The sequence below is a fragment of the Salmo salar genome, chromosome 06 (genome assembly GCF_965601325.2).
Source record: "Salmo salar chromosome 06, fSalSal1, whole genome shotgun sequence".
Classification (NCBI taxonomy): Eukaryota; Metazoa; Chordata; class Actinopteri; order Salmoniformes; family Salmonidae; genus Salmo; species Salmo salar.
This window is the reverse complement of record NC_138296.1, coordinates 63,948,666-64,237,023: the sequence shown is the minus strand read 5'-3', so window position 1 is coordinate 64,237,023 and position 288,358 is coordinate 63,948,666. Positions and strand designations below refer to the sequence as shown.

The following is a 288,358-nucleotide window of genomic DNA, read 5'->3' as shown; positions in this document are numbered from 1 at the left end:
GGCTAAATACAAATACTGTAGTTTGTTGGGTGTTCACTGTCGGCGTCAGTATACATCAATTCAACTACTGATTAATTGTTCTTCATGGTGAAATAGCAATATTATAACCTTGGTATATAACCCTCAATATGCCATTACATCTAATTAGTCGAACAGATGGTTTTGCTGAAAAAAAAAAAAAGAAGCAATTTCCAAGATGTGTTATCTCGGGAATTGTTTACTGTTCATGTTGTAAGAGAGAAATTAATATACCATTTTTACTTATAACCAAACTCCCTAATCTGCCAAACAGTTTGAGCTGGGACAATGTGTGTAGTTAAAGTAATTCCATCACCACAGTGACAGGCCGGATAGAGATGAGTGATGGGCCAGTTCCCATTAGCATGGGAAAAAATGGCTGCCTAGGCACTTCTCGGTGTCAGATTTCAATCGCTAATTAAACACAGGAAGGTATGATTTATGAACGCTTGATGACCTCAGTGAGACTCTGTCTGCATACTTAACACTCAAATACAGTATTTGGGTCACTTTCACATGTTTATTATGTACAGTACATTAAATAAACTAAATATAAGCTATAGCTTTTTTTAGTTCCTATTACAAATTCAGTCTTTGGTTTGATGCTTACAGTCTTAGAAAAAAAGGGTTCCTAAAGAGTTCTTTGGCTGTCCCCATAGGATAACCATTTATAGTTCCAGTTAAAAACCTTTTGGTTCCAGGTTGAACCCTTGTGGGTTCCATTTAGAACTCTCTGTGGAAAGGGTTCTACATGTAACCCAAAAGGGTTCTACCTTAACCAAATAAGTTCTACCTGTAACCATAAAGGGGTCTTCAAAGGGTTCTCCTAGGGGTGCAGCCAAAGAACCCTTTTAGGTTCTAGATAGCACCTTTTTTCCCCCTAAGAGTGTATTCCTGGTTGAATAACCAATGATGGGCTCACTGTGGAGCCAGCGAGGAGATAAAAAAAAAATATATATTGATCCCCTTCATCCCTCTTGGATTTCTTTTTATTCCAGTGTCCCAACTTTGTATCATTGTATATTTAATTCAGCAGTGTGAGTGACATGGTCAATTAATTCCGGATTGACCCTGCTCTGGTCTCCTGTGTAATATGACAGGCTGATATTAATGAAGGAGATGTGCTTGCATCTCTATTTCCTTGAAGGGAGAGACCGACACAGACCGGGACCCTTCGCCTGGGTCTACAGAGAGCCACCCTCTGAACCTAAACATAATAACTCAGTCAGGGACAAACTCCCATGAATCACCAGCTGCGGAGGCTCTAGGAGCGGAGCCACGTCTTCACGCTCACCCTTGATCATATCCGAGGCCTTGGGAGGAAGCTGAGTTACTGTACCACCTACGAAACCAATCACAATCTAGCCTCAGGATCCCCTCTTCCCTGATTCCTCTCTCTCTTCCACCCTCACACACACACACGCACGCACACACGCACACACACACGCCGACCAGCTCTTGAACCCAGAACCCACAGAGACCCAGCACACTGCTGAACTTTATTAACAGCGAGTCTCCATTGGGTTGAATCATTTCCTGTTGTAGGTCAATAGTAGAGGAGTCATTACAGATGCTCTGATAGTCAGAGATATCAGGTATACCATGCTGATACAGCACACGCTTGAAGGAGGAAATCAGCAGTCCAGACACCCTCTCAAACGGGCCAATTTAAATAGTGCTTTGTGGGCATAAATGCAACTACCTTCATGCTACGGTTCCTCTAGGGTTAATCTCAAATTGTTCTAAGGATGGCTGCACTCTTCTCACTGCAACGGAGATATTATATTGAACAAGTGAGCAAAGTGAAAAAAATATCAATTTTAGAAAGTAATAGCTATAGTGTCAGTGCCCAAGAAAAGATTTGTATGAAACTTTTTCTTTTTCAGAAATTGACAGAGGGAGCGAAACTGATGTTGGTGGGAAGCAGTAGTACAATTCATCTGGTGGGAAGCAGTAGTACATTTCATCTGGTAGGAAGCAGTAGCACAATTCCTCTGGTAGGATGCAGTAGTACAATTAATCTGGTGGGAAGCAGTAGCACAATTCCTCTGGTGGGATGCAGTAGTAAAATTCATCTGGTGGGAAGCAGTAGCACTATTCCTCATGTAGGATGAAGTAGTACATTTCCCTCTGGTGGGAAGCAGTAGCACAATTCCTCTGGTAGGATGCAGTAGTACAATTCCTCTGGTAGGATGCAGTAGTACAATTCTTCTGGTAGGATGCAGTAGTACAATTCCTCTGGTAGGATGCAGTAGTACAATTCCTCTGGTAGGATGCAGTAGTACAATTCTTCTGGTAGGATGCAGTAGTACAATTCTTCTGGTATGATGCAGTAGTACAATTCCTCTGGTGGGAAGCAGTAGTACAATTCCTTTGGTGGGAAGCAGTAGTACAATTCCTCTGGTAGGATGCAGTAGCACAATTCCTCTGGTAAGATACATCAGTACAATTCCTCTAGTGGGAAGCAGTAGTACAATTCCTCTGGTAGGATGCAGTAGTACAATTCATCTGGTGGGAAGCAGTAGCACAATTCCTCTGGTAGGATGCAGTAGCACAATTAATCTGGTGGGAAGCAGTAGCACAATTCCTCTGATGGATGCAGTAGTACATTTCCTCTGGTAGGATGCAGTAGTACAATTCCTCTGGTAGGATGCAGTAGTACATTTCCTCTGGTAGGATGAAGTAGTACAATTCCTCTGGTAGGATGCAGTAGTACATTTCCTCTGGTAGGATGCAGTAGTACAATTCCTCTCCTTTGAGAGATTGAAATCCATAACAGTATTTTCAGACAGTTCAAGCCAGGGGGTTTCACAGAGGTCAACTACAACCCTCTTCCAAGTCAGGCCACCTGTGCATCTCACATGACGAGTTACACATAATATCTCATAGCAAGTCTTCAGCCAGCATATTTACACACACTCTTTCCAAACCAGACTAAACAAACGTGTGAGAATGTGAAACCCCAGACAAGTGTCAAATCAGGCTGCCAAGTGCATTACACTGTTGACCGTGACTTGGCTGAGAGTGGCTTTACAGTTCCAATGGGGTTTACAGTTAGCCTGGTCCCAGATCTGTTTGTGCTATCTTGCCATCTCTTATGATTATTGTCATGCCAGGCAACAAACACAGGAGTTGGCTATACATCACAAACAGATCTGGGACCAGGCTAGTTTAGTATCACCCTCATCTCCTACCTGCTGTAAGTCCAGAGTGACTGTGACGTAATGGTAGTCCATGCCATTCTTAATGCTGGGGCTCTGCCACCATCTGTTAGTTCCATCGATGGCATATTCAATCGGGTGGCGCTCTAGGAATAAAAATGAAATTAAACAAAGCATTATGCTTCAGGAGATAAGCAGTGTTTGAAGATAGGAGATATGAGTTGCATGTGACTGCTGGATATCGGATGATTGAGCACTGTCAATCATAGGCTACTTATTTTCTGACATTTCGGGGCTAGTTAGAAACCATGGCAACAGTAAGGAGCCTGCTAATGAATAAGCGTTGCTTATGGAGGCCCCCCACTGTCTCTGTGAACTACTCCCCACTCATTATCATGTACGGCCAGAAACAGCCTTTCAAAACCTCTTTATCTTTGCAAATGAAATGTTAAATGCTTTTAAATACCACTTTATCGACCTCCAAAGAGTTGTCCTCCTCTGTATAGTGTTTGAAGATCTCTCGACCAAGAAGAGTGATTTTCAAGGAACAGTAAAAACATTCAAATGTGGTGCTTAGAAAAGACTGGAACTGTACACATCTTAAGGTACTTTAAGATTTACTGCATCAGAAAATCAGTCTATTCGTTATGCATAATTTCCTAATCAGAAAAAGATAATTAAAGTTGCCCTCTTGATTAAGCAGTTTAATAGTTTTTCTACCATTTATGAGAGAAATAATTCATTTAAATCATTCCCAATTGGTTCACAATCAAGTTTCCCTTTCAAAAGAATTGTCTCTAATTAGAAGTTATGCTAACCACTGTCACCTTAATTCTTACATGTACGCGTTGAAGGGCACTACTATGACATTTCAGCAAAGATTAGGAGCCACACAATGGTTTGGTTTCAATGGGAATTAAAGAACAAGTCAAGTGATTCATTGGCTGCTGTACAGGCTAGTGGCAGAAATGGCAAGACATTTGTAACAGTCATTACCAGAAGACTTGCAACAGGTGAAAGCACAGATGTTATTATAAGGCTTGTGAATCTCCTTCTAAAATGTGTATATTCTTGCATGGCTACTTGCTCACCAGGCACAAAGCTGTAAGATGTGGATGGGTAAAAGATGGACTCAAACATTGTCTCTCTCTCTTGGTAAACAAAGAAACTAATGGCATACTAATATGGTGGGAATGTACAGTATTTCATATCATGAGTGCCCACCATGACAGGCTAAATGTGAATGAACAAAAAAGATTGTTCTAGTCAGACCTGAAATTACCAGAAAAATGAAAGACTCATTATTGAACGATGAGACAAGATAAATGATGACGACCATTTCTTCTTCTCTTTATCTTCAAGACAGGAAGTCCTCTTCACCGGTAATTGTCCGCTAAAAGCATTTACAGTACCCTCCCGCTTTGATTCAAATTACTGGGAGTGAATAGTAATGACCTCTCTGAGAGACTTGTCTAATTACTGAACAAGGTCGGCCTGTGTTTGTCTGTCTGGCTCTCAGGCCGATCAGTCTCTCTGATATCTGTGCTGCCTGCTCCCTGGACTCTAACATATGCTGCTCAGTTGGTACATGGAGCTCTGGGATGCGCCCCAAATGGCACCTTATCTCCTACATAGTGCATTAGCTATGGGCCCTTTAAGGCTGTGTCAGGATTACACTCAGTGGCCAGTTCATCTAGTACTGGGTCGGCCCCCCCTTTGCCTCCAGAACATCAAGAATTCTTTGGGGACTAGAAACGTTGCTCAATTGGTATCAAGGGACCTAACGTGTGCCAGGAAAACATTCCCCACACCATTACACCACCGCCACCAGCCTGTACCGTTGACACCAGGCAGGATGGGACCATGGACTCATGCTGCTAATGCCAAATCCTGAATCTGCCATCAGCATGACACAACAAGAACCGGGATTCGTCTAACCAGGCAATGTTTTTCCACTCCTCAGTTGTCCAGTGTTGGTGATCGTGTGTCCACTGTTGCCGCTTCTTCTTGTTTTTAGCTGATAGGAGTGGAATCCAGTGTGGACGACTGCTGCAATAGCCCATCAGTGACAAGGACCGACGAGTTGTGGTTCCGAGATGCCGTTCTGCACACCATTGTTGTGCTGCGCCTGCAATTTGTGGCCCGCCTGTTCGCTTGCATGATTCTTGCCATTCTCCTTTGACCTCTCATCAACAAGCTGTTTTCGCCCACAGAACTGCCGTTGACTGGATGTTTTTTGTTTGTTACACCATTCTCTGTAAACCCTAGACACTGTCGTGCGTGTAAAGCCCAGGAGGCCGTCTGTTTCTGAGATACTGGATCCGGCGCGCTTGGCACCGACGATCATACCACGCTCAAAGTCGCTCAGGTCACCCGTTTTGCCCATTCTAACGTTCAATTGAAGAGTAACTGAATGCCTCGATGCCTGTCTGCCTGCTTTATATAGCAAGCCATGGGTACGTGACTCACTGTCTGTAGGAATACAAAACAATTGTGAACGGGGTGATATACCTAATAAACTGAGTGTATATTTAAGCAATAAGGCCCAAGGGGGCGTGGTATATGGACAATATACCACGGCTAAGGACTGTTCTTATGTACGACGCAATGCGGAGTGCCTGAATACAGCCCTTAGCCTTGGTATGTTTGTCATACTTTCATCCAATCAGCATCCAGGGCTCGAACCACCCCGTTTATAGTTTAATGTATCTTTGCACAATTTACACCCACACCAGTTTGTCTTAGGTGAATCTCTCAGTCAGATAGGCTGTGAGTTTTAATTACCAGCAAAAGTGCCTGTCAGAAGATGAAGCATGGCTCCTCTCTGTGTACACACAGCACATTGTTGTGATTAACACAGGAAGATGTGTCCTCTGTTAGATAGTGAGATATGCTCACAAACGCAGGCTGTGTTTACAGACCCACAAGTCAGAGCTCTTCAAAAGTCCCTCCTCAGCAATCTCAGGCCATGTATATTTCATAGGCTGAACCCATTGATTTTGGAATGGATAAATGATGAGGAGCAGTGATGCACTTTGGTGAGAGCAATGTGCAGATGGTTTCTCTAAATCCTTGCTGAATGTGGTATACGGTACTCCACACTCCTAGTCCTACAGTGTGAATCATGCTGATACAATACAAAGTAGAGGTGTACTGTAATATGCAGTAGGTACGGTATAATACTGATATTTACCAAATTGCCTCTCGCTGTTGTTGTTACAGATACGGCACTGGGTGTTCCTGACTTGCTGTCCGGGGACGTGCTCCACCAGTTTGCAGTACATCTCTGGTCCTGTCTCTCCACAGGTAGCGTTAGTGCTGATATCTGCCATAGAGGCCAGGTTCAGCACCGCTGGGAACAGACCTGAGGGAAGAGGATTGGGAAACATAAGGTACTTAATACTATACACTAAACATACTGTATATCTAGCTGATATATAAACAATACAAGGTTGTCTGACCAATTCTATAACATTTTTGTAACTTCCTTCACTGCTGTTGCTGTACTACGAGTGGAGTCCTATGGTGAGTAGGCCCCAGAGAAAGAGAGGGTTGTGTCCCAGGCCGGTGTGACAGGTCTGACTCAGAGTTCACAGAGAGGAGAGTGAGACTTAGCAGGTATGAGATTATAGAGTAGAGCCACGGTCCATCAGGTTTATACCCACAGCCTCCCCTAGCTCACGGTCCTGTAGAGGAGGGAGGGACAGCATCCTTCATACATAAAGAACTGTTGATTTCAAGCAATGGCAGAAATATGACCCCAATGGTACAGATCTGGCAATGGTAGGAATAGCTGAGACGTCACTTCACAATCAGGGCTGGTGTTTGATCTCTCTCTGCCCCTCCATCAGAAAACAGACATAAACAGACAACAGTTTCTGGTTTCAAATGAAATACTCTACAGAGCTGTTGGTTCAGAAGAGCTTCAATGGGAACGTAAATAACAACTGTCCATGGGGGATCAGATAAAAAGGAGCTGTATGTGTTCTTAGTTCTGAGAGAGAGAGAGAGAGAGAGAGAGAGAGAGGGAGGGAGGGAGGGAGGGGATCTCATCACGTGCTGAGCCCATGTTGCCCCCTTGTTCTGTTATGGCTCTGTATGGGAAGGAAACACTGACTGAGTGTATCAAAGACTGGGCCCATTGCTCTGAAATGGCTCCCAGCTGTTCCTCCAGATGTCCAGGCCAAATGAACTGTGAAGAACATCTGAAAACTGCAGAAAATTAAGTTTTACGGATGCCTATGAGGAACTCTGTGGCGCAATAGCACTGACATTCACCAGCTGATGAAGGTCTAAGAACACTGGCCTAACTGTTAAAAGTCAAATGATCAGGGAGCATGGTAGCGTACAACCTCTAAAATACACTGTGTCCTATGCTCTGGAACTTGAAGCACTACTTGGTTAAAGTCCGTCCAAATCTTTATACCACCTATAGGTGTTTTCCCCCTCACTCACCCAGCCACTAACACAGGCTGATTAATAAAACAGTGTCTAGCTCCATTTGCAGCATAACATTTAACACAGCAGGGACTATTCGCTGGTAATTAGAGCGGAGCAGTTGCCTGAAAGCATAGGAGTGAATATCAGTAAAGAAGCAAGGCATTTGACTAGGTTTGAAGAGACATGAAATCACTGTATCATGAGGCTGATACTTACAAAGGGACCTTAGAAGATACAACAGAGCTCTGAACGAGGAAGGTTAATACAGAAAGACCCCACTACATTCTATTAGAGGTTTTCTCAAAGGACAGCAATTTCTCTTCGCTTGTACCGAGGTCAAGATTTCAAATTCTCATCAGAGGCACAGAGGGAGGAATAGTCACGGAATAAGAAAGGACTATCATCAGCTATTATCATACTTTACATTATTACTGTATAATCTAAATGTCAATGGTTATGGCTAAGTACCTTATACTGGTACTAAATTACACTGGCCTTTTAACTGACACAAGGTGTATTTGAGGCATTGATGTTCACATACAGACAGTTGTGTCCCACATACTGTTGCTCTATTGATTTCCAACAGTGATAAGCCAAACAGGCTACAGTATGTATGTTGCTAGGGGACCTGCTACTGCTATTATACATTAGTATTTTATTGAATAAGGAGAGGGTGGGTTTCTGGTCGGGGGCCTGTGTTTGATATATGAAGTATGGATGACAAGGCTGGGCTCAGTCTATCTCGCCGTGCTCTCTCCAGCCTCCGATCAATACTACTGTGGATGCTGCTCCCATTCATATCATGCTTCTGCTGATTCGTCATTCAAGTTGATAAAACAAATTATTGTTTCATGCTGACTCTCCCGCTAGAGTTGTTTGCCAGATTCTTAGAAAGAGATGGATCTTTCTCGCCTATCAGCTAACAGTTTTCCAAGTGTGGTTCTTTTCCCTTCATTCAAAATGAATGCCTGGCCTACAAAGGCTGACCGACTCAATGTCAGGAAAAAGAAGACATGCAGTACTGTAGATCTACTTGAAAGATTTCTAGTTTGTGATGAAACATCTGCTTCACATTTAGAATACTCAGTTGATATGCAACGTTACTTGCTTGTTGCATAATGCATTGTAAAGCTTCATTTCATCCAATACACAATAAACATATACAGTATTACTGTAAAAAGAAAAGCAACCAAAAACGTAGTTGTTTCAACAGATTATTATTAAGTAACTGGTGCCACAGCATTTTATTTTGTTTACTCAACTTTTTGGTCCAAGAGTTACCTGAATAACAACAACAAAAATAATTGGCCCAAACAGGTCCGACTTGAGAAAACAGTGAATTTAAAACGATGTGTTTGCTCAATTTGTCTCATATGTTCTTTTAACTAAACTTAACAAAAATATAAAAGCAAAATACAACAATTTCAATGATGTTACTGAGTTGCAGTTCATATAAGGAAATCAGTCAATTGAAATAAATAAATTACGCCCTAATCTTTGGATTTCACTTGACTGAGCAGGGGCGCAGGCATGGGTGGACCTGGAAGGGCATCGGCCCACCCACTGGGAAGCCAGGACCTGCCAATCAAAATGAGTTATTCCAAACACCAGGGCTTTATTACAGGCATAAATACTTCTCAGTATCATCAGGTGTCTGGATGGCTGCTCTCAGACGATCCGGTGAAGAAGTTGGATGTGGAGGTCCTGGGCTGGCATGGTTACACGTGGTCTGCAGTTGTGAGGCTGGTTGGACGTACTGCCAAATTCTTTAAAATGACATTGGAGGCGGCTTATGGTAGAGAAATTAACATTAAATTATCTGGCAACAGCTCTGGTGGACATTCCTGCAGTCAGCATGCCAATTGCACGCTCCCTCAAATCTTGAGAGGCATTGTGTTGTGTGTCAAAACTGCACATTTTAGAGTGGCCTTTTATTGTCCCCAGCACAAGGTGCACCTGTGTAATGATCATGCTGTTTAATCAGATTCTTGATTTGCCACACCTTTCAGGTGGGTGGATTATCTTGACAAAGGACAAATGCTGAATAACAGGGATGTAAACAAATTTGTGCCCCAAAAATCAGGGAAATAAGCTTTTTGTGCTTATGGAACATTTCTGGGATCTTTTATCTCAGCTCATGAAACATGGGACCAACACTTTACATGTTGGGTTTATATTTTAGTTCAGTATATAAATTATTATTTGGGCATCTTACCTACAGAAGGCTGTTCAACTGGTTACACACACAGAGTGCTTTTAACCTCTAAAGTTTACATTTTACATATTTCACATACATGATTACATTGTGCATGTTCATTTATACAGCAATTATTATTCAATCATGTCCTCACCAGGGATTTGAACTCACAACCTCTTGGTTCATGGCATTCGAGCTTCCTGCTACACTACCATGTCTGTGTCAATTATCAGTTAATCAGACTATTCTCTCATCATTGGTTTGATTTACTTATTTAAGCAATTCTATGTTTTTCTGTATAGTTGTCTGTATGTTGGTGGGGCATATTACTTTTAATGTTACTCCTTAATCACTATGATCAATAAAATATTGTTTCTTGAGTATACCTTTAACAGAGCTGAGATTTAATTTGAAGTGCAAAGTGCAGCAATACAGGTGAAATCAGTTATTGACACAGACATGGGGGTGTAGCAGGAAGATTGGAATGCTGTGAACCAAGAGGTTGTGAGTACAGATGAGAGGTTGAATAATTTTTACTCTATAAATTAAGATGCACAATGTAATCGTATGTCAAATATGTACGTTGAAAACATTGTATGCTAAAAGCACTGTGTGTAACTAGTACCACAGCCTTTTTTTAAGGTAAGATGCCTAAATAATAATTTCTAGTTAAATGAACATATGAGACAATTTGAGCAAACACATCATTTTACGTTTTCTCATGTTGGAGCTAAGTTTGGGCTAACTAAAAATGCTACGTTCAGCTAACACTTTGACTGAGAAGTTGAGTAAATAAAAAAAAGCCTGTGGAACCAGTTACTTAATAATATTTAGTTGAAACAAGTAGATATTTTTACAGTATACAACAACATATAGGCTCAGGACAATAGGCTACTTCCGGACTCCCTGCTCTCCCAGTTTTCACACCCTGATCGGTTGCACCTGTACTTGTGATTGTCTCCACCCCCCTCCAGGTGTCACCCATCTTCCCCATCATCCCGTGTGTATTTATACCTGTGTTCTCTGTTGCCAATTCGTTTTGTTTGTCAGGTCAACCAGTGTTTTTGTTCTTAGCTCCTGCTTTTCCCAGTCTTTGTTTTTCTTGCCCTCCTGGTTTTGACCCTTGCCTTGCCTGTCCTGACTCTGAACTCGCCTGCCCTGACCACCTCTGCCTGCCCCTGAGCCTGCCTGCCGACCTGTAACTTTGCCCCACCTCTGGATTGTTGACCTCTGCCTACCTTGAGCCTGCCTGCCGACCTGTAACTTTGCCCCACCTCTGGATTGTTAACCTCTGCCTACCCTGACCCTGAGCCTGCCTGCCGTCCGGTACTGTTGCCCCACCTCTGGTTTACTGGCCCCTGTCTACATTGACCTGTCTATTGATTGCCCCTGTTGGAATATTAAACCATTGTCAATTTGACGTGTCTGCATCTGGGTCTTACCTTAATTCCTGATAGTAGTTGAAACTTATTGAACAGTGATGAAGGCCCTGCTCTGACATATGCCAGCAGACTGTTTGGTTGTCCTAGAGTTCCGTGTCCACGTTAGACAGTTTAATCCTGATGCTTAATGTGTCTGGTAAAAAATGAGTACATCTTAAAGGGGTCACGCAGACGCCCATTGATTGATACGGCAATATTTAATTTTCAACTTGCCTGTATTCATCATCGTGGCAGGGTGCACCTTTTAAACGCTACATTATATCTGCTCAATGCCAAAGTCCAGTGGTGTAGCACTCAATCACTCCTCTAGATGGGTCACCTGTCCAGCCAAGTCATCAGCCTTAGTCTCAGACGTGTGTTTGTGCGCTTGTGTATTTGTGTGCACTCTCCAACACACATCAGTCTCACACTGCACACGTATTGCAGGGGATCGATACAGGCCTGACACAAGGACAGCATCACCACGACAGCCCCAAAGACGGATACATATTCTCAAATAGAAATCCAACTAAAAAAGACATCCATAAGGTGAAATACAAATTTGGGCATAAATGGTGATGGCTAGCAAAGCTCACTAATACATATGGATTAATGCAATGCAAAGTGGCCGCTGCTTTTCTTGCTGATAGCAACTTTCCATTGCAAAAAAAAAATAATTCCATTAGCTATTGTTTATACCCTTTCTTCTTTCTCAAGTGCTGTTAGTGTGATCACATCCCACACTGGGTGATGAGGGATTGAGAGTCCCACCAGACAATTATGGAACAGTTAAGACCTCTGTAATGCAATCTTGAGAGGGAGGAGAGGGGGTTAGAGCCCCCACCACTGACTAGCAGGCTTTGATGAAACAACATGCCGTTTCCCTAGTAACTACATCTGTGGACATCCGCTAAGAAATGAATGACTTCCTTAATAGAGGATAATGACACTTGTAATTTGCAATTGGACAAGATGTTTTTTTTTTTCAGCAATCAGTCATTCATTAGCATGTTAAAAGGCAGGATGAATGTTCTTTGGTTTCTTTTCTTTGGACCTGGATTCAGACAGAGACGTCCAGGGAGGGAAAGAAAATATGAGGCAGACAGACAGACAGGAAGCAGGATGTTATACTGTAAAGGCCACATCCATGTCCTGAAGTGCTCTAGGATTACACTGAAAACACAGATCCTGACTTCCTAGACTATCAACGAGTGAAAAACAGAAATGAAAACATGCATGGATATGTAGCATGGATGGGATCAAGGACCGAATAAAGACCAGTCTGATGTCTTTGAGCAGCAGGCAAATATTCTGCAAGCTACAAAAACAGAACTTAAACAGCTATCTCACTCCTTCCACAAATTGCCAGTAAAAATATCCCAACGGATGAATCAATAAGAAACTGACCTTTCGCATCAAGTTGGAATACATCCACATCATTGATGTAGATTTTCTCTGTAGTAGTAGTCCTATACGTCATTGTCATTGCATTCTTCATCATAATCAACATGATCATCCCAATTAGGCCCTATTTCAATTATCGTGATTTCAGCATAGAGCAGCTGTAAACGCGGGCATTTTTTTCAGTTCACGAGACATTATATTATCTGAATTCCCTATTTGATTCTAAAAATGAATAAAAGCAATTATTATTATTATTATTTTTTTTAAAGACAACATGAATCCAACATGGGATCAATGAAGGTGAGATGCCTGAACTGTGAGCAGCATCTGAGAGCCTTTCAAATGCCTGCTGCACTTCAAGAAGAAATCCACTCATGGTGCCTTCAATCAATGTTTGATTTACTGCCTTGAACAATACACTGTCACTAGATGTAAGATTCATCATATTCAAGGTTGCACCATAACAGAAACGAACCATAACTAAACCCAGTCTTCTTCCTAGAACACAAATACAAAAGGATAGAGCTCTAAGAGCTCACAATCTCCAGTTACTACAGAACGGTCAAGAAATTAAGTGTCTTTGTTGAACAGTTATTTGACTGTTTCAGATTAATTTTTCTCTCTCTAAATGGAGTCATTGTAATCATGAGCATAGCAGAATGTCGTTGTGTGTGAGTTTAACCTAAGCTACATTCCTTTACAGGTGTTGTCATTTTTTCTCTCACAAAGTCCTCCTATAGTTATAACTAACTATTGTATAAAACGTTACATTTCCCTGTCCTTATTCAGGCTACTATTCTTCAGTCTAGAAACATTTACAAGTTCACGTAAGACCATCAATTGATCATTAGAACCTATTTCAAATACAACAAATGTTGATTGGAAGTTTGTGAGTGTTTATGTTCATGATAAATACAGACCCAGACCAAATGTTTTCCTGAAAGTGTTCACAAGCTAACCTCAGACTTGTAAACAGGAAAGCACCCGGTTTAGACCTTAATCTTGGAAGCAATACAAGCTGTGTAGACATGGCGAGGTTCACTGGCTGGGTTCCTCATGCAGGTCAAGACTATTCATGAGACCGCAAAAGACCCTGATGGCAGACAAATGGACAGCACACACACACACACACACACACCCATAGCACTTGTACATCATCAGCGATCACTCAGGTCGAGTTTGATTGAATGTGAACACACATACACACCACAGGAGGCTGGTGAGAGGTGGACAGCTCATAATAATGGCTGATATCATTAAAATGACCCCAGTCCTTCCCGTATAAGGTACCACCAGCCGCCTATGATACACACATAAACGCACAGTGCATGCAACAAACATCTCCGTTTAGTAGGATTCCAATGTACAGTATTGGAGAGGGAATAATTGGGAAGCTCCACTTGGGTTGTTTAATCAGCTCTTTCACTATCTCAAACACAATTCTCTTAAATTACATACCGCCAAAATGAGGTTGCATTCTATTTCATTTGATGTCAAATAAAGAGGTGCAGTCAATCTGAAAAGTCATTTCACTTGACATTGACAGAAGCACAGAGTAATTTCAGTTAAATTGGCACTGCTTTAGCTGCCATTACCAAAAAAAATCGTTCAGTCAGAGAAACCCAGGGTGTGTTCAGGGCTAAAAATTGAAGAATTTCATTTGATCAAACCATATAAAAAATTATAGTAAAAAGGATGTGTCAGACCCAATTGCATACCACACTGCTAAATATATAGATTGGAATTCATGCCATTTCAAAGATCTTAAAGGGATACTTCTGGATTTTGGCAATGAACTTCCCTAGAGTCAGATAAACTCGTGGATACCATTTTGTGTCTCTGCGTGCAGTTTGAAGGAAGTTGCTAACCAGCATTAGCACAAGTTCTAACTAGCATGCTAGTAGATACCCATAGACTTCCAGTCATTGCGGTAACGCTAGTAAGCCTTGGCTCACGAAACTACCTCTAACTTCCTTCATACTGGACACAGAGACATAGAAATGGTATCCACAAGTTCATCTGACACTGGGGAAGTAGTATCCCTTAAAGTATCCCTTTAATAGGAATCTTAAGAAAGCGCTAGATCATACGCTCAGCCCTCAAATGTTCTCTCCCTCCTATGGTTCTAAAACAAAACATATTAGTCAAGCTCCTGAGGAAAGTTTACAAGACTATAGTCCCTCTACTATAGTCTTATTCTATACATAGTGACAGGCATTTCCACAAATTAAATCCTCTTGAACTGGATAGAAACAGATTTAAAGATTTAAAAATCAGTGCAACAAAATGATTTGATATGAGCTCGTAATGGTGCCGATGTGACATTCCACCAACTGTGATTCTATTGCAACTGCCATCAGGAGCTACGTCTCTGACTGAGAGAGAGAACTCTCTTGAGACTTCGTTACTACATCAAATTCACACGTACACTTTTCTATGACAATAGATCTTCTCTCAGACATCATGTCTGAAAGTGATTTTCCCTACTCCCCACCGCCCCTCAAGACTGGGGCCCACTGGAATATCCTATGACAACAAGTGTGTCTTTCCCAACAGCTCTGAGACAACACTACCCACAGTCCTCGTCCGTCAGTAACACCACAATCGTAAAATCATCTGAATGCCTTCTCTTCTTCTATTAATGGATGAAATTAACCAGGCAGGTCACCCTCCTCCCTCCCTCACCTTACCCTAGCTGCTCCTCTCCTCTCCTGTCCCCTCCACAGTAAGTGGTCACTGTGATTTAACGCGGTGCGGCCCAGTCATCAGTAAATCTCCCGTGAAGCAGCCTGTGTCCGGCAGTAGGATCCCCAGGGCGATTTAACATGGTAACCATCCCAGTTTCATTAGGACTCGACCTCTTACAGGGCTGAAGCACTTCCTCATGACCAGCCCAGCCAAGGCCAAAGCAAACAAGCCAATGCTCCTTACATGTTTATAAAAGGAAGTAGTGGATATCTCTCCCTCTGCTGATTTACAATGTTACGAGCATATGCAGTGAGGGAAAAAATAATTTGATCCCCTGCTGATTTTGTACGTTTGCCCACTGACAAAGAAATGATCAGTCTATAATTTTAATGTTAGGTTTATTTCAACAGTGAGAGACAGAATAACAACAAAAAAATCCAGAAAAACGCATGTCAAAAATGTTATAAATTGAATTGAATTTTAATGAAGGAAATAAGTATTTGAGCCCCTCTCAATCAGAAAGATTTCTGGCTCCCAGGTGTCTTTTATACAGGTAATGAGCTGAGATTAGGAGCACACTCTTAAAGGGAGTGCTCGTAATCTCAGCTTGTTATCTGTATAAATGACACCTGTCCACAGAAGCAATCAATCAATCAGATTCCAAACTCTCCACCATGGCCAAGACCAAAGAGCTCTCCAAGGATGTCAGGGACAAGATTGTAGACCTACACAAGGCTGGAATGGGCTACAAGACCATCGCCAAGCAGCTTGGTGAGAAGGTGACAACAGTTGGTGCGATTATTCGCAAATGGAAGAAACACAAAAGAACTGTCAATCTCCCTCGGACTGGGGCTCCATGCAAGATCTCACCTCGTGGAGTTGCAAGGATCATGAGAACGGTGAGGAATCAGCCCAGAACTACACGGAGGATCTTGTCAATGATCTCAAGGCAGCTGGGACCATAGTCACCAAGAAAACAATTGGTAACACATTACGCAGTGAAGGACTGAAATCCTGCAGCGCCTGCAAGGTCTCCCTGCTCAAAAAAGCCCATACACATGCCCGTCTGAAGTTTACCAATGAACATCTGAATGATTCAGAGGACAACTGGGTGAAAGTGTTGTGGTCAGATGAGACCAAAATGGAGCTCTTTGGCATCAACTCAACTCGCCGTGTTTGGAGGAGGAGTAATGCTGCCTATGACCCCAAGAACACTATCCCCACCGTCAAACATGGAGGTGGAAACATTATGCTTTGGGGGTGTTTTTCTGGTAAGGGGACAGGACAACTTCACCGCATCAAAGGGACGATGGATGGGGCCATGTACCGTCAAATCCTGGGTGAGAACCTCCTTCCCTCAGCCATGGCATTGAAAATGGGTCGTGGATGGGTATTCCAGCATGACAATGACCCAAAACACACGGCCAAGGCAACAAAGGAGTGGCTCAAGAAGAAGCACATTAAGGTCCTGGAGTGGCCTAGCCTGTCTCCAGACCTTAATCCCATAGAAGATCTGTGGAGGGAGATGAAGGTTCGTGTTGCCAAACGTCAGCCTCGAAACCTTAATGACTTGGAGAAGATCTGCAAAGAGGAGTGGGACAAAATCCCTCCTGAGATGTGTGCAAACCTGGTGGCCAACTACAAGAAACATCTGACCTCTGTGATTGCCAACAAGGGTTTTGCCACCAAGTACTAAGTCATGTTTTGCAGAGGGGTCAAATAGTTATTTCCCTCATTAAAATGCAAATCAATTTATAACATTTTTGACATGCGTTTTTCTGGATTTTTTGTTGTTGTTATTCTGTCTCTCACTGTTCAAATAAACTTACCATTAAAATTATAGACTGATCATTTCTTTGTCAGTGGGCAAACATACAAAATCAGCAGGGTATCAAATACTTTTTTCCCTCACTGTATGTACTTCGCCACCATGGCCTTTGTTTGCCTTTACCTCCCTTATATCACCTCATTTGCTCACATTGTATATAGACTTATTTTTCTACTGTATTATTGACTGTATGTTTGTTTTACTCCATGTGTAACTCTGTGTTGTTGTATGTGTCAAACTGCTTTGCTTTATCTTGGCCAGGTCGCAATTGTAAATGAGAACTTGTTCTCAACTTGCCTACCTGGTTAAATAAAGGTGAAAAAAAGTATATATATATACACTGCTCAAAAAAATAAAGGGAACACTTAAACAACACAATGTAACTCCAAGTCAATCACACTTCTGTGAAATGAAACTGTCCACTTAGGAAGCAACACTGATTGACAATACATTTCACATGCTGTTGTGCAAATAGAATAGACAACAGGTGGAAATTATAGGCAATTAGCAAGACACCCCCAATAAAGGAGTGGTTCTGCAGGTGGGGACCACAGACCACTTCTCAGTTCCTATGCTTCCTGGCTGATGTTTGGTCACTTTTGAATGCTGGCGGTGCTTTCACTCTAGTGGTAGCATGAGACGGAGTCTACAACCCACACAAGTGGCTCAGGTAGTGCAGCTCATCCAGGATGGCACCTCAATGCGAGCTGTGGATAGAAGGTTTGCTGTGTCTGTCAGCGTAGTGTCCAGAGCATGGAGGCGCTACCAGGAGACAGGCCAGTACATCAGGAGACGTGGAGGAGGCCGTAGGAGGGCAACAACCCAGCAGCAGGACCGCTACCTCCGCCTTTGTGCAAGGAGGAGCCGGAGAAGCACTGCCAGAGCCCTGCAAAATGACCTCCAGCAGGCCACAAATGTGCATGTGTCTGCTCAAACGGTCAGAAACAGACTCCATGAGGGTGGTATGAGGGCCCGACGTCCACAGGTGGGGGTTGTGCTTACAGCCCAACACCGTGCAGGACGTTTGGCATTTGCCACAGAACACCAACATTGGCAAATTCGCCACTGGCGCCCTGTGCTCTTCACAGATGAAAGCAGGTTCACACTGAGCACGTGACAGACGTGACAGAGTCTGGAGACGCCGTGGAGAACGTTCTGCTGCCTGCAACATCCTCAAGCATGACTGGTTTGGAGGTGGGTCAGTCATGGTGTGGGGTGGCATTTCTTTGGGGGGCCGCACAGCCCTCCATGGGCTCGCCAGAGGTAGCCTGACTGCCATTAGGTACCGAGATGAGATCCTCAGACCCCTTGTGAGACCACATGCTGGTGCGGTTGGCCCTGGGTTCCTCCTAATGCAAGACAATGCTAGACCTCATGTGGCTGGAGTGTGTCAGCAGTTCCTGCAAGAGGAAGGCATTGATGCTATGGACTGGCCCGCCCGTTCCCCAGACCTGAATCCAATTGAGCACATCTGGGACATCATGTCTTGCTCCATCCACCAACGCCACGTTGCACCACAGACTGTCCAGGAGTTGATGGATGCTTTAGTCCAGGTCTGGGAGGAGATCCCTCAGAAGACCATCTGCCACCTCATCAGGAGCATGCCCAGGTGTTGTAGAGAGGTCATACAGGCACATGGAGGCCACACACACTACTGAGCCTCATTTTGACTTGTTTTAAAGTTGGATCAGCCTGTAGTGTGGTTTTCCACTTTAATTTTGAGTGTGACTCCAAATCCAGACCTCCATGGGTAGATAAATTGGTGTTATTTTGTTGTCAGCACATTCAACTATGTAAAGAAAAAAGTATTTAATAAGATTATTTCTTTCATTCAGATCTAGGATGTGTTGTTTAAGTGTTCCCTTTATTTTTTTGAGCAGTATATATATATATATATATATATATATATATATATATATACAGTATAAATTGTGCAGTAAATTCCTAGGCCACACAACCTGCAGTCTCTCCTGCTCTGTTCTGGAGTGCTTGTTTCCCACTGCAGTTTACTGTGTTTTCCTGATGGAGATTAACAATATGTAGTAAACTGCTATAAATTGCAGGTTTTACTGCAAGTAAAGATGCTGCGAGTCGTAATTCACATATTCCGTTTGACAGCTTTTTAGCAGATTTCTGCCCATAAAATGCTTTAGTTCATTAAAGCGACCAGACTGCCTTTATGGCGAGTCCTTCCGTCAAACGAGAAAATGTAAGAAAATATAATTTGAATAGAACATCTGTTCGCTCTAAAGACCATTTTGTTTAAAGCGTTGAACACTGCAGTTAAAGGTCTAACTTCTAGATACTTTACTTTATTGCTTCTAAAGTGTTGCGAATGGCCCTGTAGGGGCCCATCCTGGTGCTCTGAGGTGGATGGTTTTGGCCCCTGGAAGAAACACCTGTCAAAGTGCCTTTAAGTGAGGAGGAGCCCCAGCCCCACCTCCAGCTCTGGTCCCAGCCCCACCTCCAGCTCTGGTCCCAGCCCCACCTCTATCTCTGGCCCCAGCCCCACTGCCAGCTCTGGTCCCAGCCCCACTTCTATTTCTGGCCCCAGCCCCACCTCCAGCTCTAGTCCCAGCTCCACTTCTACCTCTGGCCCCAGTAGAGGTCGACCGATTATGATTTTTCGACGCCGATACCGATACCGATTATTGGAGGACCAAAAAAGGCCGATGCCGATTAATCGGACGATTTTTATATATATATTTGAAATAATGACAATTACAACAATACTGAATGAACACTTTTATTTTAACTTAATAATACATAAATAAAATCTATTTAGTCTCAAATAAATAATGAAACGTTCAATTTGGTTGAAATAATGCAAAAACACAGTGTTGGAGAAGAAAGTAAAAGTGCAATATGTGCTATGTAAAAAAGCTAACGTTTAAATTCCTTGCTCAGAACATGAGAACATATGAAAGCTGGTGGTTCCTTTCAACATGAGTCTTCAATATTCCCAGTTAAGAAGTTTTAGGTTGTAGTTATTATAGGAATTATAGGACTATTTCTCTCTATACCATTTGGATTTCATATACCTTTGACTATTGGATGTTCTTATTGGCACTATAGTATTGCCAGCCTAATCTCGGGAGTTGATAGGCTTGAAGTCATAAACAGCGCTGTGCTTCAAGCATTGCTAAGAGCTGCTGGCAAACGCAGTAAAGTGCTGTTTGAATGAATGCTTACGAGCCTGCTGCTGCCTACCACCGCTCAGTCAGACTGCTCTATAAAATATCAAATAATAGACTTAATTATAATAAACACACAGAAATATGAGCCTTAGGTAATTAATATGGTCAAATCTGGAAACTATCATTTCGAAAACAAAATGTTTATTCTTTCAGTGAAATACGGAACCGTTCTGTATTTTATTGAATGGATGGCAACCCTAAGTCTAAATATTGCTGTTACATTGCACAACCTTCAATGTTATGTCATAATTATGTAAAATTCTTGCAAATTAATTACGGTCTTTGATAGGAAGAAATGGTCTTCACACAGTTCGCAACGAGCCAGGCGGCCCAAACCTCTGCATATTCCCTGACTCTGCTTGCACTGAACGCAAGAGAAGTGACACAATTTCCCTAGTTAATATTGCCTTCTAACATGAATTCCTTTTAACTAAATTTGCAGGTTTAAAAAAAATATACAGTACTTGTGTATTGATTTTAAGAAAGGCATTGATGTTTATGGTTAGGTACATTGGTGCAACGATTGTGCTTATTTCGTGAATGCGCTTTTGTTTAATCATCACCCACTTGGCGAAGTTGAAGTAGGCTGTGATTTGATGATAAATGAACAGGCACCGCATTGATTATATGCAACGCAGGACAAGCTGGTTAAACTAGTAATATCATCAACCATGTGTTGTTAACTAGTGATTATGTTAAGATTGATTGTTTTTTATAATATAAGTTTAATGCTAGCAAGCAACTTACCTTGGCTCCTTGCTGCACTCATGAAACAGGTGGTCAGCCTGCCACGCAGTCTCCTCGTGGATTGCAATGTAATAGGCCATAATCGGCGTCCAAAAATGCTGATTACCGACTGTTATGAAAACTTGAAATCGGCCCTAATTAATCGGCCATGCCGCACCAGCTCTGGTCTCAGCCCCACCAGCTCTGGTCCCAGCCCCACCTCCAGCTCTGGTCCCAGCCCAACTTCTATCTCTGGCCCCAGCCCCACCTCCAGCTCTGTCCCAGCCCCACCTCCAGCTCTGCTTCCAGCCACACCTCCAGTTCTGGCCTCAGCCCCACCTCCAGCTCTGGCCCAGTGAAAGTCCAGCTGTCTAAATGGTAAACAGAATGTGTAAGAATGTGCCTCACTCTATCGCCCCTGGTCAGGGGGCTTCTGTTGGGCTAAATAAATAATGCCATGGAAGAAGAAGGTGACTCAGACTGTCTGAAAGGACAAGACCAGGAGAAAAAGTGTGTTTGCGTGTGTGCATATGCGTGCGTGTTGTGTCTTGTGTGTGGGATAATTATGTTCCCAGACATAGGATGCACAACAGGTAATGGGAACAGAACAGCAGTACCACAGTGGAGGGGAGTTGTTCTCCAGTTTCACAAGAGAACATTTGGCGGTGTGCCTTCCAGAAGTTCTGTTCCTGTGACTCTACTCAAGTCTGGGCTCGGCTCTGGCCTGGGAGGGGCCTCACTGGTTCTCCTGGGCCCACCTCCCACACCCTTCCTATCTCTGCATGGGTCAGTTCAAAGGCCACATGCATTTTTCCAGTTTTACATTCCAAGTATTCTGTTCCAGTCATCAATCAAACAACACATCTATTTACCACAACATTTACAGGAGACATATCAAAAATGGTAAAGCCATTTAGTCCCCCCCTGTTTCTCTTAGTCTCAGCAGCATCGTGGACGCTGTGTCCTCTCTACTTTCCGCTACAGTAAAGTTTCTCTTCCAAGAACAGCATGTACTCACATCTGTATTTTCAATTACACTATAGAGTCCCCAGCCTGGAGAATGTTGTTATTTCCTTTGATTATGGCCAGAGAGCTTTTAAACAGTGTATCCCAGAGAATAATCACTTTCTACCTTCCCCTTAGTAGGCCTCAGTGGAAAAAAGTACTGATCATCTCACTTTACCAGAATCTCCTCTGTACTACGGCCCTCAGACAATACAGCAAATCCACTGAACAATCTCAGCCATCTTAATCTAACTCAATTCGAGTGAGTTACTTAAATATGCTCTTATCTTCATCTTCATGGCCAGGTCTGCCAATCAAAAATACATTCTAATTTGGTCATAGTATACCATTAGTTGATGAATCTACTAATTCATTGGATCATTTTTTATTTAGTAATCAAGCATTAGCGTGAAGTTGACAAGTCAGTGGTGTTTTCTGTGTATAATAAATGTGTGCAGTATGCTGTTGATAGGTAAAGGCATCTAAAGCTGAATTAGTCTACCGTTTCCAGTTTAGGGACCTCTAACAAGACAAAGTCATTTCTTAAATGAGTTTTAGAGTAGAAAGAGCCCACAGAATAAGTTAGAGTATAACAGTGAGTAAAAGACAGACTGCCTGCTGTCATGGTGGTGGTGCTACTGTATTTCATCCTCTTGTTAAGCCTAGATTAAATTAAGTCCAAACTAGAGAGATAAACATGCATGAAGGACAGTGTTCAGACTTCCTTTAGATCAAGGACAGTTTCATTTTCGGCTCACAGCTCTATAATATCAAATAACAACTAATCTATTAATTACAGCAGTAATGGATGTTATTAAGGGTAGAATATCAAAACTCTAAAGTGATTAAACATTTAACCGGTTTAAATGGTAGTCAGGCTAAATAGTCTGAAGACCGACAATATGTGGGACAGTTGGTAGGTAGTAGAGAGAGCAATAAGGCTATGACTTTATATACTGTACGGCATCCCTTTAGTAAATGTGTAAAGTTAGCTTGTTTCTCAGATGCTTATTTCATCCTGGCAATCATGTAACTGTGATATTTATAGCTTTGCCAAAAGAAATAAGACCGGCGATATTCCAAAGATCTAAATCACAGGAATGTGATGGCAAAAAGGAATGGTCATGATTCAGTGCGATGCTTTACCTAATGTCAGCACTCATTCGAAATATAGGAAGACATTTTTATAATTAATTGACTGGCAGGGAAAGATTCCTGCCGAAGCCCTTCCTCCTATTGAAATGAAGGCAGAGTGATAATGGAGCCCCACGGTGCAATGCATGTTATACATATGTTAAAAGCCCATTCCACTTGTCGAGGTGCTACTTGTTTCCAATGAATCACAGCTAAGCACCTCCAACAGACATCTCAATAACACCTTATTTGCTGGTACAGCAATATGTGTAACGGGAAACAAATAGAAATGGGATTCAAGCGCGGGAAATGGGATTCACGCCTCTCAGACGACAGGCACAGGGAAGCCAAATAGCCATTAGCTTGGGAGGCTTACGTGGGACTTAATCTCCTCTGCACAGAGCAATCTCAGGCAGGCCAGTGTGGGAACAAATACAAATACAAGGAAAGGGAAGAGACTACATACAGACCTGTGGCTACTTGAAGGATCTCTGTGATACTTCAGCACGTTGAGTTGATCCTCATTACTTTGTCTGTACCATATGTCGTGGGTTCAACTCTCGAAAGTACCAGTCTTCCTTCAGCCAATTGAAAGGAGGCGTGACGGAGATCCCTTGTTGGTTGCAGTGGGGACAACTGGATGGAATGCATACATTAGCAATGCAAGCCAAACCTGATGGTGTAATACTGTGTGTAATATCTCCCCTGAGACACGACTGGCTATGGGGTTAGGCTGATGCATGGGCACTATGGGTCGGACATATAGTACGGTGCATGTTTCACTATGCCAATACACAAGGAAGAAGGCAATGACGACAACATGATTGTAATATGTCTGTATAACGCACCTATTGACAGATAGCTGAAAATACCTGACATCGCAGCCTGTGTAATTATCCACTTTTCAAGCAAGATATGTGGATAAATGTGAACTGAAATACAGACTATAACACGATTTAGACTCACTATAGATTGAGACTATAGGCATTTAGCAAAGTCACAATGAACCTAGCTTGAAGATGTTTTTTTGAACGAGTAACTTGAGGCAAACGAGTACAGACAGCTCTAAAATCCAAGTCCCTTCTGCAGAGCAGAGTTAAGAGTTAGTGGGTGACTGCTGGCAATACTTCGTGAAGTTGCTCTCCAAACAAGCTGCCCACGGGTTTCAAATGTGACAAGAGAATCCATTTAGTGCAATACAATGGTCAAGTACTTGGAAGCTGAGAAAACATCCAAGGAATCTCCTGTCATTCAAGCTTCCTAGAAAGGAGAAAGAACTGACTTTGTCTATCATACACATTTAGAAAGGAATACCCATTTGCTTCTTTATTAGGCAGCATGATCTGGAAGGAAATTAGGAATTCCAGGCTAAATTGGTAGCCTTGCCAACAACAAACCAACATCTCTATTCTGTTGCTTCTGAGAGCAAAAACATAGGCGTTACATCCAAAAGTCCAATAGAAGACTATGATGCTGCCATTACAGAAGCCATTTTATTAGAATGGATAAGTTCAGGAACAGTAGGCCCTACTGATGCAGGATTCAAATGGATGTTCAAGAAGATTTGATTTGATTTGATGTTGAGTGTAATGTCTCAGGTAGATGACCCCAGGTTTCTGTTGGCTAAGTCATAGGGGACACTACCCTTTTGATGAGTATTCTTGAGTATTTACCTACTGTCCGGTCACAGCCAGGCCTGAGAATGTCACCTGTGAATAATTTACTTCCAAGACTTCGTTCAATCATATTCTAGACCCCCAGAATCCTCAGAGGTTATGTGTCTATTTCAGGGGGTGTGAACGGTCAAACCCCTTCACCAAAATAACATATCGGCTCAGCACAGACAACATTCATATTTCATGTGCCCCTGCCTGCTAACATTTACTCTGTAGCCTGCTCCAGTGTGGTTCACCCAGAAAATCTGTAATGGGAAATATGTCACCCAACATAATAAGCATTTTATTTTTTTCCAAAAATGTCTTCTGTCCCATCTGTCTTTTGATGCATTATGAATTCAATCACATTTATTTTGTTCTCTCTGTTGGCTGTGGCTTTGTTTGTAATGTAGTAATCTTAGAGGTGCTGTGAATGTGGCTGCATGGCTGGTCTGACGTGCAGAGTTTTGTGGTGTTTTCTCAGAGCCACACAGTGTGCACTAGAGAGGAGAAGCACTGGACTGCACTGAGGTCAGGGGCCATGACCCTGAGAGGTCAGCTGAACACTGAAGGCAATAACAGAACATAAACACTAGTCGCATCCCATGATCGTGGAAAGAGCTATTTTTATGTTCTTATGCTCAAACAAAACCAATGGGGATCCCAAACCGGGGACCCTGGGCATGTATCCTGCGTGCCCCGTCAGTAATCCAGTGAAGCCAAAAATACTAGATCTCAAAGATTATATAATTTCAAAATGTATATACAGTACCAGTCAAAAGTTTGGACACACCTATGCATTCAAGGGTTTTTCTTTATTTTTACAATTTTCTACATTGTAGAATAATAGTGAATACATCAAAACTATGACATAACACAAATGGAATCATTTAGTAACCAAGAAAGTGTTAAACAAATCAAAATATATTTTATATTTGAGATTCTTCAAAGTAACCACCCTTTGCCTTGATGACAGCTTTGCACACTCTTGGCATTCTCACAACCAGCTTCATGAGGTAGTCACCTGGAATGGATTTCAATTAACAGATGTGCCTTCTTAAAAGTTAATTTGTGGAATTTCTTTCCTTCTTAATGTGGTTGAGCCAATCAGTTGTGTTGTGACAAGGTAGGGGTGGTATACAAAATATAGCCCTATTTGGTAAAAGACCAAGTCCATATTATGGCAAGAATAGCACAAATAAGCAAGGAGAAATGACAGTCCATCATTACTTTAAGACATGAAAGTCAGTCAATGCGGAAAATTTCAAGAACTTTGAAAGTTTCTTCAAGTGCTATCGCAAAAACCATAAAACACTATGGTGAAACTGGCTCTCATGAGGACCGTCACAGGAAAGGAAGATCCCTGCTGCAGAGTAAAGCCTAAGAAATTGCAGCCCAAATAAATGCTTCACAGTAACAGTAACAGACACATCTCAACATCAACTGTTCAGAGGAGACTGTGTGAATCAGGCCTTTATGGTTGAATTGTTGAAAAGAAACCCCTACTAAAGGACACCAATAAGAAAGCACAGAGGAGGAGGTGTGATGGTGCTTTGCCTGTGACTTATTTAGAATTCAAGGCATACTTAACCAGCATGGCTACCACAGCATTCTGCAGTGATACACCATCCCATCTGGTTTGCACTTAGTGGGACTATCATTTGTTTTTCAACAGGACAATTTTATTTATTTATTTATTTAACCTTTATTTAACCTTTATTTAACTAGGCAAGTCAGTTAAGAACAAATTCTTATTTTCAATGACAGCCTAGGAACATTGGATTAACTGCCTTGTTCAGGGGCAGAACGACAGATTTTTACCTTGTCAGCTCAGGGATTTGATCTTGCAACCTTCCGGTTACTAGTCCAACGCTCTAACCACTAGGCTACCTGCCGCCCCAATGACCCAAAACACACCTCCAGGCTGTGTAAGGGTTATTTGACCAAGAAGGTGAGTCATGGAGTGCTGGATCAGATGACTTGGCCTCCACAATCACCCAACCTCAACTCAATTGAAATGGTTTGAGATGAGTTGGACCGCAGAGTGAAGGAAAAGCAGCCAACAGGTGCTCAGCATATGTGGGAACTCCTTCAAGACTGTTGAAAAAGCATTCCAGGTGAAGCTGGTTGAGAGAATGCCAAGAGTGTGTAAAGCTGTCATCAAGGCAAAGGTTGGCTACTTTGAAGAATCTCAAATATAAATTGAGACACTTATTAGTAACCAATAAAACACTTTTTTTGTTACTACATGATTCCATATGTGTTATTTCATAGTTTTGATGTCTTCACAAAAGAAAAAAAAGAAAAAATTCAATGAGTAAATGTGTCCAAACTTTTGACTGGTACTGTATATCGTCAATTGTCTTTTCTACAGACTTTCTGTCTGGGATTAGTCATTTAAGTCTACACTGAAAGCATTCTTCCGGATATGTATTTATTTTTGGTGTGGTGGCAACAAATTAGTAGTGTTGGTGCACCGCTGCTAAATGAATACAGGGGAAACACTGCATCAAATCATTTAAATACATTGACAGACTTTCTATCCCAAAACCTCACTGAATCTCTTATTTCTGCTGCACTTTCAATCTAGGATACAATGAATCTCATATATTTTTAGACTCCCTGTTGGAAGGGTCAGGGAAATTACAAAACACCGTGACTATGACTAAACTTCTCATCTCTCTAAGCCTTGTCACAATGACACAACAAGAGGAAATCACTAAACATCCTCTATGATCTCAGTTACAATTTCAACCATGGCTCCTTCTACCTAATAGTAACATGCTAACTTCATCTCTGTTTTGTTGACACTGATATGAAGAACACTGCAGCAATGCACTACTCAAAACTGCCAGATGTCAGGTCAGATTCCAGTCCAGGATCACGGCAGCATGGGTGAGGTGTAATTGACACCATGCGTTACCACAGGCCCATCCCTGAGCTACAAGGCCATGGTGGAGTGACCATGAGAGAGAGAGAGAGTGAGAGAGAGAGAGAGAGAGAGAGTGAGAGAGAGAGAGAGAGAGAGAGAGAGAGAGAGAGAGAGAGTGAGAGTGAGAGAGAGGCCTCCTGCAGAGACCAAAGGGTACAGCAAGAGGTCAGTCTTACATCACTTAGTCAGGACAGACAGGCCCACATCACATGAGAGCAGTGTCTCAGTGCAGCTGCTGAGTGGGGAGTATGCCATGAGGGTCAGAGGAGAAATCCCACAGCTCTCTGAAGGACTGCATATGGGGCCCATGTGTGAGGCAATAGTAGCCAAAAGGTTATCGGTTCAAGTCCTGGCTGCAGGCCCTGTGCTGTGTTTAGTTGTTTTTATTTATTTAAATACACAGAAATGTATTTAAACAGGGAAATCCCATTGAGACCAAGGCCTCTTTTACAAGGGAGCCCTGCACACAATCATACAAATTCACAATATTTACAATTCCAAACGTAATAAAACAATTACCCTGAATGTCGACTGGATGATTAGATTTTCTGATATATAACTATAGTGTCCTTCTGCAAGGTCAATACTCAGACTTGTTTACTGTAGTATCGGATGCAACTCGGGGACACATAATAGTTTAAGCACGCATGAAGTTATATACACATACTCATGCAAATATGTTAAACAAAAAAAGCCATTTAAAGAGTCAGACTATTGTAAATACATGATAAACATATTTTATAGTCTCATTACCAGGAAATCTACACTTACAATTATCTTTGCTTTGACAATTAAAAATACTCAGTGCCGTTTTATGAACAAGAACCGTCTTCCTACTGTAGGCATTTCTTCTTTTGCTATTATGCTCCCAACTTTTTGTCTTCAAACAAATAGGTATGGTCAGCCATTCATGTTTTTGACAAACACAGCAATTTCAAATGATTGCCAAAGCACCCACAGCAATTGATCAAATCATGCTCCTGGCATCTTTTCATCAGTATTGATTACGATTAATTCAGACTACAGTTGGACCCAGTTTTCATTGTCGTTGTGGCAGACTGGACTATTGATTTTTCTCCTCTACGCTTCTTTTCTCCCACAAAGGCAGTCTGCAAACAACTCTGCAGGGAAAGGTACGACCACAGAAAGACGCGTTACGTCTTTCACACACAAACAAACAGAAAAAAAAACGAGAAAGTGAAAAGTAGTCCATGTGGCATTATAATACTGTTGGTGGCCTGCCAAACAGGGATGTTACAGAAGTAGCTACAGTATCACAGGGGAATATCGCAGGCCTGAGAAACCTTACATGTCTGTTACAGTAGCTTCCTCTCCTCTCTCATGTTGAGGGGGCTTATGTTGTTGTTTTTGCGTATTTTCATCCATCCCAAATTCATCCAGCATCACCATCTGGACATACTTGGAGCGCCCACTAAACATCTGTTGGGCTGATTTGGTGATGCTCTAAATGACCATAAAATACCCAGCATTGGAAGAGATGACACGCTGACCTCAGTCCGCTCAGCTCTGTTATAAAACACTCCTGATAACTGATCCAAAAGGGATTATCATGATGATGACACATGACACACATCCATGTAATGTCTTCTCCTTCCTGTGCCTCCTTCCTGTGCATCTTTACAATACAGGATGAGATAGCACTATTTTTGCTTTAACACCTGGCTAAATTTAGAGTCCAGAGTAAATTTAGATTCCGTTAACAAACACAGGGACACATGTTAATGGACACGTGTCCCTTGCCTTTGACAGGAGAGGACACACATCCTGCCTATCACTAACCTAGAAAACAGCCACTGAACGAAGCTCTACGTGATAAAGAAGAGGGATATGTCTCAGTCATACACTCACTGACACAAGGCACGAACCTACAGTGACAGCCAATGATTACATTTCAACACATTTAACTCACAGTACCCTTAGTATCAGATTTTAAAAAAGAACATGCTTTGTATAGATAGCATCAATGTCCTATCGAAGCTGAAATCAGCATTTCAAATGAGGGAAAAGCTCTAACTTAAATCAAAGTGGATCTTTACAATTCATGTCTAAGCTTAGATAGACATCAAAACACAGTTGATAATTCCAACTGATATTTCTGATTAAATCCCTTTCTGTTTTGACACTGAATGTAATGATGTTGGTACCCCATACAGTGGTGGCAGAACAAAGTTGGATGGCTCAACCATTTCTGTGGGTTTACAGCTGTCCAAACATGAAAATTCTAGAAAGAGTCTAGAATTCTTCTTTAAACTGTTATTCTAAGATATGGTTCAGAGAAGACTAATTAGAACAAAAATGATATTTTCTCTACTTTTGTCACCCAAACCAATATTCTAACGTAATTTAAAAAAATATATGTTAATGTGTCTGTTTAATGAAAATACTAGAGTAAGCTAAAAATAAAAGGGTAATCTTGCCAAGGAAAATTAGTATATTATTATTGAAAAAAAGTATTGGTCAAACCTGTGACTATTTCACAAATCAGAACGAAATATTTCAGATTGTGAGTAAAGCGATTACTTGGCAAACGATCCACTCACCCCTTTGCTGCGCTCGGCTGCATTGCCATAGCAACGCAATGAGTGTAAAAAACGATAGACCTTTCATTTTCAAATCTCTTCATCAGCGTGCAGTCTGGCGGAGGCGCTTTATGTGCGACGGACTCGGCGCCTGAAATTGAGGGGAATGTCAAAGAGTGACTTTTGCAAGTTCAAGAAACTCTCCCGCTCCCCCCGCGCGCAATGGGAGGGGGCGTCACAGAACAGAAGTGAAGGGATCATATGGAATGGGATTAAGGGAAGAATTATACTTTTACTAAACTTTACGGTGATAATGGTGGTCTTATAATAGTAAGAGACAAACTAACCTATGTGCTGAAAACAAAATGGAACTTTCCAAGTGTTACAATGTAGGTTTGTCATTGATGCTGAGACCAGTGCAAACATTTAGGCACCCATGCTTTTGGTCCTCTATTGCTCCCTCTGGTGTTAAATCTAACTGCCATAGTTGAACTAAGGGCAACTATTTAAATATAAGTTATCTGCACGAAAGCCCTCAGCTATTATCATATCTTGTTGTTTCAAAATAGAAATTACAACTTTCAAATTCAAATGGGCCCTTCTCAGGTCCTTTGCAGAGGCAAGACATTCAATTATATCTGATTATTCTAGCATGATGGACTCATTCTTCATCTTAAAAGCCGGAAGCTATTACCCTTTGTCACAGTTCAACAGCCTGTCAATCGCCCTCATAGTGTCTCACCTGTTAGACCATTTAAATGTCAGGGAGAGCCAATTTAGCCTCTCAGGTTCATGTTGTGTGTAGTGGTCATTAACTGTGTATGGGGTTGAGCCCCCCTGAGATTGACACCGCTGTCTGCTGGCGGTTAGAGTTTGTGATGGGGAGGTAGCCTCTCTCGTCTGACCTGAGTGTCTGTTTACAGTATCATTTGCTGAAGACAGAGCCCTCTAAACCCACACTAAAATGTCCTTTCTGAGACTAGACTGGTTGGGGACGCAGGCAGAGCTGCTGTGGACCTCCAGGTTCCTCCATGGGGATGAGGAGAGCCTGGGGTTCGCCCAGAGGGATGAGTTGAGCAGGACCTATGGAGAGGACCAAGAGGAGACCAGGGAGTCACCCACCACCTCCAGCCCAGAGGGGGGAAATGAGACACCTACCAGTCCCTCCAGCAGCACCTGTCTTAAAATCACCACCTGGGAGGCAGGATGGAACGTGACCAATGCTATTCAGGTAACCTAGATTTTTTTTTTTTACTTCAGACCTTAGGAAAGATGCTTCTCTATGTTTAGCTTTTATGTGCTTTTTCCATTCTCAAGAAATGATTATGGTTATGGAGGTTAATGAATGTTAGATAGTGCACTGGGTGAGCATTATCGATATTGCGTTGTTGTTGTTGTGCTTAGAGGATGCATTGGAACTACAGTATATTTAATGGAAGGAATGGAAAAACTGAGAGTAATCCTTTGTAAACAAGGCCATTTCAATAACTACAGCATATTATTAGTATGTAAGTAAATATACTTTTCAGCAGTTGTTCCCCCCCCCCATTCATATTCAAATCAACAGTGTCCCAGCCTTTTTTTAATCAGATAATCAGGCTACTAACTTTCATTTGTGTTTTCTACGCCAGAGTAGGATTAATTGTAAACAACTACATCTGTTCAGTTATTACCTTGTCATTGCATCATCATAATCCTCAACACCATGTACTTTTCCAGCAACACTAAATACCCAGTGTCCTATTGTCTGGACTGACTCTATCTATGTAGAGCATCTACATATTAACGCAGAATCACATTATAAACAGAGTTTGTTTACTTACCTTGTTCTGCATTGCAATTTGACTTAAAGCCCGACGTTGCTCAGACTATCCATTTAGGAATTTGTTGCAAGATATGATTGTTGTATTAATGTTGTGTAGTCTACTAAATAGTCTACAGCACGTGAAGAAATCCAGTTGCACATTTGTTAAGATTGAAGCAGAATGTTATCTTTAATGATTAAGTTTAACATCCTCTAATGTGTGGCAGTTTTCAAACAATCAAGTCTCAGGCAAAGAGCAGTAATTTACACTCTCCTTGGTGATGACTTGTACTTCATTGGAGGAAACACTGTGTTCACACTCTACGTGTCGTTCACTTGTTTTCTTCTTTCTCCTAGGGTATCTTTGTTCTGGGGCTGCCTTACGCTCTCCTTCAGAGTGGCTACTTAGGATTGCTACTGCTCATTCTGGCTGCGGTCATTTGCAACTACACAGGTAAGATTCTTGTATCCTGCCTGTACGAGGACAACGAGGAGGGCCAGCCCATACGAGTGCGGGACACCTACGAGGACATCGCCAATGCCTGCTGTAAGCGCCTGTGCCCCCTCCTGGGCGGCCGGGTGGTGAACGCAGCACAGGTGGTAGAGCTGATGATGACCTGTATCCTCTACCTGGTGGTCAGCACCAACCTAATGTGTCACAGCTTCTCCTTCCTCCCGCTCCCCCCCGCCGCCTGGTCCGTGATGACCTTCCTGACCCTAGTGCCCTGCATGCTGATCCGGGACCTGAGGGTGGTCTCCAGACTCAGCCTGCTCTGCTCCCTGGCCCAGTTCCTCATCACCTTCATCGTGGTGGCCTACTGCCTGCACCAAGCCCACCGCTGGTCCTGGAGGAGGATGGTCCTCTTGGTGGACTTTGAGAGGTTCCTGGTGTCTGTGGGGGTCATCATCTTCAGCTACACCTCCCAGATCTTCCTGCCCACCCTTGAGGGAAGTATGGAGGACAGGGGGGACTTCTCCGACATGATGAGCTGGACACACTCCCTGGCTTGTGTGTTGAAAACCACCTTCTCTGTGCTGGCCTTCCTCACCTGGGGCGAGGATACTAAAGAGGTGATCACTGATAACCTTCCCATTGGCCTACGCATGGTGGTCAACCTGTGCCTCCTGGCTAAGGCCCTCCTCTCCTACCCCCTGCCCTTCTACGCTGTGGCTGAGGTCCTCCAGAGCAGTGTTCTAAGGCTGGAGGCGGCGCAGGTGGGTGTGGACATGGGGACTCTGGTTCTGCGGGGCTGTCTCCTGTTGATGACCTTCCTCATGGCACTCTGCATGCCCCACTTCTCCCTGCTCATGGGGCTGACGGGCAGCGTGACGGGGGCGGCCATGACTTTCATCCTGCCCTCCCTCTTCCACCTGCAGCTCAAGTGGACCACCATGAGCAGCAGGCTCAAGGCCCTGGACCTTCTAATCTTAACTCTGGGATCTATGTGTAGTTTATCAGGGTTGGTTTGCTCCATCAAGGGAATGATTCAGGCTTTTGGGCGTTGATAAGCTCAAACTCTGCATGAAGACTTCAAGACTTAGTGATGGTCCCCTATTTAATTTCCCTATATCAATGTTCTGGAACCTGTAAGTTGCCTACAGCTAAGGCATAGATATCACATGTTGTATGATAGTATGATAAACCAAGCTATTGTTTGTGTGTTTGATTTTAATTGAGTTGATTTGAGTGATTAACACAAAGGCAGCTTGTAATATAAAGACGTGATAAATAGACGTTATAAATTGTGGTAAACAATATAGTGTGACCCGATGTTTGCTTTGCTGCTTATCATGGCAAAGTCACTATGATTCCTTACTGGTTTTGTTGTCTATAGCATGAATTGGAATCTGTTGTTAATTACTATTACACTTGAAAATGAAAAGTATGGCAATAAATATACCTATGTAGGAAAATATAGCTTTACAACAGTATCTCAGCATGAGAAACATTCTGTTGTAATGTTCTTGGTTATCTGTTTTGCAGACAATATTGAACATAATTGTATTTTAAAGAAACATTTCAAATTGATAATATATTAAATGTAACCGTTGGTGCAAGGATTTGCTGAAATAAAAAACAAAACATTTTAAAGGATGTAAAATGTAATCTAAGCCTCTAGTTCAAGAGACCAGCATGTGGAAATCAAAGTAATTAAAAATGGTGGGCACAAATGTAGGCCTATACCAGAGAAGAAGAGGTGAAGCAAGAGCGATAACTGGGCCCAAAATCTGTCTTCTCCAGCAGGTGGCGGTTTCCCCTGTTTTTTTTTGTATAGAGGTCAATGAACGAGTGCCAAATTTGGTTAACAAAGAATTTAATGGCTTATTTTCAACATGTGGCGTATTTGATCAAATATAAGTTTCGTAATGATTAGGTTGTGTACTGATATAAGTAGGACACGTGACATACCGGCAACTTTGAGAAAAAACACTTTAGTTACAGCAGCCACAAAGTTATAAACCTCGCCTATTTCTACATATCTTAAAATGTGATTTGAATCCCAACCCGAACCACACTGCTAACCTTATGCATAACCCTAACCTTAAATTAAAACCAAAAGCACGATATAGCCAATTTTGACTTTGTGGCTGTGCTAACTAGTGGAAACCGTTGTGCCTGTTGTTGAAACGCATATCATCCCTCTCATTGGCTAGAATGGTCCCACCTGCTAAAATAGTCCCACCTTGGCTCTTCCCAACTGACTTCCATTTTTGAAGACATTTATTTTAATTGTTAGGGCGGGCATTAGAGTATGTGGTCAATATACTGGATAATCTGTGCCTATCAAGGGGCCAGGGTTCCAGTCTAGAAGCACGGTTTTGACTGCTCCTACATTTTTGCTTCGGTACTGAAGTTTAACTGACACCCGGCCCAAAAAGACAATTTCCATACAAGGGCCACAGAGAGAAGTCAGATTAGAAAAATCTTAATAAGCCACTTTAGTCATCACCTTAGTGCACAAAGCATCCGTTGAATTGTTCCAATAATTGTCGCTGAGGCCAATTCGTTTTCAGCACTCTCAGCCGAAGATACACTACATGACCTAAAGTATTTGGACACTTTCTCGTAGAACATCTCATTCCAAAATCATGGGCATTAATATGGAGTTGATACCCCTTTTCTGCTATAAAGCCTTTGCCACTCTTCTGGGAAGGTTTTCCACTACATGTTGGAACATTGCTGCAGGGACTTCCATTCAGCCACAAGAGCGTTAGTGAGGTAGGGCACTGATGTTGGGCGATTAGGCCTGGCTCGCAGTTGGCATTCCAATTCATCCCAAAGGTATTCAATGGGGTTGAGGTCAGGGCTCTGTGCAGGCCAATCAAGTTCTTCCACACCGGTCTCGACAAACCATTTCTGCAAGGACCTCGCTTTGTGCAGGAGGAATTGTCATGCTGAAACAGGAAAGGGCCTTCCCCAAACTGTTCCCACAAAGTTGGAAGCACAGAATCTTCTAGAATGTCATTGTATGCTGTAGCATTAAGATTTCCCTTCATTAGAACTAAGGGGCCTAGCCCGAACTATGAAAAACAGCCCCAGACCATTAATCCTCCTCACCAAACTTTAGAGTTGGCACTATGCATTGGGGCAGGTAGCGTTCTCTTGGCATCCACCAAACCCAGATATGTCTGTTGGACTGCCAGGTGGTGAAGCGTTTCCACTGCTCCAGATTCCAATGGTGGCGAGCTTTACTCAACTCCAGCCGATGCTTGGCATTGCGCATGGTGATCTTAGGCTTGTGTGTGGCTGCTCGGCCATGGAAACCCATTTCATGAAGCTCCCGACAAAGAGTTATTGTGCTGACGTTGCGTCCAGAGGCAGTTTGAAACTCGGTAGTGAGTGTTGCACCCGAGGACAGACGATTTTTACACGCTACATGCTTCAGCTCTCGGTGGTCCCGTTCTGTAAGCTGTGTTTGTCTATGGAGATTGCATGGCTGTATGCTCGATTTACTACACCTGTCAGCAACGGGTGTGGCTGAAATAGCCGAATCCACTAATTTCAAAGGGTGTCCACATACTTTTGTATAATAGTGTATTAACATTTTATATTCATCCAATGTCTGCCATGTTTTTGGATGACGTGATGACATCGTCACTGCTCGCGTTTCTCCCTGTGGGCACTGCGTGGTAGTGTGCATGTGATGTTTGTCCATGAATCGGCGTATGCAAGCGTGAGTAGATTACCTTGAAAACAGAGGTGGGACATCTTTGATGTAGTCTCCAGTTCTTATTGGTGCCTATAAGTCATGAAAGTGGTTCTTCCTGGTTCCTCGTTTTGTAGGCTAAGAATTGGCTTCTAAAATACATCGTCAAATTCATGAAAATGTTGTCATATAAGATATATATCAAATGTATGTGTTTCTGAGTGAATTTATTTACCATATGCTGGATTTCAACGTATTTGACAGCCAAAAAGAAGTATGAAGCCAAAAAGTTACAACCGTTTCATTAGAACTACAACTCTCACCAGCTGCATATGTCTTACTTTCGACAGCTTGCCGTTCTACATTTTTTATTTACATTTTTTTAAATCCCCAGTGTAATCTAATATAAAACCCATCAAACAGACTGTAACTAACAGATTTTTACCATCCTGTGATTCCCCAACTCTTCCAGGCATTCTAACAAGGCTGCAGGAATTGTAGTTCAAATTAGACTTTTCTGACGTTCGCTGATGTGTCTTACTTCTTGAGCGTCAAATATTTTGATAAAAGGCATCGGGTATGAGCAAATCAATACACATATAGGAATATAATTTTATATACAGTATCTTATATTACATGAATTTTATGATATAAGCTTGAAGCCCATTCAAAAACCTGAGGTACTGGAACCAGGAAGTAGGTGGCACTTTCATAGGGTATTGTTGTCTGTCAAAAGGACAGCTCTTCAATGTCAGTTGTGGCCAACCAATCAAAACAGCAGAATCAACAAAAGAGGCGGAAGCAAACAAAAAATATCTGTTTAAATATACATGTTAGGCTTTCTGAATCATACTTTTGGAGTGTGTGTGTGTAATTAACTAACTACCTATTCGTTTTGTATTGTATGTTTACACATTTCTTGTTAACCAGTTAGCTAGCCATATGCTTAATGAAAACATACCGTATACTGTATTCTACATTAAAATGGACAACGTTTAAAATGTGTGATACAGTATATGTGAGGTAGGCCAAGCTTTCATTTGAAATGTAATACTTATCCTTAATAGGCTATTAGGCTATTGAGAGATCCTTGCCCAGCACTGGAAGGCAGATTTAACCTACAGTACTTTCACATTTACTTTGTCTTGCTGAGTCTCTGTGAACCTCAAAAGGAATGGGAAATGCGATAGATAAAAACACTATACTTGCTGTGTTGTTGCTTAGAGCTGTGGTGGTATTTTCACCTTCGTACTGCTTATTTCCTATCTTCAGATTTCTGTAGGTGACCTTTTGATCTGTGCAATTTTATCTCAGCTTATTTGCATGAACATAAGCAAGTGCTGCCACTCAATAACATGACTTGAAACAAAGGGATACTCAATATTGGATGGACAATTTATAACATCTGTGTATACAATCATGTTTTTTCCATCTGCATGCTTTTTTTCTCACCTCCCTCTCTTCCACCCACCATCTCTTCCCATCCTCCGCTTAGTCTGTCACCCAGTCACTTCCTTTTCTAGAGAAAGGAGAGGAGACAGAAGTATTCTGATATGCTGAAAAAATATATATACATTTGTAGAGTTGTATACTTTAAAATGACTAAAACAAAATCGAAAAACTACATTCATACAATTTCTTGACTGTGTCCAGCTTGGTAAAAGTAACTGAAAATCCCTTTTTAACCGCACCCCTTTTGTTTTAAACCAAACTTTCCATACATACTTGCCCATGGTAGAACTGGTCAGAAAGTGACTTTTTGGACCTGAATGCCAAAACATTCAGGAGATAGCGGTGCTCCAAGTTTTGCATACCCCACCATACCATGAGACATCCATGTCTTTATCGCTGGAAAAGATGAACAGTTGAGTTTGAGATCATATAACAGCTTAAACATACGGCTTTCAAACAGTTTAATAAAAAAATATACAAGAATATTTATTTTTTGTTCTTTTTTTTAACCTTTATCATTAATTATCTAAAAACGTGTTAACTCCCAAAAACATTTTCATTTTCTGATATAGCTTAGACCCCTATTTTACATAATCTGAGGTGTTTTCATTACACCCACCATTGGTTGATATATACTGACAGCACTCTCACTCTCAAAACATGTTAATGAGCCAGAAACAACAATACCATGCAACCACTAGTGGTCAAAGTGTTTTTGTCGCTCCAAAACTATGTCATGGTGCTGTATTGTAATGGCCGTCGTAGGAAGTGGACCAAAATGCAGCGGGTACGTGAATGCTCATATTTATTTTATTACGAACTCCACACAAAAACAACAAAACGAAACCACGAACGACAGCTAACAGTTCTGCAGGCTAAACATAGCAGTGCACGAATACAACTTCCCACAAAGGGACAGGTGAAAAACAGGCTACCTAAGTATGACTCTCAATCAGCAACAACGATGTACAGCTGTTCCTGATTGAGAGCCATACCAGGCCAACACAAAGAAATACACAACATAGATAGAACCTAGAATACAACACATAGAACATAACCCAAAAACCCCAGAATACTCTAAACAAACACCCCTCTACATAAACACACACCCCGAAACACTCTAAACAAATACCCCCTGCCACGTCCTGACCAAACTACTATAACAAATAACCCCTTTACTGGTCAGAACGTGACATGTATTCTGTGGGGTGGAATTACAGTACCATTTGAAATACAGCCATTCTTTCCCTGCCCACCACATTTTCCCACAATGCACCATAATTTACAGTATGCTGTAGGATAATGCTTCACAGTATTTTACTGTTAATAAATGTAAAAATGTACCAAATACAGTGCATTCGGAAAGTATTTTGTTACGTTTTGTTACGTTACAGCCTTATTCTAAAATTTATTAAATTGTTCTACACACAATACCCAATAATGACAAAGCAAAAACACGTTTTTAGAAATGTTTCTACATTGATAAAAAAAGAAAATAAATATCACATTTACTTAAGTTTTCAGACCTTTTACTCAGTACTTTGTTGAAGCACCTTTGGCTGCGATTACAGCCTTAAATATTTTTTGGGTATGAAACTACAAGCTTGCCACACCTGTGTTGGGGAAGTTTTTTAAATTCTTCTCTGCAGATCCTCTCAAGCTCTGTCAGGTTGGATGGGGAGCGTCGCTGCACAGCTATTATCAGGTCTCTCCAGAGATGTTCTGTCTGGGCTCTGACTGGGCCACTCAAGGACATTCAGAGACTTGTCCCAAAGCCACTCCTGCGTTGTCTTGGCTGTGTGCTTAGGGTCGTTGTCCTGTTGGAAGGTGAACCTTCGGCCCAGTCAGAGGTCCTGAGTGCTCTGGAGCAGGTTTTCATCACGGATCTTTCTGTACTTTGCTCCATTAATCTTTCCCTTGATCCTGACTAGTCTCCCAGTCCCTGCTGCTGAAAAACATCCCAACAGCATGATGCTGCCATCACCATGCTTCACCGTAAGGATGTTGCCAGGTTTCCTCCAGACATGACACTTGGCATTTAGGCCAAAGAGTTCAATCTTGGTTTCATCAGACCAGAGAATCTTGTTTCTTTTGGTCTGAGAGTTCTTTAGGTGCCTTTTGGCAAACTCCAAGCGGGCTGTCATGTGCCTTTTACTGAGGAGTGGCTTTCATCTGGCCACTCTACCATAAAGGCCTGATTGGTGGAGTGCTGCAGAGATGGTTGTCCTTCTGGAATGTTCTCCCATATCCACAGAGGAAATCTGGAGCTTTGTCAGAGCGACCATCAGGTTCTTGGTCACCTCCCTAACCAAGGCCCTTCTCCCCCGATTGCTCAGTTTGGACGGATGGACAGCTCTAGGAAGAGTCTTGGCGGTTCCAAACTTCTTCCATTTAAGAATGATGGAGGCCACTGTGTTCTTCGGGACCTTCAATGCTGCAGACATTTTTTGGTACCCTTCCCCAGATCTGTGCCTCGGCACAATCCTGTCTCGGAACTCTACGGACAATTCCTTCGCCCTCATGGCTTGGTTTTTGCTCTGACATGCACTGTCAACTGTAGGACCTTATATAGACAGTTGTGTGACTTTCCAAATCATGTCCAATCAATTGAATTTACCACAGGTGGACTCCAATCAAGTTGTAGAAACATCTCAAGGATGATAAATGGAAACTGGATGCACGTGAGCTCAATTTCGAGACTCATTGCAAAAGGTATGAATACTTATGTAAATAAGGTGTTTCTTTTTTCTTTTTTTTATACATTTGCAAAAATGTCTAAAAACCTGTTTTCCCTTTGACATTATGGGGTTTTGTTTGTAGATTGATGATTTTTTTGTTTTAAATATAACACATTTTAGAATAAGGCTATAACGTAACAAAATGTGGAAAAAGTTAAGCAGTCTGGATACTTTTCAAATGCACTGTAAATCACCGTTTTCCATTACAGTGTAATATTCTGTATAATACATTTTGTAAATCATATAAATGTTGTACACACCTTGTTTGGTTGGTTCACTTTAGACCTTTAGTCACTCCTTGAGTCACTACAAAAAGTTTATTTATTTGTCAATAACAGCTGGTGCGTGATGTCTAATATTAAGGTAGTCTCGAGGTATTGCTCGCCTGAGGTAGAGTACCTCATGATAAGCTGTAGACCACATCATCTACAAGAGAGTTTTCATCTATATTTTTTGTAGCCGTCTATTTACCACCACAAAATGACGCTGGCATTAAGATCGCACTCAACAAGCTGTATAAGGCCATAAGCAAACAAGAAAATGCTCATCTAGAAGCGGCGCTCCTAGTGGCCAGGGACATTAATGCAAGCCAACTTAAATCCGTTTACCTCATTTCTTTTTAAAATGTATTTTTTAAATCCGTTACCTCATTTCTACCAGCATGTCACAAGTGCAACCAGAGGGAAAAAAACTCTAGACCACATTTACTCCACATACAGAGATACGTACAAAGCTGTTCCTCACCCTCCATTTGGAAAATCTGACCATAATTCTATTCTCCTGATTCCTACTTACAAGCAAAAACTAAAGCAGGAAGTACCAGTGACTCGCTCAATACGGAAGTGGTCAGATGATGCAGATGCTATGCTACAGGACTGTTTTGCTAGCACAGACTAGAATATGTTCCGGGATTCATCCAATGACTTTGAGGAGAATACCACTTCAGTCCCTGGCCGTCATCAATGAATGCATCGACGACGACGTCTCCACAGTGAACGTACGTACATATCCCAACCAGAAGCCATGGATTACAGGTAACATCTGCACCGAGCTGAAGGCTAGAGCTACCACTTTCAAGGAGGAGGGACACTAATCCGGACGCTTATAAGAAATCCCGCTATACCCTCAGATAAACCATCAAACATGCAAAGCGTCAACACAGGACTAAGATTGAATCCTACTACACCGACTCTGACGCTCGTTGGATGTGGCAGGGCTTGCAAACAATTAAAGGCTAAATGCCTTTTATGCTCGCGTCGAGGCAAGCAACACTGAAGCATGCATGAGAGCACCAGCTGTTCTGAATGACTGTGTGATCAGGCTCTCCTGGGCAAATGTGAGCATGACCTTTAAACAGGTCAACAATCACAAGGCCGCGAGGCCAGATGGATTACCAGGACGTGTACTCAGAGCATGCGTGGACCAACTGACAAGTGTCTAAACTGACATTTTCAACCCCTCCCTGACTGAGTCTCTAATACCTACATGCTTCAAGCAGACCACCATAGTCCCTGTGCCCAAGAAAGCTAAGGTAATCTGCCTAAATGACTACCGCCCCGTAGCACTGACGTTGGTGCCATGAAGTGCTTTGAAAGGCTGGTCATGGCTCACATCAACACCATCATCCCAGATCCACAGAAGACGCAATCTCAATGGCACTCCACAATGCTCTTTCCCACCTGGACAAAAGGAACACCTATGTGAGAATGCTGCTCATTGACTACAGCTCAACGTTCAATACCATAGTGCCCACAAAGCTCATCCCTAAGCTAAGGACCCTGGGACTAAACACCTCCCTCTGCAACTAGATCCTGGACTTCCTGATGGCCGCCCCCAGATGGTAAGGGTAGGCAACAACACATCTGCCACGCTGATACTCAACACCGGTTCCCTCAGGGATGCGTACTTTGTTCCCTCCTGTACTCCTTGTTCACCCACGACTCCAACACCATCATTAAGTTTGCTGACGACACAACGGTGGTAGGCCTGATCACCGACAACAATGAGACAGCCTATGGGAGGAGGTCAGAGACCTGGCAGTGCCAGGACAACAACCTCTCCCTCAACATGAGCAAGACAAAGGAGATGATCGTGGACTACAGGAAAAGGAGGGCCGAACACGCCCCCATTCATATCGACGGGGCTGTAGTGTAGCAGGTTGAGAGTTCCTTGGTGTCCACATCACCAACAAACTATCATGGTCCAAAGACACCAAGGCAGTCATGAAGCGAGCACTACAATGTATTTTCCACTTCAGGAGACTGAAAATATTTGGAAAGATAGATCCTCAAAATGTTCTACAGCTGCACCATTGAGAGCATCCTGACCTGTTGCATCACCGCATGTTATGGTAACTGTTCGGCATCCGACTGTAAGGCACTACAGAGAGTAGTGCATACAGCCCAGTACATCACAGGGGCTAGCTTCCTGCCATCCATGACCTATATACTAGGTGGTGTCATAGGAAGGCCCAAAAAATTGTCAAAGACTTCAGTCACCCAAGTCATAGACTGTTTTCTCTGCTACCGCACGGCAAGCGGTACCGGAGCGCCAAGTCTAGGTCCAAAAGGCTCCTTAGCAGCTTCTACCCCCAAGCCATAAGACTGTTGAACAATTAATCAAATGGCTACCCGGACTATTTGCATTGACATCACCCCTCTTTGTTTTTACACTGCTGCTACTTGCTGTTTATTATCTATGCATAGTCACTTTACCCCTACCTACATGTACAAATTACCTCGACTAACCTGTACCCCCGCACATTGACTCGGTACCGGTACTCCCTGTATATAGCCTCATTATTATTATTTTATTGTGTTACTTTTAGTTTATTTTGTAAATATTTTCTTAACTCTATTTTCTTAAAACTTCATTGTTGGTTAAGGGCTTGTAAGTAAGCATATTCGCCGCATGTGACAAATAAAATTTCATCTGATTTGATGTCTCTCAATCCTATCACTCAGAGATGTTTTTTAAAAGTTGTCAGTTGCAATCCTACAATGCTATAAAGTAATGTACTGTTAAACCAAAGTTTATTTAGAATTTACAGTATAATTTACTGTTCACGCCTAAAATCACCCAGAGTGCATAGCTATTTACAACAGTACTTTACTGTTAGTTTTACTGTATAACATTTACATTTGAGTCATTTAGCAGACGCTCTCATCCAGAGCGACTTACAGTAGTGAATGCATACATTTCATGCATTTTTTATTTTTTTTGTACTGGCCCCCCCATGGGAATCAAACCCACAACCCTAGCGTTGCACACACCATGCTGGCGTTGCAAACACCATGCTCTACCAACTGAGCCACAGGGAAGTCACTGTAACACTGTAAAAACATCCAGATTGTTTTACAGTGTAGGGTTGTTTTGTTTGAGTTAGTCCAGTTAGTTAAATAGGTATATGAATGTGAGTTGAGAGTTTCTCCATAAGGTTTTGACTCATTGGTGTTTGGTCACCTTTCCTGTGATAACATTATCATCAACAATCCAGGGCAACTCATCAGGGCCTTTGAATGTATATCATCCTAAGCCAATATGTGCACAAATATTCAGACAAATGCGTCAACTGATTTGCATCATTGGCAGACAGCACCAGGGCTCTTGCTGGAGACAAATCCACAGCATAAAATTCAATGCGCTTTGGTTTACATGGCAAAGTGCCTGCAGGCCTACCTCCAATACATTAGATTAGAGTTTTTTCCCCTCCTACTACAGTACCTCTAATCGGGCTACCCACGCGTTGGTACCATTAAATGCCAGACGGGTTACCAAATTATCCTCGCGTCCATGTGATGTGGTGTGATAGGGGAGACACCCGGTTGTGGAGGGCTCTGCAGAGGGAGATTAGGGGACCTGTGAAGCAACAAGAAATGTCAAGAATCGGCTTGTTGGAGCTGCCACGTCTCAGCTGCTCTCAGAGCTGAGATTTATTCCTAAAGCTGCCTGAAAGGCCCCCTCACGCAGCGTGGCTTGGGCTCTGGGCACTCCACTTCAGTCCACAGTAGAGGGCACAAAGGCAAGAGGAACCAGTAATTATATAGGTTTTTTGGAGGGTACAAGACAATAATATTGAGGTAGTAGAGGTTTTTAATTTCTACTACCTACTTCAACTTTAATCTCCTTTAAAAAGAAAATAATACTGAAAACCAAAAGCATGGAAACAAAATGTACAAAATGAATGCATTTATGGTTATTTGCTTGCTATTTGGGTAAAGGAAATTGGAATACTTATCAGAATAACATGTTTGTTTTCTTGTTGCTGTGACAACAGAGTGGACCACCAATTCAATCTATTTCCAGTCAAAGATGCTTCAGTCTGTACAAAGAGACTTTGGATTAGGCTGTTCGTATTATAATTACTGCGCAAACTACCTTACTGGAAGCATGAATTATGACATACTAAAAATGTGACTCCCAGACAAATGTTTTTCTGAGAAGCAGGGATCTGCAGCTGTGCCTTCTAAAATGATCCTGAACAATATCAAAATAATTAAAGGATATGGTCAAATATTTGTAAAACCCTTTTATGATTACTGAGTGAAGGCAACACATTCTGATGATGTGAAAATACACTATATATACAAAAGTACGTGGACACCCCTTCAAATTAGTGGATTAGGCTATTTCAGCCACACCCGTTGCTGACAAGTGTATAAAATCGAGCACACAGCAATGCAATCTCCATAGACAAACATTGGCAGTAGAATGGCCTTACCGAAGAGCTACGTGACTTTCAACATGGCACCATCATAGGATGCCAATTTTCCAACAAGTCAGTTCATCAAATTTCTTCCCTGCTAGAGCTGTACCGGTCAACTGTAAGTGCTGTTATTGTGAAGTGTAAACGTCTAGGAGCAACAGCGGCTCAACTGCGAAGTGGTAGGCCACACAAGCTCACAGAACGGGACTGCTGAGTGCTGAAGCACGTAGCGCATAAAAATTGTCTGTCCTCGGTTGCAACACTCACTGCCGAGTTCCAAACTGCCTCTGTAAGCAACATCAGCACAATAACTGTTCATCGGGAGCTTCATGAAATGGCTTGTGTGCGGCAGAGCGGCCTCACACAAGCCTAAAATCACCATGCGCAATGCCAAGCGTCGGCTGGAGTGGTGTAAAGCTCACCGCCATTGGACTTTGGAGCAGTGGAAACGCGTTCTCTGGAGTAATGAATCATGCTTCACCATCTGGCAGTCCGACGGACGAATCTGGGTTTAGCGGATGCCAGGAGAACGCTACCTGCCCCAATGCATAGTACCAACTGTAAAGTTTGATGGAGGAGGAATAATGGTCTGGGGCTGTATTTCATGGTTCAGGCCCCTTAATTCCAGTGAAGGGAAATCTTAACGCTACAGCATAAAATGACTTTTTAGACGATTCTGTGCTTCCAACTTTGTGGCAACAGTTTGGGGAAGGCCTTTTCCTGTTTCTGCATGACAACGCCCCCGTGCACAAAGCGAGATCCATACAGAAATGGTTTTCGAGATTGGTGTGGAAAAACTTGACTGGCCTGCACAGAGCCCTGACATCAACCCCATGGAACACATTTGGCGTGAATTGGAATGCCGACTGCGAGCCAGGCCTAATCGCCCTACATCAGTGCTCGACCTCACTAATGCTCTTGTGGCTGAATGGAAGCAAGTCCCCGAACCAATGTTCCAACATCTAGTGGAAAGCCTTCCCAGAAGATTGGAAGCTGTTATAACAGCAAAGGGGGGACCAACTCCATATTAATGCCCATGATTTTGGAATGAGATGTTCGACAAGCAGGTGTCCACATTCTTTTGGTCATGTAATGTAGCTTTTAAAATATGTCCATATAACAGAGCAATGTAGGATATGTCGTAAACAATGTTTTTCCATCACGTAATGGGTTTCCATCAACATTATGCATCTTGCCACGAGAAAAACTAAACAGTGAGCATCGTCATTAATCAATTAGTTAGGCCTTGGCTTCTGTATAACCTGGAAAGGTCCCTGACGCTCCCGAGGACTGGAAATGATGACAGGCGTGTGTGGGCTGGCATTGTTATGTCCTGATACATTGGCCTTTCCCAAAGAGGTACAGCTGGCATAACAGCAACTGTGGAAAACAGCTCAACTTGTTCTGAAACATGAGAATACACCAAGTGCTTCTGAACATGGATCCTTGACAAGAGGCATAGACATTACATTTTGGGATTGGTCTGGGGGCTTGCTCTGTGCTGTGAGATCAGTGTTCATTTTGGCACTCTTTTTAAATGTAGTCTAGTCAACTAAATGTCCTTTTGTCACATTTTATCCACATCACATTTGTATAGCTTCATTAACTTATAGTAAACATAAATCACTGACTTCCATATGCACAAACATACATAGCCTTGTCCAACCAACATATTTCTCTGCATAACATCCTATTCTCTTCCCAACAGCAGAAATATGACAAACCTACTTGTGTATAAGAATATATAAGTAAATTCCTAATTTAGCCTACATATACTGAACAAAAATATAATCACATGTAAAGTGTGGGTCTCATGTTTCAAAAAGCTTATTTCTCTCAAATGTTGTGCCCAATTTTGTTTACATCCCTGTTAGTGAGCATTTCTTCTTTGCCAAGATAATCCATTCACCTGACAGGTGTGGATTATCAAGAAGCTGATTAAACAGCATGATCATTACACAGGACAATAAAAGGTCACTCTAAAATGTGCAGTTTTGTCACACAACACAATGCCACAGATGTCTCAAGTTTTGAGGGAACGTGCAATTGGCATGCTGACTGCAGGAATGTCCAACAGAGCTGTTGCCAGATAATTGAATGTTCATTTCTCTACCAGAAGCCACTTCCAATGCCGTTTTTGAGAATTTGGAAGTACATCCAACCGGCCATCGCTACTGCCATGATGGAGAAGTGTGCTCTTCACAGATAAATTCCATTTTTTAACTGTACCAGGCAGATGGCAGACGGTTTGCTGATGTCAAAGTGGTGAACAGAGTGCCCCATGGTGATGGTGGGGTTATGGTATGGGCAGGCATAAGCTACAGACAACAAAAATAATTGCATTTTATCTATGGCAATTTCAATGCACAGAGATACCGTGATGAGATCCTGTGGCCCATTGTGATGCCATTCATCCGCACTACCCCATGTCACAAGGATCTGTACACAATTCCTGGAGGCTGAAAATGTCCCAGTTCTTCCATAGCCTGCATACTCACCAGACATGTCACCCATTGAACATGCTCCGGATCGACGCGTACGACAGCGTGTTCCAGTTCCCGCCAATATCCAGCAACTTTGCACAGTCGTTGAAGACGAGAGGGACAACATTCCACAGGCCCCAATCAACAGCCTGATCAACTCAATGCGAAGAGTTGCATAAGGCAAATGGTTGTCAGACCAGATACTGGCTGGTTTTCTGATCCAAGCCCATACCTTTTATTAAGGTATCTGTGACCAACAGATGCATATCTGTGTTCCCAGTCATGTGAAATCCATAGATTAGATTTATTTCCATTGACTGATTTCCTTATATGAACTGTAAAATCTTTGAAATTGTTGCATGTTGCTTTTATATTTGTGTTCAGTGTAGATATTGCATATTAAGAGAGAGAGAGAGAGAGAGAGAGAGAGAGAGAGAGAGAGAGAGAGAGAGAGAGAGAGAGAGAGAGAGAGAGAGAGAGAGTAGCGCAATCACCAGATGGTGATTAGCAAAGTAGTATGGGTTGTACTTCTGTCACTCGGTTATCAACGTTCCACAGACGCAGCAACCTCATTGATGTCCAAAAGTGGGGCTAATGACTTTGAACGGGAGCAAATGACTGTTTCACCCAGTGATGTAGTTGAGTCACTTAAAAACTTCTTAGGGCTAGGCCCCTTTTTTCTCAATTTCCGCCTGAACGACGTGCCCAAAGTAAACTGCCTGTTGCTCGGGCCCTGAAGCCAGGATATGCATATAATTGCAGAAATGTTAAAATAATGTAGGAGAATATAACACAGATATGGTAGGAGATATTCCAAAGAAAAAACAACAAATATTTTTTGTTTTGAGGGACCATCCACTTAGAATGGCAAGTATAAGGTCATACTGAAAATTAGCTCCCTTGGAGCAATTCCTATGGCTTCCACAGGGTGTCAGTAGTCTATGTTCAAGGTTTCAGGCTTGTAACTTCAAAAACTAATAAGAAATATCAGTTTTAGTACAGGGACACAGTCTTGGATATTCGTGTTTGCTCGCACCATGAAGACAGGATGCACCTGCTAAAATCGCTTTCCTATTGAACATACTTCTTTCCGTAATAAATATTATAGTTTGATTCCATTTTAGGGTATCTGAGGAGTAAATAGAAACGTATTTTGACATGTTGAAACAAAGTTTAGGAGTAGATTTTCGGATTCCTTTCTCTGCATGTTGAATGAGTGGATTACACAAATAGATGGCGCCAAATAAACAGACTTTTTGGAATATAAAGAAGGATTTTTATTTAACAAAACGACACTACATGTTATAGCTGGGACCCTTTGGATGACAAATCAGAGGAAGATTTTGAATATTTAATCGCTATTTGTGAATTTATGAAACCTGTGCCGTTGAAAAAATATTTTGATGTGGGGCGCCGTCCTCAAACAATCGCATGGCATGTTTTCGCTGTAATAGCTACTGTAAATCGGACAGTGCAGTTAGATAACAAGAATTTAAGCTTTCAACCGATATAAGACACTTATATGTACCTAAATGTTTAATATCCATATTTTTATGATTATTTACTTGAATTGCACGCCCTCCAGTTAGCGGGACGCCTAGCCCAAAAAACCTTGAGCCTGAATTGCATCCCAATTCCCCTGTGCTCGAGTCCTAGTCCAAGTCCCAGTCCAAGTCACCATTGGTCGAGTCACAAGTCGAGTCACGAGTCCCTATGACTGAAGTTCGAGTCCCAGTGCTGGAGTCCTGGTCCATGTGCTCATGGCTGAGTCACTGGTACACATTAAGTCAAAATAAAGTTATTTACCCAGTCAGATATAGTATAGTGGCAAGAGGAAATTGGTCAATAAATGTTTTGCTATCCCTTTTCCTTTCTTCTGTGCACCTAAATGTTTTCATGTAGGCTACTGGTAATGTTACCAGGGGCACGTTCTGTTGCAAAATGTTTTCAAACGTTGCAGATAGAAATTCAATGAATAGAGCCAACCTTTTTCCTTATTCAGCATGTCAGCGAGGCATATTTGTTCTTCATAGCATATTTCTATCTGAAAGTTCCAAAACGTTGCATCCTGCTGAATGCCCCCCAGGTTGTTAGCTATAGCTTCCTAATGAGGTAACATGACTGAACAAGATGTAGCCTAAACATTTGGTTGCTGGTCCGGTCCACAAGTAGCCTAGTTTTAGAGCGGCCCGATATATGCTTTAAAATTTTCAAATACGTCCTGCCAATATGCATGATAGAAAGAAAAAAAATGTAGCGCCGGTATTATGGGTCATCTTTTGAATGGTAATCTCTGAAGCTGTTTTCTCTGAGGAAAAGAGGGAGACTTGGCTATGTTGGCTACAGAATCTGGCAAAGAAACGCAGTGGGGAAAGTAGGAGGGTTGAGCAAGACTACAAATTCGAAGACAGCCTACTTTTCTATACTCAAGGGAGAGAAACACATAGCTACACTGTTGTTTTACTATTAAACTCAATGCTGATATAGTATTTTTTTTCGTAAGGCAGCTTGTGTTTCTAATAACCAGGCAAAGAGTAGCTAAGTATAAGGCTGGTGGTGTCTGGTTAGCTACGGGGAAGCAAGAGAGTCGCCTACGTGATGTGTATAATCGGAGGCGGAGCGGAGCCTGTCTGCCCACACTCATCCCTTGCTCCCCCACAGCTCACCAGCTGATATAGGCTGCGTGTGCCGGGTGTGCGTCGTCCTTCCCACTGCTAAACAGAACTACGCTGCGCGTCTGTGCTGCTAATATTAATAGTGCGTATCACTGACAAGCTCTCAATCTCTCCAAAAACTCTTGTCTTGTGTGCATTTAGTAGTCAGATTTCAGTCACAAAGATAAAGTGTCGTTTTAGTCAACTGAAATGAAAAATCCTTTATTGTTTTTTAGTCCTTGTTTTTTCTGGGTCTATTTAGTCAGTTATAGTCTCGTCAATTGACACTGAAACATAGGTGTTTGACGAACATTTTAGTCAATATCGTTGTTGACCAAATGAACACTGTGTGAGATAGCTCCAACAGAGGGCACCAGGCCTCATTCCAACTCCAGTCCACTACCCCTCACTATGCAGACACTGGGAACCAATTATCTGGATGTGCAGTTTAGAGTGAATGAATAGTGTGTTTTTAAGAGACTGCATTAACCCAGTTGTAAGCTATTGATTGGGGTCCCTAACCAAAGAAAGGGGAGAGCAGGTGATCGCTGTTTTCAATTCACCCCCTCTTGGCTGCATCTCTTTCCATTCCGCTACAATCTGCAGTCATAATGAGGCCATTCAGAGTCTTCAACCCTGCAGCCCTTACTATTGTTTTCTCTTTGGACAATGCTTTTAGAGCAGGATGTCTTTCAGTTGGGCCCTGAACTTTTGGAAGCTCTGTCTGTTCTGAACCATATATATATATATATATATAATATATATTATTATTATTTAAATAAACATTTTTTTTTAATCTGGTATGTAATAAAAAGGGCCTGCAAAAGGCAGAGGTGACATCATCAACATCTGTCGGTCTGGCGTGTCTGAATCCAGCCGGTCCGTCTTTCCCCTGAACACCAAATCCCGATGGATACACAGAGGATCTCCAACAGGAAGCATGCTTGGTGACTGACCTTCACCAATGTAGTCTCACAGATGACAATCTAAGTCAAGAATCATGCATATAGTGAGAAATATTGATACATGAACAACAGGTTTGATACCATCAAAAAACATCACAGAAATAATTTGACCCAGAGCTGACAATGATGCTCTCCTTTCATGACATAAAAAATATGGGACACGTATTTTTCAGGGTCTTTCTATATTTGAGCCAATTCTGCAATTAGAGATATTGGTAGCAGCAGATGTCAGAGGATGGTGAATCCTAACCCCCTGGAGCATAGTGGAGCCTAACCCCCAGGTGACACAGCAGGACCAGGAGGGACACATGTGGCCTGTTTGTTGTCTGCAGGCTGCAGCGGGTCTGCATCCCTTCTGGTCAAAAGAAGTGCACTATATAGGGAATAGGGTGCCATTTGGGACGCATACCAGGTCTCACTGCAGCTCAGTGACCCTGAGGTGATTATCCTCTCTCTGTGCCAGGATGGACTGGGTGGCTCTAACGCTGCCAGGAGTTTTCTATGTTGGCACGGTCAGACACAGGCTGCTGCTGTACCAGCTCAGCCTACACTCATACCATGCCATCCTAGTAATACCTCACAGCGGTGATGATGATACTTACTGTATATTGGCATAGATTTTAATAAAGCGAAAGTAGTACTGTGATGTAATGTCCATGCCATTAAAGGTAAGAGGGCTTACTCACGGATATTAGAATTTCACATCGAATATAACATTCAAAAGGATGGATAATAATGGATAATAAAGGCGGCAGGTAGCCTAGCAGTTGAGAGCGTTGGGTCAATAACCGAAAGTTCGCTGGTTCACATCCGGCAAGGTGGAAGAATCTGCCGTCCTGCCCTTGAGCAAGGCAATTAACCCCCAACAACAACGAGTCCCCGGGCGTGGATGATGTAGACATCGATTAAGGCAGTCCCCCGCACCTCTCTGATTCAGAGGGGTTGGGTTAAATGGGAAAGACACATTTTGGTTGAATGCATTCAGTTGTGCAACTGACTAGGTATCTCTTTTCTCTTTGCAATGTTCTAATGGTATTCACATGTTCCTGATTTAGCATTTTCAGTATTATAACTGCAAAAAAAGTCTATGCACATAGGCCAAACTGTATAATCTCTTAAAAGCACACATGCATATTACAGGGCCCTCCACTCATTGAGCCATTAAAAAAGTAACTGTCCTATCCAAATGTTATTTGCAGTTCACACCTACAAGATTAACCACAGCATTTGACTAACTGAAATGCCAACCAGGAACACAGGACCTGTATTCAGTCCCATAATGCCCTCCGCTGAGAGACATGGCCGTTTGAGCTGTTGTCACGACCAAACCTGAATGGGCTTATTGTGTGAAACAGAAGATAAAATACAAACAATCCAAAGGGGAGAAACATTAATGATGCCAAGATGAATCTCTGTAATGTTTGATGAGAATAAAAACAAACAATTATTCAATGGAGGAAAAAAACAAGAGATTGAAGTTATGTGACGTTACAGTTTTGCCAGTGTTTGGGATTTCTGAGTTATTCCAGTGTGTTAAGTAGAACATAAACAATGGATGCATTGTGATGTTGAAAACAAAAGTCTCTCAGCTGTAAACCTCCAGTATGCACAGCATCGTTCATTTCGCCAGAGAAAATCACTAGGCATGGAGCAGATTTCACTGCTATTCAATCTCTTAACTAAGGCCTTTCAGTGTGTGTGGGTATAATTAACGGGAAATGTCTTATTATGATTAATTCCGTTATGATGGTAGAGGCTGTCTGCTGGCCCTTTCTTGGTTTGTAAATACACGTTGGTGGACCATAGCCACTTTTTTTCTATTGTGCTCTATGTTTATATATATATATTTTTTATATATATATTTTTTATAATTATTATTTTTCTTTGTTATCCCAGTCCCCACAGGAGGCCTTTTACCTTTTGGTAGGTGGTAATTGTACAGAAGAATTTGTTCTTAACTGACTTGCCTAGTTAAATAAAGTTTAAATAAAAAAATATGCAAGCTAGTCCATGCAACTACTGTGCTGGGAAGGTACATTCTCTCTTTACTGTGCTACTCTAGCTATTCCTTGTATCTTTTTTCTACTACACTAGTCTTTGTGTTACAGTAACAGACATACTAAAAGTATTGAATACCGGTCACCTTGTGGGGTTTCAACTTGAATTTAATTACACACTTGGTGTGGTGTTGGCTTGAACTATAGGGCCTGTAGGTTTTATAAAGAGAAAATAGGTACAGTAGCATGGCTTTTAGTATGACCGTTCTATATGTTGAAGAACAAATCACCTAAAGCAAACCCAACCTGCCACTGGATGACAATCGGACATTAAAAGGTTACATGCTGACAGTAATATGTTCGTTATTTTCTCCCTCTCTGCTCATTAGCTTCAGATGAGAGACTGAAAAAGAAGAATAGGATATGCTAATGACACTTACATTTGTTACGTTGAAGGGCTTTTTATTATCACCTTTCATAAGACACACTCATTTTGTCATCATTCTAGTTTCTGGGAAGATAATTGTCTGCCTAGTTAATTATTACGGAATAAAAAGTGAAGAGGGCAATTGGCATTTCAAACTATGATTTAAACAAGAAACCTGCTCCTGGTTTCAGCCTTGAGAATACAGTTGGCACAAGGGTTATGTGGGTATTGGGTATTTTTTCCAGTGTCCTATCAGCCCTTATATATGCCCCATGGCATTTCTAGTTAATAATTTCCCAAGAGTGGGAGACACTCTGCTGCTTTTTTTCATTGAAGTTCAGTTTGATCATATTTGTCAGCACTGCTGTGTTCAGGAATAACTAAGCACCATTTTTAATCTACTGAAGAAGCAATCTGATAAAGGAAGGCAGCAATAAGTGAAGATCTTATTAACATGACTGTGTAGCTTTATCGTAATCGAGTTATGAACACAGCCAAACCAGTCATACTCACAAATGGAATTAGCAGAGTTAAAATGTCTATATAATTGGATTGTGATTTCCATTTTCTGGAGTCTAAAGCAGTTGCCAACCTTTTAATCAATAAGTAAGCTGACATTTTGTCACAATTCATTGAAATGGGATCCCTTAAAATTAGGCTACTATACCGTCAACAGAGAAAAAATGTTCATGAAAATAATTCATAAATAATCAGCCTATGAATGCCAGCAGTTCCTTTCCCTGACAATGTTACAGTAGACATACACATCTACCAGGGTCATGTATTTCCTTTGATTCCATTTATATTCCCATGCACAGGGGGAATAGGGAATACGCAGGATGCATTCTGTATTTAAATTATTATAGTGAGATTTAAAGTGTAAACTAGATATGTGCACTGTTGTGGTTCTCAGTCTAATGAACGTCATGAAGGATGTCTTCTGGTATTTCTTACACTCTTATAGAGACCTGTGGTAAATACTTAAAACCCAGCCAATTGGAGGGATCTGTATTCCAATTCTGCAGGATATGATAGGAAATAAAGCTAGCCATTTTTTACGTAAGATGAATCTCACTACTATTGCTCAATATATTTGTATTTCGGTATTAATTTCACAAGTCACACACCATCAATTCCATGTAAATGGTCTCAATCATGTTAAGTGGTCATGATGATGAAACTGGGATCTAGAAACAGTTATATTATTGGATATCAGAAACTGGGAGCTACCCTCAAAAGATAACCAGCTACAGCTCATGGAAGGACAGGTTGAGATCATCAACAATGGGGACATGAGGATTGTGGACAGTTGAACTGCTCCTTATAGGGAGACATTGGAGGCAACCATAGACTCTTCGAGCATAATGTGAGATTTCTTCTGCAAAAATACAATCTTTATGGTTGATGCACTGGACTGGGGTAATGAGTGTTAGCTATGGTCAGGTTTATAGATGCAAAAGCAATTCCAGTGTGACTCATTCACACAGTTTGATTATCTGGTCAGCATTTATATTCCCTGTAAAGCAATGCTGTTTAATCAATTATGTAAGATGAAAGGTTTGGCCATGAAGTGTGCTATCTGTGACGCTTTGCACTGTTGCTGAAATCAATAAAGAGCAGAGAGCTAACAACTTATCTCAGCATCCAATTACCTACCAATGCTGTGGGTCTCTAGGCCTGTCTTGGGCAATTCCTTCAGCCCTGCGTGCTGTGGATTGGGGCAAGTATCACTCAGCATTATCATCACAGGCACATATTACAAGATCAGCTGGTCATTGTTATTCACCATCAGCTGTGTCATTTGCCAGATAAGAGAAATCAACCTTCCTTAAATATCCTATGACACCATTCCTCATCAGAGGGACTAACACTGCTGACACCTCGCCTACTGTGACGTTCGTCGTTAAAGGTAGACCAAGGTGCAGCGTGAGTTGGGTTCATCATATTTTATTTTCAGTGTGAACCAACAATACAACGAACGAACGAACGAACGAACGAACGAACGAACGAACGAACGAACGAACGAACGAAAAGCTAGGCGTGCAAACACATACAACAAAGACAAGATCCCACACTGAAGGAGGGAAAAAGGGCTGCCTAAGTATGATTCCCAATCAGAGACAACGATAGACAGCTGCCTCTGATTGGAAACCATACTAGGCCAATCAAATAAAAAGACAACATAGACATATAACACATAGAATGCCCACCCCATGTCACACCCTGACCTAACCAAACAGAGAAAAACAGCTCTCTCAGGTCAGGGCGTGACACCTACTGTATAATGACTACTCAAGGATTACAGAAAGAGAACTAAGGGCAAGTTAACTTTTCCAACTTTTGGAAAACTAGATCAATATAAAATGCAAATATAGCTACGAGCAGCAAGGAACGGGGTTCACAGGATGTCAGAATGGACACAAGATCAGTTGGATAACAAAGCAAGTGTCACGTTCGTCGTCGTGATTGGACCAACGCGCAGCGTGAGTAGCGTTCCACATCTTTATTATAACGTGAAACTTCAGCAAAATACAAAAACAATAAATGATCAAACGAAACGTGAAGACAGTGAAGTGCAAAAAGGAACTTAGACAAAAACAAGCTCCCATAAAACACAGTGGGGAAATGGCTGCCTAAATATGATCACCAATCAGAGACAACGTTAAACAGCTGCCTTTGAATGGGAACCATACCAAGCACACCAACATAGAAATAAACAATATAGAACACCCCCAGTCACACCCTGACCTACTATACCATAGAGAACCAAGGGCTCTCTATGGTCAGGGCGTGACAACAAGCACTCTATCATGTGGGAGCTATCTTCCTGTATGTGCATTCATGAGTCAAAATCCCAAATCTGGAGTGAATATGAAGTATGGTTCATGAGGAGAAGATGATTTTGAGTGTTAAATATGCAAAGAATGAGTTGTTACAGTGACTTGCAAAAGCATTCACCCCCCATTGGCATTTTTCCTATTTTGTTGCCTTACAACTTGGAATTAAAATAGATTTTTGGGGGGGTTTGTATCATTTGATTTACACAACATGCCTACCACTTTGAAGATGCAAAATATTTTTTATTGTGAAACAAACAAGAATTTAGACAAAAAAACTGAAAACTTGAGCGTGCATAACCCCCCCCCCCAAAAAAGTCAATACTTTGTAGAGCCACCTTTTGCAGCAATTACAGCTGCAAGTCTCTTGGGGTATGTCTCTATAAGCTTGGCACATCTAGCCACTGGGATTTTTGCCCATTCTTCAAGACAAAACTGCTCCAGCTCCTTCAAGTCGGATGGGTTCCGCTGGTGTACAACAATCTTTCATACCACAGATTCTCAATTGGATTGAGGTCTGGGCTTTGACTAGGCCATTCCAAGACATTTAAATGTTTCCCCTTAAAACACTCATGTGTTGCTTTCGCAGTATGCTTAGGGTCATTGTCCTGCTGGAAGGTGAACCTCCGTCCCAGTCTCAAATATCTAGAAGACTGAAACAGGTTTCCTTCAAGAATTTCCCTGTATTTAGCGGCATCCATCATTCCTTCAATTCTGACCAGTTTCCCAGTCCCTGCCGATGAAAAACATCCCCACAGCGTGATGCTGCCACCACCATGCTTGGTGTTCTCGGGTCGATGAGAGGTGTTGGGTTTGCACCAGACATTTTCTTGATGGCCAAAAAGCTCAATTTTAGTCTCATCTGACCAGAGTACCTTCTTCCATATGTTAGGGGAGTCTCTCACATGCCTTTTGGCGAACACCAAACGTGTTTGCTTATTTTTTTCTTTAAGCAATGGCTTTTTTTCTGGCCACTTCCGTAAAGCCCAGCTCTGTGGAGTGTACGGCTTAAAGTGGTCCTATGGACAGATAGGACTATCTCCGCTGTGGAGCTTTGCAGCTCCTTCAGGGTTATCTTTGGTCTCTTTGTTGCCTCTCGGATTAATGCCCTCCTTGCCCAGTTTTGGTGGGTGGCCCTCTCTTGGCAGGTTTGTTGTGGTGCCATATTCTTTCAATTTTTTTATAATGGATTTAATGATGCTCTGTGGGATGTTCAAAGTTATATATATTTTTTTAACCCAACCCTCATCTGTACTTCTCCACAACTTTGTCCCTGACCTGTTTGGAGAGCTCCTTGGTCTTCATGGTGCAGCTTGTTTAGTGGTGTTGCCCCTTGTTTAGTGGTGTTGCAGACTCTGGGGCCTTTCAGAACATGTGTATATATACTGAGATCATGTGACGTATCATGTGACACTTAGATTGCACACAGGTGGACTTTATTTAACTAATTTTGTGGCTTCTGAAGGTAATTGGTTGCATCAGATCTTATTTAGGGGCTTCATAGCAAAGGGGGTGAATACATATGCACGCACCACTTTTCCGTTTTTTATTTTTTAGAACAATTTGAAACAAGTAATTTTTTTCATTTCACTTCACCAATTTGGACTATTTTGTGTATGTCCATTACATGAAATCCAAATAAAAATCCATTCAAATGACAGGTTGTAATGCAACAAAATAGGAAAAACGCCAAGGGAGATGAATACTTTTGAAAGGCACTGTAGTAGTTTCCTTGTTTTTCAAGATATAAATAACAATGCGGTTCATCTTAGGAACATCTGTGATAGCGATGACAAGTTTCAAGTTGATAGGCCACTGTGGAGTGGATTTAGAGTGGTTTAAATGGACATGTAAAATCTGCTTTTTTGATTGGTCAATAACTCATCAATTTTTTGACCAATCCCTTGGCTAAGTTAAGACATGTACCATGAGTCTACATTCTAAATGTGGTGTAATTTGGTCCCATGGAACATTAGAATAATTTTTTGCATATTTTAGCATATGGATGTGCTAATATGCATCTAATCAAATCAAATCAAATTTTATTGGTCACATACACATGGTTAGCAGATGTTAATGCTAGTGTCGTGAAAGGCTTGTGCTTCTGGTTTTGACAGTGCAGTAATATCTAACAAGTAATCTAACAATTCCCCAACAACTACCTAATACACACAAATCTAAAAGGGGTGAATGAGAATATGTACATACAAATATATGGATTAGCGATGGGTGAGCGGCATAGGCAAGGTGCAACTAGATTTTATAAAATACAGTATATACATATGATATGAGTAATGTAAGCTATGTAAACATGATTGAAGTGGCATTATTTAAAGTGGCATGGTTTAAAGTGACTTGGATTACTATCCATTTGTTAAAGTGGCCAGTGATTGGGTCTCCATGTAGGCAGCAGCCTCTCTGAGTTAGTTATTGCTGTTTAGCAGTCTGATGGCCTTGAGATAGAAGCTATTCTTCAGTCTCTCGGTCCCAGCTTTGATGCATCTGTTCTGACCTCGCCTTCTGGAAGGTAGCGGTGTGAACAGGCAGTGGCTCGGGTGGTTGTTGTCTTTGATGATATTTTTTGCCTTTTTGCTTTCCTGTGACATCGGGTGCTATAGGTGTCATGGAGGGCAGGTAGTTTGCCCCCTGTAATGCATTGTGCAGACCGCTGGAGAGCCTTGCGGTTGAGGGCGGTTGAGGGCAGTGCAGTTGCCGTACCAGGCTGTGATACAGCCCGACAGGATGCTCTCGATTGCGGATCTGTAGAAGTTAGTCAGGGTTTTGAGTGAAAAGCCACATTTCTTCAACCTCCTGAGGTTGATTAGGCGCTGTTGCGCCTTCTTCACAACACTGTCTGTGTGGGTGGACCATTTCAGTTTGTCTGTGATGTGTACCGAGGAACTTAAAACTTTACACCTTCTCCACCTCTGTCCCTTCGATGTGGATAGGGGGGTGCTTCCTCTGTGTCACGCCCTGGCCATAGAGAGGGGTTTGTTCTCTATTTTGGTTAGGCCAGGGTGTGACTAGAGTGGGCGTTCTATGTTCCTTTTTCTATGTTTTTGTATTTCTTTGTTTTGGGCCGAGTATGGTTCCTAATCAGAGGCAGCTGTCTCTGATTAGGAATCATACTTAGGCAGCCTTTTCCCACCTGTGCTTTGTGGGATCATGTGTTTGTGTAGCTGCCTGTGAGCAGCCCAGAACGTCACGCTTCGTTTTCGTCTGTATTGTTTTGGTGAGTTTCATATTTATTAAACATGTGGAACTCTAAGTACTCTGCGCCTTGGTCTACTCCTTTAGACGAACGTGACACTCTGCTGTTTCCTGAAGTACACAATCATCTCCTTTGTTTTGTTGACGTTGAGTGAGAGGTTGTTTCCCGACACCACACTCCGAGTGCCCTCACCTCCTCCCTGTAGGCTGTCTCGTTGTTGTGGTAATCAAGCCCACTACTGTTGTGTCATCTGAAAACTTGATGATTGAATTGGAGGCATGCATGGCCACGCAGTCGTGGGTGAACAGGGAGTGCAGGAGGGGGCTGAGCACGCACCCTTGTGGGGCCCCAGTGTTGAGGGTCAGCGAGGTGGAGATGTTGTTTCCTAAAGTCCAGGACCCAATTGCACAGGGCAGGGTTGAGGCCCAGGACCTCCAGCTTGATGATGAGCTTGGAGGGTACAGCATGAACAGCATTCTTACATAGGTATTCCTCTTGTCCAGATGGAATAGGGCAGTGTGCAGTGTGATGGCGATTGCATTGTCTGTGGACCTGTTAGGGCAGCTATCTTTGAATGCATCAATGTTATTTTCTAAAACTCTTTATGGACTATTGTGAAGTCCAAAGACCAAATTTTGGAGTGAATCTGACTTTTAGTCCATGAGAAAATGTTATATGGTTATTTTAAGCAATAGCATTACATAGTTAAAAAAGGGAATTGTTAATAGTTCATTTTTTAAGTTATTGATGCCAAACTTAACATGGTTCAACATGATAATGTCTTTGATGGCTCTAAAAAGCTACAAGTTGATAGGCCATGGTGAAGTGGACTTACAAAGGATTTAAATGGACACGTAAAATCTGATTTCCTGATTTATCAATAACAATCAATCAATTGAATGTATTTATAAAGCCCTTTTTACATCAGCCGATGTCACAAAGTGCTATACAGAAACCCAGCCTAAAACCCCAAACAGCAAGCAATGCAGATGTAGAAGCACGGTGTCTAGGAAAAACTTCCTAGAAAGGCAGGAACCTAGGAAGAAACCTAGAGAGGAACCAGGCTCTGAGGGGTGGCCAGTCCTCTTCTGGCTGTGCCGGGTGGAGATTATAACAGTACATGGCCAAGATGTTCAAACGTTCATACATGACCAGCAGTGTCAAATAATTATAATCACAGTGGTCATAGAGGGTGCAGCAGGTCAGCACCTCAGGAGTAAATGTCAGTTGGCTTTTCATAGCCGATCATTCAGAGTTAGAGACAGCAGGTGCTGTAGAGAGAGAGAGTCGAAAACAGCAGGTCCGGGACATGGTAGCACGTCCGGTGAACAGGTCAGGGTCCCATAGCTGCAGGCAGAAAAGTTGAAACTGGAGCAGCAGCATGACCAGGTGGACTGGGGACAACAAGGAGTCCTCAGGCCAGGTAGTCCTGAGGCATGGTCCTAGGGCTCAGGTCCTCCAAGAGAATGGAGAAAGAGAGAAAGAAAGAGAGAGAGAATTAGAGGGAGCATACTTCAATTCACACAGGACACCGGATAAGACAGGATAAATACTCCAGATATAACAGACTGACCCTAGCCCCCAGACACATAAACTATTACAGCATAAATACTGGAGGCTGAGACAGGAGGGGTCGGGAGACACTGTGGCCCTGTCCGACAATACGTCCTGACAAGGCCAACCAGGCAGGATATAATCCCACCCACTTTTCCAAAGCACAGCCCCCACACCACTAGAGGGATATCGTCAAACCACCAACTTACTACCCTGAGACAAGGCCGAGTATAGTCCATGAAGATCTCCCCCACGGCACGAACCAGAGGGGGCGCCAACCCAGACAGGAAGATCACGTCAGTGACTCAACCCACTCAAGTGACGCACCCCTCCTAGGGATGGCATAGAAGAGCACCAGTAAGCCAGTGACTCAGCCCCCATAATAGGGTTAGAGGCAGAGAATCCCAGTGGATTGAGGGGAACCGGCCAGTGAGAGACATCAAGGGCGGTTCGTCGCTCAAGTGTATAACTCAGCCATCTCTTACCCAATCCCTTAGCTTTTCTCAAACGTAAGATATGTACCATGGGTCTACATACCGAAGCTAGTGTTATTTGGACCCGTGGTTCATGAAAATACGTTTTTCAAAGGTTTTCCAAAATGTCCAAGATGGAGGAAAATCTATCCTAATGAACCTTGTGTGTCCTTGAGGCAAATTTGTTCAGTATGAGGAAAGACACCTACATACAAAGTTTCAAGTCTTTAAGTTTTTAGGTCAAACAGGGAGGTGGATATGAGGGTTTAAGTGAGATTGCTTGTAACAACGCCACCTATAGGCCAATTGGTGCCATTATTTTTGACCAAGTTACTCATGGCTTCTGGTTTCTGTGTGCCAAATTAGAAAAGTTATTGAGCTTTTTGACTATGTCAAGAGGGAAAATAATATCTAAGAATAACTACAGGTTTCACAGCTTAGCTGTGAGCCCCTAATTAAAAGGTGAATTAAAGACAGAAAAACATATTACACACACCAATATATCAAGGGTAGAGCTGAGCATACTTTTTTAGTGTGATAAATTGTTTACAATAAAGTCAATGGTATATAGGCCTAATAAGATCATATATTTCTGCAAGTATAGTTGCCGTCATAAAGTCTGGTGCCGCTGCAGGCGAGAGCAATTAAGCCTGTTTAATAACCCCCATTTTTTAATTTTTTTAGCACATTTATGCCGCCACAATAATTTCTGAGAATGTTAGATAATGCAAATACAAATAATGCAAAGAGATACAAATGCATTTAGATCTGATCCAGGGTTGCAATTACAGCGTCGCACCACAGCTCCATGAATTACATTGATAAGGGAAAGCTTGACACAGAGACACATAAGGGGACACAACAGGCCTTTGTGTTTTTATTCTTTGTTTCACTGTGACCACTGTTTGTCTTCTTTATTACTCCTATGTCTACCTGTCAGGTCTTCTCCTGGGGGTTCTCAGAGACTTGGATCAAGTGTGATTGATGATAGAAACAGTGGCTTGGTTTTCATTACGAGACCGAGAGGTGGATGAAGTATTTTCAGGAGACCTGCCATTGAGGACGTGAGGTCAAGTCCACTCAAACTACAGCGCTAGAGAATAAAGGAGAGAGGCTTCATAAAAATATTTGGCTGAATTTAACAGTATCCCTGTTTGATAATAACCATAGATAGCTTATTTAATTAAACCATAATAATTCTAACTAATTACTCACTTAATAGCACTGAGTAACACTCAAAAAAATGTATTCTAAGACAATCGACTTCTACTTATCTGTAGTAACCAGCTACTGATTTGACTGAGAGTGCTTGGTTTTTGCAGTAGCACTTGTCTACTTTCCAGTATGCCATATCCTCTCCTCTCACACTCCCACAGTGGTTGATTCCCAGTTTCTGGGCCTGTGTTATTCTCTTCATGGCTCGGTTGTGGGGGATATATCTCTGTTCCTGGTCCAGGTTTGCCGCCATGTCTCCTGGCTGTGGTCACGGCTGTGCACACCACACCGCCAATACCAAGGGCCTTTACTACACCTCCAATATTTCAGGTGGTATGAGACACACAGAACTCTGAGCCATCCATCACAGCAGGGTGGATGTTTCTCCATTCCCCTGGATGAGGAAATGCACTATAAACACTTGGTAAGACGTATGTGTAGAAATCAAACCAACAACAGTATGCTGTTAAGACAAACGTCTTGGTACTTTGACTATTGTACCTTTGTTGCCTCAAAACTTGACCTTGTGTTGCTGTGAAAACATACAGTATATTATATCTGTGACAAATTTGTAACGTATTTCCTTGACATATCGGTGCGCGTTGAAATGTCTCCAAACATGATAGTGTAGATATACAGTATGTTCCAGGGTAGATGTGTTTAACAGACACCTCATTTAAATCACACAGATCACATGTTTCAACTGCTTTCACCTCTCATTGGTTTTCTGAACACACCAGTCAGTCACTGTAGAACGTAGGGAGTACGTAATCATCACTAGGCTGTGTACATGTGTAAACCTGTTAAGGCCAGTTGTCATGTGTATGTGCATGTTCATACATTCATTGTAAAGTCTGTGTGTCTGTGTGTGTGTGTGTGTTATCTGTCAACTTATCATAAGGCTTGAGTGTGAGAGCACCAGAATTTCACCAAAACCGAGACAAGAAGACAACAAGATTATTTTAGAGTTCAAACAAACAAAACAAATGCCAAAAGGAAATGAATATGATTCTAAGACTGAAGTTTAAAAACTGGTTGGCAGTGACATGTCTTTTCTTCACCAACACTTTTATTGCTGCTGAGTAATGTGAGCTGGGAGTATTTTTGTTTGCTTGTCTATACCATTATTGTATTTTATTTATGATAATTTGGAGTAAAGTAAAATTCCCTTTATATAACCAGAAAACAATATTGTGACTGAAGTAATCAAAAAAACAGAGTCTCTAGAGTCTCACCAAAGCAGTCTCCGAATTATCATAAATAAAATACAACTGGTATAAATTCAACTCACTGATGACGTGTTGAAATGCCTTGTGGTATTTCAGGGGGGAAATGATATAACACTGTATTGTGTAGTGTATTAAATATTGTGTCATTCTAAAGGGTGTGGTCTGGTGTGCTCATCCAGTCACGCATTGTTTACACATCATGCTTGAAAACAATGGTTCACGTAGCCATGAGCCTGCATCTCAGTCTGGGAAATGAAACAAGCCCATTGAAGTGCACCACGTGATGTCAAACAAAGCAGTAACTATCAAAATCTCATGAATATCTTCACAGAAATAATAATAAAAAAAAGCCTGCCAATATTTGCTGTTATTTAGCTAGTCTTGAGGCTACTGTACATGTGAAGTACCTGTAACCTTAATACCAATGTAGTACTATTGATTTCATGTTCCAAAAAATTCTGATTGAAAAGTCAAACGTGATCCTAAATGTGCTTGCTGACTAGCTGTGAATTAATTAGATTCATGACCACTATGTATTTTCCTAGCAAGTTAAATAGCTGTTTTAATGAGCCAGGCCAAGCTACAGCCCTCTGGAACGGGATATATCTAGTCCTGGTTATCAAAAGGGATGTTTGAAGAGTGTGTTTATGTTTCTTTCCCTTTTATTTCACGTATACCGAGGCCTGGCCTGTTGGCCGTGAGCACCTTTAACACATTCACTTTGTTGTCTACTTGACTTTTTTCTTTCTTTCCCCCGCTCTCTCCATTTCAAACCTTGTCTTGATTCGTCAGTCTTGTATCACCTTCCAGTGATGTTTCCTCTGTGTGTAGGCAGGTAACCTAGCGGTTAAAAGCGTTGGGCCAGTAACCGAAAGGTTGCTGGTTTGAATCCCTGAGACGACTGAGTCAGAAATCTGTCGATGAGCCCTTGAGCAAGGCAATTAACCCTAGTTGCTCTGAATAAGAGCATTTTCTAAATGACAAAAATGTCAAATGTGTTTCAGAGAGAGCAAATCAGAGTTATTTGGTAAGTGTTGCAAGAGCAGAGCTGACTATATGCTGTCCAAACATTTTTGACTCCTGAATTTGGCACCTTCCAAAGGCTCTTCAGCCCACCCTCCCTTTGCAGAGAGATGTAAAAGCAGCCTTTGATTTCAGCTGTTTACATGGCAGCCAGGCCTGCTTCGCAGTCCCTCACCGAAGAGTCAGTGCGTCTCATTGGAGAAGAGCTGAGGGTCAAGTATGATAAGCCTTAAGTCTGACAGACTTACAGACTCGCGTACTATGGTGTGTAATTACAAGCCCACAACAAATACAATCATGTTACATTTCCTCTCTTCTTACATCTCTCTATCGTGCCATTGATCAGACTGACTTGACACCCAAGATGGCATGGAGGCAGCAAATTGCCAGCAGTCATACTCAAGTCTGCCAAAAGGGACCAATACATGGAGATCAGTGCTTCCTATGAATTAATGGGAAAGTACAGCAAATTGCTGCTGTTGATTGATTGGTATGCTACAGTAACCAGGGATTTCAAGATTTGATACTTAATTAATCTACAACTCATATTTCCAGTTCAATTCAAGTCCCCATAGTGTCTGCAGAAGGCTTCTACTGAGTTATTACAAGTAGCCTACCCTGTCCAATCACCAAACAGCTCACTTTGCAACTGTGAAGAATTACCTTTCCTTTTCATGAGACATCTATAATCCCTCCCTCCGGTAAACCGAGTGAGTATAGTGGCACCAGTGTACCACTTTCTATGAATGATAGTGATAAGTGGCACTGTCATTGTGAATGGGTCTCAGAGGCTATGCAATTGTTTAATTAATGCATTTCATGGATGTCGTCTATACATATCCATCCGATTCAAGTTAATCAACAATTTAATGCAACACAAATTCAACTGGATACACTTTCTGTTCGTTTGGATAGAAAAAGACGCATGAAAACGAAGCAGTTGTAGCACTTTGCCAACATTAGGGGGAGCCTGCTGTCGGTCTCAGAGCCTGCCGAGCAGCCACATCTCTCTAAGAGGAGCCGTTTGAATAGGTGACAATGCTGACGTCATGGACTTTCACTCCACTCACGGAGAAACAAAGTATCCGCAAGAGTGAAGGGGTGAGAATGGAGCCCGTGAATCCACAGGAATAATAAGCGTCTCAAACTGCTTTAAAACTTTAACAACTCTATAAACAAACATGGATACATTTAGACTTCGCTTCATACTACTCTACTCTTCAATTCTAAGCGTCGGGGCTCAATTCACGACAGGTAAGGATCTTTAAACCTTTCTGTGAGAGAGACTGTACGAGCCGAGCGTAGAGGAAAGTTGGTGGTGAATGTTTTTAGTTGGAGTAATTTAAATGAAGGTGTGGAGTGTTGCATTTCGTTGATCCGGAAAGAATTGATACAAAAGCAGAATTAGCCTATGTCTTTGCCAAGTCTGATAGCCTAATGTTTGTGAGATTGTTCCGAATCAGTGCTCCAAAATCGGGTCCGATTTCTGCCGTGGCTTTACTGTAGGTATAGCGAGCAAGTTACCATTCAGAATATACGGTTACGTCCCAAAATGTTGCCACCTAGAACGAAAGTATTTGAGTATGTCCTGACGTCGCCAATTTGAAAAAAAGTTATCAGATCCATGATTTCTGCATGATCACACCATTGAAATGGACAATTTGATCATATCAGGCAAACATGGCAGTAAATAGCTTGTTGTAATTTCGCATTATCTTGCATACTGTAGCCTAATGAAGATGTTGTGCAAACCTGAAGTCATCGAATAAACACCAACTTGCCATTTAGGAACTTTACGCCAAGAATAGGCTGGCTAATGGCGAGACTGAAAGTAGGAGCCTGCTGTCTCTACTGTTCCCTTAAATATGGCATGATATGGTTGTACAGTAGGCCTAAATAACAACTTTTTGGACATGAGAAAGACTGGTCCTTATACGAATAGGCTACAATGACTCAACTACCGGTATATAATGTATGATAGGCTAATTCTTCCTTATTACACGGAACCAAAGGTAAAAGTCAGTTTGTTTAGAAACATGAATGAATACAATGCAACATTGTGATTACAGATGAAAGCTTTTGCCCTTTTGAATTTTTGCAGTGACCTTTAAGTAAACAAGCAGATCGTGGAACCATACAATAAAGCGTCACAAAGTTACTCTCAGGGTAAAAAAATATATACTTTTTTAGTATGTCTCAACTCTTGAGGGTCCAATGTGTTTCACCTTTCAGTTGCAACACTTTCATCTAAATTGACAAAATTTTAGTTCTTCATAAGTGCTCTGAAGATAAAATAAATAAATAAAAACCAGCAGTTTTAATGGCTAAGTCAGTCATACGGCTTGTATATTTTTGTAACCTAATGTTTAGGCTCTACTAGACTATTTGGAAAAGTAAAACATATGATTAGCTTTTTCTGTTGTGTAAATGAAATCCAATACATCTCATACTGTGTCCCAGGGGACTTGCCAAACAGCAGGAGGGGGGAGTCCTGTTTTCTATAAACCATTCAAAATGTTAATTCTAAACAAACCTGATAAATGCTGTTTGCCATTTAAATAGATATTTTTTATATTTGTATCTTTTATATTTGTATTGCAATCCATATGATCTCTTTTGAAACAATTTTCCCATTTTTGGAATTCTTATTGAGAATCTGCTGTGTTCAGATATAGTGGGGTCTGAAATGATTAACACCCTTGATAAAGATGAGCAGTAATGACTGGATAAAATAAATCATTCAAATACTGAGCTATGTTGTATGGTCCAAAAAAATAGGGAAATTATATAATTTCATACTAATAAAATTGCTCAGAGAAAGAGATTTTGTTTAACAAGTAATACATTATTTTCACAAAAAGGTAGGGGTCAGAATTATTTACACCCCTAAAGATTCTTATAAATAAAGTTGTCAAAAGTTTAGTATTTGGTCCCATACTCCTAGCAGGTAATGACTACCTCAACAAGCTTGTCTCTCTGCTAGGGCTGATCCCATTTACATTTTAGTCGTTTAGCAGACGCTCTTATCCAGAGTGACTTACAGTAGTGAATGCATACATTTCATACATTTTTTTTCGCCGTACTGGTCCCCCGTGGGAAACGAACCCACAACCCTGGCGTTGCAAACACCATGCTCTACCAACTGAGCCATACGATTGTTTGGTTGCTATATTTTTTTTTAGTCGAGCAGTTGCAAATGTATGGCACGTGTCTTGATTGACGCCTGTCTCAGTGGACTAATCCATTGGGAGGCCGTGGGGATGGCACACCAATATCACCAGTAGTACATTTACGGTTAATTCCCATAATTTCTAATCTACAATGTTTGTTTGGTTACAGTAATTTCTGTTAATATATTATTATTACAGTCTTACTGTTGTGATTGTAGGAGTGGAAACATTGTTTGCAGAACGCACAACCTATGCTACACTTGTGAGAAACAAGTTTTGGTTTATTTCATTCCATTTGCGAGTTGTCAATTTGTTCATTGTGTTTTGTTTGGAGCACTCCTGTCAATGTTGAGTAAGGACGCACACCCGATTACGCATATAAGTAGGACTACGCTACCTGGTCTTTTTCCATTTGGCAGTCCAAATAGAAAAAGTTGCCGGCCCCTGGTGTAGCCTATTACTGACAACTTCGGTAGCGTAATGGCAGAATCTGCGAAGGCATAGCAGCGGCGGGAGGAGGAGGTTCAGGAACAGGTTTTTTTCTTATGGTAAAGTTATCTTGATCTCTGGCTCCCTCTTGAGTCATTTGTGTGTCTTAATTATTTAGTCACAATGTGCTTAAAGCATCAGACAAGCTCAGTAGCCAACATATAATTTATTTAATTAAAACACAAAGGGTGTGTCTATATATTGAAAAATACAAGTTAAACATTTTTGATTGGTTCAAAGAACAGACGACTCTTGGTCAGCCAAGATGTTTTTAGTCGGGGACCGCCCTAGACTCTACAAACTTGTTGGATGCATTTGCAGTTAATTTTGGTTGTGTTTCAGATTATTTTGTGCCCAACAGAAAATGAATGGTAAATAATGTCCTTTTGGAGTCACTTTTATTGTTAATAAGAATAGAATATGTTTCTAAACACTTCTACATGACTGTGGATGGTACCATGATTACGGATAATCCTGAATGAATTGTGAATAATGATGAGTGAGAAATTACAGAGGGTCAAATATCATACCCCCAAGACATGCTAACCTCTCACCATTACCAATAACAGGGGAGGTTTACATGTCTTGGGGTTATGATCTTTGACCATTTGTAACTTTCTCACTCATCATTATTCACAATTCATTTAGGATTATCTGTAATCATAGTAGCATTTACAGTAATGTAGAACTGCAAATGCATCCATCAAGTTTGTAGAGTCACAAGCTTGATGTAGTCATTGTGTGCTAGAAATATGGGACCAAATACTAAACTTTTTTTTTACCAAATACCAAACTACAGTATTTACAAGAATCTTTAGGGGAGTCAATCATTTTGACCTATACCTTTTTTTGTTGTTGAAAAAAAAAAGAATATTATTGTTATAAAATCTTTCTCTGAGCAATTGTATTAGTATAAAATAATATACATTTACATTATTTTTGCATACAATCTAGTTCAGTTTTTGAATTGTTTATTTTATAGTCATTATTGCTCACCTTCATCAAGGGTGTCAATAATTTCAGACCTCACTGTATGTAGTCAGATATGTAGCCCATAATTGTTACTTTAGCCTCTGCCTCTATAACCTTTTGGCCTTAGTCTCTTTTTTTTTATTGCTGATTAACTAAGGGCCTCCATAAGTCTTTGCTCTTCAAAGCGCACACACACGTTCTGTAACCTGCATCATCAGATTAATTCACCACTGGTTGGGGGTTGGAAATAGAAAATACAGCTGTCTATATAATTGCAGATTAATTAATCAGAAAGTCTTAACCATAGATTAATTACATTAGAGTAATCAAAAACACACAATGACAAAAGGCAAATTACACATTTTCGAGATTGATTCGTAAATGATGTGATTATGCTGGCGGTATTATGGAAATTAACTGGAAGATCACTTTACATAAATGTACAATGTCAATTTCATAAAGCAGTGCTGCTCTGCGATGAAAATATACAAATCGGTGTGCTAATCCACTTATGATTTATTTTCTGTTGCTTACATCTGGCCGCAGCGCAAATGGGACAACCGGTGAAGGGTGAGTTACTGAGCTGAGCTATCATCCGACAGGAGCCCCTGTCCTGATTAATTGTGACCTGATGACTCCTGGCTGTTGGACTCTGCCACCTTGAATGCTCAATATGGTCTCTGTGCAGATGTGTCACTGCATCTCCCTGTTAATGGCTCTCTCTTCGGGAATGGCTAGTGACGCTCTCACATGATCTGGGACAATAAACCACAGCATATAAAGGTTAACCCGATTCTTTCTTGTATATAAAACAAACCATTTTCAAAAACTTTTGCGGGATCATGTGAGGTTAGCCGAATACTGCATATGAATTTGGTCGTGACGTCCGTGGGCGATAACATGAAATAACAACTGTTGTTGCAGATAAGCAACACGATTTCCTTCATTACATGCATGGAATAAATTGATTCTTTTTAAACGACATTCATCTGCAGTTACCCTTTAGTGTTTGCTTTGTAAAATCACTGTGGTTGCCTAAGTAATTACAGAGAAGCAAACTCATTTAGTTGCCCGCCTATCTGAGAATCAAGTGTGAATGACTCTCGGGAGAGATGGCCATTAACCAAAAAGTAGACACTGCAGGAGATGAACAGCTGTTACTGGGTGAGGTGTATTCAAAATGGACCCCTAATGAGAAGAACACTATTGATGCTTTCATATGGTGAGTCAGCACTAGAAAAAATTAGCCTAACCTTACTCTTATTGGTTGTTCTGACAAACAATTCATCATAGCACTTGCATTTCCAGTACATTTGTATGTTTTTACTTTGATATGTTTGTGAATTTGGCACAGGAGAGTGAGTTCTTTTCTCAGTTCCTCCAAGGCCTAATGGGATATCCTTCACTACATCTCAGCTTCAGGTTTTTTATGCACACAATTTTCCCCTAGAGTATGGTTAGTTACTGCATGCTTTGTCCAATGTCTACATCCTGGTCTGGTTTAACCACTTCTTTTAAAAAAAGGCAACTTGGTGCCATAAACTACTATGTCCCCTCATTAAAACATAAGCCATGGTAGACAATGGTCTTGCCTAGTGTGTGAGGCAATACAGAGCGAAAGACCCCCCTCCCCCCCCTGCTATTCAATACCAATAAGACTCTTCTAAGAATGGAAGTTGCTGACCACTCAGTGCAGCACTTGCAGTCTTATATCTTCATTTTATTACAGGTTAGGTGACAGTGAGAGAAGTTGCTTATCTCAGCACCTGTGAGAGAATTGTATGTTTTTTATGCGTAGCCTCAACAAAATCTATTTGCAGCATGCAGCCACTTATTGTTCCCTTAGTTTTCTGAAGTTTTAGATTATGCATGGTGAATCAATACCTGACAGAATGTGTCAAGTGATTTTGCAACGGTATGGATTTTTAATTTGGTTTTCCTCAAAATCAGCAGCTTCCGTATTATTTCTACCCTTTATTTATTTATTCAGAAATGCACCTGTAAGGGTTTTGTCAGCATGTTACCCATCTGCCAGTTTTTCTCAGGATTACGAATGAATAAGCAAGTTTGTTCTTGTTATAAACCCAACAGACATGTTCAACATAGGCCCACTGCCTTGAATAATCCATTCAATGACCCTTTTACCGTACAGTATTAAATGTCTACAGTGTTTTCAAGGACCTGTGCTCTTATTGTTTATTTGGCCCCGAGAGATGCCCGCTCAGACAGATGTATTCTGAACTTGACTTAAAGGAGCATTACATCCCTCTGCATGCCCACAGCAACACGGGTCATGGGCCTATTGTAACACGAAAGGCAACAAAAGCCTTGTGGAGTTGCACTTGAAGCTCTGCATGGGAGGACAGTGTTGGTGTGTTTCTGCTCTCAGCATGCATCATGCTTCTGTCTGCTGGGTATTTGGGACAGGGAGAGATGCTCTGCAATTGTTCGTGTTCAGTGCCCTGGCGAATGTCTCAGACCCCAGTTATCCCCAGTCTTTGTCATCACAGCATTTTGGAGATTAAAGCTGTAATGGTGTTTTTGGTGGTCTATTCTGATGCCTGCCCTTAAGCTTCTTTTGAAAGCTGACTGGACTTTTCCTAAGGGAGACTGGGAATGAAAAAAAATGTCTGACGGATTAGATTTTTGGCATTTTGGCTTTTTTGTTCTGGTTGGAGGGTTTAAGGAGATTGAAGTATCACTGTATTGACTCAATTAAGATGATCATACGTCATCATACATTCAACACTGTTCTGGGAAGTGCAGCTCCCATGTCCTTAATTTGACAGAAAAACTATTCTCCATTAGTGTTGTCACAATACCAGAATTTTGACTTCGATACCAGGTTTAAGATCACAATTCTTGATACCAAAACGATACCACTGCCAAAAAGAAGGCATATTTATTAGCCAAAGTCACAGAATGACAGTTGATCCAGACAGATAAACTCAGCTACTGCTCTGTTCAACTGTTGGGCATCTTTTGAGTTCAATATCATTACAGTTGCATTTTTTAAAAACATCTGAGACAGCATGCGTTAATGAATTATACAATCAATTTGACTTTACTTTAATCAGTCTAACTACATAATGGTAATAATTAAAGTAAATCTCTATTAATAAACTGGGTAAAGATATAGCCTAAGCCTATCCACAATACAGGTGAATGCATATTCAATAGGAGTGTGTGCATGCATTGAGTTATTGAGCTTGTTTTGGCTGATGTCATTTGGGCTACAGATTCCATTTGGGACTTATTTGATTGTACATGTCAACAACGTTTGATTTGAAGTAGCTTCTTCTATAAAAATGTGCGCTGTCTTTTTAACCAGTAATGACATCATTCACGAGGCAGTTAGTTTGCTGAGGCAATAGATAATCTTTGGGAGAGACGTGTGAGAGAGACTGAATAGTGCTCGCCAGCTTGTAGTCATAAAACTCGGAAATTAGTTACCTTTAATTCGAAAATGAATGGGAAAAGAATAGGGTTTTGAGATAAATGCCGAAAATAGGTCTGAGGTTGACACAGATAATATCAATCAGTGAACATGACCTTTATGAATTATGACGCTTTTATATTTTTTCATAAATGCTTCAAAATTCACCAAAAGTGACGTTAGCTGATGAAGATTATCTCAATTAAACATATAAGATATCCTAAGCTTGTGTTTACCTCAGTCCTTATTTTCTGCGTTTATCCAAAAACCCTACAAAAACTCCATTCATTTTAGGCTTTGTCCAACGAACCATGGCGGAGTTAGTGCCTACAGAAAGACGACATTACGATTTCTCTCTATATGTGAATGAATTAAGCTTTTGATGGCAATCAGCTTTGAAATCAGGATATTTAGCATTATGGTTTGCAAATTATCACGGAGTACCTGGGTACTCTAGCAAGGAAAGTTAGCCTATAAAGCTGGGCGCTACCGGTATCTTCTTCCATTGTAAAGTGTTCTTCAACATTTCTACATGCCGTGTCGCATTATTGAAGTGTGTTAATTTCTGTGCGTCATGCGTGGGGATTTAATTATTGCTAGCCTGCACAATGTTACGTGGAGCAGGCATGGTGCGCTAAAATAAGGGGTCAGCTGCGCTGATCGACAGGCTTGATCAGTGAGAAACATTTGACAGAAGTATCGAAAGTAACACAAATTCTAGTACTGAACCATTTTTCATGTTTTAACCTGTTAGGGCTAGGGGGCAGTATTGACACCGCCGGATAAAAAATGTACCCGATTTAATCTGGTTACCACTCCTACCCAGTAACTAGAATATGCATATACTTATTACATATGGATAGAAAACACCCTAAAGTTTCTAAAACTGTTTGAATGGTGTCTGTGAGTATAACAGAACTCATTTGGCAGGCAAAAAACTGAGAAGGTTTCATGCAGGAAGTGGCCTGTCTGACAAGGTGTCGTTCTTCTTGTCTCTGTTTATTGAAGAGTGAGGATCTTAGCTGTCCCGTGACACTTCCTACGGCTGCCATAGGGTCTCAGAAGGCGGTAAAAAGCTGAATGGTGGCTTTGCAGGCTCTGGCTGAAAAAAAGTAGCGCGTTTGGGTAGTGGCTGGTTACAGTACTGTGAGACTCAGGCTCGTGCCCGCGTCGACCGAAAGCTTTGTTTACTTTCCTCTGTTTAGCTAAATGGACATTCCCGGTCGGAATATTATCGCTTTTTTTACGAGAAAAATTGCATAAAAATGGATTTTAAACAGCGGTTGACATGCTTCGAAGTACGGTAATGGAATATTTAGATTTTTTTTGTCACGAATTGCGCCATGCGCACGACCCTGATTTACCATTTCAGATAGTGTCTGGGACGCACGAACAAAACGCCGCTATTCGGATATAACGATGGATTATTTTGGACCAAACGAACATTTGTTATTGAAGTAGCAGTCCTGGGAGTGCATTCTGACGAAGACAACAAAAGGTAATCAAACTTTTAAAATAGTAAATCTGATATTGGTGAGTGCTAAACTTGCCGGGTGTCTAAATAGCTAGCCCGTGATGCCTGGGCTATGTACTTAGAATATTGCAAAATGTGCTTTCACCAAAAAGCTATTTTAAAATCGGACATATCGAGTGCATAGAGGAGTTCTGTATCTATAATTCTTAAAATAATTGTTATGCTTTTTGTGAACGTTTATCGTGAGTAATTTAGTAAATTGTTAGCGAATTCCCCGGAAGTTTGCTAGTTCTGAACGTCACATGCTAATGTAAAAATCTGGTTTTTGATATAAATATGAACTTGATTGAACAAAACATTCATGTATTGTATAACATAATGTCCTAGGGTTGTCATCTGATGAAGATCATCAAAGGTTAGTGCTGCATTTAGCTGTCTTCTGGGTTTTTGTGACATTATATGCTAGCTTGAAAAATGGGTGTCTGATTATTTCTGGCTTGGTACTCTGCTGACATAATCTAATGTTTTGCTTTCGTTGTAAAGCCTTTTTGAAATCGGACAGTGTGGTTAGATTAACGAGAGTCTTGTCTTTAAATGGCTGTAAAATAGTCATATGTTTGAGAAATTGAAGTAATAGGATTTTTAAGGTTTTGAAAATCGCGCCACAGGCTGGCAGTGGCTGTTACGTAGGTGGGACGCAAGCGTCCCACCTAGCCCATAGAGGTTAAGGTGACTATGCATTAACCAGAGAGTTAAACAGAGAGTAGCAGCAGCGTAAAAGATGGGTTGGCGGGTGGGGGGTGGTAAACAATGCAGATAGTCTGGGTAGCGAAATGTGCGGGGGCACCGGTTAGTTGGGCTAATTGAGGTAATATGTACATGAATGTATAGTTAAACTGACTAGGTAGCCATTTGATTACCTGTTCAGGAGTCTTATGGCTTGGGGGTAAAAGCTGTTGAGAAGCCTTTTGGTCCTAGACTTGGCGCTCCGGTGTTGTTTGCCATGTGGTAGCAGAGAGAACAGTCTATGACTGGGGTGGCTGGGGTCTTTGACAATTTTTAGGGCCTTCCTCTGACACCACCTGGTGTAGAGGTCCTGGATGGCAGGCAGCTTAGCCCCAATGATGTACTGGGACATGCGCACTATCCTCTGTAGTGCCTTGCGGTTGGAGGCCGAGCAGTTGCCGTACCAGGCAGTGATGCAACCAGTCAGAATGCTCTCGATGTTGCAGCTGTAGAACCTTTGAGGATCTGAGGAACCATGCCAAATCTTTTTAGTTTCCTGAGGGGTAATAGGCTTTGTCGTGCCCTCTTCACGACTGTCTTGGTGCATTTGGACCATGATAGTTTGTTGGTGATGTGGACACCAAGGAACTTGAAGCTCTCGACCTGCTCCACTACAGCCCCATCGATGAGAATGGGGGCATGCTCGGGTGAACAGGGAGTGGGTGAACAGGAAGTACAGGAGGGGACTGAGCACGCACCCCTGAGGAGCTCCAGTGTTGAGGATCAGCATGGCGGATGTGTTGTTACCTACCCTTCACGAAGTCCAGGATCCAGCTGCAAAGGGAGGTGTTTAGTCCCAGGGTCCTTAGCTTAGTGATGAGCTTTGAGGGCACTATGGTGTTGAACACTGAGCTATAGTCAATGAATAGCATTCTCACGTAGGTGTTCCTTTTGTCCAGGTGGGAAAGGGCAGTGTGGAGTGCAGTAGAGATTGCATCATCTGTGGATCTGTTCGGGCGGTATGCAAATTGAAGTGGGTCTAGGGTTTCTGGGATAATGGTGTTAATGTGAGCCATTACCAGCCTTTCAAAGCACTTCATGGCTATGGAAGTGAGTGCTACGGGTCTGTAGTCATTTAGGCAGGTTACCTTCTTGTTCTTGGGCACAGGGACTATGGTGGTCTGCTTGAAACATGTGCAAATATTGATATAATAACCATCATATCGACGTAAATTTGGAGTCACATGATGACATGGTGTGTGCTCCTCCCACTACGACTCGGGAAACCGTGCAATTTATTTGGCTACAGATTAAATAAGTTACGATGAACTTCACAGGGTGGTGAAAGTGCACAGTATGAGCTTCATGCTCCTTTCCAATAAATAATGAGGGTCTTATTCTGGAGACATGATGATCGATGCTTGACTGGCGTTTGACAAGTGCAAATATTCTCGCTCTTATCCATAATGATCTCATAATGTAGACCCGCACTGTATCTGCAAGCTGTTGGCTAGAGTGCATGTGCCAAGACCAGACTAGGCACATTTACTATTTAACTCAACAGTTTTTATAACAAAACTATCGGTAGAGTTGAAAATGCGATAGAAACACATTGAACATTAGATTGTTATTCGGTTCATGAAAACTTAAGCGGAAAAGCACATTTTGTGTGCACAACATCACGCACGGATTTCTATCTGAAATAAGTCCGTTTTGTGGAAACACACCACTGGTAGGAAAATGTTTTCCATCCCTCATTGTGAAAAGTAACTAAGGTCTAAGAGGACAGAGGAAGTGGCAAACATCCTGCATATTGATCTGTGGCTCCCAATTTGCTAATGGCGCTCGGTGGAATGCGCAAACACGTACAGCACAGCCCGTCTATCATATTTTCTTTATGCAGATTTTAGAATATTTGCATGTAAATCTGTCACAAATTAGATGGAAATCTAGCTATTGACAGGTTTCACAGACATGCTGGAGAAAAAACTGTTCCACAGCCAGTGTCTGGTGATTTAAAATAGACATTCAGCCTGTCCTGCCTCATACTTTAACTTCGAATCACAACTCCAATATACAGGCAGCCAAAAGTTGGCATTCAGTGGCGAACAACAATATTCTTTGCAGATGACTAGTTGAATTAAACTGCTAATAGCTAAATTGGATGAGACCATATTTTTTTTGTAGTGTGGAAAAGAATGTATAACAATTGACTGTCATCAGATTGCTTTATAGACGATGAACTACCAAATATGACCTACAAGTTCAGTACCTCAGATAGCAAATGCTCTTTCCAATTGAATGACATGCCATATGTAGGCCTGTCTGCTCCTCATTAATGACTTTCTGTAGATATGTCTGCAGTTTCTGTAGATATGTCTGCAGTTAATGGTTGAGTGTGTATAGTCAACATGTTGCTACAGCGTGGAGCGTGGAGCTGCTGTGTGACTGACTCGCAGTGAACTGCCCCACCACCACCATCATCGTCATCGTCCTGTCTGTCTTCCAGGTGGAATTGGTTTCTCCCCACGGGTGGTTTACCTCGTCATCATGTTTGTAGCAACCTGGATATCAAGTGCTTTTAGGTGCTGTACACCTGCTTCTGAAAACCTCCTGAGGGCTGAAGTCTCAACATCATATTAAAGTGGAATTCTCACACAGGCACACGAGCTCAGTGCTGAAACAGATAAGAAAAGAAGACTGTTGCCTTTTCTGTCTGGGAGGCTTTATGTTTTCCTATCAATACATGTCTGTCTGGCACTATTGTCTGGATTGTTTGTACAACAGAAATGTAAGTGCAGAACAATCCTCATTTAGGTAGTTTATGATGTAGCATTTGACATTTTACAGTACTCGTACAGTACGTTTATTTCCTCAATGCAAAATTGTATTATTTTCAAGCAAAAAAAATGTATAGCATTGCTTAATTAACTTAATCTGTTTACTTTCCTGTGGAAAAGCAGACGACAAAGCTTAAAACTACACACGATCCTCATGATCACTGTTGTTGTTATTTGTTGAATTTTAGTATGGAGGCTTTCAAAAAGAGGATTTGCTTGTTAAGTCGGCACAAATGAATGTTAATGATATACATTTGATCATGACCCCCCCCACCCCCCCACCCCCGTGGCCCTCCCACCTACCCCAGTCCGTTTTCTGCATTAATGTTAAGCATATCCCCCTGCTGGTTGCAGAGACAACTGGGCTGTCGCCTACTGGCACATTAAAGGCACAAAGAGCCAAGTCCTCACGGCCCAACTCAACTTGGAATTTATTGCCCCTTACTCAAACAAAGGAGCAAAGGATTTCTCAGGGCATCCCCAGCACTCTCCTTATCCAACACCTACCTATGGAGCATAGCCTAGATCATCACACTCCTAGTGTATACTGAAAGGTGTGTTTTAAGGTACTTCTTCAAGGTTTTGACTCAAGTTAAGGTATATGTTGTGATACAGTAGGTTTTGGTGAATTATGTGCACAGTTTATTTAAGGTAAATTCCTAAAATGTTCTCGTCGGAAGCATTAAACTGGAGATGGAAAAATGTGCTTAGTGTAGATTAAGTTAAGCTAGAGTCTGCCTTTGTATGACAGACGTTGTCTTGGCAAGTTATGTCCATAAGAGATGTGCTTAGTGTATGAATACCAGAGCCCGTGGGATGTTTCTGTCCTAGGCCTTTGTTTGGTTATTTTCCCATCCTGTGTGGTATACTTGACCATTCTCTAGAAAAGTAGTGCCCCCCAGACTCCCCTCCCTGTGACTCTACTAAAAGGCCCCCAACTGACTCCAGTATTTATGGTCCACTCATGACTTTCCCCCATGTGGTTTAGGTTAACCACATCTCTGTGGGTTTGAACTGAAATTAACAGGGTCATTTGGGTAAAGTCAGTCATTTTGAAGTAAATATCATGGTATATTTCTGGGCTAGACTAGCCCTTGCCCTGGAAACATGACAAGTTGATTGTAGGTACTCAAAGAGTAAAAAATAGAGGTATACCATATACACTACCAGTCAAAAGTTTGGACACACCTACTCATTCAAAGGTTTTTCTATCTTTTTTTACTATCTTCTAGAATAGTAGTGAAGACATCAAAACTCTGAAATAACACATGGAATCATGTAGGAACCAAAAAAGTGTTAAACAAATCAAAATATATTTTATATTTGAGATTCTTCAGCAGCCACCCTTCTTAAGTAGCCACCCGTTGCCTTGATGACAGCTTTGCACACTCTTGGCATTCTCTCAACCAGCTTCATGAGGTACAATGGGGGAAAAAAGTATTTGATCCCCTGCTGATTTTGTACGTTTGCCCACTTACAAAGAAATGATCAGTCTATAATTTTAATAGTAGGTTTATTTGAACAGTGAGAGACAGAATAACAACAAAAAAATCCAGAAAAACGCATGTCAAAAATTGTATAAAATGATTTGCATTTTAATGAGGGAAATAAGTATTTGACCCCTCTGCAAAACATGACTTAGTACTTGGTGGCAAAACCCTTGTTGGCAATCAGAGGTCAGACGTTTCTTGTAGTTGGCCACCAGGTTTGCACACATCTCAGGAGGGATTTTGTCCCACTCCTCTTTGCAGATCTTCTCCATGTCATTAAGGTTTCGAGGCTGACGTTTGGAAACTCAAACCTTCAGCTCCCTCCACAGATTTTCTATGGGATTGAGGTCTGGAGACTGGCTAGTCCACTCCAGAACCTTAATGTGCTTTTTCTTGAGCCACTCCTTTGTTGCCTTGGCCGTGTGTTTTGGATCATTGTCATGCTGGAATACCCATCCACGACCCATTTTCAATGCCATGGCTGAGGGAAGGAGGTTCTCATCCAAGATTTGACGGTACATGGCCCCGTCCATTGTCCCTTTGATGCGGTGAAGTTGTCCTGTCCCTTTAACAGAAAAACACCCCCAAAGCATAATGTTTCCACCTCCATGTTTGACGGTGGAGATGGTGTTCTTGGGGTCATATGCAGCATTCCTCCTCCTCCAAACACGGCGAGTTGAGTTGATGTCAAAGAGCTCCATTTTGGTCTCATCTGACCACAACCCTTTCACCAGTTGTCCTCTGAGTCATTCAGATGTTCATTGGCAAACTTCAGACGGGCATGTATATGTATTCTTGAGCAGGGGGACCTTGCGGGCGCTGCAGGATTTCAGTCCTTCGCGGTATAGTGTGTTACCAATTGTTTTCTTGGTGACTATGGTCCCAGCTGCCTTGAGATCATTGACAAGATCCTCCCGTGTAGTTCTGGGCTGATTCCTCACCATTCTCATGATCGTTGCAATTCCACGAGGTGAGATCTTGCATGGAGCCCCAGGCCGAGGGATATTGACAGTTCTTTTGTGTTTCTTCCATTTGCGAATAATCGCACGTTGTCACCTTCTCACCAAGCTGCTTGGCGATGGTCTTGTAGCCCATTCCAGCCTTGTGTAGGTCTACAATCTTGTCCCTGACATCCTTGGAGAGCTCTTTGGTCTTGGCCATGGTGGAGAGTTTGGAATCTGATTGATTGCTTCTGTGGACAGGTGTCTTTTTTTTTTACAGGTAACAAGCTGCGGTTAGGAGCACTCCCTTTAAGAGTGTGCTCCTAATCTCAGCTCGTTACCTGTATAAAAAGACACCTGGGAGCCAGAAATCTTTCTGATTGAGAGGGGGTCAAATACTTATTTCCCTCATTAAAATGCAAATCAATTTATAACATTTCTGACATGCGTTTTTCTGGATATTTTTGTTGTTATTCTGTCTCTCACTGTTCAAATAAACCTACCATTAAAATTATAGACTGATCCTTTCTTTGTCAGTGGGCCAACGTACAAAATCAGCAGGGGATCAAATACTTTTTTCCCCCACTGTATTTACCTGGAATGTGTTTCAATTAACAGGTGTGCCTTGTTAATTTGTGGAATTTCTTTCCTAAATGCGTTTGAGCCAATCACCTGTGTTGTGACAAGGTAGGGGAGTTATACAGAAGATAGCCCTATTTGGTAAAAGACCAAGTCCATATTATGGCAAGAACAGCTCAAATAAGCAAAGAGAAATGACAGTCCATCATTACTTGGAGACATGAAGGTCAGTCAATGGGGAAAATTGTGCAGTCGCAAAAACCATCAAGCGCTATGATGAAACTGGCACTCATGAGGACCGCCACAGGAAAGAAAAACCCAGAGTTACCTCTGCTGCAGAGTATAAGTTTATTAGTTACCAGCCTCAGAAATGGCAGCCCAAATAAATGCTTCACAGAGTTCAAGTAACAGACACATCTCAACATCAACTGTTCAGAGACTGCGTGAATCAGGCCTTCATCGTAGAATTGCTGCAAAGAAACAACTACTAAAGGGCACCAATAATAAGAAGAGACTTGCTTGGGCCAAGAAACACAACCAATGAACATTAGACCAGTGGAAATCTGTCCTTTGGTCTGATGAGTCCAATTGTGAGATTTTTGGTTCCAACTGCCGTGTCTTTGTGAGAGGCAGAGTAGGTGAACGGATGATCTCCGCATGTGTGGTTCCCACCGTGAAGCATGGAGGAGGAGGTGTGATGGTGTTGGGGTGCTTTGCTGGTGACACTGTCAGTGATTTATTTAGAGATCAAGGCAAACTTAACCAGCATGGCTACCACAGCGATACACCATCACATCTGGTTTGCGCTTAGTAGGACTATCATTTGTTTTTCAACAGGACAATGACCCAACACACCTCCAGGCTGTGTAAGGGCTATTTAGCCAAGAAGGAGAGTTGCATCAGATCACCTGACCTCCACAATCACCCAACCTCAACCCAATTTTATTTATTTATTTAAAAGAAACATTATTTTACCAGGTAAGTTGACTGAGAACATATTCTCATTTACAGCAACAACCTGGGGAATAGTTTCAGGGGAGAGGTGGGGGTTGAATGAGCCAATTGTAAGCTGGGGATGATTAGGTGGCCATGATGGTATGAGGGCCAGATTGGGAATTTAGCCAGGACACCGGGGGGAACACCCCGACTCTTACAATAAGTGCAATGGGATCTTTAATGACCCCAGAGAGTCAGGACACCCGTTTAACATCCCATCCGAAAGACCACACCCTACACAGGGCAGTGTAGGGTGTAGGGTTCCTCTGGTCTAAAAAATGGTATACGGTGGTATGCTGCTGGCCAATTGAAATGGTTTGGGATGAGTTGGACCGCAGAGTGAAGGAGAAGCGTCCAACAAGTGCTCAGCATATGTGGGAACTCGTTCAGGACTGTTGGAAAAGCATTCCTCATGAAGCTGGTTGAGAGAGTGTCAATAGTGTGCAAAGCTGTCATCAATGCAAAGGGTGGCTACTTTGAAGAATCTAAAACACTTTTTTGGTTAGTACATGATTCCATGTGTGTTATTTCATATATACATAGATGCATGCATGCATAGATATATACAGTGTAGAGGTCGACCGATTAATCGGAATGGCTGATTAATTAGGGCTGATTTCAAGTTTTCATAACAATCGGTAATCGGTATTTTTGGCCACCGATTAGCCTTTTTTTTTGTATTTAGTATTTTTTTTTGTAATATTATTATTATTAATTTTTTTTTACACCTTTATTTAACTAGGCAAGTCAGATTAAGAACACATTCTTATTTTCAATGACGGCCTAGGAACGGGGGTTAACTGCCTTGCTCAGGGGGGATTAGGGGATTCGTTTTTAGAACCTTCCGGTTACTAGTCCAACGCTCTAACCACCTGCCTTACATTGCACTCCACGAGGAGCCTTCATGGCAGGCTGACTACCTGTTACGCGAGGGCAGCAAGAAGCCAGCTAGCATTAAACTTATCTTATAAAAAACTATCAATCTTAACATAATCACTAGTTAACTACACATGGTTGATGATATTACTAGTTTATCTAACGTGTCCTGCGTTGCATATGATCGATGCGGTGCCTGTTCATTTCTCATTGAATCACAGCCTACTTCGACAAACGGGTGTTGATTTAACAAGCGCATTTGCGAAAAAAGCACTGTCGTTGCACCAATGTACCGAACCATAAACATCAATGCCTTTCTTTAAAATCAATACACAAGTATATATTTTTAAACCTGCATATTTAGTTAATATTGCCTGCTAACATGAAATTGTGTCACTTCTCTTGCTCATTGCACCCAGTCAGTGTATATGCAACAGTTTGGGCCGCCTGGCTCGTTGCGAACTAATTTGCCAGAATTTTACGTAATTATGACATAACATTGAAGGTTGTGCAATGTAACAGGAATATTTAGACCTAGGGATGCCACCCGTTAGATAAAATATGGAACGGTTCCGTATTTCACTGAAAAAAAAAACCTTTTTGTTTTCGAGATGACAATTTCCGGATTCGACCATATTAATGACCTAAGGCTCGTATTTCTGTGTGTTATTATGTTATAATTAAGTCTATGTTTGATATTTGATAGAGCAGTCTGACTGAGCGGTGGTAGGCAGCAGCAGGCTCGTAAGCATTCATTCAAACAGCACTTTTTTGCGTTTTGCCTGCAGCTCTTCGCTGTGCTTCAAGCTGTTTATGACTTCAAGCCAGATGGGTATAATTTGTGGAACGTTCCAACAGGAATTTTTTCCAAAAATGTCCTAAATAACAAGGTTGCCAAAAAACAACGTACACAATGTTGTATAGCGGCAGAATAAGATACCGGGTAGGGAGTGGTCTATTTCATTGCGTTTTTCACTCATCACGTTTATTCCGAAAAATGTCTGGTTGCCTATGGACAAACATTAAGAATAAGCTACGTGGTGAGTTGATGCTTATTCGGCAGCTAGTTTGCTAGGTTTGTATGCGTTGCTACTTTGTATGCGTTGTTGGTTGGCAACCTTTTACTTTACGTTTTTAGGAACAGATTCCTGTTGGAACTTTCCAAAAATTATATCCACCCCTTCAAGCCTATCAACTCCCAAGATTAGGCTGGTGTAACCGATGTGAAATGGCTAGCTAGTTAGCGGGTGTGCGCTAATAGCGTTTCAAACGTCACTCGCTCTGAGACTTGGAGTAGTTGTTCCCCTTGCTCTGCATGGGTAACGCTGCTTCGAGGGTGGCTGTTGTCGATGTGTTCCTGGTTCGAGCCCAGGTAGGAGCGAGGAGAGGGACGGAAGCTATACTGTTACACTGGCAATACTAAAATCCCTATAAGAACATCCAATAGTCAAAGGTATATGAAATACAAATGGGATAGAGAGAAATAGTCCTATAATTCCTATAATAACTACAACCTAAAACTTCTTACCTGGGAATATTGAAGACGCATGTTAAAAGGAACCACCAGCTTTCATATGTTCCCATGTTCTGAGCAAGGCACTTAAACGTTAGCTTTCTTACATGGCACATATTGCACTTTTACTTTCTTCTCCAACACTTTGTTTTGCATTATATAAACCAAATTGAACATGTTTCATTATTTATTTGAGGCTAAATAGATTTTATTGATGTATTATATTAAGTTAAAATAAGTGTTCATTCAGTATTGTTGTAATTGTCATTATTACAAATAAATACATGCTAAAAAAAATCTGCCGATCAATCGGCATCGGCTTTTTTGGTCCTCCAATAATCGGTATCGGCGTTGAAAAAGCATAATCGGTCGACCTCTAATACAGTGCATTCGGAAAGTATTCAGACCCCTTGACTTTTTCCACATTTTGTTATGTTACAGCCTTTATCTAAAATGGATAAGATAAATAAAAATCCTCATCAATTTACACTCAATAAAAAAACAGAAGTACCTTATTTACATAATTATTCAGACCCTTTGCTATGAGTCTCGAAATTGAGCTCAGATGCATCTTGTTTCCATTGATCGTCCTTGAGATATTTCTACAACTTGTTTGGAGTCCACCTATGGTAAATTCAATTGATTGGACATGATTTGGAAAGGCACACACAAGTCAATATTATATAAGGTCCCACAGTTGACAGTGCATGTCAAAGCAAAAACCAAGCCATGAGTTTGAAGGAATTGTCCGTAGAGCTCTGAGACAGGATTGTGTCAAGGCACAAATCTGGGGAAGGTTACCAAAAAATGTCTGCATCATTGAAGGTCCCCAAGAACACAGTGGTCTCCATCATTTTTAAATGGAAGAAGTTTGGAACCACCCAGACTCTTCCTAGAGCTGGCTGTCCCGGACAGAGTTCCACTGTGGAGATGGGAGAACCTTTCGGAAGGACAACCATCTCTGCAGCACTCCACCAATCAGGCCTTTATGGTAGAGTTGCCAGACAGAAGCCACTCCTCAGTAAAAGGAACATGACAGCCTGCTTGGAGTTTACCAAAAGGCACCTAAAGGACTCTCAGACCATGAGAAACAAGATTCTCTGGTCTGATGAAACCAAGATTGAACTCTTTGGCCTGAATGCCAAGTGTCACGTCTGGAGGAATCCTGGCACCATCCCTACAGTGAAGCATGGTGGTGGCAGCATCATGCTGTGGGGCTTTTTCAGGGGCAGGGACTGGGAGACTAGTCAGGATCGAGGGAAAAACACGATCGAACATCTCTGGAAAGACCTGAAAGTAGCTGTGCGGCGACGCTCCCTATCCAACCTGACAGAACTTGAGGGGATCTGCAGAGAAGAATGGGAGAAACTCCCCAAACACAGGTGAGCCAAGCTTGTAGCGTAATACCCAAGAAGACTCGAGGCTGTAATCGCTGCCGATGGTGCTTCAACAAAGAACTGAGTAAAGGGTCTGAATTCTTATGTAAATGTGGTATTTCAGTGTCTTCTTTTTAATAAATTTGCATAGAATTCTTAAAACCTTTTTTGCTTCGTCATTATGGGGTATTGAGATATGGGGTCTTCTGTGCGACCTGGAGTTTTAATTGGCAAAAAAATTGGTAGCACTTTAGAGCACTGAACAATGGGCTGAATTTGGAGCTGTCAAACGCACCTTGGCTTCGAGACTCATTGGTATTCTTAATGGAGGTGCGGGTCCTGGGAGTTCATCCCTTGTTTGTCAGTGACATCATTTACAAGCTAAGAACTTTGATAGGGTCAAGTTATCCCAGCAGGTTAACATTATTTCATGGCAGCCAATCTCAAAAGAAGAAATGTGCACATCTTTGGCAGCCTAAAGATGAAGGTTAAATAGCTGTGATTCTACTGCTTGGGAAAAACCCAATATGATTACCCAATCAGAATTCTGTCGCTTGTCTCTGTCACGCTTAATGCAATGTTTCAAAGGTAGCTCGTACTGTGTGTATTGATGATGGAATAAAAATTGTAAATTTTACAGCTCTATTTGAAATACAAACCTGAAAGCAGCATGTTATTTCTAGCTCTCTTATTATGTTAATTCCTAAAAACCTTTTCCAATGTGTTGTTTCTACTCCATGGATAACATTGTACTGTTGTTTCTCCTACCCCTCCGAAAGGGTGACAACAGGCAACAGAGGAGTTGGGAATCAGAGAAGATAATAGAGGAAACCAAATTTCATCCATATTGTTTCAATCAACCCAGTGATGGAACTCAATTGGGGTCTCAATAACTCAGTTGGCATCTCTACTTTCTGTTGAGAGTTAGAATAGTCGAATACATGAGGTGCAATTTCGGAATTTGGTTGTGCATCAGCTTGCCAAGAGGCTAGGGCCGGCTCTGACTGCATGTTTGGTTGTGGATGTGGGTACGCAGAACCACAACCGCAGAGCCACTGCGTCCCCTCATGATGAGTCCATTAACATTGGCCCTCATTTTACCTGCACTTTTTTTTTTTTACCTTGGATCATCATTAGGAAAATCATCCACCATTCACTGACTCACCCTCCTCAGATTACTTTTACACTATATTAATCCGAAAATTGGCTTCTTCCTTTTCTCGTCGACCTTGAAGTTTGTTTGTTGCGTGTACTGTTTGTATTGTTTGTTCTGGTTTGATTTGTTTCAAATACACAAATACCATGAAAGGTCCAAAGTGTACCATTGCTTTTGTAATGTAATCTTGGGTTCTAAATGTTTACTTGTCACAGATCTTTCAACTGACAACCACTATGCATGCTGGGCTTCCAAACATAACAAATGTAAGTGGTTGCAGCAGTGTACTTTGGCGGCAGACTAAACTCTTTCTCAGATCCTTTGCAAGTAGCGTGGTTTTGGACGGCACCTGGACCTGCCAGTTCCATGATCGTCTTGGGTCTTTGATGTGATCTCACAGTTTAGTCATAGTCTCTCCTCAGAACAGGACATGGGTCAAGACACAAGGCCACAATTGTCTTCTCAGCGAATAAGATTAGGAGAAGTGGTGGAGAATTATGATCTATCGTCTTCAGCTGAGGATCTTCACTCTGTAATCTGCTCCTCAATGCCTCTTTGTCCAAGCTTTGGAGCCCTCAGATTTCAGTGTTTTCCCCCCAATTGCCAAAACAGTCTTGGCCTCATGAAAGAGAGGGCTCTTTCCTGCTAAGAAAATACTTTTGACCTGTATGAGCATGCCAAGGCAAGTTGATTTAGGGGGGAGGGTGGTTTAAAACACCTCCCTGTTCCCTAGCCATGCAGTTTAGCAGGTCTTCCCAAAGTGTCTGTGTGCCTTTCTTTGCTCCTGTTCACTTCTGTGTTTTGTGGGCCAGTGTCACCCCATGTCAATCAAAGGAGCACAGCCTTATGAACACTAATCTCTCATCTGATAGAGAGGGGTTTGCGGGAAGGACTCCGTTGAACACTGACAAACGTTGAACCATAGACAAATTAAATGTTTTGTGTGTAGAGTTAATACTACTACTTATATTATTCATTCTTACCAACTCATTTGCCCAAACGCTGTTCTCATGTGTGGGGATTTTATCACAGGAAGGAAACATTGCTTCATTAATAGACCCCCCCCCCCATTAATTTACCCAAGTCTATGTCATAGCAGGCTTGTTATGAGTAGTTTGTGCCATGTTGTTTACGGTGATGCATCTTGGCAGGTATTTAATTATAAGACTGTGGACTCCCAGGCCTGACAGGCTGTCTTAATGAGGATGCTGTCTGAACTGTGGGGATGATCCGGGGTGACAGAGTCTTCCAGCATGGAACCAGAATTCATGCAGGGAAGTCAGAGGTCCGTTCTCGCAGCCCCTGTGTCTGTGATCCGTCATCTCCGCCGTCAGAAACTCTGTCGATGGCGGTTAGCCCAGATCTCTTGATTGATTTCCCCTCCTTTTCTCCTGCTTGATGTATCACCAAATTGTTTTAACTAGTGTGATGGAGAAGGCCTTCTTGTCACCTTCCTGTAGGCGGAGGAAGTGGTAGACAGAGCTAAAACCTGACTTCCTCACATATTTCCAGGACTCTATTAATATTTGAGTGCCACCTTGGCTGCAATACGTTTTTACAATTATCTTTGTATTGTGACATTTGACCCCCAGGTGTTCCATTCTTTTTTTAACGGTTGCACTCTGCGAGACACAGTTTGCTCAAAGAAATTGTTTTGGGGATTGCCAACACAGAGCCAGAGACAAATTCCAGGGAGTGAGGATGGCAGTTTTCAACAAAACATAGCTTTTTGCTAAAGTGGTTCAGCTATTATAGACTGTGAAATGTGAATGTGGGAAAAAAAGTGATTTGAAGCATATTGAAATATCTCAAAAGAATGTCTGACTTTACTTTTGGTTTGGTCATTGTCAATGCGTTACCTTTACTAAAACATGACATTATATATGCTATCAAATTATATTTTTATTCAAGCAGAGAATGTCTTATTTTGCTCTGATTTAATAAAGCCTCATGTTACCAGCAAACAAAACTGTCTCACAAAGCTTTTGGTAATAGATAAAAATGTATTTCATGAAATTCTTTGTCCATGGCAGAGTAGGGCAATAGGATTGAAATACAGTTGCAATTTTAAATCATGAAAAATTGCCTCGTGAAAAAACAACAACGGGCTGCATCACAGCCTGGTACGGCAACTCCACCACTGCTGACCACAAGGCTTTACAGAAGGTGGTACGCTTAAACAAACGCTCACTGCCTGTCCTCTAGGACACCTACAGCACCAGGTGTCACAGGAAGGCCAAGAAGATCATCAAGGACCTCAGCCATCTGACCCACGGCCTGTTATCCTCGCTTCCATCACTCAGACGCGGGCAGTATAGGAGTATCATGGGAAAAACTCTGACTGGCCAATAGCTTCTACTCCCATTAGGCTGCTGAATAGCACTAGGCAGCTACGTACTCCCCCTGTCCTCCTGCTGCTCCCCTTATGGATACCCCCCCCCCCCACCCCCCTTAACGGGCACTTACCCTGTCCTCACCCCTCAATGTAAATCTATCATTGCTACAGTTGTAAATGTGTATATTGTTAATATTGTTTTATTTTTTAATTTGATTTAGCATGGGAATATTAGGTCCAGTGCAGTCAAAATGTGTTTTTCCTTTTGTTTTGTATCAATTGCACAACAGCTGATGAAACTAACACTGTAAAAGTGTAAAAAATGTGATAATTGTAATTTCCTGGTAGTTGCTGGTTGAAAATACAACCAACACAGCACCTTCTAATCAGCATGTTTTGTACCTGTCCACTCAAGCTTAACATTGTTGTCATCTATCGCCTACCAGAGGGGTATCTTACGAAGCAGGTTTGAGGAGTTAGCGAGGTAACAACTCGTAGTTCAACTCAGGATAACCGGTCATATGAAAGTGGCAACGAATTCTTCAGAACTAACCTGCTCCGAAGCAGGCTAACTCCACTTACCCTGAATGAAATGAGCCGTGAGTTGAGGACTAATGAAATCCGATTCCCTCCCTTTTGCAAAGATTGCATCGTCATTTGAGGAAGATGACTGACTTAAATATTTTATTTGTGTATTTATATATAATACATATATACTAGTTGAAGTTGGAAGTTTACATACACCTTAGCCAAATACATTTAAACTTGACTTTGTTGTCCTTAAGCTATTTTGTCACAACTTTGGAAATATGCTTGGGGTCATTGTCCATTTGGGAGACCCATTTGCGACCAAGCTTTAACTTCCTGACTGATGTCTTGAGATGTTGCTTCAATATATCCACATCATTTTCCTACCTCATAATGCCATCTATTTTGTGAAGTGCACCAGTCCCTCCTGCAGCAAAGCACCCCCACAACATGATGCTGCCACCCCCGTGCTTCACAGTTGGGATGGTGTTCTTCGGCTTGCAAGCCTCCCCCTTTTTCCTCCAAACATAACGATGGCCATTATGGACAAACAGTTCTATTTTTGTTTCATCGGACCAGAGGACATTTCTCCAAAAAGTACGATCTTTGTCCCCATGTGCAGTTGCAAACCGTAGTCTGGCTTTTTAATGGTGGTTTTGGAGCAGTGGCTTCTTCCTTGCTGAGCGACCTTTCAGGTTATGTTGATATAGGACTTGTTTTACTGTGGATATAGATACTTTTGTACCTGTTTCCTCCAGCATCGTCACAAGGTCCTTTGCTGTTGTTCTGGGATTGATTTGCACTTTTTACACCAAAGTGCGTTCATCTCTAGGAGACAGAACACATCTTCTTCTTGAGCAGTATGACGGCTGCGTGGTCAATGGTGTTTATACTTGCATACTATTGTTTGTACAGATGAACGTGGTACCTTCATGCAGTTGAAAATTGCTCCCAAGGATGAATCAGACTTGTGGAGGTCTACAATTTGTTTTATGAGGTCTTGGCAGATTTATTTTGATTTTCCCATGATGTCAAGCAAAGAGGCACTGAGTTTGAAGGAAGGCCTTGAAATACATCCACAGGTACACCTCCAATTGACTCAAATTATGTCAGTTAGCCTATCAGAAGCTTCTAAAGCATGACATAATTTTCTGGAATTTTCCAAGCTGTTTAAAGGCACAATCAACTTAGCCTACAATGACAACAAGTTGAGTCCGATGATGCTGTGACACACCGCCCCAGACCATGACGGACCCTCCACCTCCAAATCGATCCCACTCCAGAGTACAGGCCTCGGTGTAACGCTCATTCCTTCGACCCACTGGAATTGTGATACAGTGAATTATAAGTGAAATAATCTGTCTGTAAACAATTGTTGGAAAAATTGCATTAAGTAGATGTCCTAACCGACTTGCCAAAACTATAGTTTGTTAACAAGAAATTTGTGGAGTGGTTGAAAAACGAGTTTTAATGACTCCACCCTAAGTGTATGTAAACTATAAATGTATATATACATTTGAAGTTGGAAGTTTACATACACTTATGTTGGAGTCATTAAAACTCGTTTTTCAACCACTCCACAAATGTAGGTACTGCAGTGGATCTTCTCCTCATGGACTGCTGTGAGATGTTACCCCACTCTTCCACCAAGGCACCTGCAAGTTCTCTGACATTTCTGGGGGGAATGGCCCATTGCCCTCACCCTCCGATCCAACAGGTCCCAGACATGCTCTTTGGGATTGAGATCCGGGCTCTTCGCTGGCCATGGCAGAACACTGACATTCCTGTTTTGCAGGAAATCACGCACAGAACGAGCAGTATGGCTGGTGGCATTGTCATGCTGGAGGGTCACCTCAGGATGAGCCTGCAGGAAGGGTACCATATGAGGGAGGAGGATGTCTTCCCTGTACAGAACATGGTTGAGATTGCCTGCAATGACAACAAGCTGAGTCCGATGATGCTGTGACACACCGCCCCAGACCATGACTGACCCTCCACCTCCAAATCAATCCCACTCCAGAGTACAGGCCTCGGTGTAACGCTCATTCCTTCTACGATTAACACGAATCTGACCATCTCCCCTGGTGAGACAAAACCGCGACTCGTCAGTGAAGAGCACTTTTTGCCAGTCCTGTCTGGTCCAGCGCCGGTGGGTTTGTGCCCATAGGCGACGTTGTTGCCGGTGATGTCTGGTGAGGACCTGCCGTACAACAGGCCTACAAGCCCTCAGTCCAGCCTCTCTCAGCCTATTGCGGACAGTCTGAGCGCTGTTGGAGGGATTGTGCATTCCTGGTGTAACTCGGGGAGTTGTTGGTGCCATCCTGTACCTGTCCCGAAGGTGTGATGTTCGGATGTACCGATCCTGTGCAGGTGTTGTTACACGTGGTCTGTCACTGCGAGGATGATCAGCTGTTCGTCTTGTCTCCCTGTAGCGGTCTTAGGCATCTCACAGTACAGACATTGCAATTTATTGCCTCCTTGCAGCATGCCTAAGGCACGTTCACGCAGATGAGCAGGGACCCTGGACATCTTTCTTTTGGTGTTTTTCAGAGTCAGTAGAAAGGCCTCTTTAGTGTCCTAAGTTTTCATAACTCTGAACTTAATTGCCAACAGTCTGTAAGCTGTTAGTGTCTTAACAACTGTTCCACAGGTGCATGTTCATTAATTGTTTATGGTTCATTGAACAAGCATGGGAAACAGTGTTTAAACACTTTACAATGAAGATCTGTGAAGTTATTTGGATTTTTACGAATTATCTTTGAAAAACAGGGTCCTGAAAAAGGGACGTTTCTTTTTTTGCTGGGTTATATATAAAATAAAGACGACACTTCTTAACTTCACTTGGATGAAAAGCGTGCCCAAATTAAACTGCCTGCTACTCAGGCCCAGAAGATAGGATATGCATATAATTGGATAGGAAACACTCTAAAGTTTCCAAAACTGTTAAAATAATGTCTGTGAGAATAACAGAACTGATATCCATCCAGGAAGTACTATTATTTTGAAAGGCTGTTTTTCCATTGAAAGCCTATCCACCATACAAAGACTTAGGACCCAGTTCACCATCTCTATGACTTCTTCTACATGTGGCCAGTCTTTAGGCATTGTTTCAGGCTTTTACTCTGAAAAATGAGGGAGATACAGCACTTTCAATTAGTGGACAGTGGACATTTCCAGACATGAGACGAGCTTGTGATCGGGACCGTGCCGTTCTTGTTTCTCCTTTTCTATTGACGAAGCTTTTGTCCGGTTGAAATGTTATTGATTATTTATGACAAAACAACCTGAGGATTGATTTTAAACATCGTTTGACATGTTTCTACAAACTTTTATTGTACTTTTTGACTTTTTGTCTGGGTGTTGAGAGCGCGCTTTGTGCCTTTGGATTATTGAACTAAACGCACCAACAAAACTGAGTTTTTTTGGACATAAAAAAATGCATGTATTGTATAACATAATGTCCTAGGAGTGTCATCTGATGAAGATCATCAAAGGTTAGTGCTTCATTTAGCTGTGTTTTGTGTATTTGTGATGCATGCTAGTTGCTTAGAAAATGGCTGTGTGGTTATTGTGTCGATGTACTCTCCTAACATAATCTAATGTTTTGTTTTCGCTGTAAAGACTTTTGGAAATCAGACAACGTGGTTCGATTCAGGAGAAGTGTATCTATAAAATGGTGTAAAATAGTCCTATGTTTGAGAACTTTGAATTATGACATTTTGTGGTTTTAAATCTGGCGCTCTGATTTTTCACTGGCTGTTGAATAGTGTGGGACGATTTCGTCCCACCTCCCCTAGAGAGGTTAATCGCTATTTCTGACTTTTGTGAGTCCTCTCCTTGGCTGGAAAATGTCTGTATGGTTTCTTGTGGCTATGCGCTGTCCTAACATCATCGCATGGTGTGCTATCGCCGTAAAGCGTTTTTGAAATCGGACGCTGTGGTTGGATTAACAAGAAGTTTATCTTTAAAATGGTGTATAATATTTGTATGTTTGAGGAATTTTAATTATGGGATTTCGGTTGTTTGAATTTGGCACACTGCAATTTCACTGGGTGTTGTCGAGGTGGGACGCTAGCGTCCCAATGTTAAAGCTTATTTCACACCATAGCCTGCTGAATTTGCAAGATAACTTTTCTTTCATTTTTCACAAATGAAAATGTGGCATTGACTCGCCCACTGATTGATGTTTCAGCATTGTCTCAATGAAAAGTTTGCCATTCGACTAGCCATGTGCAACATGCATGCACAGTTACAAACCTGCTAGAGTTAGCGGCAGGCAGACAAGCAATATTCACCGTCGAAGTATGGATGAAGCCTGAGCTGGAATGTGAAGCTAACTGAAGCTGGTTTATTTAGAAAACCCTGAATAGATTTGGCTTGGATCGTAGGATAGCCCTCAGGTGCCCTTAGAGAGTTCCTCAATGAGCTTGACACCTTGTTAAGCTCATTTCCTGACGATGTCTCAACGCTCATCGTACTGGGAGACTTCAACCTCCTGATGTCTGCCTTTCATTCATTACTTTCCACCTCTTTCTTTCCTCTTCTTGCCTCTTGACCTTACCCTTACACAGTCCCCTCCCACTCACAAGGGAGACAATATGCTTGACCTCATCTTTACTAGAAGCTGTTCGCTTAGTAATCTCACTGAAACCCCCTTCAGGTCTCTGATCACTACTTTGTTTCCTTTTCTGTCTCCCTCTCCACCAGCCCCTACCAGATGGCCATGTACAATTTCAATTTTCACTTTCTCTCTCCCTTTACTCTCTCAATCAATCAAATGTATTTATAAAGCCCTTCTTACATCAGCTGATGTCACAAAGTTCTGTACAGGAACCCAGCCTAAAACCCCAAACAGCAAGCAATGGAGGTGTAGAAGCACGGTGGCTAGGAAAAACTCCCTAGAAAGGCCAGAACCTAGGAAGAAACCTAGAGAAGAACCAGGCTATGAGGGGTGGCCAGTCCTCTTCTGGCTGTGCCGGGTGGAGATTATAACAGTACATGGCCAAGACGTTCAAATGTTCTTAGATGACCAGCAGGGTCAAATAATAATAATCACAGTGGTTGTCTCCTCTTCTATCCTATCATCTCTCCCTTCTGCTAAATCCTTCTCCCTCCTCTCCTGATTCTGCCTCTTCGACCCTACTCTCCTCCCTTTCTGCATCCTATGGCTCGACCCTCCCCTCCTGCTACGTGGCTGGAGGGGAAGGTCTGCGGGCAGCTGAGCGAAAATGGAGGAAAACTTCCAGAGGACCTATCATCCTTTCACTCCCTCCTCTCTACCTTCTCTTCCTCTGTATCAACTGCTAAAGAGACTTTCTATCACTCTAAATGTCAAGCTTCTGCATCTAACCCTAGGAGACTCTTTTCCACCGTCTCCTGCCTCCTTAATCCTCGCCCCCACTCCTCCCTCTCTGCGGATGACTTTGTCAACCACTTTGAAAAAAAGGTTGATGACATCAGCTACTCGTTCACACTATTGAGTCCACTTGTCCCACTCTCACAGAACTACCCTACGCCTTGCCTCTTTCTCCCCTCTCTCTCCAGATGAAATCCTGCGCTGCCGACCACCTGCCCACTCGACCCCCATCCGCTCCTCCCTTCTTCAGGTCATCTCTGGAGATCTTCTCCCATTCCTCACTTCCCTCATCAACACATCCCAAAATGGCCAGAGTCACTCCCCTCCTCAAGAAACCAACACTCGACCCCTCTGTCACAAACTACAGACCGGTATCCCTTCTTTCTTTTCTTTCCAAAACGCTTGAGCATTGTGTCTCTGATCAACTCTCTCGCTATCTTTCTCAGAATTATCTTCTTGACCCTTACCAGTCAGGCTTCAAGACAGATCACTCAACCAAGACTGCTCTCTGTGTCACGGAGGCTCTCCGCACTTCCAAAGCTACTCTCTCTCCTCTATCCGCTGCCTTCAACACCGTGAACCATCAGATCCTCATCTCCACCCTTTTAGGGCTGGGCGTCTCAGGCTCTGCACACTCTTGAATTGCATCCTACCAGGGAGGCCGCTCCTACCAAACGTGGAGAGGATCTCTGTCTGCGCCACGTACTCTCACTACTGGTGTCCCCAAGGGCTTGGTCCCCTTTTCTCTCTATACACAAAGTCACTCGGCTCCGTCATATCCTCACATGGTCTCTCCTATCATTGCTATAGGGATGACACTCAACTACTTTTCTCCTTCCCCCTTTCTGACACCCAGGTGCCCTGCACCCATCTCTGTGTACCTGGCAGATATGTATCTCGGTTTGGATGTCGGCCCTCCACCTCAAGCTCAACCTCGACAAGATGGAGCTGCTCTTCCTCCCAGGGAAGGTCTGCCCGCTCCAAGACCTTTCAATCATGGTTGACATCTCCATGCTCTCCCTTCCCAGAGTGCAAAGAACCTTGGCGTGAACCTGGACAACAACCTGTCGTTCTCTGCAAACATCAAAGCAGTGACTCGCTCCTGCAGGTTCATGCTCTACAACAACCGTAGAATAATTTATTCAGAAGGCCGCAGTCCGCCTGTTGTTTAACCTTCCCAAGTTCTCCCATGTCACCATGCTCCTCTGCACACTCCACTGGCTTCCAATCGAAGCTCGTATCCACTACAAGATTATGGTTATTGCCTGCGGAGCAGCAAGAGGAACTGCCCCTCCCTTCTGTCAGGCTATGCTCAAACCCTATACCCCACCCCTACAGGAGGGAAGCTCCTGTTTTAGCTATTTCAAGCTCTTCTCTGTCCTGACACCCCAATGGGGGAACCAGCTTCCCCCTGAAGCTAGGACAGCAGAGTCCCTGCCCATCTTCAGAAAACATCAAACCCTACCTCTTCAAAGAAATTTGCCTTTCCTGAACTAACACTCGCTCTTGACTCTTTTCCCCCATACTAGCATTGACTTTGCTACTTTATTGAGTAAAACTGTACTTACTATGACTGAGATATGTGGTTGTCCCACCTAAGCGAAATGCACTAACTGCAAGTCACTCTGGACAAGAGCATCTGCTAAATGACTAAAATGTAAATGGTGTTTCGGCTTACCTGGTGACATTATTTAATAGACCAATAACAAAAAGAGCTCCACACCTCTCTGCCAATAACAGATGGTTTTTAGTTTTCGCCTCCGCAATCAGACCACTCCCAAACAGTCCTAGTAATGTGTTCTGCTAAAAAGTAAATGTTGTTTATTTTTGACCATTTTGATGGAAAACTATTACAGTAAGGTACTTAATTGTTACCCAGGCATGATTTGATATTGATATAAAACAGCTGCATTGGGACTTTAATATTTATTTTATATGTAATTCTATGACTGTGAGGCCGAAGATCTCCCTGGTTCTGCGTGTATGCAGAGATGGTGTAGTGATGCTTCAGTATACACAAGACACCCTTGTGTAAATCCCCCAGCCAACCAGTGTGGCCCTGAATTTAAAGGCTAATCTAATAGACAGTGATGACTCTGTGTAAGTGGAGGGTCTGCTAGTGTTTCTGCCTCTGCTGCGTATTCGCATATTTTGACAAGACGAAGCCCACAATGAATCTTAATTACCAGCAGTTTAACCTCTAATGTCCTGAAACATCCACAAAATACCACACCTTGTTTCGTGAAAAACGACCAGTTGAATTACTCTGTGACTGAAGAATATTTTGGGAGATTTGTACTAAACACAAAGACAAACCCAAACCTCAAGTCATTTTGCAACTCAAGTGTTGTTTTGGTATATTTTCCCTAACATGTCGATTAAAAAAATATATACTGTATGTTTTTATAGCAACGATGTTCTAGACTTCCGTGTTGTACACTGAACCAAAATATAAACGCAACATGCAACAATGTCTAAGCTTTTACAGAGTTACAGTTCATATAAGGAAATCAGTCAATTGAAATAAATTCATTAGGCCCTAATCTATGGATTTCACATGACTGGGAATACGGATATGCATCTGATACCTTTAAATAAAAGGTAGGGGAGTGGATCAGAAAACCAATCAGTATCTGGTGTGACCACCATTTGCCTCATTCAGCGCGACACATCTCTTTCACATAGAGTTGATCAGGCTGTGATTGTGGACTGTGGAATGTTGTCCCACTCCTTCAATGGCTATGTGAAGTTGCTGGGTATTTGCGGGAACTGGAACACGCTGTTGTACACGTCAATCCAGAGCATCCAAAACATACTCAATGAGTGATATGTCTAGTGAGTATGCAGGCCGTGAAAGAACTGGGACATTTCAGCTTCCAGAAATTGTGTACAGATCCTTGCGACCTGGGGACGTGCATTATCATGCTGAAACACAAGGTGATGGCAGCAGATGAATGTCACGACAGTCGGCCTCAGGATCTGTTCACGGTATCTCTGCGCATTCAAATAAAATACAATTGTGTTTGTTGGCCGTAGCTTATGCCTGCCCATACCATAACCCCACCACCACCATGGGGCACTCTGTTCACAACTTTGACATCAGCAAACCGCTCACCCACACAACACCATCTGTCCGGTACAGTTGAAATCAGGATTCATCCGTGAAGAACACACTTTTCCAGCATGTCAGTGGCCATCGAAGATGAGCATTTGCCCACTGAAGTGGATTACGACTCCGAACTGCAGTGAGGTCAAGACCCTGGTCAGGATGACGGTCACGCAGATGAGCTTTACTGAGACTGTTTCTGACAGTTTGTGCAGAAATTCTTCATTTGTGCAAACCTACAGTTTCATCAGCTGCCTGGGTGGCTGGTCTCAGACAATCCCGCGGGTGAAGAAGCCGGATGTGGAGGTCCTGGACTGGCGTCGTGGTTACATGTGGTCTGCAGTTGTGAGGCTAGTTGGATGTACTGCCAAATTCTCTAAAATGACGTTGGAGGCGGATATTGGTAGAGAAATTGACCTTCAATTATCTGGCAACAGCCCTGGTGGACATTCCTGCAGTCAGCATGCCAATTGCACTCCCTTAACTTGAGACATCTGTGGTGTGGTGTGCACATTTTAGAGTGGCCTATTATTGTCCCCAGCACAAGGTGCACCTGTGTAATGAACATGCGGTGTCAGTAATGTCTGTCAGAGTTTCCTGTTGAAAGTGAGGTTGATTTGACACTTCTGTGAAGCAGAAGCGTGACGTTAGAGAGAGGCTTAATGATCGGGTAAATAGCCATAACTACAGGTAACTGCCAAAATAAAGGAAATACTTGAGTAAATGAGGGATACAAAGTATATTGAAAGCAGGTGCTTTCACAAAGTTGTGTTTTTGAGTTAATTAAGCAATTAACATCCCATCATGCTTAGGGTCATGTAAAAAAAAAAAGCCCAGTTGCACATTATTTTGGCCACCATGGCTAGAAGAGATCTCAGTGACTTTGAAAGAGGGGTCTCAAAGGAGCATAGGTGTTTTAAAGTGTGTGTGTGTGTGTCTGTCTGTCACCAGATCTCAACCCAATTGAACACTTATGGGAGATTCTGGAGCGGCGCCTCAGATATAATTTTCCACCACCATCAGCAAAACACCAAATTATGGAATTTCTTGTTGAATAATGGATCCCTGCATCCTTCCAATAGACTTCCAGACACTTGTAGAATCTATGCTAAGGTGCATTGAAGCTGTTCTGGCAGCTCATGGTGGCCCAACGCCCTATTAAGACATTTTGTTTGTGTTTCATTTATTTGAGCAGTTACCTGTATCTTGGACATTATACACAACATCCCCGCCATTTCCACTGAAGTATTTGTCACCGGTGACAAACTTCAACTTTGACACATGGTTTCTCTATGGTGTCAGTGATGTAGAAAAAACATAGTTGGGTGGACTTTGAATTTTTTTGTTTTTTTGTTGAATCATCACCAGTCAGGAATCAGACCTGTGTAGTTATAGCAGAGGGAGAGGCAAAACGTTAGGGTCGACTCCGCCCAAAATCTGTCCGCATAGCAGACTTTCATTGCTAATAGCGTTAAGCAGACCAAGGGAGAATTATTTATATGGGGGGCAATAAGAGAGTGTCGAATTTGGTCAAGATAAAAGTGAATTGCTATTTTGATAGGTGAGGCTTTTTTGATCAAATAGAAGTTTCATAATGCTTATGTTGTTACGAGTGTATTGATATGTTTTTTTTTACAAAATATCATTGGCTAGAATGTTCCCACCTGATCTCGCCTCCTCCCGCCTGCCTTTCGCCTTTGCGGACATGTATTTCCATTGTTATAGCGGTCAGTCGACCATCTTTGGTCATAGTAATTGGATGACCTCTGACTTCGTGTTGCCTTTACCCTTCCTTGCTATGTGCTGTCAAAAGCTCTTGTTAGCCGTGACATGGCTGAACCTATGGCTGACAGCAGTCAACGGCTGCGTGTTAATGAAGATTAATTGATAACGTAGGTCACTCATGCTGATTCACAATGAAAGAGGATGTTTTTGAATATTTGAATGAACTTAACCAATTAAGATCATGTACTCTTTCATGATGTTGCTGTGATTAGCATCCCAGAATATAGGGCAATCATTCACTACATTAGTGTATTGTTTATATCTGCGTGTTAAAGTAGTAATTGTTACTAGTCTCAGCCTCGGTTAAAACCTTCCCTTTAAAACCTTTTGGAGCTCACGGTTGTCTTTGTCGTGACATTGGATGGCCAATTCTCATCGTGTGTGAGAGAGAATGCACAGAGTGGCATTTTCTGGAGCGAAGGGCTTGGGGTCAGCACAAGGGAGTTTGGATGTAGCATGTGGGAGTGCTCAGGGCTGGATGTGTTATTGCTCACAAGGAGACAGATGGCAGTAATGTCTGTTCCATACAGTGCTCTACCCCTCCTGTTGACTGAAGACAGGCCCACACTGTTTCTATTGGGCACCACCGCCTTGGCTTCAAGTGTTGCTACGCAAAAAAAAACGGTACGATAACATCTTAAAACAGTGTTTTTCATTAGTGCCGGCTGTCGGCTGATCAACCGGTTACAGACTCATTTTCAGCTGGCTACATTTTCCACTTCATATTAACTAGGCTACTTTTCATTTAAAAATGTCACTTCTCTAGTACGTGTGCGCTCTCCCGCTAGAATGAATGATGTGCGTCTTTTACCGATCTATTGATCAGATAGGCGCCAGTCAGTCACAATGTGAGCCACGACAGGGAAAAGCAGCAGAGAGGAAGAGGCGAAGCGAGATGTTTCACTCTCGCCAAAATCTGTCCAAAATAAGACAAATGGGTTTATTTTGGACCTAAGGTTGTCGCCTGCCTTCCCGCCTTTAGGACAACGACTCCCAGGACAGAGACATGAGCATCTCGTCATTATATAGCCTAGAGATCTCTGGTTGCCGAATCGCATCGGTGAAAGAGCCGTTCATTTGGCTAACTAATTTGCATAGGCAACTGGTAGGCCTAGAGTTTTTGGTGATTATCTGCAGATTCATTATGAAAACATTTGATGAAGATGGTGAATCATCACTGCAAGAACAATAGGTAGAGGAGAACCTCATTCTGGTCCAAATATGATAATTAGTGCCCACACGGAATCCAGGCATTAAAACATGTTTTGACCTTTAGTAGGGAATCAACTAAATGTATTGAACATGTATTAATTTCACCAAGTTTATCATAAGACATGAACAGAATGCATCAGTGGTATGTATTTCCTGCGAAAGGCAATGAGAATGTCTCTGTGTGTGTGGTGAGCTTTGTGTAGCCGTTAGAGATGATGCTAATGAAAACAGTCTTTCCCAAATACCTTCTCAGTGAGATGTTAACTACAAAGTAGCCTATGCTTACCTGGCAGAATTATATCATATGATTATACGATTATTTTCATCCATCCAGTAGGTATTTGTTTTGCAAACTCTACCATCACGTGTGCTACAAAAACACTGCTAAACGACAGGCTCTTGCTGTGCAATTGAATTAAAGGGTAACTACAACCAAAAATAAAACATTCTCAGATTTTACCTACACCTCATAAGTGGTCTCCTGAGGTGGTTTAAGTATTGTTGTGTCCAATTTTGTGGGGGGTTTTTCTATAAAAAAGGTGAGGTTTGGAGAGTGAAAATGTGAAAAACTGACACCTGGAAAAACAAAACCTTTAATACATTTTTCAAGATAATGTGGGCTATTTATGCTTACTTGCTTCTCGACGATGCACAATGCAACAACAATAAGAATACCAACATAAAGTAAATGGCAGTAGAATAGAATAAATATATTAGCATAAGTATAATACAGGAAGGCACAATTTATAGTACAATATTTACATGTGTATCGGGATGGGGTGCAAGTGTATAAATTGAGCAGTATAATAAGAGACTGGTAGCAGCAGTTGTGATGTGTGCTAAGGTGCACAGAATCCTGAGCAGATGGTCAGTCCAGTTCAAGTGTTCAGCAGTCTGATGGATTGTAGATACCAACAGGCTCAGAGACAGTTTCTATCAGACCTCATTCTCCGATTCTATCTGCCCAACGGTAAGGGAGAGAACAACACGTGGCTAGGGGGTGTGGGGTCCTTGATGATGCTGCAGGACTTCCTCAGGCACTGTTTCGAGTAGATGTCCTGGAAGGGTAGAAGCACGGTCCCAGTAATGTGCTGGGCCGTCTTCATCACCCGCTGGAGGGCCTTGCGGTCGTGGATGGAGCAATAACCGTACCAGGCCGTGATGCAACAGGTCAGGGCGCTCTCAACCGTGCATCGGCAGTATTTGGAGAGGACTCGGGGCGATATGCCAAATCTCTTCAGCCGCCTTAGGAAGTAGAGACGCTGTTGCACCCTCTTGACAAGAGTGGTGGTGTTGTTGGTCCATGTCAAGTCCGCAGTGATGTGGATACCGAGGAACTTAAAACTCGTGACTCTCTACTACAGTCCCACTGATGTCGATCAGGGCATGTTCCCTCCTTAATCAACTTGTTTTGCTGATGTTGAGGGAGAGGTTGTTGTCATGAAACCACAATGCCAGTTCACTTACCTCCTCCCTGTAGGCTGGCTCGTTGTTGTTGGTTATAAGGCTTACAACTGTGGTGTCATCAGAAAACTTGATGATGGAGTTGGTATCGTCCAAAGCCATGCAGTTGTGGGTGAACAGGGAGTACAGCAAAGGACTGAGGACACACCCCTGGGGGGCCCCTGTGTTAAGAGTCAGTGTGGAGGAGGTGTTGTTGCCAGTCCTCACAGCCTGTGCTCTGCCCATCAGGAAGTCTAGGATCCATTTGCAGAGGGTGGTGTCCAGACCCAGGGCTCTGAGCTTGGTGTCGAGCTTGGAGGGAACAATAGTGTTGAACGCTAAACTGTTGTCAATGAACAGCATTCTCCAATGGTGGAAAATTACCCAATTGTCATACATGAGTAAAAGTAAAGATACCTTAATAGAAAATTACTTAAGTAAAAGTGAAAGTCACACAGTAATATACTACTTGAGTAAAAGTCTAAAAGTATTTGGTAAATATAATTGCTAAAATATACTTAAGTATCAAATGTATAAATAATTTCAAATTCCTTATATTAAGCAAACCAGGCAGCACGGTTTTCTGTTTTTTTTTATTTACAGATTGCCAGGGGCACTCTCCAACACTCAGACATAATTTACAAACAAAACATTTGTGTTTAGTGAGTTCTCCAGATCAGAGGAAGTAGGGATGACCAGGTATGTTCTCTTCATAAGTGTGTGAATTAGACCATTTTCCTGTCCTGTTGAGTATTCAAAATGTAACAAGTACCGTAATTTCCGGACTATTAAGCGCACCTGAATATAAGCCGCACCCACTGAATTTAAAAAATATATATTATTTTGAACATAAATAAGCCGCACATGTCTATAAGCCGCAGGTGCCTACCGGTACATTGAAACAAATGAACTTTACACAGGCTTTAACGAAACACGGCTTGTAACAAAAATAAATAGGCTTTAACGAAACACGGCTTGTAACAAAAATAAATAGGCTTTAATGAAGCACGGCTTGTAACAAAAATAAATAGGCTTTAACGAAACACGGCTTGTAACAAAAATAAATAGGCTTTAACGAAACACGGGTTGTAATAAAAAATTAGCAGTAAACAGTAGCCTACCAAGAAAGTAATTGGTCACTATCTTCCTCCTCCTGTGCACTGAAACCATCTCCTTCGGTGTCGGAGTTGAATAGCCTCAGAATTGCTTAATCCGATATTTGATCGTTTTCATTGTCGCTCTCGTCACTTTCATCCGGAGGCAAATGCCCCGCTGAGCCTTCTTCAACATGCAGCAGTCCAGCGTTTCGAAACCCGTTGATGATAGTGGATTTTTTGACAATGCTCCACGCTGTCAGGACCCACAAATTTGAAAGCGGGAAAAATCCATATATTAGCCGCGTCATTGTTTAAGCCGCGAAGTTCAAAGCGTGGGAAAAACGTTGCGGCTTATAGTCCGGAATTTACGGTACTTTTGGGTGTCAGAGAAAATGGAAAAAGTAAAAAGTACATTATTTTCTTTAGAAATGTAGTGGAGTAAGAGTTGTCCAAAATATAAAGAGTGAAGTACACATACCCCAAAAAACTTAAGTAGTACTTTAAAGTATTTTTACTTAACCTCTCTGGGCTAGGCGGGACGAATTCGTCCCACCTACGTAACAGCCACTTGAAGCCTGTGGCGCGATTTTCAAAACCTTAAAAATCCTATTACTTCAATTTCTCAAACATATGACTATTTTACAGCTATTTAAAGACAAGACTCTCGTTAATCTAACCACACTGTCCGATTTCAAAAAGGCTTTACAACGAAAGCAAAACATTAGATTATGTCAGCAGAGTACCAAGCCAGAAATAATCAGACACCCATTTTTCAAGCTAGCATATAATGTCACAAAAACCCAGAAGACAGCTAAATGCAGCACTAACCTTTGATGATCTTCATCAGATGACAACCCTAGGACATTATGTTATACAATACATGCATGTTTTGTTCAATCAAGTTCATATTTATATCAAAAACCAGCTTTTTACATTAGCATGTGACGTTCAGAACTAGCATACCCCCCGCAAACTTCCGGGGAATTCGCTAACATTTTACTAAATTACTCACGATAAACGTTCACAAAAAGCATAACAATTATTTTAAGAATTATAGATACAGACCTCCTCTATGCACTCGATATGTCCGATTTTAAAATAGCTTTTTGGTGAAAGCACATTTTGCAATATTCTAAGTACATAGCCCAGGCATCATGGGCTAGCTATTTAGACACCCGGCAAGTTTAGCACTCACCATAATCATATTTACTATTATAAAAGTTTGATTACCTTTTGTTGTCTTCGTCAGAATGCACTCCCAGGACTGCTACTTCAATAACAAATGTTGGTTTGGTCCAAAATAATCCATCGTTATATCCGAATAGCGGCGTTTTGTTCGTGCGTTCCAGACACTATCCGAAATGGTAAAGAAGGGTCGCGCGCATGGCGCAATTCGTGACAAAAAAATTCTAAATATTCCATTACCGTACTTCGAAGCATGTCAACCGCTGTTTAAAATCAATTTTTATGCCTTTTTTCTCGTAGAAAAGCGATAATATTCCGACCGGGAATCTCCTTTTCGGCAAACAGAGGAAAAAAATCACAAAGACGGGGGCGGTCAGGTCACGCGCCTAAGCCCAGAGTCCCTTGATCGGCCACTTGAGAAAGGCGATAATGTGTTTCAGCCTGGGGCTGGGATGATGACATTCAGGTTTTTCCCGGGCTCTGAGCGCCTATGGACGACGTAGGAAGTGTCACGTTAGAGCAGAGATCCTTAGTAAAAGATAGAGATGGAAAAGAAGTTCAAGAAATGGTCAGACAGGCCACTTCCTGTAAAGGAATCTCTCAGGTTTTGACCTGCCATTTGAGTTCTGTTATACTCACAGACACCATTCAAACAGTTTTAGAAACTTTAGGGTGTTTTCTATCCATATGTAATAAGTATATGCATATGCTAGTTACCGGGTAGGAGTGGTAACCAGATTAAATCGGGTATGTTTTTTATCCAGCCGTGTCAATACTGCCCCCTAGCCCTAACAGGTTAAGTAATTTACACCACTGGCATTCTCACATAGGTGTTCCTCTTGCCCAGATGTGTTACAGCTGTGTGAATAGCGATGGAAATAGTGTCTTCCTTGGATCTGTTGGAGTGGTAGGCAAATTGGAGTGGATCCAGTACGAGAGTTTTCCTCACATCAGCCTCGGGGAGTGAAGGCATCTGGTCGTCCGGGGCAGCAAGAGTCATCCTATATGGCTCAGTATTGTCTGCCTCAAAGCGAGCATAGAATGTGTTAAGCTCGTCTGAGAGGGAGGCTTCGGTGGGCACCGCACAGCTGGATTTTCCTTTGTAGTCTGTGATCGCATGTGGCAAGGACTAGAGACCATGTGAGTCTGTTCAATTCAAGTTTGAGTTTGTATTGTCTTTTTGCATCCCTAATGGATTTACAGAGCTTGTACCTGCTTGCCTTGTAGGCATCGCCCGCCACCGAGTCATTGGGTTCATTCTGCTGACGTTGAATGCTGCAGTACGGGCTCTCAACATTGTACGGATATCTCCCTCCATCCACTAATCTCAAGAGATGATTAAGGTTAAATGTTTTTAAGAAAAGTACATTATCTTTCTTAGAAAATAGTCCTGATCATATAGGTCTAGACCTAGACAATATCTAAAACAACTAACGATATACTGAATTCATACATTTTCAGTCATTTTAATTGTAAAGCCATGTCTTTCTACACAATACCACAAGTAAGTACTGACTCCCCCACTTTGAGTTGGAAAGTCCTGCTGAGAACTAAGGCCATGTGATGGAGTGGTACAGTGTATGGGTCGAATGTCTGGGAGTATTAGTCTTCCCATGATGCTCTGTGAACTGGATCTGTCAGCAAGTGTAGTGGGCATGATTGTCTTTGCCCCTCTGCCCTATAGCGTCAGCTGCCTTGCTACTCTGGGATGTAGTTACAGTGATGCCGTGGTAGATGATCTGTGACTCAACTGGGAGAGGGCATTCATTCTGTGAGACCTCCTCTCTGTAAAGCCACCGTTACATCACTATGGTCAGTCTACCTCGTGCTTGGACTTTGCTGTAGTTTTTTGTGTTGTTGAGATGTTTTAGTGCCTCCCGTGCAGTCATAGTTTTTCCGTTGTCTTGCGGATGTAGCCAGTGGCTGAACTGAACAGGTGAGGTTCTGGGGATAACAAACCTATTAGTTGGGTTTGATGGATGCCCTCATTAAGGCTACCTCCCATGGCTGTAACTCCACTGGCAAGGTGGCACCAGAGGAGAGGTGGGGGGGCTAACCGTGTCCTCCTCCTGTGCAGATTACAGTGGCGATACGGAGAAAAAAAAAAAAAAAAATGTATGAAATGTATGCATTCACTACTGTAAGTCGCTCTGGATAAGAGCGTCTGCTAAATGACTAAAATGTAAATGTAAATGTAGATACCATCAGCCTGGCTTTGCATTGTTGATACTCCCCCTCCGTGATTATAGAGCCATACTGCAGAGGAGGCTTATTATGAGGCCTGGAGTCACGTGTTTAAATGCAGATGGATAGGACCCTCTGTGCATTGGTCACCGTCACTTAGATCCCTGCCATTTGAAGACCCTCAGCCATTTTGACTTACCATTTCAGTCCATTGGTTATGCCAATAGAACATTTTACAGAACATAACCATTTGCAGACTTTTATCAGCAAAGTACAGTCACTGATCCCTGAACTGAAGCGCAGCCATTTGTTCCTGTAATTGTATATTTTATATCAACATTATTTGAGGGCAGGAGACAGTCTCCGTGCCCTGCTCCATACGCTGGTCCTCCACTGTGGCATGCCTGCCTGCCCAACCCGGTACTGTCCAGTGGGTGATGCGTGGCGTGGGGGCGGCCATATGGAGCTGGAGACGGTGAACAGGGGGTCTCTCCAGATGGCCCACAGCCTCCCCTCCACTCTCAGTCCCCTCCGCAACTCCAAGCTGGCAGACAGCAAATGGCACTGTCCACTCCAGTGGCTCGGATGGCTTCACTTTCTCTGCCCCAGGACCATTCCTCCAGGTGCCCATGCAGGAAATGTATTCAGATCCTACGCTCATTATGCTCATCAGAACGTCTTCCATTCACATGCTAAGTACAGGGGCGTAATCTCAATGACATTATTACATTTCAATAGGAACAGAAAACGAAGGAGGAAGTAGGAAGGGTTCCTTTTTTTTCTCCCACTGAGCTCTATTGGAATGCATGCTCAGCCCATTGGATAGAGCAAGGAGGAGTGCATGTGAATGGAGTAAGGAGGAGTGAGTCTGAATATAGCTTATTAAGCATTGCGCAGCCAGGTGAGGGTGCAAGCGTAGTCTGGGAGAAAGGGAACATCTCTGTGGTTATTAGTGCATCACTGAATAAGGAGAAATTGAGGTTTCAACCTTTTGGGGGGGTTTCTGTAGAAATGCTTGTGGTGGCTTTGACCAGCCGTTATAGAGTACATCCTGCAGGTTGACTGCTGGTTCAGCCCTGTGACAGCTTGATGTATTGATATCCAGCTCACTGAGAAACCATCACCACCACCGGCCCAGCGATGATGAGATGGGGATGAGAGGTTGGTAGGTGCAGTTTGACTTAATTTCTCCTCATGTAAGCTTTACGGATATCCAGCCGTGTTCCTCAGAGTGAAGCCAGAGCTCTTATTTTGTCACTGAGGAAAAACAATATACAGTAGGCTAGTTGTGCCGGGCAAAGCCAGACCTAGAGATGAATCTTATGTGACTGCACTAGCAACGCTCAGCTGTTTCACATTGGGCTGCGTTTTCTATGTGGTCAGCAGTCTACTCCTCAAACTTTCAATAATTATATTTTTTTTGGAGAGTGCTTCCTTTTTATATAGAATGTTGCATAGACTGTACCAACCACAGGGACTACACATTACAGGATTGTTTCACTTCTTGACATTCCCACTTCATAATACGATGTTTTTATTTTTATTAAGGCCACTCCAGAGTCTACAGAAAACCCTACAGCTACTTCCTCGTTTAGAATACCTTGTGCTCCAACAGTTAAGCTACATAAACATTCTCTCCCTGTGTCCGCAGCCATCACCTCTTTCTGATTTGAAGCGCCTCCAGTAAATGATCAAATTGGAACAGGTAGATGTGCTATTTAATGACATTTCTAAGTGGCTTTTCACTGAGAATCAGTCCATGAACACTAAATGTCAAACACTCCACTGGCCTTATGTTAAAATGGCTATTTCTATGCTTACAGTGAGAGGAAAGTAAAATACATTTTGTTATCTATAATGAAATCGGGCTTCACTTTTTTATAAAGAAATATATTTTATTCAGCCCATTGTTCTTCCTCACCTTTTATTCAAATGCTAATTAGTAATCTGGTGGCATTATTCCTTTCTCAATAGTATTGAGAGGTACATTTTCAATATCACCCATGCAAGTGAATATTAACCAGTACTGTAGTGGTGTGTATGAACACTGTCTGAGAGGCATGTTCAGAACAAGGGTAGATATACACTGTCTCCTTATCTTCGACAACATCCCACGGTGTGTGTTTGTTCCCGCTGAAATTAACACAGTGCCAAGCAATTAACCAAGTGTGTACTTTGAACAACTGAATTGTTCATCCTGTGCATAGAAAACGTGCATGCACATGCTCTTTACTCTGAGCTCTCTAGTCCTCCAGAGGAGAGAAACTTCACGCATGGCCAAGCCTGGACACATTTCCTCCTCTGTGGTGTGGACAATTATGGAATGGACAACTCGGGACATTGTTTGTCGTCATGTGACCAGGGGCTTGTCACCACTGCTCAATCGAACGCAGGCCAACTAGGGCATCATGCCCCTGCACCCATCTACCGCGAGGTGGATTGTCTTTCTTATACAGATACAGGGCCCTCTGTAGTTGTCCAGTTTAATGTAACTAATGAAACTGGACATTTGCCTTTGTGCTGCCAAGAGGCATGGGGTTTGTGTCTTCCTCACCCCCCCCCCCCCAAAAAAAACTGCTTATTTTTTTCCTTATTCTGGATGCACTATGGTTGGTAGTAGCAAGGAGAAGCTCTATAGTTTGCAGTTTGTTTATGTAATCTGAGTTGTGCTGATAACATTTGACTTGTTATAATTTCCTATTGCATGCATGACTCTCTTGGGTGCTGACGCTGTATGTATTTGAAGTGAAATGATATGAAAAATATGATTGATGAATATTTTTCTTCCACATTCGCAACAGATGGAAGGAATTCCTTTTGGCTTCGTTTTTGCATTAGACCTAGTCATTGCCAGTGTCCTGTAGGGAAAGAGATTTGCAGAATTCTCCTGGAGCACGAGCTGGAATCTAAAGTGTACTGCTTGAAAAATGAACAAAGACCGTTGACTGGGCTACACTGTATAAGAACAGCAGAACTCAGCTATCACTGCGGGTTGCATTTGAGGCGATATAAACTGTATGTGTGTGTGTGTGTAATGCCAGGAGGAGGGTAAATCCTTTCCAATAATGGCTAAGTGTAAACAGCTTTTTGGACTGAATGTCTAGCCCTCGGGTGGTTTCCTCTTATATCTGGGTTGTCCGTCAAGCCTCTGTGGCTTTCCTCAGGCAACTGGGCAATGGGGTTGCTTCATGCCTGGAAACACATGAAAGGTATTGGAGGCAGCAGAGGCCATACGTGGAGGATTTTTTACACCAATGCCTCCACAAAGTGCATCCCTCTAGCTGTGGCCTATAGTGTTTACGTATGGATGCGTGAACAAACATCCAACAAAATGCATTCGCCCGACCAGGAGCCTTGGTAAGCCAGTAGAAAATTTTACAAAACATATAGCAAATTCATAGTAATGATCCTAAATTATTTTCTTCCCTTTATTCATTAATCGCTTGGTCTAAAATTGCTTATCAGCTACTAATGTTTTTGGATTCAAGGTCAGGGTGATGCTATCGAGGAGAGGCGTGTTGCCTCAGTGCCTCCACAGATTATTATAATGTGGAGGGACAGCGCTTTAAAGAGAGCTGTGGTGCAGCTAACTTCTCAAGGGGTTTTGGGCCTGAACCAGGCTCTTAATAGCACTGTAATAGTACACCTCCCTTTGGAAATGGACATGCGAGGCGGACGGGTTGGGAGGGGGAGGGAGTCCCAGAACAACAGTGCCTCTGGTGACTAAATGGAGAGGTATTGTGTTTTTCTGCCCAGAGGCTGTCTGCCCTTACCTGAATGTCTCACACACACTGAATGAGTCAGACCGGTTGGACTCATTTCCTAGTCTCACATTGTCATTGCACAATAGACCCCAGACGGCACTGCAAACTCCCTGAGCCACTCCCGTGCGCGACGGCACAGTGCTGCACACGCCCTCGGCCAGTCACAGATGAGGGAGGGCTGACTTTCTAGCGTCCTCTCCTCCTGCTGGTGATTCTTGTATGTTAAGTGTAAAAACAAACTATTTCCAGTCCTTTTTAATGACCGTCATAAAGTTCCCTCCAACTCACAAACCTAATTTAACCAGGAATGCCTGGTGGCTCAGATGGTTTTGAAAGCAACTTTTTTTATTTTAGTTTTCTCTGCCCCTAAGTGACGTTTGACCAAAGTTACAACTGAAGGGGAGCCAACCCCTCCCCTCCTCACTCCAACCTGTATTGTCTTTTATATTATGTATTACTGAATCCACCCAAGAGGTCATTCATGGTTCATATGACTGAGTCATGTTCATGGTTGCTGTAAAGGTTTACTATCATTTATGATGTTCCTTTGCATTCATAACCTGCCCTCTCAAATATGAACATATTTATTTTTCTGAATTGTCTAGAATCATGGAATGGCCCAACTGGCTCAACCATTGCCATGGAGCTTTATGTGTGTCTCTGAATGGGAACAAAAGCGCTAGCCTGTGGTCTGTTACATCAGTATCCACTTGTTTTAAAACACCTTGTGTTATCAGATGTTGCTGATCATTGTTTAACTGAGGCTGCCTTAATGGACTTCCTGTCCTCGGAGCACAAATGAGTGCACTGTAGCTGCTCTTGTCAAACCACAAATAAATAACTCCGCACCGCGGAGCACCAGCAGGTTGCTCGGCCCGGCCGCTGTCGACCTAGCTCAGCAGCTCTGGTGGCGGAGCTGCCAGGTGTTTGTGTGGTAGAGATAGTGTCAACTTGGCCTGGTGGATCCTGGAGTGTAAGCCCTAAAATCCTCAGCCAGCCTGAAATAGTCTCCAGCTTAATGGCTATGGTGTGGCCTGGCACCGAATCCATCCCTCCGCTCCCATGACATCACGAAACTCAAAGTAGAGTTGAGCCCCTTAAAATATGCTCATGACTCAGGACATATGTTCTGACTTATACTCGTGTACTCCTCTAACGGGCCGTCTAAACAGGATGGGCGAGTATAGCGTCGATGCTATGACTGGTCTGTTGGGCTGCAATTAAAGGGATGAAACGGGAAATTAAGTTATGGGTGATATCAGATGAATTGAGTTTCCTCGCCACGTGGGTTGAATCTGGGAGATAACCGCTGTGCGAAGAGAGACAGCCTCATGAGAAAGGCTGCACATCTATCAGACACTTTCAATTAATCAACAGAGTGTGGAGACTCAATTGATACTGTGGAAGGAGTATATTAATTCCCTTTTGCAGGAAGATCATAGGTTCACACATTGTGGCTGGAAAAAAAATATCTAGAGCAAAGGAAATAAAGCATAAGCATATTCATAAGATAAATATCCATATTTTTGGGGATCGATAGATACTTCACTGCAGAGGAGAGGAGCCAGCCAGTAGATCGCTTTACCCGCTGTCGCTCTGTGTTTTACGCTGGGAATGGTTAACTTCACTAGGGTAGGGGGCAGCATTCGGAATTTTGGATGAAAAGCGTGCCCAAATTAAACTGCCTGCTACTCAGGCCCAGAAGCTAGGATATGCATATAATTGGTAGATTTGGATACAGGGGAAATTTCCAGACATGAAGCCAGCGTGTGATCGGGAGCGCGCCTTTCTTGTTTCTCCTTTTCTATTGACAAAGCTTTTGTCCGGTTGAAATATTATTTATTATTTATGACAAAAACAACCTGAGGATTGATTTTAAACATCGTTTGACATGTTTATATGAACTTTTATTGTACTTTTTTGACTTTTCGTCTGGGTGTTGAGAGCGTGCTTTGTGCCTTTGGATTACTGAACTAAACGCACCAACAAAACAGAGGGTTTTGGACATAAAGAGGGACATTATCGAACAAAACTAACATTTATTGTGTAACATGGAGTCCTGGGAGTGCTACCAGATGAAGATCATCAAAGGTAAGTGATTAATTTAATCGCTATTTCTGACTTTTGTGATTCCTCTCCTTGACTGGAAAATGTCTGTATGGTGTTTTGTGGCTAGGCGCTGTCCTAACATAATCGCATGGTGTGCTTTCGCCGTAAAGCTTTTTTGAAATCTGACACAGCAGCTGGATTAACAAGAAGTGTATATTTAATCCTATGTATAACACTTGTATCTTTCATCAATGTTTATGATGATTATTTCTGTAATTTGATTTGGCTCTCTGCAATTTCACCGGATGTTATTTGAGACAATGCATTACTGAACATAACGCGCCAACATAATCGCATGGTGTGCTTTCGCCGTAAAGCCTTTTTGAAATCGGACACTGTGGTTTGATAAAAAATAAGTTTATCTTTAAAATGGTGTATAATACTTGTATGTTTCAGGAATTTTAATTATGGGATATCTGTTGTTTGAATTTGGCACCCTGCAATTTCACTGGCTGTTGTCGAGGTGGGACGCTAGCGTCCCAATGATACCAGAGAGGTTAATGGGATGCTTGGCTAGGCTCTCGGAAGCATGAAAGGCAGGCCTCACTAACAAGTTTAATGTTACAGGGGGGTGCTTTCTGGTGTTGTCAGTCACATCTTCAACGTGAATAAAAGCCGTGCCGGCAGCAGATCGACAACAAAACTGCTGTGCTGGAGGAAAGAGCGCTCACAAGCTGCAGTCGGGGGGGGGGCATTATGTCACCTCAGACGTGTTATTAACCTGCAATGCGAGCGTTTGCCGTACTTATTTTCTGCTGCGCTCGGATTGAATTCCTCTCATCCCACTGTCTGTTCCCACTATCCCCACCTGACCTTTATCTAGACAGGTGAACTCTAGGCTGTGCTTAAGTTGACAGAAGGTGTCATTAAGCCTTGCCTGCTCATGTTTAGAATGGGTGTGTGATTTTAGAACGGAGGTTTGTGGTGAAGGGGCTTTGGCAGTGTGGTCCCCGGTGTGAGTGTCTAGGACCCCTGCCGAGCTCTGGACATTTTAAAGGCTTATCACCTCCTGCAGACGAGGCTGTAAAACTGCTGCCTGCCCGGGAAAACATCTGCTCTGGCCTTGGAGGGGACAATGCAAACCCTGTCTCTCGCAGCACTGTTTATTCGCTGCATTTATTGTGGGCCTCCATCTTTTTGTTAAATGGGAGTGGTGCCAAGCGAGTTTTGACTTGCTTGTACCTTTGTCGAGGTTCAACTCAGTAACAATTACTTTAGTAATTTGTTTGGAGAGCTAAAAACGGAGGATTTTTCCTAAACAAATATTTAAACATCATAACAAACCACCTACAAAATGTCTATTCAGCCTAACCTCTGGCTGATACATATTCTTTTTGACTTAACATCCCTATGTACAAAAACACTGACCTAGATATTTTGACCTCTCCCACAAAGTTGACCAAAGCCTCTAATATCTGCTAAGATCTGCTACTTTTAGTTCCAAAATAAACAAACTCCTTATTGTAAATTATTTTCTCAGACAGTGTAGGCATATTAAATGTTTGCTGTTCTGCATGCATTCGTTCCAAGAATGTTAAAACATTTTTGTGTTCAACTGTTACCTCAAATGTCAACAAAAGGTTTGAATGGTAACTTGTCTTGAAGCCTCAAGGTTGGTTGAGGATATCGGAGATCCCAACACTAATTGGACTTATGAATTAGTTAACTATGTTTTAAATGGATATTGGCTTTTCTCAATGAGATTGAGTGGCTCTTAACGCTATAAAACATGTAAAACATTTGTTGTAATATTTCTGTATTACTTAATTCCGTTATTTTACTTTTTACTTTTTATATTTGTGTGTATTGTTAGATAATACTGCACTGTTGGAGTTAGGAACACAAGCATTTCACTACACCCGCAATAACATCTGATAAATATGTGTATGCAACCAATACAATTTGATTCGATTTGAAGCACGGAAACCAAAATACCAAAAACCAACAACAACTATATTTGAGTTCTCTCTAAATAAGTATTCAAATATGATGCATGCAGTGGCACAGTAATTATCTACTCGACAATAGCTTGAGGGATCAACAGGGTTGGTCAGAGGTTAAAAGGCTCTTCACTCCACTTGGAATGGCCTCAAATCAGCCAGCCTAATTTCACCCTCTTGGCTATTTATTGTGCCGTTTAATCCTAATACCCAACCCAGGAAACCATTGGCATTTTCAAACTATTGTTGTTGTGAAGCTAGGTGTTCATGCTTATATCCCAAACCAGTATTATTGTCAAACAGGCTGCTGGGCAGGGCAGGGATTACAGTTGTGACAGATATTGGGCCTCACAAAAGTGGACGGCTGTTTAACTTGGCACATTTGGACCACGCTAGATTGTTTGCTATTTCCCCCATCTATCTGAGCTATTTCGAACACAGTGTCGGTTACAATGGCCTGGTGAAGAAGACACTCCTAGAAGTCTTCTCGGATCCCAAAATTAATTTGGGATTTCATTCTTCGATCCCGACAGGATCCGGTCATTTTAAATATCTACAGTACCAGTCAAAAGTTTTGAGACACCTACTCATTCAAAGGTTTTTCTTTATTTTTAGTATTTTCTATATTGTAGCATATTAGTGAAGACATCAAAACTCTGAAATAGCACATATGGAATCATGTAGTAACCAAAAAAGTGTTCAACATATCAAAATATATTTTATATTTGAGATTCTTCAAAGTAGCCTTGATGACAGCTTTGCACACTCTTAATAATTCACTGTATCACAATTCCAGTGGGTCAGAAGTTTACATACACTAAGTTGACTGTGCCTTTAAACAGCTTTGAAAATTCCTGAAAATTATGTCATGGCTTTATAAGCTTCTGATGGGCTAATTGACATCATTTGAGTCAATTGGAGGTATACCTGTGGATGTATTTCAAGGCCTACCTTCAAACTCAGTGCCTCTTTGCTTGACATCATGGGAAAATCAAAAGAAATCAGCCAAGACCTCAGAAAACAATTGTAGACCTCCACAAGTCTGGTTCATCCTTGGGAGCAATTTCCAAATGCCTGAAGGTACCACGTTCATCTGTACAAACAATAGTACGCAAGTATAAACACCATGGGACCACGCAGAACATCATACTGCTCAGGAAGGAGATGTGTTCTGTCTCCTAGAGATGAACGTACTTTGTTGCGAAAAGAGCAAATCAATCCCAGATGCTGTAGGAAACAGGTTCAAAAGTATCTATATCCACAGTAAAACGAGTCCTATATCGACATAACCTGAAAATAGAATAGCCAGAAAATAGCCAGACTACGGTTTGCAACTGCACATGGGGACAAAGATCTTACTTTTTGGAGAAATGTGCTCTGGTCTTGCAAGTCGAAGAACACCATCCCAACCGTGAAGCACGGGGGTGGCAGCATCATGTTGTGGGAGTGCTTTGCTGCAAGACGGACAGGTGCACTTTACAAAATAGATGGCATCATGAGGAAGGAATATTATCTGGATATATTGAAGCAATCTCAATCTCAAGACATCAGTCATGAAGTTTAAGCTTGGTTGCAAATGGGTCTTCGAAATGGACAATGACCCCAAGCATACTTCCACAGTTGTGGCAAAATGGCTTAAGGACAACAAGGTCAAGGTATTGGAGTGACCATCACAAAGCCCTGACCTCAATCCTATAGAAAATTTGTGGGCAGAACTGAAAAAGTGTGTGCGAGCAAGGAGGCCTACAAACCTGACTCAGTTACACCAGCTCTGTCAGGAGGAATAGGCCAACATTCCCCCAACTTATTGTGGGAAGCTTGTGGAGGGCTACCCAAAACATTTCACCCAAGTTAAACAATTTATAGACAATGCTACCAAATACTAATTGAGTGCATGTAAACTTCTGACCCACTGGGAATGTGATGAAAGAAATAAAAGCTGAAATAAATAATTCTCTACTATTATTCTGACATTTCACGTTATTAAAATAAAGTGGTGATCCTAACTGACCTAAGACAGGGATTTTTTACTAGGATTAAATGTCAGGAATTGTGAAAAACTGAGTTTAAATGTATTTGCGTAAGGTGTATGTAAACTTCCGACTTCAACTGTAGTTCACTTTTGTCTGTAACCTAATATTCTGTAGGCCTATTATTTTACTGGGCAACATTGCAATCTAGCCTATTTTAAAGGTTTTTATCAACATTGATTTAGACAAAAATGTGTCTATAGCTTGTTTGACCAGCAAGCTATAGCCTGTTTGACCAGCAAGCTTTTGAATAGGCTACGGAAGGATGGAGTTGTCCATCTGCATTCCAGTGTCATTTCCAACAATTGGGATTTTTAGGTCTAGGTTAGTGCTCACTCTATGAAAACGCTATAGTTGGATGTAGAATATTTTGAGGTTTTTAGAGATCTGTTCATTTTGTTTCTCTTCAGCACATTTTTGAGATTAGAGGATTTTTATGTGGTAATTTTAGGATGCTAGCGAGTGCTGCGTGTTAAACATATATTGGTAAGCTATATCTATAACTCAGGTCAGACTCATTATATTAGCCTAATATTTTTTGTTCTAAATTAAATAGTAGATATATCCTTAAGGCCTACAGAATCAGCCTGTAAAGCCTGTGAGTTGTTTGGATGCGGGTTTGATGGAAAAGTCATCCATGTCACGGCTGTGTAGGCCTACCGTCTATGGAGTTACTCAAACATTCATAACTGAAGAGAGAAGTTGTCCTGATATTTCTAATACCTATTCATGCTTTACACAATACGTAAATCGGGAAGCCTTTCAACATCAGGCTATAATGTTTTCTGTAGATAAGCCTATGGCTATTAGTCTACTGCACACACAACATGAGCAGATTAACTTGGTCAAACATTTTCTTTATTATAGACGATCAGAAAGAATGTGCCTGTAATTCTGCATTATAGTACAACTTATTTCTTTTCAACGAAAGCCACAAAACTAGAGTATAATTGAGTCGCTCATCTTTATGCTGACAAATATCACGCTTGACTCGAGTCATTAAATATGAACAAACTGTTATTTTTAACAAAGAAAAGACCCAAAATAAAATAGCAAAACAGCCTACTGATTAGACAGCCTAAATAAACTAGTAAATTGAATAAAATAGCTCAGGTCTTAAAAATATGGGTGACCTTTTCCCCCTCTGTATCCACAATGTGCATAAATGAGGCGAATGGAAATGATTTGCCTGTTGGTTTTTCCTCCCTGTAATCTCGCTCATTCAGTTTCTTCTTCACATCAACAAAGAACGACTTAATGTTTCTGAAACTCACTTGAACAGTTTCCTGTGTGTATCAAGAATGGTTCACCACCCAAAGGACATCCAGCCAACTCGACTCAACTGTAGGAAGCATTCGAGTCAACATGGGCCAGCAATCCTGTGGAACGCTTTCGAAAGCTTAGTGAGTCCATGTCCCGTCGAATTAAGGCTGTTCTGAGGGCAAAAGGGGGTGCAACTCAATATGAGGATGCTGTTACTGATGTTTTATACACTCCGTGTATAGACTAAGGGCTATCACTTTTTTTCTCCGCTGCGTCCCCCTCCTCTCCCACAAGTAGCCTATTTTACCCCACGTCACATGCAGTGGCTCGTTTTCATAAAGTGAATATGCCATTTTGTCACAAAATGATATTGACACATTTGGTTTGATGAAAGGGGACCCACTGACATTCATTTAAATGTATGAAACTTGCAATTGTTAAGGAGCTAAACTCTAAATATAATTTTGGATATTTCACATATTGTCACACAAATCCGAGACCCGTGGCCACCAAGCTGGATCCGATGTTGGGTCGGTAATCTGGTTTGGGTAGATCTGTGAAGACCAGTGGTGGAAAAGGTACCCAATTATCAGACTTCCGTAAAAGTAAAGATACCTTAATAGAAAATTACTCAAGTAAAAGTCACCCAGTAAAATTCTACTTGAGTAGAAGTATAAAAGTATTTGGTTTAAAATATACTTAAGTATCAAAAGTAAAAGTATAAATCATTTCAAATTCCTTATATTAAGCAAACTAGATGGCACCATTTTCTTGTTTTTTTAATATATACGGAAAGCCGCGGGCACATTCCAACATTCAGACATAATTTACAAACGAAGCATGTGTGTTTATTGAGTCCGTCAGAGGCCATAGGGATGACCAGGGATGTTCGGTTGAATTTGACTATTTTCCTGTCCTGCTAAGCATTCAAAATGTAACAGGTACTTTTGGGTGTCAAGGAAAATGTATGGAGTAAAAAGTACAATATTTTCTTAAGGAATGTAGTCAAAAATATAAAAAGTAAAGTACAGATACCCCCAAAAAACTACTTAAGCAGTACTTTTAAATTATTTTTTACTTAAGTACTTTACACCACTGGTGAAGACCTCTAGACACTGCTCTCCTGAAAGCTTTGAAATGCTGTGCAAAGGTGGATCGTGGCCAACCCCAGTCCAAATCACGCTCCATCATTTTTCTCCCTTTTCCCCCAGAAAGCTTTTTCTCTAATGTAAACACCTCTCTGAAATGAAGTTAAATGTCTTATACACAATGTGAGCGACCTTACTGGCCCCCTCAGCCTTTCCAAGTGAGCGTTTTGGATTTGTTTGCGCTGAGGCTTCAGCCAGCATTTGCAAAGAGCAAGACAGGGCTGAAGACGTGCTGGGGTTATGCCATCAGACAAATGCTTATGGAAAGGTTCTTTTCTCCATATCATGGATCTTTATTACTATTCAAATCTTGACATTTTCCCGTTTCTCGAAAATGTCTGCCTTATTGTCTCCCCGTGAAAAAAGAGAGAGAAATTGTGCAGCCCTAGCTGTTAGATAAGCTACAGAGCATTTGAACCAGGAGGAGAGCAGGATCCACACAATATGTGTCCAAGAACACCAGAACAGTGAAGCCCACACTTACTCTATAATTATACGCTGCTGCCGGTTCACTCTCCTTTGTTCTTCATAACAGGCTGCATAATAGGGGTGGAGGTGTTGGGAGGGACAGGTTAACCGAAGGAAGAGACATCTTACAGAAACATGCATAAAGCAACTTTGCAGGATCTGAAGGGATAAACAAGGACTAGGGAGACGAGTGCTTTGTTTTAAAAGATGTGAGGTGACTGATTGGGCCGTTATCATCTCTTCATCAAGTTGCCATCTCGGTGCCATCATTTCCAGAAGATGTGGCTGCGGTTGAAGTTCCCTGGTATTAAGGAGTGGGCTTTCTCCAGTAGAAGCTTGGGTTGTATCACTAGGTTGTACTTTATGAGAGAGGATAACAGCAACCCTATACTCACTGTCATCCTATCTTGCTTAATTTAGTTTTAAAATGTCTCCCACAAGAAACACATCATGTTTAATTGGAAGACGAACACACACAAATAGGCTATTAAAGATGGTCCAGCAGATCATTCCGTGTAAAGCACTCATAAACTCAGGCACTTCCAGAGGGCCTGTTGGTCTCCAGTTACAGCTTAACCCAGGCACTTCCAGAGGGCCTGTTGGTTTCCAGTTACAGCTGCTTATTGTACTGTTATAGTGTTCTTCCTGGAGCCAGTTGGTTTAGGGGTGTTGAGGAAGTGAGCTGTTCCCCCTCAATGTCCGCTGTGAATATGTTCACATTTCTAACCCCTGAGAGAATAACTTTTTTTCCCTCATTATAATACAGTCAGAAAGCTTTCTCTCTCTTCTCTCTCTCTCTCTCTCTCTCTCTCTCTCTCTCTCTCTCTCTCTCTCTCGTGTGATTTGTGACTTTCTCTGCCATCACACCACTCTGGGGATGTCACTTCCTTTGGAGCCTATCAACCCATGGAGAGGTTGGTTTCATGGCTGTTCGCATTGCCTCCCTGCAGAGTGAGCACTGTGGGGTTCGGAGTTGACTACAGCTGTGAGCCCTCATTGGCCCTGTCTCTGACAAGTAAAAGTGAGTTTGACTCTGCGGTGGCCATGAAGGCCCAGGCCATATCCCACTCCTCCTTCTCGGTGATGGTGTGTGGTGTCTGAACAGGCCCGGCCAGCACTCTGCCTCATTAACCGGGAGAAGCCGTACGCCACGTTTTTTTTTTTGTTCACGCTGTCTGCCCGCAGGATAAGTGGAAGCATATATGTATTAAATGTGTGGCATTGCAAACAGGGATGGATTTAGTATATTTTGGACTTCACAATCATCCTGCCAAGGGTGAATCGGAGGGGGAGAGCTGAGTAGCTGAAAGCGGTCAAAAATGAGAAAAAATAGGTGCTCATTAGTTAGGATGCAAACAGGCATCATGTTAACAGTGAATTAAATATCCCAATTCAGCTGAAACGGAGGATGAAGCATTGTGGCCTGTCTTGCAGCTAATGCTACAGGGCTATAGAGGACGAAAAGGCCAAAAAAGAAACAGGGCTTTTTTGGGGGGACAAAGTCTTAATAGGGTTTCATTCATGGGTTTTAATTGGCCTTTTCTTTGGCAGTGGCGTAGAATTCCTTCTTCATCTCATCCCCTGCATAATGAATTACTGCCAATGTCATGCTCTTGTTTAACAAAAGCGAGGTGAGGTGTGCTCTGCTCCCTCTGCCTTTATCTGGGCCATCCTTTTGATGATGTCAGCTCTGCACTCGTGGTGCGCCGAGGCTCAATGAACATATAGTGCATATAGAGTAAGCATATTGTGGATGGAAGAAAAATGAGGACTTGTATAATTTCTAAGCAATTTCACCTTTTCTCATGTAAAACAGGGGCAGCAATCAGGATTTGATTAAAAAAAGAGAAAATACTGCCCTTTTGGTGTTTTCAAAGTCAGGCACCGGGCTTTGGAGAGTGTTTTAAATGAAGATTGATTCGTGTCCAGTTTTCAGCTTTTTGTTAGGTTGACTAAGCCTTTTCAGTGTTTTCATGGCGCAGTACTGAGGTATGTTTTGTTGAAAACAGCAGTGAACTTCTGTTTTTTTGAGGTCAGAATTGTTTTTGGAATGTTGCAATTGTCCAGTTGACAGCATATTGACCCCACTTTGTGATACCATCACATTAGTATAGTTTTCAGTACCCATATTTAGTATACTCAATGTGATTGTAATGGCTTTGATCATGGTTGGATCTGACAAAACATTCTACCATGACTAACCCTCAGTTGAATCTCTGTGTCATAATTATTCAGAAGAACACTTCAGAGCTGATTTGTTTTCCTCTATCCAAATTAGATCATTATTCATATTTTTCAATTTAGTTCAACAGATTTTTTTGCTTGATTGACTTTCTGTTTGCGTTTTCTACACTTAGTTGGCTTTTATTAAATAACTATTTTGTAACGTTTTTAGTAAGCTTCGTGAGCCTCTTGGCTTCGCCAAAATTGCTTGTGGAAAAGATGCTATGCCACTTATTTCCTTCTCAGAGCCATAATGCAGATCAATGGTCATTTATCTCCAAAAGCAATGAAAAGCCTGTCTGAGTGGGAGAGCTTTATTTCTCGTCCCTATGTTTCACTAAATGTTTCCCAGTTTGGCTGAACCCTGCATTTACTGAGTCCCTTTAACAGGTCCAAATATGTATTCCCAAATAATGAGGCTTGTATTACATTGTCCAATAATTGCAAGCAGTTTGTTCCTATATCCCTCACACAAACGACGCTGAGCGGCTATAGTTCATGTATGCGATGTGACAGAGCTGTTAACCCACTTTTATCAGGGATATGAACAATGTTCGCCTGCGAGCTCAATCAGCCACAATAATTATTTGATTATGTAAATGAAGCGCAAACTATTGTTTCATTAGCAGACTTCTACATTTGAGTCCTCAGATTAGTATGCAAAACATCTCATCGGGGTCCTTGCAGGCAGAGGGGATTTTTACAACTCATTTCTTTAGCGGCTAGTTGTTATCTCACTAATAATGCAATTATAACACCACTGACCTGTTATGTGTGCTTGCATAAGCAATGCCGAGTGGCTAGGTGACTATCATTGAGAGGCTTTGTTTTACCCTCATCCGTGACTAACATCTTTTCTACCTGAGCTTTGTTCGTCACTGCCAATGGTCCAAACTCAGTTTTGTCATCTATGCATAGTCACTTTCACTAATCCTACATGTACATATTACCCCAAATAGCCCGACTAACCGGTGCACCTGCACATTGACTCCGTACCGGTACAACCTGTATATAGCCTCGCTACCGTTATTTTATTACTGTTTATTTCATTTTTTTAGTTATCTATTATTTACCTAATACCTATTTTTTTACTTAAAAACTGCGATGATGGTTAAGGGCTTGTAAGTAAGCATTTCACTGTAAGGTCTACACCTGTTGTATTCGGTGCACTTGACAAATAAACCTTGATTTGATTTGACATGGAGGGCTTTATATTGTGCTCTTGGAGTTTTTAGTTAAGTGTCACTGAATTAAACAGAAAACAAGAACACTTCTCTAGACAAAGATGATAAATGCTTGAAAGTCTACCAGAATACCCAGGTCAGAGATGCACAGGTGCCAGAGACTGTCAGACTGTCTGTGTGCGTTCATGCAGATTGTGTTGTGGGGTGGCAGACTGGTTTTCCTGGCAGAACAAAGAAGAGAGGAGAAGGTGTTTGCTAAGACGTGGGCTTGAGGGTGGCTCTGCTGCCTCTGCCTGTGTGTGTGTGGGCAGACAGTTTCACACACATTAGTCCTTCAGTACCATGCATCCAACAGGCCGTCTCATCTCCCTTTTATGGATAAGTCAAACTCACTACAACCTATAGTACTCTCATAAAGTAGATTAATGCGCGGGAAATGTAAGCACATCCAGAAGAGGGCCACATGATTGTCAGTAATGGAAAATGTAACATGGGTTTATATACAGACGTTGAGTGGAGGTATTTCTCTGAAATGTTATAGCAAAACTGCACATTCCATGTTCATGACTGAACCATTTTGTTCATGGGCACTCATGCGTACACTGCAGTGTTTGCTGAGTTTATATGTCCTGCAGCCGTTTTCGGGTTGTACTGTATTTGGGAGAATTGTGTTAATCTCATTATTGGTGACATTAGGCTGCAGTGACAGGTGAAGTGATTTAACAACTACATTCAGGGAAAGATTTCGGTATGGCAATGTAAATGGCTTTTCTGTTAAGAGAAGTAAGCATCACATTAATGTAACTCCTTGTGGTAAGCCTTCTCCAGTTGCTGTGAGTAATCTAGACCATACCAAGGCCTCTGTCACATTCACTAGGCGGCAGGAAGAGGGACTTGCATGTTTTTGATGTAGTGGTGCAACAAGGGCCTTATTTTGTCAGTTGCAGCTCTTCAGATTTGCATATTGAAGCTGAGCAAGATTGGTAGAAATGGAAGGATATTCTTACAAGTGATAAATGGTTTTCGGTGCTGCGAGGCGTTTGCATTTGCATGTATTTGATCTACGGTGGCTGTCCAGTCACAAACCAAGCACGGGTTGTGTTGAGTCATCACCTTCAAAATTGGGGATTAAACAGCTCTAAGTTGACAAAAAGTTAGTAAAGGGATATTTCGGGATTTTTGCAATTATGCCCTTTATCTATCTACTTCCCCAGAGTCAGATGAACTCGTGGATACCATTTTTATGTCTCTGCATGCAGTTTGAGGAAGTTGCTAACTAGTGTTAGCGCAATTGCTAACTAGCATGCTAGTTATTACCATAGACTTCCAGTCATTACCATTTCTCTATTACGAAACTACCATATTGGACACAGAGACATAAAAATGGTATCCATGAGTTCATGTGTCTCTGGGGAAGTAGATAAAGGGATTCATTGCCAAAATCCCGAAGAATCACTTTATTTCTGAATCACTCAGTCAGTAATGTGATTTTGCTCTCTGTCAATGGTAAATTCCTGTATTACTCAGGATATGTTGTCCAGAGACACCCTGTCTGGAAGTGACTGTAGTTTGATTTGTTCTCAATTCTAAGATGTAGCCTACTCTATCCTTTGGGCTTATTCCACCGCACTTTAATTAACCATTGGAAATATGAGTGAACTGCAATACAGAGTGCCCACTTGATGTTTCCTCTGTAATGACTGGTGTTTGTGTTCAATGTAGATGCTTTTGAGGTTATGCTATCTTAGAAAACACAGTGTATCATCCTGTGGGGGATTTGAATATTATTTATTTTAGGTACAACCCTCTGGTAGCCAGTGTTAATTAGCATCTACCTTTGTCCTGGAATTAAAATGCAAATTATGATATTTCTGTGTGCCATCACTCAGAGGTTTGAAAGATCAACGGTTGTACCCAGATAGGGTGACCTTTTTCCATTTGTGAAGAACTCTCTCTTGGTAATGAGCAGAGAGGTACAGGTCATTTATATGCGCCTTTCCGGTCATTGGGATTTTAACCTACAATTAACCGTGTTCAAATTTGACTATTAAATATAGACCTGGCATTTCATATACATAGTTTGCTAGAATACTCAGAGGAAGAATACTGCCGAACACAATCCTCTTTCTCTTAAAACTGAGAAGCTCTTTCTCAACAACCGATAACTCATCCAGAGGACTTGGAATGAGTATCTCCTCCCATAAGTCACCAGTGACCTCAGGTGGAATTGGCTACACGTATTAGGCACCCATGTCAAAGTCATTAGAGGCCTGTCTGTCCTCTGTGCTCCGGTCAGGCCCCGTGACATGTCGACTTCCAGGTAGGGCCTTCAGGAGGGCCTTTGTTTATGCACACCATCTCACAAATGACTGGCTCCGAGTTAAGCCTGAAACTGAAAAAGGAGAGCGCTGTGTGACTGAGCTGTCTGGTGGCATGGCCTCCTCGTGCCTACTCAGTTGTCAGATCTCAGCACATGCTGCATTACCCAACGGAGGAGACTCTATCTAGTTAGGAAGGAAGGGGGATAGAAGGCCTATACTGCCCTGGCTGGTGATCAGAGGTACCACTGGGCTCACCTGTTGCAATTGGTGGTAATTCATTAGTAAATTAATAAAGGGCACAATGTTATTAACCGGCAATATGGAATTAGCTGAGAAAATGACCTCATGGTTTCCTCTTTGTCCTTCCAGGTGGCTGTACGTTTGACGATGGCCCAGCCCAGTGTGACTACCAGCAGGATCCCTACGATGACTTTGACTGGACCCATGTCAGCGCACAGGAAGTGCCATACTTATCGTCTGAACTGCCTCAAGGTGAGACTCTCTGCCACCATGTCCACAAACCTAATGGACGCTGTCCCCTCCCTGCAATGTGTTAGCAAATATGACCAAGGCCACTGCACCAGGTTCCCAACACCTGCTATGTAGAAAAACTAACATAACTTTTTTTAGGCTCATTTTTCTCCCCTCCAGTGTAAATGCCAACAGCTGAAACAAAAGCAACACAGTTAACTTTGCCCTGCACATTTAGCTGCAAATGTAATCTATTTAGTGCTTCCATCGCAAAAACAAGCGAATAAGAATATTGGGCTAATGTGTAAACTCACCAGAGTAAGTGGAGGAGCTAATGAGGGAACTGCAGACAGCTGCTCTTTTCGGAGACAAGGAAGGAAGGTGAAACGGTGGATAGGTAGAAGGAAATTCATCTCAGGGCTTTGCGTCTTCTCCGTCTTTGTTACTACCCCAAAATACAGTCTTAGTTCCAACGTTTCGCAAATTAGAAGAAAGAAAAAAGTAATTTAATTTCACGAGGAGAGAGAAAAAGCTTTGTGCTCGGCAGTGAAAAAAAATGTATATTTAGTTTTGAAGACTGTCCAACACAATGCAGGTTTTTAACTAAGATCAGGGAAAGCAGCGTGGTAAGTGGAGAGCGTGGGCCCTGTGACCTTGTCTATTCACCTCTACACAGCTTAATCACTTGTTTTTTTTTTAGACAGGAGTGATATGGGTAGGATTTTAAAGCATTTCACTTTCAGCAAAATTTCCCAATTTAGTAAGATATTAGGTAATTAATCATGCAAGGGAACAGAAAAGGTCATCAGCAGATTGTCTGAAAAAGGTTGTGTCCCATTACAATGTTACACAATGAAGCAGCATTTGTCTGGCCCAAAAATGATGGCTGGGCACTTTTTTTTTACTGTAAGCTATAAAAATAGAGTCTCACTCTCTCTCTCTATATATATATATATATATATAAACTCCCTGTTATTTATTGGGTAAACCACCAACGTTTCGGCATCACTCTGCCTTCTTCAGGGTGGCACTTTTTACGACACGACTTGACCGGAAACCAGAGATATCTGGTTTAAACTTGTTTAGAAATATTTACGTTGTCTTTTTGTGAGGTAAGACATTAGAGGAGGATTATGTGCTAGAACTACATTGCACTTGTAGTGTTTAACAGATGGCATGAGAAAATCACAATGGCATAGCCACATGTCAAACACTGATAGTTCTGGCGCCGAGGAGATTTTGTCTTTACTGTGTCATCCTCCAACAATGTTGTCTTTTTGTTTTCATTTGTTCCTTGGTGCCAGTTTACTGTATGCAAGTTATGGTGAATTACCGAGTTTTTCAGGTAGAGACGGAACGGCGAACAGTATAGCAGATGTTCCTTTAATCTAAAGAGGAGGGATGAGTTTCCATACCAATGGGAATTAGCTCCATTAATGGGACTCGCTATTGTTTGAAAACACGCAACGGCAGTGATCATGAAATAAAGTGATTGTTTCATTGATCATGACTTCAAGAGTGAACTAAAGCAGATAGAATGATTATCTTGTGAGCGGAAATAAAGCCTCACCTTTTTGTAAATCTCGTCTTGTAAAGGTTTGGAGGGACCAGTGTACTGACTAAGTACAATATTCCCACATTGCCGTTGCCTGAGAAGAACGCGAGGCAGTCTCTAGCTGAGATCCTCCATTTTAATGGGTGAAAGGATATGAGGTTGACTGCAGGACCACTCTCTACTCTCCCCCTTCATAACAAAGCAAATAGAGCTCCAGCATGATTTGATCAGCCTCCAATGTTTTCCAGCTAGCAACCAGATCCCGCAAATGGAATAAGCTTCATCATAAAGTAGCTTAACATACTTTCTCAGCCAGGGAGGATGAAAAGCAGACACATCAGGGAGTTTCCATGACAAGATAACAAGTGCTATTTACCCTGCAGAAACCTCCCGTTCCTTATCTCTGAAAACCATGTTTGATTGACATTTTGGGAAAGGTTCAGTCCAAGAACACTTTTCTAAACGGGATTCTCAACACTGAAGAACAAATGCTTGAGACTCCCTCGATCAATATTCATTTGGAACTGTGCTTATAATTTGGTCCTGGTGGGGTTAGGCTTGGCTCAGGCTTGCTTGGCCCAGTGCCAGTGTCAGGCCCTGTTGGTCTATTAAGCCTCCCATTGGAAAGGCTGAGTGGGTGTACGGCACTGACTGCACCAGTGTGTAAAACCTCACGCCTCTCTCTCTGAGTACCGGTGCTCTTGGTTAGGCCTACACCTCTCCTGCCAATCAGTAGAGGCTGATCATTAATGTGGGGCAGGGCAGTGTATAACAAGGTGAAGCCTGAATAATTGTTTTTTTCTTTTCTTTGCACTGTTAGATTAGAGAGTCCTAATAGGGAATAGCAGGGTTTGAATTGCCATGATTTTTATGCCATGCAAGAGCAGGAGTCATTGTTTGGCATATCAGGCTCTCTCTCTGTTTCCTTTGTAACTCACAAGACTGTTCTGTCAGTGGTTGAGGCCATGATGGGTGACAGCCATCTTGTGCACTGGCATGAATCTGATGACAGCCATCTTGTGGACTGCATTCATCCTCTGGATACCTGACGTTGATGTGAAGGAAACACATCCACTCTAAAAGCCATATTTAAATATATATATATATATATATTCCTTTCTTTAGTATTCCACCTTTGGATGAGTAATTGTAAAGTAATAGGAAAGGAAATTATACAGAATGTTGGCATTATGATTTTCACCCCCTCCCCAGTTGCGTAACAGCAGGGTAAATTGCTTGTTACATTCATTTATTGTACATGTATTGTACGCCTAAATCTAGCAACAATGTTCTCACCATTTTTAGTCTTTCTCAAATTGTTGTTTTTATAAGCTTTTCGAAACATTGGATAGAAGGGTAGAAAATAAGTAGTAGAAATGTAAGGCGTCTGCAGTTTTAGAGGGTTGGTGTGTTAGTTGTGTTGGTAAAGTACTATCGTCTGTTTAACACCTGTTTTTTCTTCATTGTAACTTCCCAGCCCAGCTCTGTGGTTGTGCCTGTTAATAAGCCTTTGGGAGATGCCCATTCAGGATTTATGTTTGTGGTCTGGCATCTAGTTGTTGTGTGTAGTCATCATCTTGGAGTTCCTTGAAAGATTGTATTTACATTTTCTGTAGGCTCTAGTCACCCAATGAACTTATTCCATATGGTCAATTAAAATTACATTTCCCCGACATGCTACTTCCTCTGTTTCAAACTCACAATCAGATCCAATAACATTAGATACGCTCACATCAGATCCTTACAAATGTACCAAGCTCACCAAAAGAAACAGGTTAGAGTTTTCCTCTTGTTTTAGAGTGGTTTTTTGTTGTTGTTGTTTTGGGGGGCTGGGATCATTGGGTGTTTGTCTAAGGGATCGACGTATGACAGCAGTGGATTGTAGAGATCTGTGAAACCTCTGTGTGTGTGATAGGTTGGTTGGTTGTGGAGGAGTGATGTGGTGCTCTGTCCTTGTCTCTCCTATACTGCTCCATGTTTCTCTCATGTGCTGCTCTGCCTCAGCCAGCACTGCCGTTCAGCTCGGCTCCGGCTCCACCGTCATTACTTTCAGCTCTTGATTAAACACTGTTGGCAATCACTAGTGTTGGGGAGTAGTGAACTACATTTAGTTGAACTAGTAATGTAATAACATTTTGCAGTAGCTTGGTGGTAGTTGAACTAAATTCAAATCTTAGTAGTTAATTACTTTTCTGCCATATAGCGGTGCAGCTAACTACTAACTACTGAAACTACACACTCTTTTTTTTTTTTTTTTGCTAAAATAAAATATGGGTGAAGTAGGCCTTTCTTTTTCGACATCAGACCTGCCTAATTTTCACTTGTGTGCCTAGTTCTCTCCTTTTGTGTTGAATAGGATAAATTACACATTCTGTTAACATCTGACTCCAGAGTGATCTCTTCTTGCAATTTGTAGTCGATGACATTTCAGATTAAGATATGATAATCTTTCACTACTTTTTCTAAGTCATTTCTATTAAGTAAGCTATATTTTTCTTAAGGGTAGCTTAACTTCTTCCAGTGTGAAGTAGTTGGTAACTATAAACTCCATTTTCAGAGCAGCTTCCCAAACACTGCCAATCACCATATTAGAATAACCCAGATGCATCAGATAAACACAGCTCCCTCTCCCTGGTGTTAAAAAGCCTGTCTGAATCAGGCGATATGGCCTATTAGGAGCTTAGTTGGGTCTTCCTTACAATCTGATCGCTCTGGCATTAACAGAGAGACTTCTAGCTTGCTTTCCCTTTGTTCCAGACAAACATGTCTTTTTTTTCTTCTCCCCTCTCGCACTGCTTCTACACCTCGTGATCAACTGTATACATTGATAGAAAGAGGAGAGGAGATTGTGTTCGTTTCGCTCGAACACAGCGGCTCTGCTTTTGAATGACTATCGGGTTTCACTACGAACGGCACCAGGCATAAACATCTGCTTTTGATCTGCAGCTCAATTCTGAAAAGTCTGTGTCGGGTCGGATATGAGTGATGATGTGCTTGTTTGCTTAAGTCTAACGTGATGCGTTAAAACACCATTTTATAAACCCGTTGGCTCACACTTCTTAAACTACTTTCAAAGTAAATTGAATTTACATAAATTAATTATTTGTGTAATGTTGAATTATGATCAAGAATGTAATCAGCCACTGGTCCAGAGAGGGAAATCACCACAGCTGTCAATGCCCCCCCCCCCCCCCCCCCCCCGCCTTTTGAGAATCTCATATTTCAGCCTAGTTTATCTGGCCCATGTTGATGTAGACTGATAGCAGGGCAGGCTGGGTTCGTGAGAGAAAGGGAGAGCCCTGAGGATTGGAGCTCTGAGTGAGATAACAGGCTTAGGCCTTCCCCTGTTCCCCAGGCCAAGGGCTTTATCAGATCCAATGTTCTGGAGCTCTGCAGACGGATACCACCACAGCACTAGTCTGTGGCACTCGCTCCCCAAACATTGTAGAGAAGCCAGTGTTTTGTGGCAGTGTACCACTGTACTCAACTTAACACCAGGGTTTGGCCCGACCTTAATTGCAGGTTGTTGTTTTTGGGGGAAATTTGTAATCTGCTGTAAAGTGGTAGTTGAGGGGAGGCCTGGTTTCTGGTGTTTTCAGACGTGGTTTAAGAGTGGACCCAGCTGCATCCTAAAACACTGCTTATGAATCTGAGAAGGGTTTTGGCCTTGATGTCATTGATGGATTTAACAGATTTAGCCTTTGGTGAGACACATTGGAGAAAAACTAACCCTTGCTTGATCTTGGTTTGTCATGGATATCATACCTCAAGTCAAAAACGCCATTCTAAGGGGCCTAAGTGGTTCTCTCGACATCGAATATGGAATCAATCATAAAACGGACAACATATTTACAAGACCGAGACCCTTACCAATTTGCATTGAGACACAAGAGGCCATTCATGAGTAATATGATACAGTGAATCCCCATCTAGTCATTTCACATAGCCGCATTATTCCTGGCCCCGATTGCCAGGTCGTTTAGGACCTGGTTTGATAAACAGGTGTTTAACCAACAACGAGGAAGGGCCATAGGGGTTAAAGCTGCTCACATTCTCTGGGAAATAGTCTTTGTGATGCAGATTGGAGACCAGTGGCTATGGAAGGGGCAGAAATTGGTTCCCTGAGGTGTTTCCCAAGTGGCACAGCGGTCTAAGGCACTGCATCTCAGTGCTAGAGGTGTCACTACAGACCCTGGTTTGATCCTGGGCTGTATCACAACCAGCCGTGATCGGGAGTCCCATAAGACGGCGCACAGCGTTGTCCGGTTTAGGGGGGAGTTTGGCCGGGGAAGGCCGTCATTGTAAATACGAGTTTGTTCTTAACTAGCTTGCCTAGTTAAATTATTATTGTTTTTATTCTGCTTCGAGGGCTACTTCAGAAATTGTTTTCAACACTGTTGCTCTAAACACACCTTTCACCTTATTGAGAGTGCGGGGTTGATGTGAAATAAATACATGTAGGCTGAGTTCATATTTTAAATGCATGTAATTGAGCACATGCAGAATGTGAGGAGAGCACATGTACAGTATGTTAATATGATGGGCAGTTTTCAAACCTGTCCGTGTCTGAAAGGAGGATCACGCTTTGAGGCTGGCTGTGTGATTCAGAGAGATAGCAGGCTATCATGGTAACGTTGGAATTTGGATGCATAAACAGAAGAAAGGTGGTGAAATTGTTTGTTTTCAGGCCACATGAATCAAAGCTGATTTCAAATACTGTTGAGCAAACAATTCCCATCTCTCCCAGTTTTATTATTGCTGTATGATTATTTCCCTCTCTGAAAAAAAAGTCTAAGGATTTTTAATAGGAAAAAAAAAGAAGTCTGGATTTTGTTCATCTTTGGACGTCCTTTGTTTGAGCTTTAGTGGGGTAGTTAAATAAATAAATAAAATCATAGATGTGTGTAATAGAATTGCCAACAGCTTTTGGCTCTAGCTCGCGTTCCGTTTCTTTCGTTTTTTTTGTGTGAAAGCTTGATGATCTCGCTCTCGTAAAGAAGTAACGCATGGGAGAGAAACGGACACACGTTTTTTGTTGTTGTTGAGGCCTCATGTTTATTTTGTACCTTGATGAGAAACACACTGCCTGGCCTAGAACGGTTCGTCAGGGAGGTGGGAGGAGGGGTTAGCGGGGGAGGGTGAAAAATACACTGCCTGGCCCTGCTGGAACGGTCTGTCGGGAGGGGGAGGGAGCAGGACATTGGGAAGGGTGAACTGCCTAGTTTTGGGGAGGAAGGCTTTTTTTGTACCTTTTTCCTGAAACAAACCTCCAACAGACAAACTCCCTTTGTTCCCAAGGACAAAGACTCGCCTTTGAACACAGACCATTTCAAAGGTCTGGAAATATATACATTTCAACAATTAGCTATTCGTAAATGCAATTTTCCAAAAAAGCTGTTGTACCACAAATCAAGAAAACATATACTGTTGCACTCCAAAGGCTTCTTTGTATTTGACCACCTTGAAATTATCACCCACTTCACAGCGAATCCTCTCCATTAAAAACCCAGCACACATAAACACGGCCAGATGGGTTCCTAAAAGATTTCTTAGAACTTCTTCTCTGCTTGGAGCTGAATACACAACGACGGTTCGGAGTTCTCGTACAATATGAATCATCAGAACTCTAGTTAAATTGGAGACATTGTTTTGGCAGGCCTGAAAATGGTGAACAGATGTACTGATTTTGTGACAAATGGTTGTGAAATGAGGCTTTGGCTAGGCCTGATGTCTTGCTTAAGGGGATAACACATGAGCAAAATGGATTTAAATCATGCATAATAAAGATTTCAATAGGAATTGAATTTGATATTTGTTTGTTAAATCAATTCTAAATGACCCGCACTGAACTCTACATGGCAATTTTCCCCAAATTATCATATTCATTTTTCATTTATTGGATCTAACTGTATTTAATCAATTAAAATGTTGTTTATTTGAAGCATTTCTATTTGTTTGGTCTTTACCCAAAAATGTGTTACTAAGAAACATTGGAGCACTTACAGTGGAGTGGAGAACCTTAGCTGCTGAGAGTCTGACTCTAGGTCCCTCTTATCTCCATGTCCCTCTAATGCCCCTCTTCTCCTCTCTTCTTCTCCTCTCCTCTCCCCTTCTATTCTCTTCTCCTTCTCTCCTCTTCTATCCCTCCTCAGGTTCCTACATGATGGTGGACTCCTCCCAGCACGACGCCGGAGAGAAGGCCCGCATCCAGCTGCCAGTAATGAAGGAAAACGACACCCACTGTATTGACTTCAACTACTTATTGTACACCCAAGATGGCTCCAGCCCCGGGACGCTGAACATCCTGGTGAAGGTCAACAAAGGTCCCATGGCTAATCCCATCTGGAATGTGACCAGCTACACCGGGAAGGAATGGCTCCGCGCTGAGCTGGCCGTCAGTACCTTCTGGCCCAACGAGTATCAGGTACACAGAGCCACTACGTCGCTCCATTACCTATCCATCTGGGTCCGTTTGTATGAGACGTCTCAGAGTAGGGTTGCTGATTTAGGATCAGTTTTGACTTTTAGATCACAATAAATAAGATTACATGGACAGTGGGGGGGTTGATCCTAGATCAGCTCTCCTACATTTGATACATACGGACCAAGGCCTCTGTAGCACTGATATGGAGATGGACCTACTGGCTGTATATCTATTGGCTGTATATCTATTGGCTGTATATCTGTTGTTCACCGGTTCACTGGACTTTGTTGGGGCTCGATGATCTTTAAGCCGAGAAGGAATTGTAATTTTCTTCACCGCTTGCAATTAGATTCTCAAATTAGTCAGGGTCCAGAAAAGGATATTATTAAAGACTATAAATTATAGAAGTTTAATTATTCAAATCATTATTATTGAGAGGGCATGGGCAATGAGCTGATTCCATATAAATAGGGATTAATTTGCGCATATTCGCATTTTTCAAATGCCACGTTGATTGTGATGCGTCTAATCGTGAAAGTAGGCAAATCCATAGTTCTCCAAATGTCACCTGGATCATTGAATTTATTTCTTGTTTATCATGGTCTCCTTCTTTACGGCCAATTCATTTTGCTCTGTTTTGGACAATAAAACTGCAAAGCTAATTGTATTGTATAACGTCATCATGCATGGTCATGCAACATGACGAGAAAATGGTGGTTCATTTCACAGGTCAGTACTTTTTTTTCCCCCCCGGTGTAAATTAGGGAGTGATAGCAAGTCACTGAAGATCATTAAACCTTCCTCGCAGTCAGATTTACAGCCGATAAGAAAGGGCTCTCAAGTAGCCAGTTCTGTAATGAGAATGGATGGTTAAGGAGGAGATGGACAGGAAGACCTACAGCCCCTCTCTGCCCTTGTGTTCCCCAACCCAGGACGGGGGTCTTAAAACACACATACATGCACGCACGCACGCACACACTCACGCACATACACACGCGAGACAGTGGTCGTTTGTGCGCTGGTAATGAGGCCTTGTCTTAGCAATGTGGTCGAGTGGAGCTGGACCGTGGATCTTTGTCTAAGACTTTTGGGGAAGGCGGCTAGGCTAGGCCACTGATTTATCGGTCTTGAGCCGGGACTCAGGAGTGGAGACTGGGGCACAAATGCAATGTGTGAGGCTGTGTACGCCAGAGGGGCCTGGTAGGATAGCTGCATATCACTCTGCGCCATCTAAAGCCGGCCTGACAACCCAAACCTCCCACCCCTAAGTATGGGTTCTCAGTGAGGAATTTCTGGGTGACAACCCAAACTGCCCCGAGCTATACCTCTGAAAGGCTGTAACACAGGAACAAGGTTGATAGCCTGGTTCTTTATCCTCAGAGTCCTGCTAATAGCTGCTGCTGTCGTTGCTGCAGCCTGTAACATAAGTGGAGGCAGGTTTTTATTTCCCCAGCAATGTTCAGAGTTGTTTTTTTTTCACAACCCTGGAGGCACGCCAGGTCCACCATGCGAGATGGCTACATTGGCTGTAAATGACTAAAAACGGATTTGAAATATTCAGAATGCATGTTGATTGATGAGAGCGGAGACTTTGAAAGCTAAAGACATTGGTCTAGATTCGGTGCCAGATACTTTGTGGATATCAAATTACCATGTAGTAGCTAGTGTACTCTCTCCCCTCGCCGCCTCTCCCTCTCTCTCCTTCCTTTTGCACTTCAGATACTTTATTTATCCGCCTTTTTGCAATGGGATTTGATTCAATAAGCTCGCCTCCCTTTCTTTCTCTGCCAATGCCGTATTTGTAAGTATTTCATTAGCATTTTTGCTGCCTCCTTTTCTCTCTGTATGGTTAATGAGACCCGTGGCCTGTCATGTCACTAATTGGAAGGAATGAATGATTCAGTACTCTTGTCAACACGTGTCATCTTGGAGTGATAGGGAATTTTAAGTGGGTGATGCTTATTATTCTAATCAGATATTTGGTTTCGTAGTATCCTTTGCCAGTGGTGCCAGAGCTAGAGTTGTAAAGGCCTTCTGACATGCTGTCACGCTGACAATGGCTAGTGTAATTGGACACCTGTGTTTCCATATGCCTCAGTGAGGACACTTCGCTGTAATACCAGAACGGTAGTATTCGTGTGAGATGAAATAGAAACGTAAGCATCAGTGTGTAACGGTTATGAAATGGTTTATTTGCTAAAGTATTTTTTTTGTAAAGTAGGTGTACTTACATTGGCGTGAGCTATTAGTGACGTGAGTGAATGAGTGAGTGAGTGAGTAAGATGAAAAAGGTTTGGCCACAGGTGTGCGCTTGTCTTTGTTTCATTATAGTTGGCTGCCTCTGCTGGTCACGAGCAGTCATTACACATGTAGTCTCTTCAAACTGTAGTTACAGAACTGCACACATGTAGATTTTCCATTTATTCCATCAATACGATTTATTAAAAGGCATCAGAATGCGTTCATCATCAATTCACTCGCCCATCAATTGTGTATATGTTTCAGTGATGATTCATAACTCTATTGCCAATATTTGCAATGTCAGCGTACTCAAAGTTGACCACATTCAGGTAAAACAAGTTATTTTTAATCGTAGGCCAGAGATCATCATCCCATTGTTCCTCCCCTGCTGAACGGCATTTTGTGTCTCCCACTGAGCTGCTGTCTCCCAAAAGGTGTGCTGGGAAAAGGCCTTGTCTGAATAGATCCCTTCATAGAGACCTGGCAGCCCCAGTCCGCCCCATCCCCGATCCCCTGCAGAGGCCGGAGCAAGCTTAGACATCTTAGCCTGTAAATAAGTCTGTACACGCAGGGGATTAGGCATCATTTGAGAGAGCAGAGCATTATAATTAATAGCCTCTGATATCAGAGGGGAGAAGCTAATGAAGCGCTAGGACCAGTGCCGGCATGTCTCTTCGTCCTTCGCGCTCTCGCTCTCTCTGTTTTTCTCTGCCTGTTTCTCTCTCTCTCTCTCTCTCTCTCTCTGAGGCTGCTGCTCATTTGACCTTTGTCTGCATTTCTCCAAATCCACATCACCGTGAAGCCCAGGATTGGTGTATTTGTCACCTTTGATTGGAGGGATAACCCCAGACACCTGGTCATGGTGTGTAAATATTGGTCTCTTACTATATTTAAATCATGTGATTTCGCATTTATGATAGTTCTTCACTTCTGGCATGCGCAATGAAATAAATGAATTAGGACTGATTGAATGTGTCAGACTGAATGTTTAATGAAATGTTAGAGGTGAGATGACATACTCTCTGGAGATTGTTAAACGTTGAACAGAGTGTAGCAGCTGAGCACACATTGGTGAAGCAGTCATACATGCATGATTTACATGTGTCAATAGACTATTTATTTGTGTGTCTCTTCAGACAGTTCAGACTAATTGCCATGGATATGAGACGTTTTTACTCCAGTAGACGCTGTTTTTTTTTTATGCTGCAGCTGACAATTTGAAAGTAAACATGCGGTCTCCTCTTTGTCCTGGGGGTAAGGGCACTGACCTACGTGGTCTTAGCTGCTGTCCAGAACCCTCAGCCGTCAACTCTAGTTGTCTTTAAGGGGGATCTTAGAGGAACTATGGTGTCATGGAGGGGGTCTGGGCTGGAATGGCACTGAGGGGCCCGTAGGACCCAAGTGATTTATTCACAATCAGGTGTTTACTCTTTAGCTCAAGACCAAATTGGTGTGTGGATTTAACCAATCAAGACTGTTAAAACAATTAGGGCTCAGACTGGTAGGCTTTTCCACGCTAGAGATGTGTGTCTGTGTGTGAGCCTCTTTTAATTAATGGAGTGACAACTGAGGACTTAAAGGAGTGTGAGTCACTAGGAGTGTGAGAGAGGGCAAGCCAGTTCCTGTAGCACTCCTTGTTGTGTACACTTGGTGTGGGTGGGGGTTGGTTTGTTCAAATGTGTGTGTGTGTGTGTGTGTATAGGGAAGGGAGGAGTTGTGGGGGAGGGTGGAGGTCTGAAGGCTGAGGGCTGGCATTTCTTGTCAAGGTCGTTCCATTTCCTCTCGTCAACGCTGTTCCCCCCCCCCGCTGCACATATTTTGGCCCAACGCAGACTCATTCCTGACGCTCTGACTACTTCTGAACCTATAGATGGCCTGCAGAAGATCGGAATGGGGGGGCAAATCAAGCATTGAGGTCTTTGTTTAGCCCGGAATATTTCCATCTGCGTCGTGAGGTGTGATGATTATGACCCCTGCGTGTGCGATCCTGAGAAATGACCACGGCGCTGCTCTCAGCACTTCTCTGCACTGAAGGAAACAAATGACAAGGAGGCTCTTCGAAGGCACAGCCTGACAAAGAGCTAGAATGTCTCTCCTTTGTTCAGAGCTTTGACTGTGTGTGTACGTGAATACAGCCCTCCTGTTGAGTAGAAATCACAGGTATTATCATTAATGGTCCGTATTTCACCTGTTGGAAGGTGGTGACTGTGCCACATTGACTTAAATTGAATTCTTGCACAGAGGGCTTTTTCCAGCCGGAGCAGAGCTACGCAATCCATCCATTAGAGTCATTTAATCAGTGTTAATGACACAGTCTTAAGATGATTAACGTGATTAGAGCCACACTCGCAATGGATTTTAGAGTCTAATTCTTATTGAAGTAGAAATGAGCCTGGGCCCTTTTGAAAGATTTGTTTGCTCTTCCGTTGTGGTCAGTGTTGGCGACTTATTCTGGTGGATATCCTACCCCTGGTTTGGCGGTTTGATGACTCGGTCAGGAATTTGCTTCCCGTTCCTACCAGGTTGAACATCTACCCTCACCACAGGCGTCTACCCTCCCTCTCATCACACTTCAGGCTCGACCTCTCCAAGTGCAATTGCTCTGATTTGGCCCCGGCCATTGATCTGAATACGGAATCAATCAGCGTTAATAAGAGAGAGTGTCAGTATCTACCTCAAAACATGCTTCCATTTTCCTGAAGCCCCTTACCTCAGTATTGTCCGGGCTCTCTGCCGTATTAAAGTAAAGTACAGCGTAATGGCCGTTTATGGAGATTGCTCCTCTGCCGGCATGCAGCGGGTGAAATGATAGATTGAAATTGATCGCTCAAAGCTGAGAGATTACTCTTCAACTGAGAGGGATGCACCTCCTATGAACCGCCCTGTGAGGAATCATGGGAGGGAGTCTGAAGCCAGAATATATTGCTTCTAATGGGCCATCCTGGAAGAGAGCGAGAGCCTTCGCAGCACTGCACATCACATCGGAGCCCTGAAAACAGGTTACTGCATCTTTCTTTAAAAGCAAACATTTCGGCACACATCTCCCCCATAGACATGATGAACGACGTCTCCCGGGCTGCTCCCAAGGAAATAAAAGGCTTTTTCTCTCTCGTCACATTTGTATCAATTGTGGTATTTTTTTTGACAGTGTTTACTCTGTGACTGCTGTGGTAATGATCAGCGGAATAAATGCAGATGGGAGATGGGAGGGAGGGGGGTGTAGATCCTCCAGGAGAATGCCTCTCCTCCTCTCCTAGCCAGGCCTCTCTGTGACAGGTGAAGTGATAAGAGAGCAGCAAATACAGCCCCCCCCCCCCCCCATAAGGTGGGTGATGTGATGAGTGGGTGCCTGGCAAGAGAGAGGGGGTGTTTTTGTGTGTGTGTGTGTATGCGCGCGCAAGCACATGTTTGCATCTCTGACAGTGTTTTCTGTATATTTCCAAGTCACGGTCGTAGTTTGCCTCGATGATTGGGTCGCATGTTTTGATGTTCCTGAGACATGTCTGCGTTGGTTGCGTGTATGTTGAAATTCTAATCAATGGATTGCATTTTTCAGTTTTTTTAGAGAAAGGGGTAGAAAAAAATGCTTTATGATTCCCCCCCCACCCTCTCGCGCACACACACACACACACACACACACACACACACACACACACACACACACACACACACACACACACACACACACACACACACACACACACACACACACACACACCCCTATACCAGCTGGTAGGGCAGGAGTTGCTGACATCATGGTCATTTGAGCAGCTCATGCAGGCTCCAGCCCAGCTGCAGTCTCTGCCTGGCCGTCCGTCCCTGATTCTGTCCCTGCATGTCTCCATGTGAGGCTCCAGCAGACAGGAAACCCTTCTCTACGTCCATCTGCCACCCCCTCCTAGACCACAGAGCTCCTCTCCTTCCCTCTCCTCCTCTAGCCAAGACCTGCTGGTCCAAAGCGCTACCCAGCGTTCAGCCTCTGAAAGGTAACCTCAGTGCTCTAGACATTGAGTTGGGTTCGTTGTATTTCAGATTTCAGAGACATTTAGTACTCTCTGTATTTACTGACTGTTTATGGAGACATTTTGGATAAATTAACTTCCAGTTAACTTTATCTCAGTATGACTTGGATTGCTGATGAAACTCCTCAGTTCCTCAAATCAAAATGGAGTAAACAAAGATGAACCAACAATTTGGATATATCCGCTGTGAGCGTTTTTTATTCCATTGGCTGTCATCCTCAGCCTGTGCTGTGAACATGTCAGTATTTTCTCCTCCCCCGGAGGAGAGCAGTGTATTATTTTTAAAGAGCTGTCAGGGGGCTGATGCTGAGTTCACTCTGTGAGCCTACTGGCTTGTGGCTTGGTGACATCAGGGCTAGTCTGTCGCAGCTAGCTCGGTTAAGATAATTGCACCAGCACAGTGTGTCACAGCGGAGTTTTTTCTTCTTTTTTTTATCTCAACTTGTTTGTTCAATTTTCAATGATAGCCAACCTTTTCTCTTTACTGTCACAACTGAAAATTGCAATTGGTAGTTCCAGAAGGGCCACTCTTTCACCTTTTCCCTCCAAGAGTATTATGAGTTGTTGTTCATCTGTGTTGTACGACCAGGCTCTAATAAGATCATGTTATTACGTTATTGTGGGGAAAATCTGGTAATCGAATACAGTACATCTGTCCATTTTCACTCGTTGTGGAAAAGCGATATAGAATGGGGGGTTGGGAGCATGGCAGATTCCCGTGACTGCCCTGACTGCACTGCTCGCTTAAAGATTTATACCATAATCCTCTCATTGGAGTTATCGCAAGTGCTGGCTTAAGATTTGTTTAGCAAATGTCGTATGCATTAAGAGAGAGATCACTTAAAAGGATATGAATCTCAGCTAAAAGCAAAATACCATCATTAAGCTAGAGCTCGGCGGCAGCTGGCACAAACTATTATTGTAAATGTTTATTCTGTCTCTCTCTTTTCCTGCTGAAAGGCATGTTTAGAATGCAATTCGGGGGATCAGGATTCAGCTGTAAAGTGTCCTTAGATCCCACAGTAGATTTAGCAAATTGTGAAGTCTAAGAAAGGTGAATTAAAGGTTGTGTTCAGTGGAAAACAAAGTGCATGAGGTTTGAGGGTTATTTTCTATAATCAGCTTCAAGGGGAGGCACATCCTTTTAAATTGACCACTTATAGCTAAATGTAAATCTGTTCTCCCGTTGCCCCTCTAACACTGTGACACACTTACAGTGCCTTCAGAAAGTATTCATACCCCTTGATTTATTCCACATTTTGTTGTTACGGTCTGAATTCAAAATGTATTAAATCAATTGTTTTCTCTCATCTACACACAATACCCCATAAATATCAAATGTACATAAGTATTAACGCCCATCAGTCAATACATGTTAGAATCACCTTTGGCAGCGATTACAGCTGTGAGTCTTTCTGGATAAGTCTCCAAGAGCTTTGCACACCTGGATTGAATAATATTTGCACATTTTTGAAAATATTTCAAGCTCTGTCAAGTTGGTTGTTGATCATTGCTAGACAGCCATTTTCAAGTCTTGACATAGATTTTCAATCCGATTTTAAGTCAAAACTGTAACTAGGCTACTCAGGAACATTGAATGTCGTCTTGGTAAACAACTCCAGTGTATAGTTGGCCTTGTGTTTTAAGGTATTGTCCTGCTGAAAGGTGAAAGGTCTCCCAGTGTCAGTTGGAAAGCAGACTGAATCAGGTTTTCCTCTAGTATTTTGCCTGTGCTTAGCTCTATTCCATTTATTTTTTATAAAAAAAACTCCCTAGTCCTTGCCAATGACAACCATACCCGATGACAAGCAGCTACCACCATGCTTGAAAATATGAAGAGTGGTACTCAGTGTTGTGTTTGCCCCAAACTTAACACTTTGTATTCAGGACATAAATTACATTTATTTAGCAAATTATTAGCAGTTTTACTTTAGTGCCTTATTGCAAACAGAATGCATTTTTTTTTTAAATATTTGTATTTTGTAAGGCTTTCTTCTTTTCACTCTGTCATTTAGGTTAGTGTTGTGGAGTAACTATAATGTTGTTGATCCATCCTCAGTTTTCTCCTATCACAGCCATTAAACTCTGTAACTGTTTTAAAGTCACCATTGTCCTCATGGTGAAATCCCTGACTGGTTTCCTTCCTCTCCGGCAACTGAGTTAGGAAGTCTTTTTAGTGACTGGGTGAATTGATACAACATCCAAAGTGTAGTTAATAACTTCACCATGCTCAAAGGGATATTCAATGTCTGCTTTAGTTTTTTTACCCATCTACCAATCAGTGCCTTTTCTTTGCGAGGCATTGGAAAACCTCCCTGGTCTTTGGGGTTGAATCTGTGTTTGAAATTCACTGATCGACTGAGGGACCTTACAGATAATTGTATGTGTGGGGTACATAGATGAGGTTGTCATTCAAAAATCATGTTAAACACAATTATTGTACACAGAGTGAGTCCATGCAACTTATTATGTGACTTGCTAAGCAAATCTTTACTCCTGAATTTATTTTGGTTTGCCATAAGAATGGGGTTGAATACTTATTGACTCAAGACATTTCAGCTTTTCATTTGGCATTAATCTCAAAAGAATTCTAAGAACATAATTCCACTTTGACATTATGGGGTATTGTGTGTACCAAATCTAAATGTAATCCATTTTCAATTCAGGTGTGAATTGAAAATGTCAAAAGGTGTGAATACTTTCTGAAGGCACTGTATATGGTTACATGGCTACAGCACATTGCAGTTTAGGGGTGGCAGGTAGCCTAGTGGTTAGCGCGTCAAGCCAGTAAGCGAAAGGTTTCTGGATCAAATCCCCGACCGGACAAGGTACATCTGTCGTTCTGCCCCTGAACAAGGCAGATAACCCACTGTTCCCCGGTAGGCTGTCATTGTAAATAAGAATGTGTTCTTAACTGACTTGCCTAGTTAAATGAAGGTTGAACGTGTCCAGAGTAGTAAAAACCATGTAAACCAGTTGGATGTATACTAAGTGCAGATTAGGTCGATGGACAACATTTTTTAGTAAGAAGCTGGGTATATTCCAAAAAGTATCCAGATTTTTCTGTGAGTGTGCAACTGTCCATAATTTGCCAGAGGCCTAAGAGGCCCAACCATCAATTTGTATTGATGGATGAAAGCAGAGGGCCATTGAGCCCCAGTCTCCACAGCAGGCCCTGTAAGTGCTCTGATTAGCATGACGTCCTCAGTACTGTAATCACCGCTCTGACAGCCTGATGTGGGGGCAGCTATGGACAACTGCAATGTACTGTAGCCATGTACGCATATAGCCTGCTATCCCCACACAAAGGTATAACCCTGGGGTTGACATTGTATGTCTACCTATTAAGGCTGAACCGTATGTTCTGCCCACACAATTGGTTCGTTTTTTCCCCCCCTCTTTGTGTGCAAGACTCTGACTGAGGGTAAGGGACAAAAACTTAACAGGAAAGTATTTTTAGATGGTCATTATTTCCCACTGTGTGGAATTTTAGTTTAAACGTTTTCCGTGGTTACGATATGGCATCTGCTAATTCAATAACCATCCAGAGGAAATTTCAAATTTTTGTAAAGAGTCTGATTTTCTTTCTCAGTGTTAAACATTTTAACTTAATGAAATCAATGTTTTTATATAAGTACTTTTCTTCTAAAAGCTTTCACTTGCATTTTGCTTTGTGTTAGAATTCAACCTCAACATTGTTTGCCTCATGGCACCAAATAAGTGACTTGACTTACTTTAAAAGAAGTGAAAAGGGGAAAAACATCCCACCTCACGTTGAAATCATGCTGCTGTGACAATCACAAGCCACACATTTAATTTTTTTTACAGAATGATATCGACTGTTGATTTATTTATATTCCCCCTTCACTTTTTTATCTGGAGAATATGATTTCTGTCCCAGTTTACGATCACATCCCATGGCACCATAAAGTGCCCACAGCAGATATACCAAACGGCTGCCTGTTGGAACCTGCCAGTGTCTTGGGCAGAATGATGACGCATTAGGGATCGATCTGTGAAAATTTGATGGAAATGAGTGTTGTAAACATCCTGCCCCCCCCCCCCCCCTCCTCTCTGGCAGGTCATATTTGAGGCGGAGGTCTCTGACGGGAAGACAGGCTTCATTGCGATTGATGACATCCAGGTTTTGAGCTATCCATGTGGTAAGTCATTACACCGGCAGTAATTACCAGACACTACTGCATTGCTGCTGATGGATTTTTTTTGTTGCTTTGCAAATTAAGATACGTAAGGTGACACTGTGATTGAGGGGAAAGGTGAAGTGAGCAAGTTTTGCTGCTGGAAGACAATAGAGTGGGCTGACCTGCATTTGAAAACATCAGTGACTGTCGGCAGAGGATGGAATAAATAAATACATTAATAAATGAATCAGCCGTGTAATAAAGGATAATTGTGCTCTCTCAGCATGGCTTTCTGGGTTGTAATAGCTGGCTTCCACCCACTTCAGCACAATGAAGTACTTTAACTTTCAAAAATCCCTGGCTTCCCGATGACCTGACAATTAAATATACCGTAGTAGTGTTTTAAAAATGTTTTTACCCAGAGACCATTTTACAAAGACACAGTGAAAGCATGTTTCCGACAGCTTCCACAGATGCCAAGATTCTGAGACGTCATTGGAAATCAACTTTTCTTTATGTAGTGAGTGAGTGTGTCCACAGTTGTTTGCTCTGTATTCACTCGTACACATCAAAAGGGCCCAAACTGAAAATTGTAATATTTCGATTTTTCCCTCACTTCCGTTTTGTCTAGAATAATTTGGATTAGTCTATCCAGGATGATAAAGGATTAGATTAAATAATGGAAAGGCATCCCAATTAGGAGCACCAGCAACCACAGGGGGTAGGGATTTCACCTTCACTGATGAGGTCTACTAACTAGGAATGTAATCCTTTTGAACAGTGTAGTCAACCTTTTGTGACAGTTAATTATAAAGGGTGGGTGAAATGGCTGGTTTAGGGACACTGGACCCTTTGAGGACTAGACTGGTCCAGTCCAGTGTGTCCAGCCATGCGTCTTCTCCCGCTACCTCCTCCTAGGCTGCATCCCAAACGGCACCCTATTCCCTACGTAGTGCACTACTTTTGACCAGGGCCAAATGTAGTGAATAGGGTGCCGTTTGAGATACAGCCCTAGCCTCCACAGTAGCAGCATTCATTTAAATTGACAGCTGCATCCAGAGAAATGCTCTGAGCAGTGAGCAGTACTGAGCACTAGCCACCCCTCATTTGGCAGCGGGGTAAGTGGATTGATTCAGGGGACCGATACATCCCACGCTAATTTGGAGCTAATCTGCTAATGCCGTCGCTCCAGAGGGTAATTTCAGTTGGATTTAACAATAATAATTATCCCTCGGTCTCAAACATTTACCCATTTATTACTTTGGAGAAACCCATTTGAGTTTTTTAAGGAGTGTTAAGTATTTAGTGAGCACTATAGGAAAACAATCATATTCCTAGTAAGTGCATGATCGATCTTCAATAACAAATGCTTCCGATTTGGACAAACCGGTTAAACAGAAAATGTTGTTTTCTTTTGCACTTTCTATGAAACCACTTGGTTCAAAGCGTCTGGCATGACCATATCCTCCTGGTTATCAGTGGCCACTGGCTCTGATCCCTGTCTCAAGAGGAGCTTGTGGCTCTTCAGCGGCAGAGAGGCTAGAATGGATCCCTGACTAAGCGCTGTGTGAAACGAGGGTGTGCTGAACCACCCACCTCTCTAACCACCCATTGCACTGATCGTAATGAACTAGCTAAGCACACGACCTAGCTGACACTGTGATTCTCAGTCTCTATTTTCGCCATCGTCTCCCAGCTACTTACAGTGGGGGAAAAAAGTATTTGATCCCCTGCTGATTTTGTATGTTTGCCCACTTATAAAGAAATGATCAGTCTATAATTTTAATGGTAGGTTTATTTGAACAGTGAGAGACAGAATAACAACAACAAAAATCCAGAAAAACGCATGTCAAAAATGTTATAAAATGATTTGCATTTTAATGAGGGAAATAAGTATTTGACCCCTCTGCAAAACATGACTTAGTACTTGGTGGCAAAACCCTTGTTGGCAATCAGAGGTCAGACGTTTCTTGTAGTTGGCCACCAGGTTTGCACACATCTCAGGAGAGATTTTTTCCTACTCCTCCTTGCAGATCTTCTCCAAGTCATTAAGGTTTCCAGGCTGACGTTTGGCAACTCGAACCTTCAGCTCCCTCCACAGATTTTCTATGGGATTAAGGTCTGGAGACTGGCTAGGCCACTCCAGGACCTTAATGTGCTTCTTCTTGAGCCACTCCTTTGTTGCCTTGGCCGTGTGTTTTGGGTCATTGTCATGCTGGAATATCCATCCACAACCCATTTTCAATGCCCTGGCTGAGGGAAGGATGTTCTCACCCAAGATTTGACGGTACATGGCCCCGTCCACCATCCCTTTGATGCGGTGAAGTTGTCCTGTCCCCTTAACAGAAAAACACCCCCAAAGCATAATGTTTCCACCTCCATGTTTGATGGTGGAGATGGTGTTCTTGGGGTCATAGGCAGCATTCCTCCTCCTCCAAACACAGCGAGTTGAGTTGATGCCAAAGAGCTCCATTTTGGTCTCATCTGACAACAACACTTTCACCAGTTGTCCTCTGAGTCATTCAGATGTTCATTGGCAAACTTCAGACGGGCATGTATATGTATTCTTGAGCAGGGGGACCTTGCGGGCACTGCAGGATTTCAGTCCTTCACGGCGTAGTGTGTTACCAATTGTTTTCTTGGTGACTATGGTCCCAGCTGCCTTGAGATCATTGACAAGATCCTCCCGTGTAGTTCTGGGCTGATTCCTCACCGTTCTCATGATCATTGCAACCCCACGAGGTGAGATCTTGCATGGAGCCCCAGGCCGAGGTAGATTGACAGTTCTTTTGTGTTTCTTCCATTTGCGAATAATCACACCAAATGTTGTCACCTTCTCACCAAGCTGCTTGGCGATGGTCTTTTAGCCCATTCCAGCCTTGTGTAGGTCTACAATCTTGTCCCTGACATCCTTGGAGAGCTCTTTGGTCTTGGCCATGGTGGAGAGTTTGGAATCTGATTGATTGATTGCTTCTGTGGACAGGTGTCTTTTTTACAGGTAACAAGCTGCGGTTAGGAGCACTCTCTTTAAGAGTGTGCTCCTAATCTCAGCTCGTTAACTGTATAAAAGACACCTGGGAGCCAGTAATCTTTCTGATTGAGAGGGGGTCAAATACTTATTTCCCTCATTAAAATGCAAATCAATTTATACAATTTTTGACATGCGTTTTTCTGGATATTATTGTTTTTATTCTGTCTCTCACTGTTCAATAAACCTACCATTAAAATTATAGACTGATCCTTTCTTTATCAGTGGGCAAACGTACAAAATCAGCAGGGGATCAAATACTTTTTCCCCCCACTGTAAATCACTATGGTTGGGACTTTTTTTTTTTTATGGTTCCTCACTAGCCCATTGGATCATCTCACTATTCGATCTCCTCTTCCTCACTTCTCGGCCGCCTCTAGATCTCACACTCGGTAGTGCTCTCTGTCTAAGATTCTGTCTCTTTGTATGTATGGGTTGTGCATAAAATATGCCTAATCAGTTTTTCCGCTGTAGTATACAGGCTAATTTGGGGGAGTACCCTTAGGCTGTGTTTTGAATTCGCTGCTGGATTATAGAACACAATTAAATTCACAATCACTCCAAAACATTCATTAAAAAAAAAACATCTACAGGCAGTGAGTTTTCGTCCTCAAAGTCAAATTGAAGAAAGATAATTGAAGGAATGTTAAATGCAGCATCTTTAAAAACTTACCGAGAGAACACTTGGTGCATCTATACATTGACATAGAAATAGCTAATGTATTCAAAGTATGAAGAGCCAAGCCATCGTTTGACTCGTTAGATAATATGTAACGAGGATCCCTGGATGTTAACAACAGCGGGGAGCCAGACAACCGTTTTGACCACGTGGTCCTGTTGCGTTCAGATAGACTTCTGCTCCTTTTTGTACAATGTTCCTCCTAGTCATGTGAGCTCAGTTACCGCCGGCAGTGCTCTCGACAACCACATGGCATCTGGACTGCCAACCAGCCAAATCACCATGAATAATTTAGCTGTCCAGATCAAAACTTTGCTTGTTAATATTCTCCCTTCCAAATGTCTCTTCTTCCTTTCATCCTTCTCCTCATGTCGGTGCATCTAGGTTTCCTTTTCTTTGATTTGTCTCTGCCCCCTTGGAACACCAGTATCTTTTGATCTGAGGTGCTAGTGCGTATTGTCATAATCCAGGCTGTTCATAGCACTGGTGTGTGTGTTTACCTGTACCATTTCACCCTCTCAGCTCTGGCTGTGTCCGTGTGACAGATGAGGTAGAAGCTAGTAATTAGGACTTGGCTGTCTGACATGGCGAGGAGAGGGAGGTGCTGCATTGATCATGTCGTGTACGTTGCATTTATGACTGCTGTAATTGTTTTCGTTCCCCGTAGATAAATCGCCTCACTTCCTGCGCCTGGGAGATGTGGAAGTCAACGCAGGGCAGAATGCTACCTTCCAGTGCATCGCTACCGGCCGGGATGCCAACAACAACAAACTGTGGCTGCAGGTAGGGACTGGGAGCAGGCAGGGCACGATAACCACTGAACACCAGGACTCATTATTAAACGGTGGGGTCATACTGTTGTTCATGTATCACACCAATAGACAAAAAGTGAGTTCAAAATTCGAATCTATCACTTGGTATATCACTTGGCATTGTGTCTTCAAAACTCAAACACCTCTCTTTACCATCTCAGATACGATACGCTACTCAAGGCAATGCCACATCTCTTTGGGGAAATGTCTATTATGAAAGAATGGAAAATCTATTTTGTCAGCTAGGGCTGCGGGAAAATCACTGTTCAGGTGACTGCATTGTCGAAGCCCCCCCCCCCCCCCCCCCTTCCTCCCCCCTAATGCCTAGGGTGAACTGATAAGGCCCACAGAGATGAAGGGAGAGTGGGATGGAGGGAGAGAAGGAGGTAGGGAGGGAATAAGGGATAACTCCTCTCATGGATGACTGGGTGGGAAAGTGCGAGAGGCGATGTGACCATTTCGGTGCCGGCGGTCGTCGAGGTGAAACTGTAAAAGAGACAGTGCTGTCAACACCAAACTTGTCTGATAACGTTCACCGTGATAAACCCTTAGAGGAAGTGGCGGCTTAACAAACCCATTTATCCCTCTGAGATACACTTTTACACTATGTGTTACTAGCTTGATGCGTCCTTGATGCCATGTTTGTTTTTAAGAAATGACTCCAGATTTGATATGTCTGCCATCATCTTCCTGATAATGTAAACGGCCTTCCGATGAGTGCAAACGCATATGTTTTTTTCCTTGTTTTTATCGTGCAGAGGAGAAATGGGGAGGACATTCCCGTGGCGTCGACTAAGAACATCAACCACAGGCGGTTCGCTGCCTCGTTCAGACTGAAGGAAGTGACTAATCTGGACCAAGACCTTTATCGATGTGTCACCCAATCAGAGAGAGGATCTGGTGTGTCCAATTTCGCCGGACTCATCGTCAGAGGTATTTGTGTCCTCCTCAGATGAACATCCATGCACAGCTGTTTACTACCATATAAATGATTGGTAGCAGCTCTTATTCAAGTCTAAGAGCTGTTAATTGTGGTTTTGGACTCAGTTGCAAAAATTCCACAAATTTCTTCATAAACATTATGCATGAATCAAAGATAAATATGTGAGGGAAAACACAACTAGCATATGTTTATTCAGATGGAGGAGTTTTATTATTAGGATATTCAAATGAGAATCACCAAAGGGAAAATAAATACACAAGTTCTCATGTCATGATGTGTGAAGTCTGCTTGTGGGAATGCTTCTCAGATGGGGTCAGTGGAGAGCGCAGAGAGGCTTGGCGACAGGCCATGCTTCAACAGACACCTCGCAAATCAGCAGACTTCTCTCTCTGAGCTGCTCTGCATATCTCCAGCCACACAGAGAATTAATACAGACAATCGTAGCATCTTCCCAGCTCCTACCTCCGCTCCCAACCCAGAGGAAGGGAGGGACAGTTTTCTTGCATCAGTAAAGCAAATCCTATTGTTAGCGCAGGCCAGAGGGCCCCAGAACCCTGGTGTTAGAAGGGAGTTGAACATTAACTGCACTGACAGGTCCGATATCTCACTGGCGCTTGAAAACTGACATCCTGCTACAGCAATCCGAAAGATGGTAATTTTAAAGGAAATTTTGGGGCCATTGATACAGGCAGCCCATAATGAGAGCTGGCAAGGAGTTGCCCGTTGTCGATTATGGCCTAAGGGTAACAGTTTATTAGTGAGTCCTCTGCCAAAACCGAAGTGACAGAGGATGCTGCCGGCAATTTTGTTCCGCTTTGTAACAAATGAAAATTTAAGTGGCAAATTCCTTTCACCGAAGAACTATTGATCTATGTGTCCCCCAGCGGTGAGGGAAACAACACCAAGCGGAACACAATTCACTTCGTCATGAGGTTTGCGCAGCTCCCAGAGTTCTTTGAGTAATGATGTTGCCCCCTTGCTAGTAGAAACAAAACTTTATTGACAATACTGCTCATTGGAACAGGGCCTAAAACAAACATGCCTGGTGCGCTCCACTTTAACAAATCAAAGGAAAAGCAGCCCGTGAACGGCTTTGATAGTGAGATGTTTCTTACGGCTTATTGAAAGACTTCGGAGTTGACCTTAGGTGCAATTCTCAACATGGTATTTCAATTGTATTTCTTATCCAAGTCTTTATGATTAGGAATCCATGGGAAAAAATGTGCTTCATCTAAAAGGTTCTAGTATGTTGTCTTGTGCATGTGAATGTATGCACAATTGTGTGTGTACACTCTGACTGTTGTGTAGATAGTGTGTGCTGTCATCTCCCCCGGGGTTTGCGTGTGGGTGCCAGTGTGCCACCCTGCCGTAAACAAACTGGCTGATTGGTGGCAGACACAACTGTCAGCTGAGGAGCAGGCTGGGAGATATTTTCTGCTTAAAAGTAGATTCAAACTCAGTACCTGCCAGCTCTTCCCCCACTGAAGAAAGGCTCCTGCTTGACAATCCCAGGCTCAAAGAGAGATTGTTAAACTCTGATGAAGCCTCATAATGATGCCAAAGGAAGAACTTGGAAGGCACACAAGAAAAGAGAAACGCGTCAACACAGGAAAATATTCTAATGATATGAATATGGAACTGGGTTGATTCCAATGCACAGGGGGAACACATTTTAGCAATATTGGTTTAGAATGTATTTTTGTGGTGTGCAAATTTAACCTGAAATGAACTCCAAGCAGTCTGTGGACTGTTTGCTTCTTAACCACAGGGTTTTAAGTGGCAGAATGATTGTGTCACCTTGTAGACGATAGTCTAATACCATCAGCCCAAACAGTGTCTACATGCTGGAAGTAAAGTGGGGGAGACAGGTGGAGGAAGGGATCACTCCTTTGCGTCTTGTAATGCCATCAGTCAGCTGTAGATTGCTGCGTGCACTTTGCTGTTTCAAGGCCTGCCTAGTCGCTGTCATCTTTTGCCTCGGAGCTTATCATTAACTTCAAAATAAGCCAGAGCGGACCTGAACGTTTCCTCCCGCACAAAATGAAGTTGCTGCAGCACACTCGTTTTTTTTCTCTCTCTATACATCTCTCCTTTCTTTTCTCACTCCCCTTCCTCCCCCTACCCCGCTCCGCCTTCTCCTCCTCCCCCCATTTTTTTGATCAAGCTACTGCCTTGGAGATTGTCGACAATTACTATTAGAATGGGCTCCGGGGCTGTGGATGCTTGGGGCTGGGTCAGAGCAGTCAGAGCAGAGCTGCAGGCTGGCCAGTCAGTAGCCTAAGTTGTGCGACGGCACGGCTGATGTTTAGCGGCGCGGCCTGCTGAAGGATGAGAGATGGATGAGACAAGGTTCAAGGAGCAGTAATGCGAGGGCTCTGCGATATCATTCCACACTGTCACCCCACATGTGATGGATGGGCTGCTGGGGAAGAAGCAATATTAGATGATGAAAGATTCATCATCATCTCCCTCCCCTCCCCCCTCTGCCCGCCCGCCACTATCTACCTGCTCAGTCCTACTGTTACTATCATCCTGCCACCGTTATGAAGCCCTAAATGGGGAGAGTCAGTCAGCCTGCCTGCCTAGTACCTGTCATGGAAGGCTGTTAAAACGCCTGCTTGCTAAAGCCTTCTGCATGCATGCTACTGTGCATTTTATTGCAAGCGTATTTATAGTTTTTCAGTCGAAAGAAGCCATTTTGGGTGTCATTTACTCCAGACCTTCTCTGTTATGTTTACGCCGTTTCCTCCGAACGTCTTAATGAAATGAGAACGGTCCTCGCCTACAGGTACAAGTACAAATTAGATTGGCAATTGCCTCTGCATTTAAATGGCTTTTTTCTTCGTTCTATTTTTTTCCGTTGATGGCGTTGGTTTGTTTTCCTGGAAAACTACTTCTAATAAACATCAGTGGTTTCAATAAGGAATTGTTTTGATTAAATCAATTGTGAAGATGCTTCTGGTTCGTTTTAGTTGGAGTCTATAAGCAATCCAGTATTTTGACCCAATGTATTTACCCGGAAACAGGATTTCAGGAATTCAAACATAAAGAAAATACACAGGTCACATTTAACCTCTATGGGCTAGATGGGACGCTTGCGTCCCACCTACTCAACAGCCAGTGTAATCCCGTGGCGCGATATTCAAATACCTTAGAAATGCTATTACTTCAATTTCTCAAACATATGACTATTTTACACCATTTTAAAGACAAGACTCTCGTTAATCTAACCACACTGTCCGATTTCAAAAAGGCTTTACAACGAAAGCAAAACATTAGATTATGTCAGCAGAGTACCCAGCCAGAAATAATCAGACACCCATTTTTCAAGCTAGCATATAATGTCACGTAAACCCAAACCACAGCTAAATGCAGCACTAACCTTTAATGATCTTCATCAGATGACAATCCTAGGACATTATGTTATACAATACATGCATGTTTTGTTCAATCAAGTTCATATTTATATCAAAAACCAGCTTTTTACATTAGCATGTGACTAGCATGTGACTAGCATTCCCACCAAACACTTCCGGTGAATTTACTAAATTACTCACGATAAACGTTCACAAAAAACATAATTATTTTAAGAATTATAGATACAGAACTCCTTTATGCACTCGCTATGTCCGATTTTAAAATAGCTTTTCGGTGAAAGCACATTTTGCAATATTCTGAGTAGATAGCCCGGCCATCACAGGCTAGCTATTTTGACACCCACCAAGTGTGGTACTCACCAAACTCCGATTTACTATTAGAAAAGTTTGATTACCTTTGCTGTTCTTCGTCAGAATGCACTCCCAGGACTTCTACTTCAATAACAAATGTCGGTTTGGTTCCAAATAATCCATAGTTATATCCAAATAGCAGCGTTTTGTTCGTGCGTTCAAGACACTATCCGAAGGGTAAAGAAGGGTGACGCGCCCGATGCATTTCGTGACAAAAAATGTCTAAATATTCCATTACCGTACTTCGAAGCATGTCAACCGCTGTTTAAAATCAATTTTAATGCTATTTTTCTCGTAAAAAAGCGATAATATTCCGACCGGGAGTCGTTGTTTTCGTTCAAAGAGAGAGAAAGTAAACATGGTGTCGGCTCGTGCACGCGCTTCCAGTCTCATTGTCCTCAGATCGACCATTATCCAAATGCGCTAATGTTTTTCAGCCATGGCCTGCAAAGCCACCATTCATCTTTCTGGCGCCTTCTGAGAGCCTATGGGAGCGTTAGAAAATGTCATGTTATGCCAGAGATCCCCTGTTTTGGTTAGAGATGATCAAGAAGGCCATGAAATGGTCAGAGAGAGCGCTTCCTGTTTGGAATCTTCTCAGGTTTTGGCCTGCCAAATGAGTTCTGTTATACTCACAGACACCATTCAAACAGTTTTAGAAACTTTAGGGTGTTTTCTATCCAAATCAAACAATTATATGCATATTCTAGTTACTGGGCAGGAGTAGTAACCAGATTAAATCGGGTACGTTTTTTATCCGGCAATGCAAATACTGCCCCCTATCCCCAACAGGTTTTAAGGGAAAAGTAAAAATATACACGTCACATGCATTTTCATATATGCTTTCTGCTTTTCGTATATGCTTTCTGGCACTAGTATGGTAGGCCACAGTAGTTGTGTCCGTTTCAAATGCTTTTATCTTATTGAATTATGAGAAATTAGATTTTTCAGAGCAGCCCAATCATTTTTGCAGCACGCATCTCATGCACAACTAATGAGACAGAGAGAGATTAATTGGTTTAGAAAACCAGGAAGCAAACACAATTAAAAACTCCTGGGAACTCTCTACAGGGGGAGTGTCCTGGGTTCAGGTATTGTGTGTTCCACAAAGCGAGCACTTCTGGGACGTTATCCACCATCACCACCGTACACGATTCACTAGCTTGTTATAGAGCTACGTCCACCTGGGTATTAATAATGCAAAAGAGCTAAACAATTACTTTCTAATTTATGGTCTTCTGTTGGGGCTTAATTCAAGCAAATAACAATTTGTCTCATGAACACAATGTATATTTGTATGCCCTGCAGGGCTAAACACTAAACAGGTCCTTTTTGTAGATAATTGTTAGGTTCAACAGACAAAAGCATGGGTCACGTCAGATGGGGGCCCTACGAGCCAAATTGTATCCACATTTCAGTCTGAATCAAAGCACTGGATTCCATGTTTATGACTCAGTGTAAGTGCTATTTATACGCTGAGTATACGAACTCTTTCCATTACATAGACTGACCAGGTGATTCCAGGTAAAAGCTATGATTCCTTATTGATGTCACTTGTTAAATCCACTTCAATCAGTGTAGATGAAGGGGAGGAGACGGGTTAAAGAAGGATTTTTAAGACATGGAATGTGTATGCGTGCTATTCAGAGGCTTGTGTCCAGAACTGCAACGCTGCTTGGTTTTTCGTGCTCAACAGTTTCCTGGGTGAATCAAGAATGGTCCGCAACCCAAAGGACAACCAACAAATTTGACACAATTGTGGGAAGCGTTGGAGTCAACATGGGCCAGCATTAGATCATCTGTTTTGTTACTGTCCATATGTAGCTTGTTCAGAAATGGCTGAAGAATTGCAAGATGTAACTGGAGCTAACTCTGGAAATAGCACTGCTGGGTGATTTAAAAAGTCATAGTCAATCGATGAATAATATAATAATACTCTTAGCAAAAATGTTTCTTTAATTTACAATCTGTTGAAACTATGATAATAGAAAGGTTCAGAACCTTTGTGAAACTTCACAGCACACTTGAAAAATATGGCAAATACAAATCAAAACTCGATGGTCTTCAGAGGTCAATGGGAGGGGTTGAGGGTAGCTTAAGGCTTGGACTAAAAACGAACAAAAGATAACTATTGTAAAATATACTGTGTCCGTAAAATGTATATAGTATGTATAAGCTGGAAGTAAAAGCCTAAGCGTTATTGTTCATTAGTTTACTCCAACTAGGGGAGGGGTGGTAGGGTTAGAGGAAAATAATAAAGGAGAATATATCAAAATATTTATATTCTATATACAGTACCATTCAAAAGTTTGGACACCTACTCATTCCAGGGTTTTACTTTATTTTTTACTATTTTCTACATTGCATTCTCTCAACCAGCTTCATGAGGTAGTCATCTAGAATGCATTTCAATTAACAGGTGTGCCTTGTTAAAAGTTAATTTGTGGAATTTCTTTCTTTCTTAATGCTTTTGAGCCAATCAGTTGTGTTGTGACAAGGTAGGGGTGGTATACTGAAGATAGCCCTATTTGGTAAAAGACCAAGTCCATATTATGGCAAGACCAGCTCAAATAAGCTAAGAGAAACGACAGTCCATCATAACTTTAAGACATGAAGGTCAGTCAAAGCGCAAAATTTCAAGAACTTTAAAGTTTCTTCAAGTGCAGTCGCAAAAACCATCAAGCGCTATGATGAAACTGGCTCTCATGAGGACCTCCACAGGAAAGGAAGACTTAGACTTACATCTGCTGCAGAGGATACGTTCATTAAAGTTAACTGCACCTCAGATTGCAACCCAAATAAATGCTTCAGAGTTCAAGTAACAGTCACATTTCAACATCAACTATTCAAAGGAGACTGTGTGAATCAGGCATTCATGGTCAAATTTCTGCAAAGAAACCACAACTAAAGGACACCAATAAGATAAAGAGACTTGCTTGGGCCAAGAAACACGAGCAATGGACATTAGACCGGTGAAAATCTGTCCTTTGAGTCCAAATTTAAGATTTTTGGTTCCAACCGATATGTATTTGTGAGACGCAGAGTAGGTGAATGGATTATCTCTGCATGTGTGGTTCCCACCCTGAAGCATGGAGAAGGAGGAGTGATGGTGTGGGGGTGTTTTGCTGGTGACACTGTAAATTATTTATTTATAATTCAAGGCACACTTAACCAGTATGGCTACAACAGCATTCTGCAGCGATACTCCATCCCATCTGGTTTGCGCTTAGTGGGACTATCATTTGTTTTTCAACAGGACAATAACCCAACACACCTCCAGGCTGTGTAAGGGTTATTTGACCCAGAAGGAGAGTGATGGAGTACTGCATCAGATGACCTGGCCTCCACAATCACCCGACCTCAACCCAATTGAGATGGTTTGGGATGAGTTGGACCGCAGAGTGAAGGAAAAGCAGCCAACAAGTGCTCAGCATATGTGGGAACTCCTTCAAGATTGTTGGAAAAGCATTCCAGGTGAAGCTGGTTGAGAGAATGCCAAGAGTGTGCAAAGCTGTCATCAACGCAAAGGGTGGCTACTTTGAAGAATCTAAAATATATTTTGATTTGTTTAGCACTTTTTTGGTTACTACATGATTCCATATGTGTTGTTTTGATGTCTTCACTGTTATTCAACAATGTAGAAAATAGTAAAAAAAAAGAAAAACCCTTGAATGAGAAGGTGTCCAACCTTTTAACTGGTACTGTATATATTTTTTAAACAATACAAAACATACACATGCAAACGACAGCATACAAATGCACACAAACATCAACGACGTCACACCTGCTCACACCCCCATCTCCAGCGCTCGCATCACTCTCTGCCACATGGCCTCAAACGGCACCATTTTGTTTCTCTCATTTTGTCGCCCACGTACTTTCAACATTTTACCTTTCCATTGTGTTATCGATGGAGGATTGGTTGATTTCCGGTTTTTAAGTCTACATTTTTTCAAGATGATTGATGTGAAAAGTATTGTCCAACTCATCAGGTATCGCACTTCACCCTCATATGCCATGTCTTGAAATATGCAGACAGACGGATTAATATACAGTGCATTCGGAAAGTATTCAAACCCCTTGACTTTTTCCACATTTTTGTTACATAATTGTTTCCCCTCAATCTACACACAATACCCCATAATGACAAAGAAAAAACTTTTTTTTTAAAATGTTTGCAAATGTATTAAAATAAACAGATACCTTATGTAAATAAGTATTCAGACCCTTTGCTAAGACACTCGAAATTGAGCTCAGGTGCATCCTGTTTCTATTGATCATCCTTGAGATGTTTCTATAACTTGATTGGAGTCCACCTGTGGTAAATTCAATTGATTGGACATGATTTGGAAAGGCACACACCTGTCTATATTATATAAGGTCCCACAGTTGACAGTGCATGTCAGAGCAAAAACCAAGCCATGAGGTTGAAGGAATTGTCCGTAGAGCTCTGAGACAGGATTGTGTCAAGGCACAGATCTGGGGAAGGTTACCAAAAATGTCTGCATCATTGAAGGTCCCCAAGAACACAGTGGTCTCCATCATTTTTAAATGGAAGAAGTTTGGAACCACCCTGACTTCCTAGAGCTGGCTGTCCCAGACAGAGTTCCACTGTGGAGATGGGAGAACCTTTCGGAAGGACAACCATCTCTGCAGCACTCCACCAATCAGGCCTTTATGGTAGTTGCCAGACGGAAGCCACTCCTCAGTAAAAGGCACATGACAGACAGCTTGGAGTTTGCCAAAAGGAACCTAAAGGACTCTCAGAACATGAGAAACAAGATTCTCTGGTCTGATGAAACCAAGATTGAACTCTATAGGCTGAATGCCAAGCGACATGTCTGGAGGAAACCTGACACCATCCCTACATTGAAGCATGGTAGTGGCAGCGTCATGCTGTGGGGAGCGCAGCTCAATATTAAAAAGGTGTTCCTAATTTTTGGTACACTCAGTGTACATCTACCACACTTTTTGATCAAACAGATGATTAAGTGGAAGGTAAACAGGTGGACATGAATAAAATGTACCGCAAGCAGAATGTTGAATAGCCGACTTTGTGATGGTAACGTGTGTTCACGAAGATGATATGGGCAGGATGGGTTAGCACCAGTACAGTGACTATCAGATTGGACTTAATGTGATCTCTGAGTATTGCCACTGCTGTTGAATTAGCTTCAACAAATGAGTCGGCCGACAGCCATCTGGCCTGGGAGAAAAGAGAGAGAAGAGGGAAAAGCAGAGGCCTGCATTATGTGCCGAGCCGGAGACCAGCTTCATCTGAGTGCGTTAAACAACGCTCTGTCCTTATGTCTCCTTATCAAATCAAATGTTATTGGTCACATACACATATTTAGCAGATGTTATTGTGGGTGTAGCGAAATGCTTGTAAGAAATGACACACAAAAAAACGAAATACTGCAAAGTTGCTTAGGAGCTAGAAGCAGAGATTCCAGACTGACTGGAAGTGGAACCATCTGGTCGGTCTGAGAGTTTGGTGCCCTCGGACCCATTCTAACTTGAACTTCTTGCTGTTGAATTCATTGGGTGTGTGACGATGACACAAATCTCATTAGATTGATTATCGATTTGGAAAAGAGAGTCCAAATGAGTCATAAAAAAATGTGTTATCCAGACCTTTTAGTTGGATACTTCTGATTGAATAGATACTATGTCGTCTGCAATAAAAACACACAGACACTGGAAGCTTTTGCCAAAAATAGATAATGTCCCTAATAGAAATGCCTTGAAGTATGCTGTGCTAAACCATATTCTCTGTTTCCCGCCTGTCTCCTCCAGAACCCCCGCGGCCTATTGCACCCCCTCAGCTGCTGGGTGTTGGGCCCACCTACCTTCTGATCCAGCTCAATGCCAACTCCATATTTGGGGACGGCCCTATCATTCTGAAGGAGGTGGAGTATCGCATGACATCAGGGAGCTGGATAGAGACCCATGCTGTCAACTCCCCTAACTACAAGCTGTGGCACCTGGACCCAGACACAGAGTACGAGATCCGTGTGCTGCTCACCAGACCAGGGGAGGGGGGCACCGGCCAGTCTGGACCACCTCTCATCACCAGGACCAAGTGTGCCGGTAAGTCTCCATCTCCATCCTTCCTTCCTTTTCTCTCCGTTGTTTTTAATTTTCAATTTTTTTGCTCCCTGTTGCCTCTCTCCGCGTTCCACTGCTCTGTGATATTTGCATACAGATAATTGCCTTGGGCGCTCTTAGAAAACATAATTGGAAAAGCCAGGGAAAATAAACAAGGTTCCTGGTAGAGGTAGTGTCATGGCCGTCACTCACTACGAGTTCCTTTCAGATGTAGGGGGTGTTTGTAAGGAAATAAACTAGCATGCTTTTCAGAACGAACCTTGCCAGTATTTACCCTGGGGTCCATGGATGACAAACCTGAGGAAGGAATTCTCATTCATTTCTGTCGGGCGGCGTGATACACAGTCCTGGGTTGCCATGGCATCTGCATTAAACAGCATATCAACAAGGCGGGGACTATATACAGAAGTTATATGGGGGAGCACGTAGTGGAGCGTTTGTGTACGGAGAAGGAATCTGAAGATGGAAAGTGGTTATTAAGAATAATGCGGAATGTATGCAGTGTTTCATTACTCTGGGCATTGCCTTTCCATCAGCCTGAGACACTATCCATCTATTCCCATGCCTCACCCTCAGATGTGAATAGACCAGCTGTATTCCCAGATTGACATTCAGAGTGGGGACTCTCTGTAGTTTTGTGTTTCCTCTTGGCTACTGTCAGGTTGTGGAGTGAGGTTTTCCAGGGGACATAGTCCAGGTACAGCCCTGTAGTCTGCTCGGGAGGAGATGCCTACTCTATGTCGCTGCTTTCATCCATCACAGCCAATCATATCATTGAATTATGTGCTGCCCATGGAATTGGCAGGAACGCATTATATGTTTGTGGCAATACAGGAAGCGTATATATCAATATCTTCCTCTTCCTTAGTTTGTCCTACATCTCACTGCACGCTCCCACCTAGCAAAATGCATACGGATGTTTTTCCAGTTTCATATTTTGGTGTTCAGACCCTGACATCCACAGCAAAAGGAATCCTTGGTGATTAGGAAGTAATTTGACAGATGTAGGCACCAGGCATCTGTGTAAATAGAAGTTGTGATATGTCTATGTTCTCAGCAGACACATTTTGATAACTGGGCTTAAAGAGGCAGCCTAAATTCAAATCTTTGATATTAGTATTTTTTTTTTTTGTATACCCTGTATGTATGACAGACACTTTTATACTAGACTACACTTCCCCTAGATTCCTTTTGAGATTATTAGTTTGTCTTCAGTAAGAATTTTATGGCATCCTTGCTTTGTATCTAAAACGCTAATATTAAGCATCTGAGCATCTTCCTCTCCATCCGGGAACGGGTGCCATGAGAAAGTGCAGGCCAAGAATGGCAAACAGTGCTCAGAGATTTCTTATGTACGTGTTCTCCTACACAAACAAAATCAACTTCCTCTCACACGGTTTAACCTTTTTCCTGTGAACTTCAGGTTATTTTCACTAGCAGTACATTACTATTAGGACAAGGGCTCCTGGGTAGCAGAGAGGCGGGGTGGCTCGCAGACTAGTCAATGTCACGTTCCTGATTTGCAGGGTAGCAAACGCATTATGAAAATCCTCAGGGCGCCTCTCTCCAGAGAGTTTGCGTTTGTATTTGTATTTATATATTTTTTAGCATGCTCCCTATGTAATTTATTTCTTACAAATGTCATGCCATTTCAGCAAAATAACGTATTGATCATTTCCCCATGCTTCACTGTTAAATAACAAAGAAATAAACGATTCGAAGGCCGGGGAATGAAAGCTAATAATTGCTGGTGCATGTTACTGCCACCATTTATTGCTGCATAGAATTCACGTTCCATATATTTCTCTTTCCCCACCATTTTCTGTAATAGTATTGTTGTACTGGGAAAATGGGTGGGTCCATTAGTGTCTGGTTTATATTACGGTGGTGGCATTCCTACCATGTTGTCACTGTCGTCTGTCCCAGCACATTAAACAGATGTCATACACCACCATGGTTCCCAGCTGTGCTTAATTTCCCCCGACCGCTTCAGACCACGTAGACTCGCCTTAAGTCCCCCATTTCCTGCCATAAACACTGCCAAGAAAAGAAAAGAAAGCATTGGAAACAATCTTCTTCGCTGTTGCCTTTTAAGTTGGATGTATGTGTGTGTGAATAGGTGTGGCACGATTGTGGAAGAACTGTACTATTGTGTAAGTGCCTCAGATTTCCTGAGGGAAGCACATGACACGGTGCTGCTGGAATAGCCAGGCAGGCCGCGCACTGTCTGCCACCTGAGCCCTATTGGACTGGTTACCAACCAGCAGACAGCAGACTGGGACTGAGGGATAGAGAGGAGAGAAAATATAGTGAAAGGTAGACAGAGCAGGTCTGCTTTCCCACGGGAAGGGTTTTCTTTCATCACCGTCGAGACAAACCACTCACCCACACGATAGTGAGACAACATGGAGGACCGTTGGTCTCATCAAGACCTCTCTTCAGCTAGCCAAGCAACACCTCCTACAAGCAGAATTGATGAGTAAAACATCATTAAAGGCTACATTCAACTGGAGATTTCAAATATAGGATGTAGCTCATCATCATCATTACTCAATGTGTGTCCCATGTCTGGTAGAATGAGCAGAGGCTTCATTTGGACCGGTTTCTTATTGAAAGGATAGACTCAGCAGTCCTCTGCACTCTATGCTCCAAGAACCTAAAGTGTTTTCCATACCACTGCCTGCTCAAAAAACTCCTCAGCTGGAAATTAGATTGTGTATAATGAAATGAACAGACCACTCGGTTCCTAATGCCCAGTAGGGGTTTTACCGGAGAGTGTTGAAATGTTGTCGCCTTTTAAATTCAAACAGGAAACACCGTATTGACTGGAGAGGAAGTAGTAGAGTTGTTAAGCTGACACTTGCAGTAGAACAGTTTCCTGCATGACAGACAGGCAGAGAAAATTAATGCTCTTAGTGCGCCGTACGGCTTTGATTCGCCTGTGCATTTCTACGAGCACCTCAAGTCGCGCTACAAACGCCTTTTGCCATCTGTAACCGACCTGATTGGTTTTAATAGTTCTACATGTCTGAACATGTTGTGCTTTCAGAGCATCACAGGCTAGGATAAGCTCTTGAAGCCAGTTCAAAAAGCAATTAACTCTGCAGAACTAGCTAGCACTGCACTTGGTCCTCAGCCATATTCTTTAGCCTCGCTCCTCCAGACAGAGTAGTCCTGCATGGGCTTTAGTAATATCACCCTTAAATGTTGAAGAGCATTGGGATGGAGCAAAAGTAGCCATATCTGTGTCCCAAATGGCAACCTATTATAGTCCTATGGGCCGTGTTCAAAGGTAATTGCACTAAAAAGGGAATAGGGTGTCATTTGGGAAGAATCCCGTGTCTAGGTTGAGCTGAGGCTGATGTAACCACTGTCCAGTAATGGAGTGTCAGGTTTTCTTTGACTGACAAACAGAACAGAGGCCTATCTATCAGGGAGATGTTTCAGTACCACTCAGTCAGTGTTTTCTCCAAGGACCTCAGTCAGTGTGAGAGTCAGGACGTCGCACTCGTGGCAAGACACCATTCCAATTAATAAAGGTAATAGAGAACCACGAGCGGCTGACCATCACATTGCTGATTACACAGAAAAAGGTGTACCGATTACTACTGAATGACCTCTCTGAGCTGACATTTGCAGTGGCAGGCCTTTTATTGAGGCAATTTCAATGAAATCACCGGCAGCCCTTTAGATGAACAGTCGATCCAATAACAACCTATTTAGAGCCAAGGTCAACAGTTCAACCTGTCCTGTGGTACTGAAAGGAATGCATTCGGTCCGGATTTTTCCCCCCACTTTTTCGCTAACGTGTTGCCAAGGTGTTTGATTTGGTGTATGCTATCACTAATTGTCGCCATCTATTTGCTGAACGCCGAAGGGACCGGCGATTAGGAGTCTCAAGACAAACCTCCCAAAACACAACGGGCGTGTTTAGTGATGCAGTGAGGACTATTTCCTCTCAGGTGCAAACACACAGGTCTCCACCCATCCACTCTCATATGCACATTGACTTTCCACACATGATCAATGCTCAGTCTTACATATTGATTTTGATTGGGCCCTGCAGCCAGAAATATTATTTAAGGGTCTAATTCTTTGAGTTCTGCGTTCATTTCAAAGACCCTTAAAGCACTAGAGATTTGTTTTTCCCCCCCATACAGGATGAGTGTTTCTTCCTCCTGCATAGGAAAGTGGTAAACGATCATGGTGATTATGGCCCCCATTGATGTTATTAACATCCTAGTACACTGGGATTAATACTATTGATTTGGGTACTCAGTCTGTACTCTCCACTTGACACGTTTGAAAATAACCACACACACACACACACACAACTGTACATGCTACTACTGACCTACCTCAGAGGGACTAGTGTTTCTTCAAGGATGAATTCCTGTGACATTTGCTAATCTGTTGCCCATGACTTTGCCTGTAGTGAGACTGACACCAGTTGTGGTGGGGTTGTCCATGGGTCAGGGGGAACTTTCAAAACAGTATTATCCTCCAAAAATACCCCATAAGTACTGAAAGGCACGAAAAGCGGAGATTTTGAGAATAAATGCACACTATCAGAATGCAAGGGAGAGAAAGAGTGAGACCCACTGCGTGTGGAATGATCAAAAATGTTAGCTGTTGTACTACACTAGTACTAGTAGCAGTAGTCGTTATATCAGTAGTCCTGGTAGCAGTCACAGATCGTCCTCTAGAGCAGTGGTTCCCAAACTGCCCATAGGCCCCGTAGGGAACGCAGTCCGGCTTCAACTTACTCTTGAAAGTTGTAATAGTAGAATGCACAAGGTGACATTACGAAATTGGGTAGTGCATCATCAGTTTTCCTCTTGTGATGTCAGTCGTTGCATAACTTCGAGAGCCATTTTATAAACTTGTCAAAAATGTCCCGAGCAACAAGCCCATGTCAGCTAATGTTTTTTAGCTAGCATTTTTAGCCCATAGATTTTTGTAGTAATCTTCGAGTCACTCAAATATCACATGAATACACATTAGACATGGCAAAAATGTATAGAATTGCGAGAAAATGTGCTTTAAAAAAAACGGCAAAACTTTCTCTGTACCCAATGACAAAATCTGTAGAATTGCAGGAAATAAGCTTTAAACCTGCAAAACATTCTCTCAGCCAACAAGAGGGGTGTGAACAGTTTGTGTCATGAACAGTGCTTGTGCCCATAGAAATCGATGTGGCATGGGGAGGCTTCAATGAAAAAGTTTGGGAACCCCTGCTCTAAATAAAGCACGTGTTGGAGCACAGCATCTATTAGTATGACTCCCTACTGGAATATCATATTTTGATGGATTCAAAGGGGGAGCAGAAATGCATTCCACTGCCAAATGAGTTTGAATGGTTGATAACATAAATGACTGTCAAGCAGTGAATGGCGGGGGACATGGAGTTGGTATATTACTTTCGTTACCTCAGGCGCTTCCAGAGCGTCTCCCGCGCTAGGCCTGGCATTACTCTTTCGTGGGAGTCAGAGAAATCGGAAGCTGCGCGGGATGAAGATGAATCATAAGGAATGGTGTTCCAGACAGTGACAATCCACACAGGACTGCTGAAGCATGGACTCTGATGTATTATTTAAATGCACCCTGTTTGGCATGGGTGGTAAATCGAGTTTACCTTCTGTGTTGTTCCTCTCATGTTACAGCTAATATTTCATACCATACATAACCAAGGCCTGGCACAAAAACAAGTCCAGCTTTTTGTCAATAGGACTCACTGTCAGAGCAGTGTTGGTGGATGGTAATGTTTTCTGCTCCCAGGCACCGCTCTTCCTCTCAAGCCTATCTCTACCAAGTCCCCTGGCCAGTGTTCTCAATTAAGGCAACGCTGCTGGGGAATCTTCTCTCTATAAATCCTCTCGTTTGTTTGTTTGCTCCATTTTTAATCACGAGCGCCTCTGAGAAATCCTGCCTTGTGACTGGAAGGGATTGTTTGGTATTTGTTGTGTTTTTTACCGCTGCCTCACAAACCATTTTGACTTTATGTGGATTATTATTAATTGTGTGGCTGCTCAGTGCTTCTCAGTAATGATGCAAACACAGGAAGGCTTACTCTACAATAGGAAGGAGGCTGGCTTTTATTTCATCATGATAAATGAGGATATTTACAAAGCAAAGCAATTTGTCCTGTCTCATTCCACACCGTGCATTGCAAAAGGGATTAGGAGGGGGAACAATTCATATCAATTAAGATCGATTTAATGTGTCATGACACAATTTCTGCCGACTCGAGAAATAATTAACTGTAATAGTGCAGGGCATTAAAAAACATTATTTGACTTGACCACGCTCTATCTTAGGGGCAATGTTCTGAATGAATGAAAATCTAGTTCATTTCTTTTTGCCTCTATAAGTGAGTGAGATTGTTACAATCTGTGGGTCACGTGTTATTTACCCTCCAGTCACACAGCCCAGTAATTGAATGTGTCACTTTTATTAAACTCTTTTTGCTGAGAACCCCAAGCAAACTTTTTCTCCATTTCATTCTCTTTTCTTCAACTCCTCACTCGACCTCTGGGATCTATTACCCTTTTTCCCCCCATCCATTGAAGATAGTGTATTCTACTCTGTATGCTACTACGTGAATCGAAAGCTGCGTCTTTCCATAGTTGGCCCTATATGATTCCGTGCCACACAGCAGAAGAGTGGGTCACTGAGGCCGATGGGTCTTAAAAATGGAACTAATGAGTGTAGGAGCCAGTGGAAGGTGTCCTCCTAAGCACCAGTAGGGGCAGCACGTCCATTTGGTCAGAATGTGGGCTGAGCCCGATGGTGTGCAATGCTTCAGTAAATCAGAGAACTCTCATTATAAACAAAGTGCAGGGAGGAAAACACAGGGGAATAAGGAGACACTTTGCTCGGTCTTTGAGAGCTGGCCAGCAGCCGTTTAGACGACATTGAAGGACTAACTCCATTATAGTGCATATTGATAATGGTAAATAATGCAACATCTGAAAGAACATGGGGACTGAGCTGAACAAAAAAAGTCTATATAGTATTGAGTTAGTCAGGCTAGAAGCCCAGTGGGAGATATGTCTATTTGACAGAATGTCAGCTTTGCTCTCTGTCTTTTGACCTGTCGTGACTCTCCCTCCCAATGATTGTTTTTACCCAGAGAGCAGGGCTACATTCAATTAATTAATTCCAACAAAGGCCTTTACCTGTAGCCCTCTTTAGAGGGTAGCGTAGCCTAGTGGTTTGAGCGTTGGACTTGTAACCGAAAGGTTGCAAGATCGAAACCCCGAGCTGACAAGGTACAAAATCTGTCGTTCTGCCCCTGAACAAGGCATTTAACCCATTCCTAGGCTGTTATTGAAAATAAGAATTTGTTCTTAATTGACTTGCCTAGTTAAATGAAAGTGTGTGCCCCCTCAATGATTTCTGTCCAGAGAAGAGACCTCCTCGACTGCAGGCCACGGTCAACACATGACCTTCCCTGTTCCGAAAGGAATTGCCCAATTAAAAATGATGTCAAACAAAAACCATTGCTTTCAAAGTGTATCTCTTTCCACTCACAGCCCCTGTATACTGTACAGTCCTTTGTAGCTCAGTTGGTAGAGCATGGTCCTTGCTACTAATAGATAGTGGGTTTGATTCCTGGGACTACCCATACTTAAAATGTATGCACACGACTAAGTCACTTTGGATTAAAGCACCTGCTCAATGGCATATATTGTTGTTATTATGGGTTAAATGGCAGATTGTCATTGATACGTGCCTAAATTGCAATGCAGTGGCTGTAGAGTAACATGCCATCAATGATGTCAGAGCTCAGGTTCTCCATTTGACAGCGCTGTATGGGTTTTGACTGACAGCCGTTAAAAACTTGAGCACCGCGCACGACAATAAGATCCTCCCATCCCTCCTGCTAATTGGGCAACGTTTACACATTTGCTGTTGTCTGAGTGGAGGGAAACGCTGTAAATCGAGAGGAGTCGATGTATTCTGACAGATGAAATGTCGAGTATTATAATAAATACCGCTTTGAAGTCGTACAAGCAAACCACACACCCGTGAGTCCAAACATTTCCATAATTGAAAACTTAATGTAATTTACACTATCAACGTTTATGATCACTATGTTTGAGCCACAGTTACATGGATGGGTTGTCCTGAACAGAATAAGCCTGTGTTTGTCCTATTGTGAAGCAACGAAGCTGCAGAACTCGCACTTGAATGCACTCATGACTCCATTCTATGCGCACCAAAATAGCAATCTGTTTGTCTAAAGTGCCTTTTGAAAGCCTGACACTGTAAGATTGTATTTTATAACTTAGCTAGCCATGTTGGCAATAGAATAAACGTTCAAATAATGCCCACCTGACCCTGGTGGCGATTTATAATGGAACATTTCTGGATTGCGTAAACAACAACAGCGATTGTATGATGGTGGGGATGCAGGGCTGTGTTAAAAAAAACAACACTTTATAGTAGAAGGCTCTTTCCTTTAGTCATAAAAGTGCATTGATATTACTTAGGAACTGTACACTGTTTAGAGAGGTGTGTTTGTGGTCACTTAGACATCAGTTAGACCTCTCACTCAGACCTGTGTAATGGTTCTTTTTTTATCATCTTGCACCTACGCAAATGTTAATTCATATTCTTATGTTAGAGTATTTTCAGATTATTTACAAATCCTTTTAAAAGTACAGTAAATGTAAAAACGCACAGAAAAATCAGTGTAATGTTTGGATTCAGTCTTGTTTTTGTCCTCACCTTTGGCCTGAATCTCCAGTGTTGTCTTTCAATTGCTACCATGTTCATGCATAGTGCTGAGCGATTAACATAAATGTGGGTTATTTTTCATTTTTTTGACAACTAATTTATCTATGTCGGTTCAATTATTTGACTGCCATTTCGTTTTTTTTCCCTTTTTCTGTGAGGTCAATGCGCACATTGCACAGTTTCTCCAGAGATAAATCTGATCCAGTTTGAACTGTGCGATGTAGTTGTAGTTTCCTACAGGCCAATATTCTTAGTTTAATGCATAAAATGTGGTAATTAACTACAATGACCATAATCCATTGCGCATCTACTTGTCTGGTCTCTCTTTTATGCCCACTGCGGAAGAGGCAAAGGATGCAGTAATGAGCAGTCACTACCATCATGGGACTTTTGTTTTATTCTGTGTTACAGCATTTATATAAATCAAAACCGAAAACTGTGATTACCTTTTAATAACTGAACCGACCTCAAAAAGCACTAATCGCTTAGCACTAACACATGCTTTTTATAGGTCTGTTAGAAACATTTACATTTGGGCCTATCCATATAGGCCAATTTCCACAAGTGTAAGTGGTTAACAAACCATACAACTCTATGCACAATAACTACTTTTAACAATTTCCACTGAAAATTAGACAAACGCATTTACTGGCAAAACTGTACAGATGCAAAGGTTGGTAACAGAATAACGGTCAAATCTCCTGCAGTTTTACTGGGTTATTCAGGGCTCATCTGTAAAATAAACTGTGGCCTCAGTATGGTCCCAGCATTCATTTAAAACATAGATCAGTAAGTTAAATGAAAGCAATTCATTGAAAATAGGGTTTGTCCTTGTGCGTTGCCTTAAAGTAACAATACACTATTGAAGGCTTTTGTGCTTTTGTTGAAAGCATAATATGCCATGTTATTCACATGCTGTACCAAACAATTCACACAAAAGGAGCTAGTGAATAGCAGTTCATGAGACAATTGTTTGGTATTGAACAGGTTGCAAGAGAAAAACATTTAACATTTCAATGAAAATATGTCTTCCAACAATAAGAAAGTATTGTTTTATTACTTATACTTTCGCCACGTACATATTTTCATATCTCAGCCAATATAATAATTGTATTATAGGTTATACAGACTCTTCCTAAGCCTCTTTTTGAATAGTTAAACTACAAGGCAGATCTATTCTTTCTCCCTGACATAGCATGTCCGCGAGTTATCACTCATTCTTGTGAAATAAGTCATTCCACCAACGAGTGGCCGTCCACAAATATATAACTCTGAGCAATTTTCCGGAATGCCCTGCGGCAGCCTTCCCGACTATCTCATCTTCCCAGGCTAAAGCCTTTTAAATAGGCGGTAGTAATGAAATGCAAGGGATGGCTTTGGCTCTGTGGCGCACCCCGCGGCGTGCCGAGGCCTCCCTAACAGCAGAACGATTGGCGGTGTTGTGGAGGCTGGGCCGGGCAGAGCAGATAAAGGAGATGGTGATTAATGTTTGTTCAACAGTTAGCCCAGGCTTCTTCTGCAGAATGCACAGTGAAGCGTCAGTGGGACTACAGATCCTTTCAACAAACATGAAGTTGCTCACATTATCTGTATGTGAGAGGGAAATGTTATTTAAATGTAAATTCCTTCTCTTTTTTTTTTTTGCTCGGTTCTGGTAGATTTTTGTAATCCAGCCACCCATCTTTTGCTCATTACGTTGAGGCAAAAAACATGATCCTTTGCATTACTCCGGATGTGATGAACACAATGTCGCTTTCCATTTGAATCATAAAGTAATGAATGACAACATGGAAAAGAAAAATACCTCCATGATATTGTGCAAACATGTGCGTCATACACCAGTTGCCAGAATAGTGTATTACTGAATGAATTCTCCTCAGCCATACTTTACATTTTATATAGTCAATTCTCACAATGGATTCTCCCATTTACTAGCCTTTTTACTGAACCAGTTGAACAGCTGTGTTTAAAACACAAGTATGCTAAAACCTTACTACCTAGACCTTCCTAATAAACCATTACTCTGCATTAATCCTTAATGATATTTTTTTCCCTTGCCATCATTACATATACTCCACCTGTTCTATATCTTAGGGTGTGTGTTGACTACTCCTTTAGACTGCTTATCAGCTTCCTTACAGGCTCTGCAATTTGAATTTTAAAACGAGGAAATTGGACAAATGTGTGGCTTTTTTTTTTAAACTCTAGTACCTGGCCATTTCTCACTCTTCTCCCCCCCTCCCGGCTCTCTCCCACTCGGTCTTCCTCAGACTGCACCGGCTGCAATTTCAATACAATTAAAGATCACAGGAATATAGAGACTTTCCATTCTAGTGTATATGATCCTCTTCACACCTACCATTCTGCAGTGGTTAATATCTTACCATTCTGCAGTGGTTAATATCCCACCATTCTGCGGTGGTTAATATCCCACCATTCTGCGGTGGTTAATATCCCACCATTCTGCGGTGGTTAATATCCCACCATTCTGCGGTGGTTAATATCCCACCATTCTGCGGTGGTTAATATCCTACCATTCTGCGGTGGTTAATATCCTACCATTCTGCGGTGGTTAATATCCTACCATTCTGCAGTGGTTAATATCCTACCATATCAATATGCTCCGTAAGATAAGGCACCAACTACTTGCTTGGAACTTGGTTGTCTGAGGTAAGATTGCTAAGTGAAAGTCCCAACAGTGCACAGTGTGAGTCTACACTCGTTCCCCCTGCACCTCATACAGTAGTACTTAGCCCTGATAGTAATCCATCACATGTGAGATGAATAAAAGATTTAAAAAAAAGATGCCTCCTTGACATTTTGCTCTTGCCAAAGTTAGGTAATCTGTGCCTGGGCTTGTTTTACAGATTTATCTGGCTCCTTCCTCCCTGTGATTTGTGGTGCTACTCTTTATATAGGGATGTATGGATCACACAGCCTCCTGTGGAAATGGCATTGCCTCGCTCAGGAATAGACCTCATATTTCACCGCTAACGATCATACTGTACCTGCTATTGTTATACTACACCCATTATCAGCGACGGTCAAAGAGGGACCTGCTCTCCGTAATGGGTGGAAGGAGGAATGTGTATGGAAAGTGACAGCAGCAGTGGAGCAGCTTTCTGCTTGTCCCGGGGCTGTAAACCTCCTCAGAAGCCATCAGATGAATTGTCAGTGACTAGGAAGTAGAGAGTCTAGCGACTGCTGTGTTCTGAATGGCCGGGCACTGTGACTTGATATGTACAAACATTTCACATCCACAGTAGTGTAGTTTGTCAGGTCGTATGCCCGACGCAAGCTTAAAGGGATGTGCGTGTAATCAAAACACATGTGGCCATGACTTCAGTGGCGCACCGAATACCCCCTCCAAACATTTACATACACTAAACGGCCGTAGTTCACTGAAATCTCAGCTCTTTGATGTGAGGCAATTCAGAATGTGAAAGTTGTGCAGTCTTGCTGAATGTTTCAGTGTATTTTTGTGATTTCAAAAACAGTTCATTCATCACTGCTGGAAATCTACATGCAGATTCCCAGAGATAGTATTGGGAAATTCAGGTCATTTAAAATGCAAAAATTAAGTAGCACTTTTTCCTCTAGGTTATCAAGCTACTACAAGCCTCGCTTGCGACATCAGGGTATGTACCCCATTAGATCTCTCATAATAGTTTCCATGTTGGAAAGTGTAGCAGCAGATAGTGCTCTTATTTCCAGCTCCATCCAGAGTCAACCCTGCTGACTCTTAATTGAAAATCTTCGTTCGCTACAGAAGATCACAAGGAGGAAAATCACATCCGTCCTCTCCCTGAATACAATTTCTCTAGTGCTAGTGGTAACTGTGTGGGTAATTGATATGATACTGGAGTGACACACAGCTTTTCATTTCCCCATTGGGAACAGTGAGAATGAGTTTTACAGCGGTCCCAGGGGGAGGCAGACGCAGGCAATGCTCGCCATTCCTTTGTTATATTTTCTATGAGGAGTTTCTCTCCTCCTCCTGAAGACGTGATTTATTGGTACTTGTCTGAGGAGAATAAAAGGTGAAATATAATCAAGTTTGGGAAGGACTGGGAGGTTAGTCTGAATGGTGGCAAGCCCGGGCTGGAAATGACTGACACAGGAAATGGATGGCAAATTGGTTGATTGCAGGAAAAGGAACTATTGTGACCACTCAGCGCGGCAACAAAATTATTAGTCTCCTCTACTTCTCAAGTTGGGGATAAACACGTCTATTTTAAAAGCAGTCCACATCTTATACACCATGCAGACTAAAATCTGAAACCATGATCACACATCATGTTAGCATCTTGTGGGTGAAATAGTTAATGGTCAGTGAAGGGTGAGATATTTAACACCCAGTATATGCTATGTGGTTGATTATGAGAAAAAGCCATCGGGCCATATTTCAGCAGCGATACTGTCAGTCAACAGGCTTATGTACAGAGGAGTGGAATGGAGAAAGGCTTGTGGAGGTCAGAAACAGACATTCTCCATCGAAGTGGGATATGGCTGACAGAAGACTAGAATCGTCATGTATGTCTGAGGTGGACTTCACACAGAGGAGCTGACAAGTGATTCAGAGAATGCCAGCCTGTTTTACAGTGGACATTATCGATTATAGAAACTAGTTCATATTTGCACAATAGACGAGATGCGGTAGTTCAACCTTTACACAAATAGTCAACAGCATAGCACAGTAGCTAGTTACAGCAGGTGAGGTGTTACCTAAAGAACTTTACGTTTCAGCTCTTATCCCAAGCCGCCTTAAATCCGGTGCATTATAATCTCACTGTGATTGTATGCTGTTTATTTGTGGAAACCAAAGGTTTTTTGGCTGTCCCCTCAGTTTCTTGGAAACCCATTAAGAACTTCCTGTCAACGAGGGGAAGATTTGAGGCCTAACAGCAGAAAACATATGACGATGGCGACGGCTTACCATAATCCGGTATTTCAAGTTGACAGACTCAGGCAGGGCAGGTTAGCTCTTCCAAACCTGTGAATGGGGTCCAAAAGAGACTGGGTTGAAAAAGGCACAATGCTATTCACTCTATTCAATGCCTCAGCATTACGTGGATTTCTGTTACATTTACATTTTAGTCATTTAGCAAGACACTCTTATCCAGAGCAACTTACAGTTAGTGCAGTGGTATTATTTAAGATACTATTTGAAGGGGTTGGGTTTCAGATGTTTTCGGAAGATGGTCAAGGCACTCTGCTGTCCTAGTTTCAGGGGCCAAGAGACCTGAGGTGGCAGAACAGAGTACTTGGGTTGGGGTGTAGGGTTTGAGCATAGCCTGAAGGTAGGGAGGGGCAGTTCCTCTTGCTGCTCCGTAGTTAAGTACCATGGTCTTGTAGTGGATGCGAGCTTCGACTGGAAGCTAGTGGAGCGTGCAGAGGAGCAGGGTGACATAGGAAGGTTGAACACCAGGCAAGCTACAGCGTTATGGGTAAGTTGCAGGCTTTTGATGGCACAAGCGGGGAGCCTAGCCAACAGCGAGTTGCAGTAGTCCATAAGTGCCTGGATTTGGACCTGCGCCGCTTCCTGTGTGAGCTAACATTTACATCTATGGATGTTGTAGAGCACGAACCTGCAGGAGCAAGTCACTGCTTTGATGTTTACAGAGAATGACAGGGTGTTGTCCAGGGTCACACCAAGGGGCTTTCCACTCTGGGAAGGGGACACCGTGGAGTTGTCAACCGTGATGGAGCGGTCAGGCCTTCCCCGGGAGGAAGAGCAGCTCCGTCTTGTTGAGGTTGAGCTTGAGGTGGTAGACCAAGATACAGTATCTGCAAGGCATGCAGAGATGTGTCTCACCACCTGGGTGTCAGAAGGGGGGGGGGGGGGGGGATAAAAATAATGATACGAGAGACCATGTGAGGATATGGAGCTGAGTGACTTGGTGTGTAGAGAGAAGAGGGCCTAGAACCAAGCCCTGGGGGACACCAGTAGTCAAAGTATATGGTGCAGACACAGATCCTCTCCATGTGAATTGGTAGGAGCTGTCTGCCAGGTAGGATGCAATCAAGGATGTGCAGAGCCTGAGATGCCCAGCCCTGAGAGGGTAGAGAGGACGATCTGATGGTTCACGGTGTCGAAGGCAGCGGATAGATCAAGGAGGATGTGACGAGAGGAAAGAGAGACAGTTTTAGCACTGTGGAAAGCCTCTGACACAGGAGACTACTCGGTTGAATGACCCGTCTTGAAGCCTGACTGGTTATGGTCCAGAAGATCGTTCTGAGATAGCGAGAGAGTTGGTCAGAGACGGCACGCTCAAATGTTTTGGAAAGAACAGCAAGAAGGGATACAGGTCTATAGTTTGACATCAGATTAGTCTTTTGGAAAGAAAATGATTCCTTGTCTGTAGTTTCACATCAGAGGGGTTGAGTTTTGGTATCTTGAGCAGGGGAGCGACTATTTTGAAGTCAGAGGGGACACAGCCAGTGGTCAGGGATGAGTTGACAAGGGAAGTGAGGAATGGGAGAAGGTCTCCAGAGATGTTCTAGAGAAGGGAGGAGGGGATGGGGTCTAGTGGGCAGGTTGTTGGGCGGCCAGACCTCACTAGTCGCAGGATTTCATCTGGAGAGAGAGGGGAGAAAGATGAAGGCTGAGTGAATGAGGAGCAGATGTTGTCAACCTTTTCAAAGTGGTTGACAAAGTCATCCGCAGAGAGGGAGGGAGATAGGGGTGGAGGATTAAGGAAGGAGGAGAAGGTGGCAAATACTTTTCTAGGGTTAGGGGCAGAAACTTGACATTTGGAGTGATAGAAAATGGCTTTAGCAGTGGATCCTGAGGAAGAGAAGGAAGAGAGGGAGTGAAATGATGATAGTGCTTCCATTTTTTTCTCAGCACAACACAGTCCTGTTCTGTTAGTTTGCAGTGAGTCACTCAGCAGGAAGGGAGGGCCAAGCCAGCCGGGGACAGTGTGAGTCATAGGATGCGGAAAGGGAGGAGAGTAGGGCCAAAGAGGCAGGAAGGAAAAGGATTTAACAGAAGGGAGCGATGTTATGATAGAGAGTAGTGGGAGAGAAAGAGCAAAGATTGCAAAGGGCCATGACCATCTGGGTAGGGTTGAAGGAGAGATGAAGGGGAACAAAATAGTGATCAGAGACCTGGAGGGGGGGTTGCAGTGAGATTATAAATTAATCAAAGGCAGACGTCAGGAGGTTGAAGTCGCCCAGTGCGATGAGCCAAGAGCCATCTCCAGGAAATTAGCTTATCAAGGTGTCAAGCTCATTGAGAGACTAAGGGCACCTGGTGGGTGATAGATGACAACAATGTTAACCTTGAGCAGACAAGTGACGAATTCAAATGAGATGGACAGGTGAGCGAGGGAGGAATTATTAGCCCAGTGCCCCGATGACCAGATGCTCTCGGACTAAGAGTGAAAACGTAGTCAGATGAAGAGAGCGCAGCTGGGGGAGCAGTGTTCTCTGGGGTGATCCATGTCTCCGTCAGGGCCAAAAACTCTAGGGACTGAAGGGCAACATAGGCTGGGATTAACTCTGCATTCTTGACCGTAGATCGGCAGTTCTGAACGCTGCCATAGACCAGGAATTCTGCATGGGTTGTGCGCTGAGGGTACACTAAATTAGAAGGGAGAGGCCTACAGGGAGAGAAGCGAACAGGTAAAGAAACACACAGTTGACAAAGCTACAAAAGAGCAAAATGAGAATCTGAAAATAACTGGGTAAAATACTCAAGTGAGAGAGTGGTGTGGAGCCTTCCTCTCTTTCCTTCATTGAACAGCTCGGCAGAAGTTTGTTTTGGCGACAAGACCGCCGCTGATACGACCACAGCTTACAGCTGCCGCTGAGAAAACAGGGGAGACTGAAGTACTATCACTAATTGCTAATTGCCTAGCAGAGGTGAAGAGCACACCTCCCGGTACTAATTGCTGATTGCCTAGGAGAGGAGAAACCACTCCCCCTCCAATACAGCCACTGATTACCAAAACAACAACAGTCACAAATTGCCCTGCCCCTTAATCCTGGTTGATGTGTCAACAATCAGCTGCAAGTTGTCAGCAGTTCACACACTGAGTAGGCTACCGGGAAGACAGACACCACTTAAAGTAGATGGCCCTAGCCACCCACACGCACACACACCCGTTCACACTCTCAGCCTTCATTTATTTTAATTTTTTTCTGTGGTCAATATTTCAATGGATATATTCAGATAGAGATGCCAGGCAGTAATGTGAAGATGTTTAAATATTTTCCAACTTCCTGTAGTGCACCGCTAGTCACTTTAGAGAGTAAATAAGAGCAAATACATTTGAGAGCAAAGAACCAAAAGTGTAAATGATGGTTTGAGTTTCAATACCCCGACTTCTAAAGAGACTGCGAGAAGGGGGTTTTAGGGTGTTAGGGTGTTTTAAACTCATGCAAATGAATAAATGTCCTATTATGTCTGGGAAAGAGGGGTCTAAATGATCGGCTAATTTCAGTTGGGTAATTAACAGATGGCAGCTCCCATTATGAATTCATCAGTGAAGCCAAGCTCATTTGGCAGCTGTAACTGGTTTTCAGGTGTTTACGGCGTCTCTGCTATGACATCAGACATCTTGGAGCAGTATTTGTGTACTAAGCGGAGTGGATGACAGTTGTTTCAGGTTGAGGAGGAACGAGAACTCAAGAGTTTATATTTAGCCTCAGGTACAGACAGACTGAGCACCTTGGAGGAGTTCAAGCCTGAGCATACCTAGCTTTGTGAACGAAACTGTCTTTGCTATGTGAGATATTAGCCTAGCGGTTAACTGCGTTGGGCCTGTAGCCAAAAGGTTGCTGGTTTGAATCCCAGAACCCACTAGGTAAAACATCTTGAGCAAGGCAGTTAACTGTAATTGCTCCTGTAAATCGCTCTGGATTAGAGCGTCTGCTAAATTACTAAAATGTCAATGTAAAAAAAAGAAAATGCACCGTTACTTACTTTGGAAAGTAACTTGTTACATTACTTTTGCGTCATTCCTTCTTATGCCCAGTACAGGGCGCACACTATCTTTGAATGGCTTGAGTAAGCCTACCATCCATAGCCTAATCTATAACTCTGGGCTATACCAACTCAAGGAATAATGACAGATGCAATATCTCCTTTACAATACTCAAAATAAAAGATTTTGTTGAATTACTGTATTTACACATAAGTTATAACATCTATAAAACCAACTGGTCACAGTAAAAGGAGACATCAGATTACATGGACAATTGGCAGCCAATCTGTTTTACCCACAGATACGAACTGGGCAGAGATATTCTATGTAAAATTATACGATCACAATGTGTAATTGTAGTGTCCTTTCATTTATGTTTATGGCGAAGATGGAGCTGGAGAAATGTCCATTCTTTTCAACTGAGCCTAACTTGATCACCTGACTACGTTGTTTACTTTCTTACCAAATAAATAAATTGGGCTCTCGCCTGAACCCAATGGCCCTGTGTTTGAATCCTGCAAGTAGCGTCAGTCAAGATTTGAGAGGTAACATCTGTCCTTTTCTTCTACCAATTCAAAGTAATGTGAATACTTCCACGATAAAGGCTATTATTTCTGCCATCTCGCTAGCTATCTAGCTAACAGCTACCATGCCAGCTACCCGCTACAACATTCGTGCAGAAACAGGAACCACGGTGAACGTAGCTTAGGGGGAGGGATTTTTGTTGTTTGTTTGCACCAACAAAGTAAAATATGAAATAATATTGTAAAAGTAAAGTAAAAAGTAACGCTTTAGGTTACTCGTTATCACAAAATAGTAGTCTCTGTACTCGAACACGTTACTTTCTAACACTTTGCCCCCAATACTGGTTAACATACACACGCAGGCATACAGTGCCTTCAGAAAGTATTCACACCCCTTGAGTTTTTCCACATTTTGTTGTGTTACAGTCTAAATTTAAAATGCATTTAAAATGTCCCTGGCCTACACACAATACCCCATAATGCCAAAGTGGAATTATGTTTTTAGATAAAAATAAAAATAAATATTTAAATATGAAAAGCTGAAATGTCTTCAGTCAATAAGTATTCAGTCCCTTTGTTGTGGCAAGACCAAATCACAAAGTAAGTTGTATGGACTCACTGTGTGCAATAATAGTGTTTAACATGATTTTTTAGTGACTACCTCGTCTCTGTACCGCACACATAAAATTATCTGTAAAGTCCCTCAGTCGAGCAGTGAATTTCAAACACAGATTCAACGACAAAGACCAGGGAGGTTTTCCAATGCCTCGCAAAGAATGGCACCTATTGGTAGATGGGTAAAAAAAAAAAAAAGACACTGAATATTTCTTTGAGCATGTCCTGAATACAAAGTGTTATCTTTGGGGGCAAATCCAACATAACACATCACTGAGTACCAATCTTCATATTTACTGGCATGGTGGCTACATCATGTTATGAGTATTCTTGTCATCGGCAAGGACTAGGGAGTTTCTTTACGATAAAAAGAAACAGAATAGCGGTGAGCACAGGCAAAATCCTAGAGGAAAACCTGGTTCAGTCTGCTTTCTGACAGACACTGGGAGACACATTCACCTTTCAGCAGGACAATAACCTAAAACACAAGGCCCAATATACACTGGAGTTGCTTACCAAGATGGCATTGAATGCCCCTGAGTGGCCTTTTTACAGTTTTGACTTAAATCAGCTTGAAAATCTATAGCAAGACTTGAAAATGGCTTTCTAGCAATGATCAACCCCAACTTCACAGTACTTGAATAATGTTTTAAAGAATAATATTGTACAATCCAGGCGTGTAAAGCTCTTAGAGACATACCCAAAAAAACTCATAGCTGTAATCGGTGATTCTAGGGGTGTGAATACTTATGTAAATGAGAGATTTCTGTATTTCATTTTCAATACATCTGCAAAAATGTCTAAAAACATGTTTTCACTTTGAACATTATGGGGTATTGTGTGTAGTAGATGGGTGTGATTTTTGAAAAATGTATTTAATCCATTTTGAATTCAGGCTGTAAAACAACCAAATGTGGAATAAGTCAGGGGCTATGAATAGTTTCTGAAGGCACTGTACATGCATACACACACACACACACACACATCACACACACACACACACACACACACACACACACACACACACACACTGGCTCTGCGTGGCAAGCTACCGCTATCTCTTTTAAATGTTCGTTCTTCAGCCAGTGAGAAAAGTGTGATAAACCTGCATCCTCTAAAGAGTTTGCAGTGTTTCCCTCTCTCCTCTCCCCGGTTGATATTGATGTTTTTTGGGGGTCTGTATATTTCTATCCGTTAAGTAATGTACACACCATTAGCTAGATACAATGTCTTAGCCAGCAGAGGTTAATGGAGCAAAGCACATTAGAAATCCCTAGCGTCTAGTGCATCCCAGTGTTCGCCTCAACATTCACTGGTCCATAGGGAGCTACATGAGCAGCTAAAAACACAATTAAAAATAAATGATATTGGATTTACATTCTCCCCATAACCATGTAAGTGATGTGTGGTAGGAAAGCTATGTTGGCCAAGCTTTATTGTGGAGTGGATGTTTTGCGGTGGTTCGATGGGAAATGGAATAATGGGAAATGTGTGGGCAGCTGGCTGTTGATTTCGCAGCCGCCTCGTCACTGGAAGGTCTACATCAATTGGGTCACCCCCAGAGAGCATCCAAATGGTTCCCAGGCTAATGGAGAGGTAAATGAAGAAAACAGCCACCCTTATTAATACCTCTATTCCAAAGGCCAGCTTAGCCCCAAGTTGATTTCACCACTAGCCATCCATTTTCACTCCCTCCACTTATCACAGTTATGTCAAGAAGACCACAAAGCGGGAGAGAAAGCGAGAGAGAGGGAGTGCTCCTCAATAAGACCTCTCTCTCTCTCTCTCTCTCTCTCTCTCTCTCTCTCTCTCTCTCTCTCTCTCTCTCTCTCTCTCTCTCTCTCTCTCTCTCTCTCTCTCGCCACGAGTGAAGAAACTGCTGCACCGACAAGTGGCGAGCGCCACTTCAAAATTGCATTTAGCTTTCTGACCTGACAATTCTAATCAATTAGGTGAAATGCCTCCTATTACTCACCCCACTTGTTTTGTATTGACTCACAAGAGCAGAGAGATGGACAGACTAGTAATGGAGCGTTTCCACTGGGTTTTATTCATATAGAAACGTCTCGCTGTCCTCCCGACTGGCCAGAGACATAGTGTGTCCCTGACGGTGGCTGTCAGATCTTCATTTTAAACTAAATGACTGCGGGTTCCTTTTTAAAACGTCTCTCAGGTTTAAGAAGTGGAAAACACTCTGCTAGGCGTCTGCAGTCTGAGAGATAGAAAACAAATCACAATGGAGGCGCAAAAGATCAACCACAATAGGGTGAACATAATTACAGTGACTCTCAGATTGCTTTGTTGAGGAAGTCTCCTTGCAAATGCTCTGTTCCTCTGCTGGCCGACCTTAGGCTTTGTTCTCCCATGTCTCCTTGAGAAGGGGCGATAGCTGCACATGTGACGGTGGGGAGAGTGCGTCAGCCTGCTTGACTATGGAATCATATAGCTTGTGTAGTCTGAAGGTCTTATTCTGTGTAAAATCTCTATTGCAATCTTATGTGTCCTTCGAAATGGGCCCCTTTATCCTACGCAGGCTTTTTTGCGGGTCAGGTCGGAATACAAATACTGTCCTTCGTGCAATTCTTGACGGCCCACTGCTTGTCACAGTGGCCTGTTGTTGACCATCCAAGCTCAGGCAGCAAGGCCTATGGGGAATTGAAGTGTGTTTTCTCCAAACCCTGTTGTGCTGTTTCCCCTTCCCACGGTGACCCTATCCCCATATGCTGTCACCATCACCATCAAATCACACCATTTCTGGAAAACACCCATTATGCCTGGTCATCCGTGATCCCTGTCTCTGCCAGGGTGGTCAAAGAGCAGAACCGTCTACAAAGTTTAGCAACTCCATTTGATTTACACAAGCTACAATTTGTCTGCCTAATCCTCAATTACATTCTTTTTGGGGTGTTTCATTAACTTTTTTCCTTTCTTGTCATGATAAAAGAGTGACAGACAAGACATGTCGCAGAGCAACTCCGTGCAAGCCGCAGCCGTCTTCCTGGCTCACATTATTGCCATTCTAGGAGATAAAGGAGCTGTTCTGCTCCAAAAGGTTAGGCTGTCGATTTCATATGAAAGCCGGTGGAGCCTGGGAGAGATAGTGGTGGAGCAGTGTGGAAGACCGGGCGACTGTGATTGACGTTAAGAAGTTGGGAAGCAGAGAAGAAGCAATCTGTGAGCAAACAGGAGACTCCTGGTGCAATTAAAGATCTAATCCCCCTGTTCTGCCCACAAACAGGAGAAATGGTGCTTTGTTTTCCTGTGCGACAATGACAGCACCTGTTGTGGGATCCACGTGGAGGCGAAGCGTCTTTGGTGTGCATTCCTAGACTGACAACAATATTTGCATTTTTGAACAACTCAAATAAATTTGCATCCGATAATTTAAAAGGGCTTTTTCTCCCTGCACCTGGTGTCTGTTGTGCGACAATTAGAGATTTGATTGACAGTACTTATCACCTTTCTTGGAAGTGTATACACCAACTACATGCAGAAATGCACATAGCAACAATATAAAGTGTCTTAAATTCTCTCACAGTCCGGCTATGCCAAGCTAGCGAACATTAGTGCATTACTTCAGGCCTTTCCATCCAATCAACATCAATCATGGTCCGTGGAGCCTGGTTGGCAGCGTCGCTGATTGCCATCCAGCAGGAAGGACAGTGACCGTCCTGTCACATTCCCAGCCCCCTGTGTGTAATTTGTTTGGACCAGCAGCACGTCAGCAATGCCATGACGCATCCTCATGGTCATTTAGCCCAACGGGTGACATATTCTTAAACTCTCTTATAATGCAATCATGGGCCTTGCTAATCGGATTAGCAAACAAATAATGGAATCAAGCTGCAAAATAAGGAGGGAAGATCTGAAATCAATACAGGATATTCAATGTGGTTTCTTTGCCATTAAGGAGTCTGGTGACTGCTTATTTGATTAGGATTGATTGCTTGTGCACTTAATCAGGTGCTTCAGACATGCCTTTGAATCATGTAAGCACTCTGTAGAGAAATATTTACCTCCATATATGCAAATGTTACTTTTTCTCTCTGCTGAATGCCGTGGAGACAAAGAGTACATTGTCGCTCGCCACGAAGAGCGGGCGGTACAAACAATGGGTTTTGTTTTCGACATCAATGGTTGATTAAAGATCCAGGGACGACGCCACGGTGTCCTCATCCCAAATGGCCACGTTCCAGACTCCCCCCCCCCTGACCCCTCTTTCCCTCACCCCTCCTCACCCACCCACTGCACTGTAGATAAAGGAAGCCTAGTGCAAGGAGGGTCAGAGGGGAAATGTGTGTTTGAATTGCGGGGCCAAATGAGGGCCCTGTCCTGTTTAGTATGGTGAGCCACCCGGCTGCAGCCTGCATCCATCCTGAAAAAGGGGAGTTAGGAAAGTGGGCACACTTTCCTAATCGCTCTGGCACCTTGCCTCTCCCAGGACCGTATATCTCCTTTTAATTTAAGGCTTGAAAAATACTCTGGGATTTTAGCATCTGAGGCTGCCGGAATCGATGGAATTTATTATAGGGGGCTTGCCTAATCTGTAAAGTTAATGCAGGACTTCATGGCTATTGATCAGCTCTGAAGGGTACACGCGTTGTTAATCATGGCCCTGGGTGATAGAATACACAGAATAAAGAAGAGGGGATGGGGGGGGGGGGGCAAGAGAGAGAGGGGGACAGGTAATTGTCTGCTATGCAAATGTTATTGCTTCTTTGTGTGTATGCATGTGGTAAAAGTTGATGGGGCATTGGAAGTCATAAGCAATTAATTTCTACCCCCAACTTATTATTGCCTGGTTGACATTTAAATGATGGAGGATGTCAGGAATTTATCCGACTCTATTCTTCCCTGGTACTTTCATTTATTTTTTTCTGCTCTTTTATCTTTTCACCCCCAAACTGAATAGCTGAATTTCGGGTCATCGTGTGGGTTGGGCACTTACTAATAGGTTGATAATGTATAGCGTTGGCTTTGCCTCTATCTCCCAGTCAAGGCCCGTGTCAGGCTGATCCTAAATCATTTGGTCGTTACTGAGTTCACGTCGTGCACATATCCTGGAGTGGATAAAGTGTGGTAAAGTTTATGGGAATAGTTTTACCCTGGCTTTTTCATGTGTCCACTTGGCAGATGAAACGTGTCCCTGATCATAACATGTCATTATGACTGAATTCTCTGATTCTTCTGTTAGAATGGCCTTCTCTCGCTCTTTCTCTCGCTATTTGTCACTGTTGACCTCTCTCTCTATTGTCAGGAAAATCAGCTTTTGAAATGATTTTGCCCTTGACCAAACTTACAAAGAGTATTATTATGTGGGGGGAAAAAATGCACTGACTTATTCGTTCCATTCATTTATGACGTGCCTCCACAGAACCTGTCGAGATTTAAGGAAAAAAATAAATGTGCCATGTGAAAATGTGCAGAAATTGCATGCTGTCACTGGCTCAACTGAATTTTGTGTGCGTTTCCCCGTGAGTGACAACCAGATAATGACTCGTTATAGGTAAAACGGACCTATGGGAGTTGCGTCTCTCTACCCTCGTATTCTTTTTCCCCGTCGTTCTTTTCTCTCCCTTGCTTTTATTTACACAATTATCTCTGAATAAGTGTACATTGGCTCTACACAGAAGTGGTCTCGTATTGAACTATCATGTCGCCGGCTCAGGAAGCAAAAAAAAAAGGGGAGAAATTGAATTTTAGTTTCCCGTTTCTCTGGGTATTTATTAAATGCTTGTACTGTGAAGAGAAGAGAGAGGAGGTCAACAGGTTGCTCCCGATGGCTTCCGTTCTATCACAGACAACCTGTGGTCACTCCTGGACCAATTCCCCTCTGAGCACTGCTCACCCTCAGGAACACTGGCCACTGAATAAGCCACGACAAACGTTTTTTCATCACCGGTGGCGCCACTCCAAATGAAACATTGCAGGGCAGCGGGTAACGGTGGTAGAGGAGTGTGAACATTTGTTCCCCCCCCCACTCTTCGCCGAGGAAAAGACATGTTTTTCCCAAGTTAGCTCCAACATCCATGCCATTGATTTGAGACAATACGCCACATCAATATAAATGGCTCAAACAAATGAGTGCGAATAATGACAAGTGGTGTAGATGAATGTTGGAGATGGCCCGCTATCTCTCTAACAGTGTATGAAGTTGTAGAGAGCTTTATTTATAATAACCCCCAGAGCCAACAGTCGATCTAAGATTCATGTTAACAAGTCCCCAGTCTTTATTCAGAGCTTTTCATTTTAATTAGGCTAGAAAGGAAGGACTCTCCTGGGCGACGCTCGTCAAAGAGCAGGTGATTACACCCAGCTGAGGGCCCAGACTTTAAAAACGGACAATCTGTGATTTAGCACCACGAGTTCACCTTTCTCCTTTGTTATGTTATTAACATGCATATAGATAGAACGTCAAACCTTTTTTTCAATCTTTCCTTCGGTGGCTCAGAGCAGTGGTCATAGAGATGAGACTGCACAGAATAAGGGCAGGTCTGTTTCCACAGAGGACATCTGAGAGAGAGAGAGAGAGAGGCTTTTGTGTGAGGATGGCCTGCCACGCCAAGAACCTGCACGGTGCACACGTACAACCCCCCCAGGCCGGCCATGGTAGAATCCTTACCCCATTACTCAAAGAATGAGTGTTGCAGAGTGGGAAGGAGCACCAGGGCTCACTGCGGTGGAAGACTTAGCTGAGACTGAACCCCCACAACCTCTACATGTCAGGTCATGCACTTTAGCCACGACTAGGCCGGTGTCTGGAACACATCAATAAAGGACAAATTGAAAGCCCCTTAACCCTCAAAGCTGGCCCCTAACTCATGAGCTGGCCCCTAACTCATGTTTATGCACGGACAGGAAATGCGTAGTGTTTTGAATATAAAGCCTAACGTAATTAATACTCTTTAGTGATAATCCAAATATGAATGTACAGAAAGTCCAAACCAATGCATTGTAAATGAGGAAATCAACACAGTAGACACAAATACAGCGTTATAAGTGTTTAAAGTCATTCTACTATTAAAGTCCTGCCCTTGCTGGTTGCTGCAGTGTTGGCTGCATCTCCACAATGCAAACAGTCACGGTGAGACAAAGGTGCTACTTGCATCATTGCCTTAATTGCGCAGGTAAATTGCACTATTAGAGTCATTAGTATCCAGCATGGCGCGATTGCTTGATGGATTGCGGGCTGGATTATATTGACTTTCTCCCAGGGTGATATATTGGCTAATTCAGAAACCCTTAAGAGGCTGTGTGAGTGTCCTCCTGGTCACTAGCATCAGCTCAACACAATCCACACAGTTTACGTTTCTCATTAGCTTCCCCCCTCCCTTTTCTCTCACATGGACATTTAATCCTCATAACGGCCTCATTATTTGTCTGTGGATATGTTCTGATCCGGGGATGACGAAAAGAAAAGTGGAGCTCTGTGTAGACTGGCCGCCGTGCTGCTGAAGGACAATTGTCAGGCACCATCATCAACACCTCGCTTTCACAGAGCATCCATGTGGAACTGATGTGTTAATACTGGCTAACCGTGCACATTTTTCTGTGACAGACATGTTAGTGGCAGTATATGTTGTCCCCAAATCAGATGACACTGTACACAAACGGGTCTCTCTAGTGATTTTATGTTGGCCATAATTGTAGTCATGGGTTCTTTCTCCCCTCCAGAGCCGATGCGGACCCCGAAGAAGCTGAAGATTGCAGAGACCCAGGCTAGGTTCATCGCTGTGGATTGGGAGTCTCTGGGCTACAACATCACCCGCTGCCACACCTTCAACGTCACCATCTGCTACCATTACTACAACGCCAACAATCAGACCAAGGCCGACTGCCTGGACATGGACCCCAAGGCCCCACGCCACGTGGTGGGCAACCTGCCCCCCAACACCAACGTCAGCCTCAAGATGATCCTCACCAACCCCGAGGGACGCAAGGAGAGCGACGAGACCATCATCCAGACAGATGAAGATGGTATGTGCACTATACATAACGGATAGTTGTCAGGAAACAGGGAGGCTTTTTTTAATGCTCAGATTTCAGATGTAGACTTTTCACTTATTCATCAGTGTTAACCAATCAAGCTCACCCACATACATTGTGTGTGTTTTTCTATCTCTATAATTCTCATTTATTTTGAAAAGATAGATGTATCTCGCTCTGTTTGTAACCAGTGGAGATTGACTCATGCTCTTTGCTGCCCCCCTGTGATTCCTACATCTGGGCTGAGTTACTCATTTCAAAGCAGGGCACGTTTTCTCACTGGTGCTCTCTGAATAGACACTAGCTGGATAGCTAACCAAGGGCTGAGATAACAGCACTGGTGGCACCCCTGAATTTGTAACTCACATTAAACGCTTCAGCATTATAATCATGCAGCCAGGTGACCATCTCTATCCTGTGGCTACCGGCAGACATGTTGTCCCTTGAAGAGGACCTGTTTAAATCTCACTTCACGTTCGCACAAGCCCAGGAGATAATGTTAGAGAAATGACTGAGCCCTCTGTAATTGTTCCACCTGAACTTATTTTAACTTTTCACTGATTCTGCATGTAGCTAGAGATTTGTTTTTGGGGTTATATTCCAGTCCTGCTAGGCTCCCGAGAGGCGCAGCAGTCTAAGGCACTGCATCTCTGTGCAAGAGGCGTCACTACAGTCCCTGGTTCAAATCCGGGCTGTATCACATCCGTCCGTGATTGGGAGTCCCATAGGGTGGCGCACAATTGGCCCAGCGTCGTCCGGGTTTGGCCGGGTTAGGCCGTCATTGTAAATAAGAATTTGTTCTTAACTGACTTGCTTAGTTAAATAAAGGGTAAATAAAAAATTATAAATAAATAAAAACATGTTATTACCTATTTCTACAATTTGTTTTGTTTTTTAATAGATTGGGGTGTATGACTTTTCAATAGTATTCCAGCAGCAGAAGAGAAATCTGTCTGATTGTTTTTAACATGTCAAACCAAGCCCATTTTCAGTAGCATCAGTCAGGAAAAAGGAATGCATGCATTTTGTTTTTTGTGTGTAAAAAGCTGATGTCTCAGTGACATCCATCCAGTAGATTTGATAAATTTAAGTTTGTCTGACTTGGGGGCGAGGAGAGGAGAAGAGAGGCCCACGTAAACAGTTCCTCTAACACTGATCTGGAGACAGCAGACACGCACGTGCGCGCCGCCCCGGGCCCTGCTCCTCTCTTCAGACAGACAGGCCTGACAAGCACCCAGCCATGTGACCTGGTCACGCTACTGCTCTCTGTCTGTCTGCTGTGAAGGAGAGGGCTTTGGACATCCCCGACCCAGCCTGACTAGACTAGAACACAGCCCAGGGAGACAGGCATGCAGGCAGACACAGCCCCATGGCAGACCAGTCCTGTGGCAGCCATAGAGACCCATGGGACTGCCAGGTTTCATCAGTAGTGATGAGGCTGTCAGTCAGTAGTGTTTACCAATCCAGGATGTATTACGAAGGTCCTCAGAATATTAGGCTACTACTGTTACCCATTGACAGCCCTGCTATCTCAGCTATTGTACTGCTAAAATGTTAGACAAAACACTAGGAAGTATCTTCGTAGAGAGTTCCAATACATTAACGTTTTGGATTGGAGATTCTACTCAATACATTTAGTTTTCCACTGATCAGTACTCATGTCACAGTGGTCTGGCATGCTGGTTTTTCTTGCTGATGGATGTACTCTAATTGTGAAAGGGATAAAGCCCGCAAATTAAAGGAGACAAATTTGATCATAAAACATGCAGACAGGGAGAGAGGATGTTCTTGAAAAGACATTGCACCTTGATCTCATCTCATGTAAATACATTATCAAAATTCAATAAAAAAAACCACCAGGGATTCAAGTGTCTGCCATTCAGTGCTAGCACAGAGCTCTACATTATTGTGCCATTTTCAACATGTTGCTTTACGGTAAGTAAAACCAATCAGTGGTCTTGTTACAGGCGCAGAGGCTCAGGAGTGGCTCTCTCTGTGAGAATAGGATTCATTACAGCACAGTGGCCTTCCTTTGATTGCACTAGGACTCACTCCTCCTGTCTTCTATCCTAATGCAGTGCCTGGCCCCGTTCCCAGCCAGTCCATGAAAGCCACACCGTTTGAGGATCGGATCTTCCTCTACTGGAAGGAACCACTGGAGCCCAATGGGATCATCACCCAGTATGAGGTAATGAAGCATTATGGTCAGAAGGAGGAGAGGAGAGGAGAGGAGAGGTAGGGGTATGGAGAGAGGTGGGGAAGGGAGGGACGGGGTGAGGTGGGGAAGGGAGAGAGGGAGGGAGGTGGGGGAGGGGGAGGGGAGAGGTGGGGGAGGAGAGGGGAGGGAGAGAGGTGGGGGTGGGGAAGGGAGGTACGGGGTGAGGTGGGGAAGGGAGAGAGAGAGGGAGGGAGGGAGGGAGGGAGGGAGGGAGGGAGGGAGGAGAGGGTGGGGGAGGAGAGGGGAGGGAGAGGTGGGTTATGGAGAGAGGTGGGGAAGTGAGGGAGAGATTGGGGGGGGGGGGGGGGGGTGTTGGGGTGGGGGTGTGAGGGTAGACAGGTCTGTCCAGGATCCACATGTGGTTTGTATATCTAAACTATGTTTCACAGGTTTTATGAACCTTTACCGTCCCTCTGGAAACATCCTGCTCCTTTTTCATACAGGACTATGGTGCAAATACTGTAACTCAATCAGTGGACTATGGGTTCGAAGGGGAACTCATTATATGTTACTGTTGAAAAATACCTTTTTGAGTACTGCTTAGATACAGTATGAAAAGAAGGTGTTCTGATCCATAATTATCTGTATTGTATTCTTTAAGGTAAAAACAACAACCTACAGTGATTCATAGCTTGTGTGCAATAGGGTGTATGGAAGAAACATTTCCTCATTCTCAAATGTCATCACGCTGTGAGATTATGAGAACACTGGCCCACATAATCCATGGGAATGTAACATGACACTTACTACATAATGACATGGGAAGCCACATGACACTTACTACATAATGACATGGGAAGCCACATGACACTTACTACATAATGACATGGGAAGCCACATGACACTTACTACATAATGACATGGGAATGTAACATGACACTACATAATGACATGGGAAGTCACATGACACTTACTACATAATGACATGGGAAGTCACATGACACTTACTACATAATGACATGGGAATGTAACATGACACTACATAATGACATGGGAAGTCACATGACACTTACTACATAATGACATGGGAAGTCACATGCTCAAATTCTTTATCACACATTTTAGTTCAGGTTTATGAGATTGTCTCCGTATGTGTTCATATGCACCACAAGTCTTAGTATGCATGTTGTAAACACAATTCATTTTTTAAAACTTTGCTCTGTACTTTGCTATGTATATGCATTCCAGTTACATTCCAGTAAGACGGATAAAAAAGTTTCCATCACAGCAAAATGTAATAGAAAACTCATTACCATTTGCTTGAACACTTCTTGACAGCTCATTAGGTAAATATTGTATTTCCCTCACCTCTCCCTCCCCTGACAGATCAGCTACAGTGGTATTCGGTCCTTTGACCCCTCGGTGCCGTTACTGCGGCCTCCTCTGATCGTGTCTCTGCCCTGGAACACTTCTCACCACGTCTTCAACCAGCTCCACCCTGGCACCACCTACCAGTTCATCATACGAGCCAGCACCGTCAAGGGCTTCGGGCCCCCAACCACACTCAACATCACCACCAACATCTCTGGTACAATTATTCCCCCCTGCCCTTTTTCCCTCGGAACAGCCTCAATTCGTCGGGGTCATGGACTCTGCAAGGTGTCGAATGCGTTCCACAGGGATGCTGGCCCATGTTGACTCCAATGCTTCCCACAGTTGTGTCAAGTTGGCTCCACAGTTGTGTCAAGTTGACTGGATGTCCTTTCGGTGGTGGACCATTCTTGATACACACAGTTACAGTTACAGAAACAATTAAGCATGAAAAACCAGCAGCGTTGCTGTTCTTGGCACAAACTGGTGAGCCTGGCACCTACTACCATACCCTGTTCAATGGCACTTAAATCTTTTGTCTTGCCCATTCGCCCTCTGTCTCAATTATCTCAAGGCTTAAAAATCCTTCTTTAACATGTCTTCCCCCCTTCATCTACACTGATTTGAAGTGGTGACATCAATAAGGTGTCATAGCTTTCACCTGGATTCACCTGGTCAGTCTATGTCATGGTTCTTAATGTTTTGTACACTCAGTATATATTTCCACACTGAGGTTGGAATAATACTGTGAAATTTAGAAAATGATGATAATGCCCATTTAGTGTAAGAACTGTTTGAAAATACCCCCTGAAATGTCTGCCTGTTTTGGTAGGATGGAGTTTTGGCCTGCCTGGTGGCCTGGTGGTAAACGAGTTAATAGACTAATAAGAGAGTTCCAAACCTCTCTGCCAATAACTGCTAGTTTTCAGTTCTCCCCTCCCCACTCAGACAGTCCTAGCAAAATTCTTGCTTGACAAATTGTTCTTTGCTAAGAAGCTATTTTTGTCTGTTTTCAATCCAAATGGTCAAAAATAATCACAGTAAGGTTCACTTAATTGTTACCCAAAAATGATTTCATATTGAGACCGCTGCATTGGACCTTTAACCTTTATTTATCCAGGAAGTCCCATTGAGGTCAGAAGACCTCTTTTACAAGGGAAACCTGGCCAAGAGGATCCTCCCTAGTATGGTAGATTACATATGCAATGGCAGGGGTGTTGCAGCTGCTAGACTACAAGGAGTGGTACCAGAGGAAATATTGTTTATTGTATATAATAAGTAGCTATCATAGTTGTGTTAAATTGGTGCATAATGTAATTGTTATCGTAAGACACTCCTGCCTGTTGTTGTTACGTTAAAAAGGGTCTGGTAGCACTTCTGCTGCAAGTAGCATCTAGGAAGCAAAGTAACCAAAATGGGGTGAACATCGTGCATTTTAATGCATAATGTGGTTGGGTTATGGGTTTTGATTTTCAGAGCAATTTCTCCCATAATACTAAGCACAGCGCTGAGATATCTGTCAGTAATGGTTACTGTATCAGCCTCGGTTGCGTAATGGAGTATATGGATTCTCCATACCTGTTGTCATTCTCCATACCTGAGTCATTTTCTTCAGCACACTATTTTCCCAACTCTAATCTTGGCAGCACTCAACGTGCACTAGACAGGGATGTATTTGAAATCTGTTGAAGTGACAGCCTAGGACCTCATTAGATAATAATGCGAACCACAGCCAGCATTTAAAGCAATCAAATTAAGCAGGTGAATGGAAGCTAAAAGCTTCTTGATATATTGGCAAATAAGGCCAGTAGCCTTTCTTAAATAAGAGAGGCCTTGTGCTTTTTGCACTAAACACCTAGTTCAATCTTTAAGAGATGTAATGTACACAATTTAGTTGTAATCACACAGGAAACATCATTTCCTGCTTTTTGGCTAAACTGTTAGGGTTGCAATTCTCAGAAATGCATTAGAAAACATGTTCCAAGCAGGAGAGGGGCTGTTTACAATGCACATTGCAGTACTATAATAAAGTTCAGCCAAGTTCAAAATGAAACATAATGTGTCTTGATGGAGCATGCTTTTCCCAAGACTTCAACATAGTACACCCCATTGACGTCAATTACCCCCACTCTTTGCATTTTTCCTCCCATCTGTGATTTTGCATTTCATTCTTGTCTTCCCCCCCCCCCCCCATAGCCCCAACTCTGGAGGAGTATGATGGATCCGAGGCATTTCTGAATGAGACGGCCACCACCATCACGGTCCTACTGAAGCCAGCTCAGGCCAAAGGTGCCCCTATCAGGTAGGAGAACTAATGCCTGGCTTTGTTCTAGTCCAAAGGTTCCATCCAATCCTTTTAATGAAGCTCCTCCATCCGTTTGCCTGACCTCTCTGTCAGGACGTTTTGTGTCGTGTTGTTCCCTGTCCCTCCCTGTCCCTTAAATGCAGCACAGCCCACAAATAGAGAGAGCAGTGCTGGGTAACGTTTGCAGAGACTCTGCAGGGAATTTAGATATTCAGGTCCATGGCCCTGCCCGATCTCTATTTGATTTGGCCATTGTTGGCCTGTGCCTTTTCATTTCCCCTCCCCTATCACAATCGGCAGGGATATGGAGTTTGAAGGTACTTGTCATAAAGGGAATTTGAAGATAACTCTTTGCTCTTAGATTCAGTAAATCAGCTATTATGCGGCCAGGCCTGGGCTTCGATTGTGAAATTGGAGGGGCCGCAGATGGGGAGGGGAAGGACAACAGCCCTGAATACAAAACCAGCTGACCACATTTCTTCCTCACAGGCACTCACTCAGTAGATGTGGCAGTTGTTGCTAATATGTCACACCCCCTCTAAATGTGGCTGTTTTTTTTGTCTGGGATACAGATGTTGTGTTGAGTATTGTTACAAATATCATAAAGATTAATCGCATAATCACATACCAAATATGCAATGGAGGGTGGGTATTAGGATTGGGAAATACACTGCCACTAGGATTATGTTCTGTTTTTACCATCTTAAAGGTCCAATGCAGCCGTTTTTATCTCAATATCAAATCATTTCTGTGTAACAATTAAAGATACATTCCAGGATCTTAAGCGGAACAAATTCGTAACATATTGTACGAAACGGATTCGTAACATATCATACGAAAAGCCAAAAAAATGATATAAAACATAGCATTTTTCAGGACGTAACATGTCACACGAAACGGATGACGTAGTAAAGGCATGGGCCTTTAAAGGATTTAGGAGTACCAACGAAACAAAGACGTGTGTTTTTAAAATGGACAGTGGTTCGGAATTGGACAGATTGTGGCCTGAGTGCATTATCAAAAGGATAGTTTAATTTGACCAGTTTTGGATGTGCACCGTAAAACTGGCCAAGCTCTGATGAAAGCTGATTGGCTAATCACGCAGCAACTCTGTGCAGCAGTAATTTAGAGAGGGTTGGTTAAGGTGTGTATTAGGGATTGAGCTATAATGAGCCTCAGGCCATCTGCTCAGGTAATTTGTAACAGTTTGACAAGCAATACAAGGAAGAGGAAACGAGCCAGAGCACTCACTCTATTTCGGTGGAAAGGGGCAGATTTTGTGTCCATCTGCGCCCGGCATTATGGAGTGTCACTTGCATTTTAGATCTGCGGCGCTTTGAGCTAAAATAGGAGCTATGGAAGGTCAGGGAGGTGGCGAAGGCTGTCATGCCGCTGGGCGCTAATGGTGAGGGAAGGGCGGATGGGGGGAGAGAGAGACGCACCCTCGGGCAGTCATTACCAAGGGTGGAAGGAAGGAGGTTCTGCTAGGTTTACAGCTCCATGGGTGTGTGAGGGGGCTCCTCCTCTCCTCGCTCTGCGCTGTGTTTATACGTTGCCCTGGCACTGTGGTTAGTGCGTGTCTTGCCACGTTAAGACCCTTAGGGGGAGAGACGAAGCACAGCGGTGTGACTTTGAAATACTAATGAGAGACACGACCTGTTTACTCCCACTGGAGTTTCATGAACCCTTTCTCTTTAGTCTACAGCCTCCCAGTCTGAGAGAATGGATTGTTATTAGCTAAAGGCTATGTGCAGATAAATGGACTCAGGTAGAGATATCATGGCCTGCGGCCTACGATGTTACCAAGCCAGGGCTAATTCCAGGAGTTCAACTCATTTGGCATGCCCTCTCTGTGCTCTGTGAAGTGAGAGATTGCTTTAAGATTAGCCTGCTTTTGTTTGGCTAGCTGACTTTGTTTGCCTGTGTTGTTTTGTGGGGACTGATTGCCTGTGATGTCCTGTTCCTCTCCGCAGTGCTTATCAGATCGTAGTGGAGGAGCTGAATCCTCATCGCACACGCAGGGAGGCCAGCTCCGTGGACTGCTACCAGGTCCCAGTCTCCTTCCACGCCTCCAGTGGCGGTTCGCCGTATTACTTTGCGGCAGAACTCCCGCCTGGGAACCTTCCGGAGCCTTCTCCGTTCACGGTGGGCGACAACAAGACATACCACGGCTTCTGGAACCCTCCGCTCGCGCCCAGGAAGAACTATAACATCTACTTCCAGGCCGTCAGCAGTGTGGAGAAGGTGAATATACACCACGCTCTATCAGCCAATAGGATTCTCTAATGTTACCTCATTGGGTTATTGGGGTTTTAAGTCTGTCTTAAAACTGAGTTTTACGTCGAGGAGCATTGTTTGCCACCCCACCCTTTTGAATGAATTAAAATCCTTATGTTGTATTGTATTTTATTTGTTTTGTTTGTTTATTTCCCACAGGAAACCAAAACACAATGTCTGAGACTTGCAACAAAAGGTAAGACTTCCATTTTTCTTATTTGTACAACAACAAAAGTCCTTCTTGCCCAATATTAATGCATTGACTGTACAGTACAGTTGGATTTCACTTTTCCCAGTAGCCAATGAATGCCCTCTCTCGTGCTCTGACAAAGAACTGTTACGTGATAATGCGCGTGCCACTTTATTTTCTGTCGCTCTTCCAAGAGAATTGTCGTGCAGCGAGGATCTGGATTGAGGCAGAATTAAGGAAAGCTTATTTATTTGTAACATTCGCGCTTATAAAGCACCTTCTCTGGTGAACAGCTTGTTTCTGTGGGAACAGGGGGCTAGCAGTGCCAACCCTTGGGATTTCACAGATAGAGCGAAAGCTCACTGGTTTTTACCATAAAGCCATGCTGTTGGTTTTTGGTGATTAAGAGGGAGGGGTCATTAAATTGTTACAATTCATACAGTGCCAGCTCATCCGTGATGTAAATCGAATGGAAATAGTTTGCCGATTTATGGACTCTGTCCTCTGGCTTTGCACTATTGAAATGACCTGCATTATAGATTATGGACAACATTTATGCTGAATATGCATTGGAATTAACTGGCCAGGTATTTCAAGTACTTATGACTATGTCTCTTACTACAATTAAAGGGCCAGTCAGTTTAGCTTCAGCATCGCATTCAAAAGGCACTAGGCTAGGCGACATAGAAGCAATAGTCCCATCAAGTCGACAGGTAATTGAGTTCCACCCTACTTCTCTCTCTCTCCCACTACTTTCTCCTCTTCTATCCTATCATCTCTCCCTTCTGCTAAATCCGTTTCCCTCCTGTCTCCTGATTCTGCCTCTTCGACCCTACTCTCCTCCCTTTCTGCATCCTATGACTCGCACTGTCCCCTTTCCTCCCGGCCGGCTTGGCCCTCCCCTCCTGCTCCATGGCGGAGTGACTCATTGCGAGCTTACAGAACAGGGCTGCGGGCAGCTGAGCAAAAAAAAGGAGGAAAACGAAACTTCCGGAGGACTTATCATCCTTTCCCTCCTCTCTACCTTCTCTTCCTCTGTATCCACTGCTAAAGCCACTTTCTACCACTCTAAATTTCAAGCTTCTGCCTCTAACCCTAGGAAACAATTTTCCACCGTCTCCTGCCTCCATAATCCTCCATCCCCCCTCACTCCTCCCTCTCTGCGGACGACTTTGTCAACCACTTTGAAAAAAAGGGTGACGACATCCGCTACTCATTCACTCAGCCTATTGACTGGTCTCAATCACACAGAAGTACCCTACGCCTTGACCTCTTTTTCCCCTCTCTCTCCAGATGACATTCTGTGACTAGGGAGGTCTGGCCGCACGACAACCTGCCCGCTCAACCCCATCCCCTCCCACCTTCTCCAGACCATCTCTGGAGACCTTCTCCCATTCCTCACTTCCCTCATCAACTCATCCCTGAACACTGGCTGTGTCTGCTCTGACTTCAAAATGGCCCGAGTTGCTCCCCTCCTCAAGAAACCAGCACTCGACTCATCTGACGTCAAAAACTATAGACCTGTATCCCTTCTTGCTGTTCTTTCCAAACCACTTGAGCGTGCTGTCGCTGATCATCTTTCTCGTTATCTCTCAGAACAATCTTCTTGACCCTAACCAGTGAGGCATCAAGACGGGTCACTCAACCAAGACTGCTCTTCACTGTTTCACGGAGGCTCTCCGCACCGCCAAAGCTGACTCTCTCTCCTCTGTTCTCATCCTCCTAGATCTATCCGCTGCCTTCGACACCATGAACCATCAGATCCTCCTCTCCACCCTCTCAGGGCTGGGCGTTTCAGGCTATTCACACTCTTGGATTGCATCCTACCTGGCAGGCCGCTCCTACCAGGGACGTGGAGAAGATCTGTGTCTGCACCACATACTCTCACTACTGGTGTCCCCCAGGGCTCAATTCTAGGCCATCTGCTCTTCTCTCTATATACCAAGTCCCTCGGCTCTGCCATATCCTCATGTGGTCTCTTCTATCATTGCTATGCGGATGACACTCAACTACTTTTCTCCTTCCCCCTTCATCTCTGTGTGCCTGGCAGATATCTCAACTTGGATGTCGGCCCACCACCTCAAGCTCAACCTCGACAAGACGGAACTGCTCTTTCTGCCCGCTCAAAGACCTCTCCATCACGGTTGACAACTCCACAGTGTTGCCCTCCCAGAGTGCAAAGAATCTTGGCGTGACCCTGGACAACAACCTGTCGTTCTCTGCAAACATCAAAGCATCCGTAGAGTATGACACTACCTCACAGAGGAAGCTGTGCAGGTCCTAATCAGGCACTTGTCCTCTCCCATCTGGACTACTGCAACTCGCTGTTGGCTGGGCTCCCCGCTTGTGCCATCAAACCCCTGCAACTTATCCAGCAGCCCGCCTGGTTTTCAACCTTCCCAAGTTCTCTCATTTCATCCCGCTCCTCCGCACACTCCACTGGCTTCCAGTCGAAGCTCGCATCCACTACAAGACCATGGTACTTGCATGCGGAGCACCTAGCTATCTTAACATGAATGCACTAACTGTAAGTCGCTCTGGATAAGAGCATCTGCTAAATGACTAAAGTGTAAAAAAGATGAATGTACCCCAGCAGCAACTTGAATTCCACTAGGAGGTATGAAAACTAGGAGGTATGAAACTAGCAAAACCCTAATGTTCTTCAGTAGAGAGCTATATGATGATATTGCTACTGGCAAAACATCTCCTGATCAAAACATCTGATCTCGGATATCAGCCTAAGGTGGCAGGTAATGCTAATCAGTATAGCTACATCAGCTTTCAGCGAAGGTTGACATCACTGACGCTGTTCTTGCTAGGAATGACACGCTTGCTTGCCTTACATTACGTCACTGATAGAATAGGACAAGTTCCAACGTGGAAACTCATCATCAGTGATTGTGTTGTCACCCACAATGGTGTATTATTAACGTAGATTAATTTAGCTTTATCTCTATGCTTATCAATTGGACTCATATTTATGTGTTTGTGTGTTTTTCACATTGATTCGGACAAGTATCCCTGTAATACAGTTCTTACTAATCAGTTAAGATGTAGATTTATATAGTAAGTGCTGTGTATTTATAAGGCCAAGCTTAGAAATCAGCCCACAAATGCTATTAGATTATCAGACGTGGAAATCGCTGTATCTATAATCCGTAAACAGCTGTCTATGCATTGACACAACAGGGGTTGGACTTGTTGTTCATTTCAAAGATCGGACAGGAAAAAATAGTGTAGTATCTTTCATCATGGCTTTGGTAGAGAGAATCCATTGGCCACATCAACACACTCTTATGAAGTGACTGAACTGTGGATGATTTTTATTAGTGTCACAATTATGTGTGCCCGTGTTGTCAGTGTCACTTCAATTAGGGGTGGGGTGGTTTCATGACTGGAAAAGGAGAATACCAAACGTAGCTTGTTGATTTATGAATCCGGTAATAATAACGAAATAAGCCTATATGAGAGTAAGGCACAACAGATGTAAGTGTTACATCCTCCCTTAACAATGTTGTTTAGTCTGAACAATAAACGGTCCATTTCCCAGAACTGTGTCCTGCTCAGAATTTCAAGTAGCTATGTGTGTGTCCATGCAGTATCCACTTGGAGTATGTGTAGGCTTTGGCCACTTGTGCCTGTCACACTCAATCACTCACGCTTTCCATTTGTGATAGATTAAATGCTAGAAGTGCTCTCATTCTCTGAATTGAGAACCACCTTAATTGCCCTAACTTAATTGGATATGAAAGCTTTGTTTTTAAATTTTTTATATTTTTTAACGGTTGTCATTAATTGTTTTCCGCGTACAAATGTCTCCGAAGCGCATTGGCCTGAAGGTTGTCAAACTAATCCAGACAGAATTTGAGGGCTCTGCCGTGTAGCCCACCGTCAGGAATGAAAATAGATGTTCATTTTAAGCCGGGAATTTTATCTACAAAATAGTTGTAATCCAATTCCATTTGAATTTCCTCCTGTATTTTTTTCATGAATGTATCTCATAAGCTCTAACAGAAACATAAGTATTCTTGAGGCAAGATGGGGATTATGTCTCAAGCAATACCTTAAAACATTTGATACCGGGCTTCAGACCTGATAAAATAACCTTTTTAACTGGTGTCAACATCTATTGTGAAACCTCCTCTGCTAGTAAATCTATTGGTTTTCTTGTTGTGCTCCATATTACATTTGTTATAGTGCTCTTGATGGCATAGTCCGGTTGTTGCATGTAAAGCATTGAGTGGATTAGTGTTATGTATGCCTATGAGATTATTTAATGCCGCTGTTTTACCATGTGGAAGAAGAAAACAACTGGGGAAAAGGTGACATTTTTTCTGTGACTGACTCTTTCATTCCTTTGTTCCATAATATTTGCCGCAATGAATGATAAGCAACCTTTGACAGAACGACTCATTGTTCTATCCTAGTAATGTCCAGCCTTGTTTATCACCGTATGGCTACGTTTAGGAATACTCTCAGCAGATCCAAACTATTCTGCTTCAGTTAATTTAGCAGATTATTTTTTTTCTAAATGCGTTTGAACCGGACTTAAATACCAGAAAATTGTTTCTGTACAGTAATTTTCCTGGGTACGATAGCATGGCTAAAGTGAGGGTGAAAGAGCTGTCAAACAGAGAGAGAGGAGCTGTAGGAGTGTTGAAGTGTTAAAGCCGGCGGCATGGTTAGTGGGTGACAACGTGAGAGACAAGGACAGTTTGTCCTGCTCCTCTGGGACACTTTCTGTAGACGTTCCGTCTCCCTCCAACCTGATAGCAAGAGGGAGAGATTTGCAGAGGCACATGGAGAGGGGTGTGTGAGGTAGGGGGCTCACTGTCAAGTACAACAGGCAGTCCCAAAGGGTATGCCCCTAAAGCCCCCCCCCCCTACACTGACAGAGATTAGTTTTAGCCCCAGAGACCACTTCCTTCCTGCTACATACATCCAGCTTTCGGTTCCTAGATGTGTTTTAGTGGCTGTTGGACATGTTCTCTAGGGTAGTTTCATCCATCCACAACTTGTTAGCGATCTCTCTGATCACAGATTATGTTCTACGCACAATTTTCAGTGGAAATATCTAGCTGTGAGACCACAGTCTTTCCAACTGAAATAGTCCGTTTGCTCTGTTTGTTAAGATTATGGCAACCTGCTCTCTGAAAAACACTGACCATTGATTTTCCCTTTCTTGATATAAAAAAGGATTTGAGGGTCATAGAAATCAGCACTTATTTAAAACCTGCTGTGCTCTTGAAAGCTTTTTAAAAGGGGTGGGGGGGGTGTAGTCTGTTTTTGGAAGATTTTAGTTGTCCTCTTGCCTCAGGGTGGTGAGTTAGTGAAATACACAAGAGTGGCCCCTCTAGTGACACAGATGCCAGCTTGTTGGTATTCTCTCCCATGGTAGGAACTAGGCCATTGAATTGATCCTGAGGAATAATGGCTTGAGTGCTGGTTGAAGATGGGCTTTGCTCATGTTTTCAAGTCTGTGCCAGGCAGCCCATTGTATCAGTCTCCGTAAACACCTTCCGTTTGATCTGAGGATGGGTAAGATGGGAGTTGTCATATTTGTCATTCCTTTCGCTGATAGGAAACGGTTGGTTATTATTCAGCTGTTGACATAAAAGGGCTATGCTATTGTATGAATGAATGTACTAGGTTCATTGTTGTATAGGGATATAAATATCCTTTGTACATCATATTCACCCTGAAGGTTATAGGAGATATAGGACTTAGGTCAAGAGAATAATTATGTTGTTGAAATTGTACAATAGTATTACAGTGTACCACTACTGTAGGAAACACATTTTACTAAGTGCTGGGAGACCAGAGAGTAGAGGGAAGTATTAGGCTTAGTTTTTTTTGGTGTGTTTTGCATTAGAAAGAGGATTATTGCGTTTGAATTTATCAATAGCAAAATATTACAATATATCAAAGAGGGAACAATATCAGTGTAGATATTTAGATTGTTTTCACTTTTATTATTTGGTACATCGTTTTTTTTTTAGCTGTTCACATTCGACAGTATTTGCGTATGTCCCTATTTGTAGTTAGTTTAGCAAATAACCCGTTGGGTACTAAGATATCATAGTTGATTCTTTGTTTTATAATGAAGATCCACACCCAATGCTTTACAGAAGTTAATGGCTTTGAACATTTAGAAAATATTGAAAGACCGCAGATGAATTTATGCGTGGAAAGTCTCGTGGGACCATGGGGGGTATGGAATATAATTAGAAATTCAATTCTGAAGGCATTTAGTAGAAAACCCAACCTAATCATGATATTAGTGTGTGTAGAACCAGTGCACAAAGATATTATACGGTAATGGGAATATCGGTGTATTGAAATACGAGTAGCTATGTCTTTAGATGTCTTTCTGAATGTGTTTGTGCTCAAATCATTGCTGTGACATGGCTCAATCTGGAAGACGTCCACAGTAAATCTAGGAGTGTATGTTTTCATGTGTGATGGAACAGAATGCATGTGGCGTTGGAGTGGACCACCATCTGGTCAACTAAAGTGATCATTATGGTTGAAGAAAGCATGGTTCCGCTGGGAGAGACTCACTTTTGCACCATGCCCTTTCAAGTCATGTGTTTCCTGGTCAAAACTACAACAATCTCCCTTTTTTTTTGTTGGTTCATTTCTCTTTGTTTCTAATCTGTTGCCTAGGAGCTACAGAGGAACCAGAGGTGATCCCGGACCCGGCTAAGCAGACAGACAGGGTGGTGAAGATCGCTGGCATCAGTGCTGGGGTGCTGGTGTTCATCCTGCTTGTGCTGGTAACCATTCTCCTGGTCAAGAAGAGGTGAGTGGAGCACCGTCGTCAAACAGGAAACGCTGGGTTACTGGCTCTATGCGACACCATGAGCGCATCCTCTACCCCATCCCATGCCATCAGCATAACCATGACTTCTGTGAAGGCTGGGTCATGACTATCAGTCAGCCTACAGTACACTAGGAGGAGGAGGAAGGAGGGATGAGAGGAGGGGAGACACTTACAGTACTGTATGTCTAATACTGTTTTACCAGGGTTTGGTAGGGAGTTGGATTGAGTTTCAAGGGGAAGCAGGCAGAGTACTGTACGTGCAGCTGATTTAGACGAGGACCCATAAGGCCCGTCTCTCAGAGCAGCACAGTGAATTTATGAGCATATAGATTTCCCCAGGTTCTCTTAACATCTTCTGAGATTTTATATCTGAAGTGGCTGGTCTGAAAAGCCACGAGTTTTGAAGTGGATGTGTACTCACACAAGTGCATACCAGTGGAGTACAATGCGAACAGACAACACCCCCAAGCTTTGCTGCAAAGTGGAATATTTATTTGAGGCCTGTCTTCTAATGAATAGGTAGTATTCAGATGTGATTTACTGTGGGTCGTTAGCACTTGTTCAAGGGTTTCTGCTTTTATGCTGTCATTTACAAGAAGGTGGCCAGCTTTTTGTTGAGCGTTGCATTCAGGATACCTACTGTAACAGCGATATTGAGCTGTGCGCAGTTTCTACTAGCTTCAAGGTCAATCATTTTGTCACCTGCTTTACCTCCTCATCCCACTCAGTAATTCTGGCACTGCTTCATTCAACTAATTCAGAACACTGTTTATTGCATGGTTATTCCACTAGATTTCTTTACATTTCCCGGCCTTTATTCTGTGGTGTTTGACTGTGTTGACCATCTAACTGTGTTAAAGTCATTAATTGGCAAACTAACAGCCCCCAGTCATCACCAATAGACAGCCACTGATGCAGAGAGTGGGTTGAGCCTATATGAACTCCTGTGCTATCTAGTATTGACTGTTAGTGGAATTGATTAAGTCCAAACTCAACATGCTTTTACTATACTTTTGTGTTAGTATTTTCCTACTTAGACAAGTTATGGAGGAATAGACCGTATTTTGAAAGGTTATGGGCTGATATACAATCCCAAACTTCTGTTGTTGTCTAAATGCTACTTCTCTTTTTAGTCATGGAGGCTTTACTACGAAGAATTGGTCAGTCAGGTGTGTGTTTTTATTTGTTGATACAAATATGTACACACACACACACACACACACACACACACACACACACACACACACACACACACACACACACACACACACACACACACACACACTTGGGGTCACGTTGGAGGAGGCAGGGTGCAGAGATCAGGAAGGATCTGGGGCCTTGAGAGAGTAAATTATGTCGTGCTGTAATTACTTTGTGAACCTCCTATTGATTTCGTTCAGTTTTTCAGAAAAGGTTTTGTAATGAACACTGGCAAACTGAACTGTCCCCAGCACCTGTGATGAATGCTTTGGAAAGCCCACGTGTTCTATTATTCTCCAAAGAAATTGAGATTGTTTTAAAGGGAAAATATCGATTACACGCGCCTATCCCCAGTCGGAGCACATCTCTACATGCTGAACAGGTTTAGCAGGAATGATATGCGTAGAGGAGCCATTACCCTGCACTCTCTCTCTCTCTCTCTCTCTCTCTCTCTCTCTCTCTCTCTCTCTCTCTCTCTCTCTCTTTCCATGACATATGGCACCATCGTGTGGACATTTAACAGAATGACAGTTTTTCACTCTCATCTTAGAAGTCAATTACCATGTAAGAATATACATATTGATATCTCACATAATTAACACAGATGATAACACCAATATAGTTCATGGGTCGTTGATGAAGGATTTTTCAATTCATTTTTTTTTTTCAGGTTGACCTACACAGTATCTAATCATCCAGCTTAAACAAACACATGAACATCACAATGAACTGGAATGACATTAGTGCCAATAATCCGGAGGGTACTGGAGAAGCAAATGAGGTTGATGAATGAGAGGTGTTCCTCTCATTCATACACTGAGTGTACAAAACATTAAGAACATGTTTTGCCCCCCGATTTGCCCTCAGAACAGCCTCAATTCGTTGGGGCATGGACTCTACAAAGTGTCGAAAGCGTTCCACAGGGATGCTGGTCCATGTTGACTCCAATGCTTCCCACAGTTGTGTCAAGTTGACTGGATGTTCTTTGAGTGGTGGACCATTCTTGATATACACAGAAACTGTTGAGCGTGAAAAACCCAGCAGCTTTGCAGTTCTGGACACAAACCGGTGCACCTGGCACCTACTACCATACCCCATTCAAAGGCACTTAAATCTTATGTCTCGCCCATTCACCCTCTGAATGGCACACATACACAATCCATGTCTTAATTGTCTCAAGGCTTAAAAATCCTTATTTAACCTGTCTCCTCCCCTTCAGCTACACTGATTTGAAGTGGATTTAACAGGTGACATCAATAAGGCATCATAGCTTTCACCTGGATTCACCTGGTCAGTCTGTCATGGAACAAGCAGGTGTTCATAATGTTTTGTACACTGAGTGTACAGTGTATCTTTGTTTAAAGTGTTGGACAGTCAAGCAGTGCCTGTGACTACTGATGAGTGAGCCTTCCAAATGAATCGTAATTGGCAGAGCAGCCTCTGCGTCTCTCTAGATGTTCTGCCAATTAGGGCCTCGTTCCTAACGACCTATGCTCATTTTCAGCTGTCTCCCTCCTAATTTCCCCTGCCACCCCCCTCTATAACCTTTCAACTTCAGAGAAATCTCATTCTGCCACACCCTCCTGCACCACAGGTCATTTCTTTAGCTTCCTTATTTATTCCGCCTTTCCCTTCCTTCTCTCCTCACTCTTTTTCTTCTCCATTTTCTTCACTGGGTGTTTAAGATTTAGTGAGGCCGGTCCAGGCTTGCTTCGTGGAGATAAGAGGAGAAGGTCACGACCAGAGTCTTTTTTTTTCCCTGGTCGTGAGTGACAGACGTGGGTTGAGTGACAATAGCAACGTTTCCTTTTCTCTGATATTAAAAGAAAGGGACTTTGTCATTGCTCCTTTGGGTCAAGAGTGACTTTTGTATTATGCTACAGTAAGTCTGGCATATACAAACGTCTTTGTTCAGTATTACAAACAATTGGTTTGTGTTGGTTTAGTGTTGGTGTACTATTGTCGTGGTTGCATAGTAGTTCAATGTTTTGTAATAGATCTAGCTAATCTATTCCCTGTGGTTTAGAATCTTTTTCAGAGAGATGGGAAGGGGTTCATTTCATTGGATAGTTTTCATATAAGTCATTGGCATTAATTGCAGCGCCTGCTTTTCAGTTTTTGGATGGCTTCCTGGTTTGTAATTTCAGCCTTAAAAAGGACTGGTGTTTAGAGCAATGGGGGTACATTGAGTGCTAATGAGCCATAAGCTCCGAATCCCATTGGAATGGATTAAAAGTACTGATGGTAATTGAATTCTGAAGTATGACTAATGTCCCTTTGTCCCCAAAGTAAAGAGAACGCCTGTGAAAATCAATATAAAGAGAGAAATGCATTTGTTTTGGAACTAGTTAGCTTAACCTATTGTGGATATCTTGAATGTACACTGAACAAAAATAAAAATGCAACATGTAAAGTGTTCGTTTCATGAGATGAATTCCAGAAAGTTTTCATACACACAAAAAGCTTATTTCTCTCAAATGTTGTGCACAAATTTATTTACATCCCTGTTAGTGAGCTTTTCTCCTTTGCCAAGATAATCCATCCACCTGACAGGTGCGGCATATCAAGAAGCTGATTAAACAGCCTGATATTACACAGGTGCACCTTGTGCTGGGGGACAATAAAAGGCCACTAATAAAATGTGCAGTTTTGTCACACAACATTATTCCACAGATGTCTCAAGTATTGAGGGAGCGTGCAATTGGCATACTGACTACAGGAATGTCCACCAGAGCTGTTGCCAGAAGCCGCCTCCAACATTGTTTTAGAGAATTTGTCAGTACGCCCAAGCGGCCTCACAGTTGCAGACCACGTGTATGGCGTCATGTGGGCAAACCGTTTGCTAATGTCAACGTTGTGAACATAGTGCCTTCAGCATGTCGTGAGGATCTGTACACAATTCCTGGAAGTTGAAAATGTCAGTTTTTCCATGGCCTGCATACTCACCAGATATGTCACCCATCGAGCATGTTTGGGATGCTCCGAATCGACGTGTGCGACAGCGTGTCCCAGTTCCTGACAATATCCAGTGACTTCGAACAGCGATTGAAGAGGAGTGGGGCAACATTCCACAGGCCACAATCAACAGCATGATCAACTCTATACGAAGGAGATGTCACGCTGCATGAGGCAAATGGTGGTCACCAGATACTGACTGGTTTTCTGATCCACCCCCCTACTTAAAAAAATAATGTTTAAGGTATCTGTGGCTAACAGAAATCCATAGATTAGGGCCAAATTCATTTCAATCAATTGGCTGATTTCCTTTCATGAACTGTAACTCAGTCAAATATTTGAAATTGTTGCATGATTCGTTTATATTTTTGTTCAGTGTAGTTGATGGTTGCTGTTGGTGCTATAGTCAACCAGGTTTAGTTGTCAGCTAGACATCCTCTCAGTCCGTCAAATATAATAAGAAAGGTGTCTTTTTCTCACACCCAGTGAGCCTGTGTGTCTGAATCTCTCTTCCTCTTGTTAGTTGCAATGACTTGATTTTCTTCCAAAATCAGGTGACCAGTAGAGTAGAACTCAAAGCAATAGAAGTTAATGAAGTGGATATTGTAATCTCGTAATTGCTTTGCACAGAAACAATCAAGGTTGAAGCCAAAACGTAAATGCTGTGGCAAGATTTGTATACTTCTTTTGTTTACATGTTGTTTTTCTTGAATGGTCATGCCATGTGTGAAGGGAAGTTGTGAATTGATATTTGATGATTACATTACAAACACTAGTTGCTGGGAAGATCGACACTTATGGGCAAGACACAATTCATTGATCTAATACAAATAATGAATATGTGGTTCCCTTATTGAAATAAACTTAAAGAAGATACTGCATCTTTAAAATGGTGGTCCATGACATTGCTTGTTTTCCAGGTAGCAAGCAGCTTGTTCTTTAGTTTGCTGCAATTTGTTTTGCAGCTCTGTATATCCATTATGCTGATCAAGACATTACTTTTCATATGTAAACACTGTAGCCTAAATCTAATGATGAGTCCACAACACCAACAGTCAGTCTTAAGATGGTCTGACTGTCCAAGTGAATGAGACAGTATTTAATGCATGACATTAATGATTACACCCGAAATTCCAAAATTCAACCAGAACAAAAATATGAACTATTAACATGTTTGTAATGAAAATCATTTTCTTGCACACTATCTTCAATTACACTGGAACATAAAACTGCATGAAGCTCAATTTGAAGGAATGCATGTAAAAAAAAAAAAATGAAATTCAACATTAAGGAAGTTAATTCATAGAGATAAAATGTTGTTGTTTTGTACTTTTTTTTCTGCTTTTGTTGATCCGACTGATTCCCACTTTGCATTCACCAATATTTCTTTATCCTGCTGTCTCTGATTTGCGTACCAGGAGGAGCTACTATTCTTACTCATATTACCTGTAAGTAAACAGACAAACAACAACAACAAAACAGAAACAAACAAACCCAAAAATACAATGAGTGCACTTGTCCTTGGTTAGTTATGTAGTGTTTTAAAGATGCAGTATCCTTTTTTCAAGTGAAAACGCATATCGCTCAGATCCAATTCCCATTGCCATTGACCAGCTCGAACATGCTTTCGAAACGCTCTCCAAACCAAAGTCGTCATGACCCAAAAGCGGTGTTATTTGAAAAAAGAATGCTGCACTTTGTGTCCTGTGTTCAATCTGAGTGCATGTGGTTGTATGTCAATAACTCATGTATTTCATTCATCTTCTTCATCTCCTGGACCTCCTTTGTCCATTGAAAGGATATATGGGGTAATCTGTGTGCCTCTACACATGCACACTGCTTGTGTTGTATGTCTTCTATATCTCATAAGCCCTTTCCAATTGGTTGATTTGATTGTTGGTGGCAGAGGGTTTCCTCTTTGGGTTGGTGTTGGTTCTTCTCCTGCTGTACAGTAGACAGTAGACAGCCATCTCCACACTGCGGTGCTTTCCACAAGGGCTGCAACGAGAGAGAGAGATACTCCCCGATCTGTTGTCCTGACAAGACGGCATCAGTCTGCCGATGCGCTCACATGATCTACCATTCGACATGCTTGCCATTTTACCCTCACCTCTGTGAGAGTGTGTTTAAGCTACACGGGCCTTGCATTTACCTTCCAACTCCTCTCATTTTTGTATTTCTCACAATCATTTTTCATTTCACGCCAAGAAGTGACACCCAACCTCAAGTGAATTCAGGTGAATGAGCCTTTTCAGCATTTCAGAGATGATTCCCCCCGACACAGGATACATTTGTTTCAGTTTTTATTAATGATTTTTTTTCTCTCCATGAAAATGAAAGATACTGTATCAGTTTCACAGTGAACATCTTATGCTGGCTTCGGATAGTTCCTTCAAGCGATTTTAGGACACCAAATTTGTTAGCGCTGGGGGACATTTTGACAATTATATCCTGTTAAGTTTGGAATAATTGAAAAACAGAAAGTTACCAATAATTACCTCAAATGTTAAATCAGTTTTTCCCGACGGGAAAGTGAGGTATCCTACAGTTTGCCTCTATCAAAGGCAATTAAAAGGCTCAAAATGGAAGCTGGATAATTTTCTCATGACTCTTGATATAATTGACCCCATGCTGTGCTTGCCTATTTTCGATCCACTTCCAATTTATGATGGGCAGAAATTAGTATATTCTGTCTGTAATTGTCATTTTACTAGAACAGTATGAAATTATAGTATTTGGTCTCTTTCTCCTGCTGTCCCATCTGTCTCTTCTCTAGCACAGAGAGTCCTCCCTTCAATTTCACTAGAGTGGCTCCTTAAAACCCCATCTCAGTGCTTTCATCTAACTGCAATCTGAAAACTCCAATCAGAGGACAATTTATACTGCAACACCTTTCTTCAGGGTGCTCACAAAGTGGAATAAGGAACTAGGAATAGAACAGAGTGGGTCTGTGTTTTCATCGCAGTGCTCCTTTTTACAATTCAAATGTAGTGAAACTCGTAATTGCCCTTGAAATGGAAACCTCCCAGTCTTGTAGGCGTTCAATCGGCTTTTCTCAGTCAGGGGCCAATGAGTAAGTCCGTACACAATCGATTTGGCATATCAACCGATTTGGCATATTAACCTTGCTAATATACTGTATTAACCCAATCAACTCCTGTCCAGGTGAAATGATCAATAGATCATCAACCAATCAGGGAGTCCCCATTTCTCAGAATGTGTATGTCAGAGCCCAGACTGGGGATGACATGCAGCAACCTCTCACCTTAGCATGAAGCATCTACCTGTCCCCCTCGAAGCAGAAGTTACTCCTGCATGATTTTGATTCCTTTTGGATTTCCCCCTATATGTTTCCTACAGTGTACTGAATGATACTTGACCCTAATAATAGAGTATTTGTGAGGTTTTCACCTATTATTGGATGAAAAATACTTTTTTTTAAGGCCGTATGTGAAAGCCAAACCAATGGTCTGTTGTCATGGAGATGAGCTTTTCTCTTTCATCTCTTTCCCTTTAGTTTTTCCTGTTGTGTATGAATAATCGATGGCAATGTGTTTTTGTGGTATTTTAACCTGCTCGTCCGATCCTTCAGGAAACTGGCCAAGAAGCGCAAAGACGCCATCGGGAACACTCGGCAGGAAATGACCCATATGGTGAACGCCATGGACCGCAGTTATGCTGATCAGAGCACGCTCCACGCTGAGGATCCCATGGCCGTCACCTTTATGGACTCCCACAACTTCAGCAACAGATGTAAGCATAATGGTCCTAAGACAGTTCCCTGGGGAACACCACCCTCCACAAAAACATGATACATGTGAGAAAGGCTCCTGACAGTTAGATAATCTAATGCCTTACATTGGGAAAGACCCTAACACCAAGAAGGGTCCATGAGACAGGCTCTGAAGAGAGGTGTTAAGTTGCCCTTTAACCTTACATATTTTTACTTTAAAATACATAATAGGAAAATCCCAAGATATGAATGAATGCCTTTAATGATTTGAACTGTTGGCACAGGATATTTTGGTAGAATTTCTTCTAATCTTATGCTCTGTTCATCTTGCCCCTGGAATTGTATAATTCAGTTGTGTGATGCAGCTTATTCAAGCCTTCCGGAATGTATTTCATACACTTTTTTCCCTACAGTGCCTAATGATCCACTTGTGCCAACGGCAGTGTTAGGTGAGGCCCTGGTGCTATATCATCTGCCTTGCCATGGCTTGTTGTGTTCCTCATGCATGTCGTTGTCACAGTCCTGTAGCCGTACATTGTAAACCTGTAGCCGTCCATTGTAAACCTGTAGCCGTCCATTGTAAACCCGTCCATTGATTGTCTCTGTGTTGAGTCTGGTTAGTCACGTACAACTCACTCTAGCCCTGACAATATACACTACCACAGTCAGAATGACTAGCCTCCACATTCACTTATCCAGTAAGGGGAATAAAATAGGAATTGTTTCCAGATTTTGGATTTCCCCTGGCTGCCAGTGTAAAACAGACTTGGCCTTCAGCCATGGTAGAGTGGAGACATGGCAGTCTTCCAGTGAACCGATGAACAATCCTTCAGCGTTTAGGACCCACCTATGAGCCGTTAGAGTGGAGCTAAAGGTCCAAACCACATTCAGAGACTCACACTCATTCCCGTATGCATTACAACTGTCTGCATGCTCCAAATCCTGCTCAGGGCGTTGGTTTGGAGATGAGGAGGGAAAACCGATTCAAACCCAAGTGAAGATACACGATGGCTACATTCACCTGAGTCCTTACCCGAAAATCAACGTCCTGCATGACATGACACTTTTATAGAATGAAACCAGTCATCCTGTCACTGTGTGTAAGTCTTACAGGCTTTGTGAGCGGGTGCCATTTTAAATCACCCTCAGCCCCTCTGGGACTTGTCTCTGTCTGTGCAGAGTAAAAAAAAAACACATCTGACTGTTTCTATGTAATGGAGTTCAGCGTTCACTCGTGACATCAGGATGGAGAGTGTTAGACACTCGACACGAGCAGTGTAGTCCACACTGACAGAACAAGCAAGCCACCGCGGAGGGTCTTTACGGCTCACTGAAAACCTACGTTTGATGGGGAATTAAAATGCCCCCTCAGGCCACAGTATTTGCTGTGAAAATGTGTTATTTTAGCTCTGTGTTCTCGCTGGGCTTGGTAATAGGAAGTGAAGGGTGCAGTTCAATCCATGACTCAGTCTAGTATGTTACGGCCAAATTAAGTAGTACAAATTTGCAAATGAGTAGAAATGTCAGCTTAGATAGTGTCTACACTAGAGTGCAGCAGTTCTCTCGCCAGCTTAGTGTCACTTCTCTTAGATCCCGCCCACTGCATTAGTGTGTCTGTCAGTCTCCCCATAGCTTTCTAGAAAGCTGTGTGCAGATGTGTAAGAAAGTCAGTGTTGTGTACGTGTGGTAAAATAGGTCCTTGGGTCATTTGTCAGTCAACTATGAATCCCTCGTCATTGTTAGGTGATCGCCTCCATCACCCTCATCTTCCAGTATTGTGCTTGAAGTCATGTCACTTCATCATATATATGTATTATGTATGTACTACAACCCCTGTGTGCTTACTGTTGATCTAGCTAAAAGCTCATGTTGTTTTCTTTTCTTGCTGCCCTAATTGTAAAGTGCCAATTACCGGTAAGTGTGTGTGGAAATTCTAAAGTGTCCCAAAGTGGTTAATGAAAAGAAATTGATTACCAGATCGCAAATATTAGATCTCAGTGCTGTTGTGTCGTTGATTGAGCCATTAAATGTGTGTGCAGAGTGTGGGTGTCAGTAACAGTAGCCGACTTCCCCTCCACTGACAGTAAATTGTGCGGGGTTCTTAAAACTGTAACTTAACATTCCCCTTAACCTGATATAGAGGCTGGCAGTAGCTCAGGGGCTAGCCAAGCAGAAAAGATATAGAGCTCACGGCTCAGTAGGTAATGTGATTGCCAGCAGGTCAGTCTGGGCTTTAGTGGGGTGAAAATCCTGACTGCAGATAACCTAGGACCCCCCCCCCCCCCACACACACACACACAGGGTTCTTAAAACATACACACAACCACACTCACACACGCCGACACACATCTCCACAGGCGAAATGGCTATGTTTCTCAGTGGTTGACATGGCTCAGGTAAGACATTAAAGGGTGCATATGGTGCCTGTCAGTCCTGTGAGCCCAGTGTCTCTCCCCTGAGAGGCTCCTGCCCTCACACTGTCGTAACTGAGAGGCCCCTGCGTTTGCCTGTCTGTCTGCTGGGAAAGACAGGCACCACTCCTCAGCTTTATCAAGGCCTGTCTTGCCCACTCACCAAGCTGACGCAACATGTCAGTTACTGCCAGGTGCCTTGTGACTTGCTCCTCCTCAGAGCTTAGCTGCTTTGTGAAGGCAGGAGCCATGTTCTTTTTTTTTGCAAGAAAAACGTAGTTTTGTAAACGTAATTCTGCGAGAGAAGAACACTCAGTCTGGTTATAATAGGGTATTTTTTAATAATTTTTTTAACGACGGATTTCAGCGCCCCAAAAATAGCACGCAATTACATGAGACAATGTGCCATTGATGTGAAGTGCACTGAGGAGTTTAGTTTAACTTGTGAGTGATGGTGATGATGATCCTTCACAAGCCTGTGTAATCCTCACCAGCATGTGATTTCCTTGGACAGATGAGAACCACACTGCGGCTGCTGCTGCAGAGTCCAGTCGGCTGCTGGACGTGCCTCGGTACCACTGTGAGGGGACAGAGTCGCCCTACCAGACCGGTCAGCTGCACCCAGCCATCAGGGTGGCTGACCTGCTCCAACACATCAACCTGATGAAGACCTCCGACAGCTACGGCTTCAAGGAGGAATATGAGGTCAGACCCCAAAGACTCTGGTCTACAGTACATCCGTAACACAGGCCCACAGACTCTAATCAACAGTACACTCATAACAATAAAAACAAAAGAAGCTTTATTTAAACCAGGTAGGCTAGTTGAGAACAAGTACTCATTTAAAATTGCGACCTGGCCAAGATAAAGCAAAGCAGTTCTACACATACAACAACGCAGAGTTACACATGGAATAAACAAACATACAGTCAATAATACAGTAGAAAAAGTCTATATACAGTGTGTGCAAATGAGGTAAGATAAGGGAGGTGAGGGAATAAATAGGCCATGGTGGCATAACTCAGATAACACAGGCCTAAGTCTCTGGTCTATATGTTTAACATAGCATATTTACGATGGCCCTAAAGAGGCAAGTAGCTTTTAAAATGAAGCGACAGCTCACACGCATATTAGCTAAGTGTATGAGGTCGTCAGCCCTCAAGACCGTCTTACTGATAGTCTCACTATTCAAACAGTCAACCCACCTTCAAGTTCATTCAAATACAATCTGCTTCAAATCAAGCATTTAACTCAATTTTTTGGGAGGTTCTTCAAAGAGAAAATATCCCAACAGGGGAGAACAAGCAAAATACCCACTAAATGTCACATCCTGTTGAGGTTCTGTGTTGCTCACTGTGTTGACTTGATGGGCAACCACAGCCCTGCAGAGAAAGAGTTTCCTGTCAGCGAGGAGTTTGCCAGTCAGGGAGAGGTTTGCACTGCTACAGGGGTTTAGAGGCAAAGTAAAGTTGTCTTGTGTGAGTATGGCTCTGTTCCGATAGTCATCTCCCCATAGATTATTTCACAATTATGCTGTTGTTCATTCGACTGAATTTATGTATATGCAACTCTAGGAAGTTTAAATGTGATGCCCAGTTCCTGTTGTAATATTGTAATAATGATCTCTGTGGTGAAGACCAAACTTTTAAGTTTTAAGCATCAAACCACATGCTGCAATGCCTCTTCAATGGACAGTTGAAGTAATTTCATTTTTTAAATTGGCCACATCAGGAAATGTGGTTACCTTGTATCTCTATTGTTCTCTGAGATGCACCAGGCCAGACATTGAAGCTTTGAAGTGATGGTCCTTGACATACAGTACAATCGAAAAGTCCATAGAAAACTGCCCTTTGATTATATTGCAGTGCCTTAACCACAGTCTAGTCTAGACAGTAGTGTTGTACACTCTTGCGAAATGTGTTTTCTTATCAGCCTCACTCACTCGGTTTCATTCTGTTTCGTATGCAGAGTTTCTTTGAAGGCCAGTCCGCTTCCTGGGACGTGGCAAAGAAAGACACTAACAGAACCAAGAACCGCTATGGAAACATCATTGCATGTAAGTCTTGTATTTAACTTCTAATAAAGTTGCTAGATGTTGATGCCTCCTTTTGCCTAGCGTGTTTTTAGGAATGAGCTCATTCAAATATGGCCAACCGCAACATCGGTTATCATGTACCTAGCTGTCTTTTAATCCCAAGAAATATAGAAGAATCCTTTTGATTTGACTTCCTGTTAATGAAATGCAACTAGTCAGCCTACTAACCCATGTTGTATGGCAGACGATCATTCTAGAGTGATCCTGCAACCAATGGAAGACGATCCTTCCTCTGACTACATCAACGCCAACTACATTGACGTAAGTGGCGCAGCCTCCTCCATTGGCGAACGTGTGCGACACAACCGTCCTTCTCTCGTATGTGAGGCCTTCTATGCATGTCTTTGTCAACAATATGAATACAGCTTTTATTTCCCTCCTTCAGTCAAAGTGCTTGTACTCACTGACATTGTTGTGCTTTCTTTCACTCTTGCCTATGATTTGGGCTGTAGATATGGCTGTACAGGGATGTAAGTATCACTGTAGGGGACCTCACCACACCTCATGTTTCCCACTCTCCCTCCTCCCTTGTTCACCTCTGGTTACCTCTAATAACATCTGCATGGCAGCTGTACGAGATGTTAGACCTCCTTTCGTCTTCCCCCTTTTTGATTTGATCCTACCATGCTGTTGTTCATCCGCTTCTCTCATTTCACATGTCCTCATGCCCGACGTGTACATCCCTGATCCGTGTGCTACTGTTCTCGATAGGAATATTTACAAGATGGTGGCCACCATTTGTTTTCCTTTGTTGCCTCCCCGCCTGTGCCTGTACCCAGCCAGATCCAATCTGATGGGGATCATTTAGGGTGTTAAACCCGCTGACTCTATGAAGCAACTTGCTAATAAGTAGCCAACTACAATAATGTATTATTCCTATGAAGTAATCGCTAATGTGAAATTCTTGGCAATAAAACACACCAGAGTTGAGCTTTACAGAGAATAAACGTCCGTTTAATTGACAGATACTCAAAGCACAAGTAGGAAACGTGCTCTTATTGAAAGTGTATTTCAGTAAATGAATTAATGCACGAGAAGAGCTCTGTGCATATTAGTGACTCTCCATTGACTCTCATGAAGATATATCACATGCACACCAAGCTGGGGTCGAGGCACGGTATGCTGTGTAGTAGTCTGCTGTTGTTGCAACACCAAAATAAAAGTCTTAACCGAATGATCTTAACATATTGTGTTTGTTGCACTTTTCAGGGGTACCAGAGGCCAAGTCACTACATTGCAACCCAAGGTAAGACAAAGTTCTGCCTTAACCTCTAAAGAAGGTTTGATGATCATATTGTATTTTCAGCATTGAGCAATTGATCTCATAAAGAGTTATCAGATTGTATTGTATGTAGTTCAGAGATTGATTGATAGATTGATATGTGTTGTCCTCTCCAGGGCCTGTCCATGAGACAGTCTATGATTTCTGGAGGATGGTCTGGCAAGAGCAATCTGCCTGTATCGTCATGGTCACCAACCTAGTGGAAGTTGGACGGGTAGGTCATAATATCATATTGCTGTCAGACCCCAAACCACAGGAGGCCAATGTAGGCGTCGGATCAGTCTTCAGATATTGATCTGGCATACTGTATATCTGGGCACCTATTGTGTTCATGTATGTGTAGCATTTAAAGACGTCTTTTGTTTCAAATGAATGAAACGCTTATGTTCTTGTAGGTGAAGTGTTACAAGTACTGGCCCGATGATGCTGAGGTCTATGGTGATTTCAAAGTGACATTTGTGGAGGTGGAGCCCCTTGCTGAATATGTGGTCAGAACGTTCACCTTGGAGAGGGTGAGTCAGTCCTTTATCCACCCCTCACTTTCATATTCAACAGTTTGGTCAGTAACAGCTAAAGGGGCAATCTGGGATTCACCGCTTTGTTATTGCTTGAATCTAAGATTGCCCCTTAAAATCAACACACGTTGCAAATGTGGAAGTCAGACTGAACCCAGACCAGTTGTCACCTAATAACCCGTATGTTCTCTGTCATCAGAGAGGCTTTAACGAGCTGCGGGAGGTGAAACAGTTTCATTTCACCGGCTGGCCTGACCACGGAGTGCCCTACCACGCCACAGGCCTCCTCTCCTTCATCCGCCGAGTCAAAATGTCCAACCCCCCCAGCGCTGGGCCCATTGTGGTGCACTGCAGGTAAGCCCCTAACGCGACACTTTCTCTATGCCAGACCGCCTGAAAAACAGGTGCATCCGATTTACTTTTCTTTGATCTCTCATGCGACACTGTCATATGACTACGAAATGAGTGCACCTGAACTAACTAGCACGCTTCAATGTCAGCCACTGCTAAGCTAGCTAAGATATCGCAGTGGCCCCTTGGCAGGATGTGGTTGTTGTGGATTTTGATGCACACACTTGTAAATGTAATCTTGTGCACAAGATATCACATTGTTGTGTGTACTGCACAACGGCTGGATATGTAGGCCGTTGTAGAGCGGTGCTTCGCAGCCCCGTGCTCACCTCCCTGTCCTCTCGCTGCCCTCTCACCTTGGTCAGCGCCGGAGCCGGACGCACAGGCTGCTACATCGTCATCGACATCATGCTGGACATGGCGGAGAGGGAGGGCGTGGTGGACATCTACAACTGCGTGAAGGCCCTGCGCTCCAGACGCATCAACATGGTACAGACTGAGGTGACTACTAGATCCACCCCCACCGCCACACACCTCACCAATTAACATTAACACCATTCGCCATTGCTGTCCGTCTGTTCATTTCATGCTACTGTATGCATGGACTGTCTGGAGACGCAGTGCCTTCCCTTTGCTGAGTGTGTGTCTGTGGTCCGGCCACAGGAGCAGTACATCTTCATCCATGACGCCATCCTAGAGGCCTGTCTGTGTGGCGAGACGGCCATCCCCGCCTGCGAGTACAAAGCAGCTCACTACGACATGATCAGGATAGACTCACAGAGCAACTCCTCACACCTCAAAGACGAATTCCAGGTACTGGAAGCCTTTCTGGAGCCCTTTCATATTTATGGTGGCACGATCCGTGTTTCAATCCTCAGTCTGTTATAGCCTGACGTTAGCCATGTGTCGTACAACACTAAAAGACAACAATAAAAATGTGGAAATGGATCATGGGTGCATCTCAAATTCCCTTCGAGTGCACTACTTGGGATAGGGTGTCGTTTGAGATGCGTCCAATGTCTTCTAACAAACGATGGTCCCTGTCATTTTTGGGGTTTCATGTTATTTGTGTTGTTTGCAGACCCTGAACTCGGTGACCCCTCAGCCGCAGCCAGAGGACTGCAGCATCGCCCTGCTGCCCAGGAACCACGAGAAGAACCGCTTCATGGACATGCTGCCTCCAGACCGCTGTCTGCCCTTCCTGATCACCATCGACGGGGAGAGCAGCAACTACATCAACGCTGCCCTCATGGATGTAAGTGTCCTCTCCCCTCGTGCACACGTAAACACACACACACAGTATACACATGCACGTACGCACGCAAACACATATGCAAGCACGCACAAATACACAGACACGCACACATACACACTCCCTCGGGCTTTACTAAGTGCACTGGACGTTATCTGAATGTGTAGTAGAGACAGAAAGCTAGAGACAAATCCAGGTGTATACTTCTGTTTTGTGTACTCTTTTGGAAAATGTAGAAGGACTGATATTCATTGTATTTTTAACGTGTGCTCAACAGTTTCTGTTCTTTTTGGGCAATCCTTCAATTATTTTCTCATAGTGCAAGTAGTGATGTCGATGAAAATACCAACTAAAAATTTGCTCAAATTAATTGCATTTTTTTGGAGAACGTTTTGGTCATCTATCTTTTCAACAATGTAATTTGTTGACATTATTCTTCAAGATGGCTATTGATGTGGTCCTAAATTACACTTGAGCTTTTAATCATTTTGGGTTTTCAAATAAAACAAAAGTCCCCCCAAAAAGTTTGACCCGTTTGATAAAAGGGCGAGGTAAGTGAAACAAGTTCAGTGTATAACCACATGTTTATTTTATTATTAGTTCTAACAATAATCCAGCTGGTAACTTCTACTACAGTATCCACATAATACAACAGAATGCCTCACTATTTGACCTCTTGGATCAGAATTCTCTAAGTTTGATATCAGGATCTGTGCCAGAAAGTGAATCCATCTCCTGGGAGTCATCTTGTCATAGCTGTGTAATTGAGAAAAGGGCCAGAAGCCAACACCTAGCTATAACCTTGTTTTTGCAATATATTGCATATAGCAAAGAGAATGTGGTTGGTGACCATACTAAACATGACCCTGCTCTTTTTCTTCTGTATTGTACAGTGTATTTTATAGAAAGAGGTTGAATTCAAATCCTCTTCTCAGTCCTTGCTAGAATTCCAATGGACCCTGAAACTGAAATCTCAAAAGAGACTCTTGCTAATTACATGTATATCTGAATGAGACAAACCGGGATGAATAAATAATAAACTATGTATTGACATAGATCCTGGGAGATGGTATTTCATGTGCACAGAGAAGCAGAACTTTGCCAGATTATGATATTTTTTATTTGGAGGGTAATGTTAAATCACTTCCTCGTACGCTTCACAAACTTTTGGACTTTTTCTAACCAAGCCGTCAGAAGAATACCAGGTAATTTCTGAACTTTTCACTTCTGAATAATTAAATGCTTCTAACTATACTGGATTTGTTTCATGGCTTAACTAAGGTGTATGTCAGCAGAACTTCATTTAATGTATATACTATTGCTAGAAGCATGCCCACCACATGGATTGCCCTGGTTTAAAAAAACACTTGTCATTCAAACATCAGAAATGTCTCCACATTCCTTGCATGTTCATATATGCACACATTGTTCATTCTGAGAGGGATCATATCTTCAGTATGTGTTCTCTGTAAATGTCTGCAGACTCAGTGCTATGAGATGTTACATGGTTCCTTGTTGACTTCCTCCACCGCAGAGCTACAGACAGCCAGCAGCCTTCATCGTGACCCAGCACCCTCTGCCCAACACGGTCAAAGACTTCTGGAGGCTGGTGTACGACTACGGCTGCACGTCCCTGGTCATGCTCAATGAGATTGACCTAGCGCAGGTAATACCTGACCACTTCCCCCTCCTGCATTCGCTGCTGTGGACCCTGATTCCAAATCGCATTATTGTGCATTGAGCGAAGGTAGGCTACACGTCATTGCTAAGGTTGTTGTTGTTGTCAATCAGGGCTGTCCTCAGTATTGGCCTGAAGAGGGGATGCTTCGCTATGGTCCTGTCCAAGTTGAATGTATGTCCTGCTCCATGGATTGTGACGTCATCAGCCGTCTCTTCAGAATATGTAACCTCACCAGAGTAAGTGCTCCACTTGTCTTGTTGTTTTTAGTCGCTGCCATCGAGGTTGATGGTTTGATTGTTATGATGTTATGACGTTCAGAGTCGGAGCCAAAATGGCTGCCGTTGATTATGTATTTTTCTGTGTTCCGCACAGCCTCAGGAGGGCTACCTGATGGTGAGGCAGTTCCAGTACCTGGGCTGGGCCGCCCACAGAGAAGTGCCAGCGTCCAAGCGCTCCTTCCTTAAGCTCATACTGCAAGTGGACAAGTGGCAGGAGGAGTGTGAGGAGGGAGAGGGACGCACCATCATCCACTGCCTGTGAGTGTACACACAAACACACACACCGTCCACCACCACTACCGCCATTACCACCCACACACAAACACCTCCTACATGTATACAAATACAAATCCCATCATCTCTCTCCTATCTGCACCCACCTCTTGTATTTGCCAAGTTTGGCAGTTGTGTAGAATAGCATTAGTCACCCAACCAACCTCCCGTTACCACCCTTGTGTTCCTGTGCTGTAGGAACGGAGGCGGGCGCAGTGGCATGTTCTGTGCTATCAGCATCGTGTGTGAGATGATCAAGAGGCAGAATGTGGTGGACGTGTTCCACGCCGTCAAGAGCCTGAGGAACAGCAAGCCCAACATGGTGGACAGCCCGGTAAGACAGGCCAGCAGCTGACTCCAGTTCAGTCAAACTGAGTTTCCCCAACAGACGCATCTCTGACTCATATAGTGCCAGTATATTAGCATAGGCCTACGCCACCTCTCATTTCTGGTGGTATTCACTTCTGATGTTTTCTGGAGAAATTTGGAACCAAGCCACCAATAATATGAAGGTATTAGAGAACAGATAGGAGCACCTCATGTTAGGTTTGTTTTGCAGATGGTTTGGGAACAAATTATAACCAGGTGATATTGACAAAAATATAGAACAATAATAATGTTATGGACCAGGGACAAATGAACAAAAGAGTCTGTCGAGACTATGAAATTAACTGTTGTGGGTAAACACGATTCACACCTCGCCACATCCTTTACAGGAAGATGTAAAGGATGCCTATGCGTATGTCTGCAGCCCTGTGTCAAAGTTACCTGTTAGCTCCTCAATTCACTGCCAGAGAATAGTTAGAAATATCGTATTTTTATGTTAAGCATTGAATATGCCATTCAGTAGTGATTAATCTTGTTATCACCATGTTATTAGTGTATTGTTCATCGTATACGGTTGTACTGTTATCACCATGTTATTAGTGTATTGTTCATCGTATACGGTTGTACTGTTATCACCATGTTATTAGTGTATTGTTCATCGTATACGGTTGTACTGTTATCACCATGTTATTAGTGTATTGTTCATCGTATACGGTTGTACTGTTATCACCATGTTATTAGTGTATTGTTCATCGTATACGGTTGTACTGTTATCACCATGTTATTAGTGTATTGTTCATCGTATACGGTTGTACTGTTATCACCATGTTATTAGTGTATTGTTCATCGTATACGGTTGTACTGTTATCACCATGTTATTAGTGTATTGTTCATCGTATACAGTTGTACTGTTATCACCATGTTATTAGTGTATTGTTCATCGTATACAGTTGTACTGTAGCATTGTGTTTATCGTGTTTTAGCACCACAATGGTTCACACGTGATGTGTTTTCATCTGAACAGGAGCAGTACCGTTTCTGCTACGACCTTGCTCTGGAGTTCATCGAGACATCTTAGCCAAGAAGACGGGACGAAACAGAACTCCGGAACTTGGTAACCATTCCAACACTACAGATTCTTTGGAGGTGGGCATCGTTGACTAAGCCTATACAGACTGCTATAGATGGTTTTGGGATTTTTTTTTGAAAACTCTTTAATGTTTCTAATTGTACTGGGAGTATGATGTGAGTGGTTTGTAAATGTCTCCATTGTACTTCGCCGTGTTCAGTGCCAGAGAGACAAGTGTCGGCCACTAGGCCACATTTGCTTCAATGTCTTTCGCATATTTAGTTATTTTTTACGTGCAGCCATTGTAAAAAAAAAAAAAAAAAAAAAAAAAGGGTAACACTAATGCCAAGGTGTTGCATGCAAAAAAAATATATTTTTTATTTTTTATGTTAGCAGCATTATTGTCAACGAACAATATATATCTATATATAGAAGTCAATCACAAATGTGAAAGAAAAAAATACAGCGCTCTATAAGTGCTGACATGTGACATTGGCTTGGTAATGTTTGTACCGTGGACTGATGGCTGACTCATTTTGTTTTTATTTTGTAGCAAATCTTAATCATAAGCCAAAGACTTATGTAAATATGTCTATATGGATAAAGCACATTGTTTGTATCTATTGTTTACTTGCATTCCTTTTTGAAGGCTAAAAACAATCATCTTCATTCCATGTTTACCTATGCCTTTAAACTGTAAACATTTAATGTCGTTTTTTTGAAAGTATTAAGGTAAATTTCAGTAGTGGTATCTTATTTTCAATGTTTTCTTATCTTCTGTGTGATGTTACAGTGGTTCATTTGTGTAAAACATGCTTGTGAATTCTACCCATGCAGATAGAATATCAGAAGGGCAACCATGAAAGAGTTCTATTTTTTCTTTCTGATGATCTCCTAACCTGTATTGGTATTTTGGAAAAACAAAAGGAACATGGTAGAGAAATAAAATGAATTATAATCAGTATTAGATACAGCTTATTAAGATGTAAGCCAACACAGCAGAGGCATGTGTTGGGGCAGCCATACTGATTTGGGACATGAGTGGACCTCCTGGAGAAAAGGAAACAAGTCATTATCGTGTGGAGTTCTGTCATGTTTCATATATTATTTTTTTTGTCTGTAATTGTTGGCTTATTGGCTGTAATAAAAAATTTAAATATTTGAATAAAATGTAATTGTGTAAGACATCATTAGTATCATCACAGGGGAGTATGTTTGGTTTAGTCGTATGTATCATACATTGGCCCATAACTGTTCAGAAACTATGCACCTAATGATTATTTTAATCTGGTCACTAGATATTAGACAAAAACAGATATTTTTGTCTGGAGACGTGCTGTTTTTTCGTTTTTTTTTGGTCAGTTCCCCTTTAATCCAGTGCTTGCAGAAGTGCAAGTCACTAAAGACGTACAAGTGGAATTTTTCAGATTTTATGTTAATCATTGTTATTGTGACTAACATATTGTTGTTCTGTGGCATTAGTCTCAGGCTGGGTTCCCACTGATACAACCTAGCTACTTAGTGAGTTGTGGTTAGTTAGCTGTCTCTGGTTTCCGGAGGCAGAGTGAGGGCTCCTGTAACCTCTGCTGTTGCACTAGTGACTCATACGTGGATGCTTTTTCTTTCTGTGTCACTGATTCGCGTTGTTCACTGTGCCTGACTATGCTATAGAAAGAGAGCCTTATTACCAAAGGATGAGCCCTGGCACACAGGTTACTTGGCGTTAACGCACCTCTGGTCAACCTTTTGCTGAGCCATGGAGAAGGTGGCATCTCCTCTGTAGGTTTCCTTCGGTATACTCGTCCGGGTCACCCAGAGATCAAATGAAAAGGATGGCTATGACACTGGATACATTCACCCGCTCGGTGGAAGCCAAGTCTCTCCCTAGAGTGCTGCAGATGCAATCTGGATATTATTTCCAAGGTAAGACTGAAGACATCATTAGCCCTAACTTTACTCACTGGACTGGCATTTTGGACTAAAAAATGATGGAATGTGAATGCAAATGAAGATTAACGGCTCACAGCGTATGAAGTATTTTAACATACAAATGGTATAAACCAAAGGTGTTTCACGTTACAAAATTCAACATAAAACTGTTGACGAGATTATTATTGGGGCAAATTGTGTGGTAACACTTTGTGCTAACTTTCATGAATAAGCCTTTAGAAATGCTTATAAATGTGTATACATGAATTATTCATGCTTATTCATGATTGTTATTAAATGTTACTGGCCTTTACTTATTTTCTGACTTTCTTGGATCCATTACTCCACAAGGAGAATAGACTATCGACTGTTCTTAGATCCATTCAGTGCCACTACACTTGATACATTGAAATGACTTTCTACCAGGTTCTGTGTATGAGCTGTATGGAAGAGAGGGGAGTTTCTCCTGCGGAGAGCTCCTGAAGGTCATTGGGATCAGTGTCACCAGACTCATGGTGGAGCTTCAGTCTGAGGGATCCAAATCCATAACAGTCAATCTATCGCTTGACTACCCAGGTGGGCCCGAAACATCCAAACTGTACCTTGAATGTGAAATCAATTTTTTTTATGGTCAAATGTGTACCTTTATGAAGCATTGTAATGTAGATTGATATATTCTGATTTTAATTTCTTAATAAATGGCTTAATTATTGGCCTTTACCATGTATTGCAGTTTACAGTATACATGTCAATGTCCAAACCTCTCTCTCGGGTTAGAAAGGGACCTTATCAACATGTGGTTTTGTGCATTGTACCAATAAATATAATTTCATATATTGCTTTGCCTGCCTGTACTGTCAGGCCTTTTCAGGATCGTGGCCGACAAGAGGCCATACACCAGTATACAGGAGATTGTTGACTCAGTGCGTATCAGCCCTGAGTGCCTGGGCCAACCAGAGTTCTACTGCCCTAAGAAGCTACAGCTTCCTGAGGGGACCATTCAGGCAGAGGAGAGCTTCAGACTCACTGCTCTTAGGACAGAGCACGGAGACAGCCATGTTGACTGTGAGGTCACGCGGAAAGACTCCAAGCACATCTTCACTGTGAAGCTCTCGCACACTGGGGAGTTCTATGAGTGTGCCGACGACCAGTTCTACACCCTCGGGGAGCTGGTGGAATGGAAAATACCCAAAGGAAGGAAAAGGACAGTGACTTGGGCCAAGTCTTTGCCGTCAAAGGAGAAGTGCGTGTCTGAGTTGCCAGAGGACTACAGTGGAGAGTTGGTTCTCACACCTGTCTACGAGCTTCAGACGGTATCCAAGTGTGAGTCTCAAATGGACCATTAATATTTTCACTTTACATCAAAGTTATGTGGAATGAAAAAGGCTTTAATTGCCTGATTTAAAAAAAGTCACAAAATGTATTTCATGTTTTAATTGCATTTTTCTCATCTCAATGTTAGTTTTCAAGTTAAAGGGAACACACTGCAATATTATAATAACTAATGTTCATGAAAGCTACACTGGTCTTAGGTTGTTTCAGAAGCACAGACACAAAAGTAGTCAATGTTTTGATGTATAGTCATCATGATGTTCAGGCAATCACGATGCATTGCTACTTTTTAGAAAAAGCACAAAAGAAAACTTTATTCAAAGCTGCAGTTAAACGGATTTACTAATGTCAAACCTTTGGCGAGCAATTCAATGACTCACAAAATATGTATATATACTGCATTATGTATATATTTTTGGAAAAACATTTGAATCAGGATTCTTGTTGAAACATTTCTTACAGAAAAGTAGCCTATCATAGCTTATGCTTGCATACCAAACAAAAATAATACATTTTTTGTTCACAGTTGGGAAGAATGTTGTTTTCATCCCATCCACCCTGGATGTTGAGGTTTTGGACGTTACAGAGGAGTGTGACAGTGCCTGTTTCATGCAGCCTTTGTCCTTCCGTGATGTCTTTGCCAAGCCCAGCGAGTTCTTCCCCTTCAAAGCAGAAGTCATCAAGCCACCATCACAAGTTCAGGAGGAATTGGGTTTCCTGAAATCCTCTAAGCAGGTCATTGTCCACAGTGCCTACCAGGCGAAGAGAATCCTAGCATCTGAGATTCGCAGTGAGGCCCAGAGACGCTTCCTCATCCCAGTGTCTTACAATGGCAGATTCAAGCGCAGGCCCCGGACATTTCCCACATCGTATGACCTGGAGGTGGCCAAGAGTAACATGGAGCAGCTGCACGTAGTGGCCACCAGGGCCTTTGAGACCCACTACGAGGGGCTGTCCTCGGTGCTGGTGGGAGACCAGTACCTGGTCCACAAGATGGAGACCAGCGAGGTGATCTACGGAGACAAGAGGAAGACGGTGGAGGCCCTGGCCTGTGAGAAGATGGTGGGGAAGAAGTACGAGGCCGTGTTGATCCCCATGTGTCTGGACGGGGGTTTTGTGGAGGTGGTCCACGACAAGAAGCAGTACATGCTCTCAGACATCTGCCACAGGTTCGCCCTGCCCTTCAACGTCAAGGTGTCCATGAGGGACCTCTCAGTGAAGGAGGACCTCTTGGCTGGGGCCACAGGGCTGCAGCTGGAGGAGGAGATCACTGACCCCTACCTTATTGTTTCCACCCCGGACCTAGCCCAGTGTTGGGAGGTGCCTGTCAACCGCACCAACATGGCCCTGCAGCTTCTGGAGCGGTGGAATGGCCCAAAGCTGACCCAGGGCGAGGCCGTCCGCTCAGCTGTAGAGGAGATAGGAGAGAACTGCTACTTCACCCTGAGGAGGTATGCCAATGCCAGCATGCTGCCTCCCCCTCGACCACCCAAGAGACCCCAAAAGCACTCAGAAGATACAGTGAAACTGCCGCCTCCCAGGCCAAAGAAGTCAGAGGTGAGTCGGTCATGTATTGTATTTTATACCTTAATAAACAATAACAACAACAATAGCTATCAGATGTATTTTAACGAAAAGTTATATTCAATCGATTACAGTACTAATTCTTTGTTTGGTCTGTGTTATTATATTGAAGAGCCCACATACAGCCAATACAGCCAAACCCGCAGTGCCTACCTCTAGAGCATCTAGCTGTGCAGAACAGAACCCCACTCCACCAAGAAATGAAACTTCCAACACAAGTCTGGTCACAGTGCCTGATTCAGGCCCACAAAAAGGTTTGTCTATGTTTCTATATTCTATCAGAATAGTTTTGTTGAATATTCAACATGCTTGAAGGATAGTGGTAAGCAAAATTGCAGCAGACTCATTTTGCTACTTAACTTAATTATCAGCTGTCAATATAAATACTTTCTAGATTTTGGAAAGCAACCTATAACTAATATTATAAACTGGGTGGTTCAAGCCCTGAATACGGATTGGCTAACATCCATGGCATATCAGACTGTAAACTGTACCATGGGTATGACCCAAAAATATTTTTTACTGCTCTAATTACATTGGTAACCAGTTTATAATAGCAATAAGGCACGTCGTGCCTAAGAACAGCCCTTAGCCATGGTATATAAGCATTATACCACACCTCCTCTGGCCTTATTGCTTAATCAATCTCTATGTCAAAAGCTTGACTTTGATTCTCATGCCTTGTTGTGTTTGTGTTCTCTCCTCAGCCACCGGTGAAGAAAACAGTCCTCAGCACAAGACAATTAAACAGGATGATGATGGCACTAATGATTATGAATACATTGATGAGGATGAACTTGCCAGCATCAGGAGAAAATTTAATGACCAAAGTATTCACGGCAAGAGAAAAACAATAAGCACATTTACCATGCAGACTGCGAAACAGGTTTAGGAAATAAGAGAATCAATGGATATCTTTAGGATGGAATAGAATCAATGGATATGATGAATATCTGATACATATCCAAGCTTAACGTTTGAGTGTGAAGATCAATGAACATTTTGGCATGTGATATATAATGTTCAAATTTCAAGCAACATTTATTTATCTTTGTTATTATGCACTTTATACTGAGCCACTCTTCCATGTAAATGTGTTATTATAGTCCTACAATAAATACATTGTTTGTACATTAATCAACAAGGACTTTTGTCTATTGTGGAAAAGGAATAATGGCAAACACAGGAAGTGTAAATAGCACTGTGTGAGTTTTATTCATTGGACTTATGTGCTCAAGCCTGTGCAGCTGCTGGCCATCTCTGTCAGAACGGAGACGAAGGTGGAAACAGCGAATTTAGGGTCCAGGATCAGATTCTGTAGGAGCTCCCGGCCCTTCTCCCGAGCCTTGTCAGAGCACATGGCTGAGCGCCACATCTTAACCGGAGCGCCCACTGTCACAAGGTGAACAACAACTGGTTAAGAAAATGTGATCAAGTAACCTGATGCAACTGAATTGGTACTGTAGATCTCTCAATTTCAATACATTTCATACATGTCACCACTAGAGGGAGACTATAGACTTTATTTTATCACTGACTGGTGTCTATCGTCTCAATTTCACTCTGAAATGTTCCTCTACTTTTCATTCAAAGTAAATAATAAAATATATTTTTTAACATCCGTCTCGGGGAACTAAAAGTAAAAGTACTCACAAAGAATCGTGTTCATCCTGGCCATCCAGCCAAAGACATAGAGGGTGTGGTTCTCCTCTGTGCTTAGGTCAGCTATGTTAGGAGCACTATCCCCCTCCTGAAGCACCCTGCTGGGCAGAGGCCTCATGAAAAGCACAGAGTTATTCAGGCTGGACTGGAAGTACGCAGCTGCCACGTAATCTGCAGCGTTCAGCCAGCTTTTGGCGAATGCAACCTCTGGGCTGGAATAGTAGCTCATCCTGTAACAAAGATCAAAGGTGTGATTACAAGGACTAAATTGGGACTCAAAAGATTGAATCAATAATCTTTTTAATGAATAATAATCAATAATTAAGTTAAAAGCTGATTGAAGGACAGAGTCCTATATTTAATTGAAACTCAACGTTGTGTCAGAGTACCAGAGTACCAAAAATGAAGACAAATGGTGATGACCTGTATCACTTAATGTTTCTACTCACTTTGCCTTGCAGCTAGATGAGGCAGTACTCAAAGAGAGCGTTTCACCTGCCCAAAAGGCACCTAGAATCTGGTCCCTTTTCTCAAAGTCCGAAATCTCAGATGCGCTAACATCTTTCAGGGTCTAGAATGGAAAGGTAGCATATTATAAACCAAGAACAACAAATAATTATATGCATTCACCAATGGGTCACATATGAACAGTGACTTAACGTCTTACATCTAGACGTTCCGCTAGCGGAACACCTGCTCCAATATCCAATGATGGGCGTGGCGCGAAATACAAACTCCTCTAAAATACAAAAACTTCATTTTTTCAAACATATGACTATTTCACAGCATTTTAAAGATAAGACTCTCCTTTATCTAACCACACTGTCCGATTTCAAAAAGGCTTTACAACGAAAGCAAAACATTAGTTTATGTCAGCAGAGTACCAAGCCAGAAATAATCAGACACCCATTTTTCAAGCTAGCATATAATGTCACAAAAACCCAGAAGACAGCTAAATGCAACACTAACCTTTGATGATGTCCATCAGATGACAACCCTAGGACATTATGTTATACAATACATGCATGTTTTGTTCAATCAAGTTCATATTTATATCAAAAACCAGCTTTTTACATTAGCATGTGACGTTCAGAACTAACATACCCCCCGCAAACTTCCGGGGAATTCGCTAACATTTTACTAAATTACTCACGATAAATGTTCACAAAAAGCATATATGCCTCCTATATGCACTCGATATGTCCGATTTTAAAATAGCTTTTTGGTGAAAGCACATTTTGCAATATTCTAAGTACATAGCCCAGGCATCACGGGCTAGCTATTTAGACACCCGGCAAGTTTAGCACTCACCAATATCAGCTTTACTATTATAAAAGTTTCATTACCTTTTGTTGTCTTCGTCAGAATGCACTCCCAGGACTGCTACTTCAATAACAAATGTTGGTTTGGTCCAAAATAATCCATCGTTATATCCGAATAGCGGCGTTTTGTTTGTGCATCCCAGACACTATCTGAAATGGTAAATCAGGGTCGTGCGCATGGCGCAATTCGTGACAAAAAAAATCGAAATATTCCATTACCGTACTTCGAAGCATGTCAACCGCTGTTTAAAATCCATTTTTATGCCATTTTTCTCGTAAAAAAGCGATAATATTCCGACCGGGAATCTCCTTTTAGCTAAACAGAGGAAAGTAAACAGAGCTTTCGGTCGACGCGGGCACGAGCCTGAGTCTCAGAGTACTGTAACCAGCCACTACCCAAACGCGCTACTTTGTTTCAGCCAGAGCCTGCAAAGCCACGATTCAGCTTTTTACCGCCTTCTGAGACCCTATGGCAGCCGTAGGAAGTGTCACGGGACAGCTAAGATCCTCACTCTTCAATAAACAGAGACAAGAAGAACGACACCTTGTCAGACAGGCCACTTCCTGCCTGAAACCTTGTCAGGTTTTTGCCTGCCAAATGAGTTCTGTTATACTCACAGACACCATTCAAACAGTTTTAGAAACTTTAGGGTGTTTTCTATCCATATGTAATAAGTATATGCATATTCTAGTTACTGGGTAGGAGTGGTAACCAGATTAAATCGGGTACGTTTTTTATCCAGCCGTGAAAATACTGCCCCCTAGCCATAACAGGTTAAGGGCTCGATTCAATCAGATCCGCATAGCGGTTGTTTTGGCGGTATCGGAGGTGGAACTGCGGTGCAGCTGTCAGATCCACAAGTTGCTCCGTGTTATACTTAAAGCGGACATTGCTATTTACAAGTTGGAACACTGGAATGTGAGACCTAATCTACACCTCGATTAGGGTGATAGAAGTCATTATTTTGTTGAATGATTGTTCAATTTAAGCGTAATTCTTTCCATACGGCCTACACCTTTGCGTTCTGAAAGCGAGTTGGACGGGTGTGGCTTCATGATCACAAGAGCAGCTGCTCACCGATCTGACGGCTCCAACATAGTTCCACTTCTGACAACTGCCAAAACATCCACTACACGGGTGTCTGCTATCGACGATTGATCTGATTGAGTCTAGGCCTCACTCAACTAAATTAACAAACCGGTTTTATCTCCTAGGGCAAGAAGGAAAATGCTTCCCATGGGGAAGAAGGAGGTTCATTGAATAGCTTACCTGGAAGAATTCTTCCCATTTGGCCATGAGGTCTGGGTACTTAGCAGAGCAGTCTGTGTAAGAGGTGCAGTAGTCTTCAGCTGCCTCAGCTGGTGCCTGTACCTGGACCTGAATGAGACCATCTCCAATCAGGCCTTTCTGCACAGCAGCCAGGAACGGGATCACTGAGAGGTAGTAGTTCACACCTGGGGAGGGAGAGAAGGAGCGAGAGAGAGTTTACTAATGGTCTGTTATTGAAGTGTAGGGCTACACACATGGCCTGCATGGTTGAATATGTGTCACAGTGCTTACATGCCCACCAGCTATTAGCGGAAATGCACATGGGATCTCCTTCCTGTCCACATGTTGTAGCGCCAGTGGGGTCAACAAACCGCCCTACAGGAACAGAAGCGCATTCAGTCACATCACTTTCCCCATGAAATCCTTTGATAAACCATCTGATTGAGACAACTGAGAAACGTAGTCAACATTATTGTGTACTACAGTTATCACAAAACAATGTGCACATATTCGACTCCCCTAAGCTACCTAATGAAGGCCCGACATACCTGATCTGAGTTTCCAGGACAGCTGCAGAGGCAGGCCCCACAACGGGCTGGCACTGTCATTGGTTCCCATGGAGGCCATAAACTTGTCAGTGGAGCCCACCAGTATCCTATACAGACTCATCCTCTGCAGGGGGTTCCAGGGGTTGATTGTGACCACGTTGTCCGCCTGAGGCAGGTCCGACAGCTGGCTGGGTGCCTGGTCCCAGAGGATGGGGAGGCCATTTTCAGTGAGCACTGCTGCGTTGGCCCACAGGGCAATTAGCTGAAGCAGGGAGAGGGTCCAGATACACTGCATGCTGGCTACACCTGGATAAGTAACAGTTCCCCCTTTTTGTACTGGAGTGGTCAGTGTACTTTGGCCTCACAACATCGCATGATAGAGAAGGGGTATCGGGGGTAAACCCACTGTGAACAGTACTTATCATGCCATTTTTTGTCCACTCAGCACTTTTGAAGAGCTATTGGACAAAGGTCAGACAAACAACCAAAACAGTTATGTCAGCCCTCAGCAAACATGATCTATAGGGAAGGCAAAGGCAAAGGCATTGATCAGTGATTTCATAATTCGAAAAGAGCATGTCTATTCTCCCCTGTGATTCCTGTTTGTTGATGCTTATCTACAATGTTTTCCTGAGTCAAACTCTGTCCTGCATGTGGGCTTGGGGTTCCCAGAGTTTGCTGCTGTTATATGTGTGTGCAGCATAAACTTACAATAAACTCATAAAGAGGGTCCAGATACACTGCATGCTGTGTACTTTACTAACTGCACACCTGGATAAGTAACAGTTCCCCCTTTTTGTACGGGAGTGGCCAGTGCACTTTGGCCTCACAATGTCACGCGATAGAGAAGGGGTATCAGGAGGCTGGTAAATCCACTGTAAACATTACTTCTTATAATGCATTTTTTTTGTCCATTCAACACTTTTGAAGAGCCATTGGACAGAATTCAGAGAAATAACCAATACTCATAGACGGACAGTTACATCAGCCATCAGCATACATGGTCTATAGAGATGGCTTCAGGCATTGATCAGTGATTTTGTAACGTCCGTCGTTAGGAATGGACCAAGGCGCAGCGGGATTGTGGACACTCATGTTTATTTAAATAAAAAACATGTAAAGCATCCACTTGAAAAAACAATAAACAGAACTTATGACAGCAACAGACTTGCAGGCTCCTACAACGCAGTGCAAGGACAACCACCCACAACCCCAAAGAAAAACACACACACCTATATAGGACTTCCAATCAAAGGCAACTCAACACACCTGCCTTCAATTGGAAGTCCCAATCACCAACACAAACATTCACACACACAAAACTGCCACGTCCTGACCCCAAAACTAATACAATAGCTCCATCTGCTGGTCAGGACGTGACAGTACCCCCCCACCCTCAAGGTGCAGACCCCGGAATGCACCTACCAACAGAAAACACACACAAAAAAAAATACCCAACAAAAACCCATTAAACAATAACCCCTAAACAATAAGGGAGGGAAGGGAGGGTGGCTGCCGTCAACGACGGCCACTGTGCTACACCCTCCCTCCCCAACCCACCTATCCTGGAGGTGGCTCAGGTGCAGGACGTGGACCTCGCTTCACCTTCGGCATCGCCGACTTCGGTGGCGCCGCTAGCTGCGCCGGGCAGACGGGCCACTTGGGCTGACCCTGGCAGACGGACCACTCGGGCTGGGCCGGAGGACAGGAGGGCCACTCGGGCTGGGCCGGAGGACAGGAGGGCCACTCGGGCTGGGCCGGAGGACAGGAGGGCCACTCGGGCTGGGCCGGGAGGACCCAGGAGGGGCCACTCGGGCTGGGCCGGAGGCCAGGAGGGCCACTCGGGCTGGGCCGGAGGACAGGAGGGCCACTCGGGCTGGGCCGGAGGACAGGAGGGCCACTCGGGCTGGGCCGGAGGGCAGGAGGGCCACTCGGGCTGGGCCGGAGGGCAGGAGGGCCACTCGGGCTGGGCCGGAGGATAGGAGGGCCACTCGGGCTGGGCCGGAGGACAGGAGGGCCACTCGGGCTGGGTCGGAGGACAGGCGGGCCACTCGGGCTGGGCCGGAGGACAGGCGGGCCACTCGGGCTGGGCCGGAGGACAGGCGGGCCACTCGGGCTGGGCCGGAGGACAGGCGGGCCACTCGGGCTGGGCCGGAGGACAGGCAGGGCACCTCTGGCAGATCCGGGCAGGCGGGCACCTCTGGCAGATCCGGGCAGGCGGGCCACTCTGGCAGACCCGGGCAGTCGGGCCACTCTGGCAGACCCGGGCAGTCGGGCCACTCTGGCAGACCCGGGCAGTCGGGCCACTCTGGCAGACCCGGGCAGTCGGGCCACTCTGGCATCTCCGGGCAGTCGGGCCACTCTGGCATCTCCGGGCAGTCGGGCCACTCTGGCATCTCCGGGCAGTCGGGCCACTCTGGCATCTCCTGACTGGCAGGCAGCTCTGGCGACTCCTGACTGGCAGGCAGCTCTGGCGACTCCTGACTGGCAGGCAGCTCTGGCGACTCCTGACTGGCGAGGCTGGGCTGACACACTAGACACCTGATGCGTGGGGCTGGTACTGGACGTGCCAGCCTGGAGACACGCACCTCCATGCTAGTGCGTATGGCGAGAAACACCGGACCGTAGAGGCGCACTGGCTCGATGCCTACTTCGCCCTGGTACATGCAGGGCGCTGGTACTGTGCCTACCGGCCTGAAAATCCCAGGCCTCACCACAGCCCCAACCCCAAAGCACGGGACCTGTCCAGTCTGCCCTACAAGGGTACGGGGAGCTGGCCTGGGGCTCCAATCTCGCCCCGCCAAACAGCCCTTGTGCCCCCCCCAAAAAAATTATTGGGGCTGCCTCTCGGGTTCCCTTAGCTCCCTTAACTTGTCCTCCCAGAATCGTCTTTCGTCCTGCCATGTCCATTCATCCACCCTGTTCTCCTGTGGCTTCCTCCTCTTCCGCTGCTTGGTCCTTTGGTGGTGGGTGGTTCTGTAACGTCCGTCGTTAGGAATGGACCAAGGCGCAGCGGGATTGTGGACACTCATGTTTATTTAAATAAAAAACACGTAAAGCAAGAAAAAAAACAATAAACAGAACTTACGACAGCAACAGACTTGCAGGCTCCTACAATGCAGTGCAAGGACAACCACCCACAACCCCAAAGAAAAACACACACACCTATATAGGACTTCCAATCAAAGGCAACTCAACACACCTGCCTTCAATTGGAAGTCCCAATCACCAACAAAAACATTCACACACACAAAACTGCCACGTCCTGACCCCAAAACTAATACAATAGCTCCATCTGCTGGTCAGGACGTGACAGATTTCATCATTCTAAAATAGCATGTCTATACTCCCCTGTGATTCCCGTTTGTTAACCTGTTGAGGACAGACGTTCCGCTAGCGGAACCCCGTTCCGCCTGCGGAACCCCTAGCCAACAGCCAATGGCATCGCACGGCGCGAAATACAAAACCAACTAAAATACCACAATTCAATTTTCTCAAACAATGAACTATTTTAAAGATAAGACTCTCGTTACTCTAACCACATTGTCAGATTTCAAAAAGGCTTTACAGCAAAAGCAAAACATTAGATTATGTTAGGAGAGTACATAGACACAAATAATCACACAGCCATTTTCCAAGCAAGCATATATGTCACATAAACCAAAACCACAGCTAAATGCAGCACTAACCTTTGATGATCTTCATCAGATGACACTCCTAGGACATTATGTTTTACAATACATGCATGTTTTGTTCAATCAAGTTCATATTTATATCAAAAACAGCTTTTTACATTAGCATATGATGTTCAGAACTAGCATACCCACCGAAAACTTCTGGTGAATTTACTAAATTACTCATGATAAACGTTGACAAAATACATAACAATTATTTTAAGAATTATAGATACAGAACTCCTTTATGCAATCGCTATGTCCGATTGGTTCCAACTAATCCATAGTTATATCTAAATACCCCCTGTTTTGTTCGTGCGTTCAGGTCACTATCTGAAGGGTAACGCGCGAGCGCATTTCGTGACAAAAAAATTCTAAATATTCCATTACCGTACTTAGAAGCATGTCAAACGCTGTTTAAAATCAATTTTTATGCAATTTTTCTCGTAAAATAGCGATAATATTCCAACCGGGCGACGTTGTATTCATTGAAAGACTGAAAGAAAAACATGGCGAGTTCTCGTGACCGCGCATCTCCAGTCTCACTGTCCCCAGGCTGACCACTTACAAACTCTGCTGCTGTACTTTCCCCAGAGACGTGTTTTTTATCCGGCTGTGAAAATACTGCCCCCTATCCCAAAGAACTTAATAAGTGGAGTAGCATCAACTAGACTAGCTGTGACTGCATGAGCTATTTCAGCAGGTGGAGGGATTGTTAGTGTGTCGCACAGCTCAATATTATCACTTGGGTCAAACAGTGGTGTTACATTATGAGTCTGTATAACAGCATCAACATTATCTTTCAAAACCAACAATTCAACCATACCGGCATCCTCTGACTTAAGTAATGACTTACTGTACATAAAGGCGCTGATATAATCAAGCAACCTTCATGATCACCCTCTTCGAGCTCTGACTGGTCTTTGTCTTGAACTTGACCCACGGTATTGTCAATATGAAAAAGTTCCTTTGCTGGCAGGCTGAGCAGGCTTTTCCTGATGTCCCATACCAGGCTCTTCCTTCCACTGTCCGACATTGAAACTTCTTCCTTTTCTTCACGAACAGTCAGCACAGTCCAGAATCAAGAATCAGTCTCTGCTCACATCAGTCTGTCCGCGACATGGATTTCAGCCGCAGATTCGTCTTGGTCCCAGATGTTATCTATCACTGGATCAGCTCCCGACCAACAGGTGGCGCCGATCCCAGACGAGCCAGCAAAAATCTGTTACAAGTCCCAGTTTTGGGACTTGTGCAGCAGATAATAGTTCCTGTAACACAGGATAAATGATAAAACAGGAGAGCATGGCTTCTCTTTCAAAGTGTCTGAATACATATGTAAATGTAATATTTCAGTTTTAGCAAAAATGTCTAAAAAAACAGTTTTTGCTTTGTCGTTGTGGGGTGTTGTGTGCAGATTGATGAGGCAACGTAACGTAACAAAAAATAAAAAAAGTCAAGGGGTCTGAATACTTTCCAAATGCACTGTATAAGCCTGGGATATCAACCATTATAAGTTGGCCTTAGTGGGAGTGACCATAGAATGATATAATATTTGTCATCGTCACTAGTTAACACAGTCAAAAAGTCATAATTATGACTAAACCCTGCCCATTTCCACAATGTATCTTCTTAAAATGTGATTTTAAACCTAACCCTAACTAGTGAATGAGAAGTTTGATGCGTTGGTCCAGCAGACCTTCTGCGCATGTGGGCTGAAGTGTCTGGGAACGCGATTAGGTGTAATGTGACTAAAATGACTTCACGTTAGAGCGAGTGCCATCCTTCAGCACAACTTGTCACCCTTTATAAAGCACATGATTATATTCAACCTAGTGGGTTATGTCAGTCACATTTGACATTGGTGATTATGTCACACAGTTAAGGCACATTTATGAACCCTTTATAAAGCATGACATACGGTTAACGCTGCTTTGTAACACATTTATGTAGTGATTATGACAGATTTATGAACCCTTTATAAGTTTAACCTCCGTTAAATCAGGAACACATTTTGGCTACAGAGGTATTTGGTATGTTATGAATTTTGACTTAGGAATTATCCAAGTCGGTTTTCTGTGGGGGGGTATGTTAGTGAATCTCAGTGACCCTGTAAGTCACAATTATATATGTCACAGTTGCATCATTGTACATACTGTACACCAGTACCTGCCAAAGGCATTGAACACAACACTTTCAGTGATTGATATGTACAGTATACGTATACTCCTTCATGTGAGATTTTGAAATAAACATGTTATGTATTCTTTCTTGTCTATCAACGTAGTCTTAATATGTCTTTGTTATTCAGAGACTAATGTCTGATGCAGAAGAAAGTGTCAAATTAGAGAGACTGTAACTTGAGCCCACTCATTATGACAGCTTTTCCTGTCAGTCCCTGTGTGCTGTTCCTCCAATGGTAAACTCTACCTCTGGCCCTTGCCAGTCATGCTGTTCACACCTTCCCAACCAGGGGACTCATTAGCTCCTAACACAGCCTGATGTCTACCTGGCTGTTTTGACAACCTGGTGCATTAGCCACGTTTTATACAACACAATTACATGCGCTCTGTGTACTACGGAAGCTTAATGAACAAACATCTAGTCTCGCTCCTGAGGCTGATGCTTCCCACAGGCTTTTTGAAAGTTGTTTGTACAACTTTATGTTTGTTGCATCACTGAATAAATAAAGTTGTATGTGTTCTATGGTTAATCAAAAACTTTATCTACCTTCGATTTGTCTTATACAACATTGATTTTCCCTGTTAAGTAAGTGTTCTATGCCTATGTCCAAGGGTCAGGCAACACATCATGCACGGTTACATAGACTGTAAGTTTATGCTGCACACACATATAACAGCAGAACCGTCAGTAAACTCCGGGAACCCCAAGCCCACATGCAGGACAGAGTTTGATTCAGGAAAACATTGTAAAGTAAACATAGATATCAAATCAAATTGTATTTGTCACATGCGCCGAAAGAACAGGTGAAATATAAAGAGCAGCAGTAAATGACAATAGCAGGGCTATATACAGGGGGTACCGGTACAGAGTCAGGGGGCACCGGTGTTGAAGTAATTGAGGTAATTATGTACATGTTGGTAGAGTTATTAAAGTGGCTTTGTATAGATAATAACAGAGAGTAGCAGCAGCGTGGAGGATGCAAATAGTCTGGGTAGCCATTTGATTAGCTGTTCAGGAGTCCTATGGCTTGGGGGTAGAAGCTGTTTAGAAGCCTCTTGGACCTAGACTTGGCGCTCCGGTGCCGCTTGCCGTGCGGTAGCAGAGAGAACAGTCTATGACTAGGGTGGCTGGAGTCTTTGACAATTTTTAGGGCCTTCCTCTGACACCGCCTGATATAGAGGTCCTGGATGGCATGAAGCTTGGCCCAGGTGATGTACTGGGCCGTACGCACTACCCTCTGTAGTGCCTTGCGGTCAGAGGCCGAGCAGTTGCCATACCAGGCAGTGATGCAACCCGTCAGAATGCTCTCGATGGTGCAGCTGTAAAACGCTAGCAAAATTCAAACTACAGTATTATAAATATTTAACTTTCATAAAATCACAAGTGTAATATATTAAAATAAAGCTTAACTTCTTGTTAATCCAGCCAATGTGTCAGATTTCAAAAAGGCTTTACGGCGAAAGCACACCATGCGATTATCTGAGGACAGCGCCCCGCATACAAATACATGAAAAACACATTTCAACCAGGCAGGTGTGACACGAAAGTCAGAAATAGCAATATAATAAATGCCTTACCTTTGATCTTTTTCTGTTGGCACTCCAAAAGGTCCCAGTTACATCACAAATGGTCCTTTTGTTTGATAATGTCCTTCTTTATATCCATAAAAACTCAGTTTAGCTGGCGCGCTTCAGTCAATAATCCACCCAGTTTCCCTCCATCAAAATGCATACAAAATGAATCCCAAACATTACTAATAAACTTTTCCAAACAAGTCAAACAACATTTATAATCAAACCTTAGGTACCCTAATACGTAAATAAACTATCAAATTTAAGACGGAGAATCGTTATTGTCTTTACAGGAGAAAAATAACAAAGAACGCGTTCTCATTCACGCGCTTGGAAACACTTCAGCCAAAATGGGAGCCACCTAGAAAAACTACAATTTCTGGCTCATTCTTCCAAAAACCAGCCTGAAACTCTTTCTAAAGACTGTTGACATCTAGTGGAAGCCCTAGGAACTGCAATCTGGGAGGACTTCGCCTTATTATAAAAGTGATAGCTATTGAAAATAGTGGTAGGCTGAAATCTTTTTTTGGGGGGGATGGTTTGTCCTCGGGGTTTCGCCTGCCATATCAGTTCTGTTATACTCACAGACATAATGACGTAGTGTAAATTGATGAGGAATAAAAATTATTGAATCAATTTCAGAATAAGGCTGCAACCTAACAAAATGTAGAAAAGTTAAGGGGTCTGAATACTTTCCGAAGGCACTGTATAACAGCAGCACAGTCAGTAAACTCTGGGAACATTGTAAAGTAAACATAGGTAAGCATTAACATAGCTCATACAGTCAGCGCTAGCACAGTCAAAACGACACCAAATACTGATTTACATAGAGTGCTCACAAGCTACGAGGAGCTTAGCAAGAGACTTCTATGACATGTTACCGTACCTACCTCACAGCCGGTATCCACACTGCCCTCTACAACACAATACAGTGACACGCCATGCAGAAGCCTGTAGTCTGGGCTGACGACACACCCAAAATACGAGAAGGTGATCTCCTTAAGAGACCTCTCCTCCCTCCTACCATCGTAGAGAATTCATAATACAGGGGGGTCAAATTGGTGACTACACATCAGACATCACCTACAACAATGTGTGTAAGCAGATAGAAGGAGGAAGGAGTCAAAGAAGACTTCAATGATTCGGAAATGGTCAGAGACGTGCTCAGAATAATAAAACCAGGACATTTCAAAGACATTTTGATGAATAAAGAGGAAATGACAGGAGCGGAGCTCAAGGAGTTCCTACAGGCCCACTTAAGAGAAAAGAACAGTACTGAACTATTCGAGGAGCTAATGTGCGCTAGACAAGATGAGCAAGAGACACCACAACAGTTCCTCTACAGTGTGATAGCTCTAAAACAACGAGTCCTGTTCTCATCTAAATGACCTGACGCAGGCATAAAATACAGTGCCACTGTTCAAGATGTTTTCCTACACACAGTGCGCCAGGGGCTTGGGCATAAATACACTGACATTCGCCGAGAACTAAAACCCCTACTCTCAGGTAACGATGTCAGTGACGAGACAATATTGACACGTGATGAGAATAATGAGTGAGGAAAGTAAGAGACAATGAAGGCTAGACCCCATGACTTGACAACACACGTCATATGCGCGCAGTTAGGAGTTGTAGCAGACTCCAGTGCCAATCCAGAGGCAACTGGGCGTAAAACCAAGATTGACACCATACAACATCTTTCAGCCAAAATAGATGCACTCACCAGCATAATCGATTAAATGAAACAGTCAATACCGCAACGGCAATCAGATCATATGTGCCGATGTCCCACGAGTAACACAACGCAGCCTAGATGAGAGAAACCTTATGGCTGTTCAAAATGTGTCGAACAGGGTCTATCTAATTGTAGTCATTGCTTCTTCTGCAGTGAGGAAGGTCACAGGGCCATGGGCTGTCTAAAGAAACCCAAAGTGCCAGGGAAACTGGAGCCAGTCACTGTGGGGTCCTCGACAACCATCCCAGGCTAACAGTGTCCAAAGAACTGAACTTAATACAGAGCCATGTAGTAATACCAATACTCCTCCCTATCACGCCAGAAGAAGTCAGCATGCAACAAAGACAGAGAAAGACCTCCACTTTACCCTCACCAGACCCACCAGCTGCTAAAAATGAACACGTTCCAAGACTCATAGGGAGAAGAGCCCTGACCCAGTGTAACTTGAATGGCTTAGCAGTGAGTGCTTTGCTTGACAAAGGAGCTCAAGTCAGCATGATAGATCATATTTGGAAAGACAAATACCTACCTGATCTGGATATCAGACCGCTCATTGAAACGAGTTGGGGTTGTATGCAGTAAATGGAGACCTCATCCCTTTCGACGATTGGGTTTGCCATAACAGTAAACTTACCTGAGAATGAGGACCCCAGCCTGTTAACTTCTATGGGCTACGTGGGACGCTACCGTCCCACCTGCGGGACACACTATTCAACAGCCAGTGAAATAGCATGGCGCGAAATACAAAGCATCAAAAATCTCATAATTTCATTTTCTCAAACATACGACTATTTTACACCATTTTAAAGATACACTTGTCTTTAATGTAACCACATTGTAACCACCGATTTCAAAAAGGCTTTACAGCGAAAGAAAAACATTAGATTATGTTAGGAGAGTACATAGACAAAAATAATCACACAGCCATTTTCCAAGCAAGGACATGTGTCAATAAAACCCAAAACACAGCTAAATGAAGCACTAACCTTTGACGATCTTCATCAGATGACACTCCTAGGACATTATATTACACAATACATGTATGTTTTGTTCGATAAAGTTCATATTTATATCCAAAAACAGCATTTTACATTGGCGCGTGATGTTCAGAAAACATTTTCCCACCAAAACGTCCGGTGAATGTGCACATCAATTTACAAAAATACTCATCATAAACGTTGACAAAATACATAACAATTATTTTAAGAATTATAGATAGACTACTCCTTTATGCAACCGCTGTGTCAGATTTTAAAATAGCTTTACGGAGAAAGCACATTTTTCAATATTCTGAGTACATAGCTCAGCCATCACAGCGAGCTATTCAGACACCCGCCAAGTTCGGGGCAACCTAAACTCAGAATTAGTATTATAAATATTGTATTACCTTTGCTGATCTTTGTCAGAATGCACTCCCAGGACTGCTACTTCCACAAGAAATGTTGTTTTTGTTCGAAATAATCAATTTTTATGTCCAAATACCTCTGTTTTGTTCGTGCGTTCAGAGCACTATCCAAAGTCATAACGCGCGAGCGCGGTATGGGAGACGAAAAGTCAAAATGTTCCATTACCGTACTTAGAAGCATGTTAAAATCAATCTTTATGGTATTTTTTACGTAAAATTGCGATAATATTCCAACCGGACAATAGCGTATTCATTCAAGGACGAAAAGAAGGAACAGCGTGCTCGTGTGACCGCGCATATCCAGTCCCTTTGTTGCCAGGCAGTCCACTCAGAAACTGAGCTCCTATTATCTGCCCAGTGACAGGAGAATGCTCAAACCACTTTCTGAAGGCTTTAGACAGCCAATGAAAGCCTTAGAAAGTGCAACGTAACCCCACAGATACTGTAGTTTCGAAAGGGACTATAAAGAAGAACTACATTTCTCAGATCCTACACTTCCTGGTTGACTTTTTCTCAGGTTTTTGCCTGCCATGTCAGTTCTGTTATACTCATAGACACCATTCAAACAGTTTTAGAAACTTCAGAGTGTTTTCTATCCAAACCTACTAATACTATGCATATTCTAGTTTTTGGGCCAGAGTAGTAACCTGTTTAAATTGGGTACGTTTTTCATCTGGCCGTGAAAATACTGCCCCCTATACCCCAACAGGTTAATCAACGTCACTTTCCTAGTGTGTAGTCTACGACTGGAGAGGCCATTGCTTGGGTTCAACGTACTTGAAGAACTGGTCCAAGGAAAACCAGAGACTCATACCTACCCTCATTACCCTACTCTGTGGGGCCATCTCTGTCCTGATTGTCAAAGCAAAGACCATTGTGAGCTGTATGCAGACCATAACAGCCAATGTGCAGCAAGGACGCCTGAGAGTTGGCCATCAGGACATAATCATTACCGCTGGCCAGATATCTTGGGTTAAGTGTAGAGTTCCTCTCACTATGGACCAATCCGATGCCCTGGTGTTGTTTGAAAAAGGATGGTACGTTGCACCTCTGTATTGACTACCGTCTGTTAAACCAAAAGACGGTACCTGACAGGCACCCATTACCCAGAATCCAAGACCTGACAGACACCCTTGGTGGCTACTCCTGGTTCAGCATCTTAGACCAGGGAAAAGCCTATCATCAAGGTTTCATAGCAGAGGGTTCTCGAGATCTCACCACCTTCATCACCCCCTGGGGACTCTATGGATGGGTGAGAATTCCATTTGGACTCTCCAATGCACAAGCAACATTCCAGAGGAGCATGGAGGAGATGCTGAGCTCCCTCAGGGACAAATGTTGTATACCATACTTGGACTATGTCCTTTGCTATGCAAAGTCCTTTGACGAGCATGTGGACGGAATCCGGAAAGTCCTCAAGGCTCTCCAACGCCATGGAGTGAATCTCCGGCCAGAGAAGTGCGAACTCTTCCACCGGGAGGTCCAGTACGTGGGGTGCCTCGTGTCGGCCGAAGGGGTGAGGATTGACCCTAAGCACCTGGAAGCTTGACCCTAAGACACCACAGACTATGGGCGACGTCAGGAGGTATGTTGGTACCGAAAGAGTACTCAACCTTGCTAGAGAGAGGTTCTACTAGCCATATGTGAAGAAGGAAATCGAGAACTATGTCATAAGGAAATGTCCGTGCATAAAGCAGAAGAAACCTGCCATGCATGTGCGAGCACCTATGTGTAGCATCACGTCTAGCTCACCCATCGAGCACATCTGTGTTAATTACTTACATCTGGAGACCATCCGAGGAGATTATGAGTATGTTCTGGTGGTGGTTGATCATTTTTCAAGATTTGCTCAAGCTTACCCGACAAAGAGTTTGAGAATGAGCTATTCCGTACACTCCAGCAGTTGTCGGGGGTTGGCCATTCCCGAACATCACCATACCATGCCCAAGGTAACCCAGCTGAGAGATTTAACTGCACCTTGCCACATATGTTGCGAATGATGGTAGACAAAGAGAAGGAGAGATGGAAGGACCATCTTCCGCAAATTGTACACGCATACAACTGCACCCGACATGAGTCCACTGGTTACTCACCCTGCTATTTGCTCTACGGTCATCATCCACGCCTTCCAGTGGACTTGTTGTTTGGCTTGTTGAGAGAGGGAGGCCCAGACGCACACAAGAGATATGCAAAAGAGTGGGCAGGAAGAATGACTGAAGCATATCGGATTGCAAACGAGAACAGCAAGCAGTCAAATGCAAGAGGCAAATCCTACTATGACCAGAAGATGAAAGGGGTAGTTCTACAACCTGGAGACTGAGTTCTGGTTAGGAGCCTCAGTGAGCGGGATGGGCCCAGGAAGCTAAGATCATACTGGGAGAAAGTGATCTAAGTAGTGAAGGAACAGTTTGCAGACAATCCGGTATACATAGTTCATCCCGAGGTTGGAGACAGGCATAAAACCAGAACACTGCACAGAAACTTGTTACTACTTGTGAATGATTTAAAGGTTGAACCTCCACCACCTTGTCCAACTAAACCAGCACCAGAGAAGCGATCTATGCAGAGAAACAGACAGTCAAGAGTCAGTGATGTGGAACAACACAGTCACAACGGGGACACATCTGACTCGAATGAGGAATGGACAGGAGGCTATTGATTAAGGAGACCAGTGACTAGGACAGAACAAAGAGCTCCATTCCAAGTACTTGCAAGACCTCCCATGATACAAAGAGATGCAGTCCGAGTACCTGTAAGGGAAGAGGAAAGACAACCTGCAAATGAGTACCTACCTGATACAGTTCCAGTACCTGTAATGGAAGAACAAAGACAACCTGAGAACGAACACTTACTGATCGAAACAAACCAGAGCCAGATAATGAGCACGAGGAGCATCTCGAATATGAGCAGGAAGAGAGACCCAGGAACCCTCCTGCAGTTGATGCACACACTGAGTGTAGGCGGTCCACTAGAGATAGAAGGCCAAAGCATATGTTCACATCTGAGACACTCGGTCAACCTTCAATGCAACCACACCCTACAGTGAACACACTCGGTGTAACACACAGTGCGCCTTCCTTACCAGTATGGGAAACACCTTACTACATTCCTCAACCCTACTCACTTGCACCTTACATGCGGCCCACTTACATGCTATTGATGAAAAGGGAGTTTTACGATTTTGAGTTTTAGATTTTGAGTTTTGGGAATGTCAGGAGACAGTTTATTCTTGTCAGGGAGTGTGTGACGCACACAAAATGTATGTTCACATTTGTGTTTATATATTGTTTCTTGGTATTGGGGTAGAATGATTTTACTGAAATGTCAGTCCTCCAAGGTCTCGCCATTGCGATGCGTTTATACTACTGTTGGCCAGTAGGGGGCAGTGAGACATGCTCGCTTCGCACTGGGACTATATGCAATCCTGCACATGTGTGTTCTCATAATTGAGAGAACCTTTTAAAGAGAAGCCACGTTCTCCTGTTTCATCATTTATCCTGTGTTACAGGTCAGTAAAGTGCAAAAATACACTGAATACCACAATATTGTTTTGTAACTTGCCTGTTGAGGTGAATGTAATGGTTTTGAACAACATAGTAATTGCATAACTTCGTACTAGACGGAAAACGCATGTTGAGTGTAAAATGAAATGATGGCGATGCATTCCTTTGGTCTATAAAAAAAAACATTTTTATTTTTGAAAAAGACACTCCTGACAATATCTTAAGGATTAAGAGAATTGAATGTTGTAACTGTGATGTTTAAGAACTTTGTAATTGTTGTACTGTAAATGTCAGAAAAGCGGTTAGCTTTTGGCTAGCTCAGGTTAGCTGTTTGCTAGCTCCGGTCAGTTGGTTGCTAGCTTTGGTTAGCAATATGCTAGCTTGTTCAGTCATTTCCCAAAAATTAGCATTAATGTCATTTGCAATAGTCTTGTCTTTCTATTAGCCCTTCTTACACTGGCTGTATGTATTTTGAGCATGTGTATAAAATAAATTCAAATGATTAAACCGGTCTTTAAAGGCTTTGATGTTTTAGAGTCTCCTATGGGGCTATAGAGGGCAACAGTCAACTACATAATTATAACCTAAACAGGTGAATTAAAGTTAAGAGTAAATTGGATTGGAATTTAATGGTTTTGATGTGTAAATTGAAGTATGTTTGATATGTGTATGAACTAATATGTCAGGGATTTATGAGACAGATGATTAAATACACTTTAAAGAAAACATTGAAATACAATGAAAAGACAGAAGAAGACGATTTGGACTTGAGAGAATGTTGAATAAAATAATTGAGAGAACCTTTGAAAGAGAAGCCACGTTCTCCTGTTTCATCATTTATCCTGTGTTACAGGAACTATTATCTGCTGCACCAGTCCCAAAACTGGGACCTGTAACAGTAGCTATGTGATCTATCTCAACACTTGACAACTACAAATTAATCTAAATTACAATAAATAAACATTAACTTAATAGCTTTTCGCTGTCCAGTGGCACCACAAGTGGGCATTTGATTTGCAAACTCATCACATGTGCGCTTACTGTACTATAGAAATACTGCTAACCAAACAACAGTGCAGGGCATGCGCACTGAATAAAAGGGAAAATAAAAAACGAGAAAACGGAATTTGGGGGAAAAAATGATTTAGGCAAAAAATATTAACTGATTTTAAAAGGCCCTACCAACGTTTTTTGCTTTCATGACTGCAGTTTAAAGCATGTGTCATCCTGCAGCACAGCCTTTTTGGGGAAAGTTGAGGTCAGGTCCATGATTGACTATGCACCCAAGATGGAAAGAGGTTGGGCCATCTTAGAAATGTTTTAGAGGAATATAATAGAATATCTAACATTTTGCATTTATCCAAAGCGACCTACAGTCAGCTCGGGAATTCAAACCAGCGACCTTTCAGTTACTGGCCTAATGCTCTTATCCAGTAGGCTACCTGGCTGGCAGTGGAGCACACAGCCCAGCTGTTGTCGCACCTGCTCACTCTAGCTTCAGGATAAATTGTTCCAAAAACTCGTTCTTGCTGACCCAACAGAACATATGTTTGGGTTGCCTCTGGGTCTGTCAAGTAGCCCTCAACGTGGAAAGAGTGACGGCTTTTTGCCACTGCCTCTCAGTGTTTCACCCGGCAACATCAATCACGTAGTGGATGTGTCTGAGGCTTCTTGGGCTCATGGTCTCCATGATAGGGGTAGTTCCGCTTGGCCTTCTCCTCATAAGAGACTTCCAGCGTTGGGTGACCTCCCTCCGCTTGGGCCCGTCCCTCCACTGGCACAGACGTGTGCTTCTGTTGTTGAAGTGTCTATCAGCACTTCAATGCTGGAGAGACCCATCCCTCTTGTCACAGGGCTTCCCAAATGAGAGAGTCATCACGTGCAAAGCAGTGACGACGGATGCGTCACTACAGGGATGGTGAGCAGTTCACAAAGGGCATACAGTGAATGGTACTCTCTGAGTACAGCCCATATGAAATTTCTCGAGCTCTACACTGTGTTACTAGTCCTCAGGCACTTCCGTCCGTTGTTACAAGGCCAACATGTCCTGGTCAGGTCGGACAATACATCTACGGCAGTGAGGTTTAAAGCCGGGTAAGCAATTTCTATTGAGCCCCTTATATATACTGTGCTTACACAATAGACGTGATGTAATAATAGTAGACGTCACTACTGTATATAAATACTTGCACTTACTTGTACAAAGTCCATCCGTCGATCTTTATGGCTAAAGACATCACCGACTGTAATGTTAAAGTCCTTCCTGTTGGCTCTTTTTTTAAATGTATCTAGGTCTTGATGCGATGGAGAAGATGGCAAGGGATGAGAGTCTTCCTTGATCAGTCCCGTTTCGACTGTATGTCTTTATCCGTTTCAACGCAGAAAATGACCTCTCAACGGTTGCTGTTCTGGCTGGTATAGAGAGAACAAGCTGCAGGAACTTTGTCGCCTCGGGGACAGTCTGTGTCAGGTCATGCTGGAACAAAAAGCTGAGGAGCTGTTGAGGTGATTTGTCTCGTACCATTTGTGAACTGTACAATCCGACAAGATCAGCCTTAAGTCTAACGAAATTGAAGTACTTGGCATATTTTGACAACCTCTCATTTGCTGGTGTTGAACTTTTGTGACATTGTTTCAAATTGTTTGCAGTCCACTAAGCCAAGAAAATTAAGTTCACCACAACGGTCAAAGCTGGCTCTCATCTGAACATTGATATTGTCCGGTATGTTGTAGTAGATTCGCCCACTCTCTACTCTGATCAGCTGTTTAAAACGAGTTTCGCTTTCTGCCAGGCCCAGTTCATTGCATTTCTGCTCCAATCGCTCAAAGAAACTTGTCGCTGCCATTCCAGTGCTTTCATTGTGTTGCTGATACAGATATGGCAGAAACCCATATCCATCACTTTGTTCAGCAGAACACAAAAAAGCGTGTCAGTTTCATTGAAATTTCAGTCATTGGCCATGAGCAAAAAGCAAACACGGCGACAGTCTCTAAATGGGTTGCTAACTGTTCATTTATGTTAGCAAAGGCATGTAATAGTTCCACATATTTGCCCCTGGGACTTTGATGAGCTGGCACTCTCATCATTGCCACGAAATGCCAACTCCTGTTTACCTAGGTAGCATGATGTAGCATTAATTAGCTAGGCCTTTCAAAATCTCACGGTTCTCTTTACCTTGGCATTGTACATGCTGATGTTCAATCTCAGTAGCGAACTCTGTCTATCACTCTGCCTATCCCAGTACTTTGAATGGGACAAATGAATGGGACATATTGAAAGATGAAAGGCAACGGTTCTCTCTGCCTTCCTTTAGCTGGCAGTATAAGGTAGAAACACGCATGAGCAAGTCATGTCAATGCTTTGCTTTGAGTTTGAATGGCAGGAGAAAGGCACACATCAAGGCTGCCTTTCCTCTGGGCTCCTTGCGCATTTTGTACCAGATTACCGCACATTTAGGAAGTAAGTACTAGTTTGGAAATTGATTTTATCATGCAGAAAAAACATGAAGATGACAAAATTATTATTGATGAAATGTACAGTGGTGATTTTAGCATGTAAATCTTGGTGCGTCAATTTTTTTTTACAATATTCGATGATTACATTTCTCTAAAACATGTATAGGCAGCACCAAGTCAGAACAGTAGGCAAAATTAAGAGGGGAAATTAGACCAAATTATTAGGGTGAAGCACATGGGCTACTAACAGCTTACTACACAACATACACTTAATATTACTTTCTTAGCTACAGCATAGTTTTTGGACTCACCTTGTTGTGCTGTGCTCACTTGAACAGTAAGGTGGCGCGGCGGACCTTCATGGACAAGTGAATGAAAACTGTGAATGAAAACTGAAAACTGAAAACTAACATTGTTTATCACATTTTTTATGTGGCAAAATTTGTGGCAAAATTTGAAATTATGTTTTTTACATTGGATAAAAGTGGAGACTCAGAGCTAGACAATGGTACATCATACACTGCAGTTGAGGAACAATGGAAAAGTAATTTTACTTTGAAAGTTGATAAACTTGTAACCCCACTTTTGAGAAAATGGACCTTGAATATTTTGGTACACCTACTGGAGAGCTCATCTTTGTCTACACCCATTCAGCATCGTTCACACCCTCTTTAAGCCGATGTATAACACTTGTATTTTTTATGAATGTTTATTATGACTATTTCTGTATTTTGAATTTGGTGCTCTGCAATATCACCGGATGTTGTCGAGGTGGGTTGCTAGCGCAACGCCTGCGCCAGAAAGGTTAAGCCTTTAGCCCCACCCATCTCTTTAAGGATTCACTTGTGAGGCCAAGAAACAACTTTATTTTATAAAGTCGTTTCTTGCATCATACAACACAACACAACGCAATTTACGGTCACCTATTTGGCCCATCGTGTTACAGACCAAGTAAAAAGTAATTAATTAATGTCAAGCCCTTCATAATGTAAAAACTTTTTTTAAAGTCTCATGCAATGTAGGCCTGCACTGAACACCACATATAGGCTACTGTAGGCTATCTTATACAAATCTAATGCTATTTCCATGTGAAAATGTTATGGGATTTGCTCCATTGGTTTTGATGGTAGGGCTACATTATGTTCAAATAGCAACAATAGACTATTGGCTACTGTCTAAAACTGTAAGGGTACATCCTCAGTGGTAACAGTAAATGAGTGCCGGAAGTTGCACAAAATTCTCACAATGTTCAAGTTTCCGCTCACGAGACCTAAAATTTTCACAGTGCCCTATAAAATTAGAAGAACATTGATCCCAACCCATACTAGCATGCACCATGCATGAATCTGCAGGTAGCTAAAGCTAACCAACTAGGTTCAATGTTAGCTAGCTAGCTAACATTAGGCTATAACTAGCAATACAAATTACTTTCTGAGATACAAATAATATTACTGACGGGGCACACTTTCTAGTAGGCTTAAATTGAAGATATGGCAAAGAGGAGTGGCAATATCATCCGCTTTTATCCTCAGTCATGTTTTCACCTCTTCCACGCTCACTTTTCGGAATTCAAAACTACAATGCTTGTCTATCAGAATTCGATCAGTTATACTTGGATGTGTAGCATCAGCATTTGTTGCTGGCATGTCATTCCTAACTTTGCTAATCTTGCCATGAAAAAAATCCTTAAAGTAATTGGCAATATCAATGTGTTTTGTGATGAGTGAGGCATCTGATTCAATGAATGATGAAGCTGAGTTTGCCTTTTTGCCCAAATTTTTATTTAAGGTGCTCCAAATCTTTTCACTATCATTTTTTATATAATTTATCTTTGTTTCATAGTATAGTTTCTTGTTCTTTTTATTCCATTTAGTCAATTGATTTCTTAATTTTCAGTAAGTTTGCCAATCGGTTGTGCAGCCGGACTTATTTTCCATTCCTTTTGCCTAATCCCTCTCAACCATACAATGTTTTATTCACATGTAAAAGTACTGGTGACAAATCATGCATTCCGATTCTTCCATAGATTGTAATGGTCACATAAATATTTTTGGAATGGTTGTACTGAAAAAAATGTAATCACAAAACTATAATAGCCTTGCTTTGAACCCCTGGAGAAGGTGGAGCTTAAGATTCGGTCATATAAGACAGCCTTGTTGCCAAGGCCAACTGCATTGGTGACCTTTATGCACTTTCAGTTCATCCTTCATGTACTCAGTTTGCCCCCAACTACTCCAAGGTTATGATATGTCCTAACCCAACGTTAGTTCCTAAAGTCATTCCTAAGACTTATAGTGGTCTAGCCACTGACCTCTTCCCTTTCCACCCTCTGCCGTTCTCTTCCCCAGAGAAGCTGCGCCTGAACACGCTGTGACTAGTATGCGCCCTGCACATCTACATGGATAGGACTAGGCCTTTCCGGGGGTGTGACCAACTGTTTGTTTGCTTTGCCAACCCTGCTCGGGGTAGGGATTTGTCAAGGCATACAGTTTTAGGGGGTTGCAGTCTCCCCTGGGTGTCCGGACTCTTCCACTAGAGGAATTGCTACGTCATGGTCACTGTTCAGGGCCATCTCCATCTTGGAGATTTGTGCGGCGGCTAGTTCGGTTTCCCCTCACACCTTTGTGAGGTTCTATCGTCTGGGTGTCACTTTGCCTTCTGTGGCGCACACAGTCCTCGGCGCTAGAGCTGTGTATGTATTACCATGTACCACAACAGACTTCTCCAGAAACAGGCTATTGGCAATCGGGGTGTGCCATAGTGAGATGTCGAACTGGGTCGACGAAAAGAGAACTTTGGTTAACGGTATGTAAACCCGGTTCTCTGAAGGAGAGGAGGGAGACATCTCATCAGATTGCCCCTCTTGCAAGACTTGTGTAAGAGGTATTTCTTAGAAAGAGATCAGAGCATTGCCTAGTTCTATATAGACACGTGGGGTGTACACCCACAAAGCTCTGATTGGCCTGTTAGCCATGACTGAATAAGGCTTCAACTTATGACATGCTAGAGAGGGCATGTCCCATCTGCTACAGAGAACCGGGGTTACATACCTCAACCAAAGTTACTTGTCCATGGGACCGACTGATATTCGCTCACCCATTCACACTCTTTCCTTCACTCACTCCCTCATTCACTCACTCCCTTACTCACAAACTACCTCTTTCACTCACTCACCACGGGTGGAAAGAGTATTGAAATATCCTACTCAAGTCGAAATACTGTTACTTTAAAACACTTTTACTCAAGTAAGAGAAAAATGACTGACTTTTAAAAATACAAAAAAAAGTACATGTACTCGGAAAACCTACTCAATTACAGTAAAGAGACGAGTTGTAATTTCACTTAACAAAAATATAAATGTAAAATGAAACAATTTCAAATATTTTTTATTGCGTAACAGCTCACATAAGGAAATTACTGGAAATTCAGATATGCATCGGTTGGTCACAAATACCTTAAAGAAAGAGGTAGGGGCGTGGATCAGAAAACCAGTCAGTATCTGGTGTGACCACCATATTGCCTCATGCAGCGAGACACATCTCCTTTGCATAAAGTTGATCAGGCTGTTGATTGTGGCCTGTGGAATTTTTTCCTACTCCTCTTCAATGGCTGTGCAAGTTGGAACACTCTGTCGTACACGTCAATCTAGAGCACCCCAAACATGATCCAATAGGTGACATGTCCGGTGAGTATGCAGGCAATGACAGAACTGGGACATTTTAAACGTACAGGATTTGTGTACAGATCATTGCGACGGATCCTTGCATTATCATGTTGAAACATGAGGTGATGGCGGTGGATTAATGGCACGACAATGGGTCTCGTCACGATATCTCTGTGCATTAAAATTGCCATTGATAAAATGCGATTGTGTTCGTTGTCCGTAGCTTGTCTGCCCATACCATAACCCCACCGCCACCATGGGGCACTCTGTTCACAACGTTGATATAATCAAACCACTCACCCACACGATGCCATGCACACTGTCTGCCATCTACCCAGGTACAGTTGAAATTGGGATTCATCGGTGAAGAGCACACTTCTCCAGCGTGCCAGTGGCCATCAAAGGTGAGCATTTGCCCACTGAAGTTGGTTACGACGCCGAACTGTTGTCAGGTCAAGACCCTGGTGAGGAGCACAAAGATGAGCTTCCATGAGACGGTTTTCTGCTGAAATTCTTTGCCTGTGAAAACCTACGGTTTTATCAGCTGTCTGGTTGGCTGGTCTCAGACAATCCTGCAGGTGAAGAAGCCAGATGTGGAGGTCTTGGGCTGGCAAGGTTACACGTGGTCTGAAGTTGGACATACTGCCAAAATCTTTCAAACGGCATTGGAGGTGGCTAATGGTAGAGAAATGAACATTACATTCTCTGGCAACAGCTCTGGTGTACATTTCTGCAGTCAGAATTCCAATTGCACACTCCCTCAAAACTTGAGACATCAATGGCATTGTGTTGTGTGACATAAATGCACATTTTAGAGTGGCCTTTTATTGTCCCCAGCACAAGGTGCACCTGTGAAATGATCATGCTGTTTAGTCTAGTCAGCTTCTTGATATGCCACACCTGTCAGGTGTATGGATTATCTTGGCAATGGAGAAATGCTCACTATCAGGGATGTTAACAAATTTGTGCACAACATTTGAGAGAAATAAGCTTTATGTGCATATGGAACATTTCTGGGATGTTTAACTTCAGTTCATGAAACATGGGACCAACACTTTACATGTTGTGTTCATATTTTAGTTCTGTATAGTTACTTTACACTTCTGTTAGCTATGCTGTTGAAATAAACTAGCTTTACATGATTTGAGTTTATTCTGCTTCTGACATCTGCCTCTTACTAACAAGTAGTAGATTTAGCCCACTCTTTGTCCCTAACAGTGAGAGACACACATGACAGATCCAACTTAGTAGCCTCCTACCCGCATTCAAGTCTCCCCACCCGGCATCGCCAGCCAGTGGCCACTACATGCAAGTCAGACGAGTGCACTCTTATGGCAGGTGAAGGGCACATTTTCTGAGATTCAGGAGCTCATGAAAATAGCTAGTTTGATGTGCAATTCGCTACATTAAAAATTAAAAGAGACAATTTATTATATTTGTATTATTCACACAATTTTAAGAAATCCACCGAGCTGCAAGGACACTTTTTCATAGGCCGGCAAAAGAGCAGCTGCTCGGGCGCTGGATGAGCCCTATCTGTGCACTTGCCTGAACATGACGAGTACCTAGTAACTCGAAAGAGCTGAGCAATGATGTCACATTAAAATGGCTCTGTGTTCTGTGTACTCTGTGTAACCTACTACCATACCAGCAAACAAATCATTCTGGATCAAGGGGCATTTGGATCACCAATATTTGGAATGAGGAGGAGGTTACTGTAGGTATTATAAACCTATCAGTAATTTCTCTTACGTGTAACCACAAGTCTGGTCTTGTGGGGTAGTACTGGATTCAAGCCTTATCTTTGAAATTCTGCGCTGTAGTGAGCTTAAATTGTAAAGGTAATTCCTGATAATGCTGTGAATAGAACATTGCCTTTAAATGTCAATTAGGCTACAATGCGGAACTTCGGCAATACGGATTGAATCGAGCCCCTTAAATCAAATTATTATAGAAAATTTGGAAAAACAGTAAAATGTGTAATGAGCTAACTGATTGGATTATCTTGTGACTGATGAAAGAGACTATCATATCCTCTAGAAGGGAGTGGTTACAACTATGACATCATTAACTTTAGTGCTCTGCTACAGATTTTTTACGTAGAATGTAGTCTGATTGGTCAATGTGATATTGTGATCATCATTATGGTAATAGACTATAGGTACAAAAGCACAAGAGTCAAATTCACATTTGCATCACATTGCAACCAGAGAAAAAGGGTTTACATGTGATACATCACCATCTGCATGGCTGAGAGGTAAGGTATGTTGAATTGAACAGAAAAATTTACTTAACCGGTATTTGTGGTAATATTTCCAACGAATACGCAAAACTAATGTACATTTTAATACATTTTATCAAGTGACTAAAATACAGCATTTGAATTTGTTTTATTAAATCATCCAACATAATGTAATACTTTCCAACTAATATTCTATAATTGATGTTTACATCTATATTAATAAAGTGACAATAATGTATCTTTTATATTTCAGATAAGATTCTTTCAACCACGACCATGGAACCAGGAATCAGTCTCAGCAAGACTGATATTGTTGAGAATATACTTCTATGTTTTGAAACAGTGAATGGGTCTTGCAAACGATCAATCTTTCCTCCAACAATACGAGTATTACTTTATCTCTTACTTGGCTCAATGTCTGTTCTGACAGTGTGTGGCAACCTTCTTGTAATCATCCCCATCATTCACTTCAAACAGCTCCACACCCCAACCAACTACCTCATCCTCTCTCTGGCTGTGTCAGACCTCCTCTTGGGGGTTTTAGTGATGCCTCCCAGAATGGTATATTCAGCGGAAAGCTGCTGGTATTTTGGGGATTTATTCTGTAAAATATACACCAGCACTGATGTCATGTTGTGCAATACATCCATTCTTAACTTGTGTTTTATTTCTATTGACCGGTATTATGCAGTGTGTCGCCCTCTCCTTTATAGAATTAAAATAACTGTTCACGTTGTTCTGATTATGATTCTGGTCACCTGGACTGTTTCTGCCGGAGTAGGGTTTTCTATGATATTTCTGGAGCTCAATATTTGGGGCATGGAGGATTTTTACTATAAAAATGTTGCCTGTGAGGGAGGATGTATTTTGTTTCAAAACAAAGTGTCGAGTATTGTGGCTTCGGTGATCTCATTCTACATCCCAGGAGTCGGGATGCTTAGCATCTACCTAAAGATTTTCCTAATAGCACAGAGACAGGCACGCTCAATTCAGGGTACAACCAATCAGAACTCTGTAGGCAAATCACAGAGGAAGGCCACCAAAACACTTGCTATCATTATGGGGGTATTTCTATCATTCTGGACACCCTTTTTTGTCATCAACTGCATTGATCCTTTTATTAGTTACTCTACCCCACCCGTTTTGTTTGAAACACTTATATGGATTGGCTATTTGAATTCAACTATTAATCCCATGGTGTATGCATTCTTTTACAGTTGGTTCAGGAAAGCGTTTAGAATCATCATTTCTGGTCAAATATTTCAACCTGACTCTTCAGAAATACAATTGTTTTCAGAATAAATACAGGGAGCTCCAAAAGTATTGAGATAGTGACACATTTTTTCTTGTTTTGGCTCTGTACTCCAGCACTTTGGATTTGAATTGATACAATGTCTATGAGGTTAAAGTGCTGACTGACAGATTTCATTTGAAGGTGTTACACCACTTTTGTACATAGTCCCCCCATTTTAAGGGACCAAAAGTATTGGAACGAATTCACTTATATGTGTATTAAATTTGTAAAAAGTTAGGTTTTTGTCCTATATTAATTGCACGCAACAGTGACTACATCCAGCTTGGGACTCTACAAACTCTATCAATAGAAATTAATGGTAAATAATGTATTGTGTAATTTTGGAGTCACTTTTACTGTAAATAAGAATAGAACAATTCAACATTAATGAGGATGCTATCATGATTATGGATAATCCTGAATGAATCGTGAAAGATTATGAATGAGAAAGTTATAGACGCACAAATATCATACACCCAACACATGCTAACCTCTCCTGTTATTGTAATGGTGCGAAGTTAGCATGTCTTGGTGGCATGATATTTGAGCGTCTGTAACTTTCTCACTCATCATTATTCATGATTCATTCAGGATTATCCATAACATTGGTAGCATCCACATTAAGGTAGGAGTGTTTAGAAACGGGCCTCCTGAGTGGAGCAGGGGGCAAAGGCACTGAATTGCAGTGCTTGAGGCGTCACTACAGACCCGGGTTTGATCCCAGGCTGTGTCACACCCAGCAGTGACAGGGATTCACATAGGGCGGCTCACAATTGGCCCGGCGTCGTCCCGGGTTAAAGGAGGGTTTGGCTAGGTGAGCTTTACTTGGCTCATCATGCTCTAGCCGCTCCTTGTGGCGGGCCGGGAGCATGCAGGCTGATTAGGTCATCAGTTGAACGGTGTTTCCTTCGACACATTGGTGCAGCAGGCTTACGGGTTAAGCAGGCGGGTGTTAAGAAGCTCGGTTTGACGTGTCATGTTTCTGAGGATGCATGACTCCACCTTTGCCTCTCCCGAGCCCGTTGGGGAGTTGCAGCGATGAAACAAGATCGTAATTGGATATTATGAAATTGGGGTGAAAAAGGGGGTAAAATACAACAACAAAAAATGTGTTTAGAAACATATTCTATCCTTATTTACAACTAAAAGTGACTCCAAAATGACAAAATACATTATTTACCATTCATTTCTACTGAGCACAAAATAATCTGAAACACAACCGAAACAAACAGCAAATACATCCAACAAATGTGTAGAGTCACAGGCTGGATGTAGTCATTGCGTGCTATGAATATGAGACCAAAAACCGAACTTTTGACTCCTTTAATACACATATAAGTGAATTTGTCCCCAATACTTTTGGAGCTCACCGTATGTCTAAAATCAGTACTGACAAAGAAGTGTGACATGTGCCTTTGTTCTGTCCTTTATTAAACCATATCAGACACAGGTGTGTAGGTTTAAAAAACAAGTAAATCCAGTTGGCCCCAAAACATGAAATCAACCACTAGTAGGAGTTAGCCTCTCCTCTCCCATATCTTACATACATACATACATACATACATACATACATACATACATACCTACCTACCTACCTACCTACCTACCTACCTACCTACCTACCTACCTACCTACCTACCTACCTACCTACCTACCTACCTACCTACCTACCTACATACATACATACATACATACATACATACATACATACATACATATATACAGTGGGGGAAAAAAGTATTTGATGCCCTGCTGATTTTGTACGTTTGCCCACTTACAAAGAAATGATCAGTCTATAATTTTAATAGTAGGTTCATTTGAACAGTGAGAGACAGAATAGACTAAACAGCATACTCTCACTGTTCAAATAAACCTACCATTAAAATTATAGACTGATCTTTTCTTTGTCATTGGGCAAACGTACAAAATCAGCAGGGGATCAAATACTTTTTTCCCCTACTGTACATACACATACATACATACATACATACATACATACATACATACATACATACATACATACATACATACATACATACATACATACATACATACATACATACATACATACACAGAGTACATGGGGTGCAGAGATGGTAACACATCATTAGTGGCCTCGAGTGGATGTAGTCATACACATTTTCATAGGATCTCTGTGAATGTAGAATCCTTTCAGTTTTTTTTATATATTGCTCTGCAAATCCAGCTGAAGAAATGATGTTGTCAAAATGACATGGTGAATATATGTTTGCACTTCGGTGATATTATTGAAATAAAGATTATTTGTGTTGATAATGTGTAAAGTTTTCTGTGATACTGAATATTTTTGCAGATCGTACTTTATACTTCACATGATATGGTATATCACTTAATTTTCCTCTAATAACACATTACCAACACTTGAGACATCTGTGGCATTGTGTTGTGTGACACAAATGCACATTTTAGAGGGGCTTTTTAGTGTCCCCAGCACAAGGTGCACCTGTGTAGTGAGTATGCTGTTTAGTCCAGTCAACTTCTTGATATGCCACACCTGTCAGGTGGATATATTATCTTGGCAATGGAGAAATGCTCACTAACAGGGATGCTAACAAATTTGTGCACAAAAGTTGAGAGAAATGTCTGGGATGTTTAATTTCAGCTCAGGAAACATGAGACCAACACTTTACATGTGTGTTTATATTTTTGTTCAGTATAGCTACTTTACACTTCTGTTAACTATGCTGTTGAAATAAACTAGTTTTACATTATTTGAGTTTGTTCTGCTTCTGACATCTGCCTCTTACTAACACGTAGTAGAATTAACCCATTTGTTGTCCCTAATGGTGAGAGACAGATATGACAGATTCAACTCAATAATAGCCTCCAACCAGCATTCAAGTCTCCCCACCCGGCATCGCCAGCCAGTGGCCACTACATGCAAAACTGACGAGTGCACTCTTATGGCAGGTGAAGGGCACATTTCCTGAGATTCAGGAGCTCATGAAAATAGCTAGTTTGATGTGCAATTCGTTACGTTAAAAATTAAAAGAGACAATTTATTACATTTGTATTATTCATACATTTTTTTTAAATCCACCAAGCTGCAAGGACACTTTTTCATAGGCCGGCAAAAGAGCAGCTGCTCGGGCGCTGGTTGAGCCCTATCTGTGCACTTGCCTGAACATGATGAGTACCTAGTAACTCGAAAGAGCTAAGCAATGATGTCACATTAAAATGGCTCTGTGTTCTGTGTACTCTGTGTAACCTACTACCATATCAGCAAACACATCATTCTGGATCAAGGTGCATTTGGATCACCAATATTTGGAATGAGGAGGTGGTTACTGTAGGTATTATAAACCTATCAGTGATTTCTCTTATGTGTAACCACAAGTCTGGTCTTGTGGGGTAGTGCTGGATTCAAGCCTTATCTCTGAAATTCTGCACTGTAGTGAGCTTATAATGTAAAGGTAATTCCTGATAATGCTGTGAATAGAACATTGCCTTTAAATGTCAATTAGGCTACAATGCGGAACTTCGGCAATACGGATTGAATCGAGCCCCTTAAATCAAATTATTATAGAAAATTTGGAAAAACAGTAAAATGTGTAATGAGCTAACTGATTGGATGGCCTTGTGACTGATGAAAGAGACTGTCATATCCTCTAGAAGGGAGTGGTTACAACTATGACATCATTAACTTTAGTGCTCTGCTACAGATTTTTTTACGTAGAATGTAGTCTGATTGGTCAATGTTATATTGTGATCATCATTATGGTAATAGACTATAGGTACAAAAGCACAAGAGTCAAGTTCACATTTGCATCACATTGCGACCAGAGAAAAAGGGTTTACATGTGATACATCACCATCTGCATGGCTGAGAGGTAAGGTATGTTGAATTGAACAGAAAAATGTACTTAACCATCTTTTGAAATGGCAAAACACTTCCCTTTCGGTATTTGTGGTAATATTTCCAACGAATAAGCAAAACTAATGTAAATTTTAATACATTTTATCAAGTGACTAAAATACAGCATTTGAATTTGTTTAATTAAATCATCCAACATAATGTAATCATTTCCAACTAATATTCTATCATTGATGTTTACATCTATAGTAATAATATGACAATAATGTTTCTTTCATATTTCAGATAAGATTCTTTCATCCATGACCATGGAACCAGGAATCAGTCTCAGCAAGGCTGATATTGTTGAGAATATACTTCTATGTTTTGAATCAGTGAATGGGTCTTGCAAACGATCAATCTTTCCTCCAACAATACGAGTATTACTTTATCTCTTACTTGGCTCAATGTCTGTTCTCACAGTGTGTGGCAACCTTCTTGTAATCATCCCCATCATTCACTTCAAACAGCTCCACACCCCAACCAACTACCTCATCCTCTCTCTGGCTGTGTCAGACCTCCTCTTGGGGGTTTTAGTGATGCCTCCCAGAATTGTATATTCACTGGAAAGCTGCTGGTATTTTGGAGATGTATTCTGTAAAATCCAAACCAGCACTGATGTCATGTTGTGCAATACATCCATTCTTAATTTGTGTTTTATTTCTATTGACCGGTATTATGCAGTGTGTCGCCCTCTCCTTTATAGAACTAAAATAACTGTTCACGTTGTTTTGATTATGATTCTGGTCACCTGGACTGTTTCTGCCGTAGTAGGGTTTTGTATGATATTTCTGGAGCTCAATATTTGGGGCATGGAGGATTTTTACTACAAAAATGTTGCCTGTGAGGGAGGATGTATTTTGTTTCAAAACAAAGTGTTGAGTATTGTGGCTTCGGTGATCTCATTCTACATCCCAGGAGTAGGGATGCTTAGCATCTACCTAAAGATTTTCCTTATAGCACAGAGACAGGCACGCTCAATTCAGGGTACAACCAATCAGAACTCTGTAGGCAAATCACAGAGGAAGGCCACCAAAACACTTGCTATCATTATGGGGGTATTTCTATCATTCTGGACACCCTTTTCTGTCGTCAACAGCATTGATCCTTTTATTAGTTACTCTACCCCACCAGTTTTGTTTGAAACACTTATATGGATTGGCTATTTGAATTCAACTATTAATCCCATGGTGTATGCATTCTTTTACAGTTGGTTCAGGAGAGCATTTAGAATTATATTTTCTAGTAAAATATTTCAACCTGACTCTTCAGAAATACAATTGTTTTCAGAATAAATTGAAACAGTGACTCATGTTTTGTTGTTTTGGCTCTGTACTCCAGCACTTTGGATTGGAAATGATACAATGACTATAATGTTAAAGTGCAGACTGAAATATTTATTTGAGGGTAGTTTGATCCATATCAGGTGAATTGTTTAGAAATTACACCACGTTTTGTACATAGTCCCCCCATTTTAGAGGACCAAAAGTATTGGGACGAAGTCACTTATGTGTGTATTAAAGTAGTAAAAAGTTTGGTTTTTGGTCCCATATTCATTGCACGCAACAATGACCACATACAGCTTGGGCCTCTACAAATTCTGTTAATAGAAATGGAGGATAAATATTGTGTAATTTTGGAGTCACTTTTACAGTAAATAGGAATAGAACACTTCTATATTCATGTGGATACTACCATGATTATGGATAATCCTGAATGAATCATGAATTATTATGAGTGAGAAATTTACAGACGCACAAGTATCATACCCCCAAGACATGCTAACCTCCCCTGTTATTGTAATGGTGAGTGGTTAGCATGTCTTGTGTGTATGATATTTGTGCGTCTGTAACTTTCTCACTCATCATTATTTACAATTCATTTAGGATTAGCCGTAATCATAGTAGCATCCAAATTAATGTAGAAGTGTTAAGAAACATATTCTATTCTTATTTACAATAAAAGTGACTCCAAAATGACAGAATGGATTATTTATCATTCATATCTATTGGGCACAAAATAATGTGAAACACAACTGAAGAAAACAGCAAATACATCCAACAAATGTGTAGTCACAAGCAATGTAGTTATTGCGTGCTATGAATATGAGACCAAAAACCTACGTTTTTTCTACTTTAATACATATATAAGTGAATTTCTCCCAATACTTTTGGTCCCCTAAAATGTGGGGACAATGTACAAAAATTGCTGTAATTTCTAAACGGTTCACCCGATATGGATGAAAATACCCTCAAGTTAAATGCATCCAATGTGCAAAGCTGTATCAAGGCAAAGGTTGGCTACATTGAAGAATCTCAAATATAAAATACATTTTGATTTGTTTAACACTTTTTTGGTTACTACATGATTCCACATGTGTTACTTCATAGTTTTGATATCTTCACTATTATTGTACAATGTAGAAAATTGTAAAAAATAAAGAAAAACCCTAGAATGAGTAGGTGTGTCCAAACATTTGACAGGTACTGTACATATTCATCTGGATCTGTGAAACTGGCCCATAATGTAGGTTGTAATGTGATAACTAAGTCATATGCTATATACATTGATTCTTTCCTTTTATGTTTACTTGGCCCTGTGTTTTCCATCTGTATCTGAGATGCGAACAGGTTATGGTACATTTAGCCTCTGAAGCCGAGGCTTCTCAGGAAGGATGGCAACGTGAAATGGTACATTTGAATGCATTTGAAATACTCCAAGCATGTACAAGGCCTTTACTGTATCTATTTGTTTTTCCATCTATAAACTTCTTCACTAGAGCACCTGTCCTTTTTGCAGAGAAATATTATCAAGATGGATAACTCATTCCAGACTGATACAGTATGTTTTATTGTATTTTTATACATTTTTTATTCAAACGCACATAAAGAACAAGTACAGAACTCTGCAGTCTGTTCGTAAGATCGTAATGAGGATCACATACCAATATGAAGGCCGATATACCCCTTACAGAAAACTGCATGCATTTCACATGAAAACCTGAAGTGTTCCAAAAACAAATGTTTGGTCCCGCTTTAAATTACATTCGGCTTCATAAAGCCTTCATAATGCTTTAAAAAGGGTTCACTAACCCTAACTGTATGACATAAACACCAATGTCAACTGTGACAGAACCCACTAAGTCGAATATGATGTAAACATGTGCTTTATAAAGGGTGACATGTTGGGCTGAAGGATGGCACGCGCTCTAAAGTGAAGTCATGTTAGTAACGTTACACCTAATCTCGTTCCTAGAGACTTCCGCCCAATCCACTTAAATACCTTTCACACCCTACAGTAACCTGTGTACGGTAAGAGAACCTTCATAAATCAGTAGAACTTTAATAACCTATTAATTGACACTTCATGTAGTATCCTGTAACACTTAATTTGAAGTGAGACACATTTGATAATTCATAACGCATCCATAAAGACTCTACATCACAGGACGCTGTACTTACTTTAAAGTCAGACCCCTTTGGTATTTTATAACACATACATAAATGCCTTTTATCATATGACTCTGTACTTACTATAAAGTCAGACACCTTTGGTCATTCATTACACATAAAGGCTTAATGATGTAAACACAAATGTATTAACACTCAGGGAGTTATAACTAATAACTAACATATGTCCTTTTATTTTTACATTTTTAAAACAATACAAATACATTCAGTTTAAAAAAGTCCAGCAATGCAATTACATTGAACATTACACAGGGATGTTATCAGTGTAGCTTGTTTCTGAGCTGGCGGACGAATGGTTCTTAACTCTCTGCCTGCTGGAGGTACTACATGTTGATTCCAACCTTAAAGTAACAAAGAAAATTAGCAGGTCTGGTAGGAAATGCCTTTGTCACACCATCTGGATAAGGGCATTTCTGTAAAGGGGAGATTGGAAACTCCATTTCAATCGTACTATTGTATTCCTCTGTCGGTGTATCTTGGGGGATTGTTATTTAGCTGAGCCTACTAGCTACATACATTTTGTTAGCTAGCTAACGTAGCAAGCAACTGCTGTGAAGTCACTGAAATTATTTGAAATAACAATTGAGGTACAGCAGCTACAGTGAGGGAAAAAAGTATTTGATCCCCTGCTGATTTTGTACGTTTGCCCACTGACAAAGAAATGATCAGTCTATAATTTTAATGGTAGGTTTATTTGAACAGTGAGAGACAGAATAACAAACAAAAACATCCAGAAAAACGCATGTCAAAAATGTTATAAATTGATTTGCATTTTAATGAGGGAAATAAGTATTTGACCCCTCTGCAAAACATGACTTAGTACTTGGTGGCAAAACCCTTGTTGGCAATGACAGAGGTCAAACATTTCTTGTAGTTGGCCACCAGGTTTGCACACATCTCAGGAGGGATTTTGTCCCACTCCTCTTTGCAGATCTTCTCCAAGTCATTATGGTTGAGACTGACGTTTGGCAACTCGAACATTCAGCTCCCTCCACAGATTTTCTATGGGATTAAGGTCTGGAGACTGGCTAGGCCACTCCAGGACCTTAATGTGCTTCTTCTTGAGCCACTCCTTTGTTGCCTTGGCCGTGTGTTTTGGGTCATTGTCATGTTGGAATACCCATCCACGACCCATTTTCAATGCCTTAGCTGAGGGAAGGAGGTTCTCACCCAAGATTTGACAGTACATGGCCCCGTCCATCGTCCCTTTGATGCGGTGAAGTTGTCCTGACCCCTTAGCAGAAAAACACCCCCAAAGCATAATGTTTCCACCTCCATGTTTGACGGTGGGGATGGTGTTCTTGGGGTCATAGGCAGCATTCCTCCTCCTCCAAACACGGCGAGTTGAGTTGATGCCAAAGAGCTCCATTTTGGTCTCATCTGACCACAACACTTTCACCAGTTCTCCTCTGAATCATTCAGATGTTCATTGGCAAACTTCAGACGGGCATGTGTATGTGCTTTCTTGAGCAGGGGGACCTTGCGGGCGCTGCAGGATTTCAGTCCTTCACGGCGTAGTGTGTTACCAATTGTTTTCTTGGTGACTATGGTCCCAGCTGCCTTGAGATCATTGACAAGATCCTCCCGTGTAGTTCTGGGCTGATTCCTCACCGTTCTCATAATCATTCCAACTCCACGAGGTGAGATCTTGCATGGAGCCCCAGGTCGAGGGAGATTGACAGTTCTTTTGTGTTTCTTCCATTTGCGAATAGTCGCACCAACTGTTGTCACCTTCTCACCAAGCTGCTTGGCGATGGTCTTGTAGCCCATTCCAGCCTTCTGTAGGTCTACAATCTTGTCCCTGACATCCTTGGAGAGTTCTTTGGTCTTGGCCATGGTGGAGAGTTTGGAATCTGATTGATTGATTGCTTCTGTGGACAGGTGTCTTTTACACAGGTAACAACTCCCTTTAAGAGTGTGCTCCAAATCTCAGCTCGTTACCTGTATAAAAGACACCTGGGAGCCAGAAATCTTTCTGATTGAGAGGGGGTCAAATACTTATTTTCCTCATTAAAATGCAAATCAATTTATAACATTTTTGACATGGGTTTCTGGATTTTTTTGTTGTTATTCTGTCTCTCACTGTTCAAATAAACCTACCATTAATATTATAGACTGATCATTTATTTGTCAGTAGGCAAATGTACAAAATCAGCAGGGGATCACATTTTTTCCTTCACTGTATGTAATTTAACTCAACACTTAACTGCTACAAACTCATTTAAATGACAGTAAATACATTTCAACTTACTCGTTTTATGTTGTCGAGTGGCACCACAGGTGGGCATTTGTTTTGGGGACTCATCACGTGTAACGGCTGTCGTAGAGAGAGGACCAAAGCGCAGCGTGTTGATTGCTCATGATGAATATTTATTTTAACTCAGAACACTAAAGAAAAAATAACAAAGAGAAAACGAAAGCACACAGTTCTGTCAGGTACATAAACTAAACAGAAGACAACTACCCACAAACACAGGTGGAAAAAAACCCTACCTAAGTATGATCTCCAATTAGAGACAACGAGGACCAGCTGCCTCTAATTGGAGATCATCCCAAAAAACAACAACATAGAAATAGAAAACTAGAACCTAAACATAGATATACAAAACATAGAAAAATACAAAACACTCCCTGTCACGCCCTGACCTACTCTACCATAGAAAATAACATCTTACCATGGTCAGGACGTGACAGTACCCCCCCCCCCCCCCAAAGGTGCAGACTCCGAATGCCAATAAAAAACTAAAGGGAGGGTAGGGTGGGTAACTCCTGTCTATGGCGGCTCTAGTGCAGTCCAAATAACCTTATCCTCCAGCGGATCCTCCAGCAGAGTAGGCAGCTCCGGTTCGGGGCGTAACCCCCGCTCCACCCGCTGATCCCTCTGCTTTAGTACCACCGGACCGTGGATCGTCATCGGAGGAACCGGACTGTAGATCATCGCTGGATGTTCCGGGCTGCTGGTCGCCGCTGGAGGTTTCCGGGCTGCAGGCCGCCGCTGGAGGTTCCGGGCTGCAGGCCGCCGCTGGAGGTTCCGGGCTGCAGGCCGCCGCTGGAGGTTCCGGGCTGCAGGCCGCCGCTGGAGGTTCCGGGCTGCAGGCCGCCGCTGGAGGTTCCGGGCTGCAGGCCGTCTCAGGAGGTTCCGTACTGGGGACCGTCGCTGGAGGCTCCGGACTGGGGACCGTTGCTGCAGGCTCCGTGCCATGGATCATCACTGGAGGCTTTGTGCCATGGATCATCACTGGAGGCTCCGGGCCATGGATTATCACTGGAGGCTTCGTGCCATGGATCATCTCTACAGGCTCCGGGCCATGGATCATCCCTACAGGCTTCTTGCCATGGATTATCCCTACAGGCTCCGGGCCATGGATTATCACTGGAGGCTTCGTGGCATGGATCATCCCTACAGGCTCCGGGCCATGGATCATCACTGAAGGCTTCGTGCCATGGATCATCACTGGAGGCTTCGGACCATAGATCATCACTGGAGGCTTCTTTCGTGGAGCTGGAACAGGTCTCACTGGACTGAGGAGACGTACTGGAGGGAGAGTGGAGGCACTGGAGGGAGAGTGTGAGGAGCAGGCACAGGACGTACTGGGCTATGGAGGCGCACTGGAGGGAGAGTGCGAGGAGCAGGCACATGCTCACCACGATAAGCACAGGGAGTTGGCTCTGTTCTCACACCTGACTCCGCCAATCTACCCGTGTGCCCTCCCCCCCAAAGAAATGTTTGGGCCTGCCTCTCGTGCTTCCCCGGCAGGCTTCTGTATCTGTCCAATACTTGCCCCCAAGTCCAGTCTATCCTCTCTCGCCACTCCTCCAGAGACCAGGAATCCATCTCCTCCCGGGCACGCTGCTTGATCCAGTTGTGGTGGGTACTTCTGTAACGGCTGTCGTAGAGAGGGGACCAAAGCGCAGCGTGTTGGTTGCTCATGATGAATATTTATTTTAACTCAGAACACTAAAGAAAAAATAACAAAGAGAAAACGAAAGGGCACAGTTCTGTCAGGTACATAAACTAAACAGAAGACAACTACCCACAAACACAGGCGGAAATAACCCTACTTAAGTATGATCTCCAATTAGAGACAACGAGGACCAGCTGCCTCTAATTGGAGATCATTCCAAAAAACAACAACATAGAAATAGAAAACTAGAACCTAAACATACATATACAAATCATAGAAAAAACACAAAACACCCCCTGTCATGCCCTGACCTACTCTACCATAGAAAATAACATATTACTATGGTCAAGACGTGACATAACATGCGCTTATTGTGCTACAGAAACACTGGTAACCAAAAAAACTGTGCAGGGCATGCCCTATGAAATAAAGGGCACCTACACTCAAAAATCTAAGTGCTTATGCCACCCTTTATAAAACATGTTTGACATATTTGACATAGTGGGTTATATCACATTTGACATTGGTGGTTATGTCACACAGTTATGCCACATTTATGAACCCTTTATAGAGCATGACATACGGTTATAGCTGAAAGAGAGAGAGAGACACACACACAGAGAGCATGGGCTCCTGAGTTCTCCTGAAAAAATATAGAATTAGAGTTGGATAAATGGAGATAAACTTGAATTTTTTCGCCAGGACTTATACAGGATACTAACCTCAACATCAAAATCTTCAATCCAAATCACAGTTCCATACCTAACACCTTGATTTTGGACATAATTGCCTGAATTGACTATTTCTACCAAGAACTAACAAGAAAAAAACTTCTAACAAACCAAAACCTGCAGAAGAAACACAGCGGAATCTGGAAATACCATCCGCAACCACACTGAGTGAGTAAAGTGCAGTCTGAACCTCCTTCTGAACGCTAAAAGTAAAAGACAATTATCTCTAGGGAATTTTGTTATATAAAGCTTAATAAATAAGGCTACAAAGTACCAAGCTGCTAGGAAAGAAACTGACCAACAACCTCAATTTTCTACTGGATCTTCGCAACTAGCTAACCGCAATCCTGGGTGACTACTCCTGGCTAGCGTTTCCATCCCGGAGCAAGCACCAATTCGCCTGAAGCTAGCTCGGCCAGGGCTCCTGTGCTACCACCGAAGCCCACTCCTGGGTTACAATATCCATACCCCTTCTACTGCCGGTACGGGGCACGGAACCCCACCGATCCTCTACGACTGGAATACCGACATTATCTGCCCGAGGATTCCAAAAGGCCCCTCAGGCGCGATGTCCGCTGAAGGCCCATTCTGCTAACCGGCCTGCTAGCTATCTAGAGCTACTTGGAACCCTACTAATTCCACGACTGGTCTATCGACATCACCGCAAGATGAGGCAAAAACAGACTCACCCCCATCGCGACGTCCCCCAAAGGCTAACTTGCTAGCCCTGATCTGCTAACTGCTAGCTTGCCTGCCCCGGTCTGCTAACTGCTTGCCCCGGTCTGCCTACTGCTTGCATGCTAACCCGGCCTACTAACTGTTAGCATCGGCCTGCTAACTGTCTGAATCGCTGTGTCCCCAGTCAGCCCAACCAATCACTGGACCCATATGTTCACTTGGCTACGCATGCCTCTCTCTAATATCAATATGCCTCGTCCATTACTGTCCTGGTTAGTGATTACTGTCTTATTTCACTGTAGAGCCTCTAGCACTGATCAATATGCCTTAACCAACCATGTTGTTCCACCTCCTACATATGCGATGACATCACCTGGTTTAAACGTCTCTAGAGACTATATCTCTCTCATCATTACTCAATGTATGGTTTATGGGTTTATCTCCAATGTACTCACATCCTACCTTACCTTTGTCTGTACAATATGCCTTGAATCGATGCTATCGTGCCCAGAAACCTGCTCCTTTTACTCTTTGTTCCAAACATGCTAGACGGCCAGTTCGTATAGCCTTTAGCTGTACCCTTATCCTACTTCTCCTCTGTTCCTCTGGTGATGTGGAGGTTAATCCAGGTCCTGCAGTGCCTAGCTCCACTCCCACTCCACAGGTGCTCTCATTTGTTGACTTCTGTAACCTTAAAAGCCTTGGTTTCATGCATGTTAACATTAGAAGCCTAATCCCTAAGTTTGTTTTACTCACTGCTTTAGCACACTCTGCCAACCCGGATGTCTTAGCCGTGTCTGAATCCTGGCTTAGGAAAACCACCAAAAACCCTGAAATCACTAACTATAACATTTTCCGCCAAGATAGAACTGCCAAAGGGGACGGTGTTGCAATCTACTGCAAAGATAGCCTGCAGAGTTCTGTATTACTATCCAAGTCTGTACCCAAACAATTCGAGCTTCTACTTCTAAAAATGCACCTTTCCAGAAACAAGTCTCTCACTGTTGCCGCTTGCTATAGACCTCCCTCTGCCCCCAGCTGTGCCCTCGATACCATATGTGAACTGATTGCCCCCCATCTGTCTTCTGAGCTCGTGCTACTAGGAGACCTAAACTGGGACATGCTTAACACCCCGGCCATCCTACAATCTAAGCTTGATGCCCTCAATCTCACACAAATGATCAATGAACCTACAAGGTACAACCCCAAATCCGTAAACATGGGCACCCTCATAGATGTCATCCTAACTAACTCGCCCTCCAAATACACTTCTGCTGTTTTCAATCAAGATCTCAGCGATCACTGCCTCATAGCCTGCATCCGTAATGGGTCTGCAACCAAACGACCACCCCTCATCACTGTCAAACGCTCCCTAAAACACTTTTGCGAGCAGGCCTTTCTAATCGACCTGGCCGGGGTATCCTGGAGTGACATTGACCTCATCCCGTCAGTAGATGATGCCTGGCTATTCTTTAAAAGTGCCTTCCTCAACATCTTAAATAAGCATGCCCCACTCAAAAAATGTAGAACTAGGAATAGATATAGTCCTTGGTTCACTCCAGACCTGTCTGCCCTTGACCAGCACAAAAACATCCTGTGGCGTTCTGCATTAGCATCGAATAGCCCCCGTGATATGCAACTTTCAGGGAAGTTAGGAACAAATATACACAGGCAGTTAGAAACGCTAAGGCTAGCTTTTTCAAACAGAAATTTGCATCCTGTTGTACTAACTCAAAAACGTTCTGGGACACTGCAAAGTCCATGGAGAATAAGAGCACCTCCTCCCAGCTGCCCACTGCTCTGAGGCTAGGAAACACTGTTACCACCGATAAATCCACTATAATTGAGAATTTCTATAAGCATTTCTCAACGGCTGGCCATGCTTTCCACCTGGCCAACCCTACCCCAGTCAACTGCTCGGCACCCTCCACAGCAACCCGCCGAAGCCCCCACCATTTCTCCTTCACCCAAATCCATTATTATTTGGGACCAAACCAACATTTGTTATTGAAGTAGAAGTCCTGGGAGTGCATTCTGACGAAGAACACCAAAGGTAATCAAACTTTTGTAATAGTAAATCGGAGTTTGGTGAAGGCTAAACTTGCTGGGTGTCTAAATAGCTAGCCCTGTGATGCCGGGCTATCTACTTAGAATATTGCAAAATGTGCTTTCACCAAAAAGCTATTTTAAAATCGGACATATCGAGTGCATAGAGGAGTTCTGTATCTATAATTCTTTAAATAATTGTTATGCTTTTTGTGAACGTTTATCGTGAGTAATTTAGTAAATTGTTAGTAAATTCGCCGGAAGTTTGCTAGTATGCTAGTATGCTAGTTCTGAACGTCACATGCTAATGTAAAAAGCTGTTTTTTGATATAAATATGAACTTGATTGAACAAAACATGATTCCAACCTTAAAGTAACAAAGAAAATTAGCAGGTCTGGTAGGAAATGCCTTTGTCACACCATCTGGATAAGGGCATTTCTGTAAAGGGGAGATTGGAAACTCCATTTCAATCGTACTATTGTATTCCTCTGTCGGTGTATCTTGGGGGATTGTTATTTAGCTGAGCCTACTAGCTACATACATTTTGTTAGCTAGCTAACGTAGCAAGCAACTGCTGTGAAGTCACTGAAATTATTTGAAATAACAATTGAGGTACAGCAGCTACAGTGAGGGAAAAAAGTATTTGATCCCCTGCTGATTTTGTACGTTTGCCCACTGACAAAGAAATGATCAGTCTATAATTTTAATGGTAGGTTTATTTGAACAGTGAGAGACAGAATAACAAACAAAAACATCCAGAAAAACGCATGTCAAAAATGTTATAAATTGATTTGCATTTTAATGAGGGAAATAAGTATTTGACCCCTCTGCAAAACATGACTTAGTACTTGGTGGCAAAACCCTTGTTGGCAATGACAGAGGTCAAACATTTCTTGTAGTTGGCCACCAGGTTTGCACACATCTCAGGAGGGATTTTGTCCCACTCCTCTTTGCAGATCTTCTCCAAGTCATTATGGTTGAGACTGACGTTTGGCAACTCGAACATTCAGCTCCCTCCACAGATTTTCTATGGGATTAAGGTCTGGAGACTGGCTAGGCCACTCCAGGACCTTAATGTGCTTCTTCTTGAGCCACTCCTTTGTTGCCTTGGCCGTGTGTTTTGGGTCATTGTCATGTTGGAATACCCATCCACGACCCATTTTCAATGCCTTAGCTGAGGGAAGGAGGTTCTCACCCAAGATTTGACAGTACATGGCCCCGTCCATCGTCCCTTTGATGCGGTGAAGTTGTCCTGACCCCTTAGCAGAAAAACACCCCCAAAGCATAATGTTTCCACCTCCATGTTTGACGGTGGGGATGGTGTTCTTGGGGTCATAGGCAGCATTCCTCCTCCTCCAAACACGGCGAGTTGAGTTGATGCCAAAGAGCTCCATTTTGGTCTCATCTGACCACAACACTTTCACCAGTTCTCCTCTGAATCATTCAGATGTTCATTGGCAAACTTCAGACGGGCATGTGTATGTGCTTTCTTGAGCAGGGGGACCTTGCGGGCGCTGCAGGATTTCAGTCCTTCACGGCGTAGTGTGTTACCAATTGTTTTCTTGGTGACTATGGTCCCAGCTGCCTTGAGATCATTGACAAGATCCTCCCGTGTAGTTCTGGGCTGATTCCTCACCGTTCTCATAATCATTCCAACTCCACGAGGTGAGATCTTGCATGGAGCCCCAGGTCGAGGGAGATTGACAGTTCTTTTGTGTTTCTTCCATTTGCGAATAGTCGCACCAACTGTTGTCACCTTCTCACCAAGCTGCTTGGCGATGGTCTTGTAGCCCATTCCAGCCTTCTGTAGGTCTACAATCTTGTCCCTGACATCCTTGGAGAGTTCTTTGGTCTTGGCCATGGTGGAGAGTTTGGAATCTGATTGATTGATTGCTTCTGTGGACAGGTGTCTTTTACACAGGTAACAACTCCCTTTAAGAGTGTGCTCCAAATCTCAGCTCGTTACCTGTATAAAAGACACCTGGGAGCCAGAAATCTTTCTGATTGAGAGGGGGTCAAATACTTATTTTCCTCATTAAAATGCAAATCAATTTATAACATTTTTGACATGGGTTTCTGGATTTTTTTGTTGTTATTCTGTCTCTCACTGTTCAAATAAACCTACCATTAATATTATAGACTGATCATTTATTTGTCAGTAGGCAAATGTACAAAATCAGCAGGGGATCACATTTTTTCCTTCACTGTATGTAATTTAACTCAACACTTAACTGCTACAAACTCATTTAAATGACAGTAAATACATTTCAACTTACTCGTTTTATGTTGTCGAGTGGCACCACAGGTGGGCATTTGTTTTGGGGACTCATCACGTGTAACGGCTGTCGTAGAGAGAGGACCAAAGCGCAGCGTGTTGATTGCTCATGATGAATATTTATTTTAACTCAGAACACTAAAGAAAAAATAACAAAGAGAAAACGAAAGCACACAGTTCTGTCAGGTACATAAACTAAACAGAAGACAACTACCCACAAACACAGGTGGAAAAAAACCCTACCTAAGTATGATCTCCAATTAGAGACAACGAGGACCAGCTGCCTCTAATTGGAGATCATCCCAAAAAACAACAACATAGAAATAGAAAACTAGAACCTAAACATAGATATACAAAACATAGAAAAATACAAAACACTCCCTGTCACGCCCTGACCTACTCTACCATAGAAAATAACATCTTACCATGGTCAGGACGTGACAGTACCCCCCCCCCCCCCCCAAAGGTGCAGACTCCGAATGCCAATAAAAAACTAAAGGGAGGGTAGGGTGGGTAACTCCTGTCTATGGCGGCTCTAGTGCAGTCCAAATAACCTTATCCTCCAGCGGATCCTCCAGCAGAGTAGGCAGCTCCGGTTCGGGGCGTAACCCCCGCTCCACCCGCTGATCCCTCTGCTTTAGTACCACCGGACCGTGGATCGTCATCGGAGGAACCGGACTGTAGATCATCGCTGGATGTTCCGGGCTGCTGGTCGCCGCTGGAGGTTTCCGGGCTGCAGGCCGCCGCTGGAGGTTCCGGGCTGCAGGCCGCCGCTGGAGGTTCCGGGCTGCAGGCCGCCGCTGGAGGTTCCGGGCTGCAGGCCGCCGCTGGAGGTTCCGGGCTGCAGGCCGCCGCTGGAGGTTCCGGGCTGCAGGCCGTCTCAGGAGGTTCCGTACTGGGGACCGTCGCTGGAGGCTCCGGACTGGGGACCGTTGCTGCAGGCTCCGTGCCATGGATCATCACTGGAGGCTTTGTGCCATGGATCATCACTGGAGGCTCCGGGCCATGGATTATCACTGGAGGCTTCGTGCCATGGATCATCTCTACAGGCTCCGGGCCATGGATCATCCCTACAGGCTTCTTGCCATGGATTATCCCTACAGGCTCCGGGCCATGGATTATCACTGGAGGCTTCGTGGCATGGATCATCCCTACAGGCTCCGGGCCATGGATCATCACTGAAGGCTTCGTGCCATGGATCATCACTGGAGGCTTCGGACCATAGATCATCACTGGAGGCTTCTTTCGTGGAGCTGGAACAGGTCTCACTGGACTGAGGAGACGTACTGGAGGGAGAGTGGAGGCACTGGAGGGAGAGTGTGAGGAGCAGGCACAGGACGTACTGGGCTATGGAGGCGCACTGGAGGGAGAGTGCGAGGAGCAGGCACATGCTCACCACGATAAGCACAGGGAGTTGGCTCTGTTCTCACACCTGACTCCGCCAATCTACCCGTGTGCCCTCCCCCCCAAAGAAATGTTTGGGCCTGCCTCTCGTGCTTCCCCGGCAGGCTTCTGTATCTGTCCAATACTTGCCCCCAAGTCCAGTCTATCCTCTCTCGCCACTCCTCCAGAGACCAGGAATCCATCTCCTCCCGGGCACGCTGCTTGATCCAGTTGTGGTGGGTACTTCTGTAACGGCTGTCGTAGAGAGGGGACCAAAGCGCAGCGTGTTGGTTGCTCATGATGAATATTTATTTTAACTCAGAACACTAAAGAAAAAATAACAAAGAGAAAACGAAAGGGCACAGTTCTGTCAGGTACATAAACTAAACAGAAGACAACTACCCACAAACACAGGCGGAAATAACCCTACTTAAGTATGATCTCCAATTAGAGACAACGAGGACCAGCTGCCTCTAATTGGAGATCATTCCAAAAAACAACAACATAGAAATAGAAAACTAGAACCTAAACATACATATACAAATCATAGAAAAAACACAAAACACCCCCTGTCATGCCCTGACCTACTCTACCATAGAAAATAACATATTACTATGGTCAAGACGTGACATAACATGCGCTTATTGTGCTACAGAAACACTGGTAACCAAAAAAACTGTGCAGGGCATGCCCTATGAAATAAAGGGCACCTACACTCAAAAATCTAAGTGCTTATGCCACCCTTTATAAAACATATTTGACATAGTGGGTTATATCACATTTGACATTGGTGGTTATGTCACACAGTTATGCCACATTTATGAACCCTTTATAGAGCATGACATACGGTTATAGCTGAAAGAGAGAGAGAGACACACACACAGAGAGCATGGGCTCCTGAGTTCTCCTGAAAAAATATAGAATTAGAGTTGGATAAATGGAGATAAACTTGAATTTTTTCGCCAGGACTTATACAGGATACTAACCTCAACATCAAAATCTTCAATCCAAATCACAGTTCCATACCTAACACCTTGATTTTGGACATAATTGCCTGAATTGACTATTTCTACCAAGAACTAACAAGAAAAAAACTTCTAACAAACCAAAACCTGCAGAAGAAACACAGCGGAATCTGGAAATACCATCCGCAACCACACTGAGTGAGTAAAGTGCAGTCTGAACCTCCTTCTGAACGCTAAAAGTAAAAGACAATTATCTCTAGGGAATTTTGTTATATAAAGCTTAATAAATAAGGCTACAAAGTACCAAGCTGCTAGGAAAGAAACTGACCAACAACCTCAATTTTCTACTGGATCTTCGCAACTAGCTAACCGCAATCCTGGGTGACTACTCCTGGCTAGCGTTTCCATCCCGGAGCAAGCACCAATTCGCCTGAAGCTAGCTCGGCCAGGGCTCCTGTGCTACCACCGAAGCCCACTCCTGGGTTACAATATCCATACCCCTTCTACTGCCGGTACGGGGCACGGAACCCCACCGATCCTCTACGACTGGAATACCGACATTATCTGCCCGAGGATTCCAAAAGGCCCCTCAGGCGCGATGTCCGCTGAAGGCCCATTCTGCTAACCGGCCTGCTAGCTATCTAGAGCTACTTGGAACCCTACTAATTCCACGACTGATCTATCGACATCACCGCAAGATGAGGCAAAAACAGACTCACCCCCATCGCGACGTCCCCCAAAGGCTAACTTGCTAGCCCTGATCTGCTAACTGCTAGCTTGCCTGCCCCGGTCTGCTAACTGCTTGCCCCGGTCTGCCTACTGCTTGCATGCTAACCCGGCCTACTAACTGTTAGCATCGGCCTGCTAACTGTCTGAATCGCTTTGTCCCCAGTCAGCCCAACCAATCACTGGACCCATATGTTCACTTGGCTACGCATGCCTCTCTCTAATATCAATATGCCTCGTCCATTACTGTCCTGGTTAGTGATTACTGTCTTATTTCACTGTAGAGCCTCTAGCACTGATCAATATGCCTTAACCAACCATGTTGTTCCACCTCCTACATATGCGATGACATCACCTGGTTTAAACGTCTCTAGAGACTATATCTCTCTCATCATTACTCAATGTATGGTTTATGGGTTTATCTCCAATGTACTCACATCCTACCTTACCTTTGTCTGTACAATATGCCTTGAATCGATGCTATCGTGCCCAGAAACCTGCTCCTTTTACTCTTTGTTCCAAACATGCTAGACGGCCAGTTCGTATAGCCTTTAGCTGTACCCTTATCCTACTTCTCCTCTGTTCCTCTGGTGATGTGGAGGTTAATCCAGGTCCTGCAGTGCCTAGCTCCACTCCCACTCCACAGGTGCTCTCATTTGTTGACTTCTGTAACCTTAAAAGCCTTGGTTTCATGCATGTTAACATTAGAAGCCTAATCCCTAAGTTTGTTTTACTCACTGCTTTAGCACACTCTGCCAACCCGGATGTCTTAGCCGTGTCTGAATCCTGGCTTAGGAAAACCACCAAAAACCCTGAAATCACTAACTATAACATTTTCCGCCAAGATAGAACTGCCAAAGGGGACGGTGTTGCAATCTACTGCAAAGATAGCCTGCAGAGTTCTGTATTACTATCCAAGTCTGTACCCAAACAATTCGAGCTTCTACTTCTAAAAATGCACCTTTCCAGAAACAAGTCTCTCACTGTTGCCGCTTGCTATAGACCTCCCTCTGCCCCCAGCTGTGCCCTCGATACCATATGTGAACTGATTGCCCCCCATCTGTCTTCTGAGCTCGTGCTACTAGGAGACCTAAACTGGGACATGCTTAACACCCCGGCCATCCTACAATCTAAGCTTGATGCCCTCAATCTCACACAAATGATCAATGAACCTACAAGGTACAACCCCAAATCCGTAAACATGGGCACCCTCATAGATGTCATCCTAACTAACTCGCCCTCCAAATACACTTCTGCTGTTTTCAATCAAGATCTCAGCGATCACTGCCTCATAGCCTGCATCCGTAATGGGTCTGCAACCAAACGACCACCCCTCATCACTGTCAAACGCTCCCTAAAACACTTTTGCGAGCAGGCCTTTCTAATCGACCTGGCCGGGGTATCCTGGAGTGACATTGACCTCATCCCGTCAGTAGATGATGCCTGGCTATTCTTTAAAAGTGCCTTCCTCAACATCTTAAATAAGCATGCCCCACTCAAAAAATGTAGAACTAGGAATAGATATAGTCCTTGGTTCACTCCAGACCTGTCTGCCCTTGACCAGCACAAAAACATCCTGTGGCATTCTGCATTAGCATCGAATAGCCCCCGTGATATGCAACTTTCAGGGAAGTTAGGAACAAATATACACAGGCAGTTAGAAACGCTAAGGCTAGCTTTTTCAAACAGAAATTTGCATCCTGTTGTACTAACTCAAAAACGTTCTGGGACACTGCAAAGTCCATGGAGAATAAGAGCACCTCCTCCCAGCTGCCCACTGCTCTGAGGCTAGGAAACACTGTTACCACCGATAAATCCACTATAATTGAGAATTTCTATAAGCATTTCTCAACGGCTGGCCATGCTTTCCACCTGGCCAACCCTACCCCAGTCAACTGCTCGGCACCCTCCACAGCAACCCGCCGAAGCCCCCACCATTTCTCCTTCACCCAAATCCATTATTATTTGGGACCAAACCAACATTTGTTATTGAAGTAGAAGTCCTGGGAGTGCATTCTGACGAAGAACACCAAAGGTAATCAAACTTTTGTAATAGTAAATCGGAGTTTGGTGAAGGCTAAACTTGCTGGGTGTCTAAATAGCTAGCCCTGTGATGCCGGGCTATCTACTTAGAATATTGCAAAATGTGCTTTCACCAAAAAGCTATTTTAAAATCGGACATATCGAGTGCATAGAGGAGTTCTGTATCTATAATTCTTTAAATAATTGTTATGCTTTTTGTGAACGTTTATCGTGAGTAATTTAGTAAATTGTTAGTAAATTCGCCGGAAGTTTGCTAGTATGCTAGTATGCTAGTTCTGAACGTCACATGCTAATGTAAAAAGCTGTTTTTTGATATAAATATGAACTTGATTGAACAAAACATGCATGTATTGTATAACATAATGTCCTAGGTGGGTCATCTGATGAAGATCATCAAAGGTTAGTGCTGCATTTAGCTGTCTTCTGGGGTTTTGTGACATTATATGCTAGCTTGAAAAATGGGTGTCTGATTATTTCTGGCTGGGTACTCTGCTTACATAATCTAATGTTTTGCTTTCGTTGTAAAGCCTTTTTGAAATCGGACAGTGTGGTTAGATTAACGAGAGTCTTGTCTTTAAAATGCTGTAAAATAGTCATATGTTTGAGAAATTGAAGTAATAGCATTTCTAAGGTATTTGAATAACGCGCCACAGGATTCCACTGGCTGTTACGTAGGTGGGACGATTTGGTGCCACCTACCCTAGAGAGGTTAGCTCTACCTACATGTACGAATTACCTCAATTACCTTGACTAACCGGTGCCACCGCACTTTAACTCTGAACCGGTACCCCCTGTATATAGCCTCGCTATTGTTATTTTACTGCTGCGGTTTAATTATTTGTTACTTTTATTTTCTATTTTTACTTAACACTTATTTTTTTCTTAAAACTTCTTAAATCATTGTTGGTTAAGGGCGTGTAAGTAAGCATTTCACTGTAAGGTCTACACCTGTTGTTTTCGGCGCATGTGAAAAATAAAATTTGATTTGATATGATTAAAAGCCTGGGTTTTCTGCACGTTAACACTAGAATCATATTACCTAAAATGATTGAAAGTCTGGGTTCACAGCTACCATCCAGATGTGTTGGTCATTATTGAGAAGTGGTTAAGGATGAGTGTTTTGAATACTGATGTTATAACCTTTCTGGTTATAACCTTTTTCGGCAAGACAGATCTTCCAAAGGTGGGGGAGTGGCAATCTTTACCAAGGACCACTTTTAGTGCTCGTTTCTCTCCACCAAATCTGTCCCCAAGGAATTTGATTTGCTGGTTTTAAGCACTAAACATTCAAATAGCTCTTCGTTGACTGTTGCTGGGTGTTATCGTCCTCCATCAGCACCGGCCTGTACCCCACCTGCCCTAAACTCTCTCCTGGCCCCTTACACTAAGTCTGAATTTGTCCTGCTAGGTGACCTAAACTGGGACATGGTTAAACCACCTGACCAAGTCAATGGGACTCCCTAAATCTTTCTCAGATTATTACCAATCCCACAAGGTATGACTCCAAACAGCCAGAAAAGGCTACTCTCCTCTATGTTATCCTCACAAATAATCCTGATAGGTATCAGTCTGGGGTTTTCTGTTATGACCTTAGCGATCATTGTTTTACAGCCTGTTTTCGTAATGGCTGCTCAGTGAAACGACCTGTCCTGATTTGTCATAGACGCTTGGTAAAAAACTTTCATGAGCAACCCTACCTTCATGAACTGGCCTCTTTAAATTGGTATAGAATCAGCTTGATCCCCTCTGTCAAAGACGCTTGGACCTTCTTTTTTATATTTTCAGTGTTATTGTTAACAAACACGCCCCCATAAAGAAAATTTGAATTAAAAACAGGTTCAGCCCCTGGTTCGACCATGATCTTGCAGAGTTACTCCACCTCAATAATTGTATTTGGCAAATCGCTCGGCACCTGCATACTCTGACTGGCTCTCGTTCAGGCAAATGAGAAATAAGTTCACTCAGGCTATCCGGAAGGTCAAAGATAGTTACTTTAAGGAGCAGTTCTTTCTCTGTAGGTCTAACCCCAAGAAGTTCTGGAAAACGGTTAAAGACCTGGAGAATAAATCCTCCTCCTCACAGCTGCCCATGTCCCTTAAAGTTGATGATGCGGTTGTTACTGACAAGAAGCACATGGCTGAGATCTTTAATCACCACTTCATTAAGTCAGGATTCCTTTTTGATTCAGCCATGCCTCTTTGCCCGTCCAACATTTTCTTATCTCCAACCACTTCTAATGTGACTAGCCTGAATGCTCCTCCCTCTTTTCCCTATGCCCCGCTACAAAGTTTCTCCCTGCAGACGGTCACTGAGTCCGAGGTGCTCAAGCAGCTCCTGAAAATGGACCCCCAAAAAAACATCTGGGTCAGATGATTTAGACCCTTTCTTCTTTAAGGTTGCTGCCCCATCATCGCCAAGCCTATCTCTGATCTTTTTAACTTGTTATGGATAGGGGGCAGTATTTTCACGGCCGGATAAAAAACGTACCCGATTTAATCTGATTATTACTCCTGCCCAGAAACTAGAATATGCATATAATTATTAGCTTTGGATAGAAAACACTCCAAAGTTTCTAAAACTGTTTGAATGTTGTCTATATAACTGTCATCAGTCTGTTTTCTAACAAAGAGCAGTTGATATTTGGCTCAGAGCCCAACAGGCTGTGTAAGGTCATTGAAGTTGGGAAACTAATTATGATTAATTATTCCTGAACTGTGATTAATAATCTTCAACTAAAATGTAATCACAGACCATAATTGTGAAATCCAAGGTTAAAGGGGAAATCTGGGATTTTGCATGTTCACGATATCCCATTTTTAGTTCTTGTTTTATAAACTAGAACTATACCTACTCCTGGATATATTTAATATGGGTCTGTGAAACTGTCCAGAATGTAGACTATAATGTGATAATTATGCTTTCTGTTTTACAAATGAGGCATATTATTTTTATTTATTTATTAATCAATTTATTTATGGTCAGTCTACCAAAACAAATGGCGGTGTCACCTCTGTTGTTTTTCGAATCCCAGATTGCCTCTTTAAAGTTGCAAAATGACTACAAACTGTCAAACATGACATCACCCCTATTGTTAATCAGCACCTTCTGAGTGGCGAGACACCTGTGGGAATGGGACCATCATTAAAGTTAGAGATAACAGAGCCCTGTGGATCCTCCATTTGTCCACCTTTAACAGAATCATTACTATGGAGACCTCTCAACATGCTCATCTGATGCCATGAATTGGTTGCCATGGGCACCTCAAAGCACAGGTCATTGAGGTCACAGACTCACTACACAAAGTGACCTACCTCTTCTGTACTAGTGTGGTTTTTAATCAATTCTCTGCAAGATAATGTAATATCTTCTAATTAGGACATACTGCAGTCATTTTACCAATGTTTATAGTACATGCTTGATCATCATTACAGTTAACAGTTACATTCTCAAAATGCACAGAGAAGTATTACAGTTTTAGATTGGTTGTGTCTGAACATTGAAAGACATTTGTCATGGTTCATGTTATTGCTTCCAGAAGTCACTAATCCAGAAGTCAGTATGTCAATCAATATCAACACATTTGTCAAAAAACTACTGTAGCAAGACATTATTATAGTTAGTGTACAAACAGATAGAGTTACAGACCATTACATCACAGGACCTGGAAAGCAGGGGTTTGTAGGAGGGCCTGAGCAAGGTGCTGCAGACTCACCGATGTACAACTCACATTTCAAAAAGCATTTTTCTACGGCTGGCCATGCTTTCCACCTGGCTACCCCTACCCCGGTCAACAGCCCCCCCACAGCAACTTGCCCAAGCCTCCCCATGTCTCCTTCACCCAAATCCGAATAGCTGATGTTCTGAAAGAGCTGCAAAATCTGGACCCATACAAATCAGCCGGGCTAGACAATCTGGACCCTCTCTTTCTGAAATTATCCGCCGAAATTGTTGAAACCCCTATTACTAGCCTGTTTAACCTCTCTTTCGTATTGTCTGAGATCCCCAAAGATCGGTCATCCCCCTCTTCAAAGAGGGAGACACTCTAGACCCAAACTGCTACAGACCTATATCTATCCTGCACTGCCTTTCTAAGGTCTTTGTAAGCCAAGTTAACCTGTTTGGGATAGGGGGCAGTATTTTCACGGCCGGATAAAAAAACGTACCTGATTAAATCTGGTTACTACTCCTTCCCAGAAACTAGAATATGCATATAATTAGTCGATTTGGATAGAAAACACTCTAAAGTCTCTAAAACTGTTTGAATGGTGTCTGTGAGTATAACAGAACTCATATGGCAGGCCAAAACCTGAGAAGATTCCATACAGGAAGTGCCCTGTCTGACAATTTGTTTTCCTTCTGTTGCATCTCTATCGAAAATACAGCATCTGTGCTGTAACGTGACATTTTCTAAGGCTTCCATTGGCTCTCAGAAGGCGCCAGAAAGTGGAATGAGGTGTCTGCAGTCTCTGGGCGAAGAACAGCAGGAGATTTTGTTACTGGTCAGCCTGAGAACAGTGACACTGGAGATGCGCGTCCACGAGACTACTCCATTTTTTTCTTTCAGCCTTTGAATTAATACAACGTTGCCCGGTTGGAAAATTAGCGCTATTTTACGAGAAAAATAGCATAAAAATTTATTTTAAACAGCGTTTGACATGCTTCGAAGTACGTTAATGGAATATTTTGAATTTTTTTGTCACGAAATGCGCTCGTGCGCCACCCTTCGGATTGTGACCTGAACGCACAACTCGAACTGACTCGACCTTTTCCTCTCCCAAGCCCATTGGGGAGTTGCAGTGATGAGACAAGATCGTAATTGGATATCATGAAATTGGGGAGAAAAAGGGGGTAAAATAAAAATAAAAAATGTTTAGAAACATTTCTATTCCTATTTACAATAAAAAGTGACTCCAAAATGACACAATACATTATTTACAATTCATTTCTATTGGGCACAAAATAATGTGAAACACAACCGGAAAAAAACAGCAAATGCATCCAACAAATGTATAGAGTCACAAGCAATGTAGTCATTGCGTGCTATGAATATGAAACCAAAAACCTAACTTTTTACTACTTTAATACACATATAAGTGAATTTGTCCCAATAGTTATGGAGCTCACTGTATGTCTAAAATCAGTACTGACAAAGTATCAGGAATTTAGATAAGACCCAGATGCAGACTGTCGAAGTAACAATGTTTATTATATCAACAGTGGCAGGTGAAATAGTCATATGTTTGAAAAATTGAAGTTTTTGTATTTTTGAGGAATTTGTAATTCGCGCCACGCCTATCATTGGATATTGGAGCAGGTGTTCCGCTAGCGGAACGTCTAGATGTAAGAGGTTTTAATAAACACCCTTGAAACCGAGCTAATCATACTCTGTCCGTGTCTGATCTGTGTAAACGTCTTGACCAAACTCCCTGGTCTGCCACAAGTGGTGGAGAATGCGGGCAATCTGAAACGTGGCATGATCAGGGTTGACGTTTACGCAGCATCAGCATGGACGAGTTGATAGCTCGGTTCGTCCGGGCCCAACAAGCACAACAGGAGGTTCAGGAACGAATGCTGGAGGAACAGCGATTACAAAACATCCGCCTCATTGAGGAAATCAGGAAGCTGCAAGGAGGAGCATCTCCTGAATCACATCCCAACCAGTTTTTACTCAAACTAACGGAAGACGATGACGTCGAAACATACCTCTGTATGTTTGAATGGACAGCTCTACGGGAAGGATGGCCAAGGCCGAAGTGGGCCAGTCTGTTGGCCCCGTTCCTCTCAGGGAATGCCCAAAAGGCTTACTGGGACCTGAACGACGAACAGACGGCTAATTACGATGGACTCAAACGGGAGATACTCAGTCGCTACGGGTACAGCCTGGCCCATCAGGCTCAACAGTTCCACGACTGGAGGTTCGTAGCCGAAGCATCCCCCGAGCACAGATGAGCGACCTACTGCGCGTTACCAGGACATGGCTCCTAACCAACGTATCCACCCTCTCCACCCTCGACAAAGTGGTCCTGGATCGCTTCTTACGGGCGCTACCCTACGACATGAAGAGGGCAGCGAGTCTATGCGCGCCCCAGTCCTTGGAGGGCCTCCTGGAAGCAGTGGAGATGCATCATAACACACAGGCCCTGCTGAGTGGGATACGGGACGAATCGGTGACCCGTCCGAGGGGACGGAAGGACAGCCCCACCGTGGTGTACCCCGAACCGACAGTCGGCAAGGCCAAAGGACCGCAAACCCATGGAGAAATAGCTGGGGTAGGGCCCATCCTTCCCCTCCTTGATTACGAGGAGGGGGTCCAACTGAGAGGACAATTCGGGACAGCCAAGTGGGAGGACCCAAACTTGAAAGCCGCCGCAGCACAAGTGATAGCGGTGGATGGACAGCTACTTCCAGGGGTGAGTGACTGGCGATATCCCCATTTCTAAAATAAAGAATAACCTTTTGTATCAGGTGTCACGCCAGCAGGGGGAACTTCGAGAGGTATTGTTGTTGCCCCGACGGTATGTGGGAACCGTTCTTCAGCTGGCCCACATCCACCTGTTGGTGTCGCACCTGGGAATGGAGAAGACAGTTCAACAGTTCCACTGGCCCGGGATGAGGAGGGCCGTGGAAGACTACTGTTGCAGCTGCCCGGAGTGTCAACTCACGGCCCCAAAAGCCCACTTCTGAAGCCCATTGGTCCCCCTACCAATCATCGGGGTGCTCTTTGAACGCATCGCCATGGACATAGTGAGACCCCTGGTAAAAACAGCACGAGGACACCGGTACATCCTGGTGATGGTAGATTATGCCAGCCGGTATCCTGAGGCCATTCCACTACGAGCGGCGGTATCCAAGGGTATCGCCCAGGAGCTGTTCCACCTCTTTAGCCGGGTGGGCATCCCAAACGAGATCTTGACAGACCAAGGTACGGAGTTTATGTCCTGCCTCATGAAAGAGTTGTGTGCCCTCCTGCAGATCAAGCAGATCCCGACCTCCATGTTTCACCCGCAGACGGATGGGCTCGCCGAGCGCTTTAATAAAACGCTCAAACAGATACTACGGAAGGTCATCGAGCAGGACGGGAAGAACTGGGACCAGCTACTAACCCACCTAATGTTCTCAATCCGATTTGGTCCTGCCCTACATACCTACACGTACGCTACGGTCACAAGACGCGGGCCTCCTAATTGTCCCTAGAATTTCTAAGCAAACAGCTGGAGGCAGGGCTTTCTCCTATAGAGCTCCATTTTTATGGAATAGTCTGCCTACCCATGTGAGAGACGCAGACTCAGTCTCAACCTTTAAGTCTTTACTGAAGACACATCTCTTCAGTAGGTCCTATGATTAAGTGTAGTCTGGCCCAGGGGTGTGAAGGTGAACGGAAAGGCTGGAGCAACGAACCGCCCTTGCTGTCTCTGCCTGGCCGGTTTCCCCTCTTTCCACTGGGATTCTCTGCCTCTACCCCTATTACGGGGGCTGAGTCACTGGCTTACTGGTGTTCTTCCATGCCGTCCCTGGGAGGGGTGCGTCACTTGAGTGGGTTGAGTCACTGACGTGGTCTTCCTGTCTGGGTTGGTGCCCCCCTTGGGCTGTGCCGTGGCGGAGATCTTTGTGGGCTATACTCGGCCTTGTCCCGGGATGGTATGTTGGTGGTTGGAGATATCCCTCCAGTGGTGTGGAGGCTGTGCATTGGCAAAGTGGGTGGGGTTATATCCTACCTGTTTGGCCCTGTCCGGGGGTTTCATCGGATGGGGCCACAGTGTCTCCTGACCCCTCCTGTCTCAGCCTTCAGTATTTATGCTGCAGTAGTTTATGTGTCGGGGGGCTAGGGTCAGTCACATCTGGAGTATTTCTCTTGTCTCCCTACTATTATTCTGACATTTCACATTCTTAAAACAAAGTGGTGATCCTAACTGACCAAAGACAGGCAATTTTTACTACCGGATTAAATATCAGGAATTGTGAAAAACTGAGTTTAAATGTATTTGACTAAGGTGTATGTAAACTTCCGACTTCAACTGCACACACACACACACACACACACACACACACACACACACACACACACACACACACACACACACACACACACACACACACACACACACACACACACACACACACACACACACACACACACCACACACTCTTAAAATGTAAAGGTAATTCCTGATAATGCCCTAAAATGGAACATTGCCTTTAAATGTCAATTGGGCTACAATGCGGAACTTCGGCAATACGGATTGAATCCAGCCCTTTAATCAAATTATTGTATCAATTTAAGCAAAAATAGTAAAATATGTGATGAACTAACTGATTGGATGGTCTTGTGGTCGATGAAAGAGACTATCATATCCTCTTGAAGGGAGTGGTTACAACTATGACATCATCAAATTCTGTGCTCTGCCACAGATTTGTTTACGTAGAGTTCTATGTAGTAATGTTTGATTGGTCAACATTATATTGTGATCATCATTATGGTAATAGACTATAGGTACAAAAGCACCACAGAGTCAAGATCACATTTGTATCACATTGTGACCAGAGAAAAAGGATTCACATGTGAAACATCACCATCTGCATGGTTGAGGAGAGGTAAGCTATGCTGAACTGAACATAACATTTTACTTAACCATCTTTTGAAATGGCAAAACACTTGTGGTATTTGTGAAAATATTTCCAATGAATAAGCAACAGTAAAGTACATTTTAATAAATTTTATTAAATGACAAAAATACAGCATTTGAATTTGTTTAATTAAATCATCCACCATAATTTCCAACTAATATTCTGTAATTGATGTTTTCATCTATAGTAATAATGTGACAATAATGTATCTTTTATATTTCAGATAAGATTCTTTCAACCACGACCATGGAACCAGGAATCAGTCTCAGCAAGGCTGATATTGTTGAGAATATACTTCTATGTTTTGAATCAGTGAATGGGTCTTGCAAAATGTCAAACTTTCCTCCAACAATACGAGTATTACTTTATCTCTTACTTGGCTCAATGTCTGTTCTCACAGTGTGTGGCAACCTTCTTGTAATCATCCCCATCATTCACTTCAAACAGCTCCACACCCCAACCAACTACCTCATCCTCTCTCTGGCTGTGTCAGACCTCCTCTTGGGGGTTTTAGTGATGCCTCCCAGAATGGTATATTCAGCGGAAAGCTGCTGGTATTTTGGAGATTTACTCTGTAAAATATACACCAGCACTGATATCATGTTGAGCAATATATCCATTCTTAATTTGTGTTTTATTTCTTTTGACCGGTATTATGCAGTGTGTCGCCCTCTCCTTTATAGAACTAAAATAACTGTTCACTTTGTTCTGATTATGATGCTGGTCATTTGGACTGGTTCTGCTATAGTAGTGTTTGGTATAGTATTTCTGGAGCTCAGTACTTGGGGCGTGGAGGATTTTTACTATAAAAATGTTGCCTGTGAGGGACAATGTATTTTGTTTCAAAACAAAGCATCGAGTACTGTGTCTTTGGTGCTCTCATTCTACATCCCAGGAGTAGGGATGCTTAGCATCTACCTAAAGATTTTCCAAATAGCACAGAGACAGGCACGCTCAATTCAGCTTACAACCAATCAGAACTCTGTAGGCAAATCACAGAGGAAGGCCACCAAAACACTTGCTATCATTATGGGGGTATTTCTATCATTCTGGACACCCTTTTTTGTCATCAACTGCATTGATCCTTTTATTAGTTACTCTACACCACCCGTTTTGTTTGAAACACTTATATGGATTGGCTATTTGAATTCAACTATTAATCCCATGGTGTATGCATTCTTTTACAGTTGGTTCAGGAGAGCGTTTAGAATTATCATTTCTGGTCAAATATTTCAACCTGACTCTTCAGAAATACAATTGTTTTCAGAATAAATATGTTTAGTTGTTTTGGCTCTGTACTCCAGCACTTTGGATTTGAAATGTGATTTAATTTGAGGATATTTTGATCTATATCGGGTGAATTGTTTAAAAATTGCAGCCCTTTTTTTACATAGTCCCCCCCCATTTTAGTAAACCAAAAGTTTTGGGACGAATTCACTTATGTGTGTTTTAAAGTAGTAAAAAGTTAGGTTTTTGGTCCCATATTCATTGCACGCAACAATGACTTCATCCAGCTTGTGACTCTATAAATTAAATAAATAGAATTTAATGGTAAATAATATATAATGTATTAATGGTAAATAATATACACACAAAGTATATTTTTATAGGATCTCTATGGATGTAGTATCCTTTCAGTTTTGTATTAATTGTTTTGTAACTCCAGCTGAATAAATTATGTTGTCTAAATGACATGGTGAAAACATGTTTGCACTTAGGTGATATTATTGAAATAAAGATTTTTTGTCTGTATTTTTTGAAGATCCTACTTTAT

The 288,358-nt window shown here is 42.7% G+C and overlaps 8 protein-coding genes across 33 annotated transcripts in view; 6 read left to right on the top strand and 2 right to left on the bottom strand.

Annotated features, from left to right (window-relative positions):
- Window positions 1-30,521, bottom strand: part of lama2 (laminin, alpha 2) — a 143,707-nt gene extending 113,186 nt beyond the window's left edge. For all 12 annotated transcript variants that reach the window (XM_082976824.1, XM_082976827.1, XM_082976825.1 and 9 more), the window contains exons 1-3: window positions 30,368-30,521; window positions 6,373-6,543; window positions 3,213-3,325 (exon numbers count right to left, since the gene is read on the bottom strand). In XM_082976824.1, coding sequence (XP_082832950.1) covers window positions 3,213-3,325; window positions 6,373-6,543; window positions 30,368-30,434 — 351 coding nt within the window. In that variant the 5' untranslated portion in view covers window positions 30,435-30,521. The remainder of the gene's footprint in view (window positions 1-3,212; window positions 3,326-6,372; window positions 6,544-30,367) is intronic.
- A 789-nt stretch (window positions 30,522-31,310) lies between these two features.
- On the top strand, window positions 31,311-34,119 carry si:dkey-126h10.1 (vesicular inhibitory amino acid transporter). Its single transcript, XM_014205064.3, has 2 exons — window positions 31,311-31,577; window positions 32,508-34,119. The coding sequence occupies exons 1-2, from the start codon at window positions 31,311-31,313 to the stop codon at window positions 33,654-33,656; spliced, it is 1,416 nt and encodes a 471-aa protein (XP_014060539.1). The 3' UTR covers window positions 33,657-34,119.
- Window positions 34,120-66,311: 32,192 nt separating this feature from the next.
- ptprk (protein tyrosine phosphatase receptor type K) lies at window positions 66,312-222,642 on the top strand. Of its 15 annotated transcripts, none has more exons than XM_082976813.1 (35): window positions 66,312-66,515; window positions 126,346-126,468; window positions 134,155-134,426; window positions 144,771-144,852; window positions 149,206-149,321; window positions 150,109-150,283; window positions 159,818-160,111; window positions 186,615-186,917; window positions 189,005-189,114; window positions 190,471-190,672; window positions 192,652-192,757; window positions 194,734-195,004; window positions 195,197-195,233; window positions 201,894-202,029; window positions 203,184-203,219; window positions 207,624-207,653; window positions 209,798-209,958; window positions 210,352-210,387; window positions 211,841-211,852; window positions 212,864-213,054; window positions 214,318-214,405; window positions 214,629-214,705; window positions 214,897-214,914; window positions 215,654-215,690; window positions 215,843-215,940; window positions 216,122-216,238; window positions 216,441-216,595; window positions 216,958-217,093; window positions 217,256-217,405; window positions 217,674-217,847; window positions 219,379-219,510; window positions 219,636-219,761; window positions 219,898-220,061; window positions 220,275-220,410; window positions 221,428-222,642. In XM_082976813.1, the coding sequence occupies exons 1-35, from the start codon at window positions 66,443-66,445 to the stop codon at window positions 221,479-221,481; spliced, it is 4,428 nt and encodes a 1,475-aa protein (XP_082832939.1). In that variant the 5' UTR covers window positions 66,312-66,442; the 3' UTR covers window positions 221,482-222,642. The 15 variants fall into 15 exon arrangements, with proteins under 15 accessions (XP_082832939.1, XP_045576738.1, XP_082832937.1 ...); XM_045720782.2 differs by having other exon boundaries at window positions 214,629-214,762; XM_082976811.1 differs by lacking the exon at window positions 203,184-203,219 and having other exon boundaries at window positions 214,629-214,762.
- A 392-nt stretch (window positions 222,643-223,034) lies between these two features.
- themis (thymocyte selection associated) lies at window positions 223,035-227,709 on the top strand. Its single transcript, XM_014205046.3, has 6 exons — window positions 223,035-223,395; window positions 223,828-223,977; window positions 224,263-224,724; window positions 225,260-226,290; window positions 226,430-226,571; window positions 227,025-227,709. The coding sequence occupies exons 1-6, from the start codon at window positions 223,296-223,298 to the stop codon at window positions 227,207-227,209; spliced, it is 2,070 nt and encodes a 689-aa protein (XP_014060521.2). The 5' UTR covers window positions 223,035-223,295; the 3' UTR covers window positions 227,210-227,709.
- Window positions 227,508-231,486, bottom strand: LOC106607754 (protein LEG1 homolog). The gene is made up of 6 exons (XM_014205047.3): window positions 231,120-231,486; window positions 230,863-230,946; window positions 230,572-230,756; window positions 228,429-228,550; window positions 227,971-228,209; window positions 227,508-227,709 (listed from the first exon to the last, which is right to left on the bottom strand). The coding sequence occupies exons 1-6, from the start codon at window positions 231,412-231,414 to the stop codon at window positions 227,543-227,545; spliced, it is 1,092 nt and encodes a 363-aa protein (XP_014060522.1). The 5' UTR covers window positions 231,415-231,486; the 3' UTR covers window positions 227,508-227,542.
- Window positions 231,487-254,826: 23,340 nt separating this feature from the next.
- LOC106607618 (trace amine-associated receptor 1-like) lies at window positions 254,827-255,852 on the top strand. Its single transcript, XM_082976165.1, has 2 exons — window positions 254,827-255,400; window positions 255,434-255,852. The coding sequence occupies exons 1-2, from the start codon at window positions 254,827-254,829 to the stop codon at window positions 255,850-255,852; spliced, it is 993 nt and encodes a 330-aa protein (XP_082832291.1).
- A 4,147-nt stretch (window positions 255,853-259,999) lies between these two features.
- LOC106607617 (trace amine-associated receptor 1-like) lies at window positions 260,000-261,031 on the top strand. The gene has a single exon (XM_014204759.3). It carries the CDS (start codon window positions 260,000-260,002, stop codon window positions 261,029-261,031), a length of 1,032 nt encoding a protein of 343 aa, XP_014060234.2.
- A 23,663-nt stretch (window positions 261,032-284,694) lies between these two features.
- Window positions 284,695-287,856, top strand: LOC106607616 (trace amine-associated receptor 1-like). The gene is made up of 3 exons (XM_082976164.1): window positions 284,695-284,881; window positions 286,808-287,404; window positions 287,438-287,856. Exons 1-3 carry the CDS (start codon window positions 284,695-284,697, stop codon window positions 287,854-287,856), a joined length of 1,203 nt encoding a protein of 400 aa, XP_082832290.1.
- Window positions 287,857-288,358: the final 502 nt, after the last annotated feature.

What these genes read in the sequence shown, in the direction of transcription:
- si:dkey-126h10.1 (XM_014205064.3), top strand. Translation starts at nt 31,311, where the DNA reads ATGTCCTTTCTGAGACTAGACTGGTTGGGGACGCAGGCAGAGCTGCTG. An exon ending in ACGTGACCAATGCTATTCAG is followed by an intron (nt 31,578 to 32,507) that starts GTAACCTAGATT and finishes TCTTTCTCCTAG; the next exon opens with GGTATCTTTGTTCTGGGGCT.
- ptprk (XM_045720782.2), top strand. Translation starts at nt 66,443, where the DNA reads ATGGATACATTTAGACTTCGCTTCATACTACTCTACTCTTCAATTCTA. An exon ending in CATCACCACCAACATCTCTG is followed by an intron (nt 190,673 to 192,651) that starts GTACAATTATTC and finishes CCCCCCCCATAG; the next exon opens with CCCCAACTCTGGAGGAGTAT. An exon ending in GAATATGTAACCTCACCAGA is followed by an intron (nt 219,762 to 219,897) that starts GTAAGTGCTCCA and finishes TGTTCCGCACAG; the next exon opens with CCTCAGGAGGGCTACCTGAT.
- themis (XM_014205046.3), top strand. Translation starts at nt 223,296, where the DNA reads ATGAAAAGGATGGCTATGACACTGGATACATTCACCCGCTCGGTGGAA. An exon ending in CCAGGCCAAAGAAGTCAGAG is followed by an intron (nt 226,291 to 226,429) that starts GTGAGTCGGTCA and finishes ATTATATTGAAG; the next exon opens with AGCCCACATACAGCCAATAC. An exon ending in TGATTCAGGCCCACAAAAAG is followed by an intron (nt 226,572 to 227,024) that starts GTTTGTCTATGT and finishes TTCTCTCCTCAG; the next exon opens with CCACCGGTGAAGAAAACAGT.
- LOC106607754 (XM_014205047.3), bottom strand. Translation starts at nt 231,414, where the DNA reads ATGCAGTGTATCTGGACCCTCTCCCTGCTTCAGCTAATTGCCCTGTGG. An exon ending in GTCCTGGAAACTCAGATCAG is followed by an intron (nt 230,947 to 231,119) that starts GTATGTCGGGCC and finishes CTGTTCCTGTAG; the next exon opens with GGCGGTTTGTTGACCCCACT. An exon ending in CAGGATGAACACGATTCTTT is followed by an intron (nt 227,710 to 227,970) that starts GTGAGTACTTTT and finishes ACCTTGTGACAG; the next exon opens with TGGGCGCTCCGGTTAAGATG.
- LOC106607618 (XM_082976165.1), top strand. Translation starts at nt 254,827, where the DNA reads ATGGAACCAGGAATCAGTCTCAGCAAGACTGATATTGTTGAGAATATA. An exon ending in TTACTATAAAAATGTTGCCT is followed by an intron (nt 255,401 to 255,433) that starts GTGAGGGAGGAT and finishes TTCAAAACAAAG; the next exon opens with TGTCGAGTATTGTGGCTTCG.
- LOC106607617 (XM_014204759.3), top strand. Translation starts at nt 260,000, where the DNA reads ATGACCATGGAACCAGGAATCAGTCTCAGCAAGGCTGATATTGTTGAG.
- LOC106607616 (XM_082976164.1), top strand. Translation starts at nt 284,695, where the DNA reads ATGGACATAGTGAGACCCCTGGTAAAAACAGCACGAGGACACCGGTAC. An exon ending in CGAGATCTTGACAGACCAAG is followed by an intron (nt 284,882 to 286,807) that starts GTACGGAGTTTA and finishes TTTATATTTCAG; the next exon opens with ATAAGATTCTTTCAACCACG. An exon ending in TTACTATAAAAATGTTGCCT is followed by an intron (nt 287,405 to 287,437) that starts GTGAGGGACAAT and finishes TTCAAAACAAAG; the next exon opens with CATCGAGTACTGTGTCTTTG.